At 43.1% G+C, this 279,550-nt stretch overlaps 7 protein-coding genes and 1 pseudogene across 10 annotated transcripts; 4 read left to right on the top strand and 4 right to left on the bottom strand.

Annotated features, from left to right (window-relative positions):
- Nucleotides 1-20,141: 20,141 nt before the first annotated feature.
- On the top strand, nt 20,142-74,307 carry MYO15B (myosin XVB). Of its 2 annotated transcripts, none has more exons than XM_075277241.1 (43): nt 20,142-20,204; nt 20,587-20,622; nt 24,024-24,081; nt 25,395-25,525; nt 25,623-25,718; nt 25,799-26,034; nt 26,117-26,286; nt 27,519-27,591; nt 28,191-28,493; nt 32,161-32,264; nt 42,637-42,704; nt 42,785-42,872; nt 44,451-44,549; nt 45,341-45,486; nt 45,597-45,863; nt 46,194-46,278; nt 47,738-47,872; nt 48,370-48,565; nt 48,731-48,818; nt 50,126-50,309; nt 50,422-50,531; nt 50,992-51,051; nt 51,222-51,297; nt 52,326-52,444; nt 52,663-52,781; nt 52,862-53,003; nt 53,081-53,192; nt 53,378-53,535; nt 54,560-54,678; nt 54,980-55,043; nt 56,217-56,289; nt 56,457-56,530; nt 56,607-56,683; nt 59,707-59,825; nt 60,971-61,065; nt 61,147-61,224; nt 62,265-62,361; nt 63,304-63,452; nt 63,563-63,687; nt 64,373-64,506; nt 68,674-68,807; nt 70,010-70,150; nt 71,445-74,307. In XM_075277241.1, the coding sequence occupies exons 2-43, from the start codon at nt 20,620-20,622 to the stop codon at nt 71,505-71,507; spliced, it is 4,968 nt and encodes a 1,655-aa protein (XP_075133342.1). In that variant the 5' UTR covers nt 20,142-20,204; nt 20,587-20,619; the 3' UTR covers nt 71,508-74,307. The 2 variants fall into 2 exon arrangements, with proteins under 2 accessions (XP_075133342.1, XP_075133343.1); XM_075277242.1 differs by having other exon boundaries at nt 20,153-20,204; nt 20,590-20,622.
- Nucleotides 74,308-74,715: 408 nt separating this feature from the next.
- RECQL5 (RecQ like helicase 5) lies at nt 74,716-144,113 on the bottom strand. The gene is made up of 20 exons (XM_075277247.1): nt 144,065-144,113; nt 139,465-139,627; nt 131,347-131,468; nt 130,524-131,042; nt 128,699-128,804; nt 128,484-128,595; nt 124,329-124,491; nt 123,068-123,150; nt 90,366-90,599; nt 89,457-89,553; nt 82,556-82,586; nt 82,168-82,226; nt 80,999-81,072; nt 80,165-80,258; nt 79,162-79,296; nt 78,387-79,060; nt 78,255-78,300; nt 77,329-77,586; nt 77,053-77,128; nt 74,716-75,610 (listed from the first exon to the last, which is right to left on the bottom strand). Exons 2-20 carry the CDS (start codon nt 139,601-139,603, stop codon nt 75,510-75,512), a joined length of 3,123 nt encoding a protein of 1,040 aa, XP_075133348.1. The 5' UTR covers nt 139,604-139,627; nt 144,065-144,113; the 3' UTR covers nt 74,716-75,509.
- Nucleotides 87,232-87,356, bottom strand: LOC142210916 (U2 spliceosomal RNA; annotated as a pseudogene).
- An 86-nt stretch (nt 144,114-144,199) lies between the features above and the next one.
- SAP30BP (SAP30 binding protein) lies at nt 144,200-173,915 on the top strand. Of its 2 annotated transcripts, XM_075278745.1 has the most exons (11): nt 144,200-144,321; nt 152,568-152,671; nt 157,394-157,441; nt 167,361-167,403; nt 168,817-168,905; nt 169,729-169,820; nt 169,955-170,015; nt 170,907-170,958; nt 171,913-171,971; nt 172,593-172,677; nt 173,503-173,915. In XM_075278745.1, exons 1-11 carry the CDS (start codon nt 144,231-144,233, stop codon nt 173,682-173,684), a joined length of 906 nt encoding a protein of 301 aa, XP_075134846.1. In that variant the 5' UTR covers nt 144,200-144,230; the 3' UTR covers nt 173,685-173,915. The 2 variants fall into 2 exon arrangements, with proteins under 2 accessions (XP_075134846.1, XP_075134847.1); XM_075278746.1 differs by lacking the exon at nt 157,394-157,441.
- A 7,983-nt stretch (nt 173,916-181,898) lies between these two features.
- Nucleotides 181,899-220,586, top strand: ITGB4 (integrin subunit beta 4). 2 transcript variants are annotated; one of them, XM_075277240.1, is made up of 42 exons: nt 181,899-182,380; nt 193,478-193,555; nt 194,419-194,501; nt 195,087-195,188; nt 195,361-195,565; nt 195,881-195,977; nt 196,320-196,491; nt 196,998-197,261; nt 197,847-197,936; nt 199,009-199,131; nt 199,240-199,407; nt 199,503-199,579; nt 199,745-199,956; nt 200,314-200,417; nt 200,573-200,671; nt 200,758-200,887; nt 201,100-201,216; nt 201,749-201,855; nt 202,525-202,558; nt 203,018-203,203; nt 203,326-203,429; nt 203,763-203,821; nt 204,868-204,891; nt 205,430-205,578; nt 205,669-205,848; nt 206,113-206,261; nt 206,560-206,767; nt 206,856-207,007; nt 207,401-207,581; nt 207,687-207,824; nt 209,057-209,239; nt 209,702-209,833; nt 210,097-210,285; nt 210,987-211,148; nt 211,676-211,816; nt 213,689-213,805; nt 213,891-214,040; nt 214,338-214,526; nt 215,507-215,662; nt 215,748-215,912; nt 216,847-216,963; nt 217,988-220,586. In XM_075277240.1, exons 1-42 carry the CDS (start codon nt 182,365-182,367, stop codon nt 218,125-218,127), a joined length of 5,649 nt encoding a protein of 1,882 aa, XP_075133341.1. In that variant the 5' UTR covers nt 181,899-182,364; the 3' UTR covers nt 218,128-220,586. The 2 variants fall into 2 exon arrangements, with proteins under 2 accessions (XP_075133341.1, XP_075133340.1); XM_075277239.1 differs by lacking the exons at nt 210,097-210,285; nt 211,676-211,816 and having other exon boundaries at nt 181,902-182,380.
- On the bottom strand, nt 219,269-227,883 carry GALK1 (galactokinase 1). The gene is made up of 8 exons (XM_075277266.1): nt 227,607-227,883; nt 225,436-225,625; nt 224,390-224,509; nt 223,277-223,412; nt 222,222-222,403; nt 221,995-222,145; nt 221,512-221,674; nt 219,269-219,386 (listed from the first exon to the last, which is right to left on the bottom strand). Exons 1-8 carry the CDS (start codon nt 227,748-227,750, stop codon nt 219,315-219,317), a joined length of 1,158 nt encoding a protein of 385 aa, XP_075133367.1. The 5' UTR covers nt 227,751-227,883; the 3' UTR covers nt 219,269-219,314.
- Nucleotides 227,884-250,639: 22,756 nt separating this feature from the next.
- Nucleotides 250,640-266,949, top strand: LOC142208644 (uncharacterized). The gene is made up of 16 exons (XM_075277273.1): nt 250,640-250,837; nt 253,286-253,396; nt 254,465-254,540; nt 256,030-256,186; nt 257,816-257,861; nt 258,016-258,074; nt 258,531-258,566; nt 259,543-259,595; nt 262,921-263,053; nt 263,387-263,583; nt 263,661-263,706; nt 264,311-264,376; nt 264,463-264,522; nt 264,612-264,694; nt 265,432-265,526; nt 266,865-266,949. The coding sequence occupies exons 1-16, from the start codon at nt 250,801-250,803 to the stop codon at nt 266,897-266,899; spliced, it is 1,290 nt and encodes a 429-aa protein (XP_075133374.1). The 5' UTR covers nt 250,640-250,800; the 3' UTR covers nt 266,900-266,949.
- Nucleotides 266,950-267,038: 89 nt separating this feature from the next.
- H3-3B (H3.3 histone B) lies at nt 267,039-270,761 on the bottom strand. The gene is made up of 4 exons (XM_075277274.1): nt 270,627-270,761; nt 269,458-269,593; nt 268,729-268,882; nt 267,039-267,755 (listed from the first exon to the last, which is right to left on the bottom strand). Exons 2-4 carry the CDS (start codon nt 269,583-269,585, stop codon nt 267,627-267,629), a joined length of 411 nt encoding a protein of 136 aa, XP_075133375.1. The 5' UTR covers nt 269,586-269,593; nt 270,627-270,761; the 3' UTR covers nt 267,039-267,626.
- Nucleotides 270,762-279,550: the final 8,789 nt, after the last annotated feature.

Consider the following 279,550-nt stretch of genomic DNA (forward strand, 5'->3'; position numbering starts at 1 on the left):
CTACTGAATGGGTGTCCTACTACTGAAAAAGACAGATCCAAAATCCCTCATGTAGGGGCCGTTACGATGAGCAGAAACATATTTTTGGCCACAGTCTAATGAAGCAATACAAAGATAATCATCTTTATCTGGATATGTAGATCAGCCTGCAAGTGTATTGGGGGTGTGCCCAATTTGCCTCATTTGCATAAAGATACTATCATGCAGGAAGAGGCTAAAAATATAAATTGTGGCTAAAGGGGCAGAGATATATGGTGTGTTGATGTCTAAGGAAAGGTGGAGCACTTACAGCGGTCTGTAGGCAATCCTGGCAAATCAGTCCAACCCCCGGTGCACTTGCAAACTGACTTGCATAGCTGTTAAAAATTATTATTTTTGCATTGCTTCATTGGTCTGTATCCTCAAAGTTATGTTTCTCCTCCTATCAAAGGTCCCAACATAACAATATTTTTGGTTTGTAGGCATTTAGGACCTGATAGACTCTCTTTAAGTATTGATTTGTGCAACGTTCATCTCAGTGCTAGATAACATATGGTTTGGAAAGTTACACAGTAGGTATAAAGAAGACCTTTCACCACTTCTAACAGGTGCAGCTCTTTACATCATTTACTACCTGCTACTACTCTGATTCTGGCACACTTGGATTTTTTTCTCTAGCCCCCACTGTTCCCAAGCAATCAATGCTGTTAGTTTTGGTGCCTGATATACTATTTAGACTCTGTACTGTCAGGAGGGTGATGTCAGGCAGGAGCACACAAGGGATGTAATTCTGAGCTCTGACACTGGCTTCCTCTGATTGGAGCTCTGAATCACGCCCCTTTCCTGACACCACCTACCTACTTTACTTGGGAATGGTGGGGGCTAGAGAGAAAATTCCAACTGTGCGGGAATCAGTGGAGCCGTGCCTATTAACAAATGCTAAGAACCTGAATGGATGGAGGTGGCGAAAAGTTCCTTATAAATAACTGAGATTAGACTAAAGAGCCAATACATTTCTATATTTATAATTTACTAGCTGGTACCCGCGACTTCGTCTGCAGTGATCGTAGAAGTGGGTATATACAGGCACGGATAAGGTTTTCGTACTGTGTATAAGGTATGAGATATGAAATGTAACTTTGTATCTTGTTGTTGCTATAATTCTGAGAGCACGAGACTTTTGTGTTGGATGTAATTTGTATTTCAGCTGCTATACGGTGTTGTTATAGTGTCTTTGGGACAGAGTTATTTCAAGTGAATATACTTTGGATATACGATATGGTATGATTTTTTATTTGCCACCAGTACATGTAAGTTTTGGGCACAGGATACTCTTGAGCAAGCAACATAAAGTCTGGCCCTGTGCATGACAGTGTAGTAACCAGTGGCGGATCCAGGGTTTGCGGGGCCCTGGGCAATTGACTTTGGCGGGGCCCTACGCGCAGCGCGCCGCAGCAAATTAGGCCCCACCCACTTTTATGTTGACTCCGCCCATTCTCATTCTTGTGATTCCACACAGTATAATCCTCCTAGAGTCACCCGTAAATTATATGTCCCCCCTCCATCTCTCCCCATTTTCATATACACCCTTCATCTACCCCTAGTTTCATGTCCCCCCCTCTATCTCTGTCCGCAGTTTCATGCCATTCTCCCCCTTTATCTGCCCACAGTTTCATGTCTCCCCCGTCTCTGCCCCAGTGTCATGCCGTTCTCCCCCCTTCATCTGCCCCAATGTCATGCCATTCTCCCCCCCTTCATCTGCCCCAGTGTCATGCCATTCTCCCCCCCTTCATCTGCCCCAGTGTCATGCCATTCTCCCCCCTTCATCCGCCCCAGTGTCATGCCGTTCTCCCCCCCTTCATCTGCCCCAGTGTCATGCCATTCTCCCCCCCTTCATCTGCCCCAGTGTCATGCCGTTCTCTCCCCCTTCATTTGCCCCAGTGTCATGCCATTCTCGCCCCTTCATCTGCACCAGTGTCATGCTGTTCTCCCCCCTCCATCCACCCCAGTGTCATGCTATTCTCCCCCCTTCATCTGCCTCAGTGTCATGCCGTTCTCCCCCCCCCCCTTCATTTGCCACAGTGTCATGCTGTTCCCCCCTCCCCTTCATTTGCCCCCCAGTTTCCTTGGGCCCCCTCCATCTCTGTCCCCAGTTTCATGCCATTCTCTCCCCACCCCCTTCATCTTCCCCAGTGTCATGCCATTCCCCCCCTCCCCTTCATTTGCCCCCCAGTTTCATGGGCCCCCTTCATTATTTTCCACCTTAATATTTAATACAAAACAAACACTTACACTCACCTTCTATCGTTCCCCCGACGCTCCTCTCTCTCACTCCAGTCACATACGCGATGCAGGAGCTGTGACCTCAGCTCCTGCTTAGCTGCGGCCCGGCTTGCGTGTGTAAGCGTGATGTGATGACGTCATCGCGCCTACACACGCAAGCCGATGAGCTGAAATCCTGACAGGCAAGTGCCGGGGGGCCCCCAGAGGCTCTGTGGGCCCCGGCACTTGCCCGACTATGCCGAGGCTGACCGGGACCATTTTGTTAGGGCCGGGCCGTGGGGCCCCGCTAAGCTCGCCCGGCCCTGGATCTGCCCCTGGTAGTAACTCCATGTGCATTAATAGCAATTAACCCCATCATGTCCCTCACATTAACCCTTGTGTAAGAGTTACTGATATGTGAGAGACTTGGAGGTAATAATTAAGTATCTTCATTATTGAGGTCTTTTATTATTACCTCCATATGTCTCACATAGTAGTAACCTTTATATGAGGCACACAGGGGTTAATATGAGGGACATGATGGGGTTTATTCCTATTAATGTGAGGCACATGGAGTTACTAACATTAAACTAATAACCCCAAATGCCTGACATTAATGAGAACAGTAATCCTATGTACCTGCGTGTTTTTCAGTGTCACTTTGCTAGCAGCTTCCTCTTTTCCTCGGGGAATGTTAGCAGGATGCAGACCACTATAGCAGGCATAGACCTGAGTGATTAAGCTCCACCCCCTGGGTTTCCTGCACCCCTCTCAAAGGGGAGTGTCCTTATGCCTCAGCTCTAGCAGCCCACTGAAGAGACTCGGACTTCATTTAACTCTTGCAGGTCCTGTGCTGCTGGTGTGCCAGTGAACTATGGCAGGAGTGCCACTCTTGGCATGCTCACCTCTGCTGTAGAGGGTAATATGAATTTTGTGGCTTGCTATGGTCCAAAGTGTGTGAGATTGCAGAGATAGTGATGTGAGTTTGGGTTTTGTGGGGGTCCTGGGAAAAACGTATGTGCGCTATTGTGACGAAAAGTAGCCTATTGCGCAATCGAGTGTAGTGACTATGTTTGTGGAAAATTTCAGCTTGCTATGGTCCAAAGTGTGTGAGATTGCAGAGATAATGATGTGAGTTTGGGTTTTGTGCGGGTCCTAGGAAAAACGTATGTGCGCTATTGTGACGAAAAGTAGCCTATTGCGCAATGGGGTGTATTAACTATGTTTGTGGAAAATTTCAGCCAAATCGGTGAAGCGGGTTTTGCGTGATTGACTAACAAACATCCGAACATCGAAACCCACAAACATCCAAACTCACAAACTTTCACATTTATAATATTAATAGGATATAACGTATATCTTAGAAATCACAAAAACTTTAAGGTACATCCAATATAGTAATATTAATAAATGCCATAAAACATAATAGCATGGACATATTTGATATCACCGTATCTGCTATGAACCATGCAGAAAAGTTAACATAATGTTTAACATGAGTACTAAATGGCATAAATACAAATGATGCGATTATTTATTTTATTTTCATATGGGGTTTATATAGCTGTTCCTTTCATAAAGGTCATTCCTACATTTGCTGCTAAATTCCATTTGCAAATGATCCTGTTAAGATTCTCCCAGAATGACATCTCTGCAGAAGTGTAACTTAAAGCATCTGGGCCTAATGCAAAGTTAGTAACAGGGCCACACTTATCATCTGTATGGGGCAGAGGAGTTTTTGGGCCCCCCCAGTCACCAAAGCATGTGATACCGCTAAACCTATACCACGTACAACCATAATGGCAATATAATTGTCTTGTAGACACTCTAGTTTTGCTCTCCGCAATGCCTAGAAATCACATTTGCACCTTCGATCATTAATGTTTAAGGGTGAGGCCCCACCTTGCAGAAACACAGTTTTTTGTTGCCCGATACACTGCGGTTTTACATGAGACTGCAAATAAAACTACTTTATCTTAATAATTTATTTTAAAAAATAAAGGTTCAGGATGGAGAAGAATGCCCAGAGGTAGAAGAATTGTCCGACTTATCCTTCTTAGAGTAAGTACACTATATTTGTTGTATTTTACCTCTTTTAAGAAGATTAGCAGGCACTCTCTTTGTTGGACAGTACGCCTGCAATGACATCTACGAGAGTTCAGAACCATCTGTGAAAGTTCATGCTCGACTGGGTCAATGGCCTCATCCCCAGCACACCCTTGTCATGCCCCCTTTTTGGAATGTTGCACGAGTAACTTAAAAATGCCAATCACAACTGGCACTCCAAAGAGATGCACAGCAAAGGTTTGCAACTTTTTTTATGCCAGAAAACTGGTATAGTAATAGTAATAAATATACCCCTTTATGTCCATAGTTTTACTGGTTACATTGGTTTATTGTCCTGATCAATTTTAAAGGGGTTGGCCCATGAACTGATGCTCAGATCTAAGCTCTCATATTTTAGCTGTGTTTACCGTCATGATGTATGTAGATATATCCTTGGCTCCACTACTTCATATTGTTGTCTTGTCAGGAATGTGTGCGAAAGTGCCGTCCTCTTATGCCTAAAGAAGAGGTTTCATCGGGATGTGATTTATGTAAGTAACTGAAATTCCGAACATGGAAAATCATTGTAATGTTTGGCAGACAATGATCAATATGTGATCTCGTCCCACTTACTGGCTGAGGTACTTCTGCATGCATAGTTATACAAGGAAACTATCACATTGAAGCAATAGGTAAAAAAGCCTCCCATTGATTTCAATGGGTAGCGCGTGTATGCCGGCACCCATAGAAGTCAATGAGATATGTTTTAACACCGCTGACTCTGAACGAGTTTACGTTCAGAATGAGCGAATGTAAACTCTGTGTGCAGGCTCCCTTAGTCTTTTGTATCAAGGTCTGTGTTTTGTTTGTATGTCTAATAGTAGCTTAACCCCAATATGGAGATTTAAGGCATATATCAGTCTAAATAGACCGGTCTTTCCATTTTAGACGTCCATTGGTCACATGTTGCTGTCAGTCAATCCATTTAAATCCTTGAACATTTTCAGCTTAGACATGGCTCAGATCTATCAGGACAACAAAAATGTCGAGAGACCACCGTGAGTATGGGTCACATTTCCTATGACTACAGTGGATTAACTATGTAAATGAGGGGCATCAATTTAGTATATTGTACATTTCTCCTATGACGATAGTCTCTATTCACATTGACAAGGTATTTCCACCTCCAAAAATGGCTGTTTTTAGTTGCACACCACCTCAAGATAGGTGTAAGTCTAAGTGGTGGGACCCAAATCTATCGGGTACTTATAGTATATCTTATGGATAAGCCATAACCGTCCCAGATGGGTACACCCCTTTAATGCAGCTGTGATTTTCAGTAGATATTATTCACATTCTGAATGCCTGACATGTAATGCTATATTTGCAACAATATAATCAAGATAACCCCTAATTTACAAACTTTTTGCTATTTCAATTTTTTAGTTTTATCCAAAAATGTGGCGCCATATTGGTTCTCACTTACCATCTAGTTGAATATGATAAAATAAGCTAAAAAAAAATGGTTGTTTCAAAAGAGACAACCAATATGGCTATATTTCCCGGTTTACTAGTATATGGCCATATTTCCTGGTTTACTAGTATATGGCCATATTTTGAGTTAAAATCATCAACCATTCTCTGGCGCACTCATTTTTGCACAAACGTTGTAAGTGTCACAATACAAAGATATCGCTGTGTCTGTATTTTCCAGTCATATTTTTGCCATAATAGAGGAAGCCTACACTCTCTCCAAGTGCTCTGAACATGCCCCGAACATCTTCATCAGGTGAGAGCCTATGTGTGGTTGTATTTATGTGTCAGGTTTATTGCAAGTATAAAATCTCATTATACAATATGTCTATATACAATCCCATCGTAGCTTGCACATAAAACTGCAGTAGTACTTTGTGTACTCTCTTAGCCTAACCCACAGTCTTTCTAAGAAAGTACTCTGGACATTTTTGGGTCAAGCTTGGTAAGGTTTCTGTGATCACAGAGATGGGAGAGTCCATAGGTGCCAACTTTAAAGTTGGTAAAATGATAAAGGGTGAACAGATTTGTTCTGAACAGTCCAAATTGTTTGGTTTTTAACATAACCTAACAATTGGGGGTTCATCTTGAACAAAGTAAAATGGCTGCCGCCACATGCATTGAAGTAAATTATTGTACTCTGGGGTCTCTACAGACCACTCCTTGCAGTATCCAGCACTCTTTTGTTGACGTCATGCATCCGGGGTCACCACTGTGGCCTATGATTGGGCCATAGCAGTCACATAAGCTCGCTGCTTGTCATGCCCATGTGACCAGAGAGGCCCAATCACAGGTCTCAGTGATGACCCTGGGCCCATGACATCATGGAGAAGACTGAGAGAGAGTCACAGATGACACAAGGAAGCTCAAGACAGGTTTGGAAAGGTGAGTATAATTTTTTAAAAATTTTTTACACCTCCTCTGGGCCTCCACCTATTGTACTATGAGGTTTAACTTCTTTAACTTCTGGATTGTACTAAATGAATCACGGACCCGAGCCACCCAAACCCAAAACATAACCAATCTTGGAAGGTATGCCAATCTTAAATAATGGCGTGTAAGGCCTGCCCATGAACTGGTCCTGGCAACACCCCAGACCATCCAGTCTCCTCCCCAAACCAAATGTTCCCACTCACTTTGGAGTGGAGCTTCATAGCTCACCATTTCTGATCAGGTTATGCTTAAAATCCTTGGGACTTTCTTGAAAATAAGGGACTGCCTTGCAATTTATAGTCACTCCATAGGTTTTATGGTTATTTTCTACTAGAATGTGTTACGTCACATTACATTTCTCATGTATAACATGGCTGGGCTGAGTCCACCAGAGCAAGAGCCATTGTTAACTGCACCTTTTCAATCTGTCCCGAGTAGGAGTAACGTCCATAAGCCTAAATATGGCATAGGGATCAGGGAAATCTGGGCCAGTATACAAAACTGTCTGCACAGTACACAGTACACTGTACAAGTACCAGCTGATCTAATATGAATGGCCTATCCTAAGGGGCCCTAAAATATTCTTGGTTCCCGAAAGCAGTTTCAGGAGCCCTGGTGCACGTTTGACTTCACTATACTTAGACATCCATAGAGAGGTAGGACAATACTGTATTCAGCACAATGTATTATCTTACAATCTCTAGTTTTTCATCTCAATTAGTTTCCTGTTTTCTCTGTCTATCCCTGCCAAGTGGGAAAAAAAATCCTTTGTTATCTGAGAAAAGCGCTAGGATACTGTATGATGTTTCCTATTGTGCTATTTTCATAGGTAAATTCCTTTATTATCTATGGCAACCCTGTTCTATTTCTGTGACAGGCGAGCGGATTATCATTCTATATTTATTAGCTTTACTTCTTACTACTAGGTAACTGGGTGTGATACACGTGCCATGAGAGCTGTCAGGTCATATTTAAAGGGGTATTCTGGCTACCATGTGTTATTCCCATTATTATCTAGAGGATAAATGTCTGACTTGGGGGGGGGGGGGGGGGTTCAACCAATCAAGAGAACGGGTCTCCTTGCCCCTTGTATGAATAGAGCAGCAGTCCTATAGCATTGAATGGATTCAAAGAGGGGGAATTGTTTGGCCCCAGTGGTCAGACCTCACTGACTTGGCAGCTATCCCCGTTATCCCCCAATAAAAAGACAAAAGTTTATTGTATTTTGTTATTATCTGTTTTTAACATTTATTTTTGCTTTCTTTCTTCGTAGTGGCCATACAGGATCTGGGAAGACGGAGGCTGTAAAAGTGATTACACAATATTTAACAACACCCGGTGTGAGACATGGAGACAGGCCTTTGCAGGTATGAGGTCTTGCTAAAAAAGAGACAATAGGTCCCATGCAGGTTTCATTGCCCTGTGGATATGTATTATGTAGGCGGTATTATGGTGCCTCCGACAATCATTCTTCTTCTTCTTCTTCCTTAAAGACATTTTACAGGCTAAAAATATTGATAAGAAAGAAAAAAATACCAATGTGTCAGCTCTTTCACTCACGTGTCCCCGATGTGTGGTCAAATATGAAGTCCACTGAAAATTATCCCACGTTGTGATCCTCTAGGCTGTTATGTGTTTGCACGGAAGTCAGCCTCTCAGCTCGAGGTAAATGCAAAAAGCTCCACGATGAATCCAGCAACACCTTCTTAGTATAAAACTTAGCCTTTAATGTATAACATCCAAAATAAAAACAAACATCGGTACCGGTATATTAGGGTTTGTCCATGTTGGCGGATGGAAAAATAAGCGTCTGGCTGACGCGTTTCGAAGCCCTACACTGGCTTCTTACTCATAGCCTGACGTTGGTAATACAAACACTGCTATATATAATGAAACCCAATAATAAGGCAGCTGTGTTGAACCGGAAATGTTATAAATAAAACAGAGAACAAAACAAAACAAAAGTAAATAATAAACAACAGACATAAACATAATATGATAAAATATGATGTAACAAAGGACACTTAAACATGAAACAAAAACAAAAACATGAAAAGTTTTAATTACCAGATCTGACCTTCTAATTCACCGTTATGGAAGAATGGCAAATAAGCCGCATACATAGATCTTGGTGAGTATTTGCCCTTAACAAAGATGGCTGAAAAAATCTCTGATGCGCATGCTCAAAGACTATATCTCCGATCATGTGACCTCCGATCAGATGACCTGAAAGGTCACATGAACGAAACATAACAATATTCTCCAAGTAAGAAGAAAAACAAACTCGACAACAAGAAAAAGAGGAAAAAAAGGGAAGAAAAAAAGGGGGAAAAAAAAGAAAAGGAAAAGAAAATCCTGACATTAACAGGTAAGTCTATAGAAAGATGCAACTACCTACTGAAACAGATCCCATTCCAGATCCATATCCTTATATACATATGGGATTTTACTTGGAATGGGATCTGTTTCAGTAGGTAGTTGCATCTTTCTATAGACTTACCTGTTAATGTCAGGATTTTCTTTTCCTTTTCTTTTTTTTCCCCCTTTTTTTCTTCCCTTTTTTTCCTCTTTTTCTTGTTGTCGAGTTTGTTTTTCTTCTTACTTGGAGAATATTGTTATGTTTCGTTCATGTGACCTTTCAGGTCATCTGATCGGAGGTCACATGATCGGAGATATAGTCTTTGAGCATGCGCATCAGAGATTTTTTCAGCCATCTTTGTTAAGGGCAAATACTCACCAAGATCTATGTATGCGGCTTATTTGCCATTCTTCCATAACGGTGAATTAGAAGGTCAGATCTGGTAATTAAAACTTTTCATGTTTTTGTTTTTGTTTCATGTTTAAGTGTCCTTTGTTACATCATATTTTATCATATTATGTTTATGTCTGTTGTTTATTATTTACTTTTGTTTTGTTTTGTTCTCTGTTTTATTTATAACATTTCCGGTTCAACACAGCTGCCTTATTATTGGGTTTCATTATATATAGCAGTGTTTGTATTACCAACGTCAGGCTATGAGTAAGAAGCCAGTGTAGGGCTTCGAAACGCGTCAGCCAGACGCTTATTTTTCCATCCGCCAACATGGACAAACCCTAATATACCGGTACCGATGTTTGTTTTTATTTTGGATGTTATACATTAAAGGCTAAGTTTTATACTAAGAAGGTGTTGCTGGATTCATCGTGGAGCCTTTTAAAAATATTGATGTCCTATCCTAAAGAAAGGTCATCAATATCAGGTCTGTGGGGGTCTGATACTTGGCACACCCACTGATCAGCTGTTTTCGGGAGCTGCTACAAAATGAATGGAGCAGGAAGCAGACAGCTCAGTACATCACTTAAATGGGATCAGATCTGCAATACCAAGGTTGACCACTACACAGTAAACAACACTGTCTGCTCCCTGCACCAATCTTGGTGTATCAGCTGTTCATTTGGGATGCCGGGTGTCAGACCCACACAGATAATGATATTGATGACGTTTCCTTTTGATAAGTGAAATATTTTTAGCCTGTATAACCCCTTTAATAGCTTTAAAAATTGATATGTGTTGAATACTCCACCACTTGCCATTGGATTTGTTGGATCATGTGTTATTCGTATACAGTAGAATTGAGTATTTTGAGTGACTATACATAAATATTAATCCAATTCATTTCCTAGATCTTTGACTTTCTCACTGTCTTGGAAAGTTTTGGTAATGCAAAAACCGTGCTGAATAGTAATTCCACTCGCTGTGGTCAAATTCTTCAGATGTTCTTTCAAAGGTATTTAAAAACACATTACAAAATTACAAAAAAAATTGGTGTTTTTAGTTGCACACCATCTTGAGTGGGACTGAGTAGCTGCTGTACTAAGTGACTGATGAATGTGACGTCATCAATTTGTCACTTTGTAACACTTTTCATGACTCTCCTTTCTTCCATATTTTTAGGGGTACATTAGTGGGGTGTTCTGTCAATCAGTATCTCCTGGAGAAGTCCCGTGTTGTTTTCCAAGTTGGTAAACTCACTTTTATTCAGTTCTCTTAAAGTACCAGAGGATATATTACTTACCACTACTCCTTGCAATTTTCTTATGTCAGGCTTCGGGGGAGAGGGGATTTCACATTTTCTATGAGCTGCTCGAGGGTCTTTCAGAGAATGAGAAGCAGAGGCTTTATTTACAGGAACCAGAGACTTACTATTATCTTAACCAGGTGAGTTACAGTTATAATGGGATCAGGTGCCAAGTTCCGAGTCTAAAGAGAGCCTGTCACCAGAACCCACCATAGATAGGTTAGGCTCTCCTGAATTAAATGGTGTTTCCCTCTTGTGAATTGGTTCATTCATTGCTGAGATATTGTTTTTTTTGCCAATATGTTAATGAGCTCTTTGGAGCAACAAGGACATTGCCATTGCTCCAAAGAGCTAATTCTAACCTATCTATCTGCAGGGCTGGGCAGATATTCTGGAATCCGGTGACAAACTCCCTTTAAGTTTGCTAAAAGTAACAGCAACCTCCAGAAAATATATAGAATATATAGCAGAAGAGAACCTAAATCTTTAATAAAATAGTGAAATGTGTTAATTTAATGACTTTTGAGGGTCGAGCATGTGATCTTCCAGGGAAAAATGACAAGTTGGACTTCATGGTGCTTGAAAAATGTCTTCATGGGATTGGCCTTGGTGACATTGAGCTGACCTCCATCTGGGCTATTCTGAGTGCCATACTACAGCTGGGAAACATCTGCTTTACTTCCTATCATGTAAGATGGTTGGACCAAGAATAATTCTTCTTAATGTTCTTTATTTCTTTCATTCTAATTTTTTTTTTAATCTGATTCTAGAGCGATATGTTTGGTGCAGCAGCTGGATTCAGGATTACAGAGATTAGGATTGTGGCCAGTCTTCTACAGATATCACCTGAGGGACTGCAGAAATCAATTACTCAGCGAGTGACTGTGAGTAATGTACAGCAAGTATCAAATCAAATCAAACAAGCTTTATTGGCACGTCCGAATAGATATTTGGCATTGCCAAAGCTAGAAAAGTGTGTGTGCATGTGTGTGGGGGGGGAGTTGGATTCGGGTGGGTGAATGGTGGGTATGGGGGGGGGGGTTGGGATATAACAGTCCATGGAGTCTCGTCTTCCTCTTAGTTGGGACCGCTATATGGGGAGGTGGGGCGAGTGAATTGGGGTATAACAGTCCGTGGAGTCTCATCTTCCTCTTAGTTGGTGACTGATATATTGGGAGGTGGGGTGGGGCGGGTGGATTGGGGTATAACAGTCCGTGGAGTCTCATCTTCCTCTTAGTTGGTGACCGCTATATGGGGAGGTGGGGTGGGGCGGGTGGATTGGGGTATAACAGTCCGTGGAGTCTCATCTTCCTCTTAGTTTGTGACCGCTGTATGGGGGAGGTGGGGTGGGGCGGGGGATTGGGGTATAACAGTCCGTGGAGTCTCATCTTCCTCTTGTTTGGTGACAAGTATACAGCACATACAGTGTATGTGTAGATAGATAGATAGATAGATAGATAGATAGATAGATAGATAGATAGATAGATATCTGTATGTACTCCTCAACAGGTGACAGTAAAGGAGAACAGACTTTCTCCTCGTCTGTGTGTGATCTCATGAAGGGATTATTAGAGAGTATGATAGTGATGATATCTGAATGATATCAGCCACCATCAGAGATGACCCTCATGACATTGGTACACCCCACATGACATCAGCTGGCATCATTCAGGAGGCAGGAGGAGGCCCAATGAGGATGCAAAGAGACCACTGGAGTCCTTGAAAGAGCCCAGGAGAGGTGAGTAAGACTGTTTGTTATGTTGTCTCATCTCTCCTGGGCCTATGTTTATTATACTCTGGGGTCTGAAGAGAGTAGTTTGCGGCTGGTGTATCCCCAAAATGTTGACTTTGGCTGAACCTGAAATTATTGAAAAATTCATTACAAACATTGCTCATTATAAACCAGTTGACTCATCCCTACTTTTATGCTTATGTCCTCTTGTCACCTGTTCTACTTTATCTTTGTCTGGTATATGTGGTATGTCTTTTGTAGAGTAGTAGATAAAATGTCCAAATTAATTCAGGAAAAAAAATATTGTAGGACATATTGGCTCATGCCTTGTGAATGGGTGTTTTATTGCCCCCTGTTGATTCAAGGGAGGGCATTTTTCACAGCTGTCCAACTTTTCTTAACTGAACCATGTTACTGTACAGTGACAAACACAAATTTGTAGGAGTAAATGGAGTTGCATTCAAGATCAAGGCACTTTTGATCCATCCCGATGAAGCTTTATATTTTTTAATTTTATATTTTTTTCCAATTTTGCTACAGTTTATATCACCATAGTACAAGTCATCATGCTGATGAAATCTTTGTTTTCTTAGAGGACTTCATATGACCGAGTTCTTTCTCCTCTCTCAGTAGAAGCTTCCATAGATGTTCGGTAAGTTCAGTATTTACTTTCGTACTCTCTGGGAAATTGAAGGGGTTTTAAAGCTGTAAAGATTTTGATGGCAGTGAGCTAAGGTTGAATTAAAACAATATGAGAACCAGCAGTCACCTCACTAACTCCCTGCTGCTCCCTTTCATTGCTGCTTGGTGGCTTATTTCCTGGTTTCTTCTCGACACGAAGGAAATGCATTCTCAGCCAATCACTACTTGAGGTCAGTCACTATTATGGCCAGTTACTAGCTATGGCCCTTCCAGGCATTTCCTTTGTGCTGAGTTAGGACCAGAAAGTAGAGACCAGCAGGGATTCAGACAGCAGCAACAAGGAGGTAATGGGGAATCAGGTAGGTGAGTTCTGTTTTTTTGTTTTGTTTCTTATTGCATGTTTTTTAACTCACTCTGGATCCACTTTTCTATGTTTTTCCTTAAAAACATAATAATAATAATAATAATAATAATAATAATAATAATAATAATAATAAATAAAATAAATAAATAATAATAATAATAAATAATGGATCTAGCAGAGAACATCAATCAGAGAGAACAGCTTGATCGGTTATCCTTATTTGACAACAGGGATGCAATCTCTCAGACTCTCTATGCTCTGCTCTTCGACTGGCTTTTGGAGAAAGGAAACGATTGCCTGTGTCCACGGGAGACGGACAGCTCACTAGGAATTATCGATATCTGTGGATTTGAGGTACGTGTATAATGTTTTTGCATAATAGGGAGATAATAGGGAGATAATAGGGAGATAAAGATGATAAATGCTAAATAATTGAATACTTCTAGTTTTAGTAAGTTTATTCCAAATAATATGACAATCGTGGAGCGTCTTTGCTTAATACTATGCATTATGCTATTCCTCTGTAATTCTTATTGGAAATGTATGAATAATTTGACAAATGGGTGTTACCACTCCCTTGTTAGAGACACTGTCAGATAATGTAAGGACAACCTCCCCCCCAAACTGGTGACACAAATAAAAGATGATCCAGCCACTCTATCACCAGCCACCCATTGCTCTCTAAGTCATTGGTATTCTTGTCACCGTCTCGTCTATCTAGTCTAATAACTTTGCTTTGTATTGCAGAATCTTGGTGTGAACAGCTTGGAGCAGTTATGTAGAAACTTTGCTAATGAGCATATCCAGCGCCACAGCATAGGTAGTCTTGTATCTCAGGAGCAGGTAAGTCCTCCAGAGGTCCTTGTGTGGTACGGGAAGTATCTTCAGCATTCTTCTAATGTAGTACTGTTATCTCTTTATACATCAAAGGCCGAATATGCCAGGGAGGGGCTCTGCTGGGTCCCAATTTCTGCAGAGAGCAGCGAATCTTGCCTGGGGTTACTTATGGATCGACCACATGGTATTCTTCAAATTCTAGAGGAGCAGAGCAAGCTAGCCCAGGTATAGTATGTGTGTCCTCTACTCAATGCTAGGAGAACCGGTTTGGAGAAAAAAATGTCACATAATTGATGGGACAAATAGTGGAAGTAAAATGTTAAGATCTTTATGTAGGTCAGAAGCCAAAGTCATGACGTCATGATCTCTCCATAACTTGTTCCACATGTCACCTATGAAGTCAACACAATTCTGGTCCAATGCTGTGCATATTCCCTGATATTCAATTTTTCCAACTTTTTACATAGTCAATTTTAGCTCTGTTTTTCTCGGATAACTCATTGGTATGCCACTCTTCATAAATGTACATGTGAACTTTCCAGGCAGGGGGTAATGGCACCGCCATGTAGCATCACTTAAAAGTGCCGGCTATGGTTTATAATTAGCTTTTATGGCTCTAGAATTATTATATGTATTTGGTAATCCCGACCTGCACCCAGTAGAGCTCACACTAGGAATGCAAACACGTAAAAGGAAAAATGCAGAGCGTGTCAGCCTACTGGTATATGCACCCAATGAAATGATTACTTCCTATTTTTAGAGTGTTGATATATAAAAATCAGCTGTGCCATCAGATACATCCTGAGTCCCTACAAGACCCTACAAGTTTTTAGATGTATGGCATGGGGTGCCAACTTCAGTATGAATGGTGAGAGACATACATGCAGACCACCTCTCTATTCACAGCGTCCATGACAAGGGGTCAGGAACCCCCATATTAAAGATGGGCCTAGAGGTGAGACACAAATCTGTCAAACATTTTATTCATATCCTCTGGCTATACCATAAATCTCAGAGATGGGCATATCCATTTACATTTTGATTAAAGATGAAAAACTAATTAGAAATTTTCACCGAACCATACATAGCAATAAAACTTATGATATGCCTATCCAAGAAATAAGAGGTCTGCCCACCTGTAACCATGTGTCTTACGGGTGGCAGAGTTTACGTGTATTTCATGTACGACTTGGTCAAAAATTTGTTTGAATCATGGAGTGGATTTAAACAAACCTAATTTTAGATATCTTCCTAAAAGTGTCCTTCACCCAACCATCTTATATGGATATGAGCTTCCCGATGCTCATGGCAAATCATTCTGTTCAAAAGGCAAACTAAATACTAGTGGAAGAGTCTGGCAGCGACTTACTCCTTCTTTCCATAGAAAACTCATGCTCACTCTGCTGAGCTGAGTGTACATGTATTCGGGATCTGGAGAAATAGACATTTACCTTGAGAAGTTAGGCTTGTATGGTAGACTGTGTTCTTAGTATGGCATCTTAGCTGGGATGATTTAGGAAAACCTGCACTCGCAGGGGGTTGGACCCGATGGCCCTTGAGGTCCCTTCCAACTCTACCATAAGAATAAGAATCTTATAAGACTGGCTCATAAATAAGGACAATAGTGCAGTGTAAAAGTGAATGGGCACCCTATTACAGTACCATAATCATAAAGGTTGTACTAAGCCGTAATATCTTTGTGTGCATGAGCCCTCTCTGGTTAGCACTATGCCTATGATGCAGTGAGCACCTGACTTCAATTTTACATGGATTTTGCTTTGCCTGAGGGGGCATTCACCCGGAGGAAGTTGGGGCGAGTTATCACGCCAGAGTCAGCGCAGAAATAAAGCCTCCCATTGACTTCAATGGGTTCCGTTTTCCACGCAGAACCCATTGAAATCAATGAGAGACTTTTTTTCTCATTGAATTCAATGGGTTCCACACGGAAAATGGAACCCATTGAAGTCAATGGGAGGCTTTTTTCTGCACCGATTCTGACGCGAGTTATCGTGCCAGAATCAGCGCCAACTTCCTCCGTGTGAATACCCCCTTACTTTGTGTGGGCTGTCTCTGAATGTCCCGAATATATATTTGTAGGTCAACTGGCTTCTTATGGACTTGACCACAAGTAATGGATAAAAAATATGTAATAAATTCTTCTTAATTTAGGCCACAGACCACACTTTCTTACAGAAGTGTCACTACCACCATGGTGACAGCAGCTGCTACATCAAACCTAAGCTACCCCTACCTGTATTCACATTGCAGCATTACTGCGGACCCGTCACATACCAGGTGATATGTTCTGTTCAATGATTTATCGAATACTCTACCATATATCAGATGGCTCGAAGTCACCCCAGTTTCTCAAACTCTCTAGGTTCATAACTTCTTAAGCAAGAACAGAGACAGGCTTCCAGCTGTTGCCCGAGAGGTCTTGGCCCAGAGTCGATTGAAGGTAACAAAAGATCATTCATTTTGTCAAGTAGTTTCTACTTTGTGTCCTTTTTACATCTGTGGTTTCCACTTCCCTTTTATTTTGCAGTATCCATTTCTTTCAACACTTTCATTCGCTTCCTCTAAACTAAACATTTCTACTTTCCCCTGGTCCTTATTCGTGCAAGTCTCACCATTGAGTGTCATCTTGGGCCACCATGTATCATATGTTCTTTCCTTTTCATCTAGCTCTTGTATGACCTTGTCAAGAGGGACAAAAATGTCCCCCAGACTCAAGTGGGAAAGTCACAAAGCCCAGAGTCTACACTAACTGGGAGATGCCAGCTGACTCTTCAGGAATTGACATGTCGTCTGAAAAGGTATGATAGGATTATAATAAGGCTATTGTATTATATGGTACTATATACTAGTGATAGCCAGGTGTCCTCATTGTGAGAGTAGATGTCACTTCTATAGACATGGATACTATTTTATTTAGAGGGATTCTAATATAATATTGGTTTGTTTTTAAGGGTGCTATTACATATTAATAATACTGAAATGTGAATATGGTGCATTAGCTAAAAGGGACCTGTCACATTGAAAATGCAGTGAAATCTACAGGCAGTACAGTATGTTATATAGCAGGAGGAGCTGAGCAGATTGATGTGTAGTGTCGTAGGAAAAGAATGAGCATAACTAGAAATACACTCATTCACATAAAAATAAGGAAGGAGTTGTTGTCATTTACTGAAAAACAGAAATTAGCCATGTTTTCTAGTCTTGTATAACCCCTTTAAGAGTCAGTGGACGGTCCTACTCTGTGATTGACAGCTATCTCTGTGTATAAGAGTAAGACCACCCAGTGGACTCCATGAAAGTGCTCAAGAACAGATTTAAGCAAGCTCTCCTTGTGTAATGGGGATCTAGTCATCGGTAGAGGTCGCTATGGTCGCCAATGCATGATTTCACATTGAAAACTATCTACATCTCCTTCTATTAATTCTGCTCCTTTAATTATACAAATCACATTTATAACTGTTTTCTTCCCCAGGGGTCACACATTATTCGTTCGTTGCATCTCCCCCAACCCAAAGAAGGTAATTATTGATCTTGTTAATTTGAGACCAGGAAAATGGTTGCTTTGTCTGAAGTTTTATCAGGACTAGAAGGCTCTAGAAATAATTGTCTTGACTGCATAGATGAAGGAGTTTAATAACCACTATTGCCCTAACAGAAAAAAAGGACTCTAGTGTTGTTCCTCAGAGGGTACCAGTATTTTTAGCTGCAAGAATAGGTCTGCAAACTGAGAACCTGTGGACCAAAGTACAATTGCGGAGAGTCTAAAAGTAGAATATTTATTTTCACTTTTTCTGTAACATTTCCATACCCTATCTCGGAGTAGACAACCTTCGGCACTCCATCTGTTGTAAAACTACAACTCCCAGCATGCATACTAGCTCTGCTGTTCTTGGAACTCCCATGGAAGTGAATGGAGCGTGTTGGGAGTTGTAGTTTTACAGCAGCTGGTGTGCTGAAGGTTGCTGACCCCCACCCTATCTAGTCAGCTTCATAAATAAAATATGAGTATATTATGCCAGATGTCCTTCCATAACATATATTTCTGTATTACAGCTTCCAGGCATATTTGATGTGGAGTTTGTTAGCTCTCAACTGAGAAATTCTGGGATCCTGGAAGCAGTGCATCTGATGAAAGATGGCTATCCTATTCGCATCCCGCTTGGCCAGTTTGTAAACAGGTTAGAACATTATATTAAGAGTTATTTTCCTTCACTGTATAACATTTACAAATAACTGCTTTTTTTTTTAGATATGGTCACCTTGCAGGAAGGGGAAGTACATTCCAAGACGACAGGGAATATTGTGCTGCTGTACTAACCAAGCTACTTGGTGATTCTTCAGCATTGTATCAGATTGGCTTCTCAAAGGTATGAGCTGAGTTTTATCATATACAAGGCCCTATATACATGGAGAATAGAATTTGCAAACTAGGGGCATATCTATGGGTACGGTCTTTTCCTCTAGTATTGCCAATATCTTCATGGGTAATATTGTGAAGCCATTGTGTCAACAGTAGATCAACAACATTTAATAGAAGTAGATTAGTATTACATGGCAGCCATACCAGGGTGGCTCGAGTGCACTAGCAATCCTTTGTTTTTGCTTATAGAGGGCAGTCCTGAGCAGGAGACCTCCTTCTGTGACATCTGTATGTTCCACTAAAGCATATGGACATAGGTTGTCCACCAACTGTATATTTTGTGCAGGTCTTTCTCAAAGAACGTGCCCGAGAGATACTGCAGAGAAAATGGGAAGAGATTCAGAGTTTGGCTGCTCTCACACTACAGAAGAATCTTCGAGGTTTCCTCAACCGTAAGAATTTCCAGGCATACCGCCGTAAGATCACTGTTGTTCAGGCTCATGTGAGGGGACGACAAGCCAGGTGAGTCTCCTAAGTTGCATTTACAATTGAACATACCTTGGGCATTATGAATAGACTGGAATATGGGGATAACGTCCATCCTTAGGGAGAGACCACCTTTTCAGGTGTGTGGAGACTTATACAGCCATAGTTGCTCCACTGCAAGGGAACATGGGAAGAATATGCAAATCTGTCTCCCAAGATGTAAACATGTTTACATCTTGGGAGACAGATTTGCATATTCTTCCCATAGACTGGAATAGAGATGGACTATAATGCCAGACCAGCCCATAAACAAGAGTAGAACTTTTTTGATGGTGTGGTGCCTATCTATTAGTTCTGCCCTCTCCATATGTTTACTCTGGATCTTGAAGCCCCTAGAAGGTTGTATTTGTTAATCTTTATGTTTGTGTACTTATCACATTTACATTTTTGTGTGCCCTCATAGGCAACGTTATAGGAGACTGAAGCACACACGAGTGCAGTTTGGAGCCGTCCTTCTGATTTCAAGGATTCCTTCCATTCACAGGCGTACTTGGCAGGTGACACATTCAGAAATTTGTAGTGAGTTCTATCTTTATCTCAGGCCGCTATATTGTGTTTCCCTGTGCAGGCCTTATAATCCTCCAGTGTATTATGTCGTACCTTCTCTGCACCATGGCTTGTTTATATATACCTAGCCTCATAATCTGTATTTTCATTTTGCCGTTCCCTAAGATCTGTGATGTGCCAAAGTCCATATGACACTTGAAGCAATTACAACCTCCTTGGCGCATTCTGCATAACATCTACCTTGCTCTCTCTCGCTCTGGTTTTCCTTATTGGACTTTGTCCTTCCCTTCCCTCCGGGTGTGTCTCGCTGTCACTCTTCTGTCACACGGAGCTACAGGCACTACATTGAGATCTCCTTTGGAGGGGCTCCTTTCCTATTAGACTAGGGTATGGATATTCATATGACGGGTGGAATTGTGTATATTGATGCTGTGAATATTGTGAAGTGGACTGAAGTATCAGTGGGTGCAATGGGTGGCTTGTGTCTTCTAATATAGGTAGTGTTAAGTGATTCTATTTCGTTTCAGGCGTTTGTCATATATATATATATATATATATATATATATATATATATATATATATGTGATATATGTGTGTGTATGTTTTGGTGTAAGGTTTTATTACATCTGTCACATCACGGTGTATCTCTGTTTACTTGTCTGTTACGTCTCTCGCCTTTCCTGCTTTCTGTGTAATCATCTGTGTAAATGGGACAGGCGATCTCTTTGCATATCAGTCATTATATTAATGGAAGCCTTCATCTCTGCAGCAGAAGTCCGCAGGTGAGGAGTCCCTTCCCACCATGGTAAGGATACATTTCTTTCTTTTTTCAATTTGTTATAGATTGTGAATACACTTGTATTTATTCCCAAAATACATGGCGATTGTCCTGTCCTGTCACTTAGATGTCTTAAATAAGTCCTTATTGTCCGCCAATGCATTTCATCATTGAATCCTCACGAGAATCACGAGGCAAAACAGGTAGCAAAATGTACATTAAAGAGAACCCATGATGATGGAGATGATATCCAATATAGTGGCATCATGTTATAGAGCAGGGGGGGCAGATTCATATATGCTATAATTTTTAGAGGAAAGATTCAATATAACTTGATTTAAATGAATAATTCCTTCCTTTCTATGCTTAGGAGTCCAGTGGGCGATTCTAGTCAGTGATTGGCAGCCAGCTCTGTATACATGTACATACAAGGAAGGCTGTCGATCATTAAATGACACCGCCCACTGGACTCCTAATCATAGAAAGGAATCTTACAATCAAAAACTATATTGAATTATTTCCCAGAAAACTATATATGACTCTGTTCAGCTCCTCCTGCTCTGCCATGCGCCTGCGGATCCTACTGTATGTTCGATGTGGCAGGTAGTGTACAAGGCCTAATCTTATACAGTATATAACTGTGATTTACCTTCAGCTTTTACAATAATGGGATTAATTGTCAAAAATGACAAAAACAGACGGTAAAGGTGCACACTTCTTTTACAGGAGGAATGGTAACACCCAGTTGTTCATTTATTCATAAATTTGTTTTTAGGAGTAACTGAGCAACAGTATAATGTAGATTTATAGGAAAATACAGACATGTCAGGAGATATGACAGATCCTCCCCTCTTAGGTCTGGTTCACATCTGTGTTCGGTATTCTGCTTGGGGACCCCCCAACTAGAATACCGAACACTTTAAAAAACAGTTAGCTAAGAAACTATATGGATCCCATAGACTATTATGAGGTCTGTGTGTTTTTTGCGCAGTTTCTGCACAAATCATGCAGAAACAATTTTGGGGTCCATGTGGTTTCTTAGCTAACTGCTTTTTAATACATTCAGTATTCCGTTCAGGGGTCCCCAAGCGGCATACCCGAACGGAATACCGAACGCAGATGTGAACCAGGCCTTAACTAATATCTGGAAAGAACTATATACGTGTGGTTGGACACTGAACAGCAAAATCTAATGATACCTTCATTGCTAATGTTAGGCTAAGTTCACATCTGCTTATTTTCAGTCTGTGGTTCTGATTTGTCATAAGATTACAACAATGGACAGTAAAACCAATATAATGACGGGTGCAGATGAAGGACCCTACAGGCATGATGTTATCTTATATATGAAAAGTGAACAAACAAGATGGACGAAAACATCAGTCTTGATTTTAACATTATCTTCAATGATGAGGGACGCAGACAGAACCTGTCATTATATTGATTTACCGTCTGGTTTTCTGATCCTATGATGCCTATCTCATCTAATATCTAAGTGATATGGATCTAGAAGACTACACAATTCTGGTCTTTACAATGCCTTGTGTGTGAACTATGATCTTGTAGCATTTTGTAATGATCTGGAATGTAACATATTGTTTAGATGTGTAATCTAACTGGAAAACTATGGCCAATCCCACTTTTATGATGGCCACAAATGTCAAATGTAGGATAAGTACAGCTGAGCATATTTCTTCTATGAGATAGCATGCAGCAGTGGGAACCAGGAAACTGTCATAACACCGGGTTATGATGATATTTGGTGCTTGTCTTCATTATGTATAATCTATATCAAAATAACATATTATTAAATAACTTATATTCTTAATAATTATTATAATTATTAGGCTTCCATAAATTATACATACCAACTGGGAAATTGCAGTTGTAGTAATAATGATCATTGATGTATTTGATGGAAATCTTCAAAAAAATATATGTAATAGTATAGTAAATGATTCAGACTGATAAAACCATATTCGGGGAGATTTATTAAGATCATTGTTTATGTGCCAGTCTTAAAGGGATTTTCCAGAACTTATTAATTGATTATATATCCTTAGACAATTGAAGATCCGTGGGGATACAACACCCTGGATCCCCATGGATCAGCTGCTTGACGAAGTAGTAGTGAAAAATCATTCATATTTTTTTGCAAAACACCCTTTTAACACAAGTTGGGGTTTCATAAATGTGCCCTTTTGTGTGCACTTCACATTATATTCAAGTAGGACTTTTTTTGTCAATCTGCTTTGTTAAGATTTAGCATGTGCTATAAATGACTCATTACATTACAGAGAAGTATTGATAATGTATGTCATAAGATAGGGGATATTAACATCTTTATTTAGGTATATGATCTCAGACATGAGCTCCACCCATTGTATAGTGATTATTGATCTGGACAAAGGGATTCTAAATACCTAAATTGTGGAAATGCAGTTTTTTTTGGTTGCAGATTTTGCTGCATTTTTTTTGAGCCAATGTCAGGATTGGATTTAACAGAAAAGAAGCATCTTTGGCTAAAAAAATTAATGGAAATTCATATAAGTCTAGTCCAGTATTGCTTTACAATGCAGGAGATAGATAGGAACAAAGGAACAGCCAGAGATTGAAGTAAGTTGCCACTTCCCAATGGTATATTCGGGTAACTATTATAGATCAGCAGCTTCTCCTCCGAGATTGATGGTAACAATATAATGAATTAGATTGAAGATAAAAATGGTCTGGGTTTGTTTGATGTGCGCTGCTGATTCCAATGTTAAACATGCTAGGTTTGGTTAATAAGTGTAATCTTTTATTGATTCATACCAAATGGCAACGCTTTTCGACATTGGACCAGCGTCTTCATCAGGCCAACTACATAATAAAAAATACAAAGGGATGAATGTAGTAAATACAACGAGCGCAATGAAAGAAAATTGGGGAATCACATAAAAGACACATAGAAGTAATATATTAAGGTGCTCGGCAGAAAGGGAGTCTCAATTGTAGGCAGTGATTTATAATAGATTAATGGAGCTAACCCACCTGCCCATAAATGGTTAGTAAAAAGGATTACCACCAGTCACATGTATACGAAATAGGGAGTTGTCACGGAAATTAAGACTAATTAGTAGGTTTATAGACTTAGTTGATACACCCATCATACAGTAAAAGTAAATTAAATAAGTCTTAAGGATAATGTTAAAGAGATACCGTAGATAGTTTATAGCCTAGTCCTATCGCTCAAACTCAGTAGAGGCAAGCACAGAGGCAGCCTGTGAATTGCTCATAGTCACATTGCTTGTGTGAAAAATCTTTCCCAATGTTAATATATTTAAATAATAATAATAATAATTAATAATAATTATTATTATTATTATATAAAAAAATCTATAAAAAATCAAGCAATGCTATTAATTTCAGTCTGTTCATCTTTTTTCAAGGACCTGTCTGCATTGAATGTACCCGCTGAGCTAGCTGCTGTTCTGAACTCTGCACAGGGTGAGCTTCACTTTACAGCTTCAAATAGAAAAGCTGGAGATTGTATACATGTAACTAAGTGCGCGACACAGCTTACCTGCTGATAGGAGCATGGCATCCTACTGGGACGTACTGCCAAGAGAGTGGCAATGCATCACGGTTCTTCCCGCAGCGCTTTAGTCAGAAAGCTTGCAGAGTTTTCATCCGCCGACTTTCTGTTACAATTATACCTATGTGGAAACCACCGTCGTTTCCATAGGTATAATTGACATTCTGTGATTTCCAAAACTGCAGCGGTTTTGGAAAACGAGTCATGTCCACACCGCGTTTTGCCCTTACTGTAAAACGCCATGGGCAGATTGTGGCATTTCCGTCCTGTGGGGCCCTGGCCTTAATGTGGTTAACGTGATTTCTTCATTTGATCTATATCACCAGCAACACAAATACATATTCATACTTCATATGGTCTTTTTAACTCCTTAAAGTGGTTGGGCAGGATTAGAAAACTTGACTGATTTCTTCTTCTCAAGAAGTGACATCATGCCTGCTGGTCATATGGCAATAATGCAGCTCAGCCCCATTCATTTTAATGGGACTAAGTTTTAGTATTGCCATGTAACCAGCAGATTTAAATTATCTTCCAGATAAGTAGAAAGCAGCCATGTTTTCTAATCCAGTACAACCCATTTAATGTAAAATCTCTACATCTATGTCAAAGAGTTCAGTTACTGCATCGTAATGTACATGTATATGGTAGTGATCATGCCACATCAGAAGTTATGCCCACGTGATCACTGTTTGACCCACATAGCTATCCTTTTATTACAACCTGGCAGAAGCATGTTTTCATAAGGTTTTTTTTTTTTCAAAAGCAGTCATACACCAAAAAAAGAAAAACATGCAAATATTTGGAATCACTGTAATTATTGGATCGAGAAAACCTACATGTAAATTCACACAGAGGAATTTGCCACGGATTTGGGGGCAGATTCTGGAGATCCATGTGAACCTACCCTTTGGGGTTATACTTTAATAATAGATTATATACCAATGAACAGATGTGTCCTTTCTTATACTTTCTCTTAGTTCAAGATATTCCAAAATCAGTAGCATAAGATGAGCAGCTTTTTAAAACAATTGCACTATTCACAACACCCAACATGGTAGTGCAAAAAGTTTTCTCCAAAGCTGGTCATCGCGTGGCACTGACTCCAGGACTCCATGACACTTTTATGTAGTTGCAGACTAAACATATATTTGTAAGTGAAGTTTCTCCTTTTAACTATTTAACGATTCATAAAGTTAATAATTTCTGGCATGTTATTACCTTATAGCTAAGTCCCAAGCACAAGGAACAGGGATCACAGAAGTCCCACCACCTCAGGTCAAGGCCCAGTGTGTCTTGACGCTTCCTCCTGACGTAAACAATTATCCATTCTCCATCTTCATCCGCTCCTACTTCAAGGTAGACTCACATATTTATCTTTTATTCATCAGTCACTTGTAAAATAAGTAGAATTCTTTCCACTTACCTTCTATGCGTCACTTCCTTGACTTTCCAGGATCCTACCCTACCACCCTTGGGACAACCGCTTGAGCATCCTCTTACTCGTGTATCACAGAGTGATCATGCAGTTGCACTGGAGCTATATAAACTGGTGAGGAACATAGTCATATGTATGTCACGTCAACATGAATTAAAGTTACCGCTGGCTGATCATTATGTTCCCTTTATTAGGTCTTGCGTTTCGTGGGAAATACAACAATGCCCCCTTGGCAGCAGAGGATCATTGGCAATTACATTGTGGAGCGCTGTTTGCACCAACCTTCACTTAATGACGAGGTTCTCTGTCAAGCGGTGACTCTTTCAGTGCAGAACAACAATGAAGAGCAAAATCAGCGGGTATGGCTCCTGCTTTCAAGCCTACTGAGCTGTCTCATCCCGTCGCCAACACTGGAGAAACCTCTGCTTAAGTGAGTCATTTTATTAATTCAAGTAATAATGGACGTTATTCAGTCTGCAGTATAGTACCAGCAATTTTTTTCTCTTACACAGATATGTCTCAGATCAAGGCTCTGAAGCATACAAGGCAATATGCCAGAGCAAGATGCTTAGATCCAAGCAGAATGATTACAATACAGTGCGCCAACATGCCCTGACTCTACTGGAGTGGACAGCCAATGAAAGAAGGGGAAAGATGGTAATGGATGTCTATACATATAATGGTAGGCTCCTCATGCTCTTTGGATACATACTAATGGTTATTATCACACAGTAGGATCATTCAGTTTATGATTTTGTAGACTGCCCACTCCATATGTGCAAAAATCCATATTTATAAATGTGCAATAATAACCTAGTGCTACTGCTGATGTCTCCCGGGACAAAGAGAGTAGTAATTGTTGTAGTTATGGTGGAAAGAATCTCAACCAGACTCACTGACACTCTTCCTAGTTTGGTGTTTTCCCGGGGAATGTCCTAATAGCAGTAAGCCTCTCTGAACCTGATGGTGGTTGAGTGTCCATGATGGAAGATGCAGGAATAGGTATCAGGAGACATAGTTGTAAAGAAGGTAGAAACTATTTTTTACTGAAGTAGAACAGGATGAAAAACAAACAAGCCTCCAAATACTGGAGGTACAAGACTTCCCACTGGAGGTGAGAGATACAATGGTACTTCCCAGGTGGCAGTCCATGTCTCCCTTGCTCCCTTGTTTCCATCTTTATCAGTGTGCTCTATTCTTAATCCCCCAACAGTATCTGAATTGCCAAAAAGGCGGAGCTGAGACTAAAGGCAGGGTTATAGCTATGAGGTCCATATAACTATATTCTCACTGATCTTTAACTGAGCAGGGATAATTCCCATCTCTTCACTGCAGAATAACATGTCACTGTCTTTGAGCTGGCTTGGACTTGCCTGACAGGGTCTTTGGCTCTGAATCTTCACACTTTCCTCCACATTTTCTAGCTGGAAGTTCTCTCTCCACTCCCTACTTCCTTATCCTAACACAGGGAACCCTTAACCCTCCTCTGTCCCCGCTCCCACATTACCCCACATTACCCCACATGATATGATGTCATCTCAGGCTAACTTTATAGGTCCAAGCTCCATCCACATGTTAAAGGACACGACTGTCGACGGCTCATAAAGTCTTATGTTTATGTAATGATAGTCACCTTTATTACAAAAGTGTCTGACCTCTGTATAAGCAATGCCGCCCCTGCTACCTCTTGTGTCACCCCCTCCACCTCATAGATTGTAAGCTCTTGTGAGCAGGGCCCTCAGCCCCAGTGTGTGAAATGACTTTCTTTGTTATGTATCTGTCTGTACTTGAACCCTATAAATTGTACAGCGCTGCGGAATATGTTGGCGCTATAGAAATAAAATGTATTATTATTATTATTATTATTATTATTATTATTAACCTCCAAAACAATATTTTTATACATGGTTTCAGAGGAAAAATATACAGCAGAAGTGGATTCTTGGACAACTGCTGAACAGTTAGCAGGCTGGCTGCTGCAGTCCAGGTGAGTACATACCTCAGTATACAGGAAATACATGTTATTACATAGAGCTCCCCAGCATATAATATCAAAGGTTACAGTCCTGTGGCCCTCACACAGTATGTATAATGCTCCACAATGGCCCCACATGGTATATAATGCTCCCCAGCTCCCCCACAGTGTAATGCACCACATTGGCCCTGCACAGTGTAATAGTCCACAGTGGCCCTGCACAGTATAATGCTCCACAGTGGCCCCACATGGTATATAATATATAATACTCCCCAGTACCCCCCACAGTATAATTCTCCCCAGTGCCCCCACAGTATAGTGCTTCCAGCAAATGGAAGCCTCAAGCCATTTAAATAGTATGCACCAAATGTCAGTGTCAGTTAATACTAATTATTATACTAATGAAGCAGACAGAGCATCTACTAATGAAATGGCTTGGTGAGGTGCTGCCACTCTGCTATTCTAGAACAAGAAGGACTGGCAGCACATACATACATCATATAAGATCAGGCCTCTCATCACAGAACTGCCAGTACTTCCCCAATGACATGCTTTTCTAGACATTGTGGTTTGTGAATGGAGTAATTTTTTTATATTTTTATTTAATAAAGAGGTGTTGGTGATCTCCCCCGCGGTTGGTCCGTATCCATTCTGGATGGGGATCGGTGGTTTGATCTCTGTGGAGACGATTTATTATTGGATGTGATTGCCGAGATAGAAGATGGAGCGCCTTCTCAGCTCTTTACAACATCTGATTATCCTTTTGGAGATAATGGCAATATCCCTGATCCTCCTCCTGACTTTGCACCACAACTCCCTCCTGGACATCCATCTCTGGATACACTTGATTTACCTCTCGGTGAACCACCAGCGTATCCACCAGCGCCTCCGCCAGTTCCACCACCATTTGAAAGGTAAGAGTTTTTCTTGAAAGGTTGTGGGCATCAGATGATGTTTTATAGGTTCTAAAATAGATGAAGAAATAAGAGCCGCTCTTCACCAGGGCAGAACATCTTATCCAGTGAGTCCCATCTGGTGTGGTAGACCAACAGGAAAGAAATTCATCTTGCTCGGCTGTGCTACTAAAGAAGAGATAATAGAATGAGCACATGGTTATAGAATATCTTTAAGGGTTAGTTCACACACAATTACGCGTGTGCATATTCAATCGCGGCTGCTGCGACGAGATGCCGGTGCAGTGCATGGCATCCCGTCGCGGCTTTCCGTTCCAGATTAGGCCCAAATGAAATGGCATGCTGCCGCAAGGCGGACGTCGTGGCTGAATCAGCCACAGATACTGCCTAAATAAAGGGCAGCTCGTTACTTTTTTTGCCTCTAGCGGAAAAAAGAACACTAGCGGTCTACATAGACCACCATTGTGAGGGGGCGGATTATGACGTAGATTCCGCGCCAAAATTCACCCCTTCTTGCCCCGTGTGATCGGGGCCTAATAGTTTTATTTGAAGAACTTAGCCAGTGGTGTAACTAGAGGGGTCGCTGTGATTATGGATGCCGCTGCGACCAGGCCCACAAACCAGGGGGGCCCACATGTTACCCTTAACTAGATAAACTTCTGAGATTTCCATATAATTACTGGATATAGAAAGTGTTACTCATTTACTGACAAACATGGAAGTAACACTACATATGTAATAAACCATTACCAAGTATTTTTCAAAAACAGTCAATCTGAGTTTTGTCCTGTCCTGCGTTGATTGCATTTTTGGGGTTGGGGGAGCCCTTCTTGGTGTTATCCTGGGCAGGACTGTCGTTTTCAGACAATCTGTATTGCTATTAGCAAGGGCTATACAAAGTACATAGAGGAGGGAACAAACACCAGACTCTTCAGTCTTGATTGACAAAATCTTGTATCATAATGAGCCCATTTTGATCATTGCTATAGGGCTCCCTCTGTTCTATGTACAGCAATGAAAGTCAATTACATATCCCATTGACCTGATCTAAAAGGCATATTATATGATTTCCAATGACAACTTCTGATATGTTACTGATTGAGATAGGAGAAAATCTACCGCTTATCATTAGCCAGATACACACCCACTCTGACTTCAAAGTACAAAGTTTGCTACCAAGTTTTATATTATGACAATATCTGACACCTATAAAATGGCTCAGGTGGTTTCTACAGATACCATACAGAAGCATTGTGTAATGAATATCCAGACCTAATGCTTATAGAATTTTTAATACATATCATACTATTTGGTTATCTTACATTAAGTGTAAATAGCCCTAGACCAGGCAGGATTTATTATATTTGCATAGTAGTACTAATCTTATAGGGCACAAGTAAAAGCAAACTATGTAGAAATGTCAAGGTGCTACTGATACAGCATGAAGTTTACTCTGTCCAGGCATGACATAGATAAAACCATAGGGGATGCCTTACCTGATGTTTATTTTTCTTAGGTCTTGGTTCTTTGCGAAATACATTTAGCTTGTGTCTATCAGGCCAGGGCTATGAAGAGTGACTAAAGCCTAGCTACAGTGTCTGTAGGGAGTAGGAGGTAGTCTAAAGCACATCTCCAGTCTCATTATTGGTTATGGCTGCCGCTTTCTGCCTTCTTCTCTAGCACTGGCTTTTCCTGATTGATCAATGTGTTTAAGGCTGAGGCCCCACGTTGGGGAAACACTGCTTTTTTTTTACCCAAAGCCGAGAATGGCTACAAAAGAAATGGGAATATATAGAGAAAGTACTTATATTCCTCGATTTTGCTCAATCCACCTCTGGCTTTAGCTAAAAAAAAAGCTCAATGCAAAAATGCAAAGTGGGGCCTTAGAATTAAGGGGTTTTTCAGGATTGTTGTAAGATAAAAATTATACTCACCTACCCCTAGCCTCCATTTATGCGTTGGATCCTCTGCACCATCCAGTTTGGGCAGTGCTAAGACTCAATTAACTGCTGCTGCCAATGGGGACAGATGATGTATCAGCAGGGATGGCGCCCATTCAGGTCACCACTGAGGCCAGTGATTGGTTACAGCACTTCTCTAAGCCTCTGCACTTCTGTATTGGCCAGTGCTCTTACCAGGTGTAATAGGGGATGCAATGCCAAACAGGGGACTGGGGTAGGTGAATATCACTGTACTATTTTATTTTACTCCCACCTCAGCCCCTGCTAAGTTACCTGTGATCCTTGAAAAAAACTTTAAGACTAAAGCCCTACGTTGCAAAAACTCAGCAGAAAAAAACCACTGTATTTTACATTACCTGCAAAGTGATTGAGATTCTGGCTAATCCCATCCACACATTGCATAAAAAATTCTGCTGCAGTTGTGTTTGAAAATCACAGCAAGTCAATTATACTTGCAGAATCGCCGGCGTTTTTCCTATAGTTTTAATAAGGTAAGAAAATCCACTAAGAAAAACTCAGCAAAAACAGAATGAAAAACACCACGGAAAAAAACAGGGTTTTTTTTAGCTGCCTTTCCCAATGTGAGGCCTTAACCTCAATGACAGGTTCAGCAGTAAGTTACTGAATGGAGAGATGATTAATATTACAACAAGCACAGAGTGATCATACAGTACAGATTACTAATGTCATAGTAAGAAAAGGAAGTTTATCAGGTGATTTCTGTGAATATATGGAGGTAAACAAGGCATATCAGAATGAAATGGGTGTTTATCAGTTTCCTCGTGTTAGGACACATATACCATTGTCTCGGTGCAGAGGTAGCAATATTGGAATTGGTACAAGGTAGGTTGGGAACCTTTACATATTTTGCAGTCGAGCACAGAAGCTTCATGTTACACCTCTAGTCTCCTCCATTCAATAATTACTGTAAATTCACATTCCAAGTAATCCATCATTAGACAGTCCATCAGTACGTGATCGGTGGGGTCTGACCCTCTGTGCAACATAGCGTAACAGAAAGAGGGGCCATAGTGCTAGATGTCATCCACAGGGCTGTATCTAGTTCTGCATATCACCCGTAGCTCAGCCCCATTCACTGGAATACGGTTAAAAGGATATTCCCATCTCTTTATTCATTCTCCACTTATGCAATGACTGCCTCACTAAGCAGGAGAGAAGTCAAGGGACAAGGTTAAAAAATGCATCCATCAGACGTACATTGACCATAAATGTCTAAGGTTAGAAACCCCCTTTAAGATGTAGTAGCAGACACAAGTACATAGACATGGATAATTCTTTATCGGTCTTTGCAGTTAACAACATAAGCCATTGTATTCAGATGTAACGTATGGTATTTGATACTTCTATGCTTCTTTGGAATAGCCCTATATCCTTCATAACACCCTTATTCTTTCTGTACCATTGAATTAGTAGGTAAGAGGTAGATTTACCATGTTAGAAATACCCATAGATCATTGAAGGTAGAAAAAAAAACTCTCTATAATACCTTAAAAAGGAAGTTAAACCTGAACAAACTGCAGCAGATATATGTCAAAGTATATGCGTCCAGTAAGAAGTGATGTCTGCGTACAGTCTGGCAGCACATGACCACATTGATGTTTGTGTCTTGATAATGAATAGTTTACTGATTGACTCCCATTACATTGCATTTCCTCCCAATAACGTCTGGTTACCTTTGGTTTCAGTGATGGCTTTGCAATCCCACCAGCTCCGCTCATGCAAGCACCTTCTCTGCCACCTGGCTTAGATACTGGCCAAGACAAAACGTATTCCTCAACCATAAGCGAAGGTAATCTTGAATTGTTGCAGTACTAATGGGGCTTGTAATTTACATAAGCCATTAGGTAACTACTAGAGATGAGCGAACAGTGTTCTATCGAACTCATGTTCGATCGGATATTAGGCTGTTCGGCATGTTCGAATCGAATCGAACACCGCGTGGTAAAGTGCGCCATTACTCGATTCCCCTCCCACCTTCCCTGGCACCTTTTTTGCTCCAATAACAGCGCAGGGTAGGTGGGACAGGAACTACGACACCGGTGACGTTGAAAAAAGTAGGCAAAACCCATTGGCTGCCGAAAACATGTGACCTCTAATTTAAAAGAACAGCGCCGCCCAGCTTCGCGTCAGTCTGAGCTTGCAATTCACCGGGGACGGAGGTTTCCATCCAGTTAGCTAGGGGTTAGATTCTGGGTAGGCAGGGACAGGCTAGATAGGAAGGAGAAGACAACCAACAGCTCTTATAAGAGCTAAATTCCAGGGAGAAGCTTGTCAGTGTAACGTGGCACTAACGGGCTCAATCGCCGCAACCCAGCTTTCCCAGGATCCTGAATGGAATACACTGTCAGTGTATTCCCGTATACCCGATATATACCCCGATACCCGTTCCAACGGTGTGCCCCCCCACCTTCACCCCAGAAATACCCTGCAAGTCCCCTAGCAATAGAATTGGGGCTATATACACCCACAATTTTTACTACTGGTATACAGTGCCATTGTCTGACTGGGAATTCAAAGAATATATTGGGAATACAAATACCCTCATTTCTTGCTACTGCCATATAGTGCCAGTTTCTGACTGGTAATTCAAAGAATATATTGTGGTTACGTGCACCCACAATTTTTACTACTGGTATACAGTGCCATTGTCTGACTGGGAATTCAAAGAATATATTGGGAATACAAATACCCTCATTTCTTGCTACTGCCATATAGTGCCAGTTTCTGACTGGTAATTCAAAGAATATATTGTGGTTACGTGCACCCACAATTTTTACTACTGGTATACAGTGCCATTGTCTGACTGGGAATTCAAAGAATATATTGGGAATACAAATACCCTCATTTCTTGCTACTGCCATATAGTGCCAGTGTCTGACTGGGAATTCAAAGAATATATTGGGGTTACGTGCACCCACAATTTTTACTACTGGTATACAGTGCCATTGTCTGACTGGGAATTCAAAGAATATATTGGGGTTATAAATACCCTCATTTCTTGCTACTGCCATATAGTGCCAGTTTCTGACTGGTAATTCAAAGAATATATTGTGGTTACGTGCACCCACAATTTTTACTACTGGTATACAGTGCCATTGTCTGACTGGGAATTCAAAGAATATATTGGGAATACAAATACCCTCATTTCTTGCTACTGCCATATAGTGCCAGTGTCTGACTGGGAATTCAAAGAATATATTGGGGTTACGTGCACCCACAATTTTTACTACTGGTATACAGTGCCATTGTCTGACTGGGAATTCAAAGAATATATTGGGGTTATAAATACCCTCATTTCTTGCTACTGCCATATAGTGCCAGTTTCTGACTGGTAATTCAAAGAATATATTGTGGTTACGTGCACCCACAATTTTTACTACTGGTATACAGTGCCATTGTCTGACTGGGAATTCAAAGAATATATTGGGGTTATAAATACCCTCATTTCTTGCTACTGCCATATAGTGCCAGTTTCTGACTGGGAATTCAAAGAATATATTGGGGTTACGTGCACCCACAATTTTTACTACTGGTATACAGTGCCATTGTCTGACTGGGAATTCAAAGAATATATTGGGGTTATAAATACCCTCATTTCTTGCTACTGCCATATAGTGCCAGTTTCTGACTGGTAATTCAAAGAATATATTGTGGTTATGTGCACCCACAATTTTTACTACTGGTATACAGTGCCATTGTCTGACTGGGAATTCAAAGAATATATTGGGGTTATAAATACCCTCATTTCTTGCTACTGCCATATAGTGCCAGTTTCTGACTGGGAATTCAAAGAATATATTGGGGTTACGTGCACCCACAATTTTTACTACTGGTATACAGTGCCATTGTCTGACTGGGAATTCAAAGAATATATTGGGGTGATAAATACCCTCATTTCTTGCTACTGCCATATAGTGCCAGTTTCTGACTGGGAATTCAAAGAATATATTGGGGTTACGTGCACCCACAATTTTTACTACTGGTATACAGTGCCATTGTCTGACTGGGAATTCAAAGAATATATTGGGGTTATAAATACCCTCATTTCTTGCTACTGCCATATAGTGCCAGTTTCTGACTGGGAATTCAAAGAATATATTGTGGTTACGTGCACCCACAATTTTTACTACTGGTATACAGTGCCAATTTCTAACTAGGAATTCAAAATGCGCAAGGCTCCCGGAAAGGGACGTGGACGAGGCCGTGGGCGAGGTCGGGGGAATGGTTCTGGGGAGCAAGGTAGCAGTGAAGCCACAGGGCGTCCCGTGCCTACTCCTGTGGGGCAGCAAGCATTGCGCCACTCCAAAGTGCCAGGGTTGCTTGCCACATTAACTAAACTGCAGGGTACAAACCTTAGTAGGCCCGAGAACCAGGAACAGGTCTTGCAATGGCTGTCAGAGAACGCTTACAGCACATTGTCCAGCAGCCAGTCAGACTCTGCCTCCTCTCCTCCTATTACCCAACAGTCTTGTCTTCCTTCCTCCCAAAATTCCGAAGCTTTACAGAACAATAACCCAAACTGTCCCTGCTCCCCAGAGCTGTTCTCCGCTCCTTTCATTGTCCCTCAACCTGCCTCTCCACGTCACGATTCCACGAACCTAACAGAGGAGCATCTGTGTCCAGATGCTCAAACACTAGAGTCTCCTCCATCTCCGTTCGATTTGGTGGTGGATGACCAGCAACCCACCCACATCGACGATGATGTGACGCAGTTGCCGTCAGGGCATCCAGTTGACCGGCGCATTGTGCGGGAGGAGGAGATGAGACAGGAGTTGGAAGAGGAAGTGGTGGATGATGAGGACACTGACCCGACCTGGACAGGGGGGATGTCAAGCGGGGAAAGTAGTGTGGATGTTGAGGCAGGTGCAGCACCAAAAAGGGTAGCTAGAGGCAGAGGTCAGCAGCTTAGGCGAAGCCAGGCCACACCCGGAATCTCCCAAGATGTTCCAGTTCGTACCCAGCCCCGAAAAACTCCCACCTCGAGGGCACGTTTCTCGAAGGTGTGGAGTTTTTTCAAGGAATGCGCCGAGGACAGATATAGTGTTGTCTGCACAATTTGCCTCTCGAAATTGATTAGGGGCTCTGAGAAGAGCAACCTGTCCACCACTTCAATGCGCCGTCATTTGGAATCCAAGCACTGGAATCAGTGGCAGGCAGCAACGGCAGGACAAAGGCCGCCTGCCGTTCACGCCACTGCCACTGCCTCTGCCACTGCCTCTGCCTCTGCCACTGCCACTGCTGACTGTGCTGGCGATGCACTCCAGAGGACGAGCCAGGACACCACTTCATCTGCCTCCGCCACTTTGTTGACTTCTACCTCATCCTCCCCTGGTCCTGTCTTATCTCCTTCTCCTGCACCATCAAAGGCACCATCAGGCGTTTCTTTACAACAACCCACCATCTCTCAGACATTGGAGCGGCGGCAGAAATACACTGCTAACCACCCACACGCGCAAGCCTTGAACGCCAACATCGCTAAACTGCTGGCCCAGGAGATGTTGGCGTTCCGGCTTGTTGAAACTCCCGCCTTCCTGGACCTGATGGCAACTGCGGCACCTCGCTATGCCGTCCCTAGCCGTCACTACTTCTCCCGGTGTGCCGTCCCCGCCTTGCACCAGCACGTGTCACTCAACATCAGGCGGGCCCTTAGTTCCGCGCTTTGCACAAAGGTCCACTTGACCACCGACGCGTGGACAAGTGCATGCGGACAGGGACGCTACATTTCACTGACGGCACACTGGGTGAATGTAGTTGAGGCTGGGACTGCTTCCCAAACTGGCCCGGTGTACCTCGTCTCCCCGCCTAACATTCCTGGCAGGGACACGAGAAGAACACCCCCCTCCTCCTCCTCCTCTACCGCCTCCTCCTCCGCCACCGCCTCCTCCTCCGCCACCGCCTCCTCCTCCGCTGTTAGATTGACCCCAGCTACGAGTTGGAAACGTTGCAGCACTGGCGTTGGTAGACGTCAGCAGGCTGTGCTGAAGCTGATCAGCTTGGGGGACAGACAGCACACTGCCTCCGAGGTGAGGGATGCCCTCCTCGATGAGACGGCAATATGGTTTGAGCCGCTGCACCTGGGCCCAGGCATGGTCGTTTGTGATAACGGCCGGAACCTGGTAGCAGCTCTGGAGCTTGCCGGACTCCAACATGTTCCATGCCTGGCCCACGTCTTCAACCTAGTGGTGCAACGTTTCCTAAAGAGCTACCCCAATGTTCCAGAGCTACTGGTGAAAGTGCGGCGCATGTGCGCCCACTTTCGCAAGTCGACAGTAGCCGCTGCTAGCTTAAAATCTCTCCAGCAACGCCTGCATGTGCCACAACACCGGCTTTTGTGCGACGTCCCCACACGCTGGAACTCAACGTTTCAGATGTTGAATAGAGTGGTTGAGCAGCAGAGACCTTTGATGGAATACCAGCTACAAAACCCTAGGGTGCCACAAAGTCAGCTGCCTCAGTTTCACATCCATGAGTGGCCATGGATGAGAGACCTTTGTGACATCCTACGGGTCTTTGAGGAGTCCACAAGGAGGGTGAGCTCTGAGGATGCGATGGTGAGCCTTACAATCCCGCTCTTGTGTGTTCTGAGAGAATCCCTGATTGACATCAGGGATAACTCAGATCACACAGAGGAGTTAGGGATAGCATCCGATCCGTCACAGCTGGAGAGTAGGTCCACACATCTGTCCGCTTCACTGCGTTTAATGGAGGAGGAGGAGGAGGAGGAAGAAGAGTTGTCCGATGATGTGATGGTGATACAGGAGGCTTCCGGGCAACTTCGAATCGTCCCATTGTTGCAGCGCGGATGGGTAGACATGGAGGATGAGGAGGAAATGGAGATTGAACTTTCCGGTGGGGCCAGAGGAGTCATGCCAACTAACACTGTGGCAGACATGGCTGAGTTCATGTTGGGGTGCTTTACAACCGACAAGCGTATTGTCAAAATCATGGAGGACAACCAGTACTGGATCTTTGCTATCCTTGACCCCCGGTATAAAAACAACATCTCGTCTTTTATTCCGGTAGAGGGGAGGGCCAATCGCATCAATGCTTGCCACAGGCAATTGGTGCAGAATATGATGGAGATGTTTCCAGCATGTGACGTTGGCGGCAGGGAGGGCAGTTCCTCCAGTAGGCAACCAAGTTCTCACCGGTCCACACAAACGAGGGGCACACTGTCTAAGGTCTGGGACACCTTGATGGCACCCCCTCGCCAAAGTGCCGCCACGGAGGGTCCTAGTGTCACCAGGCGTGAGAAGTATAGGCGCATGTTGCGGGAATACCTTTCCGACCACAGCCCTGTCCTCTCCGACCCCTCTGCGCCCTACACGTATTGGGTGTCGAAGTTGGACCTGTGGCTTGAACTTGCCCTATATGCCTTGGAGGTGCTGTCCTGTCCTGCCGCCAGCGTCCTATCTGAGAGGGTGTTCAGTGCAGCCGGTGGCATCATCACTGACAAGCGCACCCGTCTGTCAGCTGAGAGTGCCGACCGGCTCACTTTGATAAAAATGAACCACCACTGGGTAGAGCCGTCATTTTTGTGCCCACCTGTGTAAAGCACCCCAACATGAAACTCCATGTCTGTACTCAACCTCTCCAATTCCTCCACATCCTCATACTCATCCACCATAAGCGTTGCACAATTCTGCTAATACTAGGCTCCCTCCACCCTGATTTCCACCAACTCTGCTGGTTAGAGGCTCCCTCCACCATGAATTTGCCCAAACTGGGCTGTTTAGAGGCTCCCTCCACCATGAATTGGTCCAAACTGGGGTTTTTAGAGGCTCCCTCCACCATGAATTGGTCCAAACTGGGCTGTTTTGCGGCTCCCTCCACCATTAATTGGTCCAAACTGGGCTGGTTAGAGGCTCCCTCCACCATGAATTGGTCCAAACTGGGTTTTTTAGAGGCTCCCTCCACCATGAATTTGCCCAAACTGGGCTGTTTAGAGGCTCCCTCCACCATGAATTGGTCCAAACTGGGCTGGTTAGAGGCTCCCTCCACCATGAATTTCCCAAAACTTGGCTGTTTAGAGGCTCCCTCCACCATTAATTGGTCCAAACTGGGCTGGTTAGAGGCTCCCTCCACCATGAATTGGTCCAAACTTGGCTGTTTAGAGGCTCCCTCCACCATTAATTGGTCCAAACTGGGCTGGTTAGAGGCTCCCTCCACCATGAATTTGCCCAAACTGGGCTGTTTAGAGGCTCCCTCCACCATGAATTGGTCCAAACTGGGGTTTTTAGAGGCTCCCTCCACCATGAATTGGTCCAAACTTGGCTGTTTAGAGGCTCCCTCCACCATTAATTGGTCCAAACTGGGCTGGTTAGAGGCTCCCTCCACCATGAATTTGCCCACACTGGGCTGGTTAGAGGCTCCCTCCACCATGAATTTCCCAAAACTTGGCTGTTTAGAGGCTCCCTCCACCATTAATTGGTCCAAACTGGGCTGGTTAGAGGCTCCCTCCACCATGAATTGGTCCAAACTTGGCTGTTTAGAGGCTCCCTCCACCATTAATTGGTCCAAACTGGGCTGGTTAGAGGCTCCCTCCACCATGAATTGGTCCAAACTTGGCTGTTTAGAGGCTCCCTCCACCATTAATTGGTCCAAACTGGGCTGGTTAGAGGCTCCCTCCACCATGAATTTGCCCAAACTGGGCTGTTTAGAGGCTCCCTCCACCATGAATTGGTCCAAACTGGGTTTTTTAGAGGCTCCCTCCACCATGAATTTGCCCACACTGGGCTGGTTAGAGGCTCCCTCCACCATGAATTGGTCCAAACTGGGGTTTTTAGAGGCTCCCTCCACCATGAATTGGTCCAAACTTGGCTGTTTAGAGGCTCCCTCCACCATTAATTGGTCCAAACTGGGCTGGTTAGAGGCTCCCTCCACCATGAATTGGTCCAAACTGGGTTTTTTAGAGGCTCCCTCCACCATGAATTTGCCCAAACTGGGCTGTTTAGAGGCTCCCTCCACCATGAATTGGTCCAAACTGGGTTTTTTAGAGGCTCCCTCCACCATGAATTTGCCCACACTGGGCTGGTTAGAGGCTCCCTCCACCATGAATTGGTCCAAACTGGGGTTTTTAGAGGCTCCCTCCACCATGAATTGGTCCAAACTTGGCTGTTTAGAGGCTCCCTCCACCATTAATTGGTCCAAACTGGGCTGGTTAGAGGCTCCCTCCACCATGAATTGGTCCAAACTGGGTTTTTTAGAGGCTCCCTCCACCATGAATTTGCCCAAACTGGGCTGTTTAGAGGCTCCCTCCACCATGAATTGGTCCAAACTGGGCTGGTTAGAGGCTCCCTCCACCATGAATTTCCCAACACTTGGCTGTTTAGAGGCTCCCTCCACCATTAATTGGTCCAAACTGGGCTGGTTAGAGGCTCCCTCCACCATGAATTGGTCCAAACTTGGCTGTTTAGAGGCTCCCTCCACCATTAATTGGTCCAAACTGGGCTGGTTAGAGGCTCCCTCCACCATGAATTTGCCCAAACTGGGCTGTTTAGAGGCTCCCTCCACCATGAATTGGTCCAAACTGGGGTTTTTAGAGGCTCCCTCCACCATGAATTGGTCCAAACTTGGCTGTTTAGAGGCTCCCTCCACCATTAATTGGTCCAAACTGGGCTGGTTAGAGGCTCCCTCCACAATGAATTTGCCCACACTGGGCTGGTTAGAGGCTCCCTCCACCATGAATTTCCCAAAACTTGGCTGTTTAGAGGCTCCCTCCACCATTAATTGGTCCAAACTGGGCTGGTTAGAGGCTCCCTCCACCATGAATTGGTCCAAACTTGGCTGTTTAGAGGCTCCCTCCACCATTAATTGGTCCAAACTGGGCTGGTTAGAGGCTCCCTCCACCATGAATTTGCCCAAACTGGGCTGTTTAGAGGCTCCCTCCACCATGAATTGGTCCAAACTGGGTTTTTTAGAGGCTCCCTCCACCATGAATTTGCCCACACTGGGCTGGTTAGAGGCTCCCTCCACCATGAATTGGTCCAAACTGGGTTTTTTAGAGGCTCCCTCCACCATGAATTTGCCCACACTGGGCTGGTTAGAGGCTCCCTCCACCATGAATTTCCCAAAACTTGGCTGTTTAGAGGCTCCCTCCACCATTAATTGGTCCAAACTGGGCTGGTTAGAGGCTCCCTCCACCATGAATTGGTCCAAACTTGGCTGTTTAGAGGCTCCCTCCACCATTAATTGGTCCAAACTGGGCTGGTTAGAGGCTCCCTCCACCATGAATTTGCCCAAACTGGGCTGTTTAGAGGCTCCCTCCACCATGAATTGGTCCAAACTGGGTTTTTTAGAGGCTCCCTCCACCATGAATTGGTCCAAACTGGGCTGTTTAGAGGCTCCCTCCACCATGAATTTGCCCAAACTGGGCTGGTTAGAGGCTCCCTCCACCATGAATTGGTCCAAACTGGGCTGGTTAGAGGCTCCCTCCACCATGAATTTGCCCAAACTGGGCTGTTTAGAGGCTCCCTCCACCATGAATTGGTCCAAACTGGGTTTTTTAGAGGCTCCCTCCACCATGAATTGGTCCAAACTGGGCTGTTTAGAGGCTCCCTCCACCATGAATTTGCCCAAACTGGGCTGGTTAGAGGCTCCCTCCACCATTAATTGGTCCAAACTGGGCTGGTTAGAGGCTCCCTCCACCATGAATTTGCCCAAACTGGGCTGTTTAGAGGCTCCCTCCACCATGAATTTGCCCAAACTGGGCTGTTTAGAGGCTCCCTCCACCATGAATTGGTCCAAACTTGGCTGTTTAGAGGCTCCCTCCACCATTAATTGGTCCAAACTGGGCTGGTTAGAGGCTCCCTCCACCATGAATTGGTCCAAACTGGGTTTTTTAGAGGCTCCCTCCACCATGAATTTGCCCACACTGGGCTGGTTAGAGGCTCCCTCCACCATGAATCGGTCCAAACTGGGGTGTTTAGAGGCTCCCTCCACCATGAATTTGCCCAAACTCTGCTGGTTAGAGGCTCAATCCACCCTGATTTTCAAAACAAATGTTGGTGCCAACCTCAACTTACTACAAGGGCCAAATTCACTGCTGGTGACAAGCTCTCCTCACTGCAAGTGCCAAATACACATGTTTCAAGGTGTTTTCCTACTGTCAGAGAGGTGGTATTGAGTGTGTAAAGTGTGTAGTTGTTAGGCAGTGATGTTGGGGTAATAGAGGGTCTTTGGTGTGTTAGATGCCCCCAGACATGCTTCCCCTGCTGTCCCAGTGTCATTCCAGAGGTGTTGGCATCATTTCCTGGGGTGTCATAGTGGACTTGGTGACCCTCCAGACACGGATTTGGGTTTCCCCCTTAACGAGTATCTGTTCCCCATAGACTATAATGGGGTTCGAAACCCGTTCGAACACACGAACATTGAGCGGCTGTTCGAATCGAATTTCGAACCTCGAACATTTTAGTGTTCGCTCATCTCTAGTAACTACATCATGGCACCAGATCAACTCAACTCCATTCCACTTGGTTTGTGTACTATGTAGCTTGTTTTCCACTGCAGAAAGTACCTGCTTCATCTAGCTGGGTGTCATCTATAGTGAAGACAGGTAAATTAAGCAGTGTGTGGACATAGGACCTTTTAGGGCCCCTATGGCTCACTTGGTACTTAGTCTAATGTACTAAAACAGGTTGAAATCCAATAAGCCCAATGTTTCTTTTCCTTAACTTTTGCCATCAGGGAGAGCCAGGACACCACCATATACTGTATATCAGATGGTTGGCCCATCCTATTGAAATTGACATTTACCTAATGTATTCGGCCACCGCCCATTCACACGGATTAAATGCGCAAGTATTTTGGCAAAATACACATGTAAAAAAACACGTCAAAATACACATCAAAATACACGTCAAAATACACGTGTAAAATGTCATTGTACTTTTTACACGTGTATTTTGCCAAAATACACGCGCGTTTACTCCGTGTGAACGGGACTCTCTTCATACCTGTGTTTTCTTGTTCCCCTCAGTTTGACCGAGCATGCTTGTGTTTTTATTGTGGAAAATTCAACTTGCCCAATTTTATTGATAGAATAATGGAATACATCACATGGTTTGATGAGTTGACCGAAACCAAGTCTTATGTATCCTGGAAGCTGGAAAGCATTAGAATATATTAGGCTAAAGTAATTTTTCTACTAAATTTTGTTGTAGGTCTGAGTAGTCCAAACAGGATGGAAAACTATGTGGATCAGCTCTTCAACCCCATGTTTACTCCAACAGTAAGTAAAATATCCCCTCATTTTACACTTTGCTTTATTATTCATAGCTCATATCTGACATTGCCACTTATTCCTTGCAGGATTTGGAAAGACCTGATAATCTCAACAGACGCATGAAGGGTGGTGGAGGCATTGGGCCAACAAGACAGAATGGGTTTGGCTCCCCCAGTAAGTGTAGGCTATACTCTGTAGGCACGCTGAACTGAAGCGCTAGGCATACAGGCATTGTTTTTCTTTGACAAATAAAGCCCTGTAGCAAACAAAGGATTGGAAATGTAAAATCTATAACTGTCTAGTTCATGTGTTTTTACAATGGGAGAAGCAGATGGACAGTCAGGGTGCCACAGTAAATCCAAAGTCAATTGCATCCCCCAATAAATATCTCCTGTTTAAGGTCATCCATACACTGTCAGATGGATGGAAAACTGTCTGTTCTTTTGGTCAACCGTTATCTTTCCCAATCGCTTTAGAGAGAGGGTGAGAAAGTTGCTGTCTGACACTTCTGGCTTCTGATCCTATCAGCTTTATGCTGTCTTTCATTAAGAATCTGGACATTTGCAATGTTTAAATCCAAAATAAATGCACCTTCTGCTTCCATGTAAACTATAGGGAAGCCACCAGGGTTTCCGTAGGTATAATTGACATGCTGTGGTTTCCAAAACCGCAACGATCTTGAAATTCGCAGCATTTCCACTGCCCATATATTTCTGCAATGTGTGGATGGACTGTAAAACGCCACCATTTCCGCCCTGGCCTTTAAATTCGCAATAGTCAATCATATCTTCCCACAAAATGGAAATACATTGGGAGCAATATGGAAGAAACAAAGTTGCTATAAGTGATCTTCATTAACTAAAAAGTAGTCTGTACATAATCACAGAAATAATGTGACTTGGATCTGAAATATTACGCATGTCTGTAGCTACATACAATTTTATGAAAAATTGTTAAATTTTGTAATTTTGAAAAAAAAATCTATTTTTGTCCAGAAACAGTGTCATTCTTGTTCATGGACTGGATCCAGTGCTACAGCCTAGTCTAATTCACTTAAATGAATCTGAAATGCTATTTTGGGACTTTTTTCTAATCCTGGACACCTTTAAGTAAATCATTCTAATATGAACTTTTGTAAATAACATGTAGAGGCCGTACATTCTCTACCTACTTCTAGGAAAGGAATATATAAATATGTTGTCCTAGATGGAAATAGGAACTCTTGTTCTATCCTTTGTCCATTAAGGAGGAATTATTTGCATATTCCCTAGTAGAACATTTAAGGTCTGAAAGATGGCTTACAAAGGCAAGTCTCCCTAAAGAGACATAGTACCCATTCTGACACACCATGTATTCCACCATGCCACCACCATGCATTTGTATCCATCCATTGTATCCATTTGAATGGAGAGGCGATCACACATGCGTACTCCTACCTCATTCAGTTGTATAGGTGTGTCGGGGATAGTCAAGCACTGTAGTTGGCTGCTCTTCGGCAGTCAAATAATGCCTGAAGCAGAAGGACCATTTCTTGGAAATGGGGAAATTTGGGACCTCATTCTAGTGATCCATGGATCAAACATTTAGGCAGTGAGTGACATCCATGGTACAACTCCTGTAAGGCAATATTACATTATGTCACAAAGAATAAAAATATGTACAGAAATAAGCATCCATGCAGATGTATAAAAACTGACCTGTCTATTACCTTATAGAAAATACTCATGATTAATACCTTGTAATTGTGCTTAGTGTATACAGGAATGGGTTCAATGCCTTCATATGGCATGCCAATGATGAATGGAATGATGCCTTCGATGGGAAACATGCCAATGATGCCCAGTATGCCAGGTAAGCATATTATACTGGAGATTCTGTATAGAAGAGGAAATCTGAAGTGTCACACTTGCCACAACACTAGTATGTATTTTGTTACTATTCACATGTTGGTGTTTTTTGGGCTCAGACATGTTTTTTTGTATTTTATCATTATGCAGATTTTTAAGAAGCCAAAGATATTAATATGTATTGAAAATCTTAATAACCAATAAGTCAATAATCCAAGTGTATACAACTGTATATGCAAAGTATATAGCTGTAACTCAGATAGCAATTGAACATCAGGTGGAATAAACATATAATACCGTACAGCTTCCATATAGCCGCCAAATACAATGCTACATAGTTTGTAGAGAGACTGCTCTATTGTGGACGGGTTATCAGATGGGGACACTACATGTATGAGAAGATAACCTGTGACAATAAGGAAATTATGGCTGGTTTCTTACAAGTTCCAGACCATAGAAAGTTCTTATATTCATGGTCATATCCATTGGCAACTGAACAAGACAACAGACTGTCACCACCTAAGATGGTTAGAGAAAATCTGTAGAACTCTGAAAAACTTTTAATTATTTTATTTGTAAAAATTATTAACTTTTATTGTCTACAAATATAAATATAGTTATGTTCATGGGAAAACCACAATTCAGCTGAAATACAGCAGCCCTAAGACTGGTCATCTGGCATGTCTTTTCATTAGGAAGGGCTTACCACTTGTTCGACCTAGAACTATTGGATTGGTGCAACCAATCCATGAACCAAGATATCCATAATGCAAAAATAATCTTTATTTCTAATAGCCATGATGCCTCAAATGATGCCCCAGGCAGTAATGCCGCAAATGATGCCTCAAGCAGTAATGCCCCAGCCAATGATGCCAGCCGTGGACCCTACACAAGTGGCTGCACAACAACAAGCCTTTATTCAGCAACAGGCCCTGCTTTTGGTGAGTACACTTGTCTGGGTGTTAAATCTACAGTACTCTGGTCTCCTGGATTTTATACTTTATGTGTCTATGGTTAGATATTCTGCTTCATGGCCCTTATTTTTTTTTAGGCCCAACAGATGACACTCCAGGCAACAATGCTGTCTCAACAGCAACAACATGATCCACTTCGTCCAAACAGAGAACGTTCTCCCCCTTCTAGACCAGCTCCTAAGCCAGCACCAAATCCATTCAGCATCCCTGCCCCTGCCCCAGCGCCAGCCCCACCACTAGCCCCAGCTCCAAAATCAACCCCCCCTCCAAAAAAGCCTCCAAAATTGAGTCCACCTCCTCAACTACCCAAGCCAGTGCCTCAGGAGCCACAAACACCAGAAGAGGTAATACTTAAAGATACTTTACAGTAGCTGCCTGGTATGCTACATCTTAAGGCTGCAATACCTTTTACAGGAAAGTCACCAATATCTTATATGTATGAGGACCTCCCAAATCTCTCCTGATGGTGATGTTGGGAAGGGAGTGATTGGGTTTACTGAAATTAAACATGCCCTGCTCCTGGCAGCAGCTATTCCTCCCAAATCCCCAACACACACGCATGCTCTGCCCACAGAATATACACGTGTGCCAGGCATATGGGAGGAAAATTAATTCAGAAGGGGATATAAAGGTAATGAGAAAGGTACGTTATTATATTAGGATTTGTCGTCTAGGTGTATTGGGATGAAGAGGATGAATCTGAGTATAGTTTCCAAAGGAAAACATTCCAGCAGAAGAGGGAATTCTTCCAAAGAATGGGTAAGTACAGGTCAGAGAGAGAACACATACATTTACAATGTTTAAAGGGGTTGTCCTACTTCAGACAAAGATTGAAAGACAAATTTTATTGTTTGTATAATGAGAAGTTATAGAATTTTCCAATATATTTTCTGTATCAATCCCTCAGTTTTCTAGATCTCTGCTTACTGCTCATTTTTTGTTTAAAAATCAGTGCTCGGTCATGTGGTGGACACTCCGTGGTCATGTGATATACAGTCCATGGTCATGTGGTGGACACTCCATGGTCATGTGATATACAGTCCATGGTCATGTGGTGGACACTCCATGGTCATGTGATATACAGTCCATGGTCATGTGATATACAGTCCATGGTCATGTGATATATATTCCATGGTCATGTGATATACACTCCATGGTCATGTGATATACACTCCATGGTCATGTGATATACACTCCATGGTCATGTGATATACACTCCATGGTCATGTGATATACACTCCATGGTCATGTGATATACACTCCATGGTCATGTGATATACACTCCATGGTCATGTGATATATATTCCATGGTCATGTGATATACACTCCATGGTCATGTGTTGGACACTCCATGGTCATGTGATGGACACACAGGTGCACGGCTTGTTACCAGGCAGATGTCTGATTGCTGTACTGTGACTATAACAAGCTGTGCACCCGTGTGTCCATCACATGACCATGGACTGATTTTTATCCACAAGAAGTAAACAGAATGAAGGACAGCAAGCAGAGATCTTAAAAACCACGAGGAATTGATAAAGAAAGTACAAAGTCCAGTGTGACCACCGCCTACTTTTGACGTCAACATTAAATAACCAATGGCAGAAGTCACGTGTCATCAGCCGTCTCGGTGCACTCATCATTTTGAAGGCACGATGGATCAACACAAGTATGCATCTATCCTTGCGGACCATGTTCACCCCTACATGCGAAATGTTTTTCCTCAGGATGATGGCATCTACCAGCAGGACAATGCGACATGTCATAAAGCTCACATGTATGTGCGTGGTTCGAGGAGCACCAGGATGAGTTTACCGTACTCCCTTGGCCAGAAAATTCCCTGGACTTGAACCCAGTCGAGAATCAGTGGGACCACCTTGATCGGGTTGTTCGCACCATGGATGCTCAACCACGTAACCTAGCGCAGCTGGCCACAACACTGGAGTCAGCATCGCGCAACATCCCAGTGAACATCATCACAACATCCCCTCTCTTCCTGCACGTCTCGCCGCGGTCTGCTCTGCGAAAGGTGGTGATTCTGGATTTTAACAGGTGGTCACATTTATGTGACTGGACTGTGTATTTAAGAAAATGTATATCACTTTTCATTATACAAACAATAACATTTGTCTCTCAATATTTGTCTGAAACTGAATAATCCCTTTAATTTTGACCATTAACATTTTTCTTTTTTGTTCCTACATGTTGACTAATTTAGGAAGTAAAGGGAGTATGCAATTGGTGAAGCATCCCTCGAAGATCCTACTGCCAAATCAAAAAATAGAGACCGAGAGTGACAGTGAAGAACCGCCAGAATCACCTGAACCTGAACCTGAACCTCAGCCTCAGCCAGGTGACTATTCACAGCTCTCACAAATAAAAAATTTCAACATAAGACTAGATTTTTCTAACTAAACGCAAGCAAAACGCATATGTACACACAGTAGTGGAGAAAATATTCCTTGAGATATCCTTCATGTGTTGCTGTGGGCTAGAGGAGCATACTATTCTCTTTGTTTTCTGGAGCTGTTCCTGATAGTAGACCTTGCTGATCTGAGGTAAAACTGAGGCCCATGTTGTGGAAGTGCAACTTTTTTGTTGTAGATTTTGCTGTGATTTTTTTGAGCCAAAGCCAGGAGTGGTTTGAGCAGAAGGTAGACATATAAGTGCTTCCAATATATTTCCACAATATGGGGCCTTGGCCTAAGATTGTCCAGGATAAAAATAAAAAATAAAAAAAATCAGACCAGGTAGATGTTGTTCGGATGTTTTCCTCTGACGTAAGTTCCTGATGCGCGTGAACCCAATTATAGGTTAATGAAATAATTTTGTATTTTATGATTTAAAAAGTGCTACCCCGAAAAGCACCTCCCGTGGCGCCACGTCCTGCAAACAAACCTACAGAGGCTCCTGAGAAAACGCCAAAGAAAGGAGGTGCTAAGGTAAAGCCGGCGCCTAGACCCGAACCCAGTCAAGAAATAAGAGAAATAATCAAGATGTATCAAAGCCGTCCTCAACCAGAAGCTAAACCATTCGAACCAGTCAGGTGAGAACTCTAAAGGTTCACTTAAAGGAGACAAATGTAATCTATTACAATCCAATGTAATGTGCCTGAGTCTGAGAGCACAAACTAGCAGATAAGTGCAATGGAGATGCAGAGCATGAGGGAAAATATTCCAATTCTGTCAATGATCAAATCTTCATTTTTCAGGAGACCGGTACAGACCTTCATAAAGAAGAAGGATCCAAAAGAGGAAGCTCTAGAAAGACTGAGGATGTCAGGGCCCTCTAAACCCACAGTAAGATACCATAGTGTGTGGCTTTGTATGTATACCTCTAAGGCTATGTTCACATTTCCATGGCAGAAATCCAAGGCTAACCCCATGAACTCTATAGCAATTTTGATGCAGACATCTTTAACATTGAATGGGGCTAATCTTTGGAATTTCCACTCGCAGTTAGAACCAGGTCATATTGTTACTGCAGTTGTACCAAAAATCCGGCTGCAAAATTTTTGTTGCATGTGAATTGTGCTGCAGAATCCCAATTTGCACAGATCCTTAAAGAGAGTCTGTCACTAAGCCCCACTGATAGATAGGTCAAGGTCAACTGAATCAAGCAAAGTTTTCCTCTTGTGATTGTGGTCCTCCATCGATACTGCTAGTGCTTCCAATAAGAAAATGAGCTCTTTGGAGAAATAAGGGAGGTGCCACTTAGTTCTGGAGCAATTGCAACGCCCTCATTTCTACAAATGGCAATATCTTGAAGGCACCGGAGTGCTCTTACTAGGACACATTTCCCATAAAGAAAAATATAAGTAGCCTGCCTAAATAAATAATACTACCAGAGTCACCAGTTGAGAACACTACTCTTAAAAGCCATATGACTAAATAATCAAATTCTGACTACGACTACTACAAGAAAGGAGAAGTTTAGGTGATAAATGTCCAATCTTAGGGGTTCTTGACTCCTGAGATCTCCAATGATCAAGAGAATACTCACTACTGCGCCATTTAAAGTCTACCAGGCTATGTTGAGACACAGACTTTGCTGTGTTTATTCTTGAGCCAAAGCGAAGTGCTTGCTTTATATTTCTCATTCCTGTTAAAGCCACTCTTGACTTTGGCTCAAAAATAGAACACATGCACACTTTCATTTATCCATATGTATTCAGCCATTCCAAAGATATACGCCCTTATAGTGTTGATGAAAACTAGGGTCTACTAGCTAAGTGGGCGGTAACACTGTGGCTTCTCTGGGGGTGATGTCTGTATTCTGTATCTCATGCAGTGTTACTGGCCACTTGGCTAGTAGATCCGATTTTGTACCAGTACAAAAAGGGCTTATATCTTTGGAATGTCTGAACAGATTTGGATAAGCAAAACCTCCAAATGCTCAGTGTGACGGCGCTGATCTGAGGATGTAAGTCATTGGGCTTTTCAGAGATAGTGACAGGTTTAACTGCTACCATAATAAATATTGTACTTAAATTTGGCGTTACTATGCTAGTACGTCCAGTGCATGGAAAAGAGGGAAACAACACAACATTTAGATCAAATTTTTTAAAATCTGTTTATCACTATTCCTATTATTTTTTTGCCCCCAGGACTCTACGGATAAGCCTGCACCTGCACCTGCTGATCCTCCTGCCCCACCTGCTCCACCTCCACCTGCTGAGAAAATAAGTCAGACGACTGATTCTATACGAGAAAAGCAAAAGCCACTTTTAGGACTGTTTCAGTCGGGTGCAGTTGCTCCTTCGCCAATAGCACAGGCTCCCAAGGGCCCAGGTACCGAATATATGTAGTCTGTTGAGCAGTTTTTCTTTTCTTATATAATTCCTTTATTGATCATCCAGATATTCTCTTCTTCTTACACCCGCTGTGCTCATTTTGCTCTTAGGAAGATCTCTAGACGGTGACCACACCACAAAGTCTACAATCAGCAAGCACACCGCTAGCGTCTTCTTCTCGTACAGTGATGTCAAGTGGAGACTGTATGTGCGAAAGGAGGTAACATCCGGACATTGTAGAACATATCTATCACGGGGGCTGCACCTAGGTGTAATGCATAGTAGTTGCAAATACTCCCAGTAATGTATGCAAAGGGGCATGTCCAACCACACATGCCGGGTTTGAGTAACATTATGGATGGTATTTGGTCATTTCTGGGTGTGAAAGAGGTATTCCTGTGTGGGTTGTGGGTGGGGTTAAAATTTACCAGAATTTTGTTGCAGTTACCAGGGGGTGCACCAGGCCTGACAAACTTAAAGTTTGCTATGGGGCCCATATGACTTCAGTAACACTACTGTGACTGCACCACATACGGTGGGTTTACTGTACACAGTACTTTTTAGTACAAAAACACTTACCATTTTATATGCATTTTTGTGCAAGAAATCACAGTGTGACCCCAGCTTAACATCATCAAATTATTTTATTGTGTAATAAATACATATATTTCTTTTTATAGATCTTCTATCCCAAAGAAAAATTCACTCACCCATATTACCTGAACCTTCTGTGTGAGCAGGTAAAGAAAAGGCAAAATCATCAGTTTTATACCCTACAGAGGTTGCTCCATTAGGACATCACTTTCCCAATGACTTTTCTCTAATAGGATTTCCTATATTAGTAGTGGTATTAGGTCAATAGAGAATAGGTGACTGTACAGTAAAATTTCCCTGTCTTTTGTCACCGTAGATTATAAGGGACACTTATTCAGACACTGGTTTTAAACTAACTCGAGAAGAAAGAAGGAAGATGAAAGATTTCTTAAGTAAGTATGGGGCCAACATCTCCTTAAATCACCAAGAAGCCATAGTGCAGCTATGTGCACAAACCATACATTTCTGACCATATACCATATATTCAGAGCCAAAAATGGGATAAGATCCTATAATTTTTGCAAAAGGATTCCACGTAATGGGATCTAGACATGTTTTTGGCTTTAAATATGACTTTAAGTTTTATTAAACTTGGAGATCATACATATTAGACTTAGATAACCCACCGATTTCAGCAGGACCAAGTGGTCAACCATCTAATTCAGAATAAGATGGGGGAAAAGGGTCAGGCATGTTGAATTTTAGCATGTCCAATCCTTTTTTCTTAAAGGGAATTGATCAAGTCCAAAAGCCTCCAAAATCAATAATAGTGCCGTATCATGGCCTTTAATAAAACCATACCTTTATTGCCACAAACTATGAAGCAACTCAATATAATCATCATTTTATGGATTTATGGACCAGATATCAATACAGACAACCATAATGCAGACAGAAGGTGAAAATGTCATTTACAGCTAAAGGGGCACAGATTCCAGAGAAGAGATTAAGGATATACAACTGTCTGTAAGCAAATATAGCAAATGGGGCCCACCACCATGATTAATTCTGCAATGCTTCAGTGGTTAGGGACCAAAAACTCATGTCTGTATCCCAAGTAAATGCCCCCTAACATGGCACAATTATTGGTTTCAGAGACATTTTGGACCATAGCTATAAGTCACTCACTGTCTGAGTCGTCTAGCACATGTACGTTCAGACAAACTAAACATGCATGTGTATGGGTCGACCACTGGGAATAGCAAACAGTTATCTGTAGGACACTAGGTTCACACCAGAACAACGGATAGGTGGACTGAAATCGACAGAGTAAATGTCCTCTGTGCAGGATTTTTTTTGTCTGCCGATTTCAGGTGGACATTGCAACGGAGTCTCCAATGGAAACTCTGGCACAGATGTGAACTTGACCAGTATAATAATGAATAGTAGGAGTAACAAGCCTTCCAAATTTTCTCATCAGATGAGTTCCAAGTCAGAAGTGATGCCAGTTCTCTTTTGGAAGATTCGGTCAAGAAACGTATTGTCATAGCTGCCCGGGATAATTGGCAAAATTACTTTACTCGAATCTTCCCTGTGACGGTAAGTAACTTACACAACAGTCATTATATTCTTAGATTTTTTTTGCAATTTGTATCAACTTTTGAGTTGGGACCATGTACATCAAATCATTAGATGTGACAGTATACACTGTCATCTGCTAGACTGGTGCATATTGGCTAAAGCGAATGAAAACTTAAGATGTTCTAAAAAACTCTGAAGACATTCCCGGAACCTCAGATTAATATTATTCCCTGTAGTTGAATGACAGTGCAGACCAGCTTCTCATAGGAGTCTCCCACCGAGGTTTTAGAGTTCTGAAAGAAGTGAACTCCACAGGAATCCAGCAAAGACATTTGAAGACTCTGTTGAGCTACAGGTAAGGAGAAGCATGAGTGTGGCAACGGGTAATAAGACATGGCGGCCATGGGATTTCATATGAATGCTTTTTCCTTTCAGTTTTGCCGATATTCTCTCCATCGAAAAGTCTGATTCTCGCACGCTGCGCTTTAGTCTGCGTAATGAGGATCTGCAGGTATATTCTGACCATGCAGAGCCCATGAAGACTTTGTTAGAGATCTTCTTGCAAGAGCTGGTGAAGGTGAGAAAGGGGTAGAGATAAATGTAGGAATAGGTTTTTACTCTTAAGTATGGGTTAATTCCTTTTTGTTTGCTTAGGACTCGAACCATGTGGTTGCCTTAAATAGTCACATAACCGATGACAAGAGTCTTCTTCAATTCAGAAAGGGTGACATCATCAAAGTGCTGCCAATGGATGGACTGGAACCAGGTATGGCTGGAGTCACCAAATGGTCATACATAGTGTGATGATCATACTACAACAGTTTGTCAGTGGACGTGCGCCATTCTTTTCAATTGCATATTAAACATAAACTCAATGACCTCTATGATCTACTCAATCAAATGTATAGGCATTAGAAGTTGCTAGTCTCTTGTCTCGCTTGTCTACCATAGGCTGGCAGTTTGGTTCTTTGGGCGGTCGTTCTGGTCTCTTTCCTTCTCGTTTTGTACAACCAGCTGCTGCCCCAGACTACCACAGTGTGTCGGAGAATAGAGACAGTCGGCTAGGTAGAGTTCAACCTCGCGGAATCCAGAGAACAATAAGCAAGGACGTAAGTGCACAAAAAAGCGGGTTAAGTATAGACTGGATGCCTAAAAGGGATCGTATGAAGGGATAAAATATTGAGGGAGAATTGCTAAGACTTAAGCCACCAGAATGCTGGCTTAAAGGGAAACTGTCATGTTGAATTGTAGTTCAATCTGCAAGCAGCGCAACATAGAACAGGAGCAGCTGAGCGGATTCTTATTTAGTTTAGTGGGAAAACATTTACGGTAACTTGTATTTTATTTGTTTATATCTCTGTTCACTCCATGACTCTGTGATTGACAATTATATCTGTATGTATACTCATGGAGAGATGGCTGTCAATCACTGATAGGACCGCCCACTGGGCTCCTAAGCATAGAAAGAACAGAGATATATGGTAAATTAATAATGTACAAGTTATACTAAATCCCAGAAATCTATAATATTCATTTACTCAGATCTTCCTGCTTCTGCGAACAGCTCAGGCATGAGTCCATAAAGATGTACAAAATTTCTAATCCAGTATGAACCAGACTGATAAATTTGGCACCTTTTTAGATTGAATGGTTTAATTTTTACTCAATAATAGTAAATCTGCCCCAATACGGCCCTCCTCATATTGCCCTTTATCATATACGTAACTGACATCCATACAATCTTAGAGAATATGGTACGCCTAAAGAATAACCTAGATTGCGTGTGCACACCTGCCAGTGTTAGGATACTTGCCAACTATAATGAATTGGCCGGGACTGTCCAAACTTTCATTCACACCCACTCAAAAGTGGGCATTAGTGGCATGACAGGTAAGGACTTAGATGCCCCATTGTGGTAAAAGTGTCACAGCCAAGCCATGTCAGATTCATCGAGGCTCATAGACTTAGCATTGCTTTCCAACCATTAAATCCACCAATGTGCCATAATGATAACTCTGCTGACTACAATGCCATACATCACTGCTAGGACCAGATGTCATTGTGTCCTCACCTTATTGAGCCCATGATCCAACCTGTATGGAAAGTAAATTTTATTAATGTTTTATTTGTCAGAGTGGTCAGGTGAGCGAAGTGTCAATACCAACAGAGAGTCCGTCACCTCCTCCCATGGATACCACACATTACACTATGGTCGAATTTGCACTGAAATATTTTCGGGAAGCGCAGTCCATGTAAGTACAGACCACGTGTTCTTTTGTATATGGAGACTGCTAAATATAATTATACAGCAATAATGTAATTGAATACGTCACAGATTTTCAGCACAATGCATGTAATTTCGGTATTGCAAATCCTTACTCATATCCTTCAGAAAAAAAGAGACTGGACTTGAGGACATGCTGCGGATCTTCAATTCTGCAATAAACTTTACTCTTCTACAGATATTATATTAAGCTGATTCATGAGATAGTCATCGATATTTCTTATTATCTTTGGATTTTCATCATTTAAACTCTATAAATCTGTCTCTAGGCTTGGCTGGAAAGGAATGGCTGCAGAAGGGAAGAAAGCGATTGAGTTGGTGCAACACACAAAGGTGGGACTACAAGCTTCAGTCCCAAAACTTTGCATCTGAGTGTTACACTTTAGTGTCCCTCCCAATGCAAAACTTGAAACCTTCTGTTACACCTTCACCATATACCCCTGTGACACACTATAATTCCTACACCTAGTCTTCTTACACAACCATCTATAAACCATCCTCTATAAAACCCACCATAGCCCCAGTTTATAAAAGGCAGTGAGCTTGTTGGCTTACCATCTTCTCCATCCCAACCACATCTGAGGCCTGGTTTACATCCCATGGGAACCCCCCGAATGGAATTCTGAACGCATCGGCAAGTGGTGAGCACTGAAAGCACATGGACCCCATAGATTATAATGAGGTCTGTGTGCTTTCTGCGCCGTCTCTGCACGAGTCATGCGGACAGGAAAGTAGATCGTGAAATACTTTTCTGTTCACTTGTTTAATCCAGACACCACACAGAAAGCACACAGATCCCATTATAGTATATGGGGTCTGTGTGCTTTCATAAGCTCACTATTTGCCAATGCGTTAGGTAGTCCATTTGGAGGAGTTCCCATGCGGACTCCCCGAACGGATTACCGAACGCAGCTGTGAACCAGGCCTTACTCAGTGAATAGCCCCTCTAAAGGTTCACCCCAATAAACCAGGTAACCTCCTGCACAGCTCTCCTCTCACCACCAGCGCATCTTTTGCTGCAGCAAAAAAGCGCTGCAGGAAAAATTGTAGCAGCAATGCATCGTAGTTTTCCCTGCAGCACTTTTCACAGAAAAAGACTTTCTGCTTCCATTACACCGGTAGGGAAACCGCTGGAGTTTCCATAGGTATAATCAACATGCTGCAATTTCCAAAACTGCAACAGTTTTGCAAATCGCATTTGCACTGCGCATATTTTTCTGCATTGTGTGGATGGGATTCTCTAGAATCCATCCATTATGCAGTGTCTGTAAAACTCCACAGTTTTTGCCATGGCATTTCTGATGCGGTCAAACCTCTGCGTTTACACCATGTGAGGCTCCAGCCTTATAGCACAAAACTGTGCAACCTGCTCAACTCTTCCTGCTCTGACATGCTGCAGACACCCTTCAAAGCAAAAGATTCCCTTTAACGCACCAGATTTCTTATCGAATATTATAACTTTATTGCTTAAATTTAAATCCATATCTCAACTTTACTTCTCTTCAGGTTCCAATTCAGGAGTCTTTGATTTATTACACCGATAAGGAGCTGAATGAGCTGGCAACCAATAACTTCATGAGTACGTATCTCACTGCGTGGACTTTAGCATAATCGTCACTCAAGGACAACGTTACATGACAGCAGCGTCCATCTGACGCATACACTTCAGCTGACGCATACACTTTGAAATGTCGGTCATGTTCCTCTATATTATATAATACTATGTCTCTATGTTTTCATACCCAGCTCTGATGAGATTCATGAGGGACCAGCAGTACAGGGAGCCGGATGATGTCAAATGCATTTATGAGATTCTTCTGGTGAGGAAGGGATGACATAGGGGGTTTAGGAAACCTAAAGATGTAGATGACATATTAATCATATATTGTCCTATAGCTCTGCAGAGAAAAACCTGTTCTGAGAGATGAGATTTACTGCCAAATTCTCAAGCAGATTACTGAGAACCCTAAAAAGTAAGTAGCCCCAAATATGCTTACTAATAATCACTACGTTAATAAAAATAATATATAGTCATTGAGTAACTGGAACTTACCAGAGATTGGCATGGCATAATATCATTTAAAGGCCAGAACAGGAGATAAGTGTCTGGTCATTGAGCCACAGGACAGGAGATAAGTGTCTGGTCATTGAGCCACAGGACAGGGGATAAGTGTATGGTCATTGAGCCACAGAACAGGAGATAAGTGACTGGTCATTGAGCCACAGTACAGGGGATAAGTGTCTGGTCATTGAGCCACAGTACAGGGGATAAGTGTCTGGTCATTGAGCCACAGGACAGGAGATACGGTAAGTGTCTGGTCATTGAGCCACAGGACAGGGGATAAGTGTCTGGTCATTGAGCCACAGGACAGGAGATAAGTGTATGGTCATTGAGCCACAGAACAGGAGATAAGTGACTGGTCATTGAGCCACAGTACAGGGGATAAGTGTCTGGTCATTGAGCGACAGGACAGGAGATACGGTAAGTGTCTGGTCATTGAGCCACAGGACAGGGGATAAGTGTCTGGTCATTGAGCCACAGGACAGGAGATAAGTGTCTGGTCATTGAGCCACAGGACAGGAGATAAGTGTCTGGTCATTGAGCCACAGGACAGGAGATAAGTGTCTGGTCATTGAGCCACAGGACAGGGGATAAGTGTCTGGTCATTGAGCCACAGGACAGGGGATAAGTGTCTGGTCATTGAGCCACAGGACAGGGGATAAGTGTATGGTCATTGAGCCACAGAACAGGAGATAAGTGACTGGTTATTGAGCCACAGGACAGGGGATAAGTGTCTGGTCATTGAGCCACAGAACAGGAGATAAGTGTCTGGTCATTGAGCCACAGGACAGGAGATAAGTGTCTGATCATTGAGCCACAGGACAGGGGATAAGTGTCTGGTCATTGAGCCACAGGACAGGGGATAAGTGTCTGGTCATTGATCCACAGGACAGGGGATAAGTGTCTGGTCATTGATCCACAGGACAGGGGATAAGTGTCTGGTCATTGAGCCACAGGACAGGGGATAAGAGTCTGGTCATTGAGCCACAGGACAGGGGATAAGTGTCTGGTCATTGAGCCACAGGACAGGAGATAAGGGTATGGTCATTGAGCCACAGAACAGGAGATAAGTGACTGGTCATTGAGCCACAGTACAGGGGATAAGTGTCTGGTCATTGAGCGACAGGACAGGAGATACGGTAAGTGTCTGGTCATTGAGCCACAGGACAGGGGATAAGTGTCTGGTCATTGAGCCACAGGACAGGAGATAAGTGTCTGGTCATTGAGCCACAGGACAGGAGATAAGTGTCTGGTCATTGAGCCACAGGACAGGGGATAAGTGTCTGGTCATTGAGCCACAGGACAGGGGATAAGTGTCTGGTCATTGATCCACAGGACAGGGGATAAGTGTCTGGTCATTGATCCACAGGACAGGGGATAAGTGTCTGGTCATTGAGCCACAGGACAGGGGATGTGTCTAGTCATTGAGCCACAGGACAGGGGAAAAGTGTCTGGTCATTGAGCCACAGAACAGGGGATAAATGTCTGGTCATTGAGCCACAGGACAGGGGAAAAGTGTCTGGTCATTGAGCCACAGAACAGGGGATAAATGTCTGGTCATTGAGCCACAGGACAGAAGATAAGTGTCTGGTCATTGAGCCACAGGACAGGAGATAAGTGTCTGGTCATTGAGCCACAGGACAGGAGATAAGTGTCTAGTCATTGAGCCACAGGACAGGGGATAAGTGTCTGGTCATTGATCCACAGGACAGGGGATAAGTCTTCAAATGTAGAGACACAGGACAGGGGATAAGTCTTCAAATGTAGAGACACAGGACAGGGGATAAATGCCTGGTCTTTGGTGGCTGCCCACCAGGTCCTCTTGTGATGAAGTGGACAGGGAACCAAAAGTCCCTCTAAAGCAGTTTCTTTGGCGTTCCAGTTTGCTTGTTCAACCATTCACTGCTGAATCCAGACAAACTCAATGGTCATGATGTGATTGATGTTAAGAAAAGGTACAATTTTTGGTGCACACCAGTATATGCCAAAAACTGTGCCTTTGTTCTTTAATATTGCTTATGCAACTTATCTAACAAAAAAGGGGGTGAGGTCAGTTACGGAGGAGGTAGGGTCTACCCAGTCCTAACATATTTCAAAGGACTTACCCCCAGAATATTGGAGTAACCCCTGATATATCCGCTAGCTATTTGCTGGAGATTTCAGTTTCTGTGCAGGCTGCCCGGCATGTGCAGAAATTAATCTGACACCATATAGAGCACATATTAAAACTGCTATATAAAACATCTGTCTTTATGGATATATGGCTGCCCCAAAGAATCTGAAGCCATGTCCTTTACAATTCAGTCCAATCTGCCCTCCAATAAAAACAGTCCCAGGCTGAGGCCCATGTTGCAAAAACCCCAGCTTTTTTGTAGATTTTGTTGTTTTTTTGAGCCAAAGCCAGGTGTAGATTGAGCAGAAGGAAGAAGTATAAGAACTTTCTAAATATGTGCCATTGCTTTTGTAGCCATTCTTGACTTTGGCTCAAAAAAGCTAAGTAAAATCTGCAACATAAAAGCTGCTTTTGTACAACGTGAGGTCTTAGCCCCAGACTCATAGCTTGAAGGGTGCAGAGGGTACAGTTGCTTCTGAGCCTAGGAGTCATAGGGGACCCATATGGTGCCTCTCCCAAATATGAGCTGACCAGTACCATACATAATGTGGCAGCCTGGTATTTATTTTGCACTGGGGCTCAGGAGCTTCATGTTACGCCTCTGCCCAGACTAATATTAAATATTCTGAACTACACAGGAATATCAGCGCAGGGACATTTATATGCATAGGCCGGTCAATCCACAGAGCAAGTAGTAGAGGAAAAATTATAAAGTAACAAGATGTGTGAAAAAGTAAAATATTCAGAATTCTGCACTACAGGTCCCTAAACTCCATATCAGTTTTTACTTCTGCTTATCTTTTCTATGCCATCAACTATAGCGAGAGCTGTAACCGAGGCTGGATGCTCTTGAGTCTTCTTACTGGATATTTCCTGCCGAGCCCCACATTGCTGCCATGTGTTACCAAGTATCTGCAAGATGCCACTGGTCCTTATCAAGGTAGGCATGGCGCTGCACAGCTATCTGTAGAGGACACATTCATATTTTTAGAGACAGAGGATGTAACTATTGTACACCAGATTCTTATAGATTTATTTTTTATAATGTGTATTTTATTAGTTTTTAGCCTTTTAAATGATTTAGGTGTCAGGTTCTATTCATCTCATTTTTGCCTTCCATTGGAGGTGAATGTCATATGATCTACATCACCCATAAGATCCAGTAAAAAAGGGAGCACAGGGCAACGGCACGTCCACCACCAGACATGGAGAAGGCAGGACGATGCCAGAAGGCCTAGAAGGAAGGGGTTAAATACTAGACAGCAAGACTGTTCAAGATAGTGATGACACCGGAGTGACTCTTTAATCTTACTTAGCACAGAGCGCCCACTAAATATAGATTCATATTATGCATAATGTTAAACACATCCCTTTTTATATAAGAACATGTATTTCCCAGTGGTATAATGCTGTGGTGGTCCTTAGGGGCCTCAAATCAAGTGGCAAGTTCTCTCTTAGGGTGCATTCACATGGTGCAGTTGGGAGCAGTTAAAAACTATCAAAACTACCTGCAGTTTGTATGAGGTTTATGGTGCAGTTTCTTAATTTTACAGGTGAAACATATTTTATTTTATTAAAAACCGCCGCGTTGTACTTTTTACTGTATGCAAATACACTGTGTGAATTCACCCTTAACATGCAAAAAAACCTCATATTTCTTTACACACAAAAAAGTTCACTGAAATTGTGGAATAACATGTTTAGTGCAAGTATAACATGTAGTTCCTGGATCACAATGCAAAATCTGTAACCCCCCACACATTACATGTGCCATTAATAGTTCTAGTCTCCTCATTTGGGAAGCTCCTCTTTTTGAGCCCACTCTGACCCCAGGGCCCGGCTATGACTGCCACTTCTGGACCCCCAATGTTTCACTCCTGATACATACGTTATCTGACTTTCTGTGAAGCACATTAGAGTCTGAGAGACTGTGGAGCCCCCTGATTATTGTGTCACCTTCACAGACCTACTATATATGGTTCATGTGGATGAAGACATTATATAATCTTATAATACATATAAGACTTGTCAAGAAGAGTGATTGTTTCCATGTCTAATTCAGAATCTCTACATGTCTGTTCACAGAGATCTCTCGGAGCTGTCAGGAACATCTTCGTCACTCGCTGCTGTACCATGGACGGAAGCACTTACCACAGCGCAAAGAACTGGAGGCCCTCCTGGTAACTAGTGTTTATTGGGTGCTCGAGTCCATCCTATTCAGCAATGTCATCCCGTCTTATATATTGTTACTCTCCTTACAGAATGGACTAATATCTCGACGACTAATGATCATTTTACCAGGGGGAGTGGAATATACCACAAAGATCAAGACTTTTACTGTGAGTATAAAAGGACACTATGGTTTATCCATATGATATGACAGTTACTGTCCATATGACTTCAGGGAGTTTCTGCCACTAGACACAACCCATAGATCCATATTGAGATGAACGTTTTTTATCCCAGAATTGACCTGTATCACCAATCTACCAGATAGATGATGAGTGCCTGATCTCTGGGGGCCCTACAAGTGGGACCCACACCAGTGAAGACAAAGGAGACTCTGTGTCCCCCAATCCTACTCATTGCACAACCTTGGTATGGATAGATTAAGGCAGTGGACAAGCATGCGTGCTCATGTTCCATTCAGAGTCTGTGGAACTGACGGAGATAGTCAAGTCCATTGCTTGTCCATCTTTGTCAGGCTAGTAAACCTCATAAGGATAGGGAAAGTGCACGGCTGACTGCAACTCCATCTCATGGTCATACAGTGAGGAAGAATGGGGTACACAGGCAGGAACCCAGTTTTCATGACCAGTGGGAGTCTTAGCAATGGTCGCCAGAGATCAGATACTTATCACCTATTCTGTGGGTACGTGATAAATACCACTTCTACAAAGACTTCATAAGCCTGGAGACAAGCGTCACAGTGGGTGAGCCATATACTGCTACTATGCCTATAGCACAAAGTAACCTACACTGTGGATTTTACAGATTTTAAACCCACAGCATGTCAATATCTGCGAATGGTAACCCTGTGCTGCGGCAAAAGACAACCGAAAATGCTGCGTATTACATTATCTGGAAAGAGGATGGGATTCTGGCTAATCCCATCCACATATTGCAGAAAAATGGCTGCAGTGGAAATGCTGAGATTTCACAAATTCTTGTGTTATTGTAAATCGCAACATGTCAATTATAAATGGCGGCACTTTCTGCATAGGTGTAATAGAAGCAGAAAGCCTGAAGAGGGAAAAGCTACTAAAAAAAATGGATGCGTTTCCGCCACACAGTCTTTTCAACAGCATTTTCTGGCTGCGGCTCGCTACCTGGGGCCTTAGTCTTAAGATCCGACTGTGTTTCTCTTCCTTTGCATTAGGTTGCTGCTGACCTTGTCCCAGAAATCTGCGAGCAGTTGTTGATCACAGAACCCAATGAAATGGAAGAATTTGCTTTATTTGCCAACAAAAACAAAGGTAATATCTAGAGGAGATGCACAAAAAGAATACGTAATGAAGACCAGACGGCTCTCCTGACAAGTTGTGGATTTGTCATAGCACTCTGTGCTGTACCTCTGTTATTCCTCTTGGAAATATACCTATGAATTGAATGAACTGACTGCTGCCTTTCCCCTAGCGATAGCGAATGGCCCTAACAATCTAACACTTCTTCACACTGATGGGACAGTGTCAGACTGTGACAATTGGAATGGTAACACCCAGTTGTCAATTTCTTGATACATTTCTAGGAGAGAATGGCCAGAGGAATTTCTCAAAGCAGTAAAACACAATTTCATGGAAATTATTTACTGAAAAAGACATTGGTCAGACAGTAAGACTGGGTCTTCTTTACAGGGTTTGTTATTATAACGTATCCCCTATTCGCATGATAAGATTATTCGGAAATCAGTAGGGGTCTGATCATTGGGACCCCCATCAAGCACAAGAAGGAGGTCATATGTATCCATCTGAATGGTCGGCTGCTGCTTTATTAATTTCTAGTACAGCACTTGGTTTTCTTAGAGCTGGATGAGGCAGCAGGGCATCTGTCTGACCACTGCTCCATTCTGATAGGGATACAAGGTACCTTTGTTCTGGGGATCCCAGGGGTCTACAATTTATTCCCTATCCATAGTTGTAAACTTAGCACAGTCCTTTGAATAGGATTGCCCACAGAAGCAAGGTATCCCCTATTCTATTCATTTCAATGGGAGTGCTGGAGATGTACAAGCACTGTACCGGGGGGAGGGCTTTCTCCTGATCAGTGTGGGGGTCTCAGCGGTTGAACCCCAACTGATCGCCAACTTATCTCCTATCTTATAAATAGGGGATAACTTGCTTTTGTGGGAAAACCCCGTTTTAGCTACAGAAATGTATAAAGATTGATGGAACGTGTATAACTATCTATGCTTGTTACAGGGGAGGTGTTGCGGCCCATGCGTTCCGGGGACTACATCCACGACTTTCTTCTCCAGGACAACTCCGTGGTTCTGGAGTTCAGAAGAATTACATGGAGAGCTACTTTGAGGGGGCGCAGTGAACTCTATGTACAAGTACATTACAGCCAGGTACTATATTATACAGCATCCACTACTAACTGTTTTTTACCCCGATATTAGCTACACACATTAATAGCGATCCTTTATAAGATCTATTATATATAACTGTCACCCCTTAGGTACGTCATGACTACATGCAAGGAAATGCCTTGTTATTGAGCCCGCCAAATCAGGTGGAGGTGTACGTGGGGAAAGCTGCAGCAATTCTGCACCGGATAAAGGGAATGAGCAATCCTCCAGACAAGTGAGTAATCCTGTATTATCCATGTAGTGCACTCATTGACAAAAGAAAATGGCTCACCCAGATGGAAATGTCGGATTGCTGCAAAAGTCGGCATGACGTTCTACAAATTGTTACAGGTCTGGTCTGTTTAGATACAGGGTCTTGCCACAGGAGGGAATATAAGCGCTCGGCCATCTGCCCAATTAGGCGCTACCTCCCCAGCGACTTGTACCTAAGTGAAATTCTACAGCAGACTCGGGGTTGCTGTAAATTCTAAACATTTACAACACAAAAAGTGGTGTAAATGATAATGAATGGTTGGAAGCCATGTTTATGGCCACTTTCGGAAAAGTGTTGATACAGGCAGATAAATGACTAAAATAGTTGTGGATCACTGATTTGCGACTAGTTTATGCCACTTTAGTCCCATAGGGGGTATGTTGAATTGCCCCTTCCCCCTCCTCCCATGTTTATATGGAACCAATAGTTTTTAGCTCCATTGCATATATAGTACATGGAAGTCCAGGGCTGATGTTACACACATCTACTTCCATCCATTTAATGTAATTTACCAGTTGAAATACGGTAACGTACTGAGCAGCTACATTTCTGGACAAAGAAAGAAAAAACAGAATATGGCCCTATCTTGAAAGAAAACCATCCACTATAGACGATGATTATTCAGCCATGTTTCTTTTATCCACAGACAAGAGTTGCTGGGATATATTCCCTCCTCCGTGCAGAATCGTGTGAATCTACAAACTGTGCAGCAAATCCTCCTCCAGGAGTTAAGATCTTTGGAGAGTATCAATGTCCAACAGGCCAAGCTGCAGTTTTTAGGTAAGGATGGTCAGCAGAAAGTGTATATATTGGTGGCTCCGTTACATCCGCCTTCCCAAGCAAACTATAAAAGCAGTATGGCCATGAACCAGCACGATCCAGGTATTCAATGCCAGGAAATCTAACACAAAGAGGGGCATTTCTGCGGTATGTTATAACTAGCCTAAAAGGGGCTATCCAGGATTGGGAAAACATGGTTGCTTTATTCTCAAAATAGAACCACACGTCTATTGGTTATGGGTAGAACCGCTGCTCTGCTTCATTGATGTGAATGACGCTGAGCTGCAATACCAGGCACAAGCAGTGGACAGGTGTGGCGCTGTTTATAGAAGCAGTTGTGGGATCTAAATCTTCTATAACCTTCTGTAAACCCTTTAAACATAGCAGAGAGGCAGTGGGATAAAAGTTATGGATAAACATAGGCACATAACAAGTCCTAGGCATTATTTTAATCTTTGTTTTATTGAGGGAAAAGTAGCGACTCGCACGAATGGGGCCAAGACATACTGATAGGGAGTTTAGACTGTGCGCCCTATATGATGACAATGTGCTGCAGAATATGTTAGCTTAAAAAAACATAGTTTGAAGAATATCTAGTTCTGCTTGTGGTTACTACAATTGCAGGTTCTAACGTATCCTCCACACACGGAGCAATGCTTACATTGTGTATCCAGGCATACTGTTGATGGTACCATGGTAGCTTATTTTAAGAAAAGATCATTGATGTTTTTCTCTCTTCAGAGCCCTGTAAAGAGGACTTTTCACCACTTTTGGGCACATGCAGTGTTATATACTGCCGGAAAGCTGACAGTGCGCTGAATTCAGCGCACTGTCGGCTTTCCCGATCTGTGCCCGCTGTAAAGAGCTTACGGTGCCGGTACCGTAGTGCTCTATGGTCAGAAGGGCGTTTCTGACCATTAGCCAGAGACGTCCTTCTGCCTCGCGGCGCCTATCGCGCTGTGCTGTGGAGCCGGGAGGAACTCCCCCCTCCCTCTCCTGATAATACTCGTCTACGGACAAGCTGTGTGAGCAGAGGGAGGGGGCGTTCCTCCCCGCTCCACAGCACAGCGCGATTGGCGCCGCGAGGCAGAAGGACGTCTCTGGCTAATGGTCATAAACGCCCTTCTGACCATAGAGCACTACGGTACCGGCACCGTAAGCTCTTTACAGCGGGCACAGATCGGGAAAGCCGACAGTGCGCTGAAATCAGCGCACTGTCAGCTTTCTGGCAGTATATAACACTGCATGTGCACAAAAGTGGTGAAAGGTCCTCTTTAAAGAGGACCTTTCATGAGTTAGGGCACATGCGATTTTATATAACACTGGAAAGCCCCCCCCCCAGTACTAATCTATGGATGAGCACTAGCAGGAGGGGAGGCAGGTGTTCCTCCTCGCTCTCACAGTACAGCTCTATAGGCATTGCCCCTGACTGACTGGGGCACAGATCATGAAAGCCGCACTGAATTCAGCGCACTGTCAGCTTTCCAGCAGTATATAAAACCGCATGTGCCCCAACTCATGAAAGGTCCTCTTTAAGGAAGATCTTTGACCACTCCGCCAATTCTGTTTTATATCATCTGTTAATAGGCCCGCTTCACTGGTTACGGTGCACTTGGGATTTTTTTTTTTTTCTCTACCTCCCACCATTCCTGAGCAACAAGCGCAGTTAGGTTTGGTGCCTAATATCCTATTTAAGCTGTGTAATGTCAGGTGGTTGGTGTCAGGCAGGGGGCGTGATTCAGAGCTCCAATCAGAGACAGCTAGTGTCAGGCCTCAGAATCACACCCTTTGTCTGATGCTGTCTGACACCGCCGTCCTGACAGTACAGAGCCTGAATAGAATATCAGGCACGAAAACTAACAACATTGATTGATCAGGAATAGTGAGGGCTAGAGAAACAGTTCAGCAGCAGTTCTGATTAATAGATGCTAAAAACAAGAGTTGATGGAGGTGGTGAAAGGTTCCCTTTATGGATGAGTTAGGACAGTTTTACAATAGGACACTAGATTAGCTCTATTCTATGTGACATACGACACTGACCCATTTTCAGCAGCGTTCATTTCTGGCAGTGCTATGTACTTACTACTACGTTTTACACTGTAACGCTTTCATATTTTTTTTTACTATTGTGTAGGGACTAGTGATTTAGTGGTTTCTATTAGAGCTGCCGTATTGGTAACATATGTACAGTCATGGCCAAAAGTTTTGAGAATGATACAAATCTTCTATTTTCACATGATCTGCTGCCCTCTGGTTTTTGTGTGTTTGTCAGATGTTTTTATCACATACAGAAATAGAATTGCAATCATATTATGAGTAACAAAAGCTTATATTGACAGTTAGAGTGAGTTAATGCAGCAAGTCAATATTTGCAGTGTTGACCCTTCTTCTTCAGGACCTCTGCAATTCTCCCTGGCATGCTCTCAATCAACTTCTGGACCAAATCCTGACTGATAGCAGTCCATTCTTGCACAATCAATGCTTGCATTTTGTCAGAATTTGTAGGTTTTTGTTTGTCCACCCGTCTCTGAAATTTCCCCAAGGTGGGACTATTAAAGGATTATCTTATCTTATCTTATTGACCACAAGTTCTCAATGGGATTAAGATCTGGGGAGTTTCCAGGCCATGGACCCAAAATCTCTATGTTTTGTTCCCTGAGCCATTTAGTTATCACCTTTGCTTTATGGCAAGGTGCTCCATCATGCTGGAAAAGGCATTGTTGATCGCCAAACTGCTCTTGGACGGTTGGGAGAAGTTGATCTTGGAGGACATTCTGGTACCGTTCTTTATTCATGGCTGTGTTTTTAGGCAAGACTGTGAGAGAGCCGATTCCCTTGGATGAGAAGCAACAACACACATGAATGGTTTCAGGATGCTTTACAGTTGGCATGAGACAAGACTGGTGGTAGCGCTCACCTCGTCTTCTCCCAATAAGCTGTTTTCCAGATGTCCCAAACAATCGAAAAGGGGATTCATCAGAGAAAATGACTTTACCCCAGTCCTCAGCAGTCCACTCCCTGTACCTTTTGCAGAATATCAGTCTGTCCCTGATGTTTTTTTCTGGAGAGAAGTGGCTTCTTTGCTGCCCTCCTTGAGACCAGGCCTTGCTCCAAGAGTCTCCGCCTCACAGTGCGTGCAGATGCACTCACACCTGCCTGCTGCCATTCCTGAGCAAGCTCTGCACTGCTGGTAGCCCGATCCCGCAGCTGAAACACTTTTAAGAGACGGTCCTGGCGCTTGCTGGTCTTTCTTGGGCGCCCTGGAGCCTTTTTGCCTACAATGGAACCTCTCTCCTTGAAGTTCTTGATGATGTAATAGATTGTTGACTGAGGTGCAATCTTTCTAGCTGCGATACTCTTCCTTGTTAGGCCATTTTTGTGCAGTGCAATGATGCGTGCACGTGTTTCTTTAGAGATAACCATGGTTAACAGAAGAGAAACAATGATGCCAAGCACCAGCCTCCTTTTAAAGTGTCCAGTGGTGTCATTCTTACTTAATCATGACAGATTGATCTCCAGCCCTGTCCTCATCAACACCCACACCTGTGTTAATGGAGCAATCACTGAAACGATGTTAGCTGGTCCTTTTAAGGCAGGGCTGCAATGATGTTGAAATGTGTTTTGGGGGATAAAGTTCATTTTCTAGACAAATATTGACTTTGCAAGTAATTGCTGTTAAGCTGATCACTCTTTATAACATTCTGGAGTATATGCAAATTGCCATTAGAAAAACTGAAGCAGTAGACTTGTATCATTCTTGTATTTGTATCATTCTCAAAACTTTTGGCCATGACTGTAGTTCTCAGCAGAACACCACAAGTACTTTTGTAAATGGTATAATGGTAACACCAGAGATACCGCTATTTGAAGTGACACCCCCCTACCCATGGAAAGTGCTTTCTCTGTATATACTAGCAATACAGGGTGAACACTGGATGGATCTCTCTAACAGCGCTTAGTTAGAACATTAGTATTGGGAACTTTAGAACTTGTTTTCTGGTAAAAGAAAGCTAATAAAGTTTATTCCAAAACTGTTCAGCTTCTGCTCCCTATACCATAGCAAAAAAAAAAGAGAAACACTTAACACTTTAATGGTAGCAATATATCAATGGAAAGTTTTTCTTATGCACATAGAAATGACCAAATGTTACATTCTTATCTTTTTAGAAACCGTGTCGACACTTCCACTCTTCGAATACAGCATATTCCTTATAAAGAGGATCAGCAAGCCGGATATTCTCACCCCATGTTTTGTGGCTGTCAACCACCAGCAGCTTCTCATACTACAAAACAACAGCCAGGTAATGTGCCGGCCGTGCCTCTGCGATACACTATATACAGTATGGAAGGGATTATTAATGTGGACTGAGAGGGACTGTCATGGCGTTACTGATACCTGAATAACTCTATTGCTCACTGTGGGATCTCACTTACTCAAATACTAAAACCAAATTGTACTGGATGGAGTAAATGGCTGAAAAAAAATATAACTTTAAATGATAAATCTTACAATAGGTTCCAGAGCAATAAGAAGAACTTTAAAAAAATTATCAGACCCAATATGTTCAATTCACAGGTATATTAGGGGTCATTCCTCTTTATTTAGGGGTTGGTTCATCTAGAACTCCTCCTATCCCCCACCTTTATCATACCTCCTGATGGGCTTTAATCTAGGCTAAACAGATCAAGGGTTTTGTTATCAAGGATTATGTAAATAACACAAGGAATCAGGAAATCTGTGTATATCTATTCCTCTTCATACACATGATAACACTCAGGCTTCCCGTTATCATCACTAGGGGCATCTAAGAGTCCCCTGCATACTCTTATATATTGAACTCAATAATAAAATAGTATGCGTTAAACTCCTGAGCTCCACCTAGTGGTGGCTGATGGACTAGCACTAGCAGATTACACACTATTGGGCAGGTAAACTAATAAAATGTACCAGAATTCTGCGCCAGAAATCGTACATGCGGATGGATGGGGATAGTGAGAAAGGGCAGGGAGCTTAATATATAAAACTGAGCACCAGAAAATACTTCAAAATTCTGAACAACGTGCCAAAATTTTTTCAGAAGCTAAGTTAACTAATATGTGGTGTAATGTTAGACAATCTAAGGGTCCATTCACACTGAGTAAACGTACGCTCATTTTAGCAAAATACACATGTAAAAATAAGACTCCCATTGACTTCAATGATATTTTTTTTCACGTGTAAAAAAAAAAACCATGTCATAACACACGTGTAAAATGTCATTGAAGTCAATGTGAGTCTTATTTTTACACGTGTATTGTGCCAAAATGAGCGTGCGTTTACTCCGTGTGAATGGACCCAAATACTGCACCAGATTTTCAGTTGGCAGTAGACATTCTGGCGCAGTCTAAACTAACATTGTACTGTCTAAAGGTGACACAGTATTAGTTTATTTGCCCTTATTCCTTATTTTCATTACTTGTTTGTTATGGAATATTTCCTTATGCCTGTATCTTATGTATACAGCAACCAAGCCTGACTGTCAATCTACAAGACGTGCAGAGTATGCGCACCATGCGTCCTCTAGACAGTAACACATTTCCGGGAGTGGAATTGCACTACGGCACCGCTACTGACCCTCACACGTTGTGGATGGAGCTCCAGGAGGTGAGCACATGGACAGCTTTGGGTGATAATATGTAATATAAATCCGATGACCATTCTGAATAAAAAATAATGGTACATACCGTATTTTTCGGACTATAAGACGCACTTTTTTTCCTCCCAATATGGGAGGAAAATGTGTGTGCGTCTTATAGTCCGAATGCAGCGTGCGCAGCGTCTGTCTCCCGTCTGTGCGAACAAAAAGGAGAGCAGCACGGTGCCTGCCTGCTCTGCCCCTCCTTCCCTGTCTGTGTCGCGTGTTTGCAGGAGCGAGATATGAGAGGCAGGGAAGTAAGGGCGGGCCAGACAGGTGAAGGAAGCGTGGTTTCAAGCTTGCTGAGAAAACCACGCCTCCTTCTCCCGTCTGGCCCGCCCCTCCTTCACTGCCTCTCAGATCTGGCTCCTGCAAACATGCGACACAGACAGGGAAGGAGGGGCGGGCCAAACGGGAGGAGGAGGCGTGGTTTTCTCGGCAAGCTTGAAACCACGCCTCCTTCACCCGTCTGGCCCGCCCCTACTTCCCTGCCTGTGTGGCTTAATTGCAGGAGCAAGATCTGAGAGGCAGTGAAGGAGGGACGAGCCAGACGGGTGAAAGAGGTGTGTTTTCAAGTTTGCTTAGAAAACCACACCTCCTTCACCCGTCTGGCCCGCCCCTTTTTCTCTTCTTGCATAGCTTCACTGCAGGTGGTCTCTTTCCATCCATGGATGAGATTAGATAGATAGACAGACAGACAGACAGATAGATTAGATAGATAGATATGTTCAAATCACCCCCATATCCCTAGAATACATATAAAACAAAAACATTACTGTGAAACACATACACATTTGGTATCCCTGTGTCCGAAAGCCCCTGGTTCTATTTACATTGGTGAAATATTATATTATTAGGTTATTAAATATTTCACCAATTTTTTTTCCTTAAAATTTTTTTTTTCCCTATTTTCCTCCTCTAAAACCTTGTCCGGTGCGTCTTATAGTCCGAAAAATACGGTATATGCCCCAAATCTATTAACTAGTCAAATAAATAAACATAATGAAAAATCATAATTTATTAATAAATAGAGCCAAAAATTCATGAATACAAAACACGTTAAAAAAAAATTTGAAGTATCATGCATGAATCCTATTCTCATCATTGGGAGCTGGCATAAGACTCGCTAGATGTCAGACGGCATCCAGTTGAATCTCTCCATACTTGATCAGGCTGGAAAGTATGTCTGGACATCCCCTTTAACTGGGACACACCAGCTGTCATCAAATGTTCTAACTTTAGTTTTTTCTCCTTATTCCACAGGCTAAACAGCTGTACCATATACTGGCCTTGATCATAGAGAACCAGAACACTGCTGCTAACTGAGCACAAACCTCTTACTATATACATGTAACTTATTTTCTGCCTAATTCTATTCCTGCCTATGGAGATGACTCTGACGTACGTGTGCACAGAACTGGGAACGCCCTCCATCAAAGTGGATCACGGGCTAGGATCAGCTGCGCCAAGCTTCACATTTTTCTTACAGCTGCCCATAAAATGATTGTAGTCATAGCCATAGCTTTCAGCGCAAATTTTGGACAACCCTATAAGTGAATATCTGACCCCCATGGTCTAGTTTTAGACTAATCATTATACTGCCAAGAATGAACAGCCATCGGGCACTGCCACTGCTCAAATACATCCACGCCCACAGACTGAATGGACCACTCCATATCTGTGTGTGTGGAGTCATGAGATTCATGTCCAATACCTTCACAGCTCTTCTACTTGACCCTACAAACCACTGGCGTGGCATTAGATCAATGGCTATGTATAAAGTATCCATTTGCTTTTAAAATAATGATTCAGATCTGAAGGTGACTGTCTATAGGAATCTGCCCACATCCTGCTAAACTGAATGATGTGTAGGGTGCAAATTGAGGATGCTTAAAGGAACACTAAACCTAGAAATGACTGACCAAAGTAATGAAGAAATATAGTCACCCTCGCTGTTTGTGTCAGTTTTGTAGAAATCCTGCAGAGATGGCAAGGGTTAATCCACGCTAATCTGATCCTTAAAGGGGTTGTCCCATCACAAGGATCCTATCTATACTGCTAGTTTATGTGGATTTAAGACTTTTCCTAAATGCATTGCTTTATCAAAACTGCATTGTTTGGCTGCTATCTTAATTTATTCACTTCATTGTTTACACTCCGTTTCTATAGCCCTTGGGATTATCTGCTCATTTGTCAAGTGATGTAGCTGCCTGCTCTCAGAGGGGGAGGGAGGGGCTGGGAGCAGCTCTGAGCTGTTTGAGAAGCTCCACTACTTAAATGACACAGATAGAGGAGATGAGAGCTCTGGGATTTCTGAGTCTCTTATCAGTCAGATTAATTGAATTTGGCTGATAAGGGCTGAGATAGGGAGTCCGTTACCTCTGTATGTAATGCAAACTGACTCAAATCCAGCTCTGCTATATCAGCTTCACACTGTGGTAATTCATTTACAACCAATCCCGTGCAAGTGAAACCCCGCCCACCTATGTGCCGAGTAAACATTAACATTCTTTTTGTCCAACTGCTCCAGACAGACACATGGCTGTAAGGAGGAGGGGGACATGGCTGAGCCCTGGGATACAGACAGATTTCACTATATTTCTCTGACTGAATAGGCCCCCCAAAAAAGAAGAGAATGAAAGAAGATTTTTCTATTATTCTTGTTTGGGGATGTCTGTGATTAATATTCCCAAGCCCCTACCTCTACTGTAGAGCTGTCAAAGTAACAATCTGTTATTGTGACGTGAAAGCTGTGGCGGAGTGATATCCATTACACATGGCCCCAAATCAACAACACGCTGACATATTTGTTATATAGCTGTCCCCAAAGACTCTGCTGATATCTTCAGATGTATTTCACTACCTATTGTATGGTGTAAAATATTAAAACAATGAAACGGTACATTGTCTACAGAGCATCAATATAAGAAGCCTGCTGGGTACTGATAGGGACCACCAGCCAGGAGCTACCTGAATCCAGCAGTTCTTGTAGAAGCCCCTCTGCCGAACCATCGCCAGCTTTTACTGAACCTATAGAGACAGAGCACGTTATGGTAACATTCATAGTCCAGTCATTTTTCTCATACATGTATATAATATTAAAGGGGTTCATTCCAGATTTCGATATTGATGGCCTATCCTTAGAACAGGGTATCAACATCAGATCAGTGGGGTCCAACTCCCGACACCCCCACCAATCAGCTGAGGGACCCACACAGTCCTCTGATAAGCATCACACCCATTCACTGTTTGACAGAGATAGTGCCATATATAGTCTAGTGGTTGTGCCTGGTACTGCAGCTCACAGTTCTGAATTGCAGTAGCGGGCACAGCTACTACCAAAAGTACAGAGGTGTGCCAGGTAAACGATTATGGGGTTATGATACTCACCATAGAACGGCAGCGCCTTCAGTCAGCTGATCAGTGAGGGTATTAGCAGTCTGACCCCTACCAATTTTAGATTAGTGACCTGTTCTATGGTCTGTGGTGGCTCCTTAAATTTGTTTTGGAGCAGACACATTGTTTTATTTTCTAACAACAAGTGTTTCAAAAACTTATGCACATAATACACGAAGTATTACATAAAGTAGTATCTGGCACTAATTTGTAGGGTTCTACTAGTAGCAATTTATTATATTCCCTTTATGGACATTTGGAAATAATTTGACGCATTTATCAATACTGTGGATCCGGTAGTTTTAAATATATATATGAATCTGTCATAGGGACCTTCATACATCTGGAACGTTTCTAGAAGCTCCAAAATTCTTTTCCTGGAATTGCAAATTACATGTGACGTCTTGGCTGGAAACCTTAGTCAGACGCGGCTGCTAGTAGAGGGTCAGAGGTGAAATGGTTTTAATGTGGCCATACTGCAGCAGAAGAGCGCGTAAGATGCAACACTGTGAACCAAAAAAGTGTAGAATTTTGGTACATATTTAAAGTAACCAACAGGAGTTATATCAATATTTTTATCTCCCTCTTTTGGCGAGACAGTCCTGACTTTTGACCCAAGTGACTGTGTCCTTATAAGTTCCTTAAACGTCTTCCTTTTTCATACTGTACATAGACGCGCATTAGTATTGCTGCAGGAACTATCTATCTGGTCCCTGGTATATTAACTTACATAATAAGTCATAATTTGGTGCACTTTAGAGCTTAAAATGTCTATATTCAGGTTATATTTGTGCTAATATTTTAATAAAAACTTATTTGAGAATATAGAGGTGCAGTCTGAATCTGATGGACCCAATGACATAAATGAGACCCCCCTTTTCTTAACAGAGGATGAAAATAACAATAGCCCAAACCATTAAACAGTTTGAGTAATCCTGCCCCAATATGTACAACCATACACCCCCGTGCTCAAGGCAGACTCAAACTCTGGTAGTATTTGTGTAATTAATAAATTCTATAATTTACTTCATTAATAAATTTGTTTCCCTTCTGTGAAACCCTTCTAAAAGGAAAAAAATGGCGTCCATAGAACAAGAGAGACATTTTCAGTTCTCTGTTTATTACCTTGTTGTGTTGCTCATGTACATAAACAGAACGATAGATAGAGACAAAACAGCCTGGAAGTATAGAAAACAATCCTGGCGCTACGATGGCAAAAAAAAAATAATAATAATAATAATTTTATTTTAATATTAAATTATAATCTCTATTTTCTCTGTTAATAGACAAACTATTCCCCAGCCAAAAGCAACAAAAAATAAAAATACCTGAAAAACAGAGATAGTCAGGGGATTCTTTTCTCGTCTTGGAAGGAGGGAGTAGAAGAAAACTGCGCAGATAAGGGGTGAAGGTGTAGTTGCTGATGCACTAGCAAGAGAAAATGGTAGCAGCAGGAACAACCCCGATCTGTGATGTCCAATTCAGACATCAATACTATAGCTGTTGTGCCATCATCGTCCACTAGATGGCACTACTGTACAGGATAGAACTAGCAGCACATACAGGGAAGTCCACTTACAGTGAGTTCAGATCACTTTGGTTTGTAAGAACTTCAAGCACTTGGGTAAGGAACAGATTGGGGAGACAATAAGATAGTTGTATCCTAAACAAGACCCAGTATACACCATTACTCAGGTCAGTGAGTGGGTAGCACCGGAGTATAATACAGTAGTACCGTATACTGATAGCATGTTTGGATGTAGTTCAGAAGACCATTAAAAAAAATGTAAGTCTAAGAAAAAGAATATTTCATTGTAGTGAAAGCAGCAGGTACTGCTGAGCAACAAGCCTCCCCCCAGGACACTGGCCGTGAGGTAGCCTGTAAGTGCATAGATGTCAGCAGGATTGTCACTGTAGCTCGGTCTTCTAGCATCAGGTGGCAGCATCCAGTATCTCCCGCCAGTCCGTTTCGCTTTCGCAAATGGCCCGATTCTTGAAAAACATCTTGATCAGTTTCTGAGCTTCTTCTTTAACTAAAGAGAAGCAGAAAATAAAGATGACGGAACATAATTATAGCTTCTGATGTCTTGGCTGTACTTCAGGGTCAGGATACATACTGAGTACTAGAGTATACAGGCTGAGGAGAAGGCAGGTCATGCACATTAGATGTATGTCCGTCACATCCTCTCACCATCTACTGTCAAAGGATTCTGGTAAGCTGCAAGACTTTCCATTATACAATGAAATAACACATGGATACCTGCTTTACTGAGGGCGGGGTGCAAGAGGAGAACAGTGATTTCCCCATTCTACAGAGGAAACATGGACACCGTCCCTTCAGTCATGTCCTTTCCTATCCCATGGTTGTGCTTGATGGACAAACGTCTTTTTTCAACTGTACTAAGTAACCGTCCACCTACCAAGCCAATGTGTGTGTGTACATATATATATATATATATATATATATATATATATACTGTATATATAATGTTAGCGTAGTTCAGGTGCCTACACCTACATGTAGGTACACCTATATGTGCCTACAGCTATTGCTGGGGAGAGTGGCACCGGGTCAGGTTAATCATTTGTTCCCTCTCAGGAATGTGTCCTGTTAGCGGAGCGTACACAGAGTAACTGCAGAGATCAGGATCATGAGATTTTCTACAAGTCCTAGCACATAGTTTCATTGCGGGGGCCCAAAGCAGACTCCCCGAACAGAATACCAAACGCAGATGTGAACTGGGCCTAAAAGCACTTGGAGTGAGGTTGTATCTTTTCTGCTCCCTAATTCAGGTTCTCCTCTTCCTACCCTGCAATTAGATTCCTCAGTGAGCCTGCAGTCCATCTTGGAAGGCCAAGGCGGACTCAGGAGAGATTTCAGAGTGAATGTCAGTTTAGAAAGGAGGGCAGGAGTAAAAGAGCCAGATAAACAAAGAAACACTTTTTCTGACAAGATATATTCCAGGTTATTTTATACTATAGTACAATTCCTTTATACAAGACTTGCTGAAAAGCTAGCAACTATTTAATATTTAATAATCTACACTACATCCCCCATTCTGCACTTTGAAGCCCGACATATTTATTAAAGATCACAAACGTTTTCTGACACGAGTTATACAGGAATTCTACACAGACTTCTATTCTGGCACACAGGCTGCACCTGATTTATTAAAGGCAACGTGTCATAAGGACCTGTGGGTGGCTTACTGTTCCAATTCGGCCTGACAGATTCCCTTTAAAAGGCTAAATAATTTAAGTGCGCCTGTCTGGACCCTTATTAAGACTGTCTTATGAAATGCCAGTCTTTATAAGTCTCCCCCATACAGTCTAGATTAAGGTTGACCATTGATGAGTTGGTTCCACTATATTTCAATTGACTTTTCATAGCTGGCATGTATCCACTATATCCATGCAAGTTATATGAGGAACATATGGCAGTCCATTGCTATATTAATAAAAGCTGAGAGTTTACCAGTTCTTCGCAGTGGTGCTTTCTTATCCCCCGCTAAGTGGTGAGACAGCTGCCGGGCAAATCCTTTAAATAAGTCCTGTAATAAGAAAAGTCATGGACCTGGATAAGAGGAAGACTTCATCTACAACAAGGAAACTATTCCTGCAAATATTCCAAGTTTAACTCCATGCAAAATCATGACTTGGGGAACTTGAGCAGAATTCCTCCATACACAACGACCCCACAACATCTCCCTACAGAAAACACAAATATCCTGCACTGTAAAGCTGCACTTACTTTGGATGCAAACTTTCCATCTCGGAAGAACGGGGTCAAGTATTTCACCACTATGTCAGCTGTCTCTTTCAGGGTCACCACTTTATTCCCAGGTGGTTGCAGGATTTTGGCCGTACCTTCTTTGTCTTCTTGGCAGAGGTTTGGGTCAAAAGTCACCTTCTTTTTACCTTGCCCACTACTCCCTTTTTCGGGATTAGACAAGATGGAGAATGACTTTTCTTCTCTTCTTTGCCTCTTATGTGCTGGTTCCACAGTGTCCTGCCATAACATGGAATAATAGAGGTATTGATACCTTGAAAAGGGGTTTTGAGACAACTTTCCTACTTTGGGAATACACAAATAAAACCTGAATAATAAAATATAAAACTCCCACCTGCCACATTACACTCATGGGAAGCCATGATGAAGACAACTCTTGCCATCTGGTATGGGGTGGTTATAAATATCCCAAAACTAGGGGTCACTGACATGTTCTACAGATCTAGAGGGCATAAGCCTTGGGCTATTGTCTCATTTCCTACTCTGACTATCTTACATATACACAGCTATACTCTCTGAATTCTAATTAACCTTTTTCTATGCATGTAACACTCTCCACTGCACCTTGTGCGAGTAGCTGAAAATGCCGCACACACCCATAGTCACCTCTCCATCGAATTCATCCTGGCATCCCGCACAAAAAGGTAAGGAAATCCCTGGTCTGCCAATATATGGGAATCCAAGAGACCGTCTTCTTTTTGACATGTTAAATACACGTGAACCAACCACTAGACACAAAATGGAGGGCTCTACAGAATGGCAGCGGGTGTATCCCATGTGGCCCTGGACTGTACATTGTGCACCCCTGATCTAGGGCTTGGTGTTCACAGAATTGTACAAAGCCATGACTGTGTAAGGGTTAATAAAACACAATAATAACATCTAACCTCCTGCTCCAGTTCATTCTTCTCAGGCTCGGGAGATCTGGATCCGCTATGAAGGGAAGACATTGACCATTAACATCTTCTAAGTATCTTAGTTATGATATTGGTTTCTAGTGCACCTATAACCAGACTTACCTACTAAACACCTCAGGCATCACCTGTGATACCTCCTGGCTTTGCAGTAATGGCTCCTTTAGGACCTTCACAGTACATGTTTCTAATGGCTGCAGATCTTCATTTTCCACGTCTCTAGTCTTAGAAGGATCTGTGAGGTTACTGATGTCAGAAGACTGTTCGGATAAGTTATCCAGACCAAGATGGCTTTTATCTGATGGCGAGGCTTTACTTTCTCTACTATGGTCCTGCTTATCTCCATCTGGTTTATTACTGCTACCTTGCAGTCCATTCAGTGGGTCCGAGGAGAAGGCCTCATGGATTTCACAAGTGTCACTACAAGAGGTGCGGTCATGAACAGGACTGCCACTTTTTGCTAGACTATGGGCGCTAGTTGAGGGTTTAGATTTAGTCTGGAATGAGAAGAACTTAGAAATGTCCTGGGAGTCTTTAGCGGCGGCGGAGGCCAGCTCCTGCTTCTTCTTGCTCAGCCGGGACTTCTTATTAGGACTGTTAAGCATTTTACTAGGACTTTCAGTCTTTTCGGGAGGGGTGCTAGAAATGTTAGGGTCACTTGTCTTGGAGGAGCCTGGATTGGGCTCTTTGTGTTGTACCTCAACATCTACTGGGGTATCTTGCAGTAAACTTGAGGCAGTTTGGAAAAGTGATGGCGCCCCCACTCTCTTACGTTTAAACTGACAACACAATAAGAAATACAATTAGTATTGTCACCTACACAATATATAAAGTACCATCAGATTGTAATGTAGAGTTCTGCCTAAATGCTATTACACACCCCTTGCAACTGAGACGCAGTGACAAATCCATCTTCATGTGCATCCATTTTTGTCTCATTTTTCGGTGTAAAGTCAAAAGACCCGAGTGTCACATAAGTCTCTCCGTCCTTTGTAGCCTTATTTATCTCAGCGACCTAAAGAAAGTCAGAATTAATGAGATGTTCAACCCCTATGTCGGATTCTGAAAGTGTGGAATTAACAGCACATTTAAAGGGGATGGCCGAAATTTTCCTCAGTTAGAGCACCACTCTTGCCATGGTCTGCGCTTGAACCTCATTTTGAGACTATGGAAAACTTTGCATTCATTTTAGGTTTACAGTCAGAAGGGCGCTTTACAGTCAGAAGGGCGTTTCTGACAGTCTGTCAGGAACGTCTTTCTCCACAGCAGCGCCTATCGCGCTGTACAGTGTGAGCAGGGAGGAACGCCCCCTCCCTCTGCTCACAGTGCTCGTCCATAGATGAGTATTATCAGGAGGGGAGGGGGCGTTCCTTCCCACTCACACTGTACAGCGCAATAGGCGCTGCTGTGGAGAAGGACAGACTACGGTACCGGGACTGATAGCTCTTCACCCGGGGCACAGATCGGGAAAGCAGATAGTGTGCTGAATTTAGCACACTGTCAGCTTTCCAGCAGTATATGGAACTGCCTGTGCCCAAACCCATGAAAGGTCCTCTTTAAGAAGTCAGATCTTCTTGATAAATCAGGCATGCCTTTTGCCTGTCAGGACCTTTATTAAGACTGGCATATGAAATCCCAGTCTTAAATCTGCCCCCCTGTTCCTAAACGTGTAGGCTTTCTTTACGGTCTACTCTTTCCCTCCCTTTACTTTAGTGTTAGAGGGAGGAAAAAGAGCTTGTAAATGTCAGAATAAGAAGGGAGAAAGCATCCAAGCCTTCATAGAGGGCAGATTACACTAGATGTATTGTATTCAAGTATACACAAGGGTGGAACGGGTGAATCACACAGGCTCTGCAGGAGTGTACAGAGAATTATTTTCCTACCTTTTTCAATACTGCTGCTTTATAAAGGTTTGCCATTTTGCTGCTTCGGAAAACCTCATATTCTAGGTCTGTAGCAGAGGAAGAGACGTCCACTCTGGATTGAATAAACATGAAATAGAAATGTTATATATGTTCTACATTTCCTCCCTTCTTATACATAAACACAATATACACATATATACTACAATAAAAACGGGATATCCCATTCATCATTTTCATGTTTTTTTTAAGGCTAGTTCACATGGGGCAAGTTGGCAGCGGATTTTGATGCGGAAAATCCGCTGCTCCCATTGACTTCAATGGGAGCCGCTCACTTCTTTTTTCCGCTAGCTAGTATCACACTGCACCGGCATCCCATCGCGGCAGTCGCGTCGGAATATGTACACATGGAACCCGTTGTGAACTAGCCCTTAGCCTCTGTGTTTCCCCCTTAGTGCTTCTATACTCCAGACAGCATCAGTCTCCTTCCCCATCTGCAAGCTCCTCTTACTTCTCAGCTATACTGCCATGCTACTGCTGACTAGCGGGACACAAAGCTATTTTGTTGGCTCCCCTGCAATGAGCAGAGGATCATTATGCAGGGACCGGACAGTACAGAGAATTACTGAGCATGTGTGTCCGCCAGCACTACACTCATTACATGGACATACACATTGCTATACACTCTGGACACCAGGTGGCGCCATACTATGTAAGTATATCATAATTCTTCACAGAATCATTATTTAACAGCATGTAAATGTCAGCCATTCATTTACAGGATCTACACAGTGAATAGGATGTTTAATGGTGAGACAACCCCTTAAAGGCAAAAGGAAGAAAGAAATATCTTACCGATCAACAGTATTGGTCACTTGTGCATTTTTACTGATGGCTTCTTCCAGCATCTTCAGACAGTGCTCCCGAGCCTATCACCACAGTAGACATTCATATTAATGCACTGTTAATATTCATAGCACACAAGCCGAGAGCTCACAAGAGCTACGCAAAGGACTGGACACAGAGATAACATGGTGAATATCAACCAAGTCCTAGGAGTGTCCTCTTCTGTCTATTCAGCAATTACTGGAGGACCTCCCATTTGGATGGATAATACTCCTGGGCATCCTCCCAATGCCTACCTGGCCTATGTTGTACTATTTCGGATCCCAATAGACTGTCACATGATGTAGAAATGTCACACAATGTGGAGAGAAGCTAGGACAGGAATTATGAATTGGATGTGTGCCCTCTGTGCAGCCCCAAAAAATATACATATGGCCAGGAAATAAACTACCCATGGACACAGATTTGTATATTAAACTAGAAAACCAGGAATCAGTATCTGTTATGACATCAGACATCATTTGTTGGGGAAGAGTAGGCCGGATCTGTCTTTGCTCCATGTTTACGGGGAACTTCATATACATACGTAGTTTAAAAGGGATTACCCAGACACTTACATTTGCTTACATTGGGCCTGGGTTCTGAATGTTCAGAAACTGAAACCCCATGCACACAACCGTATGTACATCCGATCTGTGGCCTAGTTTGCAGCAGAAGGTAGTCGGATGACATTCGGAGTGACATCAGTGATGCATTCATGTCTATGGGGACTTCTGGTTCATCCAGCTCATTGTCATGGGAACAAAACCAAAGCCCCCATAGGAGTCAATGCATCAAGTAATGCATTCGGATGTTGCTGCGAGTGTCATCTGACTACATTCTGCTGCAAACTCGGCCAGGTCAGGTTATGACACCGAATCATGAGATCAGCCTCATTTTTCTACCTCCAATCCCTATTCCCTTGTATGACGTACCCTGTGGAATGAGCCCCAAAACATAGAACATACAAAAACCCAGTGAAGATATCAGTAACTTGTCCCTGGATAAACCATTTAAGAAAATGCAAAAAGACCAGGCAATAGGATTACTGAGTGTAGTAGGATGTCCATTTTAGATATATGTCGGACAATGAATTGCAATATACAGCATAATGTCAGGTCTAATGGGTGGACTCTTACCTTGACAGTAAGTTTGGGTATTTTGTCATTGGCTCCATCCTTAAGTGGACTGTCCTCACCTAAAAGCATACAGAATGTGGCATAACTCCACTGTCTGATACACATACATGTAATAATACTGCCCATGTCTATAGATATATAAGCGGCGCCTCAGTTTACAGCATCTTGTTGTGCATTATACAGACGGACAGGCTGCTAGAAATTGTCTTATTGCGACAACCTTTTTATAAATAAAGAAGCTGAAGCAGCCCCTTATCAGGTGTAACATAACATTACATGACAACCATTTAAGAAAATAGCCATCCATGTAATACAGGGAGGATCTCAGGTCCCAGACAGGCTCCCCATTCTGGCACATAGGGCAGGGATTGTAATAATGCAGACCTACTTGGCAGAATAAATTCCTCCAGCTCTCTGCTCTGTGAAAAGAAGAAAACATGAAAGGAAGTTAATGCTGGCTAATGTTCTGGCTTGGAAAAGCTTAAAGTGAACTTGTCAGGTGATTTGTCTGAGAGTAGGATCTGGTAGGGTAGAGAGGCTGAGCTCTGTGATATATAGGGGTATATGATAGAGAGAAGCTGAGCTCTGTGATATATAGGATTATATGATAGAGGAGAGAAGCTGAGCTCTGTGATATATAGAGGTATATAATAGAGAGAAGCTAAGCTCTGTGATATATAGGGTTATATGATAGAGGAGAGAAGCTGAGCTCTGTGATATATAGAGGTATATAATAGAGAGAAGCTGAGCTCTGTGATATATAGGGTTATATGATAGAGAGAAGCTGAGCTCTGTGATATATAGGATTATATGATAGAGGAGAGAAGCTGAGCTCTGTGATATATAGAGGTATATAATAGAGAGAAGCTAAGCTCTGTGATATATAGGGTTATATGATAGAGGAGAGAAGCTGAGCTCTGTGATACATAGGATTATATGATAGAGGAAAGAAGCTGAGCTCTGTGATATATAGGGGTATATGATAGAGAGAAGCTGAGCTCTGTGATATATAGAGGTATATAATAGAGAGAAGCTGAGCTCTGTGATATATAGGGTTATATGATAGAGGAGAGAAGCTGAGCTCTGTGATACATAGGATTATATGATAGAGGAGAGAAGCTGAGCTCTGTGATACATAGGATTATATGATAGAGGAAAGAAGCTGAGCTCTGTGATATATAGGGGTATATGATAGAGAGAAGCTGAGCTCTGTGATATATAGAGGTATATAATAGAGAGAAGCTGAGCTCTGTGATATATAGGGTTATATGATAGAGGAGAGAAGCTGAGCTCTGTGATACATAGGATTATATGATAGAGGAAAGAAGCTGAGCTCTGTGATATATAGAGGTATATGATAGAGGAGAGAAGCTGAGCTCTGTGATATATATGGTTATATGATAGAGGAGAGAAGCTGAGCTCTGTGATATATAGAGGTATATGATAGAGGGAGAGAAGCTGAGCTCTGTGATATATAGGGTTATATGATAGAGGAGAGAAGTTGAGCTCTGTGATATATAGAGGTATATGATAGAGGGAGAGAAGCTGAGCTCTGTGATATATAGGGTTATATGATAGAGGAGAGAAGCTGAGCTCTGTGATATATAGGGTTATATGATAGAGGAGAGAAGCTGAGCTCTGTGATATATAGGGTTATATGATAGGAGAGAAGCTGAGCTCTGTGATATATAGGGTTATATGATAGAGGAGAGAAGCTGAGTTCTGTGATATATAGGGGTATATGATAGGAGAGAAGCTGAGCTCTGTGATATATAGGGGTATATGATAGGAGAGAAGCTGAGCTCTGTGATATATAGGGGTATATGATAGAGGAGAGAAGCTGAGCTCTGTGATATATAGGGTTATATGATAGAGGAGAGAAGCTGAGCTCTGTGATATATAGAGGTATATGATAGAGGAGAGAAGCTGAGCTCTGTGATATATAGGGTTATATGATAGAGGAGAGAAGCTGAGCTCTGTGATATATAGGGTTATATGATAGAGGAGAGAAGCTGAGCTCTGTGATATATAGGGTTATATGATAGAGGAGAGAAGCTGAGCTCTGTGATATATAGGAGTATATGATAGGAGAGAAGCTGAGCTCTGTGATACATAGAGGAATATAATAGAGAGAAGCTGAGCTCTGTGATATATAGGGTTATATGATAGAGGAGAGAAGCTGAGCTCTGTGATATATATGGGTATATAATAGAGAGAAGCTGAGCTCTGTGATATATAGGGTTATATGATAGAGGAGAGAAGCTGAGCTCTGTGATATATAGGGTTATATGATAGAGGAGAGAAGCTGAGCTCTGTGATATATAGGGGTATATGATAGAGGAGAGAAGCTGAGCTCTGTGATATATAGGGTTATATGATAGAGGAGAGAAGCTGAGCTCTGTGATATATAGGGTTATATGATAGAGGAGAGAAGCTGAGCTCTGTGATATATCGGGTTATATGATAGAGGAGAGAAGCTGAGCTCTGTGATATATCGGGTTATATGATAGAGGAGAGAAGCTGAGCTCTGTGATATATAGGGTTATATGATAGAGGAGAGAAGCTGAGCTCTGTGATATATAGGGTTATATGATAGGAGAGAAGCTGAGCTCTGTGATATATAGGGTTATATGATAGAGGAGAGAAGCTGAGTTCTGTGATATATAGGGGTATATGATAGGAGAGAAGCTGAGCTCTGTGATATATAGGGGTATATGATAGGAGAGAAGCTGAGCTCTGTGATATATCGGGTTATATGATAGAGGAGAGAAGCTGAGCTCTGTGATATATAGGGTTATATGATAGAGGAGAGAAGCTGAGCTCTGTGATATATAGGGTTATATGATAGAGGAGAGAAGCTGAGCTCTGTGATATATAGGGTTATATGATAGAGGAGAGAAGCTGAGCTCTGTGATATATAGGGTTATATGATAGAGGAGAGAAGTTGAGTTCTGTGATATATAGGGTTATATGATAGAGGAGAGAAGCTGAGCTCTGTGATATATAGGGTTATATGATAGAGGAGAGAAGTTGAGTTCTGTGATATATAGGGTTATATGATAGAGGAGAGAAGCTGAGCTCTGTGATATATAGGGTTATATGATAGAGGAGAGAAGTTGAGCTCTGTGATATATAGGGTTATCTGATAGAGGAGAGAAGTTGAGTTTTGTGATATGTGTCATAGCTTTTCCTCCTCCATTACATATTACAACACTACCGTTCAAAAGTTTAGGGGGACTTAGAAATGTCCTTATTTTTGAAAGAAAAGCACAGTTTAACAATAAATGAATCAGAAATACACTCTATACATTGTTAATGTGGTAAATGAGTATTCTAGCTGCAAACGTCTGGATTTTAATGCAATTACTACATTGGTGTATAGAGGGCCATTTCTAGGAAACATCACTCCAGTGTTCTAATGGTGTTTGCTAATTGTGTAAGAAGACTAATGGATGAAACAATGAAAAAAGAATTCATCAGGTGCTGTAATGAGGATTAGTATCCCAACAGCGGATAGTGAAGAGTGAATACAAAGCTGTGTGGGGTACATTGGGTTCACAAATTCCCTACTATGTCCCAAATAGCTCCTATGATTGGCGAGGGTCACTCTGGGGTCACTCTTAGTTTATTTTCCCTTATAAGCTGTAAATATGGCGGTGTCCCATGATATTCGCTCACACAGCTTATATATTCCCTTTCTGCCGCAGCAAGTTGTGTTCTAATGATTTGATTTGGGGTTGTTTTCTCTTCACATTGCTAGATGCTACTGTGTGTGTGTGTGTATATATATATATATATATATATATATATATATATATATGTATAGGTGTGTCCCACACACAGCAGTTGCACACCCATGAACTATTATTATACTCAGGGGTCTTTTCATACCCCCGAGTATATTAATCGGAGGCCCAGGATAGATGAGGGAACATAATAAACACTGTTCTCACCTCTATGGGATCCAATGTTAATCCTAGCAGGATTTGGGCCCATATGGTAATGTCCCAGATGTCACGTGGTCTGGGATATTACCATATAGGCCCAAAGCCTGTGCTAGCAGTACCATGCAGACCCAAAGCCTGTCCTAACAGTAACAGCCTGTTACCGTACAGGCCCAAAGTATGTGCTAGCAGTAACACGCTATTTTTTTTTTTTATCGAAGGTCTCCGTCTGTGCCAATCAAAAACACCAAGTGCATGAAAAAAGTGTGGGTGCCACACTAAAAAAAACGTGCCCAGGATGCTTGCCAAAAAACGCACCCTTCCCCTAAAGGGGAGAGAGGTTCCTGACTCAAACTCTTCCCCACAAGGACCAAAAGGTGACCGAGTGGGGTCGAGTATCCGATGGACCATCTGCCGGAGCAGGATGGCCCTACCCAACATCCGTTTTCCCCTCGGGCTGCCACCACCAAGGGTACTCAGGATTACCAGTCGCCAAGTTTCTCTCCGGGCTGCCACCACCAGAGATACTCCTTGGCTCAGGCAAGAAGTCTGCGCCTGCCCTGGTTCCCCAGGACAGGTCAGCTGAAAGAGGGGAGAGACCCATTACAGGCCTCATCCCCGGACAACCGTCAAGAAGCGTCCCAAAAGGGTACAGCATCCCTTCGTCGACACACAAGAAGGTGACAGAGTGTAAAATAAAAAAGTGAGAAAAACAATTAATAAGTGGTAAAGTGCCCTTTCAGAGCCCGGTTTACCGCCGGATCTATAAAAATTACTCCAATGCTGGTAAACCAGGCATTAAGGAGTGGGGTGCTCAAATGGTGTAATCCAGTGCCACGCAATAGTGCCCAAATCAGTGGGTTTCCCACGCCCAGTGATTTAAGGCACCCTGGGGGCCACTCAACCCCCAGGGCACGACACCAGAGACCTTCGAGCGCTTCACCGACCTCCAGCTAAGATCCCCAAGGGAGCATCCTGTCCCCCTTGGTGGTCGTGTCGACAGCGTCTGTGGCGTTCTGCCAGCCCCCTGCAGTGGGTCCATCACCTCCACTGGCGGAGCCGGCGTACTAACCACGTCCCCCATCGACAACGCCTCAAGTGGTTCTCCGTTCAGATCTCCATAGCTTTCGGCCTACTCCCGCTGTGACTGGTCGCGGACCCGGCTCACCAGCAGTTTCGCCTACTAACTACTTCTGATAAGAACAGATACTACACTTGATCTTAGCCATAAGGCCGAGAAGCGATAACACGCTATTACTACTAGCACAGGCTTCGGGCCTATATGGTACTGCTAGCGCAGGCTTCAGGCCTATATGGTAATATAAAAATTACAAAAAGGGGTACCCCCACTAGAAAGGATAAAACGTAACCTTTATTTGTTATGCTTAAAATTTAAAAGCCCCAAACAAAATTTCAGCCCCTATGATATTGACACAGGGCTTATGTGCAAGTGTGTATGTCCACCTTGCCAATTGTATGTTGTAAATTTATATTAATCCCATACAAGCAGAGTGTGTTTTGTTTTAGGATTCACACATCATTGTTTTCAGGAATGTAAATATAAATAGTACCTCCACCACAATAGACCATTCAGTCATGGGACGGGCGATTATAGTGCTTAGACACTGTTTAACAATAAGCCCCAATTTGCATTTACAAGTTGTTCTTTGAATAATATCAACTTCAGTGTGACACCTACAGCTAAATAGATAGCCTGTACACCCTTATTGTTTATGGGTATTTGTTACAGGTGCTGCATTACATTCACACACAAGCTACCTAAATAGCCCAGACCTTCCTATTGTCTATAGGTACTCCTTGCAGGTACTGCATTACATTCACACAAAAGCACAGCCCACAGTCTAAAGGTTCATTTAGACTAGTAGGTAGTAATACAACTGTGGTTCCTAATTGCAGATTCAGGCTTAAGCTTGTTGTTCACCTAGAGCCTGTATACTTTCTGCTTGATATCTTTACGGGCCACAGCACATTACATGTGTAGTATATAGCAACTACACTTAGTCCCTTGTCTCAGAGGCATTTTGCAGCTCCATGCCACACCCTATGGACAGCGTTTGATTGGAGCCAATTTCATCCTACAACAGGACAATGACCCAAAGTCACCTCCAAATTATGCAAGAACTATTCAGGGAAGAAGCGGCAGCTGGTATCTATCTGTAATGGAGTGGCCATTACAGTCACCAGATCTCAACCCCATTAAGCTGTTGTGGGAGCAGCTTGACCGTATGGTACGCAAAAAGTGCCCATCAAGCCAATCCAACTTGTAGGGGGTGAAATTTCTCCAGATGACCTCAGAGAATTAACAGCTAGAATGCCAAAAGTCTGCAAGGCTGGAATTGTTGCAAAAGGCGCATTCTTTGACGAAAGCAAAGTTTGAAGGAGAAAATTATTATTTCAAATAAAAATCATTATTTCTCACCTTGTCAATGTCTTGACTATATTTCCTATTCATTTTGCAACTCATTTGATAAATAAAAGTGTGAGTTTTCATGGAAATCACAAAATTGTCTGGGTGACCCCAAACTTTTGAACAGTAGTATGTATATCACAGAGCTCAGATTCTCTCCTTTATCCTATAAACCTATATATCAAAGCTCAGCTTCTCCACCTCTATCCTATGACCCTATATCACAGAGCTCAGCTTCTTTCCTCTATACTATAAATCTATACATCATAGAGCTCAGCTTCTTTCCTCTATACTATAAATCTATATATCACAGAGCTCAGCTTCTCTCCTTTATCCTATGACCTTATATCACAGAGCTCAGCTTCTCTCCCTGTATCCTATGACCCTATATATCACAGGGCTCAGCTTCTTTCCTCTATACTATAAATCTATATATCATAGAGCTCAGCTTCTCTCCCTCTAGCCTATGATCCTATACATCACAGAGCTCAGCTTCATTCCTCTATACTATAAATCTATATATCATAGAGCTCAGCTTCTCCACCTCTATCCTATGACCCTATATCACAGAGCTCAGCTTCTTTCCTCTATACTATAAATCTATACATCATAGAGCTCAGCTTCTTTCCTCTATACTATAAATCTATATATCACAGAGCTCAGCTTCTCTCCTTTATCCTATGACCTTATATCACAGAGCTCAGCTTCTCTCCCTGTATCCTATGACCCTATATATCACAGGGCTCAGCTTCTTTCCTCTATACTATAAATCTATATATCATAGAGCTCAGCTTCTCTCCCTTTATCCTATGACCCTATACATCACAGAGCTCAGCTTCTTGCTCTAGACCATAATTTGCTCTCAGATAAGGCAGCTAAAATCACCTTACAGGTTCGCTTTAAGATTTCATCCGCACCTTTCTTAAATTCATCTGCTTCTGGTAAAAGCTGTTCCATTCTCGCTTGCGATTATCAGATGACTCTTCACTTCCCTCGTCAGAATCCTCATCATACCTGCAGAGAACATATAGGAGAGGTATTTTACAAGAATGTAATAAAGTAATGATATATCACAATACTATATTGTCATGTTCAGGGGGCTCTGATTTCTGGGATCCCCACAATCATGAAAAAAAAAAGAAGGGACTGTTGCTGCACAGGTAAAACAGGAGGATTCCCAAAAGTGCCAATGTTTGGACCCCCCTCTGGACTATCAGTTATCTCCCATACAGTGCATAGGTAACAAAAGATGTAATTTGGCAATGTCAATTTAGGGGGAAACAGAGGAAAGCAGTGCTGCAGTCACTTCATTTCCAGAATGGATAGGAAACTTTCTGATCTCAAAATTATAGCAGTTCATAGGAAGAACAAGATTTATAGGGATTTTCTTGACCTTCTATACGAATTACCTATATAGAGGATAGGTCACCAATATGTGGTGAACCCCCAACTAACAGATGGCTAAAGGGGCTGCAGTGTTCAAGTGAGCACTATGCCCCTTCGCTAACTGCCAAGCACATCACTGTATATATTATTGGGACCATTCACTTGACTGGGACTATCCTTTTGCTGCATCATATCACCAATGACCGCATGTCACCAGCACAGGGAAGAGTCCCATGTGTCCTAGGTCCTTAAAATATAAGTCCAGGAAAACCTTTTTAAACCTCTTTGGAGGTCATACAAGGAAAATGAAGTGGTAGAGTGGTGAAGTGCGTGGTGGCCATAAAAGACTTCTTGCACTATTCTTTCCAGTAAAAAAAATAGCCATTGGTTGCACTCATACATCAAGGCGACCCAACTGCACAGCTTACCAGAGGACTCACCTGGCAAACCCATAGCCTTTCCTGCCTCCTTCATAAAGACCTGGGTCATATCCAAATGGTCCAGGAGGAGCACCAGGCTGTTGGATGCAGGTTCTGCTCTTTCCATTCAACTGCAAACCCTGCAAATTTTCAATCTGTTGCTTCACTGCCCGTGGATTCTTACAGCAGTCACAGGACTTGTCACACAGAGGCTTGTCATCACCAAAATACGATGCAATGGTAGCATGACGGCACCTGAGGGAGATAGCATAGAAGCTTAGACATTGATGCAAACATGATAACATAGCATGACCTGACTCCATGCATTGTATTATCACATGTATGATCATTACTCTACAAATACAGTTATGAAGTACAAAAATAAGGAAAAAAACAAACAAGAATAACTGCGCTTCTTTCGGACCTTTGGAATAGCACGTCTGACTTATATCAAAGGAGCACGTATATGCTCTATATAATGTACCGAGTTTGGCAGCATTTAGACTTGAGCGACTCCAGGTCGAAAAGATGCAATACGTAAGTATTGGAAGTACCAATATGGACAGTAAAACGCGCTCACTCGGAACCAAGTAAAAAAATCGGTGAATATTTATTTTGAAAAGATCAGATCTAGAGCAGGTCATACAAACACGTCACCAAATGTAGCAGCAAAACTGTACAAGCCGTTCTAGGGGTGCGCACTCTCTCCCAGGCTGCAAACCCTGGGAGAGAGTCTGAGAGAGAGTGCGCACCCCTAGAACGGCTTGTACAGTTTTGCTGCTACATTTGGTGACGTGTTTGTATAACCTGCTCTAGATCTGATGAAGGGGTGGAGTATCCTGTGTGACTCCTAAAACCCTGAAACGCGTCATCTTTTCAAATTAAATATTCACCGATTTTTTAATTGGTTCCGAGTGAGCGCGTTTTACTGTTCATATTGGTACATCCAATACCTACGTATTACAAATACAGTTATGCAATGTCAGTGTTTCCAAACCTTTTCAGACTCAGGGCACCCCTGGTAAATAAAAAAAATCTCCTCAGGGCACAAATAACAAATAATTTTTACCAAAAGACACAAACGTCCTATGGATACAGTTAATGTTGCATGAATGCATGTGGTCATCTTCTCATACAGAGTATTGCGGCCCCCTGACAGGTATCAAAGGCTCCCCAGGGGACTTGTTATGAATGCGGCCCTATACATGGATCCATTGTAATACATGTATATGGGAACATTACAATATAATGGATCAGTGTATTACCCTGGCTAGGACACTGACAATGTTTGTGTGCAAGGATCCATTATCATAGTCCTGAGCAAAGAGAAACAAAAGTGGTCACAAAAGGAAGAAGTGTCTCACTAGCGCCACCTATAGATAGCTACCCTGTAAATCAATGTTTGACACCTATCTGTAGACACTGCTGTTTCTTCTGGAGATAACTTGCACATTTATTCCCAGGAAACACGGCCTACAAGACTCCATACACCAGTTGGATCTCTGCAAGGAAAACCAGTAGGTCGGAAACTCACCCAGATCATGGGGGAAAAAATGACACAGGACAGAGCAGAGATAAGATACAACAAGATCTTGAGCAGAAACAACTGCAAAAAGTTAAGCTTATCACAAGACTCTGTTCACACCAGTGTTTGTCCATGTTGTTCTATATTGTATGTCTCCCTATTCTGGTATAAGCAGTAAGGCCGTCCAAGCGGAACTGGCCAATATTAAAACAAGTGATCTGAAAAGCCACTTGGTATCTAGGATATAAAATGCCACAAACAAACCCCAGGAGTGTTCACAAGAATGCAGTGATACGCATCGCTCACTAGTGCAACTTCTCAGCAGGAGCCATATCTAAGCAGGAGAAGGCAAAAGACAGGCAATGGGGTAGATTTACAGAATTCTGCAGAAACTTGCACTATATTTATCATTTGTTTTAGACAAGGTTTATGACTCCAATGGAAGATATGGTCAGGGGCGTAACTTGATGGGGTGCAGTGGCACCTGGGCCCAAGAGCCTTAGAGAGCATAAGGGGTCTCATGCCAATATGAGGAGACCAGTACTTCAGATGTTACATTATAGTTGGGGGAATGGTACAGATATTGCACTGAGGCCTCGGAGTTTCATTTTACGCCTCTCTCCGGGAGGAGTCATCGTGTGCCATCATTTTGGTGTACACTAAGCCAACAAGTAGGTGTAAAATACAATATATGGTTCAAAGATGCGCCAAATTTATCATCTGGCACTATAATAAATCTGGTGTCTAAGTTCACACTGTTTTTTAAGTAGTGCCGTGGAGTTACATCTTATGTAAAGTTGTCAATCATTCTGTGTCTCTTTAATACATAACTTTTGTAGCACTGGGGTTGTCCTGACCGATACTATTTTTCTGTGGTTCTTTCATGTCACCGATTCCTAAAGTAAGGTGACACTGGCGCAAGGAAGTACCGCACCACTTTATCTGTTAGTTCTGCTCTGCTTTTCCAGGGACTATAATTTTAAGTTCACACAAGACAAAAGCCCTACAGATTTTCCTTGCAGATTTGCGGCTTAAAACCCACCGCGTATTGTAGCAGCAAAAAGGAAGAGATTCTAAAGGGGTTTTTCAGGGCTTATATATTGATGATGTATTCTTAGGAGCGGTCCTCAATATGTGATGAGTGGGGGTCTGACACAGCTGTTTGAGGAGTCGGTGGCGCTCACAAGTGCAGTGTCTTCTTCCCTGTGTTGATTCAAATAAACGGGACTGAGCTGTAATACCAAGCACAGCCTCTATGCAATGTACGGTGCTGTGCTTTGTAGTCAGTAAAGGCGACACTGCACTCACCCAAACACCTTTTCAACCAGCTGATCTGTACAGGTCCAGTGTGTCAGACCCCCATTGATCACCTATCCTAAGTCCTGGAAAACCCCTTCAGCAAATCTCATTCATATGTTGCATAAAAAGAATCATTGTGGAAATTAACATTTGGTGTGGATACTAAAGGGGTTTTCTGGGAGTCAAATGTTCATGACGGCTCCTTAGGAAAGATCATATCTGGTCGGTGGGGGTCTGACACCCACAGAACGGCTAATTGAAGTGGTACCCCAGATTTTTACAGGGGTCTTGTCCTCATATTTGTCTGTGTAATCAAAGCTGACCGTACAGCTAAAAGGAGAGAAAATAATTTGTTTTAGCAACTTGTGGGGGTCAGCCAGACCTGAGTGATACGTCACCAAATTTTTATTTTTTAACTACTGCGTGGATCTGGACATTGGAAACACATGAGGCTGTCATTTTACTGGGGAAGTGGGATGGAAACAGTCAAATGAGACTACAGAGAGGTTGTCTGTATACAGCAAGTAGTGCAGAGGAAATCAGTATACACCTTATACATAGCCAGGACAGAGGGGAGAATATAGGGTAGAGTTTCCACTACTGTGCTGGATGACGCCTGGCGGGTCTCTGGGAAGGGCCTGCCATCTACAACATGACAAAGATTTCTTTCACTGTCTGCAAGCTGAGACCTAGTGCCACTCCTCCATCTCTGAAAAGCACCTTTCAGAGCGGCGACGTATCTTACCCCAGACAAGAAGAGTCTGTCCTCCAGCAGCGGGCATGGGCACAACCTGCTGCAAAGAGATAACAGTCTGTCTGTGCGTGACCTCAAATAAATGTCCGGCCAGCTCTGCACTACATACATACATATACACTAGTGTGCACGGCTGCGGACAGCAAGTCTATGACATGCAAAAGATGGGGAAGGTTTATCCATGGAGGTGCAGGATGTATGCATTCAGAAGAAAACTGCTCCAAATGGGTAACAATGGCACATATGGCATCCTGGCATATTTCTCTTCATTACACTAAATTAGGATAGGTCATCTATATGTGTATATCTATACTGTGATCAGTGGACATGTTACAACCCCACAGATCGGTCGTTTGAAAAGGCTGCGGTGTCTTCCAACGATGTCATACTCATCATTCAGATGTTACAGCAACAGCTCAGTCCCATTCAAGTAAACGGAGCTGAGCTGCAATACCAAGCACAACCACTACACAATGTACAGCACTGTGCTTGGTATTCAACAAAGAGGTCACAATGCTGACCCAAACTGCAATCTCTTCAAAAAGATCGTTGGCGGGGGTCCTGAGTGTTGGTCCCCCACCGATCTGGTATTGATGACCTATCCTATAGGACATGTGTATACATCCATGAAAACCCTTTTCACCAGGGTGCAGCATACTAAACCAGTAACACAGTTACATTGTACAACTTCTCCCCAAGGAAATGAATGCCTCCGTTACAGAAATAGTCTTTTATTTTACCATATGCAAATGAACAGTCTGGAGCATTGTGGGTAACTCGATTACTCCAAACTTCTACGCCCCATACTGTGAACACAGGGCCAGGTGAGAGTTCAGTATAGCTTATAGATTCCTGGCAATGTCACTGAAATAAGGAAGGGGGCACAATAAAGCAATATGGAGCCGCCCTCAGTGCTCCAGATGACTCATTTGCATATTCTGAAATGTATTAATATTTCTGCAATGGAGTCACAATTTTTCCTGGGGGACAAAGGCGTAACATTCAGGTGAGCCTTACCTATCTATCTATCTATCTATCTATCTATCTATCTATCTATCTATCTATCTATCTATCTATCTATGTTACTGGTTTAATATGCTTCACTTTGCTGACAGACTCCCTTCAAGCTGGGCATACACCATAGATAAATGCAGATTTTGGTGGGACTGACTCACCATGTAAAGTATATGGGGTCTTCTGACTTTTTCTTGACAGGAGGAGATATGAACCAGACAGATGGAATTCAACATGACTGATCCTTTAGTCTCAGAGGTGTCTGACAACTGCGTCCTCCCCGTCCCTTTAGAGAACACCTGCATGTTTGGCTGACAGCTAACATCTAAAGTGTATGATCAACTTTAGCAATGCAAATTTTTACCGTGTTGTCACATTAGACATATAAAGTGTCAACCGCTGTGACTGTGCTGTGTCTGATCCATACACTGGGTACACATGGTTAAGGGAACTTGTGTACAACAGCTTTGGATGAAATCCTACAGACCATCCCAGCTGTTTTCCTGGGCACTTGCACACCCAGGACAAGCCTCCTACCCTCCCCTTTTAGGAGAGCTGTAACTTAAAACCTCCCATCTCTAGGGCAACAGAGCGAGGCAGGCAGTGCTAAGGGCACGGACAGCTGTCAGCGGGCAGCTATGGGCTACATGGGGTGACGGAGGACACAGCAGAGCTGGACTAAGGGCAGGGGTAAGACCTATATACTGAGTGCCGTCTGACACTTTCCTACTTCTCACACATCTCTGCTCCTCTGTTCCTCTCTTGCACTATGAGCACAGTCACTTGGAGTCAGAGACTAAACAGCAGCTCTCCTGCCTGCTGGGACAGCGCTACACATCAGTGGCTAGTAACTTACACAGGAGATGGCGCAGAGCTAACTTTGTCCTTATGCTGTAGCTCAAAACCTAAATAACAGCAGCTATGAGCTGAAGTCCTATGTAATAGCAGAGACAAGTGATGGGCTGTGCTCCATAAGACACATGTACATCACTAAAGGTATGTTCACATGCAGCAGTTTCCATGTACAGTTACAGAGGGACAATCTGAAGCACGTACAGTAGCAACAAAACAAATGAGAGTTTAACAAATATCATCTGGGCGCTGCATAAATAATATAATATCTGCCGCAAACTCCATGATGACATTATTCGGTGTGAGTGGACATATCCTTGGTTTAGATCTTATGTTACAAAAATAGCGTCTTTGTTTGTGTCCACGTTTAGAAACACATAGAAAAAAAAAAAACGCCACACCTGTCCACAGTGCGTGTCTGGTATTGCAGCTGTGACCCATTCACTGCAGTGGTGATGCCGTTTGCAGCCATGTAACCTTTAAGGCTGATGCCTATTGTTTTGAAACGATAGCGGCAAAAAAACACGTTGTGTTACATTACATACAAAAAAAAAAATGGGATTCTACCTAATCCCATCCACACATTGCAGAAAATAATCTGCAGCAGAAAAGGTGTGCTTTGGAAAACTCAGCATGTCATTTATATCTTTTATTATTATTATCTTATCTTATACCTACCTAAACGCTGGCGTATCCCCTATAGGTTTAATAAAGGAAGCAAGTCCGCAGAGGAAAACGCTAAAAACGCTGCAGAAAAAGACAGCAATGCATTTCCGCTGCCTTTTTTTCCCCCACAGCGATTTTTTTTCCCTGCGTTTTGCTATGTGGGGCCTTAGCCTAGAGATGTGTTCACACAGTGCAGTTTGATCTGCAATGGAAAGTACTGGGTTTTTGGTGACGTTTCTTAAGTTCACAAGTGAAAGTCATTTACTTCACATTAATATTTAGCATCAAACCTCCATGCACATTGCATCTAACCGCACTGTGTGACTGTAGCCTTAGAGAGAAGATTTCCATTGTATGGTACGTGGTAAAATTGTGATCATGTGACAATCTTACGACTAGAGGCAAATTCCAGAATAGGCTGCTCTCTAGGGGATATTTTATCACAGCAGAGAGCTACTCAAAATTACTGCTGGGGATGAGGGGGGAGATGATAACGCAGTGTGAATAGAGACTTGAAATAAACCATGGCACACGGCCTGGCACTAGGTTCACACTAGTGTCGCCTAATGGTTGTTCTGGTCCTGGAGGACAGTAAAAAAAAAAAAAAAAAAAAAACTCCCAATGGACCCCATTGACATGCATGCAGAACTTTTTCCTCTGACAATTTTACAGTGGGCACTGCGACAGAGTCTCCTATGGAGACTGTGATGTAGATGTGAGCATAGCCTTATCTGTCACACCACAGTGACAAATCCCATTGACTTTTAATGGTGTCTGGTGAGTTCCATCTGGTTCTGCTGTTTTCCCAGAAAAAAAGTAGTGCTGCATGACAGAATCTGCATCTAAAACATCCCCAACGTAGATGAGAACTTCTCCTTAGGCCATATTATAGCTCCATACAACAGGCCAGTTATATATGGCACTACTGTACTGCTATATGCCTCCGATATAATACAGAGAATATGGGGAAGGGGTCTCCGTCAATTTCATACAAATCACATGCGGCCTCACTTTGCATTATGAAGAAGTATGAAGCTGTCACATGTAATAAAATATCTCTATTGTATTATATTCCCACTGACGCAATATAGAAAAAGATGTAAAGTAGTCATCCAGATAACAAGTACGGAGATATGTGCGGACACTACTGTATACCCTCTGCAGGTGACAGATACAGTAGTCTACATTGTGTGAACTGATCTTTCGCTGTCAAGTATTTAGGGACACTATATGGGAAGCGGTTTTGCTCCTACTTCCTTCAAGATACATATACAAATCTAAAGGATGTTTGTACATATACATCTCAGGACTTAATTGCAATGAACAGGTCTAGCTTGCTTGCACACAAAGTGGGCCAGACTACTCTAAGCGCCCCCACCCCATATGACTGCTGGGCCAGGGCAGGGTATTGAGGGAGCAGCTGCTCTGGAGTAACAGGTGCTGCCATTCACCACCCCTATCGGCCTGACTGTGTTAACCAAGACATTCCCATAGGTAACCTACACCACCCACTAAAGCTGCGGCATGCTACTATCCATTCATTAATAGAGAACAGCTTGGGAGTTACACACGCCCTGTCCAGCCCTGCCCCTGGGCAATGCAATGTCCCATCCAAGTGCCGCACAAAGCCTGGGAACTTATGTCTATTATGCTGGTAGAAAGTAAAGAAAAAGGAAAAACAGACTCCTTGCCCCTGGCAATAATAACAATAGCCTCAGTAACAGCCCCAGTATCTCTAAGGGCTAGTTCACACGTGAACTGCCCACGCGGGTTTTGACACAGAGAGAGACGCGGCGAGCCGCGTCTCTCTCGTCAAAACCCGCCCGCCGCGACCATCGCTGTCGCGGCTTAACCCTCTGCTGTCGGCTCAAATGAATGAGCCGACATAGGAGGGAGCTGCCGGGGGCGGAAGCCGCGCGGCTGAGCCTGCGCGGCTTCCGCCTGAAGAAAGGACATGTCCTTTCTTTTCTCCGCTAGCAGCAGCTCGCCGCTAGCGGAGAACAGAAGCCCGGCGGTCTCCATAGACCACCATTAAGGGGAGGTTTTGGACGCGAAATCCGCTGTCAAAAACCTCCCCTTATACTCACGTGTGAACTAGCCCTAATAATAGTGATACTGCAGCGCCCCCAGTAACTGTATCAATGCAACACCCCCAGTAAGGTCATATTCACACAGTCTTATGTCAGGCAGAAAAAAAGATCTGCTTCAGGTTGTTGTAGCAGTTTTTGGTGTTCTGAGGTCAAGGCCCCACTTTGCAGAAAGGCAGAGTTTTTGGCTGCTCAAGAAATGCAGTAAAGCAAAAGGCTGCACTTTATAGTACCAAAGTGAATGAGATTTTGTTAAATTTCATCCACATATTGTGAGGGGAAAATGTGCGATATTGAAAATTGTAGAATGTTTATTTCTGCTGCAGAAATGGAAATGGTTTCCCTATATTTTCAATAGGGGAAGAAAAAAAACACAGAGGAAACTGCAGCAGAAACTGCATTATATAGCTGCCTTTCACTATGTTGGACCTTAGCCTGAAGCAGTTTTTGGATCTTCAGCATTTCGGAATCTGATTTTGCAAAAATGACCTTAAAAACCTCTTCAGATTTTATTTTTTCCTTTATTCCTCCCTTCATTTTTGGGGAACTTCAGGGGGAATTCTCCCAAAGACAGGACAGGGAGAAATTAATGGGAGGGAGAGTCTGGGGTTTTTCGAGTAAGATTTTGAGGTGAACTCTGCCTGGAAAACACTCTGTGTGAACACTCCCTAAAAAAACAGCACCACTGGTAACATCACCAGACCCAGTACCCTTTGCCAACTAACAGCCATAACCACAGGGCTTGGGTGAAATATCGGGGCATCATGTTTGACACAATCGTGTGACAGCTGCTACTATGCCAAGAGATTCTGGGTATGCCCAAAGGAGACAATTTTTTTTTTTTTTTTTAAACGTAGCTGACCCTATCCATAGTGTCCATGTGAGTGTGAGCAAAAAAAATGAAAATAAAAAAACTCAAATAGTATAAAGAACATTTATTAAGGGTCTGTTCACACATCTGATTCAAACTCGACATGTATTTCCACAACAGAAATCCAAGACTGTACCCTGGCAGCGGATGTGTTGTGGGTGTGCAGTACACACGCAGTATTAGTACAGTATTCGTCCCATTGTCATCCATGTGAGCAGCTTTACCACCTCCCCAACAGGAAAAAACCTATAGCTTAACTTACCGTACCTTACTGTAGCTATGCCATATCGGCTTGTACAGGGGTTGTCAACTCAGCTTTACCAGAATGAAAGAGTCCAGAATGACAAATCTGCTATGACTAAGAGCCTGTAAGCTTGAAACGCACAAGTCTCTGTACGGTTTATATCCCGTCTGCACTATGTATATTTTATAGCACTGGGAGCGCAGGGTCTTCTCATGTCTTTACTATATCCCAGTAATACTAACAGTCATGAGAAGCTTGTTCCTAAAAATATGCCCATATCACACAGCGGCGGGGGCGGACTGAGGCAGCCATATTTCTATATTCTGCTCAGGACCAGTAGTTCTCAATCTTTTCAAACAAAGTGCCCCTTAGTGAAAAAACGTTCCTGCAGAGTAACCCAAAGTAGTGAAATGTTAGTAAAATAAGGCTTTGTTTGGAGCCTTCATTAACAATTATGTAATGGCCCCATCAGTGCTCCCACATGTAGTATGTAGGCCCCATTAATGCCCCCACATGTAGTATAATGACCCACACATTTGGGTGCACAACATACAATATAATGATACAACCTATGATAAAATAGCCCTCACAGTACGTGATGATTAAGGAGCAAGTGGTAAGTTACATTGATTACTTACAACCACGGTAGATTAAGGATACCATGGGCTTCAGGCCGTAAATATAACCAGACATGACTGCTGAAGCCCAATCACAGGCCTCAGTAGTCACGTAGCTCATGTGGCACAATGACACTATGTGTTTTTACACCATCAGGCGCAATCACTGGCCTTGGCGGTCCCTGACATCATCTTTGGAGGCCAAAAGAGCATAGGGGTAAGTGCTGGAGCCCAGGGGAGGGGAGGAACTTTGTTATGTTTTTTTCACCTCCCATAAGCCTCCGCTAATCGTACTCTGTGGGTGAAAAGACCCCAAAGTATAATAATAGTTCATGGGTAGTGAACCCCATATACTATTAGGGGTGTCCCTCACTGCAGCACGCACTCCTGACAATAGCTGGACGTACCACCAGGGATACGCGTATCGTGTCTTGAGAACCACTGCTCTAGACCGTTGCTATATCTGTATGTAGTTATAACTTGGAGAACTTTGCATTGTTGCTTTATTCTACTAAATCAATAAAAGGAGAACTTTCGTTTTTTCTGTATCTACCACTTTTTTGGCCTTTATCAGGTGAATATGTGTTATGGTCCCGAGAACTGACTTCCTGCACTCACAATGGTAAGAATGTAAAGTGTATTTCTCTTGGCATCATTGCACCTAGCAACAAGACAATTCTACCACTACCACAGAACAGGAAATATCGTAGATAAGAATAAGTTACTGGAGTGCGGGGAAACACCCAAATAACTGAATGTATAGCAAGCGATACTGGCAGAACGTACGATTGTCCTGATGTGGTATTACACAACGGAGCGTATCCATGAGCCTAAGTGACGTGCACAAACAAACAGGTGCTAGAGCTTCACTGAGGCATAATCTGCAGATATAGGTATGAGAGCCCCCAGGCTAAAATCACTGCAGAGGGCATATAGTATTACACAGAGCCCATTAATAAGTAATATATGGCTAGGGCGAGTCAAGTGTGGCTTCTGGGCTACACGACTGGTAAAAGAGACTGGACCAACTGGAGAGACCCCTCCCAATTACATGTCCACTATGAAACAGGACTAGTCAACCATCTAATGTGTAGATGGGTATCCTGTCTTTCAGGAGAAAAGGACTGTACTATTGGATTTCAACATGTCCTATTCTTTGTTCTCACGAAAATTAAAGAGGTTATCCAGGACTAAGACATTGAGCTCCACTTTCTCTTCTCTTACAATAAAATCACATTCATTGGTCACATGGCTCTGTTGTAGCTCAATCCCGGTCCAATGAATGGGGCTGAGCTGCAATACAAAGCACAACCACTACATAATGTATGGCACTGTGCTTGATAAGTAGTGAAGAGACCGCAACAATCACTATCACAGTCCTAGACAACCCCTTTAAGATAGTAGAGGTGTCAGGTGATACTGTAATTCACTGCAGTACTTGTATACACATCATTCAGTTGGTATTTGCCATTTTTTTACAGATGTACCTGTCTGAGTGGCTACTATTATAAAGAGAGTCATAAGCGGGGTGTATACTTTGCTTTTTGTTAGGACGAGAAGGTGAACAGATTGCGTTCCCAGTCATCTGTATGGAGAGCAAAGTGTTGTCCATTTTATGTGTCGCCATGCTGTATGGTCCTGAATGTGCGACCGCCTCCCCCCTTAAAATCTTCAATCTAATGAACCCCAAATCCCTAAAAAAAATGTGTGGTTTTCTACACCAGACAAACCCTTTAACTGTAGCAGAGCTCAGAATGTCATTCCCAAATACACAAGGGAACATTCCTCAGGCCAAACAGAACAGAAAATATCCATGATAACAGTAATGGAGGGGGGGTTTTGTCGGCATATAACACACATTCCCTCCAGTAGGTGCCTGGAGCTTCTACTAGCCCCAACACAGACTGGCAATATAACATGTAATACTACGCTGTGACATAATGTATGATGCTCGTGCTGAGCGCACACCCGGAGGTAACCCGATTTCACAGATCTCCATACATTTGGCTCTATTAAATGATCCAGCCCGGGAAATGGCACATTCTATTTTTTCCTGGAACGGTCACAATCATGTGAATAGGTGCATTAATGTCCATGGGGCCACGTGCACATAGCCATGGAGTCCTGTCAGGCGAATAGATGGTCTTCTAACATTACTTTTAGAGCAGACTCTGTATAAAATGACAAGAACGCACCTTCAGGCAATATTGTTGTATTATTAGATGTCTGCTCTGGCCATATAACAGAAGGGCTTGTGCCAAGGTGTCTGTAAGCGTGTGAATGGAGAGATTATTATGCACATCACGTTCTCTCTCGAGTGCTGAAACCAGTCAAGATAAGCGATGTCGCATGGTCATTTCAAGGTTGGAGGAGGACATTGTGTCCGCTGTGTTTTCTAGGTAGGGCTGTAGGATTGCTTTTATTTTTTACCTGAATGTCTCCTGGTCATGACAAGTGCATTGTCAAGAAGAGCATCTGTGATATTTCCATAGATAGTTCACTTGCTTAAAGGGGCATACCCATCTCAAAAATGAAGGGCACTCAATCGCCCGTCTTGCCAGCTCTGTGTGTGTACAAATGGTTGTATGTGCACTGGTCCCATCATTCACTTTAAATGGGTATTTCATTTCTCAAGAACGGGGATCACCCAACTTCTCCACTGGTGGATTAGAAGAGTCTCAGATAGTTTTCGTTACCGCTTCTGTTCAGTAGCTTGCAGTCCATGTGGATCCTGCTAGTCTCAAATCTAATTTATTCTAAATGGTTGAATATAGGTGACCTATCCTAAGGAAGGCGATGCTCAAGTGAATGTTGCTTCCACTTCGTAAGAAATTGAGATTATATTCAGTTGTCACAAGACCTATTTACAGCACAGTCCCATTCAAGAAAATGGGGCTGAGCTGCAATACCAAACACAGCTACTATGTAAGGTACTGTGCTTGTTATTCAATAAAGAGGCCTCATCTTTATCTTCAAACAGCTGATTGGTGGGGGTTCTTGGTGCGGGACCCCATATTAATGTCCTATCCTAAGGGAAAACCTGTAAGTTATTCCACAACTATAGAAAACAGCAGAGGCTCAAGATCTGACTATCCAGTAGAACAAGGGAGGTTTAGTAGGCCATGTTCTAGGACACTTCCTGCAGAGGCAAGTTGCCATCTTTGTACTAAGGCCAAAGCTTTTAGACTTTTTAAGAAGGCACCCAGGATCTGGACAAGGTGTGCTATTAGAATAAAGGAAAGCTTCTTCTGATGCTGCACAAGGAACATGCTAGGAAAATGAAGATTTTATCTCTTAAAGGGATTCTATGATTAAAAAACACGTCTTAAATGAAAATCACGTAGGAATAGCCTTTATACAGGCTATTTATCTCTTAACTTTATCTTGAAGGTCCGCGCCGCCGATTTTGAATTTTGCCTTCTTTTTTCTATATGCTAATTGTGCTCAGAAAGCAGAGGGGGGAAGCAGGAGCACAGCGTTGTCATCCATCCAGTGCCACCTTTCTTCTGCTCCATCGGCCATTATCCTCCTCTTCTTACGAGAGACCACCACAAAATGGCCTACGGAAACGTGCAGTCGGCTGTTCTGTTGGCCATTTTCTGGTGGTCTCCTATAAGAGGAGGACGGATGGAGCAGAAGAAAGGCGGCGCTGGATGGATGACAACGCTGTGCTTTCTACGTGGCTTTAGTTTAGAACAAGTTTTTTTTTTTTTTTTAATGATAGAATCCCTTTAAACTAGACTATGGCCTTACCCTTAAAATACATATATATCCAATACCTATATAGAGTACTGGACTCACAGTAGCTTGTAGATACAAAATGGCTGCTCTCTTGGTTATTCCCAACTAAGCAAAGCGATGCCACGATGGGAATGACTGCTCCTAAGTCCCGATTCCTATGGCCGAGAAGCACTGCCCTGCACAGTTTCCATACCTCTCATAGGGGTGAACATGTAGTATGGAAACTATGTAGCAGAGAGATAGGCTGTGTCTGTAACTTTAGGAGTTGCAGAAACCGTGTGGCTTATTGCGTTACACTGTCTCCATAACTCCCATTTACTTCTATGGGAGTTACAGAATCAGCACACAACGCCGTGTTCAGCTGTTTCTATAGGTCCAGTCCCAGGGGGTCGGGAGAAGGAGCATTGTACTTCTGTCTTGTCTACGTTTGGCCTAAATGGGAATACCCCTTTAAACTGACTATACACGTCATGCACAAATACAAGAAGATGGGAGAGGGGCCAAGAGTTGAACCCCACCAACCTGATACTTTGAGTGCAGAACATCAATATTATACTCTCAAAAACCCTTTTTAAGAATGAAATAACTTTATTAAACTTAACATGTTTGCAGTGGGTAACCTCCAAGGCTGGCCCACTGCAATGTAACTTCAGAGGGGGTATGTATATGCTGTACTAAAAATCCACAGCACCGTATGTTTTTAACCTACAGTATGTCAATTTATACAAGTTTCCAGCACAGTCTTCAATGTGGAAAGCAGCGGGATACTATAAGGAAAACCTGCAGCAGAGTTGTCACATGTGGATACAGCCTTAAATGGCTTATTAATTTCAGCAAATAAATGTTGTTTGCATAATATAAATTTTTACAAATTTCAAAATATAATTTCTTATCAATTCCTCAGGGCTTGCTGTCATTACAGTGACTACAGAGGTCCTTGGATGGGATGTAAGGCTACATTCACATCTGAGATGGAATCTCCATGTGTGTGCCCAACTTTTTTGTCTGGCAATCCCTGACAAATCCCATTATAGTTAATGAGGTCCGTGGGGCTCTGTATGTGACTGCTGTTGTAGTGGTTCGCCCAGCCATTGTTCTGGATGCAACAGATAGGTTGATGCTAGTGTGACCCTAGTGTCACTCTAGTCTAATGTTTTACCTTTGTGAGGCTGTGTGTAGACAGGGTACATACTGTATGGGACAAACAGAGATATCTGATTCAGGTTATAAAGCATTGTGGTAGGGCAAGCACTGCTACATGTCTGACAGATCAAAACACTACGGCGTCTTCTGAAAGATGACAGAAAAGAGAGGGCACAGCATATCTGGTGGCACTGCTAGACTTATGGATAAGAAAGCAGCCGTGGCAAGCAGCATGACCTCACATAGGCATGATAGTCCCTAACCTGGCACGCCATTTGTTTCCTACCTTTCCCCAAACCAAGTTTGAAGGGGCTTTCTGTGACTGGGATACTGATGCCTTAGGTCAGGGGTCTGGCACATATGGCCTCATACTGTCTCACCGACTGCAGCCTCGGGACCAGAGGAGGGAGTTCAGGGAAGCTAGTGCCACAAGATGACAGACCTTTACCTTGTGGTAGTGGCCTCCCTGTTGTGTCCTGCTTAGCTGTGTGTAAAGTTTATTACACAAATTGATAAATGCCGAGTGGCTGCTTTTTACTTCTCGCACAACAAAAGTGAATAGCACAGGCTATTGCATGACGCAGATACTAAGACGTACACCTCACACTTTCGTCCCCTTCAACGCCAAATGTGTTTTCATAGTTTATGAAAGAGAGATTGCCAACTGGAATAACCCTATATCAGGTAATATGTAGGAGGCAGAGGCTACTGACCCCTATCCCAGGTCATCAATATAAGCTTGCTGGGGTCAGAGTCCTGGCATCCCTACTGATCAGCCTTTTGTATAGAGGCTGTGGTGTTCAGGACGAGCGCTGCTTCCTCTTCACCGGCCAGCGATGTCACATCCATTGACACATGGCCATACAGTCAAATAAATGAAACTGAACGGCAATATAAAGAGCGCCCTCTATACAACGCATAGCGCTGTGCCTGGAGTTGGGTTTCACATGTTATGGAATCTTCCAACAGCTTATTGGCAGGGGTACTGGATTTGATATTGATGATCTGATATTGATAATCTATCTTTAGAACATCATTATCCAAAAAACAAAAACAAAAAAAAACTCCTCACAATGAAGCCTACGCCAAAGAAACGAGAAATTAGTGAATATACTATAAATGATGGGTTCTCAGGGACCCCTGAGGAATATTTTGGAACAACGGAGCTTGTAGCAGTGGGGAATGTAACAGACGAATAATGCTTATTTTTTATGGTATGAAATTTCTTGCCGCCTCTGTAATGTCTCCGCCTCTCTGACAACCCCATTAAGGTAATGTACAGTATATATGGTAGAAGGAACAGGGCAGGGAGAAGCCTATTTCTGGTATATATAAGCAGTGATAAGATAAGATAATCCTTTAATAGTCCCACCTTGGGGAAATTTCAGCGTGTTACAGCAGCATAGTAATACAGATACAAGATAATACAGAGTAATATGTTACAGACGTAGACACAGATAAGCTGAGAAGAGAAGATATACTAGGAGTCCATGGCAGCTAAGGAAAAACAGAAGAGAAAGAGGAAGACCTCATGGTCATCCTCATAATCATTAGTTCTCTGTGCGGAGAGCTCTTCGTTTGGTCTGATGTAGATTATACAGCCTGGTCGCGGTTGGAAGGAAGGACCTGCGATAGCGCTCCTTCTCACACTTGGGGTGAAGCAGACGGTCGCTTACAGTGCTGCCAAGTCCCATCAGGGTCCCATACATGGGGTGGGATTTGTTCTCCCGCATGGAGGTCACCACAGACAGTATCCTTCTGTCACCCACCACCTGTACTGGGTCCAAGGGGCTCCCCAGGACAGAGCTGGCCCTCCTGATCAGCCTGTCAAGTCTATTTCTGTCCCTGGTTGATATACTGCTTCCCCAGCAGGCCACACCGAAAAAGATGGCTGAGGCAACCACAGAGTTGAAGAAGGCCCTAAGAAGTGTCCCCCGGACTCCGAAGGCCCTCAGCCTCCTGAGCAGGTAGAGTCTGCTGTGGCCCTTTCTGTGCAGCGCCTCCAGGTGATCAGCCCAGTCTAGTTTATTATTGAGGAGCACGCCCAGGTACTTATAGGTCCTGACTATCTCAATACATGTTCCTTGGATCTCCACCGGGGTCGGAGCACCTCTCCGTTTACTAAAGTCCACCACCATCTCCTTGGTCTTCCCAGCATTAATCCTGAGCTGGTTCTGCTGGCACCATTCAACAAAATCCCGGTTTAAGTCTCTGTATTCCCTACCATCGCCATCAGTGATAATGACTGGAGTAGTAGTCTCCTGCCTGCAATGTCACATGGAGACTTGTCAGCAGGGTGTTGTCTGCAGTCTGTATAAATTCCTATGACGGCGCATTGCTAATGACTATTTTCTAAGTCTATTTTCAGGTCATGCAGTGAACAATGTAAAAAATACCTTTTTAGTTTATGCCAAGAATTTACCCCCAGTGCATAATGGGCAGTCTCAAGGAAGGACATTAAAAGGGCATGTCCAAAGAAAGTTTTAGGATCCCTGTAGCCCTGCTTCTTAATAATAGCCATGTCTGAAAAAGCTGAGCGAAAACTAATATGGCTGCCATAACTGATACCACGGCATGGCTGCAAGGCTTATGAACAGGAAATCTGCTTAGCTGTCTAGTAACCAAGGTTTGGGGACTTAAGCCTATGCCCACTTTGTGACCACATTATATTTTTATTGTACCAAAAATTCTACATTTAAAAATAAAGCAATTTTGCGATAAGTTTTATAGATATGCAACAGACAACTAACAATGCTTGTGTAATGCAATCCTGCAGTCTCATGTACTCTTCTCTATGTCCCCTAGTTTGCACAAATGTACATCTGGTAGGTTATTAGATAGAGAAAAGTGTAACTGTAGGATCAGACTACACAGGAGTGTTTGTTGTCTGTTACCATGGATACAACTGCTCAGCCTCACTTTGAGCTACTCTAGCATTGTTGTCCTACATGCTGAAGCTGCTGGTCTGGTTGGTTGTTATCATCTTCTCCCAATTAGGACTTGTTTCCATATGTAAGACTCATTATGACATCACAGCTTTCATACAGAACAGAAACTAAATAGGTTTATGAAAATCCAGAGATACTGAAGGACTAAATTACAGCATCATTGTAAAAGGTAAGGACAGCTAAGTTGTAATAGGGTTAATATATAGGATCGATCATTAATATCATATTAATGGAAGAGACGACAATCAGCACCCGCACCGATCAGCTGCTCACAGTTGATATTGGAACTCAAAGAGAACAGAGCCTGAAGCAGTTTTATTTATCTATCTTATAAACCTAAACCTATATATTACACAGCTCAGATTCTCTCACTCTATTATATAACCCTATATATCAGAGATCAGCTTCTCTCCCTCTATTATACAAAACTATATATCACAGAGCTCAGCTTCTCTCCCTCTATCATATAACTCTCTATATCAGAGCTCAGCTTCTCTCCTCTATCATATATACTCCAGAGCTCAGCTTCTCTCCCTCTATCATATATACTCCAGAGCTCAGCTTCTCTCCCTCTATCATATATACTCCAGAGCTCAGCTTCTCTCCCTCTATCATATATACTCCAGAGCTCAGCTTCTCTCCCTCTATCATATATACTACAGAGCTCAGCGTCTCTCCCTCTATCATATATACTCCAGAGCTCAGCTTCTCTCCCTCTATCATATATACTCCAGAGCTCAGCTTCTCTCCCTCTATCATATATACTACAGAGCTCAGCTTCTCTCCCTCTATCATATATACTTCAGAGCTCAGCTTCTCTCCCTCTATCATATATACCACAGAGATCAGCTTCTCTCCCTCATATATACCACAGAGCTCAGCTTCTCTCCCTCATATATACCACAGAGCTCAGCTTCTCTCCCTGTGTATCATATATACTACAGAGCTCAGCTTCTCTCCCTCTATCATATATACTACAGAGCTCAGCTTCTCTCCCTCTATCATATATACTCCAGAGCTCAGCTTCTCTCCCTCTATCATATATACTACAGAGCTCAGCTTCTCTCCCTCTATCATATATACTACAGAGCTCAGCTTCTCTCCCTCTATCATATATACTCCAGAGCTCAGCTTCTCTCCCTCTATCATATATACTCCAGAGCTCAGCTTCTCTCCCTCTATCATATATACTACAGAGCTCAGCGTCTCTCCCTCTATCATATATACTCCAGAGCTCAGCTTCTCTCCCTCTATCATATATACTCCAGAGCTCAGCTTCTCTCCCTCTATCATATATACTACAGAGCTCAGCGTCTCTCCCTCTATCATATATACTTCAGAGCTCAGCTTCTCTCCCTCTATCATATATACCACAGAGATCAGCTTCTCTCCCTCATATATACCACAGAGCTCAGCTTCTCTCCCTCATATATACCACAGAGCTCAGCTTCTCTCCCTGTGTATCATATATACTACAGAGCTCAGCTTCTCTCCCTCTATCATATATACTACAGAGCTCAGCTTCTCTCCCTCTATCATATATACTCCAGAGCTCAGCTTCTCTCCCTCTATCATATATACTACAGAGCTCAGCTTCTCTCCCTCTATCATATATACCACAGAGCTCAGCTTCTCTCCCTCTATCATATATACCACAGAGCTCAGCTTCTCTCCCTCTATCATATACACTCACCGGCCACTTTATTAGGTACACCTGTCCAACTGCTCGTTAACACTTAATTTCTAATCAGCCAATCACATGGCGGCAACTCAGTGCATTTAGGCATGTAGACATGGTCAAGACAATCTCCTGCAGTTCAAACCGAGCATCAGTATGGGGAAGAAAGGTGATTTGAGTGCCTTTGAACGTGGCATGGTTGTTGGTGCCAGAAGGGCTGGTCTGAGTATTTCAGAAACTGCTGATCTACTGGGATTTTCACGCACAACCATCTCTAGGGTTTACAGAGAATGGTCCGAAAAAGAAAAAACATCCAGTGAGCGGCAGTTCTGTGGGCGGAAATGCGTTGTTGATGCCAGAGGTCAGAGGAGAATGGCAAGACTGGTTCGAGCTGATAGAAAGGCAACAGTGACTCAAATAGCCACCCGTTACAACCAAGGTAGCCAGAAGAGCATCTCTGAACGCACAGTACGTCGAACTTTGAGGCAGATGGGCTACAGCAGCAGAAGACCACACCGGGTGCCACTCCTTTCAGCTAAGAACAGGAAACTGAGGCTACAATTTGCACAAGCTCATCGAAATTGGACAATTGAAGATTGGAAAAACGTTGCCTGGTCTGATGAGTCTCGATTTCTGCTGTGACATTCGGATGGTAGGGTCAGAATTTGGCGTCAACAACATGAAAGCATGGATCCATCCTGCCTTGTATCAACGGTTCAGGCTGGTGGTGGTGGTGTCATGGTGTGGGGAATATTTTCTTGGCACTCTTTGGGCCCCTTGGTACCAATTGAGCATCGTTGCAACGCTAAAGCCTACCTGAGTATTGTTGCTGACCCTGTCCATCCCTTTATGACCACAATGTACCCAACATCTGATGGCTACTTTCAGCAGGATAATGCGCCATGTCATAAAGCTGGAATCATCTCAGACTGGTTTCTTGAACATGACAATGAGTTCACTGTACTCCAATGGCCTCCACAGTCACCAGATCTCAATCCAATAGAGCATCTTTGGGATGTGGTGGAACGGGAGATTCGCATCATGGATGTGCAGCCAACAAATCTGCAGCAACTGTGTGATGCCATCATGTCAATATGGACCAAAATCTCTGAGGAATGCTTCCAGCACCTTGTTGAATCTATGCCACGAAGAATTGAGGCAGTTCTGAAGGCAAAAGGGGGTCCAACCCGTTACTAGCATGGTGTACCTAATAAAGTGGCCGGTGAGTGTATACCACAGAGCTCAGCTTCTCTCCCTCTATCATATATACCACAGAGCTCAGCTTCTCTCCCTCTATCATATATACCACAGAGCTCAGCTTCTCTCCCTGTGTATCATATATACCACAGAGCTCAGCTTCTCTCCCTCTGCCATATCCTGCTCTCACATATATCACCTAGCAGCTTCACTTTAACATACGACTTATTAACTCTTTTCTCAATTCCAGGCACAGACTGCAGTCATTCCAGTTGACACAATGTCGAACCCGGATATAAAAGAAGAGATACAGAAATTAGGAGACAGACTTCTAATAAAGCTAAAGCAAATTCCTCAGGGAGATACTGTAGAGATTATTTCCCTCTCCATCATCCTGGTCTTTATAGGTGAGTAGGTGCACACTTCCTATGCCGCTCTTTATCTTGTATTTTGACAATAAATCCAGTCTTACCATTAGGACCTGTGTCTTCTCCTCCAGGTGTGGTACTACTGATGGCCATACTTGCCTGCTGTTTCTGCTGTTGCGGCAACAACAAGCGGCGAACTGTCCGGGTACAGCCAAAACCTGAAGTCTAAATGCCAGCAGGGATCTAAGTGCCTAACCTTCCAAAATGGACAAATAAATCTAGTGGTGACAAATATACGTGGATTGCCAAATGAAATTGTTTATTTATACAGATTTATGACCTGGATGTAAGGAAAATTCAGACTATGCACTGGAGAAATACCTGGGAAAAATAAACTTCATACTCCTGAAAGAGACAATCTGCACAATGTACCTACTGACACCAAAGACGGATCCTGTCCTCGGAGAACGACGATTTCATGATTCTTACTACTTAGGTTTAAGTGGCCATACAAGTCCACAGGATAGGGCATAGGTGTCTGATCGGTGGCTCCATAACCACCTATCCCAACAATGAGGGTCTTGTGCCCCCTTTTGAATGGGGCAATAGCTGGCATGTGTGTTGTCGCTCAATTTAACGCTGGATAGCCAGGTACAGAGCATGGCCATCTCTAGCAGTCTCATAGATGGTAAATGTTTCAGCAGCGGACATGAGATAGCCATTCAAACAGGGGACACAGAACCCCCATCTTGGCACCACCACAGATCAGCCATTTATCGTCTATCCTGTGGATTTTACATTTTAACTCTCACTGAATCCAAACTTTGTCTTACACACATAACCTAATATAGAACACAAAGTAGTCTAATAACTGGGTGGATAATAAGCACAGAAGTAATATAATTTAATATTCACCAAACATGTACTTACACTACAGAGCCAGTCACACTGATCGCAAGCCATTAAGCTCTCCGAAAACCCAGGTCTCATGACTAAGCACCTCCTGGGCACCGGCTCCTACTGCAGCTTATTGCACTGAATTATACAACAATTCTACTATTAGAACATAAAACTATGCACAGGATTAGAAGAAACAGAAAAGGAAAAAATATTACTGGACTATATTGCTGATGGTCTCGTATACAAAAAGTGGAAGGAAAAGTGGAACAGTCCTGCTTTTATATGCCAGCCATCATTTATCGTTTCCTAATAAGGTCCATTGTGTCATATTTTTTAGTGTTACTTCTGATATAAGTATCAAAAATAAACCGGAAAACTTGTGTAAGATGGTAAAATTAGTTTGCATGTGAATTCTAGAAGAATACAAATGTAAAGCTATAAAATCCTGCCACTTTGTAGTACCTATTTTCCCATAAGGGTATGTTCACACAAAGTATTTTGCAGGCTGCAAAAAAAGCAGCAAGCCCTATCTTCAGGTAGATTCCGCCTTGAAAATCAGATTGAAATCAATGGAATATGAGGAAAAAAAATAGACTTCTTTGTCCGTGGGAAATGTGACAAAGCCAATAAAGGAAATTGGAATCCATTTGCTTTATCCTGTAACTAATCTGTCCCTATGAGGATTTCAGTTCTTTCTGTTCCTATAACAGAACTGAAAGTGGAAATCTTGATCTATGATGTGAACACAGCCTTAAACCCAACGATGCATTTATTATAATGGGAATACAGAATAATATGAAAGTACTCTGGTGTTATGGGAAGAAATACACATGCATATGACTGCACCTGTATCACTGAGCAGACACAGCGCTCATGCTGAGGCAGCGACACCAGTACAGAATAGCAGATTCTGCAAGCAAAGCACCAGACAGCAGACATCACCCAATAGCAACAGCAGAGACACTGTGAATATTACAGAGCAGCAGTGCTCCGCTCTACCAGCGATTGGTCGGCCCTGCTGATAAACAGACCTGTGTCTAATACAGCTATATCTGCAGGCAGCAGTAATACATTAACTAGGGTGGAGGAGGAAACAGGGGAACTATCCAGCAACGAAAAGGGGGATTCAATCTGCACAGCAACAGGGAGAAGACTCATGTAAGAAGCTGAATACTTCACAGAAGAGACTCAGCATGTCAACAAGGTAATAGCATTGTGTGCAAATTACTGCTAGCCACATGTGGTCCTATAGTGGACCTTGTCCCTATACAGGGATAATGTAACCCTTACATAACCCGGGCTCTGTGCTGCTTCTCCGAAAGGCTGCACAGATATTCCCACACACAGGGATTTACAGGGGTTGTAAAGCTTGTAATGTGTAATATACACCAGCCAGCCATAACACTAGAGTCTAACATTGTATAGGTCCTCCTTGTGTCATCCAAACATCTCTGTCCTGATCTCTGAAGGTATCCTGTGGTATTTGGCACCGAGATGTTAGCAGAAGATCCTTTAAGTATTGTACATTGTGAGGTGCGGTCTCCATGGATTAGATTTGCTTTTCTAGTACGTCCCTCAGATGCTCGATGGGAGCGACTTCGGGGGAATTTAGAGGTCAAGTCAACACCATGGACTGATTTTTGTCTACTGGAAGTAAACAAAGAATGACAGAAAGCAGAGATCCAGAAAACTGGGAGGAATTGTTACAGAAAGTATGTTGGGAAATTGTAGAGCTTTTCATTATACACATTTATTTGTTGAAAGTGGACAAACCCTCTTAACGCTGAGGCCTCATGTTGCGTAAACGCAGCTTTTTTTTTTTTTGCTGCAGATTTTATTGCGACTTTTTGAGCCAAATCCAAGAATGGCTACGAAAGGAATGGGAAATATATAGGAAGCTCTTATACGTCTACCTTCTGCTCAATCCACTCCTGACTTTGACTCAAAAAACGCAGCAAAATGTGCAACAAAAATAGCTGCGTTTCCACAATGTGAGACTTTAGCCTAAAGGGGTTTTCGGGGACGTATTAACAAAAGACAAGTCCTTAGTATTGGTCCTCAATTAAATTGTCAGCAGGGGTCTGACACATATGGATCAGCTATATAAATTAGCAGAGGTGCTTCTGCTTAATAAGCAGTCTGATATCATATTCATTGATCACATGGCCTGACTGCAGCTCAGTCCCATTCAAGTGAATGGGCTGAGCTGTGATACCAAGCACAGCCACTACAAAACTGTATGGCACTGTGCTGCATAAATAGTGAAGTGCCGCAAAGCTCACCCAAATTTCTGAATGGCAAAAGTCCCAGGAGTCTGCAGATAAACGGAGAATGGAGCAAGAGGCAGGTGGCTCACTTCTCTATGTAGTGACTGAGCGATCGCAGCTTACACTAGGTTCACACTAGCGTTTGAGTCTCAGTACAAGACTCTGCCCTCCATTCTGCTTAAAATCATCGGAGAGAAATGTCCTGGAAGGAGGACTTATCTCTCAACCATTTTTGGTGGAAAACAGGGTGACCCCTTTATAGTCTATGGAGTCTGCAAGTTTCCCTGTGTAACCGCTTTTTAAGCGTATAGGGTTTCCGTGTTTTGGATCCCCAAGAACGCTAGCTACTACTGAATTATATGGGAGTGGATCTGCAATACCTGCTTGGGCTACTATACAGAGAACAGAGCTGTCTGTTTCTGCTAGGTACCAACTTAAAGGGGTTGTGCAGGACTTTGACAACATGGCTGCTTTCTTCTTCTCAGGAAGTGACCTCACGTCTAATGGTCACATAACTTTGTTCCGTTAAAATTAATGGGATTCTATTCTGAATGCAGCGGCCAGGCTCATCTATCAGGCTAGACGCTACAGCGATGCCTCTGGTCTATGCCAGTCACTACATTGACTGCCTATTCATTACAAAATACAATATAAAGTTATCACTCTCATCCACAATTCTCTCCATAATGCTGCACCTCCCTACATTTCCTCCCCCATCCCTAACACCCAACCATGCTCTCCTTTCACTCAATGACCTAACACTTACATCTTCTATTATCAGAACCTCCCACGCTCGTATACAAGACTTCTCCCGAGCTGCACCACTTCTCTGTAATGCTCTACCCCGGACAATCAGATTAACTCCCAATTTCTACAGCTTCAAGCGCAAACTAAAGACACATCTCTTCCGATAGGCCTATCACAATTTCTAATGTAAACCCTTCCATACTGTAATTAGAATCCCTAAAATGAACCTTCCTCTGTCCTCGCTCCCACATTACCCCACATGATATGGTGCCATTTCAGGCTAATTTTATATGTCCAGGAACCATCTACACAACTGGTGGCGACTCATAAAGTCTTATGTTTGTGTAATGACAGTCACCTCTACTACAAAATTGTCTGACCACTGTATAAGCAATGCCGCCCCTGCTACCTCGTGTCACCCCCTCTACCTCATAGATTGTAAGCTCTTGTGAGCAGGGCTCTCAGTCCCATTGTTTGAAGTGACTATTTCTTTGTAATGTATCTTTTTGTCTGTACTCGAACCCTACAAATTGTACAGCGCTGCGGAATATGTTGGCGCTATATAAATAAAATGGATTAATATTATTATGGGATTGAGCTATAGTATGGTCATGTGACCAACGGACATGATGTCACTTCCTGAGAAGAAAAAAGCAGCCATGTTTTCTAAGTCCTACACGACCCTTTTGTTCACTTGCTGTCTTATATATCCCATCTCTTGGTAGATGCCTCTCAGTGTTATATGTACATCAACGTGAATATTTTTTTCTTCACAGGATGGGACAAGATACGGCCCAGATCTTAGACCCTTCAGCTCCCATTCTGGAAAACATAAAGAACAGGATCCTGGGGGACGACTGGGCTCTGGGGGGTCTGGTAGTGATCGGATCCTTTTGCCTGCTGTTCCTCATATTCCTATTGTTTGCCTCTGTGTTCAGCTGCTGTCATTGCCAGAAACGTAAATCAGCATATCGATAAGATACCAGGATTTACCACAGGATACACCTTTGCAAAATATGAAATCACATCATGGGGGATGGACATGAACTGGAATGTGGAATAAATATGGACTATGTCCAAAATGGAAGAAAACATACAAAAAAGAACCAGAGAGAAGGGTGAGATGAGATCAGACTCATGGAGGGCAGCACATGAAAACACTCTGGAGACTGTCTGCTGGCCGGGAGCTGCCATAATAAACACAACCAGAAGTCACACACCATGAGCAGCCACGTTATGAATATTTGTTAGGTCTGTATATGTATGAAATAGAAAAAAATGGTAGATATAGGATTGAAGAACCGAGACAACAGAGGGGTGAACAATTAGAAAATGTAGTATGTAGTTTAAGGGTTTTACCAGGCATCTTAATTTGATGGCCTAACCTCAGTATAGACCATCAACATCTGATGATTGATGGGGGTCCTACACCCCTACTGAGGACCTCTGTGAATAAAAGATCGGATATACCAAAATTCACATGCTTGATCCTTTTTTTTTTTTTTTTTTTTTTTAACCCTGACATCATCTGTTGGGGGAGAATTGGGACACCCCCAAACACATTAGAAAGTCATCTATTCCTGATGAAATCAGTAGGTTCAACCACTCAAAGGGAATGTGTCACGGCGATTTGGGACACTAAAACACCCACAGGCCCTTATGGACCAGGATTTAGTGTCCCAAATCGCCCTGTTATAAATCCATCCGCGCACATAGTAAAAATAGGCCACATGTGCATGTAGCCTGACGTTAGGTTCACACTAGTGTTGCCTCTCCGTTGTTCTGGACCAGAACAATGGAGAGGCAAACTGCTAAAATATATTATAATCATAATGGGGTCCACCAATTTTATATTGAATCCAGCAGAGAAAAGTCCTTCATGCAAAACTTTGCAGGATTTTAGATGGAATCTGCGGCAGAGACTTCTACGAAGACTCCAATGCAGATGTGAACATAGCCTTAGGGGGCGTTCACACTTGTGCCCATGCTCGCCCGCCGGGTATCCATCCTATTCCCTGGGGAAACTACATAGGGAACAGCTTCCTGGCGGTCAGTTTTAAAACCCATTCATTTGAATGGGTTTGTAAAGCAAACCGCCGGTGTCCATACGCAGCCTCTCCGCGGAGAAACCGTAAGTTATTATTAAATAACATTATATTTTTATAATTAAAAAAAATAAATAAAAGAAAAACAAATTTGTACGGATTTTCCTCACATTATACTTTATGGAGGTTACCTCGCTATAAGTAGACAACACCCTTAACCAACCAAGGACCACATTTTTTTTTAACAAATTACTCAGAGGGAAAAAAAACCACACACATTGGACTTTTATGCACTGTGACCAATATGGACGCAGCTCTGTTCTGCCCTGCATCGCAAGAGACCTGCAAGGGACATCAGAGGAGAAAGGCCACCAGCATCACACATGAGCAGAGATCTCAAATCATAGTCCATAAAATCTGCCACTAAAGTGTTTGGCGTACATGTCGACAATCACAGTCTAGGGAACTGGGCCACAAAATGTATACCCCACAGCAACATAGGCATCCTTAGGGTGTTACCAGTAGGGCTCTAAAGTTGAGTTTCGGCCTATGAAATGTCAGTGGGTATGGTCAAGGTTTGCAGTAAGGTGGAAAGGAGATATCTGGTGGGATCTAGGAATAAGGTGAGCAAAGCTAGGAACCAGGAATGAGAGTAGTAGCCATGCTGGAGTCTAGGAGGAAAATCATGAAAACTAGGAATGAAAGCCACCCTGGAGATTAAGATTTAGAAAGTTTGCAATGCTGCGAACCAAGAATAATGGGGGCATCTTAAACTAAGAAATGTGCAGATCACCAGGGGAGTAAGAAACAGCTGGGGCCCCCTATAATTATGGGCATGGGTTGGAGCAATTTGTGTACAGCACCATGTCTGTTTTATCAGTCCCAATCTAGACAGGAGTCTATGGGATATGCTGATAGGATACCAAGTTCTGTGTAATATGCCAAAGCATAAAATGATTTTTGGCTCTTTTACTGTTTTTCTAGTCTCCTAGTGTGTTTGAAGCAGCAATCTTCAAATTGTTGCAAACATAGACCACCATAATTCTTCTCTTTTCCATCTAAGGTAAAACTATAAATACCATAGAGGTCTTGGCACTATAGTAATACAGTACTGGCAGTCCTCAGAGGGTTCCCGGCTGGGAAGACCTTGCAGATCTGGTACCGTTCGGTACAGAGAGGTAGTGTCCGCTCCTAGTGTCCGTTCAAAATCTGTCACGGACATTAGGAGCGGACACTAGCTGTGTCCGTGACACCTGTCATTTATTTATATGGCGATCGGGTGCGTTCTTTTGCACTCCGTGCCCTTCCTTCACTGTCCGCATGTAAAGATGTCCGAATTTTCAAGCGGACAGAAAAACCCTACATGTCGGGTTTTTCTGTCCGCTTGAAAAGTCGGACATCTTTACATGCGGACAGGGAAGGAAGGGCACGGAGTGCAAAAGAACGCACCCGATCGCCATATAAATAAATGACAGGTGTCACGGACACAGCTAGTGTCCGCTCCTAATGTCCGTGACAGATTTTGAACGGATACTAGGAGCGGACACTACCTGTCGGACACAGACGGTAGTGTGAACGCCCCCTAAGAAGTAAAACTATGCTTTCAAATGCATTGCTTACATCTGAAAGGTTAAGTATATCACCCAAACCTGTGCTGCCTGGACCCCCTCACTGTTCCTGCAGCTGCCTGGCGGATTCTCTTCCAGCTTCACTGTCCAGCAGTGCTGAGGAGAAAAAGCGGCAGAGAAAGATGGGGAAGGTGGACCTAATATCCGAACTAGCGATCACTACTGCTGACATAAGGGTAATACTGAGACAATAGAGTGAGACTGTACAACTCATTTAAAGGGGTTTTCTGGGACTTTCAAGGTTGATGACTGATCCTTATAATAATTGAAGATTTGTGGGGATCTGACACATGGCCGTTCTTGGTGCTGAAACTAACGTAACTGATATCTCTGACACGGCTAAGGACATTTTTATCTGATGATCTATCGTAAGGCCAGGTCATCAATTATGTGGCCAGGAAAACCCCTTTTACATAGGGGCTAAAGTGGTATTCACCATGATATGCCAATCCTGACAATAAAGGGGCTGCAGTGCTGGTATGGCATTGCGTCCCCCTTAAAAATAGTTACGGCAATCCCGGATGAAACATAAGACATATAAGTAACGCCCAAGCACATACAAACACTCCTAGGTATGTACATAAAAGGGGCCCCATATGTGTCTGAAAGAGAAATGGGGCAATGTGGAACCAAACAATGCCCCAAAGACGCTACCAGGTATACTGCCCATAATAACCAACTACCATGGCCTAAGGTTAGCCAACTAGGGTTAAGATTGTTTTATCAGCCCTATTAATAGATGTTATGTTTCATATTCCTCCTCTGCAGTGACCCGACCACCCAACGTCGGCCATCCCCCAATGCAGAGTTGGGTGTCTGGGTGCCCTTTTGTAACCTGTCTCTACAGTGAGCACATCCAGCATACACTTCTGTCTTCTCTGTCATACCTTACCATGAGTGTAATAAACCTGGAGATTTCACCTGATCTTAAGAAAAAATAACAGCTAGTTCCCTGTCTCTATTATCCAAGATAACAATGCAACCAAACCAGATGTAACACACAAAAGCTGAAAGGGAGTCTCCCCTTACAATTCAGCATCATAGGCGTGTATACAGAAAGTGTTATTAGATCTGGTCAGGGACTGTTTACATGATCCTTTGTTAGGCAGGTTTATACTTGCTCGGAACTTTCTCAATGCAAAATGAAATCATTGTATCCATTCAGGTGACTGTATTACATGTTTCACACAGCACCATAGCCAATGGTGCTAAATATAACTTACACAAAACAGGGCTTAGCGGAGAGATTACACCAGCTCCAATGTGGTTTAATGTCTATTAACCATTTGTTTATCCTGTGCCATATAACACAATAATACATTGATCCGATAATATCTGACAAGTCTCCCATAGAGACCAACATCAACACGGTTCTACCAAAAATACATTAGGTACTTATTTCTTTCACTTGGTCTCCTCTCCTGATATGTTGGTTTTAGTGAATAATTGTATTCCCCATTAAATAATTCTGGAGTGTCTTTTCTTATAACTCCATTCTCTTTAAAAGCTGGCCATATGCATTAGCTAAATATCATCCGGGCCAACCATTTGTGTATTGTGGCTTGCTGAGTCCTCCTATGATGGCAGATGCTAGGGGAGATAAATTGGATCTCAATATGTCCGCTCCCTTGTTTTGATGGGAGATAAGTTGCATCATAGGCATCTAGCAGCCACTTCTCCCCTCTCTCTATTCATAACATTCAGACGTTTGACCAGGTGTACATGTGTTTTGTACAAATCTAAAAGGAGTATGCTACTGGATAACTACAGGATTGGTGGGGGTCCCAAGAACTGCCAGACCCCACATATCATGAGAACAGGGGGCCCTTGTACCCACGCATGACTGGAGCAGCTGGTTAGGGATCCACACCAACTTAATTCACTTCTGTGGGACCGCCAGAGGTAGCCAAGTCCAGCACTAGAGAATGAATGCAGCGACATGTTCGATCTGCTGTTCCATCCAGATGGGGGAATGGACCACTGTTCTTGTGATTGGTCCCTGTGGTTAGACCCCCACAGATGAGACAGTGGATAGGGGAAAAGTTGAAATTACCAGAATAGCCCTTTACATCATCTACATTTTCACCTGATATATCACATCATAAGGATACCAAATATGATTGTAATGCATTTCATTTAAGTAATATATCGCAATAACTTCATACAGTAAATATAACCCAAGCACAGAGAGTAGTTTGGTTCAGCTATATATACGAGAGCCCTGTTATGTGGCCTTTCAGGGTTGTATTTCTATGTACTAGCAACCAAACTTACACCACCCCACTAGCGGCCAAAATAAGCCAGTTATACAAGATCAGAATTACTCATCGTGTGATGTATGTATGTAGTAATAACAATAACGCTCACGTAATAGCTACCTACCAAGCAAGAATTACAGACACAAACAGGTATTTCCACAGATGTTATCCTGTACATGTATATTCACATAAAAGAATTACTAATGGCAGACTGACTGTATTCACCCTCCATAATTCAGTTCACTACTTCACCTGGTACCATTCTTAAAGGGGTATTCCCATATTAGATATTTAAGGTATAGTCACAGGATATGGCATACTATTTAATAGTTATTGGTCCCAAAGATGGGATCTGCATCTATCCATTTAATAGTGGTCGTTTGACACCCCCCGACCGCCTAGGGAGGTGTCCTCTGGCCACCACATCCAGGTGGAGAATGAACTGAGAGGTTGACTTCAATGGGAAATAGCCAAGCAAGTGTCCTCATCCCAGAGGAAGGAAAATATTACTCTCAGGACAATACATTAAACCCCCTACAGTTTTGAACGAGCAGGAGCCGGGGCTTGAGCCAAGAGCATTACTGTTCATCCTGAGCAGAACACGTTCAATGCAACTTTAAACAATTGTAACTCCAAAACCACAATCTTGGTCTTGTTTTAAAGCCAAGTATCTAGGAGTAAAAATAAGACCAAGATCATGTCTGTAACCACCAAAGATTTAGAGTTATCACTGGTTAAAGTGGAGCTGCATATACTCACACTTTCACTTTAAACAGTGTACAGGAGAGCAAGAGCAGCGGACATTGAAGGGAGAGAAGAGAAGGATTATATTATATTCCTGCCCTGGACACTTCAGATAACACCAGGGGAGGGGTACCATAGACTTTTGTTCATGATATCACCCCCTCCTTCATTATCAATCAGAAACATACTTGCCATTTAACCTCTTATATGCTGCGATCAATAATTGTGTATTACTTACTTTAAACCTCAATATCTGACCACACAAAGCAGACTCTTGTCAGCAATCACCATTTACGGACATCAACCAAATACATTATCAGTACGGGGGGGGCTTCCTCAGGATTATTAGAAATACCCACATATAAGGATTACAAATATACAGTTTTCCTCCTTAGTATAGTATAACTATAGAACTTAAAAATGAATATTCATAATACACATTAGATACTAGCTGGCTAAGGCTAGGTTCACATTTGCACTAGGCCCTCTGCCGTTCGGGTCCCCGGAGAGATGGACTGCTGTTTTAGCTGTTGCACAGGGACATCGGCAGACCCCATTGACTATAATAGGGTCCGCTTTTTCAAAAATGAAACATGCTGAGAGAAAAGTCCTCCGTGTTCCAATGAAGACTCTGGTGCAGATGTGTACGTAGCCTACAAGAAATCGCTAAGAACATAACCCGAAAAGAAACATTGATTCATTACTGATGGAGGCAATGTTCTTATCAATGTTTTGCTGTCTATTGGCTAAACTATAGTTGTTAACTTTTTATGGATTCTATTGAAGTAATGTCACATCTCCTGACATGTTTTTTCATTGACATGTTTTTTTGACATTGTTTCCCTGCTATTCTTCTGAGAAATGTATGAATAAATTGATTGACAGCTGGGTGTTACCGGTGTTCCTGCATCAACTGACATTGAAGATACAAACACTGGACAAGGATAATGGTGACACCCAGCTGACAATGTAGTCATACATTTCTAGGAAGGCTAGCAGAGGAACGATACAACACTGAGGTATAATATAAGATATTCCAGCATGGTAATTTCACAGGAAATACAATCATTTACTAAAACAGCTATGTCAGTTGACAGGTCTTACAGAGGAGAGAAAATAAAGAAACTTACCCCAACTCCTCACAAAAATTCACCATTGCCTCGAATCCAGCCATTGCTGCTTTGTCTGATGCTTTAACGCCTCCTCTTTTTGCCTAAGAAAGACACATTTTCTTTTACATTTTTGATGAAAACAGATAGACATTTTTCAAATACAGTGAATAAGTCTAAGGTTTCAAGCCTGTCAACTTCAAGGTAGGGCTGGGCGATTATGACCTGCACCGCAATTAATCGGCCATTTAATAACGATTACATTAATGGTGATTATTTAGGTAACACCCCCTTTAAACCAAGTCCCTTTTACAATATGAGTACATATTGGGCAAACCTTGTTAGGGTCACCCAAAATAAGATTAAACCGAAACTTCCATTATAATAAGCGATGGCCCAGAGGGTGTGCTTAAACTTAAAGAACAGTGTTAGACTGAGGTCCCACCTTGCGGAAATGCAGCTTTTTTTGTTGCAGATTTCACTGCGTTTTTTTCAGCCAAAGCCAAGAATAGCTACAAAAGGAATGGGAATATATAGGAAGTTCCTATACTTCCACCTTCTGCTCAATCCACTCCTGGCTTTGGCTCAAAACCCACAGCAAAATCTGCAACCAATGGAGCTGAGTTTCCGCAATGTGGGGCCTCAGCCTTATTCACCTCTTCCTGGGCTCCGGCGCAACGCCTTGCTGTCTTCGAGTCTTTCAACTGACGTCAGAGATGTGAAGCAGTCACATAGGTCACACTTGCATCTATGTGTCACAACTGCACGTGACCAGCTGAGGCCCAATTCCAAGCCGCAGTGATCTCTGACTAGAGAGGTGAGTAACACTGTTTTTTATGTTTGATCACCAACTCTGGGCCACCGCTTATTATACTCTGGGGTCTGAAGGTACACCAGATTATAAGAATAGTAGTTCCAACTTGGACGTGCTCATTCTGAACGTAACTGCAGGTAGAACCATGCAAATATTTTAATAACCAAACTGAAATAGCCGACGTGAACAAAATCATGGTATCCTGGTTGATATTCGGTTTTGCTGATTATTCAAGTAAAGACAACTAAAGCCACTCATGTGCTATAGATATCAGTCAGCCAAACGTTCATTTGGCCAGTAGTTACTCCTCCCGACATCCCATACAGAATTGGCTAGGTCAAGTATGCGTACAGTTAACTTGCCTTCCCTAAGAACAAAAGGACTGGGCATGCTGAAATGCAGCTCCTCCATTGTTATCCCCACTACATCTGCAATTAAGGAAGGTTTAAGAAATTCCTCCTGACTCACCTGAGACTGTGTAATTTCCTTTTTGATCAAAAAGCTAACTTGGTCTCGATCAGTCCTGGAATAGTACAGACGACAAAAAGACTGTTTGCCATCACGGCCTGCTCTGCCTGATTCTTGATAGTAACCAGCCATTGACTTGGCAATATTCCAGTGAGCGACAAACCTGCCATAAATTGAAAAAAAAACAAAAAAAAACTATTAGACAAAACTATTAAATAAATTATTCATTTTTTCAGGTGTTTACTTCCATACCGTTTAGACTCTAATATAATTTGTATCCGCAGGTCCAGGACTTTAATTTTGGATTGAGAATGTGAATTTCATGAAGCTTTCTATTGTCAATGTTAGTTAAATATTCAAATGATAGGTAAAAAAAAAAAAAAAATTGTATTTTTTTTCTGTACACAAAAGCAAGTAATGGTATTCTATATCCTAATATGCAACAAACCTAAGTAACATGATATATACATTGAAGTGGTTTTCTTGGAACTCTAGTATTGCTGTTCCATCCTTAAGATATCATTAGATCATCAATGTGATTTTGGTAGGAGTCTGACTCCCAGCACTTGCACCAATCAGCTAAATTAAGCGGCGTTCACACTTGCGCCTGGACCTGTCCGCTGTGATTTCGCTTACATCCCACAAAAAAACTGCTTGGGGACGGCTTGCCAGCAGTCAGTTTAAGAACTCATTCATTTCAATGGTCTTTAAAGTTAATTGCCAGTGTCCGTATGCAGCCTCTGTGCCGTAAAACCTTTTTTTTTTTTTGTTGTTTTTTTGCACAGACACAAAGTCCTGCATGCCCGACTTTGTGTCCGTGCAAAAAAACAAACAAAAAAAAAAACAAAAAGCAGTTTCACGGGATACGGATACCAGAGGTTTGCTTTAAAAACTCATTGAAATGAATGGGATTTTAAACTGACCGTCGGCAAGCCGTCCCCAAGCATTTTCACGGTGGAATCACGGCAGACAAATCAAGGCGCAAGTGTGAACACTGCATTAAAGGAAAGCTGCACGCCAGAACAGGAACTAGAACAGCACAGTGCTATATGCCGACTAGTGGCCCAGAATGGTACTGCAGTGGAAGCACATCAAATTAGATTAGCCGGGTACAGGGAGTTGGACTCCCACTGATTTGATATGGATCAATATTAATATTCTAGAAACACCTTTTTAGAGGTTGTCAGGGCCTAAACAATATATGGCCTATCCTCCAGATAAGCCATACATACTTAATCAATGGGGGGTCGTGAGAAGGCCCCTAGATCAATCAGCTGTACGAAGCCTCTTCTGTCGCGTGTCCTATACACTAGCTGGGGTAAACCATAAATAGCTTAAGCCTGGATAATGCCTTTACAAGCATTAACTGTAGTAAGATCAGAGAAAAGCCAAAAACATACAATATTTTATCAGCTGCAAATAGAAGCAGAATCACTCAAATCTGGCAAACATGCTGGCACCCATCCATCAGGTGTATACACTTGGAATCAATATTACATTTACAGTGTGGATCTGTAGGTTCTGGTGATATTGGGGGATATTAAAGGGATGTTCCAGGCAAAAAAAAAATATATATTGAAGATCTATCCTAAAGACTGGTCGCTAATATCAGATCAGACACATGCAACTCCCATCAATCATCTGTTCTCAGCAGCTGATAGACAAAGAATAGAGCAGGAAGCAGACAGCTCTGATATCTGTGTAGTGGAGTCACTGTAGCTTAGGTTTCATTCAAATGAATAGCAGCTGATCAGCAGTACCTGGTCTGGCCACTACACAAAGAACAGCGCTGTCTGCTTCCTGCTCCAGTCTTTGTGTATCAGCAGCTGAGAACAGTTGATCGGTGGGAGGGTGTCCCCCATCAATCTGGTATTGTTGACCAATTTTTAGGATATTTTCAGTCAGGAAACCCTTTTTAAGACCATTGGCATTAGAGATGTCACGATTAAAGGGGTTGTCCCACGTCGCATACTCACCAGTCTTCGTTGTTGCAAAATCTTCTGTCTTCCTGCTTTGTTGAGTCATTGGTGGGCGGGGTCACATATGCAAAGCCAAGCGGCGACATGCCGCTGGCCCTGCGTGCACACTCATAGACCAGTCTAGCCTTCACAATGCGAATACAGACCCGACATCCGCCTCTCTCTATTACAGCAGATGCCGGGTCTGTATTGGCATTGCGAAGGCTAGACTGGTCCATGAGTGTGCACGCAGGGCCAGCGGCATCTCGCCGCTGGCTGTGCATATGTGAATATGTGACCCGGCATCCGCTGTAATAGAGAGGCGGATGCCGGGGAGGGTTAGACGCCGGCACAGATGCCGGCACATGTGCCTGCAACATCGCTATGCTTCTGCCCTGCATGAAGCCAGCAGCGGCAGAAGCGATGCTGTTATTCCGCTCCTCCTCCGCCCCCCGGAATAGCAGCATCGCTCCTGCCAGTGCTGACTTCATGCAGGGCAGAAGCATAGCGATGTTGCAGGCACCTGTGCCAGCGTCTGTGCATCTGTGCCGGCGTCTAACCCTCCCCGGCATCCGCCTCTCTATCTCTACAGCGGATGCTGGTCTGCATTGGCGGCCCCTTCCCCCCAAAGGGTAAACTACCCCCCCCCCCCCTCCAGGCTCGCTCCTGTGCACTTAGCCCCTCCCCCCTCAGAGCAGCAGACGCATCAATTGACTTATGAGCAGATAAGTCAAGGGACGTGTCCCAAAGGATGTGTCCCAAAAAATGAATAAAGTAAGATAGTGGTCAAACAAAGCAGTTTTGCTGAAGCAATGTATTTAGGAAAAGACTTACATTCACATTAACAAACGGTATAGATAGGATCCTTGTGATGGGACAACCCCTTTAATAAGAGGAACACACCTCTAAACAATTATAGCACATCACATTCCGTATCATGTGCCTGAGGCTGAAACCTATTTGAATTTCAGTTATAACTTGCACCAGTTTTCTGGCAGAATATATAATAATGTAGGGTCAGTGGTGCCCTCTCCACCCACTTTTTGCAAATGTGGTGTGTGCAACAATAAGAGAGGTTTAAAACTTACATATTATTTTAGCAGATGCAACAAGTGCCAAAAAATGGTGATTTATTTTACGGCAGAATACTGTGGTACACCCTTAAAAAATCCCCCCATTCTGTATGAAGCAACCTACCATCCCACTGCAGCAGTTGTACTGCACTACATCACTATGGACTCAAGGTCTATACTCAGTTTTTGATATTGATGTGTTGAAAGCAGAAAAAATGGGCACGTGTAAGAATCTGAACAAATCTTGAAATGGGACAAATTGTAAGGGCTAGACGAGCGAATCAGAGCATCCCCAAAATGGCAGGTCTTCTGGAGTGTTCCCAGTATGCTCTGGTTAAAACCTACCAAAAGCTGTAAGAAGGACGAACAATTAACCAATGACAGGGTCATTGATGTCCAAGGTTCAATGATGTGTATGGGGAGCGAAGGCTGAACCCACAGAATGTAATGTTGGCTGTAAAAGAAAATTGTCCGTCCACACAGTGCATCACAGCTTGTTGTATACAGAGCTGAGCAGCTGAAGACCAGTCAGGGAGCCTATGCTGACCCCTGTCCAAAAGGATAAGATGGGAGCCCATTATTACATCTGGAACATGGATTTCTCAAAGTATATGCCATGAGAAGACTAGGACTTCTGTCTGCCCACCAGGGCTAATTCTTAAAGGAGTGTTAATTTTTTAACCATGCAAAGTATCCCTTAAAATAACAAACACTGCATATTCACCTCTCCATTTGGCTGGGCACTCAGAGGAGAGTTTCTGTTCAGGTCCCTCGTGTACCTGACTTTTGGCCCACAAATAGTGACACAGCCATTCAGTGGCTGCACAGCAATGCCCCATTCACATGGATCATCACTGCTCAGCCCCTGACTAGATGATGGGCTCATGTTTGGGTAGAATGTCAACTAAAACGGAAACCCAAACAGACACTCTCCACTGGATCCCTGGCCAGAGAGGTGAGTAGAGGCAGCTATTCAAAGCCTCTGCAGGGGTTAAAAAAAAAGAAATGGAACACCCCTTTAATGTCATGTCATAAAATAACATGGAAATGATTGATTTTAGAGAAAACCAGTAACATGTAAATAAGACAATAGCACAGACTATAAAATACAGCAGATTACATACCTTACATTGGCTTTATCTACTCCCATTCCAAAACTGATGGTAGCCACAATGACAGGGACTACCTCCTCCATCCACTCATTCTGAACAGACACTCGGTCTGCTGCTTTAAGACCTAAGAGACAAACAAGAATCTCATCACTTTCTTAATGTAAAAGAAAACAGGAGAACGCAGCAAGAATGCAAGAAAGACGAGCCAGGCAGTGCATGGCATTCACCTGCATGGTAGGCCTTAGAAGGGACTCCTCGCTTGGTCAAATGAGTTGCTACTTCTTCGCAGGACTCTCTTGTCCTACAGTAGACTATTCCACAACCTGGAAAACCCTAGGAGAGAAATACACAACGTAAGGTGGTGTGAGATTACATGGATTACATTAGGTATACACAGTATTCTCAGTTTATTGGTATAATTCAGAGACTGCAAACAGATACATAGATATTTTAAAGGAGTTATCTGCTCTATACCATAAATATGATCTATCCTCTATGCAGAAGTGTGGCTATAGGGGGCATAGCAGTAGTAGTTATTATCGGGTCTCGGACGCTCAGGGGGCCTAAGGGGTCTCTCAGTCACATAAAATATACCACTATTCCGAAAGGCACAAAGTAAGTAGGGACCTTTTGGCACTCCCATAGAAATGAATGGAGTAAGGAGCATGCATTCTGTGTCCACCACTACATTGTGAACAGTATTAGAGCTCAGGAATGATGGGAGTCCCGGCAGCCGGTATGGATGGGGATAAACAATTTTCATGGGACAACCCCTTTAAAATGTATAGCTATCTTTAGTATAGGCCATTAACATTAGATCAATAGAGGTATAAAAAAAGCACTGATGGCTTTCCCGGTATGAGCCCCGATGCTGTTAATTTTGACACCGATATCTCCCCACTGTCAGAAAAGCGGGCATCACAGCCTAACATCATCGATGGGCTGTGAGAAACAACCCCCCCTCCCACCCAACTGTACTCTTCCATAGTCTTGTACTGTCGTTCCTCACAGCCCAGAGATGACTCTAGATTGTAAGGCCCTCCTTTCTGACAGTGGGGAGATCGATGGGCTGTGAGAAACAACCCCCCCTCCCACCTAACTGTACTCTTCCATAGTCTTGTACTGTCGTTCCTCACAGCCCAGAGATGACTCTAGATTGTAAGGCTGTCAGATTTCTGACAGTGGGGAGATATCGGTTCCAAAATTATCACCGATATCTCAAGCATTGAGATGCATACTGGGAAAGCCAACAGTGCGCTGAATTAATGCTGAATACTGCCAGCTTTCTAGCGGTATGGAGTACCACTTATGCAGACTGATGAGTGCAATAAACATTGTGACTGATCCAGACATTCATAACAGTAGTATGAATGTTCCCTAACATTTCATTATGCAAACAATAACATTTGTCTGAAACTGGGTATTCTCTTCCCGCCGCAGGCATTTTTTAATTTTTGATTTTTTTACTCCTGCCATCCAAACCCCATAACTTTGCTATTTTTCCGTTCATAGAGCCATATGAGGGAATAATCTTTGCAGACAAATTGTACTTTGTATTGGGACGATTTAACATTCTGTGCTACGTACTGAGAAGCTGGAAGAAAATTCAAAATGGGATGGAATTGCAGGAAATCTGCGTTTATGCAACTTTTTTTTATGGGCTTTGCATAATATTTTTTTTATGGTTTAACCCCCTTTAAGAAAAATTCCAAAACTTTGCAAAAAAGGATACATACAGGGCCCAGTGTACCTTTTAGTTATACCATTTTGGGGAATGTCTGAAGTTTTGATCAGTTTTTATTCAAATTTTTATGGAAAGCAAAACGGTGGTTTGGCTCTTTTGACTTTTTCACCATATGAGAAAAATATAGTGATATGTTTATAGACTGGGCAAGTTCAGAAACAGGGATGTAAAATATGTTTTTATCTTTTTTTTTTGTTATTTATTTTTATTTCAAATCTAAAGAAAGCGGGGTGGTTTGAATTTTTAAAAATATTTTTAATACACATTTGAAAAAGCAAAACAGTTTTTTTTAAGAAATATTTTATTACCCCAGAAGGTTTCTTTTCTCCCAAGGCTTTCAAGCAGAAGTCTTTTAGATTCCCATACGGATCTCCCAGTAACTCTTTGATCTGTACATCATAGAACAGGTTGACACGAAAGCAGGGCGTTTTAAACATGGCAATAGGCTGGCGCAATTTCAGTGAGGCTATGATATCATCCTGCACTTGCTTGGTGGCAGTAGCCGTCAGGGCAACACAAGGCGTCTGTGGCAAACGTGAACGCAAAATTCCCAAACGCTGGTAATCAGGTCGAAAGTCATGGCCCCACTCAGAAACACAGTGAGCTTCATCTATGATGAGGTAGCAAAGGAGACCTCTGGATAGCAGCATGTTCAGGGTAGGCTGGAATGAGGAGGCCGCAGCCATTTCAGGGGTTATGTATAAGAGTTTGATCTTAGGGTTCTCGCTCTCCAGGTCCTGAAGGATTTTCTTTCGTTCTGCTGATGGCAGCTTGGAGTTCAGGGAACAAGCTTTAATCTTTAGGGATACAAGATGGTCTACTTGATCCTATACACAGAGGAAGAAAGTGCACGTCTTAAAAGGAAGATAGCAGATACTTTTCCTAAGCCTAGGTCTACACAGCAACGTGTGCTGTGTAAAAAAGTCACACAACAAAAATTTCAATGTATCTCTAAGGTGGCTAATAGGTCACAAGTCACTTTAACCTTGTTATTAACATCCATTACAGGGGAATAATACTGCATGGTATAGGTTTTGCTACTTCTACATTGACATAACCATATTTGATGTTATATTGGGAACAAATTCATGCCTTATGTAAAATTTCAAAAAACAATGGTGACCACATTACCTGAATTAGAGCTATCAAGGGGGAGATGACAATAGTGATTCCAGTAGCAAGGACAGCCGGGAGCTGATAACAGAGAGACTTACCAGCTCCGGTTGGCATACACACAAACACATCTCGGTCACCTGAGAAAGAATGAATAAGGGTACTAAGCAAATGTGATAAAGCACAGTACAAAACTGAGGTTAGACATGATCCATTTATATTTATCCATATATACAGATATATTTGGTGATATATCACATGTGCCACAATATTGCTGGAGATAAAGAAAATCTAATTCTAGGTGGGACTTCATTTAATAAGATTTTCAGACCGTATAGAGCCACTCTCAAACTGGTTCTCTTCAGAACCATGTACTCAAGTGGGTCTGTAGGAGACTCACTTTAAGAGGACCTTTCCAACTGCACTGATTCCAGTGCAGTTGGAATTGTTTCTCTAGCCCATACCATTTATGAGCATTCATTTTAGTTAGTTTCAACACCCAATAAACGATTTATGATTTCAGCTGTCAAGTGGGCAGTCCTTGTCTGTCTCCTCCAGCCCAAGACAGTCCACCTGATAGTAGAAAACTAATTAGCATATTGGGTGCTGAGACTCATAGCACAGATTGCTCAGGAATACTGGGGGCTAGAGAAAAAAAATCCAACTCTGCCATAATGAGTGAAGCAGCACCTTATAAAGGATGTAAAGAGCTGGACCTATTGGAGGTTGTGAAGGGCCCTGGTCTTACAGACCCACTTGAGTACATGGTGCTGAAGACTACCAGGTAGAAATAACACTTATTAAAGGATGCAAAGAACTGGTGCTGTTGTAGGTGGTGAAAGGTGCACTTTAAAGAGAATCTGTCAGATACCTTGGAGCCACTAGATCACTAGCATGCCATTAGGCAGCTGGAGATGAGAGTCTCCATCTTGTGTAAATTACCACTGCCATTACTGCAATGTGAGGAAAACTGAGCTGAAATTCACTGGCAGAAGAGTCCAGGAATCCGCTTTAACAAATCACTGCAAGTACATTACCCCAGTAAAGTTGCAGACAGTATACTTCAATTCACTGTACACATCAGGTGCTAGGGCAGACTCCAAGTCATGTCATTTATTAAAGTTATTCTTTACTACTGCTTACACTCATCATCAAGTTCCAATGGCCTCCGGATACAATATACAACATACAATGTTTGGCTGGAGGATCCAACAAATCATCATGGCCATTTAGGGCTGTATAGTTGGCAGGTCAAACTACCAACTCCAAATCCTCTATTTTCCCACAGCCCAACTCCAATTTCTGCTCCAAGTCCTTCACAAATGGCCAGTCAGTCAGAAACAGTAGAGATCCTCTAATTCATTGAAAAATGAATGACTGACTTTCAATTTACCAAACTATACATCAAATTAATTATTATACAATTTGTATAATTTTACAAGTTGCATAATATAATTAAAAATAACGAATCATTTTATGTGGGATTAAGTTTTTTCCACCTCCACCTAAACAGCCTTGGACTGGTGAACCCACCATATTAGTTAAGTGCATGCACTGATTGGCTGGCTAATAGCGCCTCTCTATAGCACGGTGCAGGACTACACGTCCTTTATTGCTCTTTACCTGTCCCAGGATGAGATGATCATTTGGACACAAGGTAAGAGGGGAAATTTTTTAGAATCTGATTTTTCTTTTGTCTTCATTTAATCACATTTGTGGTTACATTTTGGAGTCTTTGGAAGCAATTACTAGTTTTCTATAGAGCTGGCTATCCTGAAACCAATTAACGTTATAACTTTAGGGCTAGTGTATTTGTAAATCAGTTGTCCAATCTAAAACACCCCTTTTAAAGGGATATTGCATATCCACAGGGTAGCTTGACTGCTCAAAGCAAAAGTGGCGTCATCTCCTCTCAATGCAGCCAGAAGATGGGGTTGGAGACCCCTGTTCTTAAGATATATGTGAGTCCCACAGCTAGGGGCTGATAATAAAGAGACTTATCAGCAAATTCCCTGTGGGTATTCCATAAATGTCATAGATGAAAATATTCCATTAACCGGTTAAGGACCAGGCCCAAAAGTATGTTAAAGACCAGGCCTTTTTTTTCAAAACTGACATGTGTCACTTTAAATGGCAATAACTTTGAGACGGTTTAACTTACACAAATGATTTTGAGATTGTTTTTTTCGTAACACATTATACTTCATGTTAGTGGTAAATATTAATCAATATTTTTGTATTTATTTATAAAAAAAACTAGGAAATTTGATGGAAATTTGGAAAAAATTGCAATTTTCAAAATGTGAAATTCTCTGCTTTTCAGGCAGATAGTCATACCACCCAAATACATGAATAAATATTATCTCCCATATCTCTGCTTTATATCGGCATCATCTTTTGATTGTCTTTTAATTTATTTTGGACGTTACAAGGCTTACAAGTGTAACAGCGATTTTCTAGATTTGCAAGAAAATTCTCCAAACCAATTTTTTAGGGACCGCTTCAGTTCTGTAAGGAATTATAAAGGCCTATATAATAGAAACCCCCATAAATCACCCCATTTTCAAAACTACACCCCTCAAATTATTCAAAACAGCATTTGGGATGTTTGTTAACCCTTTAAGTTTTTCATAAGAATAAACATAATATGGAAGTGAAATTTAGACATTTCATTTTTTTTCATTAATACATTCATTTAGACCTAAAATTAACACATTCACAAAGGGTTAAAGGAGAAAATGCATCTCACATTTTGTTATGCAATTTCTCCCGTACACAGAAATACCCCACATGTGGGCGTAAACTGATTTTTGGGTACACAGCAGTGCATGGAAGGGAAGGAGCGACACTGGGTGTGTGAACAGCAGATTTTGCTGGAATAATTTTCAGGCACCATGCCTCATTTGCAGAGCCCCTAGAGTACCAAAACAATGGAAACCCTCCAAAAGTGACTCCATTTTAGAATCTACACCCCTCACAGAATTCATCAAGGGGTATAGTCAGCATTTTGACCCTACAGTTGTTCCACAGATTTTACTAACATTGGGATGTGTAAATGAAAAATTACTAAAATGTCACTTTATCCCCAAAGTTTTAATTTTCACAAGGGGATAAAGGAGTAAAAGCCCCCCACAGTTTGTTAAACAATTTCTCCTGAACACGGCAATACCCCATATGTGGCCATAGTATGCTGTATGGGTACATTGCGGGGTTCAGAATGGAAGGAGCGCTATTTTGCTTTTGGATGGCAGATTTTGCTGGAATTATTTTTAGGTGCCATGTCGCATTAGCAGAGCCCCTAGAGTACCAATACAGTGGAAACCCCCTAAAAGTGACCCCATTTTGGAAACTACACCCCCCACAGAACATTTGAAAGGGTATAGTGAGCATTTTGACCCTACAGCTGTTTCACAGATTTTATTAACATTGGGGCATGAAAATGAAAAATTACTTTTTTTCCAATAAACTGTCAATTTAGCCCCAAATTTTTCATTTTCACAAGAGGATAAAGGGGAAAAAGCTCCATAAAGTTCATTAAACAATTTCTTCTGAACACGGAAATGCCCCATATGTGGTAATAATCTGCTGTATGGGAACATGGCGGGGCTCAGAATGGAAAGAGCGCTATTTGGCTTTTGAAGGACAGATTTTGCTGGAATATTTTTCAAGTCCCATGTCGCATTTGCAGAGCCCCTAAAATATCAATATAGTGGAAACCCCCTAAAAGTGACCCCATTTTGGAAACTACACCCCTCATAGAATTTATCTAGGGGTTTGGTGAGCATTTTGGCCTCACAGCTGTTTCACAGATTTTATTAACATTGGGACGTAAAAATGAAAAATTTCTTTTTTTTCACAATGTATCGTCCATTTAGCGCCATATTTTTAATTTTGCAAGTAGTTAAAGAATTAAAAGCCCTCCACAGTTTGTTACAAATTTTCTCCTGAACACGGCAATACCCCATATGTGGCCATAATCTGCTGTATGGGTACATGGTGAGGCTCAGAATGGAAAGAGAGGTATTTGGATTTTGGAGGGCAGATGTGGCTGGAATAGTTTTGAGGGGCCATGTCACATTTGCTGAGCCCCTAAAGTACCAATACAATGGAAACCCCTCAAAAGTGACCCCATTTTATAAACTACACCTGTCATGGAATGAATCAAGGGGTATTATCATTTTGTGCCTAAAATGCTTCCAAAAAATGAATGTCCAAAATGAAAATTGAAATTTTGAAAGAAATATGCCATTTCGGTGTCCAATACGTTGCACCCACTTTGTGTTGTCAGAGACCTGCACTCCTAAAACTATTAAGGGGCCATCCCGAGGGGCAAAAAAATATATATGTGGGTGTAAACTGCTGCTTGGGTACACAGCAGGTCTCAGAAGGGAAGGAGCACTGCGCTTTTTAGCTTTTGGGGTACAGATTTAGAGGGACTTTCTGGGGGCCATGTTCCTTTTGGAGAGACCTGGAGGTAACTGTAAACCCCATTTTGTAGGGGCAAGTTTAGGGTCTCTGCAAAAGTGTCATGGCATCCAAAAACCAAACCATCTGTGCTCCAAAAACCCAATAACCCTTCTGTGTCCGTCTGTGCCCTAATATCAGTTTATAACCACTTATGACATTACGTCCGTTATCCCGGGTACACCAGTGTCATACATGTGCCCTAATATCAGTTTATACCCACATATGACATTACGTCCGTTATCCCGGGTACACCAGTGTCATACATGTTGCATAAACTGTAGTTTGGGCACACAGCAGGGCGCAGAAGGGAAGGAGCGCTATTTTGGTTTCTGGAGCACAGTTTGGTTTTTGGACGTCACTTTTGCAAAGCCCCTGAATTGTCAATAAAGTGGAATCCGCAGACATGTCACCCTATTTTGGACACTAGCCCACTGATGGGATTTATCAAATGGAGTAGCGAGAATTTTTAACCCTTGAGTGTTGCATTTATTTAGTTTCCAGAAATGAAATCGCAACTGATAATGAGAAGTTAAAAATGAAAAATTTCCAGAGATTCGCCATTTCAGTACCCGATATGTTGTGCCCAACTTATGTCAGCAGAGACACTCCAAAAACTGGTAAGCGGGTGGTATCCCGGGCACAACAGCTTTCAGAGCGTTCATCTCTGATACAAGTCGGACACAACATATTACGCACTGAAATGACGGGTTCCTGGAAAAATGGTCATTTTCACCTCTCACAATCAGCTTCGTATTCATTTATGGATAATAAGTTATAGCAAAACTTGGGGGTTAAAAATGCTGTCTGTACCCCTGGATAAATCCTTCAGGGGTGTAGTTTCCAAAATAGGGTCTCATATCAGGGGATTCCATTTTACTGGCGTTTCAGCTCTGCAAAAGTGTCATGGCATCCAAAAACCAAACCGTCTGCGCTCCAAAAACCCAATAACCCTTCTTCCCTTCTGTGTCTGGCTGTGCCCTAATATCAGTTTATTCCCACATATGACATTACGTCCGTTATCCGGGGTACACCAGTGTCATACATGTGGCATACATGTGGCATAAACTGCAGTTTGGGCGCACAGCAGGGCGCAGAAGGGAAGGAGCGCGATGAGGCTTTTGGAGTACAGATTCAGATGTTTGGTATCTGGACGCCATGTCATGTTTGTAGAGCCTGTAAGGTACCAGAAAAGTGGATTCCCCAAAGGAGTGACCCCATTTTGAAAACTGCACCCCTCAAAGAATTTCTCAGGGGGTGTAGTGAGTATTAGTATCCGGACGTGACTGCACGGCGGATGGCGAAGAGGGAATATATAAGCGGTGCGGAAAACATTGCAGACACCAAATTCCCTACTATGTCCCAGGAGCTCCTATGATTAGGGGAGTCACTCTGGGGGTCACTTTGGGGGTCACTTCTGGTGTCTGTTCCCTCATAAGCTGTAAATCTGGGGTGTCCCCTGATATTCGCTCACACTGCTTATATATTCCCTTCCTGACGCCGCCAGTTGTATTCTAATAATTTGGCGATTTTGGGGTTTTTTGTCTTCACATTGGTAGATGCTATATTTTCTTTATTCTTTTGGTGACGTGGCCATATAAGGGCTTGTTGTTTGCGGGATGTGATGTATTTTGTAATGACACCATTTTTGGGTGCCTACAACATACTGAATACATTTTATTAACTCTTTCTTGCTGGATTTAAAAAAAAAAAAAAAAAATCAATCCTGGCATTGAGTTGTACCCTTTAAATTTTGCGCCATGCAGCGTACAGTATAAGTAACATGTAGCCTTTATTCTGCGGGTCGGTACGGTTACGGCGATACCTCATTTATAGTATTTTTTTATGCGATACTAATTCTGCAGAACAAAAACACATTTGGGGACATAAATCAGTGATTTTTGCATCGCCATCTTCTGAGAGGCGTAACATTTTTATTTTTCGGTTGACAGTGTTGGTTGAGGGCTTATTTTTTGCGGGACAACCTGCGCTTTTTATTGGTACTGTTGTGGGGTGCATATGATTTTTTGATCACTTTTTATAGCATATTTTGTAAGGTGATATGGTGAAAAATCATTACTTCCGGCGGGTTTTTTCCGTTTTTTTTTTTTCAGATGTACACCGTATACATTAAATATTATTTCAGTTTTATTGTACAGGTTGTTACGGACGCGGCGATACCAAATATGCATTGTTTTTATTAATTTTTAGTACCTTTTTTTATATAATTCATTTTGTATAGAGAAAAAGGGATTTTTGGGCTTTATAACTTTATTACTTTTTTCATACACTTTATTTTTTTTAACTTTTTTTTTTTTTTTTTAACTTTTTCATGTGTCCATTTAGGACACTTGAATCAGTTGATGCTTTGATGAAAGCACCAACTGATTCTGTATAGTAGCTTGCAGGACACGAGCAGGACATGAGCCTGCTCGTGTCCTGCAAGCTGCAGAGGAAGTGAGACACATCGCTCACTTCCTCCATCGGTCGGCAGGATCAACCAGGTATGTGGGGGCTCCGGTAGTCTGGGGTCACTGGCCAGACCCCAGACTACCTTCTACTGACATCGGCACCCCCCGATCTCGCCGCGGGGGTGCCGATCAGCTTCAATCTGCGGAGGATCCCTTTCGATCGCGCCGTGATGTTTCACGGCAGGATCGAAAGGGTTAAAGCGTTCAGTCGGAACTGAGTCCGACTGAACGTTGTTGAGGGGGTGGTTAGGTGTCAGTAACACCTAACCCCTGCCCTCCCCCCGCCCCACCCCCTGCCTAGTGAGTCTCTGAAGACCGGCCGTAAATTTACTATCGGCTGGTCTTAGAGACCAGGACTGCTGGCCGTAAATTTACGGCCAGCGGTCCTTAACCGGTTAAGATTGTGTCCCTTATTGCAATCAGCTAACGGCCCTGAGTCCAGCTTCTGACACTGCTGGCAAGAATCTAAAGCCATGGCCGCTACAGGGGGATATATAGTATAAGATGATGTCAATTTAGATGGCTGATCAAGAAGGGTCTTAAACCAGGGAGTCCATGTTATCCATATGCCAAAACAGGTTATATGGACGTGGACTGCATTCACAAGCAACCCTTTTAACTTAGCTCTATACCAGAGCTGAGGCTTCATGGCTGCATCCCCATCAACACACATCGAAGTGATGGGGTATTCAGGAAATAAGTACCACTAGATGAGTCTGCAGCCTCCATCTTACTCATTTCTGCTCCTGACAAATGTGCATTTCTGCAATGAAGCCAAGGTCAGTACACCTTTCTCAACTACACATGGGCTACACATTAAGCACATGTATAATGAAGCCAAGCTTCACCCACCTAAGCTTCATTGATGCAATTTAAAGGCACCCCCTCTACAAGTATTTCAGTTTGGTACACTAGTGCATAAGGACAGGCTGGTGGTTTAGTGACCCCATGCCTGCTGATAGGTCCTCAACCACCGTGGGTCTTTCAAAAGAGCTCATCAGCAGGGTCCTGAGTGTCAGACTCCCCCTGGTCTTTTATTCATTCCCTATCCAGAGGACAGGTCATCAATAAAAATGAGTTGTAAAATCCTTTAAATATATGAAAAGATACATACAAGGCGGTCTACCATTTCAGTCTGCAATGCCTGACACCACATGACGGGGATATATAGTTTAATGTAGAGGGTACACATAGACCTCACCTTTAACCACAGTGCGTGTTGCATTTTCCTGTAGATCTGATCGGAAGGTGTTAAATCCAAAAACTTTCTTAAGGGTGGAGAGAATTTTGCATTTCGAGCTTGTTGTTGTTGAGGAGGAGGAGGAAGACTGGGCGCTCATTTCTCTGAATGACACACAATAGTCCTGTAGGATAGAGCAGAAGTTAGTAATAATCAGACTATTCCTGCCCCAGCACAGATAATACACGGCTAAATGGAGAATGTGACACTGATAATGTCTATTACACTGCAAAATATAAGACATCAGTAAGAGACAAAAGAAAAGAGTGTGTTCTTGTGGAGCAGTAGTAGGGAACCTTCGGCTCTCCAGCTGCTGTGAAACTACAACTCCCAGCATGCTCCATTCACTTCCATGGGAGTTCCAAGAACAGCAGAGCAAATATGCATGCTGGGAGTTGTAGTTTTGCAACAGCTGGAGAGCCGTACGTTCCCTACCCCTGTTGTAGAGAATATAGTGGAGATTGTCTAGTACTAGAAGTCTTTATGTGAATACATTTGACTGGGTTTTCCCATCTTGTAGGGTGAGGGCATATGGCTAATATATGGTATCACCTTATGATCAGTGAAGCCCTCCTTAAACCAAAGAGGCCTCCACTTCACTGTTTTTCCCAGCACATTGGGGTCCCTACTACATGCTGTACAAGAACTTACAGCATAGCCCCATTAAAGTGAATGGGACAGCTACAGCTACCCGAACAACTAAGTGGCTGGGTGCACTGCTGTGCTAGGAAAACTTAGAAAGTGGCAATGCTACACCATCCGGGGTCATCCTGCCATTTAAGGGTAACATATACAGTGAAACCTCTTTCAGGGAACCATCCAAAATCGCATAAAAAGTGGTCTTCTAGGGGAGTGGTCTTCTCAAAGAGAGCTGGTATGGAAAACTGAACATCACAGAAAAATGATCTGAATAAGAGAATGGTCTTCTGGAGAGGTTTCACTGTACTAGGTGACAACAACTAATGGCAAATAAGTCACTACTAAACAGACTGAGCTGTGTCTGGGAAACCATGAAGAACCCAGAGCTCTGCAACCCCTTCCATCTGCTGATCAGTGGTGCTGTTGAGCATAAGACCACCACTCATGTTATATGGATGACCTTACCTAAGAATAAGGCCTAGTTCACATTTGCGTTCGGGCCATTCCGTTCACCTATCCATATGAAATATGTGGAGAGAAAAGTCGGGCAAGCGGCATTTTTCTCTCTGCATTTTTCATGCGAAATGGAGCGTAAATCACAAAGACCTCATTATAGTCTATGGGGTCCGCGGGTTTCCTTAGGTAACCACTTTTTTATGTGAATTAGGTTTCCGTTCAGGGAGTCCTCAAGTGGACTCCCTGAAAGAAAAGCCCAACGCAATGTGAACCAGGCCTAAGATACCAATAATAGAGTCCCAAAAAACCACTTAAAATATATACTCCAGGTATTAACGCCGGTGATAAATGCTACAATGTAAAGCAACTGCAACTACTGAAACACCAATTACTACATCTACATTACAGAAGAGATGCAAGAAGCAGAGGTCAAGCATGTGCTGTGCAGCTCCACACCACTCTATGGGAGATACACAGTCAAGTATTTGTGTATGAATGGGAGATATAGCAGGGTTAACGTGAAGTTCTGCAATTGGTTAAACTGCTGCAGCGTAAAATCTTATAACAGAAGACAACAAAAACCAATGTAGAGTCATAAGAGAAAAATGTTTTTTTTTCAATGACTTTTCATTAAAGAGGTTGTGCAGGCAAAAAAAATGATTTGTTAAATTGGCTGGGGGCGATGAACAAAAAAAAATAAAATATCAAACTCATCTTTTCCCCAGCACGGTCTGGTCCTCCTGGTCCATTGTTGTGCTCTGGCGGAGGTCCCCGCTGTACAGCAGGACGCTGGGAGACACAGCAGATGTGAGCAGGAACAGGGATCGATAAGCCTGTGAACCCCAACAAACACTGCTATAATTATAATCAGGGGTCTTTTCAGACTCCCGAGTATAATGATCGGAGACCCAGGGGACGTGAGGGAAAATAAAAACACTATTACTTACCTCTTCTGTACTCCGGCAGTCTTCAGGCCTATTTGGCAATGTCCCAGATGTCACATGGGCCAGACCGGCGTTATTATGTGTCGTGATGCAGGCCTGGCTCACGTGACATCTGTACCAAAATTGAAGAGCTCTGAAAGCAGCGGGGAGTGCACCAGAGCCCAAAAGAGGAAAGTAACAAAGTCTTTTATGTTTGTATTCTCCCCTGGGTCTCCAATCATTAATATCAGTAATATTTGTTCATGGGTGGGCCGCTATGGGACATAACACTGTGTGCAGGGGCCACTGTGGGACATACTACTGTGTGCAGGGGACACTATGGGGCATAATAGTGTGTGCAGGGGCCACTGTGGGACATAATACTGTGTGTGCAGGGGACACTATGGGGCATAATAGTGTGTGCAGGGGCCACTATGGGGCATGATACTATGTGCAGGGGCCACTATGGGGCATAATACTGTGTGGAGGGGGCACTATGGGGCATGATACTGTGTACTGGGGCCACTTTGGGACATTATAGTGTGTGTAAATGGGACATTATACTGTCTGGGGGTCAGGAAAGGGTGTGCTATGACGTGTGTGTGTGTGTGTGTGTGTGTGTGTGTGTGTGTGTGTGTGTGTGTGTGTGTAGGGGAAATAAAGTTTGCTGAGGGGGCCCAGTGTTTGCAGGTTACACCACTGGGTATCAGTTTCTATCGGGCCCTGGACACTGACGGGGCCTCAAGGGTCCCTCTACCACATAAAATATACCACTTTTCTAAATGGCACAGACTTTGCATTGAAGCCCAAAAGCCCTGGGCGGCTAAAATAAAAGTAACCCATTTAGATGAGAAACACATCCAATCTGCCATTTGCGAGCCATTTGCACTTCAATAAACTGCTTTACATGGGTTCTGCCTCAAGGAAAATGTAAACTGAAGGAGGGTTGTTCAGGTGGTGGCGTCAGCAGATTTTGACCGTAAACATGGGTATGTTTATCTTTACCTGTATGATGAAATCATGTTTGATATAACACTTATGTAGTACTCTTTTGTGATGCCTTTATCCATATTTGCCGTACCACTGGAGCATTGATTGTTTATACTGTAATAGAGATGATGGTTGGATCCATATATAGTTATACAGCATCAACTACACATCATGAGAGGACATTTAACCCTTGACTTTTTATACATTATTAATATTTTGAGTTTTTGTTATTTTGAGTACCACCTGGACAACCCCCCTTCAGTTTACATGTGTTTGTTCATTTATTCAGTGTGGGACGCTTTATTAGGGTGAGTTAGAGTTGAATGCTGGGACCATGCCACTAATAGGTTTGATTATTTAGGTCCCCATTCACATTGTATACCTTGCTTTTGTGTGTTTTCTCAAGGAAAATGTGTAGGTAGACTTTGGATGGCCTATCCTTAGGACAGGTCATCTATGTTAGATCATTGGGGGTCCAGCACAGTGAGACAGACAGCCCGATACACAGTGTAGTGGTCATGCCGCACTATTGCAGCTCAGCTCTCTTTCAATGTCTATCTAAGGCTACATTCACACAACTGTTATTAATGTCCTTAGCTGTCATCCGCAATCGGATGAGAGCAATGTACATTAACGGTAGTCAAGTGATGGACACAGAAGTAGCTCTGATGGTCTGCACTGACACACTGTAGCAAAATATCAGTATGGCTTTAGAACAGAGTCTAGGCTGACAGAGGAGTCTTGATGAAGACATCTGATCCCTGCCTTCAGTTACTGGATGTACTGGGTCACCACTGGGATCAGTGATTGGCCACATGTCCATGTCAGGTCATCATTGCCAAAACAGAAAGCAGAGGCCAGTGGGGAACCTCAAAAATGTTTGAACGGGAGAGGCAATGGTTCAGTGTGATTCTTATTTTATTATATCCTGAGCAGTTTTCATAAATTATTTTTCATGACTGGACAATTCCTTTAACTCCATATTAATGCTTTCATTATCCTATTAAGGGTATAGGGTATAAAGAAATGTCCCCATGACCGCGGAGCGGCTATTTTCGAAGATAAACATGGCATCTCTAAAACGATCGGAAGTAATTATAAGCGTATCACAGGCACTGTGAATTTAAAGGGGTACCCCAACAACAATAACAAAATGTCCCACAAATATCTAGAACTAACCAATGGGCTTGTATAATAGGCCCCTACAGGTCAGGCTGGCTAACTAATGTCATGGTAGGACTGGGCAGCCATAAGGTACTATAGATATTGCATTGATATAGCATGTTAGGCCTCGTGCAGGCAGGGCTGACCACAGCAGCCAACAACCAATCAGGTTCCAGCTTTCATTTCACCACAGCAGATTAAACAGTAAAATCTGTCACCTGATTGGTTGCAAGTGGCAACAGCGCATTTGCTGCCCCAGCTGTTCTCCAGGTCGCCCGCCCCGTGTGCTTTAGCTTATATATATCTGTATGATACATATATGTGATATCAGTGTCCCCCCAGCTCTACATACTGATCAGCTCTCCGGACACCTCAGTGTAAATACTAACGTTCAGCCGAGTATCATCTCCACGCAAACTTCCTCTGAACTTCCGCCGGTCCCGGCGCACACTGATGACGTAAGAGGTCCCTGGGCACGGTTACCATGGTGACTACGTCTGGCCTTCCTTCCGGCCCCGGGAGAACGTCACTGCGACGACTAGATTAGTAGAAGACATGGCTTCCAGCAGGAAAAATGTGCTGTCCTCTCTAGCAGTCTATGCCGGGGACTCGGAGCCTGAGCCGGACAGTGAGGGAGAAATAGAAGGTAAGACTGAGAGCCCGGGCGGGAGAGTAATAGAGGGGGCGATACATGGCGGGTTTATATGTATCAGGGGCGGGGGGGCAGTGCAGCCTATGGATGTGGGGCAGAGAGTCATAGTTGTGGAGGTCTACTACTATGATAGCTGCTAGAATGGAGTGCTGCATAGTATGCTGGGGATCCAGTAGGGGGCGCTGCCGCCTGTGTATTTCAGTAGTGGGCAGGAGGCTGGGGAAAGGTGAAAAATAAAAACATAGTGGCCTGTCCCAGCTCTCCGGTGTCCACCGTCTGGTCTCAGGACTTTCATGTTGGAAGTCCTCACCACTTGTGACCTATAAGCCCAATCAGTGGCCTAAGAAAAGGACAAGGGACATCAGTCATGGACTTCACAACCCCTGGGACAGCAGACTGGGGCACCAGGGACAGGTTTTGTTTTTTTCTCTATTCCCAGCCAGAACACTAAAATATCCTGGACAGCCCCTTTAAATGTTATTGTTTGTATGATATTAAGATATACAATTTTCAACATATTTTCTGTAACAATTCCTTACAGTTCTCTAGATCTTTGCCTACTATCAGTGGATAAGAATCAGGTCATGTGATGTGTACACATATATATGGGCTGTGTGCCACGTGACCATGGGCTGATTTTTATCCACTGGGATTAAACAGAATGACAGTTCCCAGAGATCTAGAAAGCCGTGAGGAATTCATACAGAAAATATATTGGGAAAATTATACAAATAATAACATTGATCTGAAAGTAGCCAATTGTGTGCACTAGCATTTCCCTTCTCCTTTGCCAATGGGGCCATGGTGGCCCCTCAAATGCATAGCTCTCTACATACTAGTCTTCATGTGTGATTTATACTTTTGAGTGACCCCCTGGCATATCCTCATATAAAAAAAATTACACGCCCGCCATTGCTCCTGTTATTAAAAAGAAAGAAAATGGTATGGTTTTTTTGTTTGTTTGTTTGTTTTGTATGGGAGGACCAATAGGAGATTTTATTGTCTTCAGTGAGATTTCCATTGAAGTGGTATTTCCATTTTATAAAGGGATGGCATATCCCTAGGATCTGTCATTCCTTTATGGTCAATGGTCAAAGATTGTGGGTTCCAAGGGTTTGCCATGGTGTCCAAGAGGCCAAGCTATGGCCTCCTGACTGTCTATGCCCAATTCCCAAAGGAACTACTGTGTGATGTTCTTCGATATTATGTGTTGGAGCGCATTGCACAGGGGATCTGAGATCACAGCTACATGTCTTCTTGTGGGACATGAAAAAAACCTCAAAACAAATAGTAAAAACACACAAGAATAAATTAAAATATATATTTAAAAAAAAAAACACTATTATAATTATAAAAAATAATGTAGGGTTCACACTACTGTTGGTGTCCTCTCAGAAGGTATCCATTTAAAAAACAAAACACACCTATCATAACAGATACAAATGGACAGCAACTGATGGCTGTCAGTTACTGTCCATTATATGTCTGTTGCCCAATGTTAAAAAAATAACGGGCACTTTCTGTCAGTTTTTTCAAACGGATAGAAAAGTCCTGCATGCAGGATTTTTTTTTTTGGTCCGCTTGAAAAAACGGCAGAGAGCCATAGTAGTGATGGGGTGCTATTATAGATAGCTAGGTAGCATTTGCCCCAATGGGAACATTACTACTAGTGCTCACATGGTTAACCCTCTGAGTGACTCCCTACTAGCATTTAGTAATATGGTTTTATTCTGAGTGGTAAGCTATATTTGAGCCAATGGTTATTTGCCCCTAGTTCTTGTGTTGAGCAGTTGTTTATTTTAATGACCGTATAGCTATTGTTGCGCTATATACATATATATATATATATATATATATATATATATATATATATATATATATATTATATTTTTTTACTGCATGCAATAACTGTTGCTACTGATTTTCTATGAATAATTTGTGTATACCTTATATGTAGTTTCTTAATTCTTGTGTGTGTGTGTGTGTATATATATATATATATATATATATATATATATATATATATATATATATAATTTTTTTTTTTTTTTTTTTTTCCATGTGTAATATGCTTGCCAGTACAGTATAGCCAGCCCTTTGTCAGTAGTGTTTGTTATGGATACAAGATACAAATGAGCTTTATTAGTATTACCAAAGAATAAAACATTTGGTGTTGCCAAAGCAAAAAGGAGGCTGGGGGTGGTGGATGGGGGTGGGTACGGGATTCTTGGGTTGGGGGCTTGAGTGTCCTTAGGGTCTCGTCATTCTCGCTTGGGGGGTGTGGGTATCGGTGTGTATGGGGGGGGGGGGCTTAGTGGGTTTTTTGTGTGGGGGAGTTTGATAGTCCGTGGGGTCTCATCTTCCTCTTGTTTGGTGACAGCTGGACACGTATTGGGCAGCGATCTCCACAGTGGTCTCTTCTTCTCCCAGTAGGATGTAGAGTTTCCTCTTCTCGTCTGCAGATATGAAGTCTGGGATGTGGGCAGAGAGTCTTTGGTAGTAGACGGCCCTCACAGCTGAGTATTTGGTGCAGTGTAGCAGGAGGTTGGTCTCGTCTTCTAGGGCCCCCTGGTCACAGTGCTGGCACAGTCTGCTCTCCCGTGGCTTGTACATCTGCCTGTGTCGGCCTGTTTTGATCATTAGGTTGTGGGCGCTCAGTCTGTATGGGCTCAGGGCTTGTCTGTATTTGGGGTGGGGTATTCTCTCTAGGTAGGTGGCCATGGTGTAGTCCCTTTGTAGGGATTGGACAAAAGATGAACTTCACACTGTTGATGCTGAACCAATTACCACATGTTTTATTGGTAGAGTACAAATAAACGTTTTCGGTCCACTGACCTTCCTCAGACTCTGCAGTATCTGACAAATGGAGATAACAATGGAATAGAACGCCAGGGTAGGGCAATCTAGTATATCTCCGCTGTAGCCCGTCCAGGCCCACAAAACCATCCGGTTGTCTGCACAGAAATGCCAAATAGGTAGTCACGCAGTTTAATAGTTATCTTCCCCCCTCCCTTTTTTCCATATCATTCTACACTTGTCTTCCTTTCCCTTATATCTTGCCTACTTCCTTCCTCCCCCCTTCTCCCTTCATTCCTTAGCCTTACCATTCAATAGCTGACTGTACCTTGTCCATAATCTCCCTTGGTTTCCCCTCCCCCTCACCCCTTTTCTATTGTACACCACTCCAGGAATACGCACCTACTTTCTTACATTGTACTCTGGTTTACTTATTGTATTTCTCCTATGTTTCCAATCTTCCTAATTTGTTTCCAGCACTTATATTTATCCTACCTTTTCAGTATTTCTCTGTATTGTATAAACTTGTTGAAAAGGTTCAATAAAAATTGATTTACAAAAAAAAAAAGAAAAGAAATGCCAAATAGGGCGAAATGCTTAGGGCAAAAGATGAAAGCTAGTGCCCTCTTCTGTATGGTGAGCCATAGGGGGAGGCTGCCTAGCTCTGCCCTGCAGGCCGGTTATGAGTGTTACCTGTATAGAGGTGAAACCATCTTTTGTGGTCCTTTCAGTATTTGTAATGTAAATGTGGTCAAAACATCTACAAAATTAGCAAGTGTAAGGCTCCAATGCAAGTCATTGTGCTCTTTATCTTGAAGCTGTGAGCCTCAAGATAAAGTAGGGTCAGGTCTACAACTAGACTAGTAGTAGTCATGGCTTTAAGAAAGAAGGTTGTGCTGTCCTCTATGGCTGTCTATGCTGGAGTTTCAGATTCTGAGACAGACAGTGATTGGGAATTTGAAGGTAAGACTGGGAGCCTGGACTGGGGGGATTATATGTTTGGCGGGGGGGCTGAGAACCATAGTTGTGATGGGGTGCTACTATACAAAGCTACATTACTCCTGGGAAGGCATCACATGACTGCTACCGTATCTTCTTGGAAGCAATGGACACTGCTCCTGTTAATTATAAAAAAAAATTGGTGTTTTTTTTTGGGGGGGGGGGACAAACAGGAATTTTTCTGTTCTTTAGTGAGTTTCATTGAAGTGTATTCCCATCCAGTGATGACATCTCACGAGGATGTCTCATTACCGTAGTTTATTTTGTACAGCGCTGCGGAATATGTTGGCACTATATAAATAAAATGTATTATATTATTATATTTTCTGCTTATATAATTTTTATGCTATTTTTCTCTGTATAGTGGGGGTTGCCATCTTGCTTATGTCTCTTCTGTGTTAGTAGCATTTAGTGATATGTCTTACATTATAGTCAAGGCCATGGGAAAGTTTTGTAGACCTGCCCTTTTGTAGGGAGAGGAGTGTATAAGCTGCTAAAAAAAGGACAAGGGACATCAGTCATGGACCACAACCCCTGGGACAGCAGACTGGGGCACCAGGGACAGGTTCTGTTTTTTTCTCTATTCCCAGCCAGAATACTAAAATATCCTGGACAGCCCCTTTAAATGTTATTGTTTGTATGATATTAAGATATACAATTTTCAACATATTTTCTGTAACAATTCCTTACAGTTCTCTAGTTCTCTGCCTACTATCAGTGGATAATAATTAGGTCATGGGATGTGTACTCACGTGACCATGGGCTGTGTACTCACGTGACCATGGGCTGTGTACTCACGTGACCATGGGCTGTGTACTCACGTGACCATGGGCTGTGTACTCACGTGACCATGGGCTGTGTACTCACGTGACCATGGGCTGTGTACTCACGTGACCATGGGCTGTGTACTCACGTGACCATGGGCTGTGTACTCACGTGACCATGGGCTGTGTACTCACGTGACCATGGGCTGTGTACTCACGTGACCATGGGCTGTGTACTCACGTGACCATGGGCTGTGTACTCACGTGACCATGGGCTGTGTACTCACGTGACCATGGGCTGTGTACTCACGTGACCATGGGCTGTGTACTCACGTGACCATGGGCTGTGTACTCACGTGACCATGGGCTGTGTACTCACGTGACCATGGGCTGTGTACTCACGTGACCATGGGCTGTGTACTCACGTGACCATGGGCTGTGTACTCACGTGACCATGGGCTGTGTACTCACGTGACCATATTATGTGTTGGAGGCCATTGCACAGGGGATCTGAGATCACAGCTACATGTCTTCTTGTGGGACATGAAAAAAACCTCAAAACAAATAGTAAAAACACACAAGAATAAATTTAAAATATATATTAAAAAAAAAAAGAAACACTATTTAAAAAAATATAATGTAAATAAAAATAATGTAGGGTTCTCACTACAGTTGGTGTCCGCTCAGAAGGTGTCTATTTAAAAAAACAAAACGCACTTATGTCAGTTACTGTCCATTATATGTCTGTTGCCCAATGTTAAAAAAAAAATAACGGGCACTTTCTGTCAGTTTTTTCAAACGGGTAGAAAAGTCCTGCATGTAGGATTTTTTTTTTTTTTTTTTTTTTTTTTTTTGGTCCGCTTGAAAAAACGGCAGAGAGCCATAGTTGTGATGGGGTGCTATTATAGATAGGTAGTATTTGCCCCAATGGGAACATTACTACTAGTGCTCACATGGTTAACCCTCTGAGTGCCTCCCTGACTGTTGTCTGCTCCTAAAGAAGAGACACCTGGGAAGGTATCACATGAGGAAATCACGTGTCTGCTATCTTCTTGGAAGCAATGGATACTGCTCCTATTTATTATATTAAAAAAAAAAAAATCAGAGTGTTTGTTTTTTAGGGGATCGATAGTAGTTTTTATGTTCTCGAGACAGATTTACATTGCTGTGTATTCTCATCCAATGCTTGTAGCATTTTTAGTTTTCTGTGCTGCCATTTTGCTTATGGTCTTTTCTGCTGTATTAATAGCATTTAGTAATATGGTTTTTTTTCTGAGTGGTAAGCTATATTTGAGCCAGTGGTTATTTGCCCCTAGTTCTTGTGTTGAGCAGTTGTTTATTTTAATGACCGTATAGCTATTGTCGCTATTGTTTTACTGAATGCAATAACTTTTGCTGCTGATTTTCTATGAATAATTTGTGTATACCTTATATGTAATTTCTTAATTCTTGTGTGTGATGATATATTAGTTTTCTTTTTCCATGTGTAATATGCTTTCCAGTATAGCCAGCCCTTTGTCAGTAGTGTTTGTTATGGATACAAGATACAAATGAGCCTTATTAGCATTACCAAAGAATAAAACATTTGGTGTTGCCAAAGCAAAAAGGAGGTGGGGGGTGGGTACGGGATTCTTGGGTTGGGGGCTTGAGTGTCTTTAGTGTCTCGTCATTCTTGTTTGGGGTGTGTGGGTATCGGTGCGTATGGGGTAGACAGCTGATGGGGGGGGGGCTTAGTGTTTTTTTTGTGGGGGGGGGGTTTGATAGTCCATGCGTCTCATCTTCCTCTTGTTTGGTGACAGCTGGACACGTATTGAGCAGTGATCTCCACAGTGGCCTCTTCTTCTCCCAGTAGGATGTAGAGTTTCCTCTTCTCGTCTGCAGAAATGAAGTCTGGGATGTGGGCAGAGAGTCTTTGGTAGTAGACGGCCCTCACAGCTGAGTATTTGGTGCAGTGTAGCAGGAAGTGGGTCTGGTCTTCTATGGCCCCCTGGTCACAGTGCTGGCACAGTCTGTTCTCCCATGGCTTGTACGTCTGCCTGTATCGCCCCTGTCTCCATCTCTAGGTTGTGGGCGCTCGGTCTGTACCGGCTCAGGGTCTGTCTATGTTTGGGGTGGCGTATTCTCTCCAGGTAGGTGGCCATGGTGTAGTCCCTTTGTAGGGATTGGTACACGGTGAGTTTCTTGGAGTTATTTATTTCGTTTCTCCATTCTTCAATGTACCGCTCTCTGTTTGCCTCTGTGGTCGCCTTTATTTCAGCCTTGGTCATCATCTCTTGGTGTTTTTGGTTTGGTGGTTGGCTGTTGTTTGGTTGGGGGGTGTCTGGATTGCTCAGGTCTCTGTGGCTCAGCCAGGCTTGGTGGTGGTAGGAGTCGGGGTTGCTGCCCTGAATGTGCGCCTGGAAAGCTAGCGCCCTCTTCTGTATGGTGAGCCATAGGGGGAGTCTGCCTAGCTCTGCCCTGCAGACCGGTTATGGGTGTTACCTGTATAGAGGTGAAACATCTTTTGTGGTCCTTTCAGTATTTGTGATGTAAATGTGGTCAAAACATCTACAAAATTAGCAAGTGTAAGGCTCCAATGCAAGTCATTGTGTTCTTTATCTTGCAGCTGTGAGCCTCAAGATAAAGAACACAATGACTTGCATTGGAGCCTTACACTTGCTAATTTTGTAGAAAATTTGTAAATTTGTGAGCCTCAAGATAAAGTAGGGTCAGGTCGACGACTAGACTAGTAGTAGTCATGGCTTTAAGAAAGAAGGTTGTGCTGTCCTCTATGGCTGTCTATGCTGGAGTTTCAGATTCTGAGACGGACAGTGATTGGGAGTTTGAAGGTAAGACTGGGAGCCTGGACTGGGGGGATTATATGTTTGGCGGCGGGGGGCTGAGAGCCATAGTTGTGATGGGGTGCTACTATACATAGCTAGGTAGCATTTGTCCCAATGGGAACATTACTCCTGGGAAGGCATCACATGAGGAACTGACATGACTGCTATCTTCCTGGAAGCAATGGACACTGCTCCTGTTAATTATATTAAAAAAAATTGGTGTGTTTTGTTTTTTGGGGGGTTTTTTAGGGGACAAACAGGAAGCTTTCTGTTCTTTAGTGAGATTTTCATTGAAGTGTATTCCCATCCAGTGATGACATCTCACGAGGATGTCTCATTAGTTTATTTTGTATAGTGCTGCGGAATATGTTGGCGCTATATAAATAAAATTTATTATATTATTATTATATTTTCTGCTTATCATTTTTATGCTATTTTTCTCTGTATAGCGGGGTTTGACATCTTGCTTATGTAGCATTTAGTGATATGTCTTACATTATAGTCAAGGCCATGAGAGAGTTTTGTAGACCTACCCTTTATAGGGAGAGTCCTTATAAGCGGCAATATAATTTATTGTCCATACTGGGTGTTAACTGTATGTAGGTCAGACTTCTATTTTGATCCTGCCTGTCTTGTTTGTGATGTAAATATAGTTATTGCTGCAGTGTGAATACGTACAAAGCTAGCCGGTGTAACGTTCCTTGCACATGTACATTCATCTCATTTTTTATAGTAGCAAGTTCTGCGACTCTTACTTGGTGGCATGGAGTGAATACTTGAAATTGGTTATGCAGTAAAAAGTAGGAATATATAAGATGTGTAGTATTCTGTTTTTGACACCTCCAATTCTTTATTACAGATGAAAACGGAGGACTGGTGTCCAGGTCATATGGACAAGATGACATTTCCCGAGTGGAAGAGGACGGATCCAACAAAGAAGATGATGAGTCAAGTCAGCATTCTGTAAGTAGCTCCAGGGGTCAGATGGTAAGACTGGAAACTGTCCTGCTGAGTCTCCCTTGGCAAGAATATGGGAGAAGGGGGCCTTTCACATTACGTTACAGAGGTCCGTCTGACTGATACGTATTTATAGCCGTTTACCTTGTAAAAACGTGTCAGTCAGCGGACCCATTGCTTCCAATGAAAAAACAAAACAATCCATTATGGTCTCTCTATGCCCCTGTCTATTATTTCAAACAGATAGAAAAGCGTGTACTACCACGTATACTACCACACTTTTCTGTCCTTTAACAACAAATCCACAACGGTTCGTTTTCATTTTACTATAGTTTTCTATGTAAATGGATGCAAGCGATTTACAGCCACTTAAGCATTCCGTTATGGTTTGTTATTTCATCCCCCATTAGCCACAACCCCACTCCTCATTTTCACGCTGAAACTGTGCAGCAGGATCTTGTAGGAAGGAGAATCCAGCGGAGCTCTCCATGAGGTAAACCCAAATCCCCTCCTCCCTAATCCCATTTTACCTGAAATGGCCACCCTCCCTTCCCTGTTCCCAGCATGAATAATCCTACTTTTGTGACCCCCCCTTAGAGAAATGGCTACCATCCCTCCCCCAGCTTTCACCACTCCTATGTCCCAGCTCCCAAATGTCTCTTTGTATTGTATTGTTATCCAGAGCCACCCCTGTCCTGTCTGTTCCTCCCCAGCCATTGTACTATACCTCATTGTGGGGGGAGGAGAAGACAGAATGGAGGTGATGCTGTAGACATTCAGGAGCCAGGACACAGGTGTGGTTAGAGATGGGGGAGGGGCGGTCGCCATTTCTCTAATGGGGGTCATAAATGGCAGCAGCCTTCAGGGGTAGCACACCTGGGGGGGGAAGCAATCAATCCCTAATGGCTAACCCCACCCCCTCCCACCTTGAAGCACTACAAGTCACAGCACTTTTTGTTGTTGTTGTTATATGTGCTGTAAATCCTCTGCCATCTCCCACATGTATTTCACCTGATACCTTTATGGGTATCGCACGTGTGGGGGTAGCAGACATGGGAATTCACCTACTACCATCGAGGGTAGCACATGTGAGTGCTGGGACAGTCATTAGGGTAGCAGATGTTGGGGGGGGGGGGGGATGGGGTAATCAATCCCTAACGACTGCCCCCACAAGTGTTCTACCCCTAATGGTATCAGGCAAAGCACATGTAGGGGATGGCAGAGGTAAACATAAAATATATATAATTTTTTATGTATTTTTTTAAGCAAAAAACTGATGCAAACAGTTGCACATACCTTAAAAGATCCAGTTTTTTTGATGCGTGAATTGACCTCTGTTTGCATCAGTTTTTTGATTGAAATAACAGAGTTGTTAAACTGACTTGAAAAACATAGTGTGAAAGGGGCCTAAGAAGGCTAGGGCCTAACCCTTTGCTCTCACTGGAAATACACTGTTTCCAGGGGTGTTCTTGAGATCACATATACCATTAACAGAGTGTGTATGGGCAGAATAGCTGCTAATGAAATGGCCAACATCTATCTAAGATGTATGGCCACCTTTCATCTGTTATGTTGTAGTAAACTGAAAAATAATGCATTCCAATTGCCAGGGTTTTTTTTTGTTTGTTTGTTTTTTTTTAAACAGTGAAACTGGGGTAGTATCAAAAATGAAAAAAAAAAAAAAAATACAAGGCTGGACTCCTAAAAGGGGCATAAAGAACTTCTCTGGTTTGTAGTCACTCAGGCAGTGTTCAGATTATAATCCAGCTTTCCATTACACTTCATATTAAGATCTGATCTCGGTAGGATCGGCCATCAGAATCGTATTGGTGGGGGCCGAGTCTTACCACCCTACAGATCAGCTGTTTTAGGGGCTGCACTGCTCGGGTGAGTGCAGTCACTTTATTTTTTTACGTGATTTAAGCTTCCCCATATTATCTATATTATATCATATTATCTGGCTGTGCAGGTGTATTATAGATGTGTCCAACACAAGTGAATAGGACAGAGTAATACCATATCCCACCACTAGGTGGGCCCAAGTAAACCACAGATGCTTTTTACAAGGATATTTGGATTGCACATTGTCTATTTCTGACCTAGGAAAATGGATCAGGTTAGGATTTTCTAGCGTTTTTTTATGATGACCAAGAGTCTGTGTGGAAAAAAAAAAACATAAATCAGTCCGTATGCAGTCTTTCCGCTCAGTCATCTGAAAGGCCACAAGGATATACTGTATGCATGTCTGTAGTTTTCAGTGACTTTACTGTAACACACAGAGATCACAGGCTCATATGGGATACATATGTAACCACTCTAAATTATTGCAAACCAACATTTCCTGTTACTTTAGTTGTATTGAACCTGAATAAAGCTCTTGCTTTCTATAACGGTGAACAAACTTGACCCACATTGTACCGTACGTGCGTCCCATCTCTCGATCCTTCTCTTTTGTCATGTTGTGTGAATGGTCAGTTCATATGACTTCAATACTATATAACTATTCTGCAATATAACTGCAGTTTCTTAATAACAATTACATATAGAGATGACGACAGTGTCCCTGGTACCCTCGCTCTATCATGCCATGTAACCATATTGTATAACCTCCCAACCTGCTTGACAACAGATGTCATTATTGCGGACCCCATAATATGAAGCTTTATTATCGATGATTTTGTACTGACAGGAGTTTTCCCTCGGCCCCGTACGCTCTAAACTGCTTTTATTTTATTGCTTTATGTTGGTCTCTTTTATATTGATTGGGCAATAATGTTATGGGACAGGGGAAAGCATTGGGCTTGTGGTGAAGAACATTCTGGCAGCACCTCTGCTCTGTAGATGAACTAAATATAAGTTTTGTAATGGTAAATCTGTTTTGTTGGCGGGGCAGAGAAGGTGATCCCTATTAAAGGAATTTTTGTCTTTCATATCCATGACCTCTCCTTAGATCAGGTGTGATCGGTCGGTGTTCCCACTGATCAGCTGGTTGGTGAGGACGCAGCGTTCAGAGGAGGCCCATGGCCTCTTCACTGAATCCTGAGCAGTGTGCCTTACATATCATAGGGGCTGTGCATGGCATTGCAGCTCTGTCCTGTTCTCTTGGATAGGACTGATCTGCTTCTGCTGTACCATGTGACCAATGAACATAATGTTATTGACAGAGGGAAGATATGGTGAAGCTCCTATATGCTAAGTGTGGTAGTCTATTCAAACTGTTTGTGGGTGTCCTGGGTGCCGGACCCCCCTGCACCCACAATTACATACTGGAAATCTATACTGAGGATTATCAATATGCAAGTCCTAGGAAACTCTCTTAATGATGTTGGGGAATTTTTATGAGGACTGGTGTTACTAATGTCTGTCGTAATCGCCCGAGTGCCTAATTTATGAAGAGGCTTGTCATCTCTTGACTTTCATGCACCACAATTTTACATCTTTGCCAGGTAGATTTGAGCAATGGTTTCCATCGCCTTGTCTCCGGTGCTGCACGCCCCTTCCCGCTAAGCCCATCCTGAAACCCCCACGTTTCCATTAAGTGGCTTGTGGGGCCTAAACATCTATCATACACTTTTGTGCCAGAAACTGGCATTCAATTTGTGATTAGATTCCTTCCGTTGTCTTTTTAGGAAGCCCCTTGTCTATATCCCTCTATTACCTAGGATGGAGGGTGTCTGCATGCAGTATCTCTTCATCCGGTGAACTCCTAGGAATGGCTGCCATGTAACGCTGCATTTTCCCTGTAGTGTTTGACCACAACACTCTGGCAATAACCATTTCACTATAGAATTACTGCAGTAGATCTACAGGGAATTGCTGTGATAGAATCAATAGGTGTAGTCGCGTCTTTTACTTATATTTATTGGGTGGCCCATAGAAATGAAGATTTTTTTTTTTTCCCATTTACATAGACAATCCAGTGAGGAGTTATGTTTGCCTATGTAGTATGGCGCCACCTGATGTTCAGTGTGAATAGTAATGTACACGACCACCTAATGAGCGGAGTAATGGTGGACGCACATGCTCAGTCATTCAGAGCAGCCAATAGGGTAGATCATCATGATCATGGAGCTGCAGCATATTACAATACATCATATGATTATACTGCAGATTTTTGATGTGGATTTCATTCTTTACAACTCCACACCAAATCTGCAAAGTCCGCGGTGGAAAATATCTATGTGGAAAATTTTTCTTGTGTGAACATGTGAAACTTAAAGGGGTTTTCTGTGACTTCTAAATTGATAACCTGTCCTTAGGGTAGGTCATCAACCTGTGATGGTGTGGTCTGACAGCCAGGACCCCTGCCGATCAGCTGTTTGAAGATGTCACGGCGCACACTAGTGATGTGGCAACTTCCTTATGCAGATGTTGTCATGTTCATTGGTCAAATAATACTGTTGCAGCTCAGTCCCATTCAAGTGAATGGGGTTGAGCTGCAATAGCAAGTACAGCTCCAACGCATTATAAGGAACTGTGCTTGGTATTCAATGAGGAGAGGCTACAGTGTTCTCATGAATGTTGTGGCTTTTTCAAGCAGCTGACCTGTGTTGGACCCCCAGTAATCACATATTGACAACCAAACTTAAAGGTAGGTCATTAGTAGGTAAGTCCTGGAAAGTTGTCAGCATTGTATGTGAGCCTCGTATCTATCACAGCCATTTCTCCCTCTCTGATGTCACAAGTGGACTCCTGTTTCCTAAACCCTGTAAATTCTTGTTTTTGTAGGAAGAGGACGATTCAGAGAATGACAGTCAGGAGAATGATGAACCAAAGGTATTTTGGGAGAGGGTTAGATGGCATGGCTAACCTCTGTGTGTCCTCTGCCCTGCTAGCTTCCTTTCCTGTCTCCTCTTAAGCAAGCTGCTCTATAATCTTATGTACATGGATGTATAACCTGTGATCTCAGGATCTTCTGGCATCTCTTGCCTGTCTTGCTATTTCTGTATAGTTAGTAGATTCCACCTTTTGCCTTTTGTTGCTTTGCGTTCTTTTATTCCTAATCTGTGAGTATTGTTTGTGCTGGATTATCTTCTGACGTCTATCGTATACCTACTGCATAAAGCGTATTCCTATGTTTGTGTTAATGATGTTATACCAGTGAATCCACATAAAGCACTGTGCAGGGGAAGGGGCAGGCGGGATATAATACCAGTGCTTCAGTCATCCTAATAGATAATTGTGACCTTCTTATATAGTAATGAGACCTAAATGTGACTTTTACCCCAACATTCCCACTCTCTTCTTTCGGTGCTAAAGATACCAGTAAGAAGGAGATGAGCAAAACAATCAGTATTGTGTGTAGAGGAGACCTAAGGACTTACGTGGGATAGACCACCCATGCTGTGTAATAGAGTAGAAGCTCTGGCAGAGTCTGCAGGGGAGGGTGGAGAGATTACACAGGCAGCATCTAATAGAGGAGAGGTAGCTCACACTTCTCATTATGTCAGCATGTTGGTGCTGGGGAGAGGAGACATGAGGGGAAATTGGTACATGATGGTGTTGGTCAAGGTAGAACATTTTGGACACCTCACATCCAGCATGCATTAACTGAAGGGACAGGACTGCATGAGAACTGACTGAAACTTCAAGGGGTTATTTAGGATTAGGATATTGTTTATCTGTCCTTAGGTTAGGTCATCATTATCAGATCAATGGGGTCCGACACCCAGAGCCCCCACTTATTAGTTGCTTGGCTGGAAATGAAGGTCACCTACAAACTCCTCAAACTACTGATCATCAGGGCTCCTGGGTGTTCAGCATTACAAATCTAATGTTGATGGTCTTATCTAAGGATGGCTCATAAATATTATAGCCTAGGAAAGTCCAATAAGGTCAGGGCCACACATGGTGCAGTCACTGGTCCTATCCACATTCTGCTGAGAAAACCCACAGGGCAAAGTGTTTTGTGCTTCAAGTTGTTAATCTACAGCAGAGGTAGGGAACGTACGGCTCTCCAGCTGTTGCAAAACTACGACTCCCAGCATGCATACTTGCTCTGCTGTTCTTGGAACTCCCATGGAAGTGAATGGAGCATGTTGGGAGTTGTAGTTTCACAGCAGCCGGAGAGCCGAAGGTTCCCTACCCCTGATCTACAGCAAGTCAATTTTGTGCTGTCGGCTTGGTGCGATTTTCGAAATGCAGAGATCAGAAACCAGCCCAGCTGTACTGGTAGTGAGCAGCAGCTGGGGGCCACTGTGGGATGGTATGTACTATGTGTGGCCTTAGCTTAAGAGCAAAATGTAAACTGCATGTCGGAGAATCTGAAAATAAAGGAATGAAGATTGCATTCTCAAACTCAAGGTAACCACTAATATGTAAAATAATTGTTTTTCCACATCAAAGATGTCTAAAACCTTTTTAACAATCAAAAAAAAAAAAAAAAAATCAGCCCTTTGATGCATTTGAATCTCTTTTTCCTAGTTGGCCACTAGGTGGTGCTATAACACCACTGTACATGGTTACCTATGGCTTCATGTATAGTTTCATGCACCTAACAGCTACTTTAAAACTTCATAATATACTCCTATACCTCACAATATAGCAGTTTGGGGTTTTATGGAATGAAACCTTATCATTTTAGGCTAAGTTGCATATTTTTCTAGTAAACTTTTCAATACAGTTTCTCAGCTTCCAAGACCTCTTCCTGCTGTCAGGGAATATAAACATTGTTATACGTAGACTCGGGATGAGAACCTGCCATGTTCAGATGACATAATTGCCTATCACAAGAGTTCTGATGCACTGTGACAAGCCATATTTCAGCTGGATGTGAGTTTTCTATTCCCGAACAGCAAGCAGAGATCTTAGTCAGTGGGCTCCTTTGATGTTAGCAAATGATTTTTACATATGTTAGTGGTTACCTTGATGTGAAAGCAAACCCTCACTAGGTCTTAGGGGGCATTCACACGGAGTAACGCCGGACGTGTATCACAGCCGTACACGCCGGCATTACGGCAGACTGCCGAACACTTCCCATTCACTTCAATGGGAGCGCTCGTAAACGCAGCTGTTACGAGCACTCCCATTGAAGTGAATGGGCAGTCTGCCGTAACGCCGGCGTGTACGGCTGTGATACACGTCCGGCGTTACTCCGTGTGAATGCCCCCTTAAGCTGTAATAAGTATCCTGCTTCTGACTTCTTTTCTCACACGTGGGTGTCCCTGGGTTGCCCATGACGCTGCTGTCTTCACTTGTTCTCATTTATCAACAACACAGCATCATTCCAGGACTGATCTATCTTTCTATGGCCAATGAGGAATCCGTTCTCCCATGTGTTAACAGACACTGATGCTGATGGAGTGTGTGATCTCCCCCTGGCAGTTTCCCTCTGTACACCAGTACACAGTCTGTGTGATTCACCATCCCTCATGTATGTGCTTTCCTCCCTATCTACAACTAATAAAGTAGCCGGAAAGACTATTTAGAAACTTGCTTGGTTTCGTATTTAGGAAGCATGTGAACAAAAAAGGTCCAGTGCAACGGTGTCCGTAGGCTTTAAATTTTTATTTTTTCCCAAATCAGGATGAGCTTTATTTACATAACATCATGAAACAATAGGTACAAAAACATTAGTAATAAATGTACATGGTGTGTACACCCATATTAGCCATGTGTTCTATGGACATGTAAAGTGATTAGGAAGCTGTATAGAGGAAATTGATTGTAAAATCTTTCCATATTTACATTGCATACAATTGTGCTCTGCGTTGCACATTCATAACTATTCATTCACAGCGTTTTCCAGATGGCATATCTCCATATACATGATAGTTTAATTTACACCACACTTGTATCTCACCCAAGACACCGTCAGGAGTTTCCACTGTACATGTTATGGGAAACTAGTGATATATGCAGCACTAGTTTTTTGGTAAACTCCATGAACCTATTAGAAGTCATTATCGTCTGTTGAGTTCCATTCGTGTTTATGACTCTGTAGAATGAGTTGCCTATGTGCGTGTGTTCACATCTGGCTGCTGTGACTTGGACATATGGTATTTTCACCTGTTTCCTCCTACGAATCAGAGACAGAACCTGAGTAGTAGTCCCTGAACTCAGGAGTGTATACTAGCAGCTAAGATGTCTCCAGTAACTGTCAAATGGAGAAAACAAGGAGATTCTGTTTCCTAACGCTCCCCAAATACATGGAAGCTTCATAGATGACCCAAGAAAGCAGTACTAAGCACAATACAGTATTCACTAGAAGCTGCATCACTGTCCTGGTCTCTCCAGTGACTTTTATGGGTAGCATGTAACCTGATCACTCAGTGAGTTGATGGTCTGATTTGTCTCTGAAGACGGATTTAGCAGTGAGTACAGAGTAAGGCTGGTCTTACACGGCCGTATTGATTGTACTGTCCATGAGTTGCTGATCAGCAACACTAGTTGCTGATCGGCAACATAGACACCGCAGACGCCCGTGTCCTGCTGCACTCGCCCATAGAGTTCTATGGGCGAGTTCATGCAGTGCCGTGAATTCACGGCCATTACAGACCTGCTCTATAAATTGCGGACCTCGGTTGCGGCCCAGCATAAAATATCATAAAATCAGTAATAATATCAGCATAAAATATCCGGTGGTTTAAGAGGCCGCATTGCATATTGAAAACCCTCAATCGTGGACCATTTGCAGACTTGCATTACGGCCGTGTAAGACCAGCCTAAGTGAGCGGTTCAGGGGAAGGAGGAGGAAAAGAGCCTCATACATTTATTCTGATCATTTGTTTTAGCTTAGCAAAATGTTGTGCCCTTCAGCTGTGATGGGCTGTCCTCAGTGGCTGAAGGATGACCTCCTAGACTGTATGGAGGCAATCTTGAGCCTCTTGTTGTCTAATGGAGACATCACAATGGCTATTCTCCACCCAGACTCCCGCCGGTCAAAACATCTGACATGTCGAGGCATGACTATTCTGACATGTTCCCTTCACCAGTGGTTTGACCACTTGTAGACCTCTGGTGTTGGCATTCTTACTCATTAGGGTAACATTCACATAGTTCCTGTACTATCCATGTAGTTTTTCCTTTTGATTTGCCGCTGTTCTCTGCAGCACACTGTGAATATACAATGGGTAAAAGGGCAGAGTACAGATGTATGTATGTCAGAGATGAGATGGAAACATAGCTGCTTTGTTGCCAGGAAGGGACTATTATTCCTAAGTTTCTTGGCTACAGTTTTCCGTCCATATAGGAGACAGACTCCTCAAACTTCCCTGCCAAAGGGAGGGATAAAAACTTTAATTTCCTCTTATTAGTTGCGTTGATGTTGCTAGCTGGTGTCATAGACCTTTCCTCCCCTGAGATCCTCTACTAGGAAATGTATTAATAAAAATACAGTAAGATCATAGAGAGCTTTATTAAAGTGACCATGAGAGCAGTGACATTTTACCTACATAGCGTCTTATTCCAGGAAAGTGGCCGATCCTAACCGTCTCCTACCTTGTCTGCCTGTATGTAGAAGAAATCTAAAATAAGTGCAAATACAAAGATGAGAAACTTTTTATTAATTCATTGTGCTCCTATTATACTTCATATCTTCTATTCATCCTGAATTATGGTATGTCCACAATCTTATATTCTGCAAATTTCCTATCCAAATTTGTGGACAGAATATCCTCTACAAACTATGGATATTGACCACAGTGCAGATTTTTAAATTTCAGAGGGTGCTTAAAAAAAAATCTGCAGTATAAAGTGACCTGCTGCTGATCTTTGTGTGGATTTCTGCATATAACACGTGGCTTTTTGCTGTAGATTTGCAGGAGGATCTGCTACCTAATATTTGTAGGCAGCAAGCCCACCAGTCACCTGGTTGGAGAGAGAGAACTGCAGTACCCTAAATGGCCACTACACTATGTACAGAGCTGTCCTCCACCTGAATGATGGGGCGCTGAGTCGCAACAATCTGATAATATTCTCTTTAATTCAGTAATACACTTTTGTCAAATATTGCACTAATACACCATATTGCTCAATATGACAGCACTCAAACCCTGAAAATTTGTCAGGGATTTAAAAAATGTTTTTTATGATGCAGTTACGCTATTAAACTGATCTACGTTTTTCACCTGGCAGAAGAGCACCCCATAGTTGGGAACCATTACATAGCAACAGCCCATGTGACAGTAAGGTGACAACAATTTTGGTGCATAAAGGCTAAAAATCCTATTTGTAATTGGGTGTCATTAAAAAAAATAATAATAATTCAACCACTTTATTTTCTGCAGTCTGTGCGTTCTCATATAGTACAGGCTGCTTAGTTCCTTTCATTACAGCTGTCTGTCTGACAGCTCATATAATTTTTTTTTTTTTTTTTTTTTGCCAAAAATACATGGAAAAAGAAAAATAAGAGAGATTTCCTAGCAATATCCTAGGAATACCCCTTTAACATTTGTAGCATTTCCTCTTCCTTTTATGCATGCTGTTATTTGCTAGTGACTAACAGATGTGTCAAATAGCGTCAGCAGCTATTCACTGTACACATTGAGTACACGGCATGGCCGTGTCTCACCTGGCTGTAAAGTTGTGTGCTGTCTTGGGTAGGTTTGTGAGAACCCAGCCCTTCCGCTATACTCACCTCCGTGATTACTCAGCCAAGGAATTATTAACCCGCAGGCTCTGATTACATGAGAAGTCTGAGACGCCGCGCCACACCCTGCGCTCTGTACCTCCGCACCTGCTACATGCAAGCCAACACGGTCATAGACCCTAGGCACTTGGTTCCCAGCACTTGAGAGGCACTCCAGCTATAACAGTCTTGTTTCAGATAAGCCCAAGTGCAGTACAGCAACTTCTTAGTTGTGTTTGGGAAATCTTAGTGACTATCGATATGGACGCCTTTACAACACACACTATAATGTCTCTTGACCTTCGTTGCCCTCATAGATAATTGTCTTTCCTAATACTCTCCTATAACTACAGGGCTTTAGCCCTAGAAAAGCTGGGTTACAAAGCATCCTGCACATCTGTAATGCTAGCCCTGCGATATAATAAGGGTAATGGCTTGACTATTTTGGGCTGTTTTATGTGGTATATTTTTATATTATTACTTTTTCCACAATACTTTCCGTTTCTATGACCTGCACAAAAATGAAATCTGGTGAGCCTGACAGCTGGCAATGAAAGAGTTGATAGGTGAGCCATAGCTGGCAGTGTTTGGTTGCCCGGCAGGCATGTGCATGCTCTTACATACCATTCCTTCCCTGCAGCGCTGAATACCTGCCATTGCTCATACAGGCGTGTCTCTGCCACTGCATGCTAGCAAAGCGCAGGGCAGGAAATCGCTTTGTTCTGTGTTAGAATTCATAACCTTGGACGTTGTATCCCGAGTGCTTTTAGGTCTGATTCTGCATAACGCATTTGCGGTACATAATCTACCTAAAGGGGACACCTAAAACTTCTTTAGTTCACAATCAACACAAAACCTTTAGTGAAATAATCTAGATGACGTGTGTAAGGGCTACTCCAGTCTTACTGGCCTACACTCAGGATCTACTAGCCGCCACATCATGGTGGAGTGTGAATAGGGAACTGATACAGATGAACATACCTGCTTGGTTGTTTTCATGTCTCCCATAGAAGTGAATAAAGAGCCGTCTCCACATTCTTCAGGAGCTGCTTCACGAGGGGGGTCTGTGATTTACAGCTCTGCTGCAAAACGGTGTATCCATCTATGCAGAGTACAAACCATGCCTGTGTAGTCAGATTCTGCCATGACCATCTTACCCTAATATATATGGTAGATTAGTAACAAATAGAGTACTGATGGAAGAGTCAAGAACTACAGAATCAGACTCCGTCTTTGTTTTTTTGTTTTTTATTGGTTTTATCACTAGATCAGACAGTTCGTAGCCTGATTTTCAATACGGATGCGTTTGTGAGTTCTGTCTGTTCTTCTGGTCCATCGCAGTACCAGGAGAATGGAAAAATGGTCTAAGAGACTCTGAGGGGCCCTATTGGTTATAATGGAGTCTGCTGAGTGTCCATTATTTCTTCCACGTCCCCATCACCGGATGAAAAAGTTGGGCGTGCAGGACTTTTTCATCCAGGAATTCAGATGGAGTCTGTGCTATGTGTCAGTCAGTGAATATAGCCGATCTGCGTCTCCACATGACATTTGATGGGAAGCTTTCGTCAAATTTTCTTTTTTTACATAATTTTCTAAATCCTATAGTTGATGGTCACATGCCAATGAGAAGTAGAGTATATGCATACATATCTCTATGCGGTTGAGAGGTGCAGTAGTCATGACTATTACATATTTGCTATCCCAGCTGATTTTGTACAGTTGTTCCTCCCATCCTCTGTTAGACGGTACCTATTTTGCTTCCTCTGCTACCAGCCTCTGCCCCTATGCTCTTGGCAGTAGGCCCTCACAGACAGGATATAGGCAGGAAGCCTGCAGGTTGTAGATCACTCCATCCCATGGGGGGTGACTGTGTGAATATGAACTATCCCAGGCACATGGCGCACATAGGAGGGATACAAATGTGATCCCGGCTGTGCCTGCCCTGTTGACAATGGAAAGTGGCCTATTCCCCCAGACAGCTATAAATTAATTATATTGGTGTGTTTTGTTCTGTGTGTTATTCTGCCACAAGGAGACCTTTAGAATGTTATCTCTTGGCAGGTTTCATTAGCAATAATATAACCAGCTTTATCTACATAATGCACTGTGTGCACAGACCTTTAGAGACTGTACTATAGAAATGATTCTTCATTGTAGACCCCTCCGCATTAGAGATAGTAAGCTTTGTGCAAACACTGCAGAACTCTGCCTGTACAGTTTGGTAGGTAAGAAAGCAGTACTGCTGACTATACACTTGTATGACCACGGCTATCATTCCTGTGCATGTGCAAGCCGCTGCCAGAAACTTATCACATCAAGTCATCTTACCTAGGATTTCAACACGCCTGATCCTTTTGTTCTAAAACCTTGATCCTTCTCTGCCCCAACATTTGCTGCTGGGGGGGGGGGGGGAGTCAAGAGGTCACATACAAATTAAATGGTTAATGGGACCCACTGAAATTGGTGGCTTGGTGGAAAAAAGAAAAAGTATAGTGCCATATGGGTGATATTAGAGGAATAGTATAAAGACCCTTTTATGCCATTTGATCTGGCCTTTAAGTGTTGTCTGCCATTTTTGGTTCAATCTCTTCCTACATCCTTTTTTTTTTTTTTTTTTTTTTTTTTTTTTTTGGGGGGGAGGGGGTGTAGTTAAGATTTATTACTGCAGGGCCTTGGTATATTCCTATATGATCCAACCTCAGCATATCTCCCCCGCCTCCTCTAACAAGCAGAAGGATGCAAGGGTGCAATGTGAAGCTCATACAAATACACAGGAAGTTCTGCACACTGCATGGAGTTACATACATGGAGATTAAAAAGGGACAAAGCAGAGGACCTTGGTGTGGTGGCAGAATCTGAGATCTGGTAGAATATTGAGCAAAACTGTAATAGAATATTAATCAAAATTTCATTTTCATTCATTGCAACAGTTAATTTTTTCCCTTTTTTTTTTTTTTTTTTTTTTATTAATTTTCTATACCCTTTACCTAATGTGACATTAGCTGTGCCAGTCCCTTGTGCAGATTCCTCTCAGTTTGGTACATGTGTACAACCCACATCTTTCAATCTTTTGTACCTGCACATTTCACATTCATGAGATTGATGTCAATGCTGGGAATTAGCACAGAGCCATAGAGCAGTTGGCACATTCCTGTGCCTCGTCCCTCCTTGTCCACTCCATGGCGCTGTGATCCTCCTCCCCGCAGCCGGGTTACCAGGCAACACAGAAATACATTGTGTTCCCTGAATAGGGGCAGTGTCTGGGGAGGAATCTCACATCTCCGACTCCCTTCATCTTATTTCAATTTTCCACGCCAAATTGCTGAAAATCTTCCGGCCACCAGAGGTGAAGTGGACTCAAGACACGGTGTGCGCTACTTATAAGAAACAATGAGTAGTGCTTCTCATCTGACTTGTAACACATCAGTCAGAATCTCACCATGTACTTATATAAGATGGTGAAAATGGGCTGACACTTAATTGGGGACTTCAAGCATATATTGTGGCTGGATTCACACAACACGGGTGCCATGCCTGCTGTGAAGTCAGAGGGTTTCTTAAAGGGATGTACAGAATTCTGATTTCTTCCAAAGACAGCACCACACCTCTCTACAGGTTGTGTCTGGTATTGCAGCCCCGACCCATTATTGTCAAAAGTGCAAACTCTGAACAAATACCAGTGGCGTTACTACAGCTCAACTCCCATTAACTTTAGTGGTACTAGACAACGTGTAGTACACTGACTGGAGGCACCCCAAATAGCTGAGCCATGCGGGAGGCAGCTGTTGCCCTTACCACCATTCAACTTTGGCCATTAACCAAAAAAAAAAAAATCAAGGACATCCCCTTTAAGTTGATCGTGCATGTTTCAAAGCTGGCACACAAGAATGTGACCAGTGGATGTCACGGGCCTAAGCAGAAGCGGAGCTCCTCCAAGGGCTGCAAGCTCTTTAAACAGCTGTTCAGTGGGGTCCTAAGTGTCAGACTTAACTAATATAATATTGATGTCTTGTCCTAACAATATTGTATATGGCATATCTGACACATGTGAATATATCTTTACAGTTTGTTAATAAGCCTATACTAAATTGGCATCCATCTTTAATACTGCCTTTTTATTTCTTCCAGGAACAGTCAGAGTTGGAAAAAAAGGATCCCCAAGAGTTGGTGGGTAAGTGTCTGTCTGAAAAATATGTGCATATAATATATTTTATTTATATAACGCTAACCTGTAGGGTTCGAGAACAGACTAAAAGAGACATTACAGAGTGATAGTCAATTCATATAATGGGACTGAGGGCCTTGCTCGCAAGACCTTACAATCTATTTTGTACTACTTTATGCAAAGATCTGAGCTTCCAGGACCCCTAAAGTGTGCCATCACATGGGACAATGGGAACGTTCAGGTTTTCCTGGTTTTCTGGAGTATATATTCATGTAGCAGTAGTTGTGTAACCCTATACAAACATATCACCAGCCAATACAGAATTTCTGTTTGGCCGAGTTAATAATTTCATGTTGGATCCTGGCCTTATCCTAAACTACACCATAAGATGACACACTGTAGGTTTTAACTTGCGGATATGACAGTACTAGGGTGTGTTGTGACTCCGCCACACCCAGCAGAATCTTCAGGAATCTACAAGCCACAGGGCATGTTTATTGTGTGCGCATTGTCTAGTGTGTTCTATCGGGGTCTTAGTATATAGGCATTACTGTGGAGTAAATTGCGTTGACCCTATTTATAACCAGCATCTCATTGAAGAACTGTATATACGTCAGCTTACATAATAAAACGAAGTATTTCAGAAACTCCAGCCAGCACGATCACATGACCAGTGCCTGCTCACTGTTATATGGTACAAGTGCCCGGTCAGTTTTGCGTTTTTCCAGTCCTGAATGCTTGGCTTTTACAGGAAGAGTGTGTGCCTTTGTTCTGTCGCTGGCAGCCTATCTGAGCAGGCCAGTGCTGCAGCACACCCTATGCCCTTTTGGATACCCAGCAATCCAAGGCTTTTCCCTGGCCTTTTGCTTATGTTTTCATGCCCTCTGTGTCTCAGACACTGTTCTTTTGTGTGCATGCGGGAAGGTCTCCTCCTATATTCTTGACAGAACCTGCTTCATTAACTTTACTAATTGGGCACAATGACAAGACTTCTGCACCGCTGCCAGATAGGGCTTTAATCTGTAGATCTGCAGACATATTGGCACTGAGGGGGTTAATTGGAGAAGACCGCAAGGATTCTTGTCATTGTTGCAGCTGTAACACCTGATGAGTAACTTTCAGAGAAGTTCTGCGCTGCACAGAGGGCAATTGTTCCCTTGCATTGGAAAAGGGGGTGGTGGGTGCAAAAGCCATCAGAGCAGCCAGAGTCAGCGATGGCGTGTCTGCCTGCCCTGCCCCCCTACATGAAAACAGAGGAATTAATCCAGCGATTTGGCAGCACTAAAATGTCATGTTTATTACCCAGCATCTGTTAACTCCTTTGTATCCAAGCGTGATAATGTAAGAGCGGTAGTGCATTCACGTCATTCTTTGACTATTTTGTGCATTTATTTATTTCGTTTATCTTTGTATGTTTAGCGTCCTTCTCCGAGAGAGTACGAAACATGTCTCCCGATGACATCAGAATACCTCCAGAACCACCCGGCCGCTGCTCTAATAACCTGCAGGTACTGTTCAGCCCTTACATATACAGTACCGATATATATATATATACCCCATATATACTGTGAATACAATATTGCTGGTCTATGGAAGCCACGTATGTCTGTGAGGAATGCAGAATGTAGGTGTGAAAGGCTACCTAGGACAGAGGCGGCTCATCTGTCAACCCCATCAGATTTGAGCAGGCAGGAGCATGCCCACTATATCAGCCATACAAATTACAGCTGGCACACATTGGACAGAATAGATCGCTTCAGGATATACAGCTAAAGTGGTCTGTGCATTTCAGGAAATTGCTCTAAACTGAGCCTCTTATATAAAATACGGCAGGGGACTTTGGCTACGTACAATGCTGACGTAAATCCTACGTCTATAGACAGGAATTTGCAGATTTGCTTAATTTTTATGCCATGTAACAATGTAAAAAACATTGGAGGATCTTCCTATTTAATAGTGTCCGGCATCTAATGGCTCTAATTTAGCAGTCTCTGTATGAGAGGGATTTTTGTTTTGCTTTTTTTCCCTTTTGATAACTTTCTCATTTGCTGACTACAACCATTAGTATAAGGTTGTGTAGCTACTCCCGACTACCTAGTAGTCACTAAGATGCAGTACTAAGGCACTATGGATGGCGCTGTGTGTAATGTCAAACTACCACCAATCTGATAATGAAGACCTAAATTAAGTTTTAATATTTGAGGCTAATGTGGCTTCCTATGAAATTTAGATTTGTGTTTTGAAGTTGACCCTGAGCATTATACATTGTCATTCGTGATCTGCACATCTATCAGGTGTATTTATCAATGTATCTAAACTATCTCTTCGTAGGAGAAAATTCACAAACTGTATGAAAGGAAGCTGAAAGAAGGGACAGACATGAATCAGATTATCCAGAAGAAAAAGGAATTCCGAAACCCCAGGTAAGCACTGCAGCCCTGGGCAGATGTCTTGTCACTACTTATTATTGTTAGTGGACATACAGTAGTCTACTGGTACAGCCAAACATTGGGGTCTTCTGTGTTATTTATGGTGACTTATTTTTTTTCTTTTTCAGTATTTATGAAAAGCTCATCCAGTTTTGTTCCATTGATGAACTTGGCACAAATTATCCTAAGGTAAGTAAGAGATCTGGCAGCAAAGCCGCACACTGATCCTTTGTTGCCCCACTTCTCTTAGTGTTAGTTAAAGAGGACCTTTCATGAGTTTTTATATACCGCTGGAGAGCCGACTGCACGAAATTCAGCACACTGTTGGCTTTCACGATCTGTGCCCCAGGTGAAGAGCTATCGGTGCCGGTACCGTAGCTCTTGACAGTCAGAAGGGCGTTCCTGACAGTCAGTCAGGAACATCCTTCACAGCAGCGCCTATAGCGCTGTACCGTGAGACCGGGGACCATAGGCGAGTACTACCGTCCATAGACGAGTACCATCAGGAGGGGAGCTAGGTGTTCCTCCCCGCTCTCACAGTACAGCGCTATAGGCGCTGCTGTGAAGAAGGACGTTCCTGACTGACTGTCAGGAACGCCCTTCTGACTATGAAGTGCTACGGCACTGGTACCGGCTTTCCAGCGGTGTATAAAACCGCATGTGCCCCAACTCATGAAAGGTCCTTCTTAACAGCAGGGAGGAGGTACACAGCAGATCAGAATATGGAAAAGGGGGACGCCCCCAAGTCATCAGGGAGCGCAGATCACACAGGCAGTGCTATGTCATAGGGAGGAGGGCAAAAACACTGCATTATGTCAGGAAAAGTAATCTCACCAACTGTATATGAGTGTAGAAGAAGGTAGCAGGGGGCAGAGGGAACAGGGTCACACTCCTCAACCATGAAGAAGAAATCAGTCCAAGAATGAAGCTGTGCTGATACAGGAGAACTTGTGAAGGCACTGAACACTTTTGTCACTTATGTTAGCATTGGGCTGCTGTGGACACTCTTATAGCTTGTGTCATATGCTCCTGTATTGACTGCGTTGAATTTAACAGCTTTGTTTTTTCTGTTTATTACAGGATATGTTTGATCCACACGGATGGTCAGAAGATTCCTATTATGAGTCTCTTGGTAAGTGCGCATTATGTATCAAAGCATGTGACAAGGAAATGCTCCAAATACAAGTTTGTTATGCGTTTCAGCTACTTCACATACTTGCTGTATATTTAACCTGTACCAGTCTGGACACAAATCCTATAAATCCACGTGGCATTCCTGTACATGTAGATGGTAATTGACTCTTATCTGATGATCTTGTAAAGGAGCTGTTTTATTGCCAGTGTTTAAGACTAATATTTGCCACTTAGCCATACATTCTTTTTCTAAGCTTTGCATGATTTAGTACATTAATGAAACCCGAGCCCTTGCTTTAAACTATAAGGGCTAGTTCACATGGGGGTTGTGACTGCGTATTTTGGTCCTGATTTTGACGCGGGAAGCAACATCAGAATAGGACCAAAATGCGCCTGCAAAATGAATGTCCCTAGTCTGGAGGGTGCTGTCGTGAGGCGGACGCCACGACTGAATAGGCCGCGGAATCCGCCTTAAGAAAGGGCAGCTCGCTTCTTTTTTTCCGCTAGTGGGAACAAACCACTCATGGAAAAAAGGACGCTAGCGGTCTACATATACCTCTATTGTGAGGGGGCGGATTTTGAGGTGGATTTGGCGTCAAAATCCGCCCCCTCTTGCCCCATGTGATTGAGCCCTTAGAGCTACAAACTCTTAACCAAATGGTACCATGTTCTGTTTAAATTGCACAAGATTTTTCCATCTGCTTTCTCGAGCTCTGGCAGCACGGCACAGAGGAGGGGATGGACACTATTGCACGTTTTTTGGGAGTGTACTGGGCTGAGGGACTTTTGGGGTGGGGTGCAGCAAAAAATTTGTAAGGTCTATCAAGTATGGCCACCTTTTATAATATTAACTAAGACTCCATACACCATGGCATTGTATCTGAATAAATATGCCTGCAATCCATTATTTAGATTTTCATGTGCTTCAGTATTTTTATTTTTATTTTTGCAGCAAAAGCCCAAAAGATCGAAATGGACAAACTAGAAAAGGCAAAGAAGGAACGAACAAAGGTAAATATGTATATAGTTTATGGAGATAGGGCCAGTCTGGTTTAGCATCCATTTACAGGCCATCCTCAAATCGTGTATAGCCATGCTTGTATAATGGTCTGATATTGTGTCATAGTAATACATAACACTTAAATGTTGTCATCATAAAGTTAGAGACTTATCGGGTACATAACCTTAGGAAAGTTGCCAAAATCAGGTTGGAGTTTGACAACTGGAACTCCAGCAGTTGTGAGCAGCCGCCAGAACACCAAGCAGAGCCTTGGCACAGTTATGTAGTGGCTGTGCCAGACCAGGGCAGCTCAGCCCCCTAATATGTGAATAGAAGTTGTGCTGCAGTAACCCACCCTGACCATTACACAAGAACAAGCTGTCAATAAAGATGGCATTATAGATATTCTGTACCATGTTGCCGATGAATGGAGCTGAACTGCAATACTTTGATATGTTGGGATGGGGTAGGTGTAGGATTATATGGAGTGTAGCGCAAAAAGTACAGATAACGCATGGCAATATCTTGATTTGTGCCAAATATGAATTTCCTCTGTTACATAGGTCAGCTAGATTTATACTTTATGCCATCTCAGTCATTTAACTTTACCCTCAACCACTCCTTTCTTTCAGATTGAGTTTGTAACTGGAACTAAGAAAGGTACAACAACCAGCGCACCGACAGGAACAACAAGCACCACTACTACAGCTACAGCAGGTGAGAAACTACATGAGTATACTGTTAAAGGGATTACCCACTTTCTAATATTGATGGCTTATGCTACAGATCATCGGACATCAATAATAGATCTGCAAAGTCATCAGCTCGGGGTAAGCATGGCTCCTGGTAATATTTACAAGTTGGGAACTGTGCTACTGAACCTCAGGACAAATTTTAGTAGTGGCGGCTTTAGGTACGGCAGCTCTGTCCCACTTAAGTCTATGGGGCAGCTGTATAGTACCTAAAGCCACCGTCACAGTTTGTATGGCAAGTGAACAGCACAGCTCCCCGCATGTAGAATACTCCAGAAGCTTCGCTGTCCTCAAATTGCTGATGTGTTGGCGTCCCATGTGTTGCACCCTAGCATAATATTGATGGTCTAGCCTAAGGGTAGGCCATCAGGATTGGAAGGTGGATAACCCCTTTAAATGGGCTTTGCACTAATAACTCTGCTGTGAATTGGTGTCAGGTGTTTCATGGCTAAGAACACACCAGTGAGACAATTAGGAAGCCAATTCTTGTGATTGCTTAGTCCCCTGTTGAATGGAGCATTAGTGTGTGGGCATGACCACCTTTCCATTCACTCCTGTGGACTGACAGAAAATGGTACTTGACTATTTGTCCCATAGGAGTGACTGGTAGTCAAGCTGCACTGCTCCATTCTCTCTAGCAATTTGGGGACCTCTGTTTTTGTGATCGCTGGGGGTCCCAGTGGTCAGGTCCCCAAGCAATCAAACACAGGTGTAGGCCCCTGTAAGTGTAGGCACATAAAGTGAAGTCATACATGTTTATATCTCATTTACTTTTCATTATTCTGTACAGATGCACAAAAAAGGAAGAGCAAGTGGGACTCTGCGATACCAATGACCACCATTTCCCAGCCCACTATCCTCACCACCACTGCCACATTGCCTTCTGTTGTCACAGTAACCACCAGCGCCAGTGGCTCAAAAACGACGGTCATCTCTGCTGTAGGGACTATTGTCAAGAAGGCGAAGCAATGATATAACTTTTAATAGACTTGCACTGTCCTGACTCAGAACTGCTCAGTATTCCCAGAACAAGGTTTATGGCATGGAAGTCATTGTGCCAGCAACTCTACAAGATTTACAAGGGGACTCTGAATGGGAAGACTCTGCTGCCTACTCTTTAACCCCTCAGAAGCCAGCATCTCCACCTGAAATCACACTGTACAGTTTGGGAACGGAAACTCCTCAGATGTATAGACGTTTGTGTCTTTTCTTTGTATTTCAGTTCCCTATTAAATTCTTAGTGTTTTCATTTACAACTCGTACATGTGGATAGTGTCTTTCCACTTTGGATCCAGTTATGTCCTACAAGGGGCACATGAAAATCTACATTGTCCTAGTGCCATAGACTCAGAACGGTAGTGAAGAGGAATCCTATTTAGACACGTGATCTTTTCTTAAATATGCAGTAGTGTATGTGAATGTGCTCCACCTGTTCCCAATGAGAACTTCCAAGCCTAAACTTCATGTCTGTTCCCAATGATCCCTCCTACAAACAACACTTCTCTCCTATCATGATGGGGTATAAGAGTCAGATTTTTTTTTGGGGGGGGGGGACTCCACTGCTATTTAAAGCTGGGGGTCCCTTGTTCACATGGACCAATGGTTGCACATGCATACTGCATTCATCTCTATGGGACATCTGAGCCCTTTATGTTTTACTCATAGATGGGGTAGTGGCACACATTTACAATAGTCACCGCATTGAAATGGGGATAGACAGAACCGCCATTCTTGCAGTTGGTCGTCCCCCAGAAATCAGGTATTCTCTCTTTTTACATTAAACCTTTTTTTTTTTTTTTTTCTTACCTTCAACATTATATATATATATATATATATATATATATATATATTTAACCCTTAGGTTACTGTCTATTTTCATTTGGGCCACTGAGATTAATAATCGCAATTGTGTAGGGGTTTTCTTTCCAGCAGTCGCTTAAAGGGGTATTCCCACGTTGCATACTCACCAGTCTTCACTGCTGTAAAATCTTCTTTCTTCCTGGTTTCTTGCATCATTTGGTGCGCGGGGTTTCATGTGCAACCTGCCGTTTAGCTCCGCCCCCAAATTTGTGTGTAGCTCCGCCCACCCATATTGGACTATGAAATACAGGCAGCAGCAACTTAATTCTGTGTTACATACAGACACTGCCTGTCTCTGCCATAATGAACACAGCTGAATTAGCTAGCCTGATAACTGGGAGAACAGAAGAAATGAAAGCAGCTCCTCTCCCCTATCTGCTAGCAGGGAGGTACGTCACGTGGTGTAGACACAGGATTAGCTAGATACACAGGCTGGCTCCCTGCACTTAGCCCCTCCTCCTTCCCCCTGAGAGCAGTAGATACATCACTTGACTCATGAGCAGCTAAGTCAGGGCTGTGGCCACAAAGAATTGAATAAAATAAGATAGTGGACAAACAAAGCAGTTTAGCTGAAGCAATGTATTTAGGAAAAGTCTTACGTCCACATTAACAAGAGGTATACATAGGATCCTTGTGATGGGACAACCCCTTTAATTTATATCATAGATATAATTACAATAGAAGATAACACCTCTATAGAGAACATGGATGGCCTATCACTGTGTCCACTACTGACAATACATGATGTTCATAGAAAACTCTCCCATAGACGTCATGAGTCAGATCCAGTCTATTGCTGCCTAGGGCCATGTCCAGAAAATAGAACTCGATAAAATCTGCAATCTGAAAATTAAAAATGGATTAGAAAAAAAAGTGATATTTCACTCCCAGTAGAAAAAAGGTGATGAATTCCCTTTTAGATGTAAAGACTTCTTATTTATAGAAAAGAGCTTGAAATTGTTAGTCTTATGTAATAATGCTGCAGGGTTGGGGCCCTGCTACAGCATAGGTAATACATATACCCTATATATATGCATCGGTGTTATCTACTTGCAACAAATCTTCACTTGTCATGAGGGGACTTGTTGCTGCCAATATGGACGCCACTCAGGGTCAATCTATATTAGCATCAAGTGATGGACACCTTCAACTGGCGAGTGTAACAGCAGTGACCTGTCAGAGCATGGTTACCATTCTTTATATGTCAGTGTGTTCTAGCCAACACTTCATACACACTTGGCATTGTGCATAACCATTTTAGACTTGGTGTGACTGCTTGGCCATGGAAAACCAAATTATGCAATGCCCTATGAACAAAGGTTTCTGAGCTGTTTGGTTGCAACATTTACAACTGAGTTCCAAAACAGATTTTATGACCTCAAGCAACTTGGCAGCCGTACCGCAAGTTTGCGTAGCTGCTTTTCCTCCAAGATTCATAACTACACCTAATGTAATGTTAACTTCTTACAGACTTCCCATTTATTGCACACCATTAAAGGGTTTTCCCATAAATGAAGGTCCCAACAACATTCTCAAGAAGGAGGATCATGACCCCCGTGTCATGGCTGCAGTGAATGAAGAGTACACTGTGAATGCGCAGATCTCTCCATTCACTTCTGTGGGGACTTCCAGGAATATGCATAAGCATAAATGTCCCACAGTGGGAATATCCCTTTAACTGTCATTCCAAAACTTTCAGCCTATGTTTTGCTATTTTACTTATAGAAGTACTAGATGTAAATTGTATCTCCTTCTGTGAAATTATGTAACAAAAAAAAAAAAAAAAATTATGCAGCATTCTCCCACCGTTTTGTGACAAGAAAGGTCAGGGTGTACCCCGACTTTGCTTTAACTGACATGTTCTCTTGAGAAAGGTCTGTGCTTTTCCACTTTATCAAAAGCAGATCTACAAGATAATATATTACTAATCCGGCAAACCTTTCTGACTGGAATGAACTTGCGTATATTGACTTGTGCTTGAACACGGAGTCCCCTTTAATATTTCTAAGTCGAGACGATAATGCTATAGTGATATCCATGTAAATAAAACAAACCCTGCAAGCAGGAGAGCCCTAAGGTAGCACCATGTACAGTCAGATTGTCTTGACGCGTGTTAGAGCGCTCCTCCCTCATTCCTCAGAATCTGTCACCTCTGGCGGCTCAAGCCCAGGCTCATCCCTTATATTAACACTACGTACTGTACATCTCCAGAGCAGGAAGCCTCTGCGTAAACACTATGGCCACGGGAATCCTAGAACCATGCGATATAAAATTCTTATATAGACTGTTTGTACAGTCACACACCCATAGATACACAACTAGTGAATTGCAATGATCCTATAACTAGTGGTAGGCCTAGACCACTTACCTGGTGCTTCTACTTAAGTACCATTTGGTGCTAGTCATTGGCATATTGGCTCACACCTAAAACATGTGCCACACACAGCAGATATCATCTAGGACAATATTGGAGGGGTATACCCTTTTTTCATGGAATCTCGCTAGGATGTGTCACCACATTATGATCAGTGGGGATCCTGCCTCTGAGGTAAATTGCAAACTCAAGGGTACTGTGACTTCTAGTTCCAAAAGATTGAAAAGTGAAAGTTTTGTTTTTGTTTTTTTGGAGTTTTTTTTTTTTTGCATTTAGCAGTCAAATGTTGCAGTGTGATTCCACTCACTTACATTAGTCACAGGACAACAGTGGTCTTTGGTTGCACCACCAGAGTCACCTTGTAGCCCCAGCCTTAGTGTTACAGCAGTGATTCCTGCCGCACTGTCCCATTGGCATGTAACAACAGTCATTCTATGCCAATCTAGATTAGCGGAGAAAAAAGAGCCGCTCCTCAACAGGAATAGTTAATCTATGACTGCCCAATCCTGCTGACTGCTTTATAAAGGAGCAGTGCACCATTCCAACAGTGGTGCCACCTATCTTTGAGAGTTACAATGTACTTTGAAGCCAGTCTTCACTATGACTAATAGATGAGACTCCTGATCACTGTATTAAAATATAACCGATTCACTCTTCTGCCTCCCCGGAAAAGATCACAGTGCTGTTCATCCCATTATCCTTCCTGAAAATAATAAATACATGGGCCTTGTTACCATTCCTTTCATAAATACAATGTGCCTCTATATAGTCTGGCACCTGTAGCACTGAATAAAGTGTCGGACTTTGTAGGGTCACACTCTTCCAGGAGGAATAACAGAAGAACACATTGCGACATTTGATGATAAACTACTCTAGAAATGTACAGGGAATGCAGGTATTTACTTGAAGGGTTTGTGCTGATATGGTCACTTATCCCTTGTCCACGGGAATGGGTGATAATAATCTGATTGCTGCGAGCCTGAACAATGGGCACCCCAGTGATTCACTCTAATGGGGCTGTGGGCGCTGCAGAAGACCCCCATAGAAGTGAATGGAATGCAAGTGGTCTTGTGTGACCCGTGCTCCACTCACTTCTGTGGGGCTGCTGGGACTGTAATCTCCCGCAGTGCTCACTGTATTAGGTGTGAATGAAGTGGATTTCAGTCCCCCCATCCTACTGATCAATAGGGGGGCCCAGCAGTCAGGCCCCCTGCGATCACTTATCCCATGTCCTGTAGATAGGGGTTAAGTGTTGATAATAGCACAGCCCCTTTAAAATGCCATAGATATCATTCACCAGAGAAAACCAGGCTTAAACTAAATTCAGAAAGCGGAAAATGAAGAGGAATTTGAGGCAGACATCTGCCTGGGGCCTTTTTTTTAAGCAGGGCTTATTTTTTCAATCACTGCCTACCATTGAAAACAATAGGAGGCATCAGGGCTGAATCGACATCAGAACCAGATTCCATTGTGCGAATGGGTCCTTAGGCAGGTTTAATCTATATAATGTTCTGACATATAGATGGGCACTGGTAAGCAGGGCGCTCCCCTCCATAGGACACAATGGGCAATATTATAGTTACAGTCCCAGAATAGGAAGGGCTGAGACCAACTGGATTACTTTGGCAACTATAGCAATATGGACAGAAGTAATTTCCCTGAGACATCCCCTTTAAAGTCACAATTCACTGTAAGTGTATTTGGAAATAGGCATTCAAAGTAGACAGCCCCTTTAATGGCTGACTATGTAATGGTTATTATAGCCTGCGCTTACCCTTCAATGACTAAACTGCACTCGGAGAATTAGACATGGACTCCGATCGGTTGTCACAGACCACATTTCCTCTTATTTCATGAGGCCCAGTGTGTATGAGGTCTGATCCTGTGTGTACGCCGCTGCGGCCTCCTCCATTAAGTGCAGCCCAGAAGGATTTTTTATAAAGTAACAGGCCCAAGGACTCGAAATAAGTGAACTGGGACCAGATGACTCAGAAAAGTCTGAGAAATACAAATGTCTCCTCTTTCCCGCCTAAAAGACATATGAGGGAATTAACAATATATTGGTGTATCTGTGAGGAAAGGAAGAAAAGCGGCAGCGCCTCCCATTCCCACACACTTGTCCTGTGTCTGCTCAAAGGTCAGCGCCTGCTCGGCACAATAACTTCAAGGCGCTCAATTGTTATTCTAATAAGACTTGCTATGCCGTGGTGTGGGGTTAAACTCAGCAGCGGGCCCCTGCGCCCCTCCTCAGAGACTGTGGCCTGATCTATATCTATTATATAGAAAAGTTTTACCTAACGTGACTAAGTGTATGGATGGGAATGAAGATTTATAGCTGTTTTTTGTTTATTGTAGATACAAAAACATCAAATACGGTGCAAAATATAGAGACTGTATTTGTTAGTCTTCTATAAGGAGAATACAAACCCTGATCGAACAAGCAGCACATTGGAAATATGGATTAGGCTGTGTTCACATTTACATTTTGTATTCATGTTTTTTTGTTTGGTTGTAAGGATAGAAAACGTAATTTAGTTTGACGCCCAACGTTGCGAAAAATGCAGGTTTTTGTTGCAGATTTTGCTGCATTTTTTGAGCCATTGTCAGGAGTGGATTGAGCAGAAGGTAGAAGTATTAAAACTTACGATATATTTCCCATTCCTTTTGTAGCCATTCTTGGCTTTGACAAGGAGGAATTTACTGTGGATTTGAGGGCGCATTTCTCCCCCAAATCAGCTGCAAATTCCGCCCAGATTTTATATGCCATTGTTTTCAATGTGAAGCGGAGATCATAGCGGACACTGAAATAAGCGCCCTGCTCAATATTCCCACAGATTTCGCATCTGAAGACTCTGTCGTGGATATAACGCAGCTGGAAAATGGCGGCAGAAAATAAAGAGGAATTCCTCTTCATTTTCCACTATGTGAACCTACCCTTAATCTCCATGACGTCACCTGACGGACGCTATTGATTTCCAGCATGGCGTCTGTCATTTTACCAGAAATAATAACATGGCATGCTGTGTTATTTTGTTTCCAACATCTTTTATGGAATCTACAATGTTAGCTCAGGCACGCCCTGGTTTCCTAAGCACAGAAAGAACAGATATTTCAATTAATAGTTTACAAGTTCTACTAAATCTTATCCCATAATACTATATATCAATGTCTCAGCTACACTTGCTGTATAACATGCCACTTACAGATCAGACTGTGTGTTTAATATGACAGGTTCCCTTTAAACATGGTAAAAGTTAAAACACTATAGAATAAACCTGGCAAACCCGGCGTGGTTTTGGAAATCACAGCATGTCAATTATATTTACAGAAACGCTGGCGGTTTCCCCATACGTATAATTGAGACAGAAAGTCTGCGGAGGAAACGTTTGCGTAATTTCCTTTAAGAGCGCTGCAGGTAAAACTGTGATGTGATGCTGCTACAGTTTTTCCTGCAGCGCTTTTTTGCTGCGGAAAACGCCTTTTCTGACACGTTCAACAGGGGAACATGGCATAGTGCAAAGAGGGCATGGTTTACAATGTAGTACGCAAATTGGCATAAACTATTAGCTCTAATGTTAGACAAGATGATAAAACTGACACTGCATTTACTGTGTCTACAGATCAGACAGGATTACTTAATCTGGACCATTGTCTTCAGTACTTCTTGAAGATTGTATCTGTCTTCTCTGCTTTTTCACCCTATTTATTTTCCTACATACTGCCATAAATATTCTTATGGAAACACCAGGACATCCAATTTAGTAGGAAGGTGCACAGAAGTGTAACTTGAACCTCCTCTACACCAGTACAAAATCAGTAATAGGGCTCCTACCTACCTTGTGCCATGTACAATAGTGGAATATTTTGTTAGAGGGTCCTTTGGGGTCCCATTATTTTCCAGGGCATTATGGACATTATGCTTTGTTCACACTTACACCCGGTGTCCGACCGCTTGCAAACCATTTAAAATAAAAAAAAAAACGGTTTGGTACAAATAGCATTCCAAACGGTTACACAGTGGATACCAGAATCTGTCTTTTTTCAGTGGATAGTCAGTGGGTGTCCATTAAAAAGAACAGACCATTTGTGTCAGTTGTGTCCAATCCGTTTTTTTTCTTTTTCTTTCTTCATTCTGAGCATGCACAGAGAGAAAAACGGATTGCAAAACAGACACAAACATATGACTATTCGTTGTAATCCGTTTGTGTCCATCTTGCATAGACCTCAATGTTAAAAAAAAACAGTTTTGAGGCGGTCAGTTGTGTATAGCCCGGTTCACATCTGCGTTAATGAGTTTTTAACCAAACCGTTTCCAAACCGTTTTTCTGATCTTAAGGCAGATTCACGATGGACACATACCAGACGCAAGTGTGAACGAAGCATAACATAGCTCCTACATTACAGTGAACAAGCACATTATCCTTCTTCAGGTTTCACTACAGGTGCGCTGCACTTGCCATAACAAGCTGTGTACAGACAAAGTAATCCTGGGAGATTCCAGCTCTGGTGCCAGCAGAATTATAAACGCAGCTCTGGACAATAATACAGGCTGTAACTCAGGATCATCAGGAATAATAATACATAATATATTTTATTTGTAAAGTAATGGTTTTACAAAATTATTCAGCTAGATGTAATCTGTAAAATCTTATACTTTATGATATACAACCATTAGTCACTATCCTTGTGTTGAGGACTTGTTTGTGGGGCACAGTGGGCACGGGTCTGCAGCGGGTGGGCATGCAGTTGAACTTGCAGTATAAGCTATAACACATTGCCCAGCAGCATTCAGTGTCAAGATCAGCTCAGCACAGCCGTCCTGTTGATCCAGATACTGCATTCTGGGCAGGGGGAGGATGGTTTAATTCAGTGTTTTGCCTTTTGTTCTCTCCATGCCCCCCCTTCATGCCTCCACCTCCCCACTAACAATCATTTTTTTCTCTAACTGTGAACTGAAAGGACTGAGGACTCAGTGGCTGAAATCTTTCTCACTTCCAGCATTATCTTACACGGGTGTGTGGAGAAAGTGAGAGGGATCAGAAGAGGGGGAGTAGATGGTAAGGGGGAGGAAGGGCTGTTCCCGCATTGTACCTGCCCTCCAGGTGTGCTCACAAGTCTATGGAATGTCAGAGACAGCAGAGCAAGGTCTGAGTCACGCACAGGCGTCCATAAAACTCTTTTTTTTCCTCTCCCTCTCTTGCACTGTTTCCACAAAAGGGGAGGGAAGGACCTGTCTCTCCTGCAGAAGACTGAACTCCAAATTTTCTCTCTGGACCTTGTTTTGAGTAGGATACCATCAACCGTGAAGGATTACAAAAGGGCAGAGCTGAGAGTTGGCATACCTTTAGTTCCCTTCTGCGCAGGATCACAATCACTGGGATATCACATTAAACCTTTTGGGATTTGGTTCTCTACTGGATGAAACTTTCTTCTGGTAAGTCAAAGCAAACTTGTAAAAAAAATTTTTTGCAAGCATAGAATATAAACTAACATAGACAGACATTACCGGGTTGCACCATACAGATTGCAAACAACTGCACAGCCCATGGCAATGTGCAAAGAATAGAGGATATCTAACTACAAAGGTGTCAAGTTCAAAGAATACTGTCACTACCCAGTCCATACACCGTCCGCCTGAGCTGAATGATCAGGAAGAGTCTGTTTTCTCAGGTGTAAGGAAAATTAATCTTTGCCCCAAACGCCTTTAAGTCTTGTTTTTTTAGCATTTAGAAATTTGCTGGTTTTTTTACACTATTGTTTCATGTACTGTAGGTCACTGCTAAACTTAAGATAGGCTTTCTGGAACGGAAAAGGTTAACAATATCTTTGAATTACTTGTGTTCGTTACAGTGTAAAAGTTTACAGTTAGTTGTAAAGGCGGGTATACGCGTTAGGCGGTGTTCACATCTGTACTAGAGGCACTGTAAGGATCCTATGTCATAGACGATGCATAAGTTATTACAAAATAGCAAACACCATGACGGAAATCTAACAGACCCCATAGTCAATGGGCGCCATTAATATCGGTCATTGACGGGTCCAGCTCTACTGTTTTTATTGTTGTTCTGCTCTTAGAATGGAACAGAAGAGCAGGAATGAGTAGAGCAGATGTGAACAGAGCCGTAGTGTAAAGTTGATCAAAATGGACAATCGTTCATAATCCTTGTAGCCAACCCATGATAGACCACCATCATCTGGAAGAAGTTGGCCATGTTTTCGACTGATAGTAGGTAGTCCATGAGAAAACTTTCCATGGATGACTGTTCTGAGAAAGATCGCTTGTCCTTTGCTCGGTGTCTGATCAACTGTAATGGCTAATATGGAGTAACACGTGCATGACTGTATCGGCGGATCGATCCTTCACCAGATGATCATTCGTTCAACATGTGTTCAACCATCAGCCCACTTCTATCTAAAGTGTATGGCCATCTTTTAGTAATTCTTCCATTGACCATTGACTTGAATTTCCCCATGGTGGGACTATTAAAGGATTATCTTGTCTCTTATAATCTTCTCCATAGAGTAGGGGTAGCGTAGGTTCTTCTAAATTTCCCCCAATACAAGAGAGGGAGTAATACTTTCTACTGTAAAAGTGATAAGAAGTCTTCTACCTTCTGCAGGACCTTTTACCTTTCCGCCACATGCCGTAGATTTTCATGCCTAGGAAGGTTTTCCGTAAACAGAATCCTTGGGAACTTGGTGGAAACGTCTTGGTAGCTCTTATACAATTTAGTAAACATGGTGCTGTGTAGACAGATATGTGATGGGACTAGTAAGGTATACAACGCTGTTTTGTTAGATATCTGCCATTGTTGTTACTTGTGCTATCAGGGTGTGATCAGGTACGTGTCAGCAGAAAACATACCTGGAGGGTTTGCTTTGGAAGGCGAGTCTGTACACTCTGGGTAGAAGTGTCTGCACGGTGCAGTGTTCTTTACAATGGAGAGCAGGTCCAGATGTTTACTTAGTTGTAGAGACAGTGACCACCATTAACAGTACTAATGGCGGCACTAAGTGCTTTTTTACAGCAGACATCATAAACTGATAGCCATGCCTGGCAACAGGACCATATAGTCTGGAGCAATGGGAATCACCACATGTACATATAGAAATCAGAGTCGTAGGTAATCGGGTGAATTCATATGTGGCAGATTTGTTGCAGAAATTTTGGCAACTAAAGATAAATTGGGTTGTTTAGGTGGAAAGCATATAGATTTTTCAGAGCTTGTTCTTAGATTCTGAATATCTTTTTCCCATACTAATAAGGTAATGTCCTTCCAACCTGTCACAGCAGTCCTAGGTGTAAATAGCATTTATGACTGCCAGTATTGTCTACTATATGGGGTGCCTTGTTCTAGCCCATGAGTAAACAATCCCAACTACATGTGCCATAGACCACAGATGACAATTGGTTCTTTGACCGCAGTATTGATCTGGGAGTGCTTACTCTGGGCAAATACAATCACCTGTATTGTACATAGTGGAGGTCACTCACCAATCCATAGGGTCAAGGGGTCAGATTTAGGAATATAAGGTGTGTAGAGAAGGCATACCATGATACGCTTGGGACTATCCACCTAAGACCCACCAAACTACTAGACAGGTACCATGCATAGACAGACATCAAATGCAGATGTTTAATGTATGCAGTATATCCTCCTATAAGGGATTGTTTGACAGGATAAAAAAATTAACCAGGCTTTGAATGGGTTAAAAAAAAATTGTTCAAAAAGGGTATTCTTCAAATTCCTGCCACACTGACATTTGCCAGATTCCACTCTGGTCTCTACTTCCTGTCTCATCTCAACACACAGGAAGTACCAGGAAATGTCCTTTCAGCCAATCACTGCTGAGTCTCTGCTTAACCAGTGATTGGCTGAGTCGTGACTTCCTGTGTGTCAAGAGGGACCAGGAAGTGGAGACCAGCAGTGATCTGTTATACAATCACAGTCTACACACAGAAGACGTTCATATAAACTTTTCATATAACCCCTTTAACTTCACCAGGTCTTGGCAGATACATGATTTTGTGAGTTTACCATTGACAACACTGGGCTTCTAGACAAGACTGATGGAAGTATAGATATAGATACAGACTGCCAACCAGGAAGACATCCCACATCCCTTTACAGATTGATCTGCTATAGTCCCTGGTCTGGTTGAGGTCTACAGAACAAAAAGTTTCAGTATGGCTTGGTTAATGGGACCAGCATTAGGAGTATGTCTGGTCACACCAAGGTGTGGATACAGATATATACTGGAGGTCAGTGTTTTAGTCAGTCAGCAGTCAGACGGGTCATCCAAGGTCGGCCTGGTAGTCAGCAGAAACACAAATGTATGGGCTGAAATGTGAGGCGAGAGAATGAACGGACAAGGAAAAAAAAGCAGGTCACACAGGTCAAGAGGCATACTAAAGTACAAGAATATGGCAAGCTAAGAAATTACATGCAAATAAATATTACAGTATCATACATAACATTTACTAGAATGGTCATTACAATTATCAGTCATATCCTGCAATAAAGGCAGCTTTACCTTTAGTATATATATATATATATATATATATATATATATATATATATATATGCTCTCAACATACTTCACTTTTATACATACCTTGCTTATTTGGACTGGGACATCTGCTTTCTATGACATGCAGATCTATATGGCCTAAAATATAGCCAAACACCTGATTCCCTCTAACCCCCCCCCCCCACACACACACACACATATAGATACACATACATGCTCAATGGCTCAATGGAGCCAGGCATGCATGCTTCTCCATAAGGAGAGGTGAGTGATCTGCTGCCAGACATCTCTAGTGGTGACTTATCATCACTGGTGACATAAGGATCAGGCATGTTTAAATCCAGCATGTCCAATCCTTCTTTTCCCCTGACATCTGCCATCAGGGGAAAGTCAAAACACAACCATACATATTAAACGGGTTTTCCACAACTTGTTAATTGTCGATCTATCCCTAGGATAGATCATCAATTGACGATCTGTGGGGGTGCAACAACCAGGGCCCCTGTGGATCAGCTGGTTGAAAGCTCCACATTCTTGCATGGCCTGATCACAGCTCAGTCCTATTCAAGTAAATGGGCTGCGCTGTGATAACAAGCACAGCCACTATATAAATGTATAAGAGGTTAAGGCTGCAATCTCTTTAAACAGTTGATCAGCTAAGGGTCTGGGTGTTGGACCCCTGCACATCTTTAATTGACCCCTTTAAGCAGGTATTACATAGTATGCATCCTGTAGAAATATTACTGACCTTCCTCCTGGCCTCAGCATTGTCTCTAGTCCTTACCTGCATTTTCCACACATAATATTATATTATATATAGCAATATACACTCACCGGCCACTTTATTAGGTACACCATGCTAGTAACGCGTTGGACCCCCTTTTGCCTTCAGAACTGCCTCAATTCTTCGTGGCATAGATTCAACAAGGTGCTGGAAGCATTCCTCAGAGATTTTGGTCCATATTGACATGATGGCATCACACAGTTGCCGCAGATTTGTCGGCTGCACATCCATGATGCGAATCTCCTGTTCCACCACATCCCAAAGATGCTCTATTGGATTGAGATCTGGTGACTGTGGAGGCCATTGGAGTACAGTGAACTCATTGTCATGTTCAAGAAACCAGTCTGAGATGATTCCAGCTTTATGACATGGCATTGCATTATCCTGCTGAAAGTAGCCATCAGATGTTGGGTACATTGTGGTCATAAAGGGATGGACATGGTCAGCAACAATACTCAGGTAGGCTTTGGCGTTGCAATGATGCTCAATTGGTACCAAGGGGCCCAAAGAGTGCCAAGAAAATATTCCCCACACCATGACACCACCACCACCAGCCTGAACCGTTGATACAAGGCAGGATGGATCCATGCTTTCATGTTGTTGACGCCAAATTCTGACCCTACCATCCGAATGTCGCAGCAGAAATCGAGACTCATCAGACCAGGCAACGTTTTTCCAATCTTCAATTGTCCAATTTCGATGAGCTTGTGCAAATTGTAGCCTCAGTTTCCTGTTCTTAGCTGAAAGGAGTGGCACCCGGTGTGGTCTTCTGCTGCTGTAGCCCATCTGCCTCAAAGTTCGACGTACTGTGTGGCGTTCAGAGATGCTCTTCTGGCTACCTTGGTTGTAACGGGTGGCTATTTGAGTCACTGTTGCCTTTCTATCAGCTCGAACCAGTCTGGCCATTCTCCTCTGACCTCTGGCATCAACAACGCATTTCCGCCCACAGAACTGCCGCTCACTGGATGTTTTTTCTTTTTCGGACCATTCTCTGTAAACCCTAGAGATGGTTGTGCGTGAAAATTCCAGTAGATCAGCAGTTTCTGAAATACTCAGACCAGCCCTTCTGGCACCAACAACCATGCCACGTTCAAAGGCACTCAAATCACCTTTCTTCCCCATACTGATGCTCGGTTTGAGCTGCAGGAGATTGTCTTGACCATGTCTACATGCCTAAATGCACTGAGTTGCCGCCATGTGATTGGCTGATTAGAAATTAAGTGTTAACGAGCAGTTGGACAGGTGTACCTAATAAAGTGGCCGGTGAGTGTATATTAACTTCGAAACAAAGCGTAGGCCAAGTTACAAGGAGTTACAAGGAGTCACACATACACAGATATTGTATCTCCTTCCTGCCCAAACATATTCAGCCTAGTGAATGTTTCCATTGTGTAACAGAGGTTTTCTGTCTTTACTCCTACACATCTTCATTTTGGGCAAAGCAATAACAGGGCATTAGGTAAGCTCAGTCTGCAACCAGTTACAGCAAGAGGTTAGGAAAGAAGACAAGGTCATTGCAGGAGCACAAGGGATGGATCTGAACGTCTTATGTTCAGGGGCAATAAGAAAGCAGGGTGACATTATCAGGGATCCAGTATCTAATCTGAAAGAGGAAAACTCACTCCAAGTCCTCGTATCATATAGCAAAGCTTCATCAATCACATGCTGTCAGATTCATCTACTACAGATGAATGTATGACATCACGATGACCTCACTGACTACATATATGGTTGGTCACAATTAGCCAGTATTTCAGTTGTCAATCACTTTGGTGCCTAAAACTGGCCATACACCTTCAATATCCATGGACCAGACAGTCATTTGGCCAACAGCTATTCCTTCCAACCCCCCACAGACATGCATGCTCGGTCCGGGCGAATGTGTGGACACTTAAAGATGCAACAATCACCACTGTAAGAGGCTGAATGATTCCTTATGTCAATGGCCATCATAAAGAGGACCCGTCGACTTTCCTGCCATGTCTGATCTAATTCTTAGTATTTTGTATTGTGCGATTGTTGAAATATTAACCCATTAAAAACAGAAATAATAAAACCCAGTTGTCAGATTATTCATGCATTTCTAAGAGGAACAGAAAAACACAACGTTATAAGAGAAAATGATCCCATATTGTTATTTTGTAGGCACAGAAGTATTTACTATATCCGACATGTCAAAAAGACTAAGTGGTCCTCTTTAAAGGGGTATCCCAGGTTTGGTGACCCCCATTGAAGCTGATATGGGGAGTGACCAGTACCAGAACTGTACAGTGGCCATAGCAGTAAGCAAGAGACTCTGTCCACTGTGTAGTTGACTTTCCTGATCAGTAAAACTTCAAGTGAATTGGAGGATCTAACATTTTATTTCACTTGCACTAAATTCCTAGTTTTGGTGGGTCTGAGCATAGGAGATGGTTGGCTAACATTATAACTTGGGCTATAAGAGGATCTGTCACTTCTCCTGATACGCCTGTTTAGTACATACAGGTTATCCCTATTAAATAACAATCCAGGAGCATCTTATTTTCTAACTCTGGGTTGTGTTGCTCCTCCGTTATTCCTCCTAGAAATTTCTGAATGAATTGCCATTCCTCTTGTCAGTGGGGTGTGTCCTTGGGTGTGTAATAGGACAATGTCAGACTGTGTAAGGGCAACCCCAACTAGTAACAAAGGCTGTCGTTATATTCACAAATTTCTAGGAGGAATAACAGAGGAATGGCACATTGTAGAGTTATAAGAAATTGATATATAATGGAAAATACAAGTATTTACTAAAACACACGTCAGGAGAACAGAAATATTGTACTAGCTCATCTCTTTAGCTAATACCTAGAGTTTTAGGCTGGTCTTACACGACCGTAATGTAAGTCCGTAAATGGTCCGCAATTGAGGGTTTTCAATTGCGGACCATTTGCGGACACATTATACTCAATGCGGCCTCTTACACCACCGGATAATTTATCTGTGTCGTGGCCAGGCCACAACCATGGTCTGCAATTTATACAACATGTCCGTAATGCCCGTGAATTGCGGCACTGCACGGACTTGCCCATAGTACTCTATGGGTGAGTGCGGCAGGACACGGACATCTGCGGAGTGTATGTTGCCGATCAGCAACTAGTGTTGCTGATCAGCAACATGCGGACTGTAGAATCATTACGGTTGTGTAAGACCAGCCTTAGGCAGACTCAAGGCCTGCGCCTGGTAAGTGACTATCCAGGGTGGTCATACTGCACCTTGGCGCCATCACTTTCAGCATATAGTATATAGGAGCTCACGCTCCACATCTCCTATAGATATGCTTGGCAGTGTGTTCAGTGTTTGAGCAGTAGTATCAGGTTCTCTGGAGGAGGTAGAAGTCTTAGAGGCAAAGCAAACATGCAGACCCTGAAATCCTCCCGCTATCTGCTTATCTATGATTACATTAAACAAGAAGAACAGGTAAAACCGCACAGAGATAGAGCCAAAGCCAGGGAACAGTCTTGGAACAGATTGTAGTTCACAACATTGCCAGAAATTGCTTAGAAGACTCTGAACGAAAGAAGAGGGATCAGTTGAGAGGAAGCACAAGATATCTGAGATGACATAGTAAATGGCACATAATCTAGAGGCGATTAGTAGAAGACATCCTGACATCACACAGGTTTATGGTTGAGTACTTGTGGCACGTTCGTGAGAAAGGAACCAGGTTTTTAGATTCTGTAAAGATCACCTGATGTGGTAATACTTCTCACTACATTAAAAATTTGTTGAAAATGCAGATTTTTGCCAAGTTGAGTCTTAGGGCATATTCACAAGGCGGAATCTGCTGCTGATTTTGCACGAGATTCCTCCCCAAAATCAGTGACAGATTGCGCCTCGGATTCTGCCCTCCATTGCTTCCAAGGGGAGGCAGAGATCCGCTGCTGGGCCAAATCAGCAGCGGAAAGACAGATTCTATGTCCGCCTCCAATTCCTCTTTGTTTTCCAACATCTAAATGGGCCCTGGGGTTTCTGAGACAATTTTGATACTGATGACCAATGATGACCATCTAAACCCCACACTGATCAGCAGATCTGGGCCTACTCTGGTGACAGAAACTAAAAAGGTGACTTGACAGAAGCAGAAGGCCCCATCATGTATAGCCGCCATGTCGGAGTACTGCAGCACCTCACCCTTTCAGGTGAATACGAGATACAGTACTACAACATGGCGGCTATACAGGGGACAGAGCCTTTTGCTTCGGCTTCATCCTCTGTATAAGTCCCAGTGCTGGAGGCTTCTAAGAACAGCTGATAAGTGTGCAGGGCCCAGGTGTCGGACACCCCCAGTCTCATACATAACCTATCCTGAGAATAGGTCATCAGTATCCAAATGAGCCCAGGGGCCAGAAAATCCCTTTAATAATGTGAAAGCTATGTTCATTCCTAAGGGTTGCATTGACCATGAAGCAACCTCTTGACCTCCATACTTCTTCATCATCCACATAGATCTCCATGTAGCTGCAGGCAGATCTGACAGCAGTCATTATTGTGGAATCTTAGAAACGAGTCATTTAGTAGGAGAAACGTTCAGGTGGATTAGTTCAGCATTGGAGACTTTGTTGAGGATTACAAAAACATGGCTGTGTTTTTTTTTTTTTCCAATAACAGCTCCATTGAAGTGAATGGGGCCAAGTTGACTTCTTATATTGCAGAGAGACTTTTGGGCCCCTTTATGCTTCAGGGCACGGTAGTGGTTGCTACCCCTAAATCCCTCGTAGCCATGCACCTATTACTAAGGAGGCAACCAACTCCTGAGGTTCTTCTGATTTGGTAGCAGGAATGCCCCCCCTTGGTTAATATTTAGAGGGAAGGTCTTCTTCTTGGCATTCTGGCCTCTGTGGGAGCATTGTTTCCTATACATACTGCCGACAAATCGTACAAACTCATTGATTTTGAAGGATCGGCCAACTATCTAATGTGTATGGGGTCTCTCAACTCTTTCCCAAGAGATGATGTTGGGGGAAAGATGAATTGGGTTTGCTAAATTTCTGTGCCCAGTCCTTAGAGATAAGTCACCATTAGAGGAATCTTACAGTGGCTTACTCCACACTCCCCATTGATGACACATGCACACTCAGCAGAACTGAACATGTAGGCGTGTAGGGGAGTTGGACAGTATAGCTGTCAACTGAATGAGAATTTGGTCGATAGTTGTTATAGGGCAAACCAAGAGACAATGCTATGAGGGGCGCTATGGAATGACACAATAGATAAGGTTGGCATTATGGATAAGATATTATAGTTATACATATATAATGTACAGATAACATATGATTGTGTAAATGACTATTACTGAAAAGGTAGAAATTTTTTGTAGAAATGTATCAATTCAGGAGTAGTGAGAAAACAGGTTATTTCCTGGAGCAAATATTTCTACAAGACCACCTGGAAACTGAGGTAGACTGTAGGTATGCGCTAAAAAATCACAGACGTAATGAAGAAGCTAGTCTAGACAAGTAAGAAAAGCTCCATCTATGCTAAAACAGATTCTGCCTTGACTTCATCACATTCATTGCCCTTCTCTCATTCCTGTTGCAGTGGCTATATACATTAGTACACCCCCCAACATTACAGGACATATAGGTTGACCATTCCATAGTAGCTTATTAGCATATTGTCAAAATCAAAAGATGTAAGTGGGACCAGAGCAGACTATCTAATGTGCAAGTGGTTGTCCCATCTACCGCCAATGGAAAATCAGGTTGTTGGATTTCAACATGTCCAACCTTTGGTTCTCAATTTGCCAATACAGTCAGAGCTGAGCTTGCATGTGCATGGAGGGTTTGACATTTCCCATCCTTCATGAGCAGCAAGAGCAGTGCTCCAGTGAGCTGAAGGCCCGCCCCCAGTGCACCAAATGCATCATTTGCATAAGACTTCAAAGTTGGTTTTCTCCAGATCCACAGAAGTGACATATAAGGTGCAATGTCTATCTCTCTGTAATGTGCTCTGTAACATAGTGGTGGCTGCTGAATATGCTTGGGGAGATAGATTCCCTTTAAGAACAAAAGGATTGGGCAAGTACAGCTGATCGATCTTTCTCTCCACCTCCATCTGATGTCTGGGGTGAACCAAAATGCCCTCATACACATTAGATGGTCAAAGGGGCCTTCTAAAATTGGAGATGCAATACTAGTCATCTGCACAGTTGTCTCCTTCACATTTAACCATAGAGTCAGTCATTAGACTTCCATAACCTACAATACTAGATTACCTACAATATTAGATTAGACAGATGGCTCATGTGATTCTGTGCACAATAGTCACATTCTTCTGTCCTCAAATCATCATAAACCAGTATCAGCTACGCCAGGAGGAAACACATACACCCATGCCCATAAAAACAGGAATAAAGCCAGCGGACAAGTTCTTCTAAGTCAAGTTAGTTAATGTTTCCCACAGAAAAATACTCGACTTCCAGAGAAAAAATACTGCAGAAAATATACATAGCAATTCCCAGGTACTGGAGTGGAGCATAGAAAACATCAAACTGGGCTCACATTATGGTACAAGGATCGGCCACCGAGAATAGAAGGCGTAGGTTTCCCCTCCATGCCCTTTTGAGAACCTATAGGACAATTCCTTATCACCCTTCTCTACATCCTTACAGATAAGATGCCCATACACCACAAATAGTGTCAAGTAGCCTTCACATAGAGGTTATACATTTACTTAGACCTTATGACAACTCCATTATATTCTATTTTATCATTAGGAGGGGATGTGATAGAACAATACATAGTTGTCAAATGATACCCTATAATATAAAACACGACATGGAAGACAGGCTATCCTAATACTACATCTGTATTTTCTATATGTAATCTATGTGATATATATATTAATATATATATATATATATATATATATATATATATATATATATATTATACAGTATGTAATGTATATTTAATCTATGTATAAGATATATATATATATATATATATATATATATATATATATATATATATATAGTATGTAACGATGCAAGGTATGTGATATATATATATATATATATATATATAAATATATAATAAACCATATATAATCTATGTATAAGATATAAAGTATACAGTATGTAATGTATGTTTAATGTCTATAGAATATATACAGTATGTAATGAATGTATAACGCATGCTTTGTGTTATTGTAATGTGGATATATAATGTGATTATTCTGTGTATCTGGCAGGTGGGGAGATGTTCCTCCCTCACATCTTGGGGGCTCTGCTGCTGCTTCTGACTGTCTCCAATGTTAATTGCGACAAACGTAAGTATTCCATGATATAAGACTATAAACGCACCTTTTCGTTGCAGATTTTGTTGCGGTTTTGTGAGCCAAACTCAGGAGTGGATTGAGCAGAGGGTAGAAGTATAAGAAGCTTGCTATATCTCCCATTCCTTTTGTAGCCATTCTTGGCTTTGGCTCAAAAAAACACACTAAAATCTGCAACAACAAAAAATGTGAGGCCTCAGCCTTAAAAAGTGTTTTGCAGGTAAGATTACACGTCACCTTATGATTTCTAGCTATTTATCCTATGGTATATCCTAGTGAATAATCTATGCTGTGTCTCAGACTCCCAGTCTTCAGTAGATTGAAATGTTTGGGTACAAGAGACCCCGCTGAATAGTTGATGGGACGGCGCAGAGTCTGGCCGAGTCCAGCGGCATTTAGCTCCTTTGTTGGTTGCCCCGAGTGACTGTCGCACATTGTAAAGCTATGTGTATACTCTATTGCTAGAGCGGTCTGATAGAAGGCAGAAACAAACTATTAGGGAGAAAAGAGTCCCTCCGCTTACAATTAGGATTGTGGACTCTCCGCAGCCTGGAAATGGCTAATACATGTGTATTATACAGGGTGATACAAGAAGAATGCAGCAAAGTGGTAGTCATAAGCGAGAGAACATAACAAAAGCTTATTAATATGAAAAGACATAATCTATCTAAGTTTTATCTATACACTACAAATGTCCATTGGTGACATGGCAGAATATATGCACACTCGGCTGAGCCAAGTGTGTGGGGAGTCAGGATGAATATTCTGCCATTCCCCTTCTCATTTGGGTAGTCACTCTTGCTTTCTACCTGGTTATACAGCATGGTTACAGCATACCCCTCTCTTTGTATTCACAGTTAATGCTTGTGTAGCCTCCAGAGCGAAAACCTGCACAGAATGTATCCGTGTGAATAAGGATTGCTCATACTGCACAGATGAGGTAAGATCTGACTTGGCGTCTCATATATATATATATATATATATATATATATATATATATATATATACATATACACTTCTATATTTCACACTATATTTATATATTTATATATTTCTCACTTGAATAAAAGTGAACAGCCTGTGAATATGGAAGAATGTGTTTTCTGTATTAGTATATCAGTACTATTTACTGACCATTATCAGTATTATTTTTATACTAATAGGGACTTTTAGCGACAGTCGAGGTGCTTACATGCCTAGACTGCGCCTCTCTCCATTATGGTCCTACAACCATAGAGGAGCTTGACTTATTTTGGCAAGGGGACTTACCTACCCACTTCTTTCCCCAAGTTAAATTTAGGAATAGTGTAGCAATGGATTATGATTGAATATCAATAAAAACACTGCCCCCTGCAGTCTGGTTAGGGTGTCACCCGAGGCACAATGTTTACCTTGCAGCTGCTAGATAACACTATAGGGAATAAATAATGTCAGGATACTAAGAAATAAAAAATGAATAATAATACCTTATTAATATATCATTAATAATTGATAAATCATCTCACCTCCTGTTTATTCTACTCAGAATTTTGGTAATATTCGCTGTGACCTGAGGGAAAATCTCGCTAGCTATGGATGCAGTTCTGCGGGGATTGTTTACATGAGAAGCGAGATCCGAACACTCATGGTAAGATACCTGTCCTACCATTTCTTCCTCATGCTTAAATATGGCCTCTCTGGTACAATGCTACTTTTCTAAGACTGTGTTCACACTACTGTCATGTCCTTCACTCTTATAGAGGACGTCTCTTGACGTGTCTGTCTTATTAAATTCTTTCATATACGTGTATGTCTTACAGAAAGAAGAGATCAACAAGAGAATAAGCAGGACACAAGTCTACCCTCAACAAATGTCCATGCGACTGCGCGCCGGAGAGGAACATACCTTTGAATATCAGGTGTTTGAGCCCTTGGATACCCCTGTAGATCTATACATCTTGATGGACTTCTCCTACTCAATGTCTGACGATTTGGAAAATCTGAAAAATATGGGAGATCATTTGGGTAAGGATTGGCGGCTAAAATGTTACTACTGGACAGACATCATCCAGTAATATAGGGGAAAGTCAAAATCCCAGGTTTTACATGCAGATTTTTTTTGCAAATTTTTGACACCTATTTCACCTTATGGATTGCAAAGAGTGTAATCCACATTGAAATTCTGTGACATAAATTGACACGCCAAGCCACAAGTTAAAATCTTATCCGCACCATATCAACTCCATATGAACATAGCCTTATGATAAAGGAATCAGAAGAGAAGACATGCAGACTAATGTTATTTAGTATTATTTCTCATGCTTTGTTTCCATGTTTCAGCTGATGTGGTCCGTACTCTCTCCACCGATTACACCATTGGCTTTGGGAAATTTGTGGATAAAGTGTCTGTTCCTCAGACAGACATGAGGCCAGAGAAGTGAGTATAATCTTAAATTCCCCAGTATAGACAGGAATGTTTTCTACGATATTCCGACACATTTCTGGGCTATTTCTGGAGCAGTTGCAGAAATGGTCAACCGTCCTGAATTTACCAGGATTGTCCACAATTTTCATCTACAATTCTGGCATGTCCTTGCACAAAAAAAGGACGGACTGTCTGTAGTAAATAATCACAGCACGGCTATCATTGTACTATATAGATAGCTTCATAAATCTTGCTATTGTTCTAACTTCTATATTGAAGTACATAGTACATACCAGTGTGAATGCCAATGCTCTGTGCAAAAATGACAGTTTTCATGCTGTGCTCTATTTCCAGACTGAAGCAGCCATGGCCCGATAGTACACCCCCTTTCTCCTTTAAGAACGTCATCCGTCTCACGAACAAGCTAGATCAGTTCCGTGAGGAGCTCAAGAAAGAGAGGATCTCTGGAAATTTAGATGCACCTGAGGGTGGGTTTGATGCCATTCTCCAGGCAGCTGTGTGTACGGTAAGGAGGTTTTAAAGGGAACCTGTCATATTGTACAATCTGATGCAGCATGTTATAGAGCTGGAGAAGCTGAACAGATTGATATATAGTTTTATCTGTAGATTCAGTATAACCTGTCATTCTTTATAGCTCTACTCATTTTGAGGGTAGGAGTCCAGTGGGCGGGTCTATTCAGTGATTGACAGCTCTCCTTGTATCAGAGTGCATAGAGATGTCAGTCACTCTATTGTAAGACCTTTGTATGTCTATGTAGTATTATCATCAATAAAATCTAATCATCTGTAATATTTCTGAGTCCGCCCATTAGAAAGAACCACAAGTGTCAAGTGATTGCTCAAAAGTCTTATTAGGTATCAGGGTTTGGGCCCACTAGAGGTTTCTACAGTGTACGCAGCCAGGGATGCCACAGCTGCCCATATGGCAGTTCTTATTTTCCAATCCCTCTGATGATATAGATATGAGATTTATGAGGTTTATGTTTGATTTGATTTGATTTTTTCACATAGAACCAAATTGGATGGAGACAAGGAAGCACTCACATTCTGGTGTTCTCCACCGAATCAGCATTTCACTATGAGGCGGATGGAATGAATGTACTAGATGGGATCCTGGCCAGAAACGACGAGCGTTGCCATCTGGATTCATCAGGGCTTTACACATATGACACCCTTCAGGACTATCCGTCCATTCCCACTCTTGTGCGACTTCTTGCTAAGAATAACATCATTCCAATCTTTGCTGTGACCAACTATTCTTATAGCTACTATGATGTAAGTCATACGTGAAAAATGGCGGTGGCTCTTGTTTTTGGGATTAGTGATGGGGGTGATGACATACTGTGTACCTTCTGTGGACCAAATTCTATTCTGGACGTCATAGACTTTCCATGGATCACATTTTGGTTCATCATAGAAACTTTCATGATGTATCCAAAGTAAGAAGTTTTGTCTACCAATAAGGACATTGGTACCAAATTGAACTAAAAAGGACATTGTATGTATTCAGTTTGGGCTTCAATGCTATTATTATATGGTTTAGTGATGTTTGTTCTGCAAGACCCAGCTTAGTCAATGTCAACCATATACATAAAGGGGAGGTCATAGACATATAGGCTGCAGGAATCCAAGTGTAGAGATAGGATCGTGTAGGGGTCAGAGACCACCTCATCTATTCTAGATGGACCTGATGTCAGGGAATCTCTAGTACAGCTTACGAGTAGAACTGTAAAAGAATTATCCTTTATAGAAGGCTTTGGGTTTATTATGTTGCAATGTCCCCGAATTTTATCCCATAAAATAATATCACTTCTATACACATATCAGAACACATATTATTTTCCTAATTTGTCTTCACAGAAATTGAGCAAGTACTTTAAGCTGTCTGAAATTGGAGAACTGAAGGAAGACTCATCGAACATTGTGCAGCTTCTGGCCGAGGCTTTTAAGGTATAAGAGTTAGTTTACTGTACTGGTCAGGCTATATCCTTATGGCAATATAGGGACAGAATATGATTACAGTATGAGGTTGTTCCACATCGCTGGTCTCGGTAGTCTTAGGTTGCATATGCTGGCATGACCGCTGAGGCCTATGCTTGGCTGTAGTGGTCATGTGGGTGTATGGCACCTCACCGATATATGACGGCACAATACACAAAGACAGTTTGTAAATTTTTTTATATTACAGTATTTTTTCCTGCCAGCTTAATTTCTTTAAATACCGGACAAACCCTTTAAGACATTTTAAGCTAAGACCTCCTTACTAGAGATGAGCGAGTACTGTTCGGATCAGCCGATCTGAACAGCACACTCCATAGAAATGAATGGATGCACCTGGTACTTCCGCTTTGACAGCGGCCGGCCGCTTAACCCCCCGCGTGCCGGCTACCTCCATTCATTTCTATGCGAGCGTGCTGTTCGGATCGGCTGATCCGAACAGTACTCGCTCATCTCTACTCCTTACCACTGCAAACCACTGCAGCATAAGACACCAAATAACTGGTGATTCCCTGTGGTTCACCTGCGGTTGCTTTATCTGCCATGTTTTCAGATCTCATCAGGTTAGCTGTCTGCAAGTTTGCAGCAGCTATCCTGCCACGATCACACACCAAGTGGCCCCAGCCTTGAAGATTTTTTTCTTCCAGCATTGTTGGACCAGTCAAGGTCCAAACTCCGGGACCTCCATCAATAAGCAGAATGAGCCTGCAGAAGGAATTTGAATGGTGTTAAGCTGCAGTACCATATACAGTCACATGTACAAAAGTGGCGCTGTGCCTAGATAAATATTGGAAAGGGTGCAATGCTTGATACATCACTGCTGCCCCTTGGGTCTGAATCATCCAGATCATCCTTTTCCCATCTAATGTAATATGATTTATATGTCAACTCCGGAAGAAAAATATTTGCGGATACGCCCTATTTCCACATGTGGCAAGGACTAGAGTTCTGACCAGAAAGTAAAGGGATCCTGATCATAAACCTGCTATGGCTTTATAAGTAACTCATTATACTTTACTTGTAGCAAATCCGCTCAAGGATGGATATCAGAGATGATAACACACCTCGCTCCATGAATATTTCAGTCTCATCAGAATCGGCCAAATTGACAGATGCCGGATCTTTCCAGGTGACCCGAGGTGAAGTGGTGAGTATCACGAGTAGTGGTATAATTCTGAACTTTTCATCTGTTTTTATGGTGAAAATGGATTTTGGAAACAATTATTCACTCCCATCTACGTATTGCCTTTTATAGGGGACGTTTAAGGTGACTGTGAAGGCTCTAGAGAAGGTCGGCAATCAAAAAGTTTGTGACTTGCCCCTTCAAGACCAGTCAGGCAATGTCCTCCTTAAACCATCTACCTTCACAAATGGACTTCAAATTGAAGCCTCAGTCCTGTGTGATGTGTGCCCTTGTGAGCAGGTAAGTGCAAGAGATTTAAAGGGAATGTCATGAGAAAATGATCTATTGTTTAAGGGTAAGGCCCACATTCACCTTTCACTATCCTTCACCTATAGCAAAAAGAAATGAATTCCCCAAAGTGCAATGGGAACGGTCACTTTGTCTGTGGACGTTGTGAATGCAAGGAACCTTGGTAAGTCCAAACTCTTCAGGTCTGGTGGGAACCATGCTACTCTATGAATGCAATGTGGTTATTTATTGGCTATTTTGCCTGTATATCATACTTTAGTAAATCGTTTTTGGGCCCATTAATGACCTTGAGATCTTTACTATGTAATTTTCTATTAATATTTTACAGGAGAGGGGATTTCTGTAACTGTTCATCTCTACAAGCTGTAGACAGCCAGTCCTGCATGGCTCCTAATAGCACCGAGATCTGCTCAGGAAGAGGAGAATGTCTTTGTGGAACTTGCCAATGTTATGGCGAGTCCCCAGACCACCAGTATCAAGGAGCCTTCTGCCAGTTCAACAACTTCCAGTGCCCACGTACTGGTGGCTTCATGTGCAATGGTATGAGGTTGGGTGTAGCGGTCAGTATTTGTTACCCAGAAGATAATTACATACATGGTGGAACATGACGCATTTCCTGTTTTCAGCAGCTCACTTTTCAGCTTTTCTGTTTATACAGGGGAAGGCTCTGCAGAGTCATGTCATGATGGTTAAAGGCTTTAATAAGAGATGACAGCTCTATTCAGAGCCATTATGGGTGCTTGTAGGAGATGGGGTGCTTGTCCAGTTTTGCAGTCTTGTCTCCAATAGGGCTGCCTCCATAGAAGAGATTAAAAGCAACAACTTTCAAGACGTCTTGACCAGACTTGTATCCACCTCTGTCCTCATATTCACTATGTTTTTTTTATATATTTGCAGACAGAGGCCATTGTTACATGGGAGGCTGTGTGTGTCAACCTGGATGGGAAGGGGCAGGATGTGAGTGCCCCAGCAGCAATCAAACCTGCCTAGATAGGAATGGGGTGAGTGCCAACCCTCTTCAGATTTGGTAGTAACTACTGTACATATGATGGTAGATTCTAGAACATTTATGTGTTTTTATTACAAAATGATATCATTATTACCTATGTCTACATGAAATCTGCCCGTCATGTTCATGCTATGTCTCTTTTTGTAGGGCTTGTGCAATAACCGAGGACAGTGTGTTTGTGGGCGCTGCCAATGCGACTCTGAGTTCCAGTTTACAGATGGTCTCTGTGAATTTAGCAGCTCCCTGGTGTGTATTTCTAAACCATATGATTATTTTTGCAATTTGGCTTTATGATAAATGTTCTGATCTTCTTTTGTTGTTTCTCTGAGTAGCGCTTGTTGGGAGCCTGTGAGGACGCCAGAACATGTGTACAATGCCAAGCATGGGGGACCGGAGAAAAGAAGGGCAAAAAATGTGAAGAATGTCAAATGAAGATCAAGATGGTGGATGAACTCACTAAAGGTAGGTCAACGTCTGAAATCAAAGCTAGACGTCTAATGGATTTTCTATAAAGATTGTTAAACTTGGCCATACACATTAGATTAATGTCACCTGAACATATGCACCCTCAGCCGAGCCCAGAGTGCATGTGTTGGGGGTGTTAGGTGGAATAGCTTTCAGCTATCAGCATTGTGCTATGGTCACCTTTACTGACTGACATGTCTCCATGCTAGCTGGTGACCTAACAGAGAAATGCTCATTCCGGGATGAAGAGGATGACTGCACCTACCATTACACCGTGGAAGGATTAAACTCATCAAACTATACGTTGATGGTACAGAAGAAGAAAGGTGAGATGTATACAAAAGCCCGTATCCACGTCTTACCATTCTCAGATCACCTGTTCCTACGTTCTTCTCTCATACTGAGAACATTTGTGATCCCTACACGATAACATCCATGCAGTTGCAGTTGAAGCTGACATAAGTATATCTTAAGTACAGCTTTATGGCAGCTGTCAGGGATTGAGATGCACTAGCTACACCAATATTACTCATACTATAGTGTTGTGTTTGTGAGAAATTGGTTGTGTTCTTTAGGTTTGGTGGTCCTTTACATTTTCCTACCATAGCAAGTTATAGCCTTTTCCTAGGCTATGCCATTGCTGTCTGATGGGTGTTGTATGACTCCACGGCTAGGATAACACTGCATCCCATTACATTTGGCAATCGTTGCCTATACATACCCTAGTAATATGTGATATCTCATATGTTACCTAACATACATTACTTATATTACCTACACTGTAAGTACTCCTTGATCTCTTGCTGTTTCCTCAAAAATCATGCTCTCTATTCATCTCCGCTGATTCCTTCTCTCTAGAGTGCCCTCCTGGTGCCTTTTTATGGCTCATTCCTCTACTCATCTTCCTGATGCTGCTCCTTGGTCTCTTATTACTACTCTGCTGGAAATACTGCGCCTGCTGCAAGGTAAGAAGAGGTGTATACAAGATAGCAGGGGCGTAACTTGGGAGGGGGGTGCTGAGGGTGCAGTCACACCAGGGCCCAGGAGCTTTAGGGGGGCCCATAAGCACTGGCATCAGCATTGAGATTGCAGCTTCCATTTGGCCCATAAACCAAGGAGACACACAGATTACCCTAACCACAATAAAGTGGATTAATCTCCTTAGCACCCATAACCATCACTATCAAGAATTCACTATAGGGATAAGGTAGGGGCCCCAAACAAAAGATTGCATCGGGGTTGACAAGACTTTAGTTACGCCACTGAAAGACAGTATAGTAGAGATTATAGCCCACTGTGAGTTCACCTAAGAGCTGATACATTGGCAGTATTATGGTCTGTACAAGCTCCTGGTCTATAAGGCCATATTATACCTTCAGATTCTGACAGTATGGCTTCTAGGCGAGAATACCTCTATTCCATATGGAGACATCATATTCAGCATACAGAGTGCCCACCGCTCTAGTATGGTGCCAATGCTGTGCATATGAGGTCTAAGGCAGATGGCTCAGGTATCAGGCCCATAGGAGGCCACCCCTAATTGATATCAATTTAATAAGATTTGCAACCATATCACATAGTCATTTATTCCTTCATTATCCCGGTACTTGATCTATGACTTCTGTTTCTCCCAGGCATGTCTGGCTCTGCTGCCCTGCTGTGGACGAGGTAAAGGACATCAATGATAACTAATAATGTAGCGTATTTTATGGCTCAGCATATACAGGAGCTACATCATTTTATTATACAACAATAGTTTAGTTACTATACTTTCTGTATTTTTACGATGTAGCTTTATGCTCTGTTACATTGCTCCTGCTCATAAAGTGTGTAAGCCTGGTAAAAGACATACTAGGTAATAAGGAAAAATATAGAAAAATATAGTGTGTAGATGTATGTGAAGAATGTACGGTATAAGATGTATACGCATCATATGAACAATATGATGCATTAGTTTAGGTTTATGAAACATAAGTATAGGAGTAGTATATAGTATGTAAGTTCATTATAAGAAAATGCAGCATAAACCTATAGCATGATATTTCCTACATACAGCAATACACTTTAAAAAAAAGATTTTGTTATATTGCATGACAGCAGAGCAAATCAGTTTTATGTTTTCTGCAGGTCGTTCTGTAGGATTTAAGGAAGATCACTACATGCTGCGGCAAAGCCTGATGTCATCTGACTACTTGAACACTCCTCTAGTACGAACCGGTAACCTCAAAGGTGGAGACACTGTAAGATGGAAGATTACAAATAACGTTCACCGTCCAGCTCCAGCACCCGGGGATCTAAATCCAAAGGAGTTAGGTATGGAAAAGAATCTGAATGCACCATAGTCAATATAATATACAGGTATACTGTATATATATATATATATATATATATATATATATATATTACTCAATCATATACCTCATCTTATTCTGTAGTCCCATATGGTGTCTCACTTCGGTTGGCTCGACTCTTCACTGAGAACCTGTCCAAGCCTCAGACTCGAGAATGTGATCAACTACGTAAAGATGTGGAGGACACAGTGAGTTGAACGTTTTATGTACACAGTAATTACACATAGACCGGCCCTTCTATAGCAATTATAAAGGTAAGGACACACATTTAGGATTTCTAATGTAGTTTTTGGAGCCAAAACAAAGGGCAACAACTTCTTCAATGCCTGTGCTTACCCTAATACTCACTCTCTTCTTTCTTAATATTATGGATGGGTAATAACCACATCTTCTCAGCCTCTACATACTACACACTGAGTACATTCATATTTATATCACTTGCTATATACCATGCATACCCAAGCGTTACATTTTTTTGGCCAAGACATTGGAGATCTCACTACTTGTTTTTATCACCACAGCTGAACGAGGTTTATAAGGTCATTCCAGGGACTCACAAGGTGAAACAGACAACATTCAGGTAAGACTGTCGCCTTCCATAATATTCTATGACATATATATATATATATATATATATATATATATATATATATTATATTTATAAAATATACAGTAGGACTTCTCCAAACGCTCAGCTCATTGAGAAGACCTCATCTGATCTAGACCAGAGGCCTTTCAGTTCCCTATTATTCTAAATGTTTCTATGTACCTTCAATAGATGTTGGCGGAATGCTTGTTCCATCAACCACTATTCCTTCTGATTTCTCCATACACATGAAAGCTTGGTTTGGCCTTCCTTCACCAACATCATCTGTTGGAGGAGAATCAGGAGGCCTCCATACAGTTGGCAAGCCCTGCCAAATTCTCTTATGTGTTTGGGGCCTTGAATAGTCACTAATTTTTCCTACCCCATTTAGTAAACTGACACGCTCAACGAATTTGCCCTCTCACTGTAGACAGACAACCAAAAGGTCACAGAGGTGTCATATATATTGAATCTTACAATAGAAGTCTATGGAGAGAGGAGAAAAGTAGTGAATGAGAAATAAAAAAAGAAACCCAAAGACAGAGAATTTTAGATTTAAATAAAATTTTCTATCTCAGTCCAAGTACTTTATTCACAACCATATAGGTCTTTAACTTATCTATAAATGTCCTATATGAGCCTGCTGATGCTTCCAAGTATAAGAGAGGAAGCGATGAAGGATTCTCCTCTACCTTCTGTGCGCTGTCTATGGCAGACATCATAGCAGCTACTCTCCATGGACTAGCTCAGAAAGAACTAACAGTAAGATAGAGCTTGTACAGGGGAAAACTGATAATATGCAGGTTACAAGCCACTTAAAAACTAGAAATAGTGCTAGTGCTATGTGAGGGTATTATGAATGTATGCATTTTGTCTTGAAAGGTTAGATACACTTTAAATATATTGGCTTCTTGTTTGATAGGACCGCCCCTTTAAGGATAATTGTAATTTTGGTTGGTGTTATAAGAGGTTGCAGTGCATTACATAATATTACTAAGACACAATATTACATTTATTCTTCTGTTTGTTTCCCCCTCCAGGCTGCAGTCCAATGCTGGCAAAAGGTACGAAATAGAAATTTACATTTTACCATGTTTTAATAAATAAATAATTAATATATAAATAAATGAGACTGAGCTGCAGCATGGCCATGTGACCAATGGATGTGGTGTCCCGTCTTGAGAAGTCAGCCATGTTTTCTAATCCTGCACAACCCCTTTAAGCTTAGTTTAAAATTTCAGTTTCTATTTGTATACAGTAAGATTCTTATTGCTATAAAAAGTATTACACTGAAGGTCTTATGGTTTAGTGGGTTTTAAGGGCGTTAGTTCATGTCCTGGGACCACCCGAGATCAGTAGAACACCTTAATTGTGCCACAGTGCCATACACGTTGGCGTGGCTATGCCAGGTACTGCAGCTCAGCTTATTCAGGTGAATGATACTGAGCTGCTAATTGTTGGGAGTCCCGAGGGTCAGACTGCCACTGATCATACTTTGATGGCCTATTCTAAGAATAGTCCTGGAGAACCCTTTTAACATTAATTCTGCTCAATTATTTTACCAATCAGGGTAAATTTTCTCTTTTTTATCACATTCTTCAGGCAGGACCATGCAATCGCAGACACCGTATTAATGGCTCCAAGAGAAGCAGAACCCGAAATTGTCAAAGTCACAGAGAAGCATGTCTCACAAGCAGCATTCCAGGACTTGAAGGTCACCCCAGGATACTACACAGTCACATCTGATAGAGGTGAGAACACTTGTAAGGTTCTCTAGATACTGGTTTTAGCTTTATACCTTCCTATTTTCTTATTTATGGCGTCCTCTATGTCTTTTGTAGATGCCCATGGCCTGGTGGAATTCCAAGAGGGGGTGGAAATGGTGGATGTACGAGTTCCTCTCTTCATTCGACCAGAAGATGATGATGAGAAACAGCTCCTGGTGGAAGCTCTAGAAGTCCCCACAGGAATCGCCCATTTGGGACGCAAAAATGTCAACATCACAATCATCAAAGAGCAAGGTGTGATACGACTCACTAGATTACTGTACAGTAAGGCCATGTTCATACATGGCTGATTTCTTACAGGTTTTCAGGGGCATATTCTACTATGTATAGTTCATCAATATACAGCTTGTTCTACCAGAATGCAAGTCACCAGAGTTAGCTCTTCATAGACACTGAACAAGCAGGAGATGATGGGACGCTTGAGCTCAGCAGTATGGGATGTATCAGTAGTCATTATGTAGTCCTGAAATTCACTAATATCTTCACGTTCTCTTCTAGCTAAGAGTATTGTGACCTTTGTGAAGCCAGCATTCACCTATAGCCGCCAGGACCATGTTGCTCGTGTTCCAGTTTCACGTGAAATTCTACAGAGTGGTAAGACTCAGGTCACTTATCGCACCCAGGACCTGACAGCTCGGGAGGGCAAGGTAGGTACAGACTAAATGGAGTATGACGTGACTAGCCTGTATATAAGAATACCCAATACATTAGATATGCGGAGGAGGCCATGTAATTCATTGGCAATGAGAATTTAGTTAGTTTGGATGGGAGAAGGTTCATTTCAAATGTGCTAGTCACCTGTCTAAGAATATGTCCACATGGGACAAATATGCTGTCTTTTTTGGTAGCATATTATACAACTCTAAAACATTCAATGCAGATTTTGATGCCAAATTCCTAGTATAATGGCTACTGTTTAACTCTGATTTCATTTCATTTTTTCAGGATTACGAATTCTCAGAAGGAGAAGTCACGTTCCAAGGAGATGAAACTCAATCACAAATCTTGGTTCCTCTACTTGACCGTTCAGAGGTGGACACTTTGCTGGGAAATAGGCAGGTTAAACAATTATTGTTGGAACTGAGCAATCCAAAGTATGGTGCCAAGATTGGCAAGTACCCCCAATGTACCATCACCATTGATGACACTACAGGTGAGTTACTGACTGTACCTTCTAAGTGCTGGTAAATCTGGGTCTACTGAACTTTGGGATTGACCTACTCGCCCAATTCATTTAACAGATGTGGTACCAAAGGTAATGACACAACAGGCTCTCCAGTCTCCTCGCGGAAAGATAGGAGCTCCTGTTAATCTGAACGCTCAGGCTGTTAGTGCTAGAAAAATCCGACTCAACTGGGTTCCCCCACCTGGAGGAAAAGTTACTGGGTATAGGGTAAGTGACTTATTATCATGCTTTTCAGTCTTGTGATTACTAGACTTTTTTGCTTATACTGCTTGGGTCTCGGTACATTAGACCAAGTACAGTTTAGCATATATTTGTCACATTTGAACACCTAAGTTCACATGATGAAGTTTGCTGCTAATTCTGCCTCAAAATCATTTCCAAATTCCATCGAGAATCTGCTTTCCATTGTTTTCAATGGGAGGCAGCGAGAGATGTTTGGGGTTTTTTTTGGCAGGGCGCGTGTCCTGCGGATTCCGCGAGAATCTGCATCACGAGGCTCAGGCTGGTGTCAGGGCCGGAATTTGGGGAAGAGAATTAAGTAGTAGAGAGCTCATATGCAAAGAATCATATCACCCTTAAATGTAACCCATTACTATTTAGGTTCGGTATTGGATCCAAGGAGATTCAGAGTCTGATGCTACTGTAATTGAAACCAAGTCACCTTCTGCAGAGCTAGTCAACTTATATCCATACTGTGACTATGAAATGCGAGTGTGTGCCTATGACATGCAGGAAGAGGGTCCTTATACAGATGTTGTGACATGCCAGACCCTTGAAGATGGTGAGTATGTTAATACAGGCGATCTTGTAGACGGGTTTATTACAAACTAAAATCCAGCCCCTCTTAGACATTGTGCACTACCTTGTCCTTTTCTGTCTCTCATAGTCCCAAGTGAACCTGGCCGTCTCGCCTTTAATGTTATCTCAAGCACAGTCACCCAACTGAGCTGGGCAGAACCTGCTGAGACCAATGGCAACATCATTGCTTACGAAGTGAACTACGGCATGGTGAACGAGGACAACCGTAAGTAGTATACCAGCAATTCACCACGCTGCCTGGTCTTCCTCCACAATGTGACATAGTAGATGAGGATGGATGAAGACACAAATCCATCAAGCCCAACCTAAAAAAATGTAGCTTTGTATTGAGGTGATGCGAGCATTTCAGTAAGCCACAAATTCGTCTACCTAACAATTTCATTATTTCTTTCTATTTTCATGTCATTATCTATATTTCCCCAAAAAATATTGAAGTCTTATAGTTTTAACTATGACCACAGATCCTCATAACAGGCTGACAGTTCCTGTTCTCTAGAGATCACTTTTCAGCAGTCATATCATTTTCCTGAATAGCGGGTCATAGTTCACCCCTTAACTGCAAAGTTTCCTCTGCACAGGTCACAGGAGCATGCCCACAATACATTCTGATAAAAGTCATAGTTACACAGTTAAATCAATAAACATGTCCAAACTACTGGTTCCTATGGTATGTGTGGCTGTTGTAAACTATATATCTTCATAGAGCAAAGAGCAGCTCAGACAAGATGGCCGCACCCATAATTATGTACAGGGAATAGAAAAAAATCAAAAATAATATGTGCCCTTGTATGATTAGGTTTCAAGGAAATCTTTCAGTAGATTATGTAACACAAAACCAGCAACTTGTCCTTATGAACATGTCCCAAACCTGCCTGCCCACCCTGTGTAATATTTTCCACGATATTTGCTCATGACCCATGTGTATTGGTCTGTTGAGGCTGGGGCAGCACATCGGGCTTTACTATACATTTGCCAGGGCAGCACATCAGGCATAAACTACACAAATGCCAGGGCAGCACACCGGCTTTACTACACATGTCCCAGGGTAGCATACTGGTCTTTACTACACATGTCCCGTGGCAGCACACCTGATTTTACTACACATGTCCCGTGGCAGCACACCTGACTTTACTACACATGTGCCGGGGCAGCACACCGGAGCTTTACTACACATATGCTTGACGTCTAGTTTCATTAGAGAAATGCGCATGTACCAGGAGCAGCTATTATAAGAATATCGACTGAGTTATTATAAGAATATCGACTTATCTCTCAGTAAGTAGTGGGGAGGCTTTCTTGAACAACTCTGGTGCATACAAGCAGGTTTAGTGTCCAAAAACCTTCTGACATGATCCATTTAATGCGTGTAATCCTTTAACATGTAAACTTTATATTTTGTTTATGTTTATTGTTATTTTTTTGTCTTTTTTCCTGTAGAACCTATTGGACCTATGAAGAAGGTTCTCATCAATGATCCAAAGAAACGAATGGTTCTCATTGAGAACCTGAGGGAGTCTCAGCCATACCGGTATACTGTTAAAGCGCGTAATGGATGTGGCTGGGGCCCGGACAGAGATGCCACTATGAACTTGGCCACTCAACCTGCTCGCCCAATGTCCAGTAAGTGATATTATCTAAAGGGGTTTCTGATAATAGGCGATAACAAGGATAGATGATACGTGACTTTGAGAATGGTGGTCTCCTGTCTCCCTCTTTAAATGGCTCAGAGGTCAATTATGTGCACTGACATTCATTCAAAGGCTATAAGACTGTCAAAGATGGCCAAGTATAGGAGACTAGTTCTACTTCCAATTTGTTAGGTAGAGTTCACACTGGCATCAGAGGCTCCATCTGCAGATATGGCAGGAAAAATAGTACAGTATGCAGCCCTGTTATTCCCATAAAAAGGATTGACATTGTTATGTATTCCCGACAAAAGAATTCTTAGTGAATGGGTCTGTTGTACACTGTTGTGTGGCAGATCTAGCAGTGCCATTAGACAGAAAACCATGTTGGCAGTGTGAACAGAGCCTTAGTTATATTTTATAACCATCTTTTCATTGACTCTTATATTGCTTGCAGTACCGATTATCCCGGATGTACCCATTATTGATGCAGAGGGTGGAGAAGAATATGACAGCTATCTGATGTACAGTACAGATGTCCTTCGATCTCCAGTTGGAAGCAAAAGACCTAGTGTGTCCGATGAATCAGGTAAGGAAAGAGGTCTTCATATGTGATCTTCATTCATGATACCATTCATAGTGGGAAGGGGAGCTTCATAAAAGAGCATCTGATGATGGCTCAGCCAATTTCCAGGCCAGACAATGTGTTTTGACCCAATGGCATGTTCTATACGCTTAGTCTGTTGGCTGTTAGCACCAACCACACTGCCCCTTAAACTGCAAACCCCCATACCCCTTCCCCTTCTTCCTTAGTATGCACCCCCCCATCTAAGTCACCCCTGTCCCTTGAAGGCAAGCACTGGAAACATGTCCCACTCCTGGGGTCGGAGATGGATCTGCGCCATGTCACATGGAAACTCCCTGTAGAAGTCATCCCACGTCTGTCCGTCAGCAGTGCAATATCCACAGACACTGAGAGTCTTCAGGAACAGACGGACCATTCTCTGAAGAGGAAGGGGACCATGCGGGCAACTGCAGAAGGTGACAAGATGGTGGGGGGTCCACTACTGTATGTTTTCCTCCCTCCCTTCTACCCCCCCATCAGTGTACCGTGCTAACAGCCTTCAGTTGCATGAATTTCCTGTCTTCATTCTTATGTATGTTCAATTGGTGTGGTGGAGCAGTGGATAGAGGGACTATGCATTAATCCCTTGGTTATGGTCCTACACCTAGACATATGCTTTTTATTGGTCTGGATTGTATTGCATCAAAAAGGGTTAAAAAAGTTCAGGAAATTATGGGGTAGCCCTTCAGCCAACCTGACCACGAATAGAAGATAGAAAGCATTAAGAAATAGCAGGTCCATTCCTTTAGGAAAAACCTCTGCCTCATGATATATTGTAAGCTAAAAAATAAAGCTATAGTAGGGCCCCATAAAGATCACCAGCAAAAGGCTCCCCTTTAGAGATGAGCGAACACTGTTCGGATCAGCTGATCCGAACAGCACGCTCCCATAGAAATGAATGGAAGCCGGCTGCCGGCAAAGTGTACATGCCAGGTGCTTCCATTCATTTCTATGGGAGTGTACTGTTCGGATCGGCTGATCCGAACAGTGTTTGCTCATCTCTACTTCTAGCATATTGATCGCTTATTTCAGGAGAATAGGCATGTATTGCATTATGTATAAGGATCAGAAAGCATGAGGTCCCCTAATACTTACATTGTATTGAACTTGTTTTTAGAACAACTACTCAATGGCCGCATGGAATTCGCATTCCCTGGTTCATCGAATAGTCTGACTCGGTCAGTGACCGGCTACCAGCAGCTCAGCCCCAATGTTCATCAGGACTCCTACAGGTTTGGCAGCACCAGCTCCCAGCACACCACCACTGTAACTGGACATAGTAAGTATTGGGTTCTAAATTTAGAGATGAACGAACACTGTTCGGATCAGCCGTTCCGAACAGCACGCTCCCATAGAAATGAATGGAAGCACCTGGCACGTACACTTTGCCGGCGGCCGGTCGCCGTGCCAGGTGCTTCCATTCATTTCTATGGGAGCGTGCTGTTCGGAACGGCTGATCCGAACAGTGTTCGCTCATCTCTAGTTCTAATGTGTATAGGACGGACAGGCCTGACAGTATGTGGATAGGTGCCCATACACATTAGATGAATGTTGGGCCAACCGCCTCTTATGGCGGAGGTAAATGTCCATCGGATGTGCATGGGAATGGCCCAGCTCTGCCCTGATGGCAGTTGTTGGGGAAAGGAAGGTCAGGCATGTTAATGGTGGTCTTACATTGTCTGTCACCTCAGATTCCACTCATTTCCCTCCTGCCGTTCCCTCTCTCTGTTATCACCTGCATTTCTATGATTTTTGTGAATGTCTCTCTATCCCTTTCTCACAATCTCCTGCTGTCTCTTTTCCCTGGTGGAGGGTTCCTGCAACCCGTGTGGGAGTACCCCGAGAGACGCCTTGCGGGGGTAAAGGTGAAGGGTTACCATGGAAACTACGCCAGCCGGGACACAATAATAATGGCTGACAGTCCCAGAGGGATACACGCGGTGATAGGTACCATGGAAACATGTCACGCTCATGCTATTCGGTCATCGCTTTCCATGGATGCTTCATCCCATCAGATTCCAGACCAATGACATGCAAATGGCTGAAAATGATTGTGTTGTGTTATGGAGTAATCCTCAGTATCAACATGGCTAAAGGAAGTGGTGACGCGGGCGGAGGAGCGTAACAGTGACGTACCCTGAGGATTACTACACGTCACACAAGCTTTTTCAGCATTTAATGATTGCAATGCATGAATTGCTTTCCCACATCCCATATCAGACTGGCTTCAATTCACATTTCAACAACATTTGCCCCAATATGGATAAAAAATAGGTCTCAGAGTTGTCCTCTTCTGTCACGTTTTAGAAAAGCTAGGTGACTACCAATATGGCCTGGCTAGCAGCAGTGTCAGGATCTCGCTCTCTAGTGGCATTTTAGCTCAGAGCTGTGATCTGTGACTACTGTCTGGCTACAGCGCACACAGGGAGAGTGAGAGAGTCAGAGACACACCCCCTGTCTCATCATTGGTTTAGAGAAACTGTCTGAACCAATAAAGAGATGGGGGCGTGTCTCAGACACCAGCTAACCTCTAGTCACAGATCACAGCTTTGTCCTGATGTATCTGAGGTAATAGAGCAGCCATGGATTGAGACTTCAGGTAAATAAATAGAAGACAATCATTGAGAGTCATCTTAAGGACCTTGGGACACACTCGGAAAATGTCTTGATCGCTTGTCAGATTGAGGTTAGGGTAGATACGGGTTCACCAATGCAACTTTCCCACAAAAGCACACCAGTGATAGCCGAATTACAACACTCAGTTATCTCTGACTCTCCCATTGAAATAAATGGAGCAATGCGCACACTTTCTGACCTCCATTCAGAACGAGGGATGAAAGTGGGGGTCTGAGTGGTTGGACCCCACTGATCTGCAAGTTAGCCCCTATCCTCGCTTTTGTGGAAACCCCTTTAAGTATCACTGGATCATTACCTATTAGCCTAGGCCACAGAGAGAATTTGCTATGCAGGGCTTTCTGGAAATCTCTCTCAATCACACATCTTTCCCAGAATCAGATATAATTATTATAGGAATGGCTAGAATATTTAACAATTTAACAAAAGAGAACAACTCCTGGACTTATATTTACTTATGATGTATCCATTTAGGGGATGTATGCAATAAATAAAGTTTGGGTGCTTTCATATTGCTATGTGCAGTGTCAGATTTCTAGATGTTTAACCTCCAGCGGATGCTACTGTATAGGGACACTATGGCATCCACTGCATATAGGCTTCCAGGACGCTATTTTAGCTTCCATTGGGTGTTTGTGGTCTATGGATATGTTTTCCATATGCAAATGGACACTGCAAATCACAGTGTGAAAGCCGCCAGATTATGTTACTATCTACAACATACCGGTCTGGTTATGAATGGGTTAACCCGCCTGCTGGCACGTAATCGTCAACATATGCTCGGCTAATGCCCCTTACTTCATAGCCAGAGGCCAAAGTCATTGTTGAAGTCTCTGGGCTTGGAGGGGTTAACTTTACATTGCTGTAACCACCACTCTCAAACCTGGATCCTGCCATGCATGAGGATCTAGTGCCTGCTCTGCCTAAGATGTGTATGTTCGTGGTTTTCTGATGACTGGGTTCAGATCACCAACATCGATGCCTGGAGGACGTATTTGTCCATACAGACGGATGGGTATAAATTGGGTTTGGAAGGTGTCGAAAAGTTCTGAGCAAGTGTGTGCTGCTCTGCTTATTGCCCTTGCCCCCAGCATGTGGACAAGTGGGCATCTAGCTATATGTCTATGTGGATGTCCTACCATGGTATACCCATACCTAGTATTAATAACACTCTGACATCTGTAGGTACATTAGGACAGCCCAGACTGGGACTGCCCCCACTTATGATGGGCATCGGCAGAGGAAGAACTCATTCTGAAGATGTGCGTGATGCCCTCACCAGCTTAGATGTGGCCATACAAGGTGGGAGTTGAGTCGCAGTTATCAAATTATATCATGTTTATTGATTTTGTATTGCCATACTGATATGTGCTTCTTGTCCTAATAGAGTCACGCCTCTCACCTGGGATCCCTGACACTCCTACCCGCTTAGTTTTCTCAGCACTGGGACCTACATCCTTAAAGGTCAGCTGGCAGGAGCCACTATGTGAGCGAGAAGTGCTGGGATACAAGGTGCATTATCAACTTCTTAATGGAGGTATGTTATACTTAAAGGGGTTGTCTACATTAGAACCCCATATTCATTCTAGTTAGTAGAGGGGGAACCCTGTTCAGGATCCTCATCTCGACTACAATGGAGAGAGAAGTCACAAAGAGCATTTCTCATTCTGGAAGACCTGTTTTTTCCATTATTGCATGTACAAGTAATGATTTGAATGTACATTGTGTAATGCCTCCTTTCACCTGTGGAGGTGCTGCAGGGAAATTGGACAATAAATAGCGAAGCAAAGACTGCAAAGATTGTAGCAGATATATCACATTGACTTTTTTTCAGGTGATTCACGAACAATTGATATCCCAAATCCCCGGGACAACTCTGTAGTGGTGGAAGATTTACTCCCTAATCACTCATACATGTTCCGGGTTAAAGCTCAGAGTGAAGAGGGATGGGGACCAGAACGGGAAGGTGTTATCACTATAGAGTCACAAGTGGACCCACAGAGTCCTCTCAGCCCTGTACCAGGTACATTCTTTCTATCTATCTATCTATCTATCTATCTATCTATCTATCTATCTATCTATCTAATCTATCTGGTAATAATAATTTTCTAGTTTAAATTCAATCAATTCTAACGTTGGCCTAACTCCTATAGGCAGGTTATTTGCCCTCTTCTTAAGACAATCACAACTATAGAACTAGAGAACAGGCAATAAGAGGACCTGTCTGTTCTCCAGAGATGTCAGTTTTGGTGAATACTTGAATACTAATACAGCTATGAACCAACTTTTCTTAACTGAATTGTGCCATTCCTCTGTTATCCTTCCTGGTAATGCATGAATAAATTAGCAACGTTGTGCTACCATTTACAATAGAGTGTGTCCCTACACATTGGGGCAATGTCCACAGTGTAAGAGGCACATCAAATTGTCAAAGGTAAAGGTAACACTGATTTATAAATTTAGTCTTATATTTCCAGGAGGTGTAACAGAGGGACAGCACAACACAGAGTTCTAAGCAAAGTAAAATAGACCTGTCAGGAGGTTTAACAAATAATAAAAATGGTAGCCATGTGGATATATTCAGATTGAAAGTTTTTGTTAAATGTTATTAGCTCTGGATGGGACAAAGTCTGGTTTCCAGTTATGAGCTAGAGCAGAGATGGTCAATGAAAGTATATGGTGTACCACTGTTCTGGGAGGTGTAGGGACTTTGTGCATTCCCAAGCACATTACATAGGAATATTTTGTTATTTTAGATTGTCTACCATGGAGTTTATGGAGCACCATAGTGATTGGGTTAATGGACAGTCCCAAAATACATGTAGGGAGTAATAAGAAGGTGCGTAAAAGGTGCTATGATGCCTTGTAGGGTTTTAAGTTGATCGTGCAGGATGAGATACTTTTAACAGTCGGGTTACTAATAGTAGTCTATCCACCTGAGCCAAAAAGGAAAGATAGTGGAAATCCTATCAAGTCATATAACCATTTGTATCTTCTGTACAGGTTCTCCTTTCACTCTGAGCACCCCAAGTGCACCCGGACCCCTTGTTTTCACTGCTCTGACACCCGACTCTCTACAACTCAGCTGGGTGAGACCAAGAAAACCCAATGGGACCATCCTGGGATACATGGTGACCTGTGAAATGCTGCATGGTGGAGGTAAGAGAATGTCTGGGGTTCTTATTACTAGCACGTACATAGCTAGACTTAGAGTCCTATATTTATATAATCGTGTTCACCTCAGGAGAGCCAAGGAATATATACGTGGAAGGAGATATGCCCGAGACAACACTGACCGTGCCCTTCCTGAGTGAGAACCTTCCCTACAAGTTCAAGGTGCAGGCCAAAACCACACAAGGCTTTGGGCCAGAGAGAGAAGGAATCATTACCATAGAATCACAGGATGGAGGTAAGTGCAGGGGACTGTGGTATGGAGGGACAGATGGCACCACTGCCTTCTAATAGACATAGTGATAGTACCAATTACTTTATTTTAGGACATTTCCGTTTGTTACAGGGAGTTAGGGACTAAGAGATAAGTGAACAGTTAAAAGCTAAAGAGATATTCCAAGATTTTTAGATGGAGGTATTATTCCTAGGATAGGTCATCAATAGCAAATCATTGGGGGTCTACCTCCTGACACCTCCAATTATTGGCTGATCTTAGTGATTGACTTTATGTCCATCAGTGATATGGTCTTTCTGTAGCTCAGTACCATTTAAATGAATGGGTCTGAGCTGCAATACAAGGCACGGACACAACACTATGCATGGTATACAATGCAGCCCCTTCAATCTGCTGATCAGTGAGGGTGCTGGGGGGTGAGTCCTCAGCAGCCTAATATTAATGACCTATCCTAACAGTAGGTCATCTGTAAAAAGTTCTGGAATTCCCCTTTAAGTACTCAGTAGAGTTACTTGTCCTTGTCATATCCTTTATGTTGGACAATGTATTCAGGTGGCAGATCTGCTTTACTATAGCACATTAATGTGTAGTTACAGCATAGACTACTTGGTCATACTCCTTACATGGAGACATATCATGGCAGAAGCAGTAGTGTGCAACCCTGGGCATCCTGACATTGCTTTGTGAGGTTTGACCAGGGCTGTATCTTGAACCCAACTCACCACTTAAGCTTTGTGCTCCACCTATAGGCCTAGTATAGTGATACAGAGTACTCTCTAGCAGACAGCTATGCTAGTTTTGCAGATTATAGCTAATATATGTTATTGCACAGTTGAGAAGTTCATCAGAACCCCCTTTTAAGTCTAGATCACCAGCACTGCTATTCAGTGACATCACATGTACAATGCCGTTCATACATGATCTGTGTTACTTGTAGGAAACTTCTCTCAGTTTGGGACACAGCAGATGACACGTCGTGAAGTCTTTAATCTGCCAACAGAATACAGTCAGACCAATGTCACTCACTCTACGATGTCGGAGCCTTTCTTCCCAGGTAATAAAAGTATCCCAGTTCACATTACATATTAATGTTGTGTATAATGTTGTTAACTGATAGAAATAACCTATTAACAGAATAAAGAAAAATCTAAATCCCATCAATATTTGGTGTGACCTTTTACCTTCCATCAGTTCTTCTCGGTACACTTGCAGTTTTAGAAGGAACTCGGCATGGAGGTTGTTCCAGACATCTTGGAGAACTAAGCTCAGATCTTCTGTGGATGTAGGCTTGTTCCAATCCTTCTGTCTCTTCATGTAGTCCCAGACAGACTGGATGATGTTCTATGGAGGCCATACCATCATTTCCAGGACTCTTCTTCCAAAGGGCAGAGGTCACACCAAATATTGATGGGATTTAAATTTCCCTTTTCTTCACTCACTTCATTTTATTAATTTTGATGAAACATAAACTATTAACCCTTCTATTTCTGAAAGCAATACTTTACAGCATTTTTCCCACACCTGTTATTTTCTTCTGGATTTAGAAGGTTTTTTTAAATTTCTCCCTACATTTTTTTAAAGGGATCCTATCATACAAACGTGTTCTTTTTTTTTTTCTGAGTAACACGTCGGAATAGCCTTAAGAAAGGCTATTCTTCTCCTACCTTTTGTTGTACTGTGTAAGCGGCCATTTTCTTGTGGCCTGTGGGCATGCGCAGTCTGCTCTGCCCGAGACCTAGAAGTCTGAAACCTGCACCGGAAGAAGAGGCTGAAGAGGGCGTTGCTGACGAAGATGGAGGTGGCGCTGGAGAGAGTTCTCTCGCAGCATTGAGGACGCCCCCAGTGCTGCGAGAGAACTCATTTGCATACCATTAAAACCAGGATTCCTTCGGAACGGCGGTGCGGAGAAGACAACGAAAGGTAGAAGAAGAATAGCCTTTCTTAAGGCTATTCCGACGTGTTACTCAGAAAAAAAAAAGTGTTTGAAAGATAGGATCCCTTTAACGTTCTTATGGTATATTTCTCATGTATTATGGTCACACTTGACTCTTTCTGATGCCACATTCTTCTATTAACAGATGGTATGTCTGTAACTTCTCACCGGATGGAAAGCTCCGGCACAGTCACCCAGCAAATCACCAAAGAGTACGTAACACGAACAATGATGTCTGGAGGATCCCTCAGCAGGCAGGTGGATCGACAATTCTACGAGGCCTAAGAGATGTATGTCCACAACTACCCAGAACTATGTAACTGCCTAGGTGACACATTCCCATCCCTGGCACTTTATTCCTTTGTACTGCTGGAGTTCCCATTCTTCCCATGCTTCTTATAGTATCTTGCATACAAGACAGTACATCTAGGGATGGGGATATGACCGATACTGACGTAGGTGCTACACAAGGTACCAAATGGGATAACACTTCTGTCTGCATCAAGCTTTTCAATATAATGCTCAATAACTGCAATGCTTTGAGGGAAGAGACGGCGCTGACAGTACTATCCCAGCATCCTCCATTTCACTGCATGCTTTAAACCAAACTTTATTTAAACTTTTTATGCTTTGTAAATAACTTTTTTTAAAAAATATATGACAGAAAGGGAGAATTTATACACTTAAAGGGGTTGTCCCAGAATCACAGCTTATCACTTATGCACAGGATAGGTCTATGGTCACCAGGACCCCATCAATGGGGGAGCAGGGTCTCCTGAATGGAGCATTGGTCATGCATGCGAGCTACTGCTCTGCTTAGGCTCTATGGGACTGAGGGAAATAGCAGAGCACTGAGTGGCTATCTATGGTAGATCTGTGGACGTTGAACTGAGGGGCAGTCGGCATGCACAAACAGGAGACACGGGACCCTCACATAGACACGTATGGAGAAGGTATAAGTTGTGATTCTGGGATAATCCCCTTAAAGCCTATGTTAAAAATATTGCAAATGGTGAACTGTGTCCTAAGGGTTTTGTATTGGGGTCTGGTACTTGGTGTTGATATAGACAATAGGGTAGAAGTATGGTATAGGTAACACAATATACCACACTCCATATGTCCAGGTGCTGTTCTGGAACGATAGCGTCACTGAGAAGTCTCAATATTTCTGGTGACCACCATGAGAAGAATTGAAGGGACAGTGAAACCAAAGCAATAAGCACGATGGAGAATTCTAAAAATAGTGCAATGGAAAAGAAGAGCAGTCAGTTGGGTTGCTGTCTGGTTACTATTGGCAACTGCACAATTTTTTTCCTACATGTTTGTGTTAGATCTCATTCACTACAGTCTTAAATACCCCAAACCAATGCATTATGGGAAAAAGAGACATCTCAAACCCAACACATCAGCTATGAGAAAGAAACCTGGTTGCTTTATTTCGTAAAAAAACAGGCCATGGTTACAATGATAGGTTATTTTGGCAAGACCCCAGACCCTGCAGATGGCTTCGTGATGTAGAATGATGGAGACCCTCGGTATTTCTCCTACAGAAAAAAAAAACACAACGAGGAAAACGATTAATACATTTCTATGTGGTGTATATTTCTAGACATCTTTAATAAAACACTTGTCTCCTCTCCTGCCATGTCTTACATACTTTCATTCCACTTGCAAGAACAATTCATCTTTTCTACATTCTCTAAGTTTTGCCTGTCCTCTGTTATTCCTCCTAGAAATTTATGAATAAATTAACAGTTGGGTGTTATGGGCGTGTCCCTGCAGTCTGACACTGACCAATCAGTGATTAGTGTACTAGATAGTATAAGGTCACACCCCTTGATAGAGGATGTAATAAAACCCAGTTCTCAATTTCTAGGAGGAACAATAGAGGAACAGCAGTTTCAATGCTATCAGATAAAATTCTCCAGAAATTTTATTTAGACTTGTCTGGAGAGGTAACTGGTTCTGTTCATGTAAGACATAAGGAGGTTTTGCCATTACAGACTCTTATTCCCCTACCCACAGGGCTTATAGTCCTACTGCGCTTGCATTACTGGCACTGCATACACTACTATGGGGCTGCCGGAGATTGCAGTCCCAGGAGTCCCATAGTTGTGAATGGGGCACTTGGGCTCTTCATTTGCAAATGTAATTTATATGGACATCAAAAGAAATCACTTCCACAACACAATATTCCCCTCTGCAGATATCTGCAGATATGGTTGTAGTGGACATAGTATAGTTTACCTTGGTCTGTGTTCAGAGGAGCAGCCAAGGCCAATCCCCTTAAGCCCTTGGATGCTAGCCAGTGAAAATAATGGATTTAGGTCAAGGTTTGTTAATGTGGGCAGTATTTTAGTTGCTAAAGCGAACTACTATAATAATTGCAAACCTACAAGGACTAAGACAGTGAATGAAAGGTCACACAGGAACGCCTGTCTATTAGACTAGAGAGCAGGTGCTATAGTACGTTCTCCCAGAAACCTGTGTGCCTTACACGTAATACCAGAAAACCGACACTCGTACAATTCTTACTCACAATTGGACTATGCACTTTCCTTTTGACCACAGCGTATTATCTATGAGAAGGTAATGCAATTCTCCAGGTGTAGGGCCACTGGTGTATATATTATATATATGTTAAAACCGTTGTCCGAATGTTAGTGCGCTCTGCTTTGTTTACAGACTGTTGCCATCTATAAAGCTGGTTTAACTTTTGTAATAATAAAAGCATTTTCATACAAGTCTCCTATCATTATTGGGGTGCGACTATTTGCTGTTGATGCCTAAGATTTTAGAATATTACGGTGGCCATACAAGCTCAATAGCTATCAGTAAAATTCTTATTCAGCGGACTGCCCCATCTACACGGGCTGTATGACATTTCCAGACACCTCTGAAATGAAGACTGTTTCGGGACTTCCTTAGGCTAGGTTTTCAATATGTGAATGATGGGGGGGGGGACGTCTAACACCCAGGGACCCCTGCCAATCAGCAGCTTGATCAGGCCGCAGCAGTGAGTGCTGTGACCTCTTCACTGAATACCAAGCACAGCTCCATATATATCACAGAAGCTGTGCTTGGGATAGCAGCTCAGCCTCGTTCACCTGAAAGGGACTGAGCTGTGGCTGTACAAGGTGATCGATGAGTGACGTCATTCGCACAGGGAAGCGACCAGTACTACAAACTCATCAAACAGCTGACTGACAGAGGTCCCAGGTTTTGGACCCCCACTGCTCCCATACTGATGGCCTATCCTAAGGAATCCCAGAGGGTCCCTTTAAACTAAGGCCATGCATAGTGAAACCCAACTAAAAAAAAACACTACAGAACAGGCACGCCCAAAAATGCTTGTGTTTTCACTGCATGTTGCCTCCCCCATATAAAAGTAAAAAGTACCATGTTAAGTTTTCTGCAGCGTCTTCTGCAATGTATGAATGATATTAAGTGAAATCCCATTCACTTTGCTGGGACTGTAAAATGCTGGGGGGGGTTTCACTGTGTTTCTGCAAAGGCCAAAACCACTGCTTTACCGCAATGTGTGGCCTCAACCTCAAGTACATGTCAAACAAGGGTCAGTGGAATATCTACTACACATATAGATGGTGGGCTGGTTCTGCAGTTTATACAGTCTGAACTGTACAGCCATCTTTACCATGAATCAGTCACCTTAATCTGTTGTTTGGTCTTCTCGGCGACTGAAGCCTCCAGTAAAGTCACAGTACAACCTCCAAAGCCTCCTCCAGTCATCCGGCTGCCGTAAACACCTGGAATTTCCATTGCAATTGAAACCAACTCATCCAGCTCTGGACAGCTAACCTCATAATCGTCCCTGCAGAGGAAAAAGTTCTTAGTCACTTCCATAACTATAGGAGAACAGAAGACATCAGCCACATCATGGATAAGAACAAATTCATTACTGAAAAACCCCTGGGCAGACAGATGTGTACTGTGGACACCCCTCACAAAACGTGGCAGGGTTTAGGAGTCATGTCAAATTTCATGTATTTTAGTTCTGTACGAGTCAGGAGCCTGAGCACTGTATTATAGATAGTATCCCCCAAAGCATCCAGGGTTCTTCTGTTTCAATAATAAGTGTATGAGGCTGCCACAATGTCACGATAGGGGAGTGTTCACTTTATTGTGTCCTACCTCAATGAGTTGTGGCTCTCCACCATTAATTTACCGAACAATTGGTAATCGCCTTTCTCCAGAGCTTCTGCTGCTTTAGTAGTGCGCTCTATTTCTGAGATGACATGGCGGGCTCGCCTGTAGCACACCTCACTCAGACTCTCCTTTTTGGCTGAAATAACGTATTACAGGTTATAACCATTATCCGGGTGAGTAGCCTTTACTAGGGCTTACATCAAACCACTTACCCTCCAGATCCTCCATACTGGCGTCTCTCAGACTTTCTTTACCCAGAGCTTTTGCGGTCTCCTCGCACTGCCTCCTGCGTGTGGGGTACTCGCTGCCTGTTAGCTCATGGCGTACATTAGAATTAGTGATGAGAACAGACAATTTGGGATCTGTAAGGGGGAGTGGTTTTACCTCCAGGGACCTGGAACAACACAAGGACAGTAAGCGACAGGTTTCATGCCACATGTTTCCTTTCACAATATGCTTCAATGGTATTAGGGCCCCTTCACACGCAGGATACGCTGGCTGATTCTGAACGTGTAAACGTTCCGAATCAGCGGCGATTAAAACAGGTCCCATTGCTTCTATGGGAGCCGGCAGACGTGCGCTCCCCATAGAAATGAATGGGCTGCTTTTTTCCATTCATTTCTATGGGGAGCGCGCACGTATGCTGACTCCCATAGAAAACAATGGGATATGTTGCTGCTGCTGATCTGGAACGTTTACGCGTATACTCCGTGTGAAGGGGCCCTTTAAGGGTGTTACTGGCTTTGGTCTCACTAAGGTCCCCAAATAAAGTGATCAAAGGGAGTCATACTATTGAGACCACCTTCGATCAGCAGTCATTTGTAAAAGGAACTTAGCAGTATGTGCTTAATTTCCCTGCAGCGCCACCACAGGAGAAATGGAGAATTACACAATAACTATTCAAACCAATGCCCCCCAATAACGCAAAACACTCGCTTCTCACTTTCTAATCTGGATAAACATTTTTTTCTTGTTACATTTTTTTGAGCCAAAATCAATAATGGCTTCAATAGGAATGGGAAATATAAAGAAAGCCCTTATAATTCTCCCTTCTGCTAAATTCACTTTGGCTCAAAAACATCAGCATACCTGCAACAAAAAAATGTAACAAGGGTTAAGAACCTGGAAATTGAGGTTGCAGATTACCTCTTGTTAAAACCACACACCATCTACCCCAGATGCAGTTTTTCAATGCAATATTTGCCCCAATGGCTTCTAAAGGTGAATATTGTGTACGTTGTGTTGTGTGGTTAAGCCCTATACTGACCTGCAGTCAATGAGCAGAGCATGGCCCTCTTTTCCCATGACAGATATAAACTGGTCCATAATCCCACAGGGCACTCCAGCAAACGTATGTTCAGCTTTCTGACAGGTAAGGGCTTTCTGTACAAGATCGCCATCATCTGGTACAAAGCAAATATGACACAGATATGACAAACACATAGTGAGTTATAAATGCAAAAACACATAAAGATAGAAAGAACTATGAAAGGCATCTATGTATCGCCACCAGATTCTGAGGAATAAACCTGAGGATTAGGTCAAATCACATGATATGTTCACTGAGCATATAAAAAGTATACAATGCCCAAAAGCTGGCATTTTTCTTTTTAACCCCATCATATTTAGGTTCATATCTGTATGGATTCATTAATTAACATATCCTTATAGTGGTCAGAGCTTTGTTTTTATAATACAGATCTACAAATTCCCTGCAGAGACATGTCCTCCATAGCTAAAAGCATGTGGACCATGTTTGTCACATGTATATAAGCTTCTTGGACATCCCATTTTAAAACCAAGGGTGTTAATATAGTAGAACAGCCCCCTAATCTTCTACGCCCCTGGGGAGGGTCTGTAGGAATTGGTGTCTATTCAGCCAAAAGAATATTTGTGAGGTCAGATACAGATGACGGAGGAGAAAGTCTGGTTTGCCAATGATGTTCAAGTTCATTCTAATGGTGTTTGATGGATTTGAGGTTAGGGCTATATGCAGAGTTCCTTTACACCAGACTCCTCACCCTTCAGGAGCCTCACTTTAAAGGGGTTTCCAAGATATGAAGATAATTGATAATTATAAACCCTCACCCGAGAATCCATTGTTGGCATATTTTACATAATTTCAGACAATGCTTGGCATTGGGCATGGTGAAGTTAAGCACTTAATGGGCCACCCCTGTGACTTTTTGTGGTCTGGCACTTCCTGGCCGAGTTTTTACTCCACAACACCTGCACTTCACGTTACCAGCATTTATATCAGAAGATCACAAAATGATTTATGACAAAAGTTGCATCCTATGACAGCGACACGTATTTTTTATGCCATGCGTGCAAATCTCTTACACTGAGTATACTGAATACAGAACATGAGTATTCTAACCTCGGCACAGCTGCTGTAAGAAGGTATAGGTAGCAACTTCTAAAGATGCAGAACTGGACAGACCTCCGCCCAATGGCACACTGGTGGCAATCGCTGCATTAAACCCTGGAATGGGGCCAGCTGAGAAAGCACAAAGAAAAGTCATTGACAAGCTTGTATTATATGTTTTCCAATGTACAGGTAGTAAGAATTACAGAATGTCTGCAAACACGATATTATACAGTTTAAAGAGGAGCTTGCACCACCACAGTTGGGATTTTTTCTCTAGCTCCCACCATTCCCAAGCAATCAATGCTGATATGCTATTTAGGCTCTGTACTGGCAGGAGCTGACAAAGGGTGTGATTCTGATCTCTGACGCTGGCTGACTTTGACTGGTGCCTGACACCACCTACCTGATAGTACAGAGCCTAACTAACATATAAAGCACCAAAACTAACAGCACTTATTGCTCAGGAATGGTGGGGCTAGAGAAAAAAAATTACATCTACCCCAGAATCAGTGGAGGGGTGGCTATTACCAGGAGCTAAGTTAGTGATGAAAGGTCCTTTTTAAAAGAAATTCTCCAAGATCAGCTATTGATGGCCTGTTCTTAGGACATAGCAATTTCAGATAGGTAGGTATAACACCTGGCATTCTAACCAATCAGCAGTTTTCAGCACAGTGTATGAATCCAGGAGCAGATAGTTCTGTACTCCAACAGCTGATCAGTGTGGGTGCCAGGTGTTGGACCACCAATTTGATACTAATGGCCTATAGAGGATTTGTCATCACAAACAACTACCTCCATATAGGAGCTGATATGTTCATCAGCTGATCACTCGAGATCCAGCTCACAAGACCCCTGGCAAATTACTGATATTGCTGTACCCAGACAGATGCCAAAGAGAGAGGTAATAGATGGCAGCCGGTCAAACAAATAACCATCCATGTAGTCAATCTGCTTGTCAGCAGCTGTCTGCTCTGGCTCATAGGGGGTGGCGTGTAAAGTAGAAGACCCCTCCTTTCCGATGCCTTACCATTATCATTTCTACCTCTGTCGCTTACCTCTGTAATGCTGAATTACTCCTTTAACATAGTTAGCCCATTTTGGTGCTCCAGTTGTTAGAGGTCTGTCCACTCTTGGGGTCTCAAATTCCACTCTGTGTGGCTCATCGGCCCCCTCTGCTGTAGTGACGATGCAAATCTTTCCATCATCCCGGGGACTCCCTACTATAACCGTAATGAGAGGCAAGGCCTGTATAGAAAACACAGGAGAACATTTTCTATCATTGTAATGTCCTTCTAATCATTATCATCTATTGTCACTACTAAGGCCCTGTTCACATCTGTGCATGGGTTTCCATTTGGGGAGTCCGCTTGGGAACCCCCCGAACGGAAACCTAGTCTGCATAAAAAAGTGGTTACTTTAGGAAACCGATGGACCCCATAGACAAGTGCTTGCAGGCAGAGGCTGGTGAAAACATAAACCCTTAGGCTAAAGCCCTATGTTGTGGAAATACAGCAATTTTACCTGCTACGAAAATACAGGGCCAAAAAGAATGCTGCGTTTTATAGTACCAGCAAAGTGAATGAGATTTCATTTAAGCTCATCCACATATTGCAGGAAAACAAACCTGAATGTGATAGTATTGGCGCAGGTGGACATGTCGGATCTCCTTCAATCTCATACTGATGACCTATCGTAAACGACAGGTCATCAATATGTAACCCCAAGGGAAAAAAACGAAAAAAAAAAAAAATTTCGGGATCAGGATTTTGTTCCTTCAATTAGCAATTTTTCTCAGTTTTTCTTCAATTTTTACAAAACCCATATCCTTTCAATTCTTTTATTTTGCATAATTACCGTATATATGAGGGCTTGCTTTTTGCATAACAAGTTGTAATTCTTAATAGTGGAATTTTAAGCAACATATTGGAGCACAGTTATTAAAGAGGACCTTTCATGGTTTGGGGCACAGGCAGCTCTATATACTGCTGGAAAGTCAACAGTGCACTGAATTCAGCACACTGTCGGCTTTCCCGATCTGTGCCCCAGGTAAAGGGCTAGTGGTCCCGGTACCGTAGCTCTTCATCAGCAGAAGGGCATTTCTGACACTCTGTCAGGAACGTTCCTTCTGCACAGCAGCGCCTATCGCGCTGTACCGTGTGAGCGGGGAGGAACGCCCCCTCCCTCTGCTCACACAGCTCGTCCATAGACGAGTATTATCAGGAGGGAAGGGGGCGTTCCTCCCCGCTCACACAGTACAGTGTGGCGCTGCTGTGCAGAAGGACGTTCCTGACAAAGTGTCAGGAACTCCCTTCTGACTGTGAAGAGCTACAGTATGGCACTGATAGCTCTTCACCTGGGGTACAAATCAGGAAAGCCAACTGTCGGCTTTCCAGCGGTATATATCACTGCACGTGGCCAAATCCATGAAAGGTCCTCTTTAAGACTGGTGTATCGTATGCCAGTCTTATTAAAGGTTCAGAGAAATTTGGGAAGAGACTGTGGCCTGGTCATATATCAGTCTTGACGTCCCTGTATATCTCCACCAGTTAGGAAGCACAGATTTCCATTATAGGGGTGCATTCACACGGATGAAAATGGTGCTGAATTTGGTGTGGAATCTACGTCAGATTCAGTGCTGAAAAAAAAGCCTCCCATTGACTTTCCTTTTGAACCCATTGAAGTCAATGGGGGCTTTTTTTTTTAAGTGCTGAAATTCCACACCAAATTCCTCACCATTTTCCTCTGTGTGAATGGACCCTAACTCCTGCCAGCGTAATGATGTGTGTTATAATGAAACTGTCGGCTCCGCCAACATTCGCATAATATAACGAGCAAGGTGCGGATCAGGGCCTGTGGCGCATATTTGTCCTTGTACCGAATGTGCGCCACAATATCATCCTGCAATGCTAGCGCAGAGGGACAGAGGGATTGAGGAATTCCCCCCAATGCGTGAAATATTCTTATCATTTGCCGCAGTTGCCTTGACATTGTACAGTTCTGGCAGCCTGCAGGATGGCGTTACTCCTGCTTATAGCCATACAAATATGGAGGCAGTGACAGATGATAAAAGACTGATCCAATACACTGACTAGTACAGGAGAAAGCAGCTGACACTATACAGTATGCGCCCCCCTCTGATCACTCCTAGTCCTGCACAGCACTCCAGTCATGTGACCGCTCAGTGATCACGTGACCAGCGCTGCTTCCCTCAGTACGGACCCCTCACCATAGGCAGCACGAAGCCTCCGTTGTAGTCGGTGTGCTCGCCGATCAGATTCACCCTTCCGGGGGCAAACACTCCAATGACCGGCTCAATCCCTCCGAAGGTCTCCGAAAACACCCGCCGGGCTTCATCCTCAGGAGAAGACATCGCTGCACAGTACTAAGTGCACATCCGGGTGTCCACTGACCACGCCCCCGTGTATCACCTGACCAGCTCCGACGCTGTATGGCTGACAAGTTGGCGCTTATTCTTATGGAGTCTGCCTCAGCTTGTAGTGCTGGAGCGGAGCTGACAACCGGTCCTGAAAAGTCACTGGGTGCGGGGCGCTCCCTCTAGTGGCTGCAGAAGGTACCAGTGGAAAGGAATCAGAATGCATTGCGCTCCCCCTAGTGGTAGCAGAATTAAGTGTTCTCATTCAATTGGGCTTTGCCACAAATAAGACATAGGGCCACTCGGCAATCAGAGGCCCCATGTTGCCCTGCAACTCCTTCAATAATGTAAGTGAATGGAGTCGAAGTGTGACCCCTAAAGGTGCTAAGCCTGAGACCTATAGTCACAAAAAAAAACTAGTTGTAGGCGCAGCACCCTGAGGTCACACTGCACCTCCATTCCCTTCCGTTGTTGCAGTAGCACAGCGTGACACGATGATCTTTAGTCGCAGGAAAAGTCGCTGTGTATCTTAATCTAATCCACAGGATAGGGGGCATGTCTGATCCAGGGCGATAGTTTAATAACCTGCAAGGTGTTTGGGTGCCCTAGGCACATAAAGTAAATGCCCACTATTTTCCATCATATTTGATATCAGAATGGCAGTGACGGGGTCTCCGGTAGTGAAGCCATTTCTGTATCCAGTGGTTTAGTCTGCCCCTAGCAGTGGCCACAAGTAGGCTGGCAGGATATAAAATATAGTCAAGACATTGACAAGGTGAGAAATAATGATTTTTATTTGAAATAATAATTTTCTCCTTCAAACTTTGCTTTCGTCAAAGAATGCGCCTTTTGCAGCAATTCCAGCCTTGCAGACCTTTGGCATTCTAGTTGTTCATTCTCTGAGGTCATCTGGGGAAATTTCACCCCCTACAAGTTGAATTGGCTTGATTGGCACTTTTTGCGTACCATACGGTCAAGCTGCTCTCACAACAGCTTAATGGGGTTGAGATCTGGTGACTGCGCTGGCCACTCCATTACAGATAGATACCAGCTGCCGCTTCTTCCCTGAATAGTTCTTGCATCATTTGGAGGTGGCTTTGGCTCATTGTCCTGTTGTAGGATGAAATTGGCTCCAATCAAACGCTGTCCATAGGGTATGGCATGGCATTGCAAAATGGAGTGATAGCCTTCCTTATTCAAAATCCCTTTTACCTTGTACAAATCTCCCACTTTACCAGCACCAAAGCAACCCCAGACCATCACATTACCTCCACCATGCTTGACAGATGGCGTCAGGCCCTTCCAGCATCTTTTCAGTTGTTCTGCATCTCACAAACACCTGAAAATTCGATTCATCTGTCCATAACACTTTTATCCAATCTTCCTCTGTCCAATGTCTGAGTTCTTTTGCCCATATTAATCTTTTCCTTTTATTAGTCAGTCTCAGATATAGCTTTTTCTTTACCACTCTGCCCTGAAGGCTAGCATCCCGGAGTCACCTCTTCACTGTAGAGTTGAGGACCTGTGAGGCGTCGATTTCTCAGACTAGAGACTCTAATGTACTTGTCTTGTTGCTCAGTTGTGCAGCAGGGCCTCGCACTTCTCTTTCTACTCTAGTTAGAGCCTGTTTGTGCTGTCCTCTGAAGGGAGTAGTACACACCATTGTAGGAAATCTTCAGTTTCTTGGCAATTTCTTGCATGGAATAGCCTTCATTTCTAAGAACAAGAATAGACTGTCGAGTTTCACATGAAAGTTCTCTTTTTCTGGCCATTTTGAGAGTTTAATCAAACCAATAAATGTAATGCTTCAGATTCTCAACTAGCTCAAAGGAAGGTCAGTTTTATAACTTCTCTAACCAGAAAAATTGTTTTCAGCTGTGCTAACATATTTGCGCAAGGATTTTCTAAACATATATTGGCCCTCTTACACAGCTAGAATAGTCATTTACCACATTAACAATGTATAGAGTGTATTTCTGATTCATTTAATGTTATCTTCGTTGAAAAAACCTGTGCTTTTCTTTAAAAAATAAGGACATTTCTAAACTTTTGAACGGTAGTATATATATATATATATATATATATATATGCACGTGAGCACTCGCCCACATATACACTCACCGGCCACTTTATTAGGTACACCTGTCTAACTGCTCGTTAACACTTAATTTCTAATCAGCCAATCACATGGCGGCAACTCAGTGCATTTAGGCATGTAGACATGGTCAAGACAATCTCCTGCAGTTCAAACCGAGCATCAGTATGGGGAAGAAAGGTGATTTGAGTGCCTTTGAACGTGGCATGGTTGTTGGTGCCAGAAGGGCTGGTCTGAGTATTTCAGAAACTGCTGATCTACTGGGATTTTCACGCACAACCATCTCTAGGGTTTACAGAGAATGGTCCGAAAAAGAAAAAACATCCAGTGAGCGGCAGTTCTGTGGGCGGAAATGCGTTGTTGATGCCAGAGGTCAGAGGAGAATGGTCAGACCGGTTCGAGCTGATAGAAAGGCAACAGTGACTCAAATAGCCACCCGTTACAACCAAGGTAGCCAGAAGAGCATCTCTGAACGCACAGTACGTCGAACTTTGAGGCAGATGGGCTACAGCAGCAGAAGACCACACCGGGTGCCACTCCTTTCAGCTAAGAACAGGAAACTGAGGCTACAATTTGCACAAGCTCATCGAAATTGGACAATTGAAGATTGGAAAAACGTTGTCTGGTCTGATGAGTCTCGATTTCTGCTGCGACATTCGGATGGTAGGGTCAGAATTTGGCGTCAACAACATGAAAGCATGGATCCATCCTGCCTTGTATCAACGGTTCAGGCTGGTGGTGGAGGTGTCATGGTGTGGGGAATATTTTCTTGGCACTCTTTGGGCCCCTTGGTACCAATTGAGCATCGTTGCAACGCCAAAGCCTACCTGAGTATTGGAATCATCTCAGACTGGTTTCTTGAACATGACAATGAGTTCACTGTACTCCAATGGCCTCCACAGTCACCAGATCTCAATCCAATAGAGCATCTTTGGGATGTGGTGGAACGGGAGATTCGCATCATGGATGTGCAGCCGACAAATCTGCGGCAACTGTGTGATGCCATCATGTCAATATGGACCAAAATCTCTGAGGAATGCTTCCAGCACCTTGTTGAATCTATGCCACGAAGAATTGAGGCAGTTCTGAAGGCAAAAGGGGGTCCAACCCGTTACTAGCATGGTGTACCTAATAAAGTGGCCGGTGAGTGTATATGTGTGTATATATATATATATATATATATATATATATATATATATATATATATATATATACAGTGTTGGCCAAAAGTATTGGCACCCCTGCAATTCTGTCAGATAATACTTGTTGTCTTCCAGGAAATGATTGCAAGCACAAACTCTTTGGTATTAATATCTTCATTTATTTTGCTTGCAATGAAAAAACACAAAAGAGAATGAAAAAAAAAGTCAAATCATTTCTCATTTTACACAAAACTCCAAAAATGGCCCGGACAAAAGTATTGGCCCCCTCAGCCTAATACTTGGTAGCACAACCTTTAGACACAATAACTGCGAACAACCGCTTCCGGTAACCAGCAATGAGTTTCTTACAAGGCTCTGCTGGAATTTTAGACCATTCTTCTTTGGCAAACTGCTCCAGGTCCCCCCTGAGATGTGAAGGGGGCCTTCTCCAAACTGCCATCAAGAGATCTCTCCACAGGTGTTCTATGGGATTCAGGTCTGGACTCATTGCTGCCACTTTAGAAGTCTCCAGTGCTTTCTCTCACCACCATTTTCTAGTGCTGACCTGAAGTGTGTTTTGGGTCATTGTCCTGCTGGAAGACCCATGACCTCTGAGGGAGACCCAGCTTTCTCACATTGGGCCCTACATTATGCTGCACAATGTGTTGGTAGTCTTCAGACTTCATAATGCCATGCACACGGTCAAGCAGTCCAGTGCCAGAGGCAGCAAAGCAACCCCAAAACATCAGGGAACCTCCGCCATGTTTGACTGTAGGGACCGTGTTCTTTTCTTTGAAGGCCTCTTTTTTTCCTGTAAACTCTATGTTGATGCCTTTTCCTACTTTTGTCTCATCTGACCAGAGAACATTCTTCCAAAACGTTTTTGGCTTTCTCAGGTAAGTTTTGGCAAACTCCAGCCTGGCTTTTTTATGTTTCTGGGTAAGAAGTGGGGTCTTCCTGGGTCTCCTACCATACAGTCCCTTCTCATTCAGACGCTGACGGATAGTACGGGTTGACACTGTTTGTAACCTCGGACTGCAGGGCAGCTTGAACTTGTTTGGATGTTAGTCGAGGTTCTTTATCCACCATCCGCACAATCTTGCGTTGAAATCTATCGTCAATTTTTCTTTTCCGTCCACATCTAGGGAGGTTAGCCACAGTGCCATGGGCTTTACACTTCTTGATGACACTGCGCACGGTAGACACAGGAACATTCAGGTCTTTGGAGATGGACTTGTAGCCTTGAGATTGCTCATGCTTCCTCACAATTTTGCTTCTCAAGTCTTCAGACAGTTCTTTGGTCTTCTTTCTTTTCTCCATGCTCAATGTGGGACACACAAGGACATAGGACAGAGGTTGAGTCAACTTTAATCCATTTCAACTGGCTTCAAGTGTGATTTAGTTATTGCCACCACCTGTTAGGTGCCTCAGGTAAGTAACAGGTGCAGTTAATTAAACAAATTAGAGAAGCATCACATGATTTTTCAAACGGTGCCAATACTTTTGTCCACCCCCTTTTTTATGTTTGCTGTGGAATTATATCCAATTTGGCTTTTTGACAATTCTTTTTGTGGTTTTCCATTGAAGACAAATTAAATGAAGATATTAATACCAAAGAGTTTGTGATTGCAATCATTATCTGGAAGAAAATGAGTATTATCTGACAGAATTGCAGGGGTGCCAATACTTTTGGCCAACACTGTATATATATATATATATATATATATATATATATATATATATGCAGTATATATAAAACTTAACTTTTAATGATAGAAAAATATATTCAAAAAAGAATCTGGAGTGAAAAAAGGGAATAAAAACTTACAAAAACATGTCACAAGACAGACAAATGAGACGCCACATCATAACACACTGACGCGTTTCAGGGTGTATGCAGCGCCACACCTCCCATGAGGCGACCGCTTCAGGCGGCGCTATGCCAAGGCCGGGGGGGGGGGGCGGCATTTTTGCTTCTCGCAGCCCGGCACGGGAAGCGAGCAGTGAATTGGGGAGGCCCTGTGGACGCAGCGCTGCTCCACCAGCCTCCTCTGACGCTCAGGCAGAGGCTCAGGCTCCCCTGCCTGCTCTCTGCCTGCTAACGCCGCCCCGCCCCCCTTTGCTCCGCCCCCCTCCTCCAGGATGAGGGGGCGGCTTTCTGTCGTCTGCCTCGGGCGGCGAAAAAGGTAGTTTCACCCCTGGGTGTATGCCCCTTACTCATAGTGTTAAAGTGCAGGATAAATACCTCTGCTAGGCCACACGGTGGCTCAGTGGTTAGCACTGAAGCCTTGCAGCGCTGGAGTCCTTGGTTCGAATGGGTTTCCATCCCATACTCCAAAAACATACTGATAGGAAAAAAATGTACATTATGAGCCGTATGTGGGGCTCACAATCTACATTAAAAAAAATTAAATACCTCTGCTAATTTGTCTAAAACAACTAACATAATTGCCAACACCTGATAATGACATATACAAAATACACCTGCACAGGCACTAAGACAAATCAATATATCACATGAAAACAAACAATAAATATACAGTATATTGGAGCATCCTATCGTGCTGGATATTTGTCTACAAGTGTTACTATTCTACCTAGACCGGGAGGTCTGCTTCTGTGCACATAGAAGTTCCTTGGATCCATTTATGCTTATTGTAGGCTGTGGACTTTCTTTTTGGTTTTTTTCAAAAATAATAGTCTGGTACCTGATATACACCATGCACCAAATAACACCTGATCAGGTTGGCCGTACTTGCAGTATAAGTTAACCTTCAGTCTCAATCAGTGGCGTAACTAGGAATGGCGGGGCCCCGTGGCGAACTTTTGACATGCCCCCCCCCCCCCCCCGACCGACACAGATGCCGAAGACGTCGACCGACCTCCGCATTCCTGCGCGCTCTATTATGCCCCATAGTGGCCCCTGCACACAGTATTATGTTCCTTAGTGGCCCCTGTACACAGTATTATCCCCCATAGTGGCCCCTGCAAACAGTATTATGCCCCATAGTGGCCCCTGCACACAGTATTGTACCCCATAGTGGCCCCTGCACATAGTATTATCCCCCATAGTGGCCCCTGCACACAGTATTGTACCCCATAGTGGCCCCTGCACACAGTATTATGTCCCACTGTGGACACCCATAAACAATTATTATACTCTGGGGTCTTTTCAGACCCCACAGTATAATAATCGGAGACCCAGGGGGAGAAAAACATAAAAAAAACCTCTGTTACTCACCTATCTCCCGACTCCTACGCTGTCAGCCTCCGAAGTAGTCCATCTTCAATGACGTCATACGTCACATGGCCCAGGACGCAGGTCGGGAACATGAGACGTCACTCGACTAGGCCGAAGTCTGCCCGGATAGTGGAGAGGTAAGTAACAGTGTTTCTTACCTCTCCCGGGCTGCCGATCATTACACTCGAGGGTCCGAAAAGACTCCCAAGTATAGTGATAGCAGCAGTAGCAGCTGTCACCGGCCCCCTAATGTCCCGGGCCCTGTGGCAGCTGCCTCTGCTGCTATGGTGGTAGTTACACCACTGGTCTCAATCTCATCATGAACATCCCCTCACTGCTAGGCTGGCCTAACCTGTTTATTTCAGTGGGAATATGAAGATAAGCTTATGTTCTTCCCATGTAAATAAACTGTTTTATATACTGCCTCGCATGACATTTCTGGCCACATTGAAATTTTTATACTGATGACCAACCCACAGACCATCAATGTCTGATCTGTGATAGTCCAACACTCAAACTCCGTGTAAATCCTGTGACGTGGCTATCTCTGGGCACCAGAAGTTATAGTGTTCAAGCAATAGATGCAGAGCTGCACCATCGTCCACTGTATAGCGGTGGCTCCAGGAAACTGTATATTTGCTCCTATTACAGGAATATGAGCAGGGCTGCTTCTGTTCCCCGTCCACTGATCTGCAGTATCTGGTGCCCAGGGGCAATAGGGTCTGGGGATGGACCCCCACATATCAGACACTGGTGACCTTTCCTGTGTATGGATCATTAGTACAAAAGATACACTTAGGGCGAGAAATGTCATGTGGGATCTAAACAAAGTTTATTTGGTTTGTGATATATAAAGAATGCGTTTGTGGATACAAACTGAATGTAAAGGGTCAAATCTGCTGTAATTCTGCTGCAAATCCACATGAACATTAGCTGTGTCTGTAGAGCAAAATTAGACCATGTGTGAAGGGAATGTTATAGGGGCACTAGATAAGATTAGAATGAATCCTTTCCTATGCAGTATATTCTGAACACAGCGGTTACCTAATTCTTCATCACTGATAGAAGATATGATCTGTAATGTCATATGTGTAAGTACAGTCTGTGCTGCAAGGATTTTTTGGCAGGCCAGAGTGATTCATATTATCCACCATTTAGAAGTGTGTTACGTGAGTTGTTAAAGGTGAAAGTAGGTTGTTGTATGTTGCAAAATTTATTAATGACACAAATACGGCCAGAAAATCAAATATTGTCTGACAGTTTAGTTATGCTTTAAAATAGAAAATTCCTAAGTAAAGAAGATTTGGCTGAAAATCAAAGATAACTTTTATTACGGTAATTTCATTTAAAATAGAAAATCGCCAGGTAAAGAAGTCTTCCATTTTTTTTTTACATTGATCACAACAGCAAATGTCCATTATCCTGTGAGTCTTCTGCTATCACTGTGATATACTTCTGACCACTTCATACCTCCATTCAATGACATACCCAGGGCTGCCATTAGGGAAGGGGGAGAAAACTGGGCACATGCCCAGGGACCCGGCCTTCAAAGGTCTGCAGCACCAGACCTTTGGTCTGATGATCCAGTTCAAGGGAGCCCTAGTTACAAGTGGATTGGTGTGCTATGCACGTCAATATTATGGATATCTATGATAGAGCAAGTAGCTGGTGTCCCTGCTCTGACAAAGATCACTACATAGAAGTCTCCGGAGCAGGTCCTGTGCACAGGGCGCAGACCACCTCCCTTTCTCACTCCTTCTCCCTCACTTTCTCACTCACACCCCCCTCCCTGTTTCCCTAGCTAGCCTGCCCACTACTAGTCCTTCCTAACTAACTCAACCCACCCTATCATACTTATCTGTCCTCAAGAACCTTCTGGACACAGTAAGTCGCTTTTTCTGCACACCTTTTCTTCTTGACATCAGCCAGCCACCCACGCTTGCTCAATAGTGCCGGAGTGCCAGCATGCACAGTAGGAGTGTGTGTCACCCTGTACGTCCTATGCGTCATACTCTATTGCTCATGCCGACATTCCGCTCCGTTGTGTAGGCGTTGTTGGCTGGCAGACGTGAAGAAGAGGAGGTGCCCAGGAGAAGTAACGTCCTGTGACCAGAAGGTCCGGACTGGAAGGCAAATAAGTATGATGGGGTTTGCCCCTCCAGACACTATTATGCCCCATTGTGGCCCCTGCACACACTATTATGCCCTATAGTGCCCCTCCAGACACAATTATGCACCATAGTGGTCCCTTCACACACTATTATGCCCTATAGTGGCCCCTGCACACACTATTATTCCCCATTATGGACCACCCATAAATAATTATTATACTCTGGGGTCTTTTCAGCGCCCAGAGTATAATGATTGGAGACCTAGGGGATAATATGAACATAAAAAACAATGTTACTTACCTCTCCCTGGCTCCGGTGCACTCCCTGGTGCTTTTGGCCATCTTCAATGTTGGACCAGATGTCACATGAGCCAGGCCTACATAGCGACACATAAGGACGCCAGCGTGGCCTGCGTGACATCAGTGATGTCACCAAACAGGCCCAAAGCCTGCTAGAGCGCAGGAGAGGTAAGTAACAATGCTTTATATGTTCCCTCACCTCCCTTGGGTCTTCGATCATTATACTCTGGTGTCTGAATTTTGCCGGTCTCCTGAATTGTATCTGACTCCATCAAATTTATTGCCAGCTGTATTTTATTTATTTTTTTAAAATAAAGGAGTCTACCCCCAGCATATTCAATTGTGATGTATGTCATTTTGTAAATTTGGAGAAAAACAACTTGAAAATGAAGCATTTTGTGCCACTGAGTGGCTTTTCACATTCAGACCCCTGCTATCTCCTGCCTATTGAGAGTTGATCCTCACACTACTATTACACCACCCATCCTAGTTGAGTAGCAAGAGCTGCACTCCCTGCGTTGAAGGACCGCACCCAGTGCACCAACTGCCTTATTTGCATAAGACGTAAGTTGTTTTTTTCCAAATCTACAAAATTGACAGAGGTATGATGCTATTTATCACTATAATGTGCTCTGGTGGTAGCAGTTTGAATATACATGGAGTAGGTTGTAGGCTCCCTTTAAAATAGTTAAGGAGAATTACTGTATATACTCAAGTATAAGCCGAATCTTTCAGCACAGTTTTTGTGCTGAAAAAGCCCCCCTCGGCTTATACTCGAGTCAGCAAAAAAAAGAAAAACTTTTTTTTTTTTTTTTTTTTTTTTTGGGGGGGGGGGGTTTCTAAATCCCTCCTTTCCCTAGAATAGATACAAGAGTGGAGAATTTCTGTGAAATACATACACATTAGGTATCCCTGTGTCTGATAGTGCCCGGTCTACTGAATATAGGGGATCTGCAGTGCTCCTGTTCCGTGGGGAAAGGATTAATAGGAGCACTGCAGATACCCTATATTCAGCCAGACTGACTTCCAAGTGGGGGGGGGGAAAAGAAACAGTCCTCAAGCTCAGGGAAGGGGCAGACAGACAACCAAAACACCCCTTCCCTTTCCCAGCAACTACTGCACCCAAAAACTCCGACCATTTTAATTTTTGAAATTTTCCAGTAGCTGCTGCATCCCCCCCCCCCCCCCCCCCTCGGCTTATACTCGAGTCAATAAGCTTTCCCAGTTTTTTGTGGTAAAATTAGGGGCCTCGGCTTATATTCGGGTCGGCTTATACTCGAGTATATACGGTATGTGGGGGAGTTTTTATGTCACTAAAGTGTTTTTATTTGTATCTTTGTATTTTTCTAAATGTATTACTGCATTAGTAATGGAGCTGGCCGATAGACAGCATTCCATTATCAAGCCTGGGGCATAGTGTTAACTAAAGTTAAGAATTGCGAACCTTTACAAATTCCCGTGTTTGGACAAAGTGATACTCCACTTCAGTCCAAACTTCTTTGGATAGAACTGGAAGTGAAATGATAACATGGAGTCTATATAAGTGGAGGCCCAGGGGAAGTTACAAAAATAAAATATATACTCACTTTCCGTTATCTCTTTTGGGCCTCCTTGCGACGTCTTGTGCTCTTCTGCGCCTGGGGTATGACTCTGCTAGCAAGTGATTGTGGCCCCTGCAGTGCGATTGAGAAGACAGGCCCAGGGCAGAAGAATACTGGTTGGGATAATGTTCTAGATGTCATCTCAAACTCACAAAACAGATTTTCTAAAACACAATCCTAAGAAGGTCTGTCCTCTCATGGACTCTCTTTACAGCACACAACAGAAAACCCTCCAGTGGTGACTTGTGTAGAGCTTTACACGTTTCTTTGAACACCGAAGCGGAGCACAGTGCTTATTAAACAGCCGGTGGCAAGCAACCTTCTAACAATTATTATAGTCGTGTTATACAAACAGAAATGACATTCACGTGGCAAGTGTAAACTGTGCACATAATAGCAAGTGGTTTGTGAGAAACAATGAATTCACACATGGCAGATTGTGTTGCAGAAATCTTTACGCCTGAAAATCAGCTCCATTCATCACAATGGGTTACTTTACCAGCATGCACCGGGAATTCTGCAAACACCAAAAACTCAATATCCCCTCTTTTACCATTGTTCCAGAATCCACTCATCCACCAGGGCTCTCCGTCACTGATTTTGCATGGTGGAAGTGAACCAGACATAGAATGACTTTATATTTAATAAGCACCTTATTGGGGCAACACGGTGGCTCAGTGGTTAGCACTGCAGCACTGGAGTCCTTGGTTTGAATCCTGCTAAGGACAACATCTGCAAGGAGTTTGTATGTTCTCCCCGTGTCTCTGTGGATTCCCTCCCATACTCCACAGAGATACTGATAGGGGGAAAAAAGCATCTTATTACCAAGTCTCTTCATTGTACCTTTCCCACTACTAAGACATTTAGTATGCACAAGGTTTTCTATTTTCAGGCCCAATGAACTCTATTGAGGCCACCAATTTTGAGCAACTCTCTCTCTATAGGACCTCGGATCAGCGTTTCCTATCTTATATCTATGGCCTGTTGAACATCTTCCCCCGTCCAGCCCAATCTTAGACTTTAGGCTTGGCTGGGAATCTGAGTTAAATATATGCTTCACCCTAGAGCAATGGCAGGACAGCTGCACAGTGATCAGCAGGGGTAGCAGGCAGGTCACCTTAATAGAATTGTCCCTGAAGGTGTTGCCCCCCCCCCCCCCCCATAGTGGCCCCTGCACACAGTATTATGCCCCATAGTGGCCCCTGCACACAGTATTATCCCCCCTAGTAGCTCCTGCACACACAGTATTATGCCCCCTAGAGGCCCCTGCATTCAGCATTATGCCCCATAGTGGCCCCTGCACACAGTATTATGTCCCCCATAGTGGCCCCTACACACAGTATTATGTCCCATAGTGACCCTTGCACACAGTATTATCCCCCATAGTGGCCCCTACACACAGTATTATGCTCCATTGTGAACACCAATGAACAATTATTATACTCTGGGGTTGTTTCAGACCCCAGAGTATAATAATCGGAGACCCAGGGGGGATAAAAAGATTAAAAAAAACACTGTTGCTGCTAAGGGAAAAAGATTAATAACATAATGCATGTATATTCCCTTTAGTGTTATAGGGGATGTTCTGCTATTAGCGATATTCTTCACACCTAATGACTTGCCTACTGATATATCAATTCTAGACATCTCTTCACTGACTAACAAAGTGTTCTTGCTTCTTTCATCCTATTTTCAGCACACATTTTCCTCCTTGACTACAGACCACCAGAGATGAGGCATGTGGCATACAAATTGCTTCAATTTATTCTTATGTCAGCTTGTTTACATGTTGCAGCCAGATGGCGGACTTATGTCTATCGGAGGTTATACATCAGATGAATAGGATCATGTCCCTGCAGATACTTCTCCTCCCCAGAAGGTGGCGTACCTTCCACCAGTGTTCCCTTTCTAGTCTAAGTCACGTTTGTTTAGCTTTTGTATTGATCACAATGCTATGTGCCATGATCTATCTGACATATTATTTGTATTTCTATGTGCATTGTATCCCTATTATTATATGACTGCTAGACTGGATATGTCCATTTCACACTTATGTTATTCCTTTTATTATTTTTTTTCATCCAAAAAATACCTTTGAAATGAAAATTAACATGCTGCTTTTTTCTGCTATGTGTGAATAAGATTAAACAAAATCTCATTCACTATGCTAGTACTGCTTTTTGGAGCAGATTTTGCGGGTTTTCTTCAATTTGCGTTTTTTGAGACAAATCCAGGAGTGGCTTCAAAAGTAATGGGACATATAAAGGAAGCTCTTATACGTCTTCCATCTCTTGTATCCACCTATGGCTTTTGCTATAAAAAAAAAAATGCAGCAAAATCTGCAAAAGAACAAACAAAAACAGCTTTTCCACAATGTCAGGCCTCAGACTAATGGTGGTTATTATAACCTGCTTCTTATAAACCCGGCAGTTTTTTACAATCAGGCCATGGGTATGTACACACCTATAACACCACTCCCACAGCAAACATAACCCAGTAATACTCACTGACACAAAAGACAGATACCTAATTCTCTTACGTATACTTATCGACACTGTAGGATATGCCAAAAATGTAGGATCAGTGAGAGCTTACACACTGGGACCACCACTACAGGCAGAACTTGGGGGGCCATGTTGGGAGTCAGAATTCCTGGCCCCAGTGCAAAATCTGTAATAAGGCCCCTACCTACCTTGTGTCATTTAGAATAGTGGTATATTTATGAAACAGGAAGACCTTGGGGCTCCCACTGGATCCAGAGCCCAGTAGCGACCGCTACCTCTGCAACCCTTACACCCTTGGCTACAGGGCTCTTGCTGGGGTAGATGCAATCCATGGCCGAACTACTTCACATCAGAGACGTAACTTGAAGATCCTGGGCCCAATTCACATTCTGTAACAGGACCTCCACCTACCTTGTGTTATTTAGTGAATGGGTTTAAAAGCTGACCACTGGGTTTCTGTCTCCTGTCCAGTTTTGTGGGGCAGAAGATGGAACCCGACTGGATTGGCTAAACCGGAGACCAGGCGCAGATGTGAACCCACCCTTAAAGAGGACCTTTCACCACTTTTGGGCACATGCAGTGTTATATACTGCTGGAAAGCTGACAGTGCGCTGAATTCAGCGCACTGTCGGCTTTCCCGATCTGTGCCCGCTGTAAAGAGCTTACGGTGCCGGTACCGTAGCGCTTTACAGTCAGAAGGGCGTTTCTGACCATTAGCCAGGAACGTCCTTCTGCCTCGCGGCGCCTATCGCGCTGTGCTGTGGAGCGGGGAGGAACGCCCCCTCTATCTGCTCACACAGCTCGTCCATAGACGAGCATTATCAGGAGCGGGAGGGGGGCGTTCCTCCCGGCTCCACAGCACAGCATGATAGGCGCTGCTGGGCAGAAGGACGTTCCTGGCTAATGGTCAGAAACGCCCTTCTGACCATAGAGCACTACGGTACCGGCACCGTAAGCTCCTTACACCGGGCACAGATCGGGAAAGCCGACAGTGCGCTGAATTCAGCGCACTGTCAGCTTTCCAGCAGTATATAACACTGCATGTGCCCAAAAGTGGTGAAAGGTCCTCTTTAATAGTGCAGAATGATCACTACACAGTATCCAATACCATCTGCTTCCTGCTCATTACATCCTGCTTGTGAATAGCTAACCTGTGGGGATTTTGTCTTTTGGACCCTCACTGATCTGATAGATAGGATATAGGATATAGACATAGCTAGGATCCTTGTGATGGGACAACCCCTTTAAAGGGGTTGTCCCATCACAAGGATCCTATCTATACTGCTTGTTAATATGGGTGTAAGACTTTTCCTAAATACACTGCTTCAGCAAAACTGCTTTGTTTGTCCACTATCTTACTTTATTCAATTTTTTGTGGCCACAGCCCTGACCTAGCTGCTCCTGAGTCAAGTGATGTATCTGCTGCTCTCAGGGGGGGAGGGAGGAGGGGCTAAGTGCAGGGAGCCAGCCTGTGTATCTAGCTATTCCTGTGTCTAAACCACGTGACCTAGCTCCCTGCTATCAGATAGGGGAGAGGAGCTGCTTTCATTTCTTCTGTTCTCCCAGTTATCAGGCTAGCTAATTCAATTGTGTTCATTATGGCAGAGACAGGCAGTCTCTGTATGTAACACAGAATGGAGTTGCTGCTGCCTGTACTTCATAGTCCAATATGGGTGGGTGGAGCTACAAGCTAATTTGGGGGCGGAGCTAGACGGCATGTTGCATGTGAAACCCCGCCCACCAAATGATGCAAGAGACCAGGGAGAATGATGGGTTATGTAGATAACCTGTTTTCCCTAAGTCCCAACAGCGGCACAATATGGGGTATTTTCTGCCCCTGTGTGCTGGTAGGACAGGCGGAATTTTTAATTAGCCAGACTTAACACCTGGCTGGACCCTATATGAGGGCACCACACCCCTCCCCCTGCGTGTTAATATTAAGTAACCTATAATAGGCTCTGTACAATACAATATGTTTACAGCAAAGATATTGGTATTTCCCACATACATACAATCTTTACAAGTGCATACAAGCAACTTTTACATATTTTAGTCTGTTTTCCTTTACCAAATTATAGGGAGGGAGACTTGTGCCGCTGTTGGGACTTAGGGAAAACAGGTTATCTACATAACCCATCATTCCCTTGCGTCCCACCAGCGGCACAATATGGGGAGATAGCAAGCATAGTCCCTTTATTAGGGTGGGCGTTCTACAGAACTCAATACTGTACGGCCGAAAGCCGAAGCTTCCGCAGACTGGGTAGCCAGTCTATAATGCTTTACAAATGTGGAGTCTGAGCTCCACGACGCCGCCGCACAGATCTGGTCAAGCGGCAAGGCGCACCTTTCTGCCCATGAGGTAGAGACTGCCCTCGTGGAGTGCGCTGTTAAGAAGGCCGGAGGAGATAAGTCCTGTATCTCAAAAGCCATTTTAATAGTCTCCTTCACCCACCTAGAAATGGTGGGTTTCAAGGCCGCCAGGCCCTTTAACTTCCCGAAAAAGTTTACAAAGAGGTTTTCTGATCTTCTAAAAGAGCGCGTGCGCTCTAGATAAATCCTTAAACACCTTGACAAATCAAGAGAATGAAGTTTAACCTCCTCCGGAGTGGAGGGTGTTGGATAGAATACTGGAAGTGTGACCAGCTGGCATCTGTTGGTCACAGAGGGAACCTTGGGGGTAAATCCCGGTAGATATCTTAACTGGACTCTGTCCTCGTAGAAGCTGATGTACGGTTCTTCACAGGAGAACGCCTGTAATTCTCCTACCCTCTTGGCTGATGTTATTGCCAAGAGGAATGCTACCTTGTAGGAGAGGAACTTCAGTTCTACCGACTCCAGAGGTTCAAAGGGTTTACCACATAGCGCCGAAAGGACCGTGCTGAGATCCCACTTGTGGACTGGAGCAGATACTGCTGGTCTCAACCTCCCCGCCCCTTTAAGGAAGGAACTTACTAGGGGGTCTTGAGATAACCGCCTCCCCAGACAGGCGGACAGGGCGGCCATATGCACCTTCAAGGTGGCAACCAAGAGGCCCCTGTCAAGGCCGTCCTGAAGAAAGTCCAAGATCACACCTACTGGAGGATCCACGGAGTCCACTTCGTGCTCCTGGCACCAAGTTTTAAAGATGTTACCAATCCTCTGGTAACTTCTATTTGTAGCTTCTGAACGGGCACAGGAAATCGTCTTTAGGACGGCCTTTGAAAGTCCTCTATTCCTTAATAGGGACTGGTTAACTTCCAGGCTGTCAAGTTGAACCTCCTCAGATCCTGGCAGAGTAGCTCTCCTTGAGTTACCAGGTCTGGGAGGGGGGGGAGCCTCCAATAAATGCCTTGACTCATCCTCATGAGCTGGGCAAACCAAGTCCTTTTTGGCCAGAACGGGATTATGGCGATGCCCGAGACTTGGTCCTGTCTTATCTTCATCAATACCCTGGGTATGATGGGAACTGGAGGGAAGATGGAAATCAGCCTGAACCTCCATGGGATGGACAGGGCATCCACTGCCAAGGGGTTGTCCTCCTGATACAGGGAACAGAAGGTCTGTACCTTGGCGTTGAGTCGGGTTGCCATAAGATCGACCTCTGGGAGACCCCATCTTTGGACGATCTGCTGGAATATTCCTGGATGAAGCGACCATTCTCCGCATATGGAAATACCCCGACTCAACTGATCCGCTACTATGTTCAGGGAGCCTCTGATGTGAACAGCGGATAGATGGGACAGGTTCTTTTCTGCCCATGAGAAGATTAGATTCGTGGTTCTTTGAAGGGCCCGGGATCTGGTACCGCCTTGTTTGTTTATATAGATGACCGTCGTCATATTGTCCGACCGGACTTTGACTGCCTTCCCCTTGAGGAGGGGGGCGAAGTGACACAAGGCAAGGTACACTGCCTGAAGTTCCTTCAGGTTGGATGACCCCTGTTCCGGATGTGCCCAAACGCCGTGTATAGTTTTGTCGTCCAAGTGGGCTCCCCATCCCTGATGGGATGCATCCGTTGTCAGCAGGACCCACTGTGGAGGGACCGTAGACCTTCCGTCTTTCAGGTGTATCCACCATCTGAGGGAAAGACGGGTAGCGGGAGAAAGGCAGATCTTCTTTTGCAGTCCCCGTGGCGACCTGTTCCAGGCGCTCAGCACTTCCCTCTGAAGGGGACGCAAATGCCATAAGGCCCAAGGAACCGCCCTGACTGAAGAGGACATCAGGCCTAGAACTCTCATGGCGGTCCGGATGGTTATTCGCCGAGTTCCAAATAGAAAGCGGGCAGCTGCCTCTATCTTGAGTTTCCTTGGGCCGGAAAGGTAGATCTGCATCTTCTGGGAATCCAGAATAAATCCGAGAAACTTCCTCCGGGTGGATGGCACCGTCTCGGATTTCTCCCAGTTGATCACCCATCCTAGTTTCTGAAGGAGGGATACAGCGATCTGAAGATGTTGGCGGAGTAGAGAAGTAGACTGAGCTTTTATGAGCCAGTCGTCTAAATATGGAACCACGAAGAGCCCCTCTAATCTTAGAGCGGCGGCGATGGGGGCGACCGTCTTGGTGAAGACGTACGGGGCTGACGATATGCCAAAGGGGAGGGCGGTAAACTGAAAATGCTCTCTGCGGCCAGCTATTTGAATAGCTATTCTTAGATATTTCCTGTGTGGGCAAAAAATAGGGACATGCAGGTAGGCATCCCTGAGATCTAGGGTCACCATTACTTCGTCCTGCTGGAGGAAGGATGTTACAGAATCTACGGTTTCCATACGGAATGGTTTTCCCCTTAGAAACCGATTGAGATACCTTAAATCTACTATCATCCTCCAGTCCCCAGATGGTTTGGGGACGAGAAAAACTGGAGAGTAGATACCGAGGCCTTCTTCCCGAGGGGGGACCCTCTCCAGGGCCCCCTTTGTCCTGTATTCCAAGACAGCTGCCTCTAGGATAGACTGCTGGGCAGCAGGCAGGATACGAATGCTGGTAAAATGATCGCGGGGAGGCTGCTTGAATTCCAAGGCATAGCCCTGGGCCACCACCCGCAAAGCCCAAGGATCTCTGATGATCTGATCCCACACACCGGCAAAGTGAGCCAGGCGCCCACCTACCGCAAGATTGGCCGCAGAGAGCTGCGCACCCTCAAAAGGTAGGTTTACCTTTTGAATCATCCCTGGCGCGCCCCCTGCCCATACCTCTAGGTCGTATTCTGGACCTCCTCTGAGGTTGCCTGGATTGAGCTCCTCGCCCCCTACCTGGGGGAGGCCTTCTGCTTCTGGAGGCCTGCGGCAAGGTTCTGCCCTTGTCTTCGGCCAGACCCTCCATTAGATCGTCGAGGCTGCGCCCGAACACCTTGCCCGGCTGGAAGGGTAGTATTTGGATGGTAAGTCCGCCCTCCAGGGACGGAGCCACAGTGGTCTTCTTGCGGCTGTGGTCTGAGCCATGGTTTTTGCTGACAGACGTAACTGTTGTCTGGATGACTCTCCCAGGTAATCTGCTGCTAGCTGAATAGAGGACATAGACGATAAGATCTCGTCTCTATCGACGCCAGTATCTATGTCCCGCTCCAGTTGCGTCAGCCGGGCACGTAGAAAATCCGCCACTTCGGTGGAGGCAATGGCTACAGAGGTCTGAGCTGAAGCAGAAGAATACGCTTTTTTAAGTGTGGAGTCTATTCTTCTATCCAAGAGGTCCTGTAAGTTAGAGCCGTCTTCAAGAGGCACAATGGTACGTTTGGACATCCTGGCTACCGCCAGGTCTACTTTTGGGGGTGGCCCCCAGGAGGACAGCTGGACAGGATCCACCGGATACAGATTCTTAAATACCCTGGAGGCCACATGAGTCTTCTCAGGAAATTTCCACTCCTGCTCCATAATGGCTATTAATGCCGCATCTACCTGAGAGGCCCTCTGCCCTTCAGCGGTAGAAGCGGAGGCTTCCCCCAAGTCATCCAGGCCCCTTGACCGGATGGCCTTCAGCAAACTGGTTGTTTTGTCCCATGAAAATATGGGTTTGCTGGCCAGGCTCGACTGCACCACGGATGGGCAGGAGTCATCCTCCATCTGCAGTCTTTCCAGGGAGGGGGGAGAAGCAGAGCGCCCTTCTGTCCGCTGCTTCTTGGAGAGCTGGGTGATGGACACACGGATGTCCTTTAGCGACTCCTCCTACAAAAAAAGTTGAGGAGGAGTTTACCAGAAGTGGGGAAACCATCTTTCCTCTTGTTCTCTGCACTGTACTCACCATATACTCCTTCATCCATATCCAGCTGCGCACTCTGCTCCAGATTAGGCCCAATGAATGGGACTAGTCTGGAGGAGGGAGTTTCTTCAGGCCGAATGCAGAGGCGACTCGGCCTGAAGAATGAGCATCTCCATGTGAACTTACCCTTAGGGTGTGTTCACATCTGCACTGTTTAATCTGTTCCTCTGGTCCGTCATAGGTACAGAAGAATGTGTTAAACAATAAAATGTCTAATAACAGATAACAACAGATCCTGAAGCAACCCATTGACTATTTTCTCAGTGACATCACTGCATGCAAAAGTAGGGCTTGCAGGACTTTTTCATCTGCAATTTTAGGAGGACTCTGTACTGGATGGACACGAACGCAAATGTAAACGTAGCCAAAGGCTACGTTCCCACGTAGTAACGTGCCGCGCATTCAGACACGTATACACGTGTCAGAGAGTGACCGCTCTAAACAGATCCCATTCACTTCAATGTGTGCCGGCTTATGGGCGCTACACATTGAAATCAATGGGAGGCTTTTCAAACCATTGATTTAAATGTGTAGCGAGCGTGAGCCGGCACACATTGAAGTGAATGGGATCTGTTTTGAGCGCTCACACTTTGATACGTGTATACTGTACATGTCTGAATGTGCGGCAGGTTACTCTGTGGGAACGGAGCCTAAGTATGTAAATGCACTTAAAAAAAACTAAAACAACACAATCCAGGAGACCCAAGTGTGACCAATACACCATGTATAAACCCGCCCGTAGTGCTTTTTATTTCTTTTTTGCAAGGACACATTGGGGGTGTAGCAAAGAATTGGGCATAGCTTGGTAGACGCTATTCACTATCCTATTTCCATAAACTTGTATACCTTCCTGTGCAGTAAACATACATATGAGCTGGTGCAGCAGTATACAGTATTTTCTAACATTGTTCACATTATAATTCCTGTGACTATTAAAAGAAATATGTTGTCTGACCGGATCCTTCTCATTGTCTCACAAGAAAAAAAATCACCAACTGTAGGTCTGAGATTCTGTTGTGATGGTATCTTTACAGGTGGTATCTTTCTCTCCCGGACATATTGTGACATTGCAGTTAACTGGGGGGTGGGGGGGCACTGTAGCCCATACTTGGTGGAATGGCCAGCCCTGTCATCCCCGTAAATGGTTTATTCAGATTCTAGAAATTATCTGCAAATACATCCACAGCATTGCTAAATACTGACTGTTTCCTTGTGCGGCCTTATCTTGGCCTTCTTATAAGTTCCTTGTACCACTGTTTTTTACATGCAGTGAATCTGTGTACAAACTACATTTCCCACGATGCATCCATCTGAGGTCACATGATGCTGTGATGTTTTGTTTGGACACTCGATCCCCTATGTGAGCAGCAAATGGGGATCCAGGGCCTGGTATCAATTGCTGTAGCCCAGGTAGCAATCCCAAAGTCTAACCAACTTGCAGAATTAACTTGGCCAGCTTTGCCCTATCTTAAATGCACCCAAATATTATTGTGCTGCTAACTCAGGCTTTGGTCGCGTCGGCCCACATTTAGTAATATTTAGACAGTGTGAACATGAGCATGCAGTGGATGATACTGGATAATAAATATGAGTTATATTTACACTGTCTCGTCTAAGTTTCTACCACCTCTAAACTGGTTTACTTTTTGCCAGAATTTTACGACACAATCTTGGTGCATTTTTGGCACATCACAAAGCACCGAAGCTGTTGGGACTTCCATGGTAGAATCTGTCAAACATCACAGACTAAATGGCGTTTCAAAGTGGACTGAGCCCTATGTGACCTAAATGTTATGTAAAGAGAACTAAAAATGGGTTTTGGGGTCCATAACCATTTAGGTCCCATTCACATTATAATTTGGCACCACCGGGTCTCCTGAATACAGTAGTCAGACGTATCCTACTGAAGGGCCATTGATTTTAATACGGCAAACGGAGACCAAGAGTGGCAAATCTGGGGGGGGGGGGGGCTGCTGGACACAAATGGGGGTATACTGCGCTTCTGTGGGTGGCCAAATAAAAACCTACGCCACAGTAAAACAGCGAAGCGGAGACTGTTTTAGTTCCCTTTGGTTTGTTAAATGGACCCACAATGGAACAGGTGTGAATCAGTGGCGTAACTACCGCGGAGGCAGCTGCCACAGGGTCCGGGCCATTAGGGGGCCGCTTTTTTTTTTTAATAGGCTGTTACGGGCCCTATTTACTTGCCAATCCTGGCTGGGCCGGGATCAGTAACTGACACCGCGGGCCCCACAAATACTATCATTATACTCAGGGGTATTTGCAGACCCCCGAGTATAATGATCGGCAGACCGGGAGAGGTAAGGGAACGTAACAAACGCTATTACTTACCTCTCCATGATCCTGCCAGGCCTCATTCCTAGTTGTCTGACGTCTCATGAACCCGGACTGCTTCCCGGGTCATGTGATGTCCGATGTCATAGAAGAAGGACGGCAGCGGAGAAGACAGTGTAGGAGCCGGGGACAGGTAAGACACCGTAATTTTTTATGTTTTTATTCCCCCGGGTCTCCGATTATTATACTCTGGGGTCTGAAAAGACCCCAGAGTATAATAATTGTTTATGGGTGTGCACAGTGGAGCATAATACTGTGTGCAGGGGCAACTATGGGGGATACTACGGGGTGCAGGGGCCACTATGGGCATAATACTGTGTGCAGGGGCCACTAAGGGACATAATACGGTGTTCAGGAGCCACTATGGGCATAATACTGTGTGCAGGGGCCACTAAGAGACATAATACGGTGTTCAGGAGCCACTATGGGCATAATACTGTGTGCAGGGGCCACTAAGGGACATAATGCTGTGTGCAGGGGCCACTATGGGCATAATACTATGTGCAGGGGCCACTAAGGGACATAATACTGTGTGCAGGGGCCACTATGGGACACAATACTGTGTGCAGGGCCACTAAGGGACATAATACTGTGTGCAGGGCCACTAAGGGACATAATACTGTGTGCAGGGGTCACTAATACTGTGTGCAGGGCTTACTAAGGGACATAATACTGTGTGCAGGGGCCACTAAGGGACATAATACTGTGTGCAGGGGCCACTAAGGGACATAATACTGTGTGCAGGGGCCACTAAGGGACATAATACTGTGTGCAGGGCTTACTAAGGGACATAATAGAGTGCGGAGGAGGGGTCGGTCAAGATCTTTGGCGTCGGTTGGAGGGGCCCCATGTCAAAAGTTTGCCATGGGGCCCCACCATTCCTAGTTACGCCACTGGTGTGAATGTTATCTGTATCCCACACATGTCCAGCGGAATGCTATATCATAATGTGAATGGACCCTTAGCCTTCCGTACAGCGCACTCCGCGACTATTCCCTTCGTTTTTGCCTTATATATTTCTTTTGCATTTTGGATATGGCTTTTTCACTTGTACATATTCTTTGTACATTGTTAGGGAAAACTTCAAGGTATATGGAAGGAGTGGAGTGTTCCAGGTGGGGCATGATGTCACTGTCTGTACACATCAGGGTTAACATGACACCTGTACAGGAATGTGATAAAGCCCCAGTCAGGGCAGGGAAGGGCCAGCCGGCTACTGACAGGGCGCACAGCACACACCTCAAACCCCCCTCGCACTGCACATTTATAGCAGCGCCTTTCATTCCAGTCTACGGTTTTGGATCAGCTCATTTGAATAAGACGGGGGAGCACGCCCCACCTCCGGACTCGTGCTAGTGCTGGACCTTCGATGTTCTGCAGGCTGCTCGGTGCAGACTTCTTCCCGTTCATCCGCCCAGTGCTCCGGTAATCCTGGATCCTGCCTGTTGACGGAAGTGTCAGAGAGAGCATGGCAGGAAAGGAGCCTCTGCTGGGCACTCTGAAAGGTTGGTGGAGCTGAGAGTGACATGGAAATCGTTGTAGTGTGTGACACTACAAGTCCCAGCGTCTCTTGTTAGCTAGTGAAGCATGCAAGGGGCTCACTCACTGGACTGTAGGATAGCCTGCTGCTTATATCTGCTATTGCCCTCCCCAGGGTCACTGTAGGGGGTGCTATCACATTGCCCCCTCTAATGCACAGCTAAGGGCTTGGGGTACCAGTGACTTTTGCTAAATGCAGCTTTTTGATGACATCCTAGACTATAAGATTTTGTCAGCTTTTCCTGGTAGTGGTGGCAAAAAGTGCTATAAATGTCCTAAACTGCACCACATTACTTGTGTAACAACCCCCTAATCCCATAGAAGACAATGGGCATCACATAATAGTCTGTAGGGGGCGCAGTCCTAGAAGGCAGAAAGAGCACAAGTAATACTGCCACTTTTACTTTACAATGCCCTCATAACCTTGTGCCCACTTCAACACTGCCACAGTGTGCAGACCTGTAATCCGTGTACCCCATATTGAGTGCCGGCCAGGGGGGTAACTTGAGGGAGTGCAAAGGGTGCAGTTGCAATGGGGCCCAGGAGCCTTAAGGGGCCCATAAGCACTGGCATCAGTATTGAGATTGCAGCTTCCATCTGTCCCATAAACCAAGGAGACCCACAGATTACCCTAACCACACTAAGATTAAACTCCTTAGTACCCATAATCATCACTATAAAGAATGCACTGTAGGGATGAGGTAGGGGGCCCCGGACAAAAGATTGCATCGGGGCCCACAAGACTTTAGTTACGCCACTAGTGCCGGCTCAGGAAATTCTCACTATCCTATGGGGTTTTCATCTAGATGGCAGTCCCAGATAGTCACAGTGCCCATGATATAAGTCACTATACAGTTAGGGCTCGTTCATTTTGGCGCCTAATCCACCCCCTCACAATAGAGGTCTATGTAGACCGCTAGCTTACTTTTTTCTGTGAGTGGCATGTTACAGCTCACGGAAAAAAGAAGCTGCCCTTTCTTCAGGCGGATTCCACGGCTGATTCAGCCCCGGCGTCCACTTTGTGGCAGCACCCTCCGGATTAGACTCATTCATTTGGGCCTGCATCAGAGTGGGAAGCCATGACTGTCGAAAATCATAGCAGGCGCATTTTGGCCCTATTCTGACGCAGATTTCCGTGATACAATCAGGATCAAAATCCACCATTCTGTGCCCCGTGTGAACTAGCCCTTAGGGTCCATTCACATTGAGGAATTTGGTGTGGAATTGCAGCGCTGAAAAAGAAAAAAGCCTCCCATTGATTTCAATGGGTTCCTTCTAACAGAAAAAGGAACCCATTGAAGTCAAGGGGAGGATTTTTTTTTTTTTCAGCGCTAAAATTTCACACCAAACTCTTCACCATTTTTCTCTGTGTGACTGGACCCTTATAGTGCCCATAATACAACCACAGTGCCCCCAGATATACAGTAGTGAGGGCCACAGTGCCCCCAGGTACACTGTCAGCCATAGTGCCCCTGATATAGTGACAGCCATTGCCTCTGACATCCAGTAGTGAGAGCCGCAGTGCCCCGGTGAGCATTTCAGTACCCCTGATATAACCACAATACCCCCAGATGTAGTAAGAACCAAAATAGAACCATATTCTCCCAATAAATAGAGCGTGCACAACACTCCCAGACTGTGGCCGTCACAGTGTCCCCAGGTATAGTGATAGCCACAGTGACTTCCCCCAGTGCCACTAGATATGACAGCCCAAATGCGGTAATGCCCCCAGGTCAAATGTAGTGACAGCCAGAGTGTCCCCAGATATAGTGTCGGCCATTACAGCCCTTATTACCTCCTTGTTCCCTCTTAGATTAAGATGCGGAATCACTAATAATAGAGCAAAGGATATCTGCTGGTAATGCTGCCCCCTGCTGGCTGCACTTGCTATCTGCCTGCTTCCATACATGTATAGCTTAATCAATGTTATCGAAAAGACTTAAAATCTGTTGGCATAGGTGTGGGCAGGTGGACTAGATGAAACTCTACAGGAGAGCAAATGCTTCAGACCATCTGGACACGAAACATGAAAGCAGCCGCCCTGGAAAACCATTTTTTTGTGGCTTAAAATGCTGCTGTGTTTCTTATATTGCAATATGATTTAAATAGAAACCATACATGGAGTAATACCTTACACGTGACTATATTGACTGTACGTGTTGACATGAGGTGGGAACTTAAGCAACAGTAAAGCATGTCTAAGGATCTAATAAGGTGGGAATCCTTCTATTGACTGTCATTCACAGCTCAGTGACCCCTCTGCTACATGGTAGTGAGGTTTGACATTTTAGTTGTTGGCTTTGGCACCTTATCAAAGGTCACTGTTTTACAATACAACAATCTACACTAACGTCCATGTGATATATGTGAATACAGCTAACAATGGATAACAATGGAAATTCTTTTTCTTCCAGCTTGCGTCCTGGGATTGCAGACAGACAGTTTAGAGACCATCACAGATGACTCTCCTCATGTGACTCCACTATGCGATACTATAGAGATGATCCTGCGTAAAGGACTGAAAAGTAAGTACTACAAGCCAGTTTAGTAGTAAGCCTCTGGGTTGTAGGTAAATTAGGTAAGATATTGTGACAGTGGCTCCTTCCTATAGCTCAATAAGCCGGATCAGAGGTTTTCAGATTCTCATCAACTCTGGGGGACCAAGCCTACACATGTATTACATGGACTGAAATTCATTTGTGTCAGCTGCAGGGGAATGGGTTAATATCAGTTTCCCTGGCCTGTTTGGCTGAGTGTGATGACAAGAGAACCCCAGTTTATGTATTTTTCTTTGATATGTGTTTTTATATACAGCCTCACTAATCCTATTAGACCTATGTAATTTGTTTTGTTGATCAATCCTATTCAGTGGTGCTATGTGTATACAAGGGGATATTAAGGTATGTTCACACAGAGTTTTTTGCAGGCGGATTTTGACGCTAAATCCGCCTGCAAAAATGGCTCCCATTGACTTCAATGGGAGCCGCTCCCTTTTTTATCTACTAGATAGTAGCAGAAAAAAAGAAGCAACATGACCTATCTTGCTGCAGATTCCACAGCACTAGACACGCTCCTGTTTAGGTCCATTCATTTGGACCTAATAAGGAGCGGGTCACAGCTAGCTGTGCCAAAAAACCACACAGCGGAAAAAGTTTCCACCGGGTACCCCAGCAGGGGGTTGGGCTGCACACATTTATCCGCTCTATGAACACATTACCTTTTTGAGGTATGTTTGTGTCAGAATGTTGGGGACACACCTGTATATGTGCGTGAGGTTTCTGTTGAGTCAGTAGTGGTGGCGGTGTGTATTTGGGGTGCGTGGACTGGGTTGGGGTGCGACTTCTGCTCAACTTGCAGCCTTAGTGAAGGGTGAATGCAAGATTAAGTGAATGGAGGGAGTCGACCTCTGATAGCCGCACCTGTATCACGTGCAAGGATGGCCCGTAAGTGACACTGATCTTGGGGGATGAATAGTCTCAGTAAGTAAATCCACTGTATTTTCATGGATCCTCCTTCTTTTTAATTGATAGAGGGAATGCCGCTCACAGTGGAGGATGCTCTATTATTAATAAATGTGTGCCATTGTCTTCCAGGTGGTGTGCTGGGGTTGAGGAAAAGAGATTACTGGCATTGGATTGAGGAGCTACCACAATATGATACCTGTAGCAGGTGTGAACCAAACATATATAAATATATATAGTTTATAAAGGATCAGGAGCCTAGGAAAGCTGGGATTAAGGAGACAAATTATTCCATGTAGAGTGGATTTCTATAAATGCAGTAAAATTCTGATAATTTGGCATCTTCTGAACATCCAGTGTTATAATGGATCCAGAAACCCTTATAAGCAAAGTAGGGCATGAGGTCTATAGAGGACAATTGCTTTCAACCTACTAGTTCCCATAAATCAGGTAAAGTTGTTGTGACGTGCTGGATTACCAAAATATTAAGACCACTGGATGCCAGATGCTTTTAGGTTTTTTTTACACTCTTTCAGAGATGCATTTACTTAGCTGAGCTTATGTAAAACGGAACGATTCAGCTCCCCATACACCTAATAGTCGGGTGAACCTTTTGATTTCAATGGGTTCAGTTGATTATCTTGTGTCTATGGTGGTGTGAACTCTTTCCTGGAAGATGGTGTCAGCAGAAACAAGGGTCAAGTGTATTGAATTTCACCATATCCATTCTTTTTGCCATACAGTTCCGGCAGTAGCTTACCTGCTTCTCCTGTTTGAGAACACTTGTATGCTCGGGTAAACTGAGCTTGGGAGGAATAGCTGTTGGCTGACATCTGTTGAAAGTTTAAAGGGGGTCAGTCAACACAAAATCGCAGTACCTTGTAGGGCTGTCAGCACAGTTCTTATTGAGGACCGCTGCTTAAGTCTTGTAAAATTCGTCCTTTATCCCTATGCAAATGAACGGCAAAGGACTTTAGGGGAGTTTATTTTCCATCGATGAGCTACACTATCTGCTGCTGCTAAGTACTGCTCTGCTGCGCCCACTAGCTGTACTGTGTGTGTCTGATGATGACACATTGCACCCAGAGGTGAAGGAAGCCAGCTTCAGATGGGGGCAGTGTGTGATCATCCGACATGCACAGGACTGAGCTGAAGTTACCAGCAGGAGATGAAGTCCATTGATGTAAGCAATGTTTCTAAAGCCCGATTTTTACAAGAATGGTGCAGTGGCCCTGAGTAGGAAATTCATCATTGTAAACTGTGCTGACAGCCCTACAAAGTACTGTGATTAATTTATATTTCAATTTTGTGCTGACAAACTCCTTTTAAGCCTACCTTCAGTTATGGACTTTGTAATACATCTTATTTAAGAATTATGTTTCCATCTTCACTTTTCAGGCAGAGCTGCTTTTACATACTAGTCTATGAGGTTTACCCTGCACAGTAGTGCCTTTGGCACTCAGCTGTGTAGGGAACTGCAGTCAATCCCATTTACTTGACTGGGACCATGCTGTAGATCTGAATTAACTCTGCATCCCTTTTACTTTCAGAATAGGTGGAGATCCTAGAGGTTAGACCCCCCCCCCCCCTCCACTGTTCATAAATTGCTTATTTTATTGTATAGATCCAAGGATTAATTCTGATGTTTCATTGTCTCCTTGTATATCTTCTCATATATTTGTATCTTGTTTTCATAGGCTCGCTCATATTTCGGTCATGATCGAGAAGACTTTGGCCTGTCCCAAGGTATTAACCCCACAGGGACGAGGACGATATTTTGTACGCATGGCCCTTAGTAGAAAGACTTTAGCCGCCACAGTTCAACATTTGCAGCACACACAGAAATTACTTGAGGTGAGTCTGAAAACTTATGATCATACAGGTTTATCTCAAGTGTATGCATGGGAAAGCAGGAGACTAAGGAATGCTTGAGGAAGATGTCCTGGAGACTTTGGCATGCAGTCAGTAATACAGATGTAAGCTTTGCTTCCTCACTATTAGCTTGTTTGTGACCACACACATTTCAATGCAAATAACAAAGTTATTCCTTCTCTGTTTATCAAAGCCTGGGTCACATATGCAATGCACCAGCTCCTTTGTCTGACCACGAGTCTTATGATCGAGACGCGCCCCATCATACTGTATAAAGTATTTCACAGACTTCAAGCAAATCTGTCAGGTGAATTTGGGACACTAAATCACCCACAGGTCCTTGTGGACTGGGGGATTAGTGTCAAATAGCACTGTTGTAATACTGTCTGTGCCCGCATTAAAAAAAAACAAAAAAAAACCTTTGTATCTATTATAAATCAGTTTGATGAGTCTTATTGGACTCGTCTTTGGTGCTACCGGCGCATGCACAGCTCTTCAGTGAAGCCACGGACTGAAGACAAGATGTACTACTCAGGTTTCCCTGAAGCTCTGTGCCGGCACTGGGAGTACAGCCTCTAGGTAAGTATAAAGTTTTTATTTTTTTTATTTTTAATGCAGTAATGGTGTTACAACAGGGCTATTTGGGACACCAAACCACCCACAGATACCTTATGAACTGGGGCTTTAGTGTCCAAAATTGTCCTGACAGGTTCATATTAAGCTAAGTGAACTAGTATTCAGCCGAAAGCTATTTTTTCCTGACTCCTTAGGCACTTCTGGCCGGTCCAGTGAGAGCAAAAGGATCGGGCGTGATAAAATCCTCCTGCTTTTCCCCAAGGGATTGTCTTAAGACCCTCGTACATATTAGATGGTTGGCCTGCCCTGACATCTGTAAGAATAAATTGACAACTGGGTGTTATCATTCTTTGTCAAAAGACTGAGTCCATACACAGCCCACCACTGTCCAGTCGGTTCCGATGGCATTCCCTTTGAGAAGGGAAATGGTAACACAAAATTTTCTATTTTATTTCTTTATTAGAGATGAGCGAGTACTGTTCGGATCAGCCGATCCGAACAGCACGCTCCATAGAAATGAATTGATGCACCTGGTACTTCCGCTTTGACGGCGGCCGGCTGCTTAACCCAGCTGCGTGCCGGCTACGTCCATTCATTTCTATGCGAGTGTGCTGTTCGGATCGGCTGATCCGAACAGTACTCGCTCATCTCTATTCTTTATCTCCAAGCTGGTATAAAATCAGAGGCATAACTTGAGGTGGTGCAGTTGCCCCGGAGCCCAAAAGTACTGGCATCAGTATTGAGATTGCAGCTTCCATCTGGCCCATAAGCCAAGGAGACCCACTGATTACCTTAACCACACTAAGGTGGATTAAACTCCTTAGCATATGTAACCATCACTATCAAGAATTCTCTGTAGGGATGAGGTAGGGGGCCCTGGACAAAAGATTGCACCAAGCCCACAAGACTTTAGCTATGTCACTGTATAAAAGGGATATTGCAAAGCTATAGAATAAAGATAGATAGACACACACACACACTTAACCAATTTTACCTTGTCGAATTAATTCTGGAACTTGTGTCCTTTTATTGTAGTGGTACGATCCAGTATTCTCTGTTCTGGGAAATGAGGAACATATGGGTAATATATCCTTTTTTTTTTTCTCCCCCATTACCTACATACGAGTAATGGTTGTTTACAGTCTGGAATATAAGTCAATAAGTCAGGAGTAATAGTAATGGTTAAATTCACTGATTCTCCATACATCCGTCTTATAAATGTGTTTCCTCTACAGAGCCCTTCTTGTCTTTGCTGTTGGTAATCTCCCAAAGCACTTTCAATCTAGATCTGCAGGTAAGCCCAGTGCAGTATATTGAGATACAAGGACCTGCTTCTGCCCCATGTCCTCTGTAATTGTCCGTGCACAAGTTACATGTAGCCTACAATTATTTTAAAGGTGGCCATACACATTAGATAAGTGTTGTCCAAACCCACAGGCTTCATCTGGACTAACCTGCCGTCTAATGTGCATGGGGGTTGCCCAACTCTCCCTCAACAGCGATTGTTTGGGAGAAATAAGGATTAGGCACTTTAGATGCCAACATGCCTGATCCTTATGCTCTTAATGGAGATAGATCTCCACCAGAGGTGTCTGGCAGCAGTAACCCTACTCTGGAGATACATGCATGCTCAGTGCACATGTGTGGGGGCTGAGTGGTCAGGAGGCTAGCTGTTATCTATGATGTATAGCCACTTTATTGTACTGCTTTACATTGGTTGTAATAGATGACCTTTGTTCTTTACCAACAGAATTCCAGTTTCCTGGATGAGAGCTGGCTCCTACCTGTAAGAATGGATTCTTTTTATATATTTTGTAATAATGGTGTGATTGTTTTTCTCTCTAAATATTGCAGGGAATTTGGTGAAATGTGTATTCTGTTAGGGTCATCATGACCCGGGGCACTAGGTAGATCTTGCTGTCTCTTAAAGGGGTGGCCCAGGGAGACTTTAAACTTCATCAGGGGGTTTTAAAGTGCTGTATCCAAGGGATCCGACCCCAGGTCATATAATCTGAACCAGCACTTGGCCCTCAAGTTGTTCTACCTCTTCCCTCTTCTCATGTGTTCACAGGTAGTACTTGTGTTATGGTGGCTGGCTTTACCTTTGCTACAGGGGTTGATGCGCAGCCATCTATTTTTTTACGGTGGCAAGTGGCACTTTCCAGAAGTAGATGTAGAATTGATGGTGACCTTAGTATGCACCAAAAATTACAGGATTGTGATAATGTGTGGCTGCGTGTCATACATTCACACAACAGACGCAGGCTTGAAGGAAAACATAGGCCTTCATCCAAGAAGGGACTCCATTGTGTTCCTCCTTCAGCAATGGACTGGTGGTGATGATAATATGAAGCTCTCCTTAAAGAATACTGACCAGGTTTACTAGCTGAGCGGTAATGTCTATTTTTGGTTGTGTTGCCTTCTAGTATGATAGGGCCACTGTCTTGTGTAGTTAAACTAGGCTGTTGGCCAGGTATGGGGTCAAACTGGACCACAAGTGACAATGTTGAACACTGTACTCTGCTGTCAGTCCCATAGATCTTTAATGGATCAGCTTTAAAGTGAGGAGATCCGGGGGGCTCAGCTTTATCGTAAGGCTCCCAGGTGTGGGGTCCTCAGTGATCACTTTTCCTCTATCCTATGGATGGGGGTTAAATGGTAGTTGTGATGCAACATTTCATCAGTAAATGCCTATTGTGTAAGTAAATGAGAATATGCCGTACCTAATGAGGAGGATAACCACTAATGGTTTATTACCCTAGGTGTGTGTCACCTATCAGACGGTGCCATGTCGAGAGCTGGGGATGGTACTGCGGTAAGAACTTTGACAATATGGAAGCACAAATATCTTTACTTTCTTGTACAAAATGCATGATTACATGTCTTAGGTAGGGTTCACATTATCGTTAGTGTCTGCTCAGAAGTTGTCCGTTAAAAAAAACCAAAAAAAAACCGGACACCTAGTTGCTAAAGTCTTGTATGGACAATAGCCATGGACACTGCTGAGCAGACACCAGCGGTAGTGTGAACGCCCCCTTAGGTATTGTGTTGTTACCATTGGCAACAGATTTCAATACCAACTGTAGGTGTCATCCAGCAACTGCACTTTGACCTCACCCACACCCTGTCTGAGTACAGCCACTCCTACAAGACACCGAGGAACAGTACTAACTGGTTTAGCTAGTTGTGTCAGGGAAGAAACTCCTTTCCTTTCTGTCCTAGCATACCTTTACCTACTCAGGCTTCTTCCTCTTCAGTCTGATCAGTGACTGTTTACACTGCAGACTGTACAACACTTGGGATCATTGACCTACATGTAGGCACGAGCTGTAGAAACAAGTCGATTCCTCATATGACTAAGAACCAAATAAGACCTGTATATACAGTTAAGTGTCACACTAGCATTAATGGAGATTACGCATTGGAATGACCCCTGTCCTAGCGCTGGACAATCGAAAAATAGCCGAAACCCAACATCAACCCAGATGTAATAAGCAAACCAAAATAACCAACAAGTACAAAATCATGTTCGTTATTTCAGTTCTGTTATTAAAACATTCATGAGGTTCCACCTCCAGTTTTGTTTGGACCTATTATTATATTCTGGGTTCTCTTCATAGCCCAAATTATCACTACTGATAGCCCAAAGGAGATGATCAAACATAAAGTGTTATTCGCCACTCCTGGGCTGTGGTGCAACAGCCTGTTCTCTTCTGGTCTTCATACCGACACCTGGACTGCTGAAGCCTAATTTGGCCTCAAGAATCACGTAATGTCTTGACGCACAGATGCAAGCGTTACAAAACCGTGCGACCACTGAGGTCCGATCATAGGCTTCAGAAGTTCCTGATGTTTGGAAGAAGACCAGAAGAGAACAGGGAGTTGTGCCAGAGCCCAGGAGAGGTGAGTAACACTGTGTATTATGTTTAATTAGGGCATTATGGCCCTAATATTACATATTTATCTAGGCCTTAACCCTTCAGGCGTGTGTATTTTGCCCAATATACATATTTTCTTATATCTCCTGTCTTACTATTGGTATCAATGTTTTTATGAATTATGTACTAAGACTTAGTATTTTATCCCCTGAGCATTGTTTGGTTTGTTGTTAATATGCACTGCTTTTGGGATTTAGTATGTTGGATTATTAGCCTTTACTATGGGTTTATGCTGATTCTTTTGGTTCCAGGCAAGTCCATCTTTTTCAGGTACACTGTATATATTTTTGTGGACTCCTGAAAAAGCTCCTATCGGCAGCAAAGGAAGTGACTTGCAACTTCCAGTAGCTCTCTGACTGTTATGTATAAGGATTTGTTATTCTCATCTCACTGTTCAATAATATATATATGTGTATATTATATTGTATTATATTATATTATGGCTTCTTTGGAACCAGTTATTAAACAATAAATTGTATTATAAAGTAAATGCATAATGACTAGAGATGAGCGAGTAGTGAAATATTCAAGATTCAATATTCGTTTCGAGTAGAGACTCAATATTAGACTACTTGATCAAATATCGAATCCCATTATAGTCTATGGGAAAAAATACTCGTTTCAGAGGAAACCACTATTCGACTAAAGGAGAGTTAACAAGTCCACGAGTAGCAGGAGGAGAGTGTTTAGGAGGAGCGCTGTGCAGTTAAAGCGCACAGACCCCATAGACTATAATGGGTCCTTGTGCTTGCAGCGCGCTGCCCATGGCAAGTACACGTACCCCATTATGGTCTATAGGGTCCATGTGCTTTAACTGCACAGCGCTTGCAGCTGCACTGATATTCCGTTCGGGGGGATCCTCCTGCGGACTCCTTCCGGACGGGAGACAAGCACTAATGTGAACCGGCCCTTACTCGTCCTGCAGAACCAGCATTGATTGGCTGAATGCTATACACTGTATAGCATTCGGCAAATCAACGCTGGTTCTGCAGCAGGCTCGTTCTTGCTAGTCAGGAGAGCTGGCAGCTTGCGTTATGCAGGAGCTGACTTTTTCTCATAGGAATGCATTGACCAGCGTTCATTGGCCAGTGTACAGCATTTGGCCAATCAACGCTGGTTCTGCTGGAGGCTCGTCTGTGACGAGGCGGAGTCTAAGATCGGACCACAATGGAGACTGCTGTGGTCCGATCTTAGACTCCGCCTCCTCACAGACGATCCTCCGGCAGAACTGGCGTTGATTAACCAAATGCTGTACACTGTATAGCATTCGGCCAATCAACGCTGGTCAGTGCATATCTATGAGAAAAAGTCAGCTCCTGCATAACGCAAGCTGCCAGCTCTCGCGACTAGCAAAGATGAGCCTGCTGCAGAACCAGCGTTGATTGGCCGAATACTATACACTGTATAGCTTTCGGCCAATCAAGGCTGGTTCTGCAGGACGAGTAAGGGCCAGTTCACATTAACGCTTGCCTCCCGTCCGGTTCTGAATCGAATCTTTACTGCGAGTAGTATTTGACTCGATCGAATAATACTCGCTCATCTCTAATAATGACCTCACAAATAAAACCTGGTGCCCTCCATGTTAATCCTTCTGACGTGTTTCCTGCGATTCCCAGTCCCCCTTTCCCTTCCCAAACATATGTAAAATAGCCGCCAAGTTCTCAGACTACTCTATGCACACTGTGCTTTATTACTCAGACATATCTTTCCCAGCCAGGAGCAAGGGAAAATGTCTCAGACTACTAAATCACAGTGAGCGTAGGGTAGTCTGAGAAGTCGGCAGTCATCTTACAGCGATGGAGAAGAAACTGGAATTTTTAGGATCCACACCTGGAAGATGAAAATGGACGGCCAAAGTTTTTGTAACTTAGCATCACTTTAAGGTGTTGACTAAAGCACTTGCTGGACTTGAGAATTCAATGGGACAAAAATCCAGTCTTTTAGTGTGATAATAACTAGAGATGAGCGAGTACTATTCGAAACGGCCGTTTCGAATAGCACGCACCCATAGGAATGAATGGAAGCAGCCGACACACAGACTTTGCCGGCCGCTTAACCCCTGCATGCCAGCTGCGTCCATTCATTCCTATGGGTGCTATTTGAAATGGCCGTTTCGATTAGTACTCGCTCATCTCTAATAATAACACAAGTGTGTCACTATCTCAATCCTGTACTTTGGTCTGTTATTTTTTCTTTCCCCAGATATCATGAAGGACGCGTGTTTGTAGTACAGGTGCTACCGGATAGCCAAACAGAAGTAGATGAGGTGGTTCTGGCAGGAGATCTCATTGATGAAATAAATGGTGTCTCGCTCAGAAATGCATATAATGGACAGGTAAGCAGGGAGTGTCTGGGATGACCCACTGGATGGGACTTCCACTGCTGAAATGGGGTCCTGTGTTCCCAGTGTCAGTGTAGTGGTAGCCATTCATTCACGCTGCCGCTCCATTTATTTTATATGGGAGTGCCAAAGATAACAGCACTGTACTCTGGTGTCCCATAGAGAATGAATTGAGTGGCAGTGCACAGTTGTTGCACCATTCAGTCGAGGGATGTGTACACAGTTTTTTGTAATTAAAAAAAACAAACTTGATACTTGAGCGTCGCATGTACTGGAAAACTATTCCATTCCCCCCAAAAACTGAAACAAATCAATAACCCTATTAAGGCAGGCACAGTACTAAATAAACTGAAGGGAGAGCCATTAATATTCCAAATGATCCGGTGGCGGTGGAAAGATGGCGAATTGTTCCGACCACTCATACCGTATCTCAAAGGAGTCAAAGAACGGGTTCCTAACTTCCAACTACAGCAGCAACCCAGAAATCTAGAATCGAGTCAAGAGCGTCCACAACAGGAGGGAAGGTAAGGTCTTAGAGTTTGGGATATTGGGGGAGCTGTTCATTCTGACAGCTAATGTCCATATTACATTTATTCCTTAGGCTCCTGTATTCTGTGAAGTATGTAGGACAAGCAGATGTTGGAATGGTAAATGGCATATACAATTATATAACATACTGGATTTCATACAGTGCAGCATCTGTCAGTGTCTTTTACATCACCATTGACTTATACTGCAGTTTTTTAACTTCCTAAATGTGTGTCTATTGGTATTATTAATAATGCAAAATAAGTATTACCTACTAGTCATGGAGGTGGAGCCACGTGGGGGAATAGTCATGGTGTCCATACCCTAAGGATACTTCAAGCTGACCCCTGGTTCACATTAGTGTTTGGATTCCGTCCGGGGGAGTCCACATAAGGACCCCCCTACCCGAACGGAATACCAACCCAACTGCAATTGCTGTGCAGTTAAAGCACACGGACCCCATAAACTATAATGGGGTCCATGTGCTTGCCGTGCACGAATTAGGCATATTGAAGTGAGGTGTACTAGCCTTATTTTTACCTAGGTGTTTTTTAGGGTATGAGTGCGGGAGTATTCATCCATGTGGCTCCATCTCGGAGTCCTCAGGTCAAACACCCCCATAGATGTACCATCTGCCCTGCATTTTATAAAATTTTTGAATAGCCTTATGAAATAATATTTAGCTTGAATAAGAAACACTTTTTTTTTTTTTTTTAATTCTAGTTTGGGGGCAAGGAAATACTAGATGTTGGTATCACTAAGGTGCGAAAGCAGAACTGTCCTCCAAAGGTGAGGTGTTTTGTTTTTTCCATGTTATTTCTGTGTATGCACAGGAGAGCTTTATCAATGCTCAGCATGAACTTTCTCTTCCCCAGAATGTATTGCTTGATATCAAAGAGACAGAAGTCGCAGTAAATGACAAAGAATCCTCTGAGGTAAATGATGGCACGTTGTTTGCACTTAATGACTTGTGGGACCTTTACCATGAGAAGTCATACTGCCCTGACGCTGTGTGTTTCTGCAGGTCCTGTTTCACTACTCATACCCAGAGATTTCCAGTGTAGGACGAAGGATGGATAACAAGAGCGTCTTTGCATTATGTGCTGTGTGAGTATGACTGGAGTGGTGGTGCAGACAATGGGAAAGTTATACATATCCTATTATTCATGTGCATGCCTATCAGAGAAGATATATAGCCAGGACTTGGCCTGTAGTGCATCTGTGTGCCATGTGGTAGGTGCTCTTCTAGGAGCAGAGAAGCTTGTATGAAATCGGAGGCATCTGGAGGTAAATTAAAATGGCGATGTGCTGGAGCGCTTAAAGATGTCTTCCAGAAACGACATCACAGCTCTCCACAAGTGTGGATATATTTTCTCTGATTCTTGCAGTTTAGTTGAGCTGTAATACCAGGCACCACCCATAGACAGGTGTGGTGCTATTTCTTTACAAAAGCATCTGTGTGTTTCTAATGTAGGATTCTTCCTCCCCTCCTGAAATACTTGTATTTTCCATATGATATGTGGAGCATTTCTTCTATGTTATGCTGTTCCTCTGTTATTCCTACTAGACGTTTTATTAACAAACTGGCTGTTGCTTGTTAGGGTGTGTAACTGCACTTTTACGTTGTTCAGTCAGACAGACTGTATGGATACACCCCTATGTCAAGGTAAATGGCAACACCCAGTTGTCAATTTATTCAAATTAGGAGAAGTAACATTGCTCCTAAACCCTTACTTTAGGAGAAATAAGTATTTCCTGAAATGTGTCAGGAGAGCAGACAGGTTCTCTTAATGATGTTGTATCCACCAGTGTATAGTATTGACAATCTACTATTCCTGCCTTAGAGAGAAAGACACAGACCAGGATATGCCTTCATTCAGATGCTTTGTATTTGAAGCCACCAGCAATAAGGAGTGTGAGGAGCTGATAAAGCGCATTGGTGAGTGGTATGCAAGTTAGTTAAAACAGCTTTTCATTGACCACAGCAAATATAATATGATCCATTTAACTCTTCTATTCAGCCCAAACACACAGCAGCGTGGATGGAACCAGGTACATGAGGCCTAGGAAGGGTTGTTTGGTTTAAAGGCATCCTATCATTCAATCACTTTTTTTCTCATCAACACGTCAGAATAGCTTTAAGACTATTCTTCTCCATGCTGCCATTCACCTGAAATTCCAGTTTTTGTTGGTATGTAAAGGAGTTCTCTTGCAGCACTGGAGATGGGTCCCAGCACTCAAGCCGCACTGCTGCCAGAAAACTCTCCAGCTCTTGCCTCAATCTTCTTATGGAACAAGGGCTTCACAGTGTCTAACTTCTAGAGCTTGGGCAAAGCCAACTGCACACACCCAAAACAAAAAACAAACGCTACTTCCACAGTATCGTAAGTGGCCAGTTTCTCATGGCCGGCAGGCATGCGCAGTCGGCTTTGCCCTAGAAATTAGACTCTGCCAGAAGAAGACACAGTGAAGACCTTATTCCAGAAGATGAAGGCCGAGCTGGAGAGTTCTCTGGCAGCATTGGGAACGCCCCCAGTGCTGTGAGAGAACTCATTTACATACTGATAAAACCCAGAATATCAAGCAAACGGCATATACAACAAAAGGTAGAAGAATAGTCTTTAAGAATATTCCGTTGTGTTAGTGAGAAAGTGATTGATAGTGTACCTTTAATACCAGTATGCATCAATGATAATGTGAATATAGTTTGTTAAAGACTCACTGCAATGTCCATATGAAATAGAAAAATAGAAGTCCTGTGCGCATGACTTGATTTTAAAATAACGCACACCATTACAATAGTGGTTATACCTGCCAGGCTGCATCTGTAATGGTCAATTTAGCTGTTTGACAATTGCTTTGGTTCTCCAATGTACATGTAATGTTAGTGTGAACCTAGTGCAAGTTTTAATACATGCATTGTGTATAATACAAAAAAACCTGCCATCATTTACATTATGTTCAAAAAAAAAAAAAAAAAAGGTTCAGTACACAAACCTAATATACCATGTCCTAGTCAGTCCCAAAAAGTAAGTTTAGACCGATACAGGGTATTGTTTACAAGTTGATGACCATGTGTTAAAACTAGATCTATAAAAAAAACAAAAAAAAAAAAACCAAACACTGCTACAGTTAGTGTCCATTTCAGTAATCCCATGAAAGCAACATAGCCTGTTAGAGAGCACAAGCTGTAACTTTAAAGTGAATTAAACTGTTACATTCATCTGGGAATTGTGAAGCTGGCGATAGTCAACATGCAGTTTTACTTCTTTTGCAGCGGCGGGCTTCAAGCATACAGAGTGGTTTGTGTGACCCCTGAAATGAACAATTTCAACAATGTTCTTCCAGCTAGAGAATTTTCCCTCCTTCCCTAGAAGTCTTTGTACTAAATAAGTCTATAATAAAGATTTTATTTTTGTACTTGTGGTATAAATAAGCAGACAGAATGGGGTTGAATGATAAAACATTTAATTTAAAATACTGACACTACAATATATAAAATAGCTCTCATAAATGCACATTGTGTCTGTAGCTGCCTTGTTAACACATCAGTCTGCACTGTACAAAGCACCAAGTCACCTCATGTTGGGCGAGCTGCAGCAACCACCCAATTCTGAGTTACAATGAGTGGAAAGGGAAACAAACAATGGCTAACAGTCTCACCAATACTCTAGGCGGGAACACTTACAGAACTGACCCTGTTTACTAGTCTCATACATAGATACAAGGTGAGAGGCTTCAAGCCTAGCTCAGCATGAAGAAGTCTTAGCATCAGAGCACTCTGGCTGGAGAATCCCTTACTGACAGGTTATTGCATTGGCTGCAGAGCATAGTGGAACAGGGCCAAGGTCATGCAAAAGCATAAGCACCCGCTGCCCAATGTCAGGAACAGGGACAGCTAGAATCAGAAGCATTCACCCTGAGTGGCAGATGGAATGGTTTGTAAATTACAAAAAGGAGACGATCCATACAAAATAAAAACACAAGTTAAAACCAAAGTATTATACACATTCTTGCTATAAAAACGCCGCAAGTGACACTATGCTCTTTCTCCTCGTATCCTGCGAGCAAGCTGGATGTCCTTGGGCATGATGGTCACTCGTTTTGCATGAATGGCACAGAGGTTAGTGTCTTCAAACAGGCCAACGAGATAAGCTTCACTGGCCTCCTGCAAGGCAAGAATTACAATTATAAGCAAATGTACACATCTCTACTTCTGTCATTAGCCATAACCAGTCTGTACGGGAGAGTTACGTTGGGCTCACACCAGCGCCCAGACTCCGTTCTGAGCTTTCAGTCTTTTGCTTTTTTTTTTTTTTAAACCAGACACAGTACTGCATGTCAGACTGTCCAGTTTTTTTTTTTTTTAATAAAGTTTTGCGGCAGAGAGCATGAAACGCTCACGGCCGTACACCTTTCAAACCCATTCAAATGAATGGGTTTGAAAGAGTCCTGCAGCTTTCCATCTCCTGCTCTTTTGTGCAGGAAACGGAAACCTATAGGAAGGGAGACCGGGCGCTGATGTAAACGAGCCCTTACATGTTCACTTTCTCCACTATAAAGCCACCATCAAATGCTAGACCAACCAGGGCCAGACTACACTGCTACAGAGGTACACAAGTAGTTGTGTTAGCCCTACAATATCAAGAATCTTAAGATAACTTCCACTGCTTTGGAGCCCAACTGTTCTTTCCTGAAAATCTCCATCAATCCTGCCAAGACTTACAACCCACAGCCTGTAGGTGGCATGAACAATTTACAATAGCCATCCTTGTGAATGGCCTCCAATAGGCTGTGTTTAGCTTTGTAGTGAAATTTACATAAGGCATTGCTGTGTAGCGCAAAGTCTCTAGACAATAATGCTTTCCATATAAACTACAAGTAGTATACAGACTGAACTAGCCATCTGATCCCTGCTATGCACCCAGACTACCAACACGCCTTTTCAATTGGGAAAGTGATAAGGACAAGCCTTTACATGATCAGTAGAAATCAGATATTCTCACCTCCCAAACAGGTCATCAATTCTGTTGATTGTTACAAGGTTTTTCCGAAGACTATACAGTCAAGACACCCCAGCTACACAGCATCAGCAAGTCATTTGTTTGCAGTTATACCACATCTTCCAAACATTAACATACCTGCAATGCACCAATTGCAGCACTCTGGAAACGCAGATCAGTCTTGAAGTCCTGGGCGATTTCTCTCACCAGTCTCTGGAAAGGGAGCTTGCGGATCAGAAGCTCAGTGGACTTCTGGTAACGACGGATCTCACGCAGGGCAACAGTGCCAGGCCTGCAGAAAGTCAGAGAAAGATCAATTCCTTCCCAAGTTAAGTTTAATCACTTCATGGGCTGCAGAGTGCCCCAACTCACCAAGTGTGGAAGTCTGTGTATAGAGGAAGCTCTTGCCATGTAACTGAAGTAAAGATGGCACTTGGCTGACTGTTTTTGGATGACATGGCTGACCTTATGAGTCATTTGCCAGCTAATGAGGAGATTACTACCAGTGTAACACAAGCCTGGTATAAGGAGGGAATGGAAATTCCCATAATCCTTCATTAGAACAACCCACCAATACTACTACATAGAAATTCCCACTAGCCCTTGATAACCAAGTGCAGTGATGAAAATGCCCATTTAATCATGTGACCACCAGAGTGAGTCACTCACCTCTGGCTACACAGTAGTGAGTGGGATGAGGCATTGAGTAGCAAGTAAATAAGGATCAGCAGGGAGCGCTAGCACAGCAAGTGTATTAAACAGCACTACTAGAACTGAAGATGTGGGTGGTAAACTGGGTTACAGTCCTGGTGACTATGCTATTAGACCTTACGCATCCAAGTCCGTTTCACTGAAGACAACACCTACCTGTAACGATGGGGCTTCTTCACGCCACCTGTAGAGGGCGCACTTTTCCTGGCAGCTTTTGTGGCCAGCTGTTTACGGGGAGCCTTTCCACCAGTGGACTTACGAGCGGTCTGCTTTGTACGTGCCATCTCTTACCCTAATAAGAAGAAACATCATTATACTTCATATACAAGACACAATTATAGAACGTGGGCTTCAGTTGATAGCAAGGGGGGAGGGGGAAATAAGCAACAATCCTATAGATTACATACTAGACTAACACCAGGCTCACTGTAGTGTGGTCCTAGCCATTGTTCTGCTATAACAGTCCCATATGGAGCCAGTCAGCCTGTTTTAATGCTAGCCATCAGAGGTCCATTCTTTACACAGAAGCCGCTACTTGCACAAGGTTCACATTTCTGTTCTTTGGGTCAGCTTATGTACCCAAAAAGCGTAAACTATCGGCTTAAAAACCAGTCACTGAACACTAGTGCGACTGCAGCCTATAGGACGGGATTGTGGACACACTGCAATTAATCTCCAGATGCCAATGCAGCCTTATATTTGTGAAAGCCATCGCTCCATTCATATGGGCAAGAGCTCCAGCGCTCAAGACCAGTGGGGGGTGGGAACCGGTCACACCACATCAGGTATCCTTCATTAAGAGGAAGAGTACCCTCAAAAAAACTAAAATTATAATATAAATGGTTACTAAAGACTTAATCACCGTTCAGAAAGCAAAGCTGGTTGCCAACAGGGAATAATATCTGTAGTACAAGGGCTTCAGCCTGCTCTGCTCCACAACAGGAAAGGGTTAATCGCCATGATCGTTGTTTCCCGAATGACGTCACAACAGAAAAGGCGGTAAGACGCGTTCAAACAGTCACGTGGAATCGACCAGCCAATCATTGGCCTGGCTTAGCCCGAGAGCCAAACAACATGACAGCGGAAAGCCCCGACCTCCCGCCTGAGCCAGCTCACCGTCAAACCGCAACCCGGTCACTCTGAGCAGTAAATGCGCTCATACAACGGCTCCCATAGCGAATCCAGGAGCCTACTAGTATAGATTATATTAGCCACTCACACACAGCGGTCACCGCTAAGAGCGGCCACCAAAAAGAACGCCGCTCCCGCCCGCTGCGCCTCACACGTTTCGCTAAAAGCATAGCAATGATCTTGTAGTCACTTACTTGATCGCGCGGCCTGAGCTTCACAAATGTGTCTTCTCTCTAATGAACACAAGAGTCGTCTATGCGTAAGACGGCGGAGTACGCGCTTTATATAGCAGGCCGAGCTCGTGCGTCTTACGTCACAACTTCTCCACGTATCGTCACCACAGCTTGAACACAAAGAGCCCTTCCGATTGGTTGCTACTATAAGTGAAACCATACGTCAATTTTACAAGCTCCACCCCACAACCCTTCTATGCTGATTGGTTAGAATATCGCACTGTGATTGGTTCTTAACGTAAAGCTATGATTGGCTAGCTAGGAAATGGAATAAACCAATCAGAATTGATAGTTTTTCCTGAGTTTTGATTGGCTGAATCGGGGACGTTTCTATCCTGCTCTTGTTTCGAAGCTCTAGCATGGAGAGGACGGGATAGTGAGTGGAGTACATGGCCGATGCCTGGTGCACGGAGGCCGGGGACAGAGCTGGGCGAGGGCGGACATGGATGGGTGTCATTACCCCGGGAGTCACAGAGGACTCAGCAAGTCCTGGAGCTGAGAAAGGCTGACAACTGCCGAATAAGAATAAGCTTTACTGATTTATCATCAACTTTATACACAGAGATGGAAAAAGTTACCACGGGGGCCCATACTGAAACCTGGATGGGGGGCCTCTGTATTGTAATGCCGTTACACACAGTGATGTCACAGTACAGGGATAATACAGTGATGTCACAGTACAGGGATAATACAGTGATGTCACAGTACAGGGATAATACACACAGTGATGTCAGTGCAGAGATAATACACACAGTGATGTTACAGAGCAGGCATAATATACACAGTGATGTCACAGTACAGGAATAATATACACAGTGATGTCACAGAGCAGGGATAATACACACAGTGATGTCACAGTACAGGGATAATAACCACAGTGATGTCACAGTACAGGGATAATATACACAGTGATGTCACAGAGCAGGGATAATACACACAGTGATGTCACAGTACAGGGATAATAACCACAGTGATGTCACAGTACAGGAATAATATACACAGTGATGTCACAGTACAGGAATAATATACACAGTGATGTCACAGAGCAGGGATAATACACACAGTGATGTCACAGTACAGGGATAATAACCACAGTGATGTCACAGTACAGGGATAATACACACAGTGATGTCACAGTACAGGGATAATAACCACAGTGATGTCACAGTACAGGGATAATATGCACAGTGATGTCACAGTACAGAGATAATAACCACAGTGATGTCACAGTACAGAGATAATAACCACAGTGATGTCACAGTACAGGAATAATATATACAGTGATGTCATAGTACAGGGATAATACACACAATGATGCCAGAGTTTAGAGATAATGCTATGTGCAGTGATCTCACAGTACAGGGACAATAGCTGTGGTGATGTCACAGAACTAATAAAAATGGCGTCCATCCAAGAGACCCCATGGGATAGTACCGAAGTTTGCTTTTCTGGCTAATAAAGGTTGTAGACCAGGGAACCCACACCCTTCCTAACTTCCTTCTTCATGACATCCTTGTGCCCTAATGGGGCATCTAGACAGGTTTGTATTTTTAAGAAACCATTTGAGGATGGGGGCCCCACGTGGCGTAAACATAAACCGCAGCGTTTTACAGTCACAGCAAAGCTATTCCCATCCCCAATTTGCGTTAAAATACGAGCCATGTAAATGTGGTGACTGTGACATCAGTTTTGGAAATTGCAGCATGTCAATTATATCTATGGAAATACATTTTCCCTATAGGAATAATGGAAGCAGAAAGTCTGCAGAGGAAAACTGCAAACATTCTGTCAAAAGCGCTGGGGGAAGAGGCCACGGGCATCCACGTGGGGACTTAGCTTTAAGGTCGACCTAGCATTTTATAAAGTGACATGAAGTTTTGATGGGTGGGCTGTGGGTGCTAAATCCCATGCTGATCACTGAAAGGAGGGGGCAGACAGGCACAGCAGGATGTTTACTGGCCCAGGTGTTCTGCCTGGTGCTCATTAGGGTGCTGGGGGGAGGCTTGGGGGTCTCCGGTTTGTTCACACATTTAGCTGATATGTTTGATGTATTTGTCTAAATCCCAACATGTAGTGTAAGGTTTCTGTACATTTCCATGAGACTATGGGATTCTGTAATGAGATTAGGCTGTAATCTCCCCCTCCTGTATAGGGCACAATACTCAGCAGGTATTCTTATGATAATATGTCCTGATAGTGTAAGGTGAGTCACATGTCTGCACATGGGGGGGGGGGGTATATATGTATACTATAGTGATATGGTAACAGGCTGAGGGCAGAGGAGGCTGTGACCCCCATCTTCAATTTTTATATTATTATGTAAATGTCCTTATCAAATTGACTTACATATATGTCTGTCTGTGTACGTGTCTGCATCCGAACTACAATTCATTCTATTGTCTTCAATAGCCCCCTACTTGGATGGAACAAAACTGTAATATCCTGCTCTGCCCCTACTATACATATGAGCAAGGGGAAGGCCACAGCGTCCGCTCAAGCACTGACCCCAAACAGCTGATCAGTGGGGGATGCCAGAAGTCGCAATCCCACCCCTTCTGGAAGGCTCCATTGCCACGGAGGCGCTTCAAAACAGATCCCATTTACTTCAATGAGTGCCGGCTTACACGCACTACCCATTGAACTCAATGGGAGGCTTTTTTACCTATTGCTTTCAATGTGATACGCGCGTAATACATCGAAAGCAATAGGTAAAATAGTCTCCCATTGAGTTCAATGGGTAGCGCGTGTAAGACCAAACCCATTGAAGTCAATGGGATTCTGTTTTACTGTGCTCACTCTGACACGTGTTTACGTGTCAGAATGAGCGGCGCGTTACTCCGTGTGAACGGAGCCGAACTGATAATTGTTCCTACAGACGGGCCATTAAAATCTGTGTCATGTCAATTTATCTCAGTTATCTGGTGCGGATTTAACAGGAATGGCTTCAAAGTCCTCACTGAAATCTGCACGTACATGTATGAAAGTCACGTGTAAGTCTTGATCGTGTGTGTATGTAACCTTATGGGTAAAGACATGTTGTCCGTGTCAGGAAGAGGGTTTTTATTTTTTTACAAAGAGAGAATCAATAACTATCATTTATATATTCTCTCCATTTATGATTCACATGAACGCTGAAAAAAAAAAACAGTTACGGCAAAGAGATGAAAGGTTTATTATTTTTTTTACGGTTGTTTTTCATCCATGGGGCATCTGTTTCCTCAAGTCTATAAAGAATCTGTACAAGTATAAAATGGACAAAAATAAGGCATGTCCTATTTTAAGACCATGTGAATAGACACGGAAATTAATGTGATGTCACACAGTTGCTTTTGATGTTCATGTGAATAAGGCTTAAGACACGTTGAGTTTCTGTTGCTTTTTTGTGCAGATTTTGATCTAAAAAGAATCAGATATATACAGATATATAGTTAGCTCTTAGGCCTAGTTCACACAGAGTTTTTTGGATCAGAACCTGAGGCGGAGGCTGCCTCAGGTTCCGATCCATAAAACGTGTTGCGGAACTGAAAGCCGGTGCACGGCACCGGCTTCCAGCTGCGCACCCGCCTCCGGATCAGGCTCAATGAACGGGCCGAGTCCGGAAGAGGGTGTGTCTTCAGGCTGACTCGCGAGGCGACTCGGCCGAAGAATGAGCACCTCGCTTCTTTTTTCCGGGAGGCGGAAGAAACGGCTCCCGGAAAAAGCTCCTGCGCAGCTCCCATTGATTTCAATGGGAGCCGTCTTTTTGGTCCGGGTTTTGAGGCGTTTACGACCTCAAAACCCTGACCAAAAAACTCCGTGTGAACTAGGCCTTATACTCCTTCCTGCTAAATCCACTCATTGCTTTGGCTCACAATAGTCCAGTAAAATTTGTACCATAAAGTGAACACGTGTGAGGTCTCACCTTGCCCAAAAGCTGCATTTTTGCTGCTTTTTTTTTTTTTTTTTTTTGAGCCAAAGCCAGGAGTGGATTTTGCAGAATTTCTACAACTGATTCTTTTCATTTCCCATTCCTTTTCAAGCCACTCTTGACTTTGGCTCCAAAACCTGCCACAAAATCTGAAACCAAAAAGCAGCGTTTCTGCAATGTGGGGCTTCAGCCTTCGTAGCGAAAAAAAAGATAGCAGTAAAAACACATCACTTTTTTTCTACAGTGTTTTTCATTGCATTTTTGCAGAGTTTTTCTCCACGGACTTTCTGCTCCTATTATACCTATACAGTAAACATCAGCGTTTCCGCATGTATTTCACATTCTGTGATTATCAAAAACACGGCCTTTTTAGAAAATGTAGCTTTTCTGCTGCACATATTTTTTTTGCAATGTGTGGATGGGATTAGCCAGAATCCCATCCTCTTTGCAGGTAATGTAAAACACAGGCTGTTTTTTTTGACATGGCAGCAGCAAAAGTTGAAGGTTTTGTTGCAGTTTATTTGGAGCCAAACCCAGGAATAACTACAAGAGGAATTTTTCTGCTAGCAGAAAAAGGAACCCATTGTAGTTAATGGGAGGCTTTTTTTTCAACGCTGAAATTCCATACCATTTAGGCCTAGTTCACACGGGGGACGGATTTTGGCACCGAGAATGACGCGGGGAACTGCATCACTCTCGGGTCAAATCCCGCCTGCCACGACAGTCGCAGTTTCCCCCTCCGGAATCAGCTCAAATGAATGGGCTGACCCCGGAGGTTGATGCCACCAGGCATCTGACTGAATAAAGTGCAGCTCACTTCTTTTTTCGCTAGCAGAAAAAAGACCGCTAGCGGCCTCCATAGACCACCATTGAGAGGGGGCGACATGGATTACACACCATAATCCGCTCCCCTCTGTGCCCGTGTGAACAGGCCCTTACTTCACCATTTTCCTCCATGTGCACGGACCCTTATATTTCTCCCTTTTGCTCAATTTACTCCTGGCTTTGGCTCAAAAACCTGCAGAAAAACAGCCACATTTCTGCAACGTGGGGCCTTAGCCTAAGGCCCCACAGGACAGAAGCACCACAGAAAAAATTGTGGCATTTTACAGTAAGGGCAAAGTGGATGGGATTCTAGCAAATCCCATGCCCACTTTATGGTAAAAACCGCAGTGCAGACACGCTACGACTTCCAAAACATTTGCAGTTTTGGAAATCACAGCATGTCAATTATACCAATGGAATCTCCAGCTGTTTCCCCATAGGTATAACTGTAAAAGGAAACTCCGCAAAATTTCTGTTTAAAGTTCTGCGGGAAGAACCGCAATGCGTTGCCGCCACGGTTTTTCCCACAGTGCTTTTTTACTGCGGGAAATCCTGTGGGGCCTTAACCTAAGAGTATTTGCCTTTCAAGACAAAGAAATCAACTTGGCAGTATATATAATTGCATTTTTTAAACTATTGTACCTCTGTGTCAGTCTTTAGTTGTGGCATTGTATTCATGCTATGGGCTATTTACATTATGTTTTAAACTTCTATTCTATGTATACACTGGGAAAAGCTTCTGATGTATATACTCCTGAAGGTCTAGATCACTGTACAGGCATCCAATAGGAAATGTGATGTGAACAGGCCCTAACAAGAGTTCAGGATAGAGCTAAAATTTGACTGAGTTGTGAAAGGACAAATAAAACAACAACTGGGGTGTATTCACACTTATTACACAACAAATAGAAAGATGAATATATCCACATAGGCTGCCATTTGTATCCATTGTTTGACGAATCCAGCAATGGGTCTATGTTTTTCCATTATAAACAGAAGCAATGATACAGGTTCAAACAAAACCTTCTATACCAGGGGTCTCAAACTCAATTTACCCGGGGGCCGCTGGAGGTAGAGTCTGGGTGAGGCTGGGCCGCATCAGATTTTCCCCATTTTTTTTTTTTTTAAAGTCGCCATATTCTGACAGCCGTAACTTTTTTATACTTCTGTGTACAGGGATGCATAGGGAGTCTTTTTTTTGAGGGGCGGGGTGTACTTTGTAGTTCTACCATTTTGGAGAATTGCTTTTGCTTTGATCATTTTTTATTCAAATTTTAATCAGAGGCAAAACAGTGAAAAAATGGCTGTTTGGCACTTTTGACTTTTTTTCCCACTACGGTGCTTACCGTACAGGAAAAATATTTTTTATAGATTTGTAAGGCGGGCTTTTTCGGACACGGTGATACCTAACATGTTTGTCTTTCACAGTATTCAACTACTTTTATATGTGTTCTAGGGAAAGGGGGGTGATTTGAATTTTTAAAACCTTTTAATTTTTAACTTTTTTACATTTCTTTTTGCATTTATTAGACCCCCTATGGGTCTTGAAACCCAGGGGGTCTGATCACTAATGCAAGGCATTACAATGCTAATGCACTGCAAAAAAAAATGTCATTTCTTATGCAGCCTGCAAAAGAAAATCACTGCAGACCGGCCAGGGAACCTTTACAAGGCTGTCATGCCAACGTGATGTCGGCCCTGGAGCATGCTCCAGGCGCCGGCGATCACCGGCAAAATGGCCTAGGCACCTGAGGGGTTAATGCCTCCGATCAGTGCGGGCACTGACCGGAGGCATTAGCGCTGGGTGTCTACTGTGACAGTAGACACCTGGCAGCTATGGCGGCCACCTGACTCCCGGGTGGCCACCATAGTTAAACACCCGTCACCCGCAAACTATCCTCCCGAGGACCACAGTTGGCACGCGGGCCGCGAGTTTGAGACCCCTGTTCTATACCCATGATGGCAAACCTATGGCACGAGGTGTCAGAGCCCTTTATGTGAGCACCCATCTGTGGAGCAGATTATACTTTGTGGGGGCCATTGTGGAGCAGATTATACTGTGCAGGGGCCATTGTGAAGCAGATTATACTGTGTGGGGGCCATTGTGAAGCAGATTATACTGTGTGGGGGCCATTGTGGAGCAGATTATACTGTGTGGGGGCCATTGTGGAGCAGATTATACTGTGTGGGGCCATTGTGGAGCAGATTATACTGTGTGGGGGCCATTGTGGAGCAGATTATACTGTGTAGGGGCCATTGTGAAGCAGATTATACTGTTTGGGGGCCATTGTGAAGCAGATTATACTGTGTGGGGGCCATTGTGAAGCAGATTATACTGTGTGGGGGCCATTGTGGAGCAGATTATACTGTGTGGGGGCCATTGTGGAGCAGATTATACTGTGTGGGGGCCATTGTGGAGCAGATTATACTGTGTGGGGGCCATTGTGGAGCAGATTATACTGTGTGGGGGCCATTGTGGAGCAGATTATACTGTGTGGGGGCCATTGTGGAGCAGATTATACTGTGTGGGGGCCATTGTGGAGCAGATTATACTGTGTGGGGGCCATTGTGGAGCAGTTTATACTGTGTGGGGGCCATTGTGGAGCAGTTTATACTGTGTGGGGGCCATTGTGGAGCAGATTATACTGTGTGGGGGCCATTGTGGAGCAGATTATACTGTGTGGGGGCCATTGTGGAGCAGTTTATACTGTGTGGGGGCCATTGTGGAGCAGTTTATACTGTGTGGGGGCCATTGTGGAGCAGATTATACTGTGTGGGGGCCATTGTGGAGCAGATTATACTGTGTGGGGGCCATTGTGGAGCAGATTATACTGTGTGGGGGACATTGTGGAGCAGATTACACTCACCGGCCACTTTATTAGGTACACCTGTCCAACTGCTCGTTAACACTTAATTTCTAATCAGCCAATCACATGGCAGCAACTCAGTGCATTTAGGCATGTAGACATGGTCAAGACAATCTCCTGCAGTTCAAACCGAGCATCAGTATGGGGAAGAAAGGTGATTTGAGTGCCTTTGAACGTGGCATGGTTGTTGGTGCCAGAAGGGCTGGTCTGAGTATTTCAGAAACTGCTGATCTACTGGGATTTTCACGCACAACCATCTCTAGGGTTTACAGAGAATGGTCCGAAAAAGAAAAAACATCCAGTGAGCGGCAGTTCTGTGGGCGGAAATGCGTTGTTGATGCCAGAGGTCAGAGGAGAATGGCCAGACTGGTTCGAGCTGATAGAAAGGCAACAGTGTCTCAAATAGCCACCCGTTACAACCAAGGTAGCCAGAAGAGCATCTCTGAACGCACAGTACGTCCAACTTTGAGGCAGATGGGCTACAGCAGCAGAAGACCACACCGGGTGCCACTCCTTTCAGCTAAGAACAGGAAACTGAGGCTACAATTTGCACAAGCTTATCGAAATTGGACAATTGAAGATCGGAAAAACGTTGCCTGGTCTGATGAGTCTCGATTTCTGCTGCGACATTCGGATGGTAGGGTCAGAATTTGGCATCAACAACATGAAAGCATGGATCCATCCTGCCTTGTATCAACGGTTCAGGCTGGTGGTGGTGGTGTCATGGTGTGGGGAATATTTTCTTGGCACTCTTTGGGCCGCTTGGTACCAATTGAGCATCGTTGCAACGCCAAAGCCTACCTGAGTATTGTTGCTGACCATGTCCATCCCTTTATGACCACAATGTACCCAACATCTGATGGCTACTTTCAGCAGGATAATGCAATGCCATGTCATAAAGCTGGAATCATCTCAGACTGGTTTCTTGAACATGACAATGAGTTCACTGTACTCCAATGGCCTCCACAGTCACCAGATCTCAATCCAATAGAGCATCTTTGGGATGTGGTGGAACGGGAGATTCGCATCATGGATGTGCAGCCGACAAATCTGCGGCAACTGTGTGATGCCATCATGTCAATATGGACCAAAATCTCTGAGGAATGCTTCCAGCACCTTGTTGAATCTATGCCACGAAGAATTGAGGCAGTTCTGAAGGCAAAAGGGGGTCCAACCCGTTACTAGCTTGGTGTACCTAATAAAGTGGCCGGTGAGTGTATACTGTGTGGGGGCCATTGTGGAGCAGATTATACTATGTGGGGGCCATTGTGAAGCAGATTATACTG

This window comes from Leptodactylus fuscus, chromosome 6 (genome assembly GCF_031893055.1).
Source record: "Leptodactylus fuscus isolate aLepFus1 chromosome 6, aLepFus1.hap2, whole genome shotgun sequence".
In the NCBI taxonomy this organism is placed as follows: Eukaryota; Metazoa; Chordata; class Amphibia; order Anura; family Leptodactylidae; genus Leptodactylus; species Leptodactylus fuscus.

What these genes read in the sequence shown, in the direction of transcription:
- SAP30BP (XM_075278745.1), top strand. Translation starts at nt 144,231, where the DNA reads ATGGCTTCCAGCAGGAAAAATGTGCTGTCCTCTCTAGCAGTCTATGCC. An exon ending in AAGGAATTCCGAAACCCCAG is followed by an intron (nt 169,821 to 169,954) that starts GTAAGCACTGCA and finishes TTTCTTTTTCAG; the next exon opens with TATTTATGAAAAGCTCATCC. An exon ending in CAAAGAAGGAACGAACAAAG is followed by an intron (nt 171,972 to 172,592) that starts GTAAATATGTAT and finishes CCTTTCTTTCAG; the next exon opens with ATTGAGTTTGTAACTGGAAC.
- LOC142208644 (XM_075277273.1), top strand. Translation starts at nt 250,801, where the DNA reads ATGGCAGGAAAGGAGCCTCTGCTGGGCACTCTGAAAG. An exon ending in TCTGCTGGGCACTCTGAAAG is followed by an intron (nt 250,838 to 253,285) that starts GTTGGTGGAGCT and finishes TTTTTCTTCCAG; the next exon opens with CTTGCGTCCTGGGATTGCAG. An exon ending in GGAGCTGATAAAGCGCATTG is followed by an intron (nt 265,527 to 266,864) that starts GTGAGTGGTATG and finishes CTTCTTTTGCAG; the next exon opens with CGGCGGGCTTCAAGCATACA.
- RECQL5 (XM_075277247.1), bottom strand. Translation starts at nt 139,603, where the DNA reads ATGAGCGCCCAGTCTTCCTCCTCCTCCTCAACAACAACAAGCTCGAAA. An exon ending in GAGAAAAGAAACCTTCTGGG is followed by an intron (nt 128,805 to 130,523) that starts GTAATAAAATAT and finishes TTTCTCTCCTAG; the next exon opens with GGTTTTCCAGGTTGTGGAAT. An exon ending in GTAGATAAAGCCAATGTAAG is followed by an intron (nt 124,492 to 128,483) that starts GTATGTAATCTG and finishes AATTTATGGCAG; the next exon opens with GTTTGTCGCTCACTGGAATA.
- ITGB4 (XM_075277240.1), top strand. An exon ending in GCTGCCCTGCTGTGGACGAG is followed by an intron (nt 202,559 to 203,017) that starts GTAAAGGACATC and finishes TGTTTTCTGCAG; the next exon opens with GTCGTTCTGTAGGATTTAAG. An exon ending in GAAAAGTTACTGGGTATAGG is followed by an intron (nt 207,008 to 207,400) that starts GTAAGTGACTTA and finishes ATTACTATTTAG; the next exon opens with GTTCGGTATTGGATCCAAGG.
- MYO15B (XM_075277241.1), top strand. An exon ending in TGAACCTTCTGTGTGAGCAG is followed by an intron (nt 51,052 to 51,221) that starts GTAAAGAAAAGG and finishes TTGTCACCGTAG; the next exon opens with ATTATAAGGGACACTTATTC. An exon ending in TGCCACTGGTCCTTATCAAG is followed by an intron (nt 59,826 to 60,970) that starts GTAGGCATGGCG and finishes GTCTGTTCACAG; the next exon opens with AGATCTCTCGGAGCTGTCAG.
- H3-3B (XM_075277274.1), bottom strand. Translation starts at nt 269,585, where the DNA reads ATGGCACGTACAAAGCAGACCGCTCGTAAGTCCACTGGTGGAAAGGCT. An exon ending in AAGAAGCCCCATCGTTACAG is followed by an intron (nt 268,883 to 269,457) that starts GTAGGTGTTGTC and finishes GACTTTCTGCAG; the next exon opens with GCCTGGCACTGTTGCCCTGC. An exon ending in CTGCAATTGGTGCATTGCAG is followed by an intron (nt 267,756 to 268,728) that starts GTATGTTAATGT and finishes CTTGCCTTGCAG; the next exon opens with GAGGCCAGTGAAGCTTATCT.
- GALK1 (XM_075277266.1), bottom strand. Translation starts at nt 227,750, where the DNA reads ATGTCTTCTCCTGAGGATGAAGCCCGGCGGGTGTTTTCGGAGACCTTC. An exon ending in GAGGCTTCGTGCTGCCTATG is followed by an intron (nt 225,626 to 227,606) that starts GTGAGGGGTCCG and finishes TTTTCTATACAG; the next exon opens with GCCTTGCCTCTCATTACGGT. An exon ending in AGACCAAACAACAGATTAAG is followed by an intron (nt 219,387 to 221,511) that starts GTGACTGATTCA and finishes TTTTTTCTGTAG; the next exon opens with GAGAAATACCGAGGGTCTCC.